The sequence below is a fragment of the Halichoerus grypus genome, chromosome 10, assembly GCF_964656455.1.
Source record: "Halichoerus grypus chromosome 10, mHalGry1.hap1.1, whole genome shotgun sequence".
NCBI classification, from domain to species: Eukaryota; Metazoa; Chordata; class Mammalia; order Carnivora; family Phocidae; genus Halichoerus; species Halichoerus grypus.
Window position 1 is genome coordinate 113,218,700 of NC_135721.1, and position 255,268 is coordinate 113,473,967.

The 255,268-nt window shown below is 51.8% G+C and overlaps 5 protein-coding genes, 2 long non-coding RNA genes and 1 other non-coding gene across 18 annotated transcripts; 4 read left to right on the forward strand and 4 right to left on the reverse strand.

Annotated features, from left to right (window-relative positions):
* The first annotated feature begins 1,748 nt into the window (after nt 1-1,748).
* LOC118554411 (U6 spliceosomal RNA) lies at nt 1,749-1,855 on the forward strand. Its single transcript, XR_004926464.1, has one exon. It is a non-coding gene; the product is annotated as a U6 spliceosomal RNA (small nuclear RNA).
* Nucleotides 1,856-16,033: 14,178 nt separating this feature from the next.
* On the reverse strand, nt 16,034-20,762 carry SRXN1 (sulfiredoxin 1). Its single transcript, XM_036121782.2, has 2 exons — nt 20,547-20,762; nt 16,034-18,009 (listed from the first exon to the last, which is right to left on the reverse strand). Exons 1-2 carry the CDS (start codon nt 20,760-20,762, stop codon nt 17,806-17,808), a joined length of 420 nt encoding a protein of 139 aa, XP_035977675.1. The 3' UTR covers nt 16,034-17,805.
* A 9-nt stretch (nt 20,763-20,771) lies between these two features.
* On the forward strand, nt 20,772-141,072 carry LOC118554353 (uncharacterized). 2 transcript variants are annotated; one of them, XR_013441999.1, is made up of 9 exons: nt 20,772-21,021; nt 21,349-21,404; nt 24,159-24,401; nt 80,416-80,541; nt 82,625-82,753; nt 84,652-84,768; nt 88,890-89,373; nt 90,224-91,017; nt 140,182-141,072. It is a non-coding gene; the product is annotated as an uncharacterized LOC118554353 (long non-coding RNA). The 2 variants fall into 2 exon arrangements; XR_004926445.2 differs by lacking the exon at nt 140,182-141,072 and having other exon boundaries at nt 90,224-92,170.
* On the reverse strand, nt 33,110-45,880 carry SCRT2 (scratch family transcriptional repressor 2). Its single transcript, XM_036121778.2, has 2 exons — nt 44,881-45,880; nt 33,110-33,900 (listed from the first exon to the last, which is right to left on the reverse strand). Exons 1-2 carry the CDS (start codon nt 45,011-45,013, stop codon nt 33,110-33,112), a joined length of 924 nt encoding a protein of 307 aa, XP_035977671.1. The 5' UTR covers nt 45,014-45,880.
* SLC52A3 (solute carrier family 52 member 3) lies at nt 107,228-121,343 on the reverse strand. Of its 2 annotated transcripts, XM_036121774.2 has the most exons (6): nt 121,183-121,343; nt 120,889-120,985; nt 114,764-115,374; nt 112,816-113,321; nt 111,051-111,174; nt 107,228-110,559 (listed from the first exon to the last, which is right to left on the reverse strand). In XM_036121774.2, the coding sequence occupies exons 3-6, from the start codon at nt 115,328-115,330 to the stop codon at nt 110,347-110,349; spliced, it is 1,410 nt and encodes a 469-aa protein (XP_035977667.1). In that variant the 5' UTR covers nt 115,331-115,374; nt 120,889-120,985; nt 121,183-121,343; the 3' UTR covers nt 107,228-110,346. The 2 variants fall into 2 exon arrangements, with proteins under 2 accessions (XP_035977667.1, XP_077913612.1); XM_078057486.1 differs by lacking the exon at nt 121,183-121,343 and having other exon boundaries at nt 120,889-121,011.
* A 727-nt stretch (nt 141,073-141,799) lies between the features above and the next one.
* On the forward strand, nt 141,800-170,195 carry FAM110A (family with sequence similarity 110 member A). Of its 9 annotated transcripts, none has more exons than XR_013442001.1 (5): nt 141,800-142,035; nt 161,554-161,737; nt 163,854-167,335; nt 168,677-169,011; nt 169,928-170,195. XR_013442001.1 is itself a non-coding variant. In XM_036121779.2 (2 exons), the coding sequence occupies exon 2, from the start codon at nt 151,683-151,685 to the stop codon at nt 152,568-152,570; it is 888 nt and encodes a 295-aa protein (XP_035977672.1). In that variant the 5' UTR covers nt 141,805-142,035; nt 151,588-151,682; the 3' UTR covers nt 152,571-153,118. The 9 variants fall into 9 exon arrangements, 4 of the variants coding, with proteins under 4 accessions (XP_035977672.1, XP_035977673.1, XP_035977674.1 ...); XR_004926444.2 differs by lacking the exon at nt 169,928-170,195 and having other exon boundaries at nt 163,854-164,034; nt 167,262-167,335; nt 168,677-169,433; XR_013442000.1 differs by lacking the exon at nt 169,928-170,195 and having other exon boundaries at nt 168,677-169,433.
* A 13,078-nt stretch (nt 170,196-183,273) lies between these two features.
* ANGPT4 (angiopoietin 4) lies at nt 183,274-221,545 on the reverse strand. The gene is made up of 9 exons (XM_036121773.2): nt 220,996-221,545; nt 199,257-199,412; nt 197,686-197,807; nt 194,580-194,812; nt 192,364-192,479; nt 190,318-190,419; nt 188,664-188,830; nt 185,746-185,876; nt 183,274-185,271 (listed from the first exon to the last, which is right to left on the reverse strand). Exons 1-9 carry the CDS (start codon nt 221,302-221,304, stop codon nt 185,111-185,113), a joined length of 1,497 nt encoding a protein of 498 aa, XP_035977666.1. The 5' UTR covers nt 221,305-221,545; the 3' UTR covers nt 183,274-185,110.
* LOC144379278 (uncharacterized) lies at nt 215,702-235,104 on the forward strand. The gene is made up of 3 exons (XR_013442004.1): nt 215,702-215,832; nt 216,512-217,172; nt 235,041-235,104. It is a non-coding gene; the product is annotated as an uncharacterized LOC144379278 (long non-coding RNA).
* The last annotated feature ends 20,164 nt before the right edge of the window (nt 235,105-255,268 follow it).

Sequence of the window (255,268 nt, forward strand, 5' to 3'; positions counted from 1 at the left end):
TCCTATGCCTCAGTTTCCTTTTCTGGGAAAGGAGAATAATAATAGCTCCGGCCTCTTACAGTTGCCATGAGGATTGAGTACATTAAAATGTGCCCAGTGCCTGGCACTTAGCAAGTAGCAAGCCTATCATATGGAAGAGTGTTACTATCTTCATTCCACCAATAGGTAAACTGAGGCTTAGCCGGAAGAAAGTACTTGGTTCAAGTTATCAATTGTCATGTTTATTGTCCCAGAGCTGGAATTAGTTTCATTATACCAGTAGGAGCCCCAGCCAGTGAATTCACTGTTTGTGAGATATCTCCTTTTATCCTTTAGTGTTTTTTGGGGGTAAGTGGGAGTCCATGCCAATAAGGTTAGAGAAATGGATAAAGGGAAAACTTAACATTGGGGTAATCTCATGCATGAGCTTCTTTTCAGAAGGCTGGGGAAACACTTAGCCCTGTATTAAACGGTTTTGGGTTCCAGTGTGAGATGTGCTAAACAGGGTAATAGGAAGTCCTTGAAGGCTCTTGAGCAGGGGAAGCATGAATTTCAAGGATAGGAATCTGGCAGTGTGTTTGGGTTAATTTATGTTCCTGAGGTCTGTACATTGCTGGGGCGGGGGGTGCAAATTGGCACAGTGATTGAATTCCACAAATATTCAAGCTATATTTGTAGAGACTAAATGAAAGGTGTCGCACTGGTGGGGAGGATTTGCAGTGAGCAAATCCAACCAAATCCCTCTGCCCCGTGCTTACGATCTGGAGAGGAGATGGGCGATACACGAATATACAACTTGATCGACCACATGTTGGGGAAGAAATGTTCAGAAGAAAGCAAAGCAGGGTAGTGAGAAGACCCTGAGTGGGAGAGGTGAGGTTTGGTTGGAGGCACAGATGGAGTGAGGATGAGCCATGGGGACACAGAGGGGGAGAACCTTTTAGGTGGAGGGACGTTAAATGGAAGGCCCTGAGATGGAGCATGCATGGCAGGTTCAAACTCTTGCCAGGAGCCCTGGCTGGGACAGAGAAGGGGAGGACAGAAGGAAAAGGTGAGAGAGGTCACAGGGTCAGACGCACAGGGCTTCAGGGCAGTCTTAAGAACGTTTTACTCTGAGTCACGTGGGAGGTGATCGGAGGCTTCTGAGCAGAGGAGGGACAAGCTCTGACTTAGGTTTTAAGGGGACCCCCTCCGGTGGCAGGTGGAGAACGGACTGTGGGGTCCAGGGCAAAAGCTGGGAGCCCGGGGAGGGTGACTTGTTCCGGCGTGGGGTGGGTAGAGGTGGGGAGGGGTGCTCAGACTCCCTATCTGTCACTGAGAGATGGAGCTCAGAGGTGATTGAAAAGTGGGCAGTATCTGTCAAAACTGCAAGTGCACATAGCCATTCACCTAGCATATCGGCCTCTGGGACTTCATCCTCCAGTTATATTTGCACTTGGGTGAGATGACCCAGATACAGGGATGCTTCTTGCCGTGCAAAGAGGGAACTGAACAGGTTTCATGGAGCCAAGTGTGGGCGGGGGCGTGGAGGTAGTGCTGCAGAAGTGGGGACAGGGGCAGCCATCTGGAGAGCAAGCTGTCACGTTAAATATACATGGCAGTGTCTAAAAGATGACCACCGATTCTCTGAATGTCTTCCCAGCAACAGGTGAAGTCTGTGCACCTCCTCTCTGAATCTGGGCTGCCCTGTGACTGCTTTGACCAATACTATGGCAGAAACGATGCTGTGACAGATTCTAGGCCCAGATCTCAAAAGACTAGCAGCTTCTGTGCTCACTTCAGCAGCACATATGCTAAAATAGGAACGATCCAGAGAAGATTAGCATGGCCCTTGCGCAAGGATGACATGCAAATTCGTGAAGTGTTCCATATTAAAAAAAAAAAAAAAAAAAAAAAGACTAGCAGCTTCTACTTCCTCTTTCTTGGAATGATCACTTGGAGAGAAGCCAGCTGCCATGAAGGAAATCCAACCACCCTGGGACTGCCATGCTGTGAGGAAGTCTAGCTAGCTATGGAGCGGTGTCCTCTAGGATGAGACACCATGAGAGGGAGACAGAGACAGAGACAGAGAGAGAAAGAGCAAGTCCATCAAGGCCGCAGACATGAGTGAAGAAGCCAGCCATCTTGGAAGGGAACCTCCAACCCCCGCTGTCTCAGCGGACCCCACACAGTTCAGAGAAGAGCAGCCCAGCCCAGCCCTTCCTGAATTCCTGACCCACAAAATCAAGAATAAAACAAAGTGTTGCGTTTAGCTTCTAAATTGAGGGTAATTGATGGTAGTGCAAAAGATAACCGGAATACATACTCCCTATCACCCACCAATCGTATGCCTGAGTCTTTGTCCAGATGAGAGCCTCATGCCAGCCCAGACAAGGACACACCAGTGTGGTGACAGTGTGGTGGCAGAGACTTAGAGACCACCCAGGGGCCCATTCCTGGAGTAGTAGAGAGGAAAACATGTGGCTGCAAACCAAGGAGTCCTAGTCAGCATCTAGAAGCCACAAGTCAAGCGCAACCCAGACCGATGTTGGACAGAGAATGAGCACTAGAGTGAAAATAAATTAAAATGCATATCCAGAAAGCAACAATACCCATACAAGCATCCCGTGTTCTTTAAGAAGACTGACTCACCAAGGAACACATGGGACCCATCAGAATGGTTCTATGGTGGAGCAGAAAATGAGAAGGGGAAATGGGACAAAGAGAATAGGAGAGAAAAATAGACCAAAGGAGGGGCATGCAGGGGTCAACGATAATCTGCTGTGAACTGAGGACCATTTATTTTTTTATTTTTTATTTTTTATTTTTAGAGAGACACAGCGAGAGATGGAACACAAGCAGGGGGAGTGGGAGAGGGAGAAGCAGGCTTCCTGTGGAGCAGGGAGGCCGATGCGGGGCTCGATCCCAGGACTCATGTGAGCCAAAGGCAGACACTTAATGACTGAGCCACCCAGATGCCCCCCATTTTTTTTTAAAACTCAACCCTGTACATTTGAAGCTTAAGTGATAACAGGTAAACAAAATGAATGTCCATAAATAGAGGGTTGTTGAGTAAATTACATCACATCCACATGCTGGTGTACTGATTAAGCCATGAAAACAAATATCGAAGTTTCCCATGTAGGAATATGTAAGAATCTGCAAAGCATATTTGCATGAGGGGCAGAAATGATGTAGAAGGGTGTATATAATAGGCTTCCATTTGGGGGGAATAAAACTGTCTGTATTTGCATATATGTTTGTTTTGTATTTTTTTTTTAAGATTTATTTATTTATTTGAGAGAGAGAGAGAGTGTGTGAGCAGGGGGAGGGGCAGAGGGAAAGGGAGAGAATCTCAAGAAGACTCCCTGCTGGAGCCCGATGCAGGGCTCGATCTCGTGATCCTGAGATCATAACTCAAGCCAAAACCAGGAGTCAGAAGCTCAACCAACTGAGCCACCCAGGCGCCCCTGCATATACATTTATAAATAAGTGGTATCTCTGTGGAAGAATATCCCAGAAATGAATCCAAGTGGATGCTTCTGGGGAAAAGAGCCAGGTGTTAGGGGACAGGAATGGTTGGGAGAACTTCAAAGGGGCAGGCACCCAGTCTGTCAGTGCTCACTTTTGGAATCCAGTCACCATGATGTGATGGAATCCAGGTCCCATGGAGAGGCCCATGTGGAAAGGAACTGAGTCCCTCTCCTCTCTCCTGCCCTCTGCCCCTAGCCAACCACCAGCACCAACTTGCCAGCCACTCACATGAGCTCCTTGGGCAGCAGGTTCTCCAGCCCCAGTCAGACCTTCATAGGAGTGCAGCCCCAGCTGACATCTGAAGGCAACCTCCTGAGGACCAGAACTGCCCAGCCAAACCACTCCCAAATTCCTGACCCTCAGACACTATGAGATACAATAAATGTTGCTGTTTTAAAGCATCATGCTGCGGTGTTGTTACACAGGATAGATAGCTAATACAGAAGGGCCCCTGCAGCCCTTCCCAATAAGAGTCCCCCTCCCCACCCCAAAGAAACCACTATCCTGATTATTTATTATTCCCATGAATGTTCTAACTTTACTACATACATAGAAATCCTTACACAATATATAGGACTGTGTTTCATTCTGAGAAGTATAGAATGCCCATGATATAATATATACATTTGTCATTATAATATGTATCCTATCTTCCTTGCTTTTTCCTTCCACAATATGCTTTGAAGATCCATCTGTGTTGAGGCAGGCAGCTGAAGTTCTTTTTCACTAATATAATATTCCATTATATTAATAGACAATACTACCATTTAGTAGGCAGATGTGGTGTGCAAGGGCTTGGCACACAGGGTGAATTTCATCCGCACATTTATAATAGTACCTGGACATCATGTATATCTACTACATGTTAGCCATGCCATGACCTCCATCTATACTTGGACTTTTTATTTTGAAACAATTTCAGACTTACAGAAAGGTTGCAAACATAGTACAAAGAATTCTTGCATACCTTCACCCAGATTCCGCAAATGTTCACATTTTACTACCCTTGCTTTATCATTCTATCTCTGCTTACATTTCTGTCTAAGAGTAAACTGAAGACAGGATGCCTCTTTATCTCTAAATTATTCCATGTATAGTTTCTAAACGCAAGAACATTCTATAATAAAACCACGGTACAGATACAAAAATCAGGACATTAACATTGTTGAAATACTATTGTCTACATTATAGACTTAGTCAAATGTTGCCAATTGTTGCACTAATATCCTTCACGGCAAACAAACAAAAAACATTTTTTTCTGATCCAGTATCCAATCCAGGATACATGTTGCATTTAGTTTTCATGTCTCTTTAGCTTCCTTTTATCTGGAATAGTTTCTCAGTTTGTTTGTTGTGTGTGTGTGTGTGTGTGTGTGTGTGTGTGTGTTTTACTTTTATGAACTTGACATTTTTTCATGTGCATAGATGGGTTGTTTTGTAATCAGTCCCCCTAGTTGGGTGTTTCTGTTATTTCCTTATGACTAGGTTCAGATCAGGCACTCTGGGCTACAAAACCACCACAGTGATGCTGTGTACTTTGCAGTGTGTCCCTATCAGGGGACACATGATGTCGATTTGCCCCCTTGCTAGAGATGTTCGCCTTGATCACTTGGTTAAGGTGCTGTCTGCCAGTTTTCTCCACTGTAGAGGCACTGTTTTTCTCTTTGTAATTAATAAATATCTGTGGGGGAGATACAATGAGACTATGCAAGTATTCTGCTTCTCTTCATACTTCCTACCCACATACTTCCTAGCAGGATGATATATTTTGCATTAAATGTAATTATTATTTGACCAAGAATACATGAGTATGGACCAATAATTCAACAATATAAAAGAATGTAAGGCAAGTCTCCCTCCTACTCTCTCCCCAGCCACTCAGGTCCTTTCCCTGTGCCATCCCTATTCTTGCTGTTTCCTGTGTCCTTCCAGATTGTTCCATGCACAGGCAGGCTGATACACACGTGGATCCTGTATCCTCTTTTAGAGTTGTATGCACACGGAAGGTAGGTGAATATACGCATTGCTCTGCATCTTGCTTTATTTCACTTCACATTTTGGAGGCCATTTTCTTTTGCTCATAAAGAGAGATCTCTTGCTGATTTTAGAACCTTATGCCCCCCTGAGATGCGATCCCTTCATGTTCACAAATAAGGAAACTGAGGCCCAGAGTGAGGAAGGGCCAGGTGCCCAAAGTTAGAAGGCAAACAGACTTGGAAGCCAGTCCAGGACCCCTGGATAAGGGAGTTGACAGATCTCACCACTGGGGAACCAGGACTTCCAGGGGCTTGCCCCAGCAAGATGCCAGACCCAAACTTGTGTCACGGTTCCCAGCCTGGCTTCTCCCCACTGCCTCCCCAACCCCCGGGGTCCCCTTCTTAGCTCTTGTTAGGGACTTCCCTCCAGCTCCCTGCTGGGCCAGGTCTTGGGAGCCCCATTGATCCTCTGACAGCCCAAGACAGATCGTTGGGGAGTGTGTATTCAGGTGCAGGCCAAGCACATGGAGGCCAGATGAGAACAGGGTTGGGGGGGTCAGGGGCCCACTTGGGTGGAGGATAGAGGACTGAGGAAGGGGAAGATAGAGGATCCCCCAGACACCTGCCTCCTCTTCCCCTCCCCCGCCATTCCCACCCTCCTTGGAACTTCGGCTCTCCCCTCCTCATGTGGGGTGGGGCTCACCCATGTCTTCTCCTTTCCCTTGGCCTGGGAGGCCTACAGTGTAGCAGAGAGAAATTAAGATATGGAATGCACCCTGCTTGGTTTGATGGCAGCCCAGGCCCTCCTGTGAGAGTCAGGCAGATGGTATCTCTTCTTGAGCCTCAGTTTCCTTGGGGTGATGAGGAGGAAACAGGCTTCACATGGGTCTAGCAGGCAGGGGGCAGGGCCAGTCTCCATGGCCCTTCACTGGCCTCTTCACACTCCTATTGCTCGGTCCCTCTCTGGTTATGGAAGCCCCTACCCGTCTTCCCTGACTCTCCCCACCCCAGAAGGAACACGGCACTTGGGGTCAGGCTTGTTGACCCAATAGGGCTTCTGGAATGAGACGCCTGGAGCTGTGGCATCCTGCATTGGAAGAGCCCTGTCACAGCCACGGGCTGGTCTCTGCCCTGTCCCTCCGATGATGATGGGTGCTCACTCCCTAGCGAGGTGGCCCCAGAGATCTGCCTGTTCCTTCTCCTTTCTCTTTTGCAGAAATCTGCCCCCCTGTGGCTTCTTCAGGACAGTGTGGTCCCCAGAATGGGGAGTCGGCCTAGGTGCCCTGTGACCCCCGAACAGCTTTTAGATGGCATGTGCATCTCAAGTGGGGGGTTCCCAAGCATTGTGTGGTGTGCCAGGGGGTGGGGGGCTATGGGCACATGGGGGCTCGGAGAGAGGGGAGGGAGGGTAGAGGAGGAGGGCTCAGTGAGGGAAGAGGACATTCAGAGGAGATGTGACAGAGAGAGGAACAAGGTTCAGGGAAATAGACAGGGACTTGGTGAGGGTGACAGTGTCTCAGAGGGAGGCTGGGGGCACAGAGAGGGAGTTGGTCGAGCAGAGGGAGGGTGGGGCTCAGATGGAGGGCTGCAGACTCAGCGAGGGGAATGGGACTGGGTGGGGGTGATAAAGGCTCAGATAGCAGGATGGGGCACAGAGAGAGGGATGAATGCACACAGTCCATGGTAGCTCAGGGAGGACGAGGAGGCTGTTTTCGTGCAGGGTCATCCAGAACAGAGCTCCAGGGAGCAGCCCCGGCAGCAGCTCCTTCCCAGCAGACAGACCCTGAGCTGATGGTCCCTAAGGAGCTGCTGGGCGCAGTTTCCTGGAACTCACAGCCATGGCCAGCGTGTCAGCACCCTGCGGTGCACTAGCCTTCCAGAGGGTGCCATTCAGGGAGCCGAGGTAGATTGCTGGAAGGGCTGCCCCGGCCTCATGCTGGGCTGGGGAAGGTGTCGGTTTGCCTTCCCTGCAAATGAGGAGATTATTGGAGGGCAATATGGACTGGAGGCAGGGGGCTGGCATCAATTATCCCAACACCAGGGGTGCAGGTTCTGGGGAGGGGACAGGGTCTGTAGTCCTCACATATCCTGGGACATGGCATTGGAGCTCCTTAGAGGGAATGGCTAACTGCCCGTTGCAGAGACAAGGGAATAGGCCGGAGGGATAGTTTGTTACTCAAAGTCACACAATACAACACAGACTCTTGTTGCGTATGTCTGTGCCAGACCGGGTCCACAGCATGTTACTGAATCCTCACTACCGACCCCACGTGACTACTCTTATTAACCCCATTTTACAGATGAGGAGATGGAAGCACAGAGCAGTGATACAGCTAGGAAGCCCCACTAGCTGGGATTTGAACCCGGTCATCCTGGCTGATCCTAGTAGGGGCAGTAGGGCTGGGAAGCTTTCAGACCTGGGCTTCCCCAGGCCATGGGGGCTGACAGTGCCTTTCTCCCCCTCATTCCCCTCTCTGCAGGGATGCCGGGTATGTTTGGAGCCCCCGGCAGGGTTGGGAGGTGAGACTTAAGTATAAATAAATAAACAGGGAGCAGATGGTGGGGGGGGGTACAGAGAGGGGCAGGGCCAGGGCCTCCCACTTCTCCCTGGGAAAACATTACTGGGCTGGAGCAAATGGATTCCAGACTCAGGGCCTAGAAGCCCCCTCCCCAGGCCTGCTGTCCTGTCTGCTGGTCTGGGACCTGGCACAGCACTTGGAGGAAATGGTAGGCTGGGGTCCTGAGTCCTAGATTCTGTCCATCTATCATTTCCCCCCTCTCTTTTCCTGTGTGGCCTTGAGCAAGTCATTTTACCTCTGTGTCCCCATTTCTGCACCTGTCAAATGAGTGGAAGGAGAATGAGTGGGAGGAGGTGGTCAAATTTTGGGTCAAAGGCCACCTCCCCAAGGAAGTCCTCCTTGATTGCTCCATGCACATTTTGTTAGAGCAACAGCCTAGAGTATCAGAAAGAATATGGGTATTTGTGTCTTTCATCTCACAGCAACCCATTCAACAGATCTGCTCAGCATCTACTATGTGCTAGGCACTATGCCACCTTCAAGGCTGACATGGTGCCCAGAACATAGCTTTTCTCTGTGGCTACAGCAGCTGGCCCACAGTAGCTTCTCAGCACTTGTTAGGTGAATACATGAATGAGTGGGTGGATGAAAGAGGAGACGAGGAGTTGCCGTGTGTCCCAAATGTGGAAGCTGCATCACTGTGGTGAGGGTGGGGGTGGACAGAAGATGATATGGGTCTTAAATAACAGATCCGTGGTGAGAAAGTCATTCTCTCTTCAGCATCTGCCAGGCCTTCCCAGAGGCCAGGGAGCATCTCCAAGGATGCCAAGAACCCCTTTCTAACACCTGTGGATCTCTCTGTCTCGCTGTCTCTTTTTTTTTATAATCTGGGGAAAGCTAGTCTGGGGTCAGGAGCTTCTGCAGGCAACAAGGGTACCAGCTAGAATTTGAGAATATTGTTTCGTTTGCATTTTATTCATTTTGCTCAGTTACTTTTCATTTGTGGGAAGGGATTCTGATTTTTCATTTTTGTTTGGATATTGCTGGGAGGGGGTGGTGCTTAACTGGTCCTGGAGAAATTCCGAAGTGTTGGACACTTTCTGATAAAGCGATGGTCTGGGGCCAGGGTTGCAATGGGGGCCTATGGCACTCACAGTGGTGGTGGAAATGTTCCGTGTCTGTTTTGAGGTGGTGCCTACATGGGTGTGTGTATATTTGTCAAGATGCACTGCACTGTATGCTTGAAATGAATGCATTTTATTGTATGTACATTATACCTCAATAAAGTTGATTTAAGAACACATATAACCTCCCCAGGCTGACTGGAGATATTATGTACATAAGATATATGTACTTAGGATACTAAGTGCAGATGCTCTGTGGGTGTGGCCAAAGTCATGAAGATTGTTTAACACACAGTAAAGCTGGGGAAACATGGAGTCAATGAATAAATGGATAGATAGGAGACAGAATGAATGAATGAATGAATGAATGAATGAGTAAATGAGCAAGTGAATGATTATCTATCCCATGTTTGGTAATGAGTCCATTCTACACAGTCCCCCTATATCAGGCAGTCATGATCAGGGGTTGTCCTATCTCAACTTGCATAGCTCCTGTGATGGGACACTCACTACTTTATGACATTGTCCTTTCTATTGCCTGAACACTAGGACTGTGAGAAAGACCTTTTCTCATATTAAGTTCATTTTCCTGGTGGTTCCTGCCCTTTGCACTCCACAGACACATCTACTCCCCTATCTGGGGACAGGCAAATGCCACCAGTCTGCTCTACTCTGAGTTCTTTGTCTCAGATGCCGAGCTACTGTGCCCACCAGATTCTGCTTGCACAGGGCTTACATCACAGTAGGGCAGCAGGAAAAAGAACAAGTACACAGGCAAATAAACAAAATAATTACAAGCTGCAAAGGAAAAAACAGGGTGAGAATATTGGGGAGAGTATGAGAGGAAGAGGAAACAGGGAAAGCCTCTCTAAGGAGTTGACATTTGAGCTGAGTCCTGAAGGATGTGAAGGAGCCAGAAGAACCAGAGGAAGGGCATTCCAGGCTGCAGCAAGAGCAATTGCAAAGGCCCTGAGGTCAGAAAGCCATTGGGAACAAAGGCAGTCATCCTGGCTGGAGTGGGATGAACTGAACATGGGCAGGTCATTCAGGACATTGATGGTGAGGAGTCTGGAATTGTTTTTATTTATTTTTTATTTATTTCATTTTTTAAAGATTTTATTTATATGACAGAGAGAGACACAGCGAGAGAGGGAACACAAGCAGGGGGGAGTGGGAGAGGGAGAAGCAGGCTCCCGGCAGAGCAGGGAGCCCTATGCAGGGCTCGATCCCAGGACCCCGGGATCATGACCTGAGCCGAAGGCAGACGCTCAACGACTGAGCCACCCAGGTGCCCCTCTCATTCTCTTTCACTTCTGACTCCTGCAGGAAGAGAGCCCTGGGTCGGTGGGGATGGGTCTTTCAGACACTTGCTACAAAGAGAGAGCAGCCTCAGCTAGATCTGGAGAAGTTGGTAAGGGTGTTGTGTTTACATTGTTCATACTGACAGCCACGTTTCTTTATGTCACATGCTACTGATTTTCCATTGAGTCTGGCTGTCTCAAGTTTCCTTTAAAAAAAATTTTTTTTAAAGTAAAACAAAAGCAAATAGATTTAATGATTCAAAAACAATGGTCCCTGAAGGTGGGATGAAGCCCGCCTGTCCCAAGTGGCCCATATTGTGAAGGAGGCTCTTGATGGGTTTTGACAGATGTTTTTCTAGCCTCACCTCCTCACTTCCTCACTGTGTTCTTGGGGAACCAGAGGACCTACTGTGTGTTCTGTGCTTGGCCAAGTCCACCAGGGCACCAGCAGAAGAGGGGGATTCACCCTGGGGACTCTGCCCACATTCTGGTCTGCAGCGAAGGTTCTGGAAACAGCCGGTGGACCCCCAAATTTGGGGGTTACCGAAGTCCTTCCTCTCTCATCCCTCAGATCCAGTTCCATCCACTGGAAAATTCTGGGACTCCATCTTTCTGTTACATCTGGATTCTGACCCCTTCTCTGCACCCTGGTCCAGTCCACTAACCACCACCTGAGCCCTGGTGACAGCAGCAGACTCCCCCTCCAACCCCTTCTCCTCTCTGCTCGGCTCAGCTGCCAGAGCCAGCCCAGGTCTCCCCTCTGCTCAAAGCCTCAAATGGCTACCAGATCACTTGGAGGGAAAAACCAAAGTCTTCACCACCTATGACACCCTTGCCAAGCCGACGGTGCCCGTCTCTCCCACCTCCTCACCTGTCCAGCCCCAGCCTTTGTTCTAGCCAGGCTGCCCCCCGCCACAGTGACCTTCTTGCTATTTCTTGGACACTCCAAGCAGGTTCCCACCTCAGGGCCTTTGCATGTGCTGTTCCTTCTGCTTGGAACCTGCTTCCCTCTGACATCTGCAGGGCTTCTTCCCTCTCTATTCAGGTCAATGCCCCCACCTCAGAGAGGCCAGCCACCTTACCAGAGTCAATATTTTCCACCTCATTCTTTCTCCTTCCCCTGCTCTTCTCTCATAGCACGTATCACTACTAAATACTGCATTTTACACTTTATACATGTCTCGTGTGTGTTTCTTGCCCATCTCCCTTGAATGGACCTCAAGAGGACAGGGATTTTTACCTGTTTTGTTCTCTGATGACCCCAGCACCTGGAACAGTGGCTGGTGCATGGGTCCAACACTAATTTGAGGGTGCAAGTCCAAGGAGGTGTGTGAAGGGGGTTGGGGGGCAGTGAGCCCCAGCCCTGCCTAGCTCTCTCTGTGGCCCCTTGGTCCCCTCTCCGGGCATGGTTTCTTTCTCTTTCTGCCATCACCCCCTAACCCCTCAAGGGCGGGACAGGACAGTGAAACTTGCCTCTTGGGAAAGGTTTCCAGCTGTAGGCAGACCCTCCTCCTACTGCTCCCTCCCCTACAAGCCTGTGGGCAGATGTACCTCCCATGGAAAATCCGCAAAAGACAGAGGGTCTTAGGGGCAGAACATGCTGGATGTCCCCGGTCACCCTGCTCCCAGCCCCTATGTCCTCATCTGGAAAGAGGTAAGTGATGAGAATAGATGGCCCTTGACGGTCTATTGTACAGACAAGAAGACTGAGGCTCAGGGTAGTGAATCTGTCTCCAGGGGCCACGGTTCCCTCCTCTGTAAAAGGAGGATAATACCTCCTCCCTCCTAAGGTCCTTGGAGGATTAAATGAATTAAATAAAGCCTTTAAGCACTTAGTGGTGCCTGGCACACAGTAGGTGCTCAAGAAATGCTTGCGGCTACTGCTGCTGTCCTGAGAGGTGAAGCTATCCACAGCCAGTAGGTAGCAAAGTCAAGGTCCAAACCCAGGTCTGTGGGCATCTAAAGCGACTCCCTCTCACGACCGCGAAACAAGGACAATAATCGTAATTGCAGCAAGGACACCACCACCGGTAATAGCCTTTTCCACCCCACAGGGTCGCTCCAGGGGTTAGAGCAGAAGACTACCACCTGCCCTGCAGCCAGGACCACGGGCGGCGAGTCCTCCTGCCCCCCGGCTCCCTCCGCAAGGACAGGGTGGAGGCCAGCACGACCTCCCGCTGGGGGCGCCCCCAATCCCGCCGCCGTGGGGGGGGGGCAAGCGGGGCCCCTGGGCGGCCCCGGGGAGCCCCCGGGGGGGGGCAGGCGAGCGCGGCCCTCGGGCTCTGGAAGGAGCCGCTCGGCCTGGAAGACATTACACGGCTGTCGGCCGGGGGGCGTCGCTCGGAGTTCCGGAGGGTGTCCCGGCGGCGGACGCGCCGGGCGAGGGGACGGCCCCGCCACAAAGCGCGCTTTGTTCTGCGCGCCCCCCGGGAGCTGGAACCAATGGATTGGCGGCAGCTGAGGTCATCCGTCAGGCAGCGCCGGGGGTCAGGCCCGGGGAAGGGGCCGCGAGGGAGGGCCGGGCGGATGGCAGGCGGGGGGCCGTGTGTGCGGGCGGGCGCTTAACGGCTCTGGGGGCGGCCTCGGCCTCAGTTTACCCATCCGTCCCACAGGGAAGATAATGTCTGCCCTGCCCACCTGTCGGGACTAGCGTGTCAAGTGTGGAAGCCATGATTCTGATGATGGTCTTTCCGCGATGAGCTCTCCCTACCTTCCTGCTCCCTGGGAATGCCCGAGTCAGGACCGGACCGCTCGGGCAGAGCTGGCAGGGAAGCAAATGGGGCTGTAAACACGCATGTGTGCCGGAGGCAGGGATGAAGGCCTTGCAGCCTCTTCTGGCCCAGGGGAGTCAGGGCCTCTGCCTGCTTGCCCACTTTGACCCTGGATGCCAGACTGAGCTTGCCTTTGCCCGGAGCTGACAGGTGGAGCTGCCTAGACCCTAGAGTCCATCCCCCCTTCCCCCCAGTAAGTGTTTTTCTGACTGGAGGCAGATCAGGCCTGAACACTTTCCTCGAGCCCCACAAAACTACATCCCATTATTCATTCATTCACACCCCCATCTGTGTGTGCCTCAGTGTTCCCATCCATACAATCAGATAATTAGGCTTCTAAACATTCGATACAGGGTCCCCTGGGGGATGAGGCCATCAAGTCCAAGGAGCCCCAGAAATGGCTCAACATATTTGTGTGTGTGTGTTCTGGAGAAAGGGCTTGTGGCTTTCTTTGGATTCTCAACCATGTTCATGACCCCCCAAAAGGTTAAGAAGCGCTGGCTGGAGTGCAGGGAAGGAAAGCAGCCCCTCCAAACTCTGCTGGAGGAAAAGGCACTTGGAACAGCCACCCCGCAGAGCAATATGCTCGTACCTTAGAAGTCAGAAACTGAGCTATGGATCAGCCAGGCAGTCCCTCTCCCAGGGATACAGTTGAGAGAGCACGGAGAGTGACATCAAAGGTTGTTCAGAACAGCAAAACGGGAAAGCTCAACTGTCCATTAACAGGAGAATGACTAGGAAATGGTGGTATTCAGACCTTGGAATGCCACATAGTAATTAAAAGAATGAGCTAGACCTACATGGAACTTATTCATCCAACCAATATTTATTGAACACTTACTGTGTTTTGAGCGGTGTGCCTACAGTGATAAGACAGATCAGGTCTTGCCTGGAGAATGCTTTCTAGCCAGTGAGACAGACAGAAACAGACACAGAAGATACTTTCAGAGAGTGTGATAAATGCCACAAAGAAAATAAAGCCGAGCAAGGTGACAGAATGATAGGGGAGGGAGATCATTTTAGACAGAATGGTCAGGGGAGGCCCCTTTGAGGACGTGACCAGAACAAGGGAGACTCTGGGAGAAGAGCAAAGATGATTAATGGGGTGAATGGCAAATAATGGCTAATAATGGGGTGAATGGCACAGTCCTGGGGGGAGAAATGCAATCTGCAAAATAAGGTAAAAAAGAAAAGCGTGCTTTACTTATACTTTACACACTACATTACTACAAAGTTAGAACAAGGTCTGGAAGGGTATATGCCAAAGTCATGAAGGCAACTGTCCCAAAAGTGGGGAGGGCAAAGGGGCCACCAGGACTAGGACTCACAGTGGGTTTCAGCTTGCCGCTCCTATTTTAATTTTTAATTATTTAGCATTTTAATATCTTTACGTTTAAAAGGTGAATTACGCACATCTAACTTGTGAAATTAAAAACCATTTTAAATCTTCCGTGGTGACTGGGGGTGGGTTCCAGGGCAGCGAGGGGTCTAAGGGGTCCCTACACACTTTCACTGGACCCAAGTTCCTGGGGGGCAGTGGTTTGTCTGGGGAGGGGACACACAGACTGGGGAGCCCAGAAGAGGCATGTGGCTCAGCCTGAAGTATCGGGAAGCTTCTTGCAGGAGGTACCACCTTTGCTGAGCTTGAGACCATCTGGCTCAGTACCCCGCAGTGTAGACTAGAGAGGCCATGATGTGTGTATGACCATAGAGCAGGAGTGGACAGGGTAAATAGAACCTGAAACTCCCAGCCAGGTCTCCGCAAGCCTGAAGCCCCTGGCTTCTCTGGGCACCTGATGCATCTCCCTCGCAGTCAGGCCCCTCCCTCCACACTCTTCCCACAGAACTTGCCCTGCAGGCTAGAGGCCCCGCCCTGCTCTGGCAGGCCAGGAAGCAGCGCCACCTGCTGGCGCAAAGAGAAAAATGCACCTCTCAGCTTCCACGGAGAGCAACCAGCCAATTTCAAAACCCTTCTCCTCTTCTGTGGGAAGAAATCAAAGAGGGAGACAAACCACGAGAGACTCTGAACTCTAGAAAACAAACAGGGTTGCTAGAGGGGCGGTGGGTGGGAGGATGGGGTAACTGGGTGATGGGCATTAACGAGGGCACTTGATGTGATGAGCACTGGGTGTTGTGTGTGACTGATGAATCACTGAACTCTGCATCTGAAACTAACTAACGATGTACTCTATGTTGGCTAATTGAATTTAAATAAAAAAATAATAATTAAAAAAAAAAGAATGACCAATCCCTCCCACTTCAAATGTATTCCGCACCGCCCTCCCAGTGTCTAGACACAGGGCCCCTAGTGCTGCCTGCTTGGGTCTTACCTGCAAGAAGGAAAAGCTTTTCCAGGAAGGGGCAACCATTCTGGTATCCTAGACCAGTGGGTCAGGAGGAGGTGATTACTCACATGAACCAGTGGCACCTCATGACAGCAGTTTACAAAACCTGCCCTCAGCTTCCTGACCCTTGGTACAAATCTCAGGGGTGGACAGTCCATTTGACAGCTTGGAAAAAACCTCCAGGGAGGCGCTCGTCCAATGCCCTACGATGAATGGGTGGGTGCACAAGTTAATCCCATAACGGGCTCCTGGGACTCAGCCCAATGTGGGTGGAGGGGGTGTCACCATATTTGAAAATCATTGCCTAAGTCTGGATCAGTGGTCTCAGCTTGTGGTCCCTGGACAGCAGCAGCATCCGCACCAGGAACTCGCTAGAAAAGCAAATCCGCAGGATCCACTCCAGACCTGCTAAGTCAGAGACTCTGGGGCTGGGGCCCAGCAATCTGTGTTGTAGCAAACCTGTTGAGAACCTAAACTGGCAGTCCAAAGCAAGTACACCCTCTCATTTTTATTAAATGAGTTTTTATTTGGGAATGATTTTTGACTTACAGAAAAGCTGCAAAGAGAGTAAAGAGTTCCCCCAAATTCTGCACCCAGCCTACACCACCATCACCTTACGTTTTACATGTACGTTTGTCAAAACTAAGAGACTGAGACTGGTATATTATTATTAAGTAAAATCCACACCTTATTCAGATCTCCAGTTTTTCCACCAATGCCCTTTTTTGGTTCTAGGATATTACACTGCATTTAGGACTATATTCATTTTACATTTAAATTGGTCACCTCAGTCATCTTTCCCTGGGACAGAGAATGGGTGGGAAAGCTGTTGTCTTGGTTACTGAGCTGGGAAAACTGAGGCTTGAAAACATCCAGGGACCGAGATCCCTTAGCAGAACAGTAAGAGCAAAACCTGCTTCACTCTGCACCCTTCCTGTCCCTCTTCCCTTCACCCAGGACTCTTGTCTTCAGAAGCCCCTTTGGAATGTCCCATCTGGCCTACCCCCACCCCACCAGTGCAGACCATGACAGATGCCCCTAGTAGAGCAGGCCCAGCCCTGGGAGAGATCCACCTGCCTTGCAGCTTCTACTTTCACTCTCATGATACTCTGAAGCCATGTCAGTAAGCCTGAGCGAAACTGCTGGAGAGACCGCAGCATGGACGAGGACAAAGTCACCCAGCCATCGGCCTGCCAAATGCCAAACAAGTGAGTAGGGCCATCTTAGACCATCCAGCCCTATTCGAGTTTAATAGCTGACTGCATGCAGCCTTGGGAGTGATGCTGGGTGAGCCCAGTAGAACTGTCCCAATGCGTCCAGCCCAAATTGCAAACCCGCAGAACTGTAGGCAAATGAATGACGTGCATTCAGCTGTCAAGTTTGGAGATGGTCTGTTACACAAGACTAACTAATACACAATTCCTTATTTCTCTCTTGGTAATGGGATTCCAATTTTATTTCAGGAAGCGGTGTGCCAGTTCCACGAGATGGAATATGAAGGGTCTACTAATTATGACAATTCTGTTCCCTGCCATCTTAGCTTTCTTTGCAGCCGGGGGCGGCAACAGTAGCTGGTTTGGGCCAAGGAGACCTAAGTAGAAATAAGCAGGGGGCTAGAACAGGAAACAGGCCTCTGAAAAAGGTCTGACTTCATGACAGAAGTCGACAGCTGGCTTGGCCCTTCTTCCTCCCCCACACCTTTCTTCCTTGAACACAGCCACGATTTCTGGAGGTCCAGCAGCCATCTTTGACCATGAAGTAACAAGCAACGAGGGAAAGGCCAAAAGGAATCAGAGATGTGAGCCCTATCTTCACTGGGGTGCTGAACCAATACCACCTGTCTCCAGAATTCATGCTATGTGGACAGACTTCTCTTTGTTTAAGCCACTGTAACCTTTACTTGCAGCTGAACGTATTCCACATAATGGCAGATTCACAGACAAAAACGTAGAAGGAGCCTTGTGCTTGGGAATCTGGAGCCAGGAACAGGTCGCTCTCCAAACCCATCTCCTTTTCCATTTCCTTCTCTCAAGAATACCTTGAGAGCAAAGACATGTCCCCATTTCCGCAGCAGTGGGATCTGGGGCTCCCACATTGTTCAGTAATGAGTCCAAGGTCTTGCAGCTAGTGGAACAGGTGCTCAGAGTCAGACCGCCCCCCCTAGGCACAGAGAACGTGCCCCCCGAGCCCCTGATCGCTTCCTGCATGGCCTGGCCCCCTGGAGGCGGGGTGTGTCTTCCGGGCTCTTGGGAGTGTTGGGAGGCACCGAGGAGGCTGCTATTTTAAGTCTGGTGTTGAAGCACCCAGGTACACCCTGAGGTCCGAGAGGGTGGACCGGACAAGCTTGGCAGGGATGGTCTCTCGCTGCAGCTGCTGGTAGGCTGCATAGCGGTGGCAGCCCCCGAAGGAGTAGAAGTAGTCACCACCCTGGGCCCCTTTGATCCAGAGGACGTCAATAGGGGGGACGCTGCCTGGATCCTCCTAGAGAAGAGGACACAGTGTCAGTGAGCACGGCACAAGGCTTGGTGGTTTGCGGTGCGGACTCTGTTAACCTGCGCTGAGCTCCAACAGGGTACTCACTGGCTCATGCTGGCTCGTGAGAGACAACTGTTAAATATTCAGGAATTTTGTGAGCTGGTTGTCATCAACTCGGTAGCTTGAAAATCAGCCACAGTGATTTACATCAGGGAAACGAGCAGATGCTACAAATCAGGGCTTTTCCCCCCTAGAGACCAGGTTGTTAAACATTTATGAGTTTATTATTATACCACATACACACTATCTGTTTGGCCCTGTTCTAGACTCCGGGAATAAAGTACAGCCAGACTGGGCCAGGCATAGCCCCTGCCTTCACGGGACTCCAGTGTGGTGGGGATGGAGCACACTGGGGAGACCACATTAGGTGTGAGCTGCCTAGAAGGCCTCCTGCCAACTGGCCCATGGGTTCTCTTTTATTATGCTTATTTGATGGGTTCATTTATCCATTTATTCCAGAAATTATTAGTAAGCAGTAAGGCCCAGCAGTGACAGGCGGGGGCTCTGGAACCCAAAAAATCCTGCATCCGAATTTCAGCTCCTCCACTGAGCTGCTGGGGGACCCAGAGCAAATGGCCTCAGCACTCTGAGCACCGTTCCTCATCTGTAAAATGGGTGTGGATGCTCTATGGGGCTGCGGGTGAAGAGTCACAGAGCTGACGCTTGGGAGGTGTGGAGCACAGCCTGGCCGGCAGTGGGTCATGAACGAGGAGCCGGTGCTGGACAGGCCTTGTGCTGGGCGCCGGGGGCACGATGGTGGGTGGGCGAGGTCATGGCCCCCCAAAACGTCCCCATCCTAATCCCTGGAGCCTGTGTAGGCCAAGGGGACTTTGCAGATGGAATGAAGTTAAGGATCCTGAGATGGAGAGATTATTCTGGGTTATCCAGATGGGTTAAATGTAATCACTGGCGTCCTTGAAAGTGGAAAAGGCAAATGTCACTGGCTTTGAAGATGGGGGTAAAGAAGCCATGAGCCAAAGATTGTGGGTGGCCTCTAGAAGCTGGGAAAGGCAAGGAAAAGGATTCTCCCCAAGAGCCTCCAGAAGGAATGCCGCCCTGCTGACACCTTGATTGTAGCCCACTGAGACCCATTTTGGACTTCTGAACTACAGAACTATGAAATAAAACATTTATATTGTTCTAAGCCACTACTCCTGGCAATTTGTTACAGTTGCCATAGAAAATGAATACATATGGTAAGTAAAGACAGGCTTGGTTCTTGCCCTCCCCGAGCCTATGGTTCTAGCATGGAAGACAGATGTCTAAACAGGCCATTAAAACCCAGGGGGATCGGAGCTATGCTGGTGAGCATGTAGGTGTCTGGGGGCCCATAAGAGGCCACTAACCCAGTAGGGGGGCATCAGGGAAGACATGGACACTGGGACAGTAAGACCAAGAAGGAGTTAGAAACAGTAAAGAAGAGATGGAAGAGTTCCTGGCAGGGGTAAAAGAGCCTGTGCAAAGGCCCGGCGGTGGGAGAGTGCATACATGGCTAGATCCTCCACAAACAGCTGGGCACCATGCTAGTTAGTGTTGAGGAAACTGCCAGGATATGACCAAAGTCCCCGCTTTTGTACAGTTGACCTGAGAAGACAGACAATAGAACACAAACAAATATATAAGCCAGGGGGACAGAAGTGCTTTACGGGAAAATACCTCGGGTTAAGGGGGGGAAATCTTGAGAGGCCAGGGCAGTGTTAGCAAGGGCAGGGAGGGGGCAGAGGCCTGAGCCAAGAGAGGGAGCAGGCCCTGTGGCGATCTGGGGAGCTGTAGAGGGGTCCGGTGGGGCCTTGGAATCTCCCAGGACCACCTTCCAAGGGTCTGATGGGGAAAGGTGACAGGATGCCACGCAGGCCCAACCTGACACCCCCATAAAGTTCCTGCCAGGATCACTTCCCCGTTCTTCAACACCCTCGCTCAGTGATGCAGCTGACCCCTGTCCTCTCCCAGATCCAGTTCCAGCAAGGGCCTCCCAGCAGACATGACATGTCCAGTCCCACAGCCACTGACTGTGACAGCCAGAAATGACAGCATGGCTTAACTCCAGAGTGTGGTGGCCAAGCTGGTGGGCACTGGAGCCAGTCTGTGCCACTTTCAAAGTGCCTGACCTTGGACAAGTTACTTAAAAAAAAAAAAAAAAAAAAAAATCCTCCGGTGCCTCAGTTTCCCCGTCTGTAAAAGAGGGACAGTAGTAGCATCTACCTCACAGCGTTGGCACTTGAAACAGCTCCTGGGCACTGCAAGTGCTATTTATAAAGCAAGTGCTTTATAAATAGAGTTCGCGAACGTTTTTTTAATTATCTCCTCTAATCTCCCGCTTGCTCAAGCGAGGAAACGGAGGCCCAGAGAGGCCCAGCCCCTTGCTCAAGGTCACACAGCAAATGCTGGGCTCCGTCGGAGCGCCTGGAACCAGTCCCGTCTCGAGTCCAGTGTGACCTCACTCCTGCGGAGCCCTCCCTCCGGCCCGCCTCCCCGGGCCTCACCCGGATCGTGTCCACGAGGCTCTGCACCTTGGTCGGGTCCAGCACGGACGGCAGTGGCCGGATGAGCACGCTCAGCGGCACGTTGTGCACCGCGGCGATGCAGCCCGAGTGGATGCTGCCGCCCTGCGCGCCGCCGCTCGGCCCGGGTCCCCCAGGCGCCCCCCGGCCGACCCCGGCCCCGGCCCTGCCCAGCGCTCCTCCCGCGCGCAGCCCCATCGCTCCGCCGCCACCGCAGCCGCGCCGCCCGCGAGCTTTAACCCCGGCCGGGCCGTACCACTCTGCGCAGGCGGCGGGGGCGGCCGCCGGGGCGAGCGCGTGTCCCCCCCCCGCCCGGAAGTGGTCCGGCCCCGCGCTCCCCGCGGGCTGCGCGCTGCAGACCGCGCGGGACTCGGGCTGTCCGCCGGGGGGCGCCCCGCAGCCTCCCCTCCGCCGCGCCGCGTGCCGGAGTGGAAGCGCCCGGGCGGGCTGACTCAGGGTGAGTCTGCAGGTCGCGGGGCGGGAGGGGCGCGGCTGACGCGGAGGCCCGGGTGACTCAGGCCCGCGGCGGGGGCGGGGGCGGGGACGAGGGGGGCGGCCGGACCTACCCGGCGAGGATGAGTCGGCAAAACCCGCGGTGCTCGGCGGCCCCGGCCGTCGGAGCAGTAGCCGGAATGGCCAAGGAAGCGATACCAATACCGACAAGAGTAAAACTACGAATCTGGTGCTGTCAGGCGCTGTTCGGAACCCTTTGCATGGGTATTAACTTATTTCCGTCTCCAAACAACCCCGCAAGATAGGTGTGATCATTATTCCCTTTTTACAGATGAGAAGACTGAGGCACAGCGAGCTTTAAGTGATTCGCCCAAGGTCACGGAGCTAGTAAGTGGCTGAGCCAGGCAGGGTTCAAATCCAGGCTGTCTCACTCCAGAGTACATTCTGTACCTCACTGCTGGCTGCCTCTGTTCAGCCAAAGTAACTGTCACAAGGAGCCTTCTGGAATGCTGCTGACAGTGTGTGGGCACTGCCCTAAGCATGCCCACTAACTCTCTCATCGCATCCTCACAGCACCACTAAGACGTAGAATTATTGAACTGCTTGTCCAAGGTAGGGCAGCTGAAAATGAAAGTCATCTGAGCCTTATAGCCCAGGACCACTTAGCCACCAACACCTGCTTACAGATGTGGACACTGAGGCTGAGGAGGGGGTGGGGTGGGGTGGGGTGGGTGGTGGTGGTAGTGATGACTTGGGTCCAGACATGCTGAGTGCCAGCCCCACTCTCTCCCATTCAAAGTCCTCTGTCCTCTGAGGCCCAGGTTCAGCACCCAGCATCCTCTGGGGCCAGGGGGAGGTAGGCAGAGCCTCCTGGTTTACTTATTTATTTATTTTTTAAAGATTTTATTTATTTGACAGAGAGAGAGAGATAGCAAGAGCAGGAACACAGCAAGGGGAGTGGAACAGGGAGAAGCCGAGAAGCAGGCTTCCCGCGGAGCAGGGAGCCCCATGCGGGGCTCGATCCCAGGACCCTGGGATCATGACCTGAGCCGAAGGCAGACACTTAACGACTGAGCCACCCAGGCGCCCCAGAGGCTCCTGGTTTAAATTCCAGCTGTTTATCAGCATCCATGGCAACATTAGGACTTTGGCACAGATTTGCCTGGGTTTGGATCCCACTGGGCCACTGCCTAGCTGTGTGGTCTCAGGCAAGTTGCTTAACCTCTCTGAGCCTCAGCGTTCTCTTCTGTTAAAATGGTTATGGGGAGATTTTGGGAACATTTGGAGATAATGGCTGATGGAGGGCAAAGTGGGGGGTAAATCAGTGCTTCCACAGCAGTAACCAAGGAATGTGACTGGTTTTATCATGAACACCCAGAGTGCTGAAGGAGAGGCCCTATTTGACTGAGAGCATCAGGAAAGGCTCCGTGGGGGAGAGGCATTCAAACTGGAACTTGTGGCTTGGTCCTGGGGAGGGAGAGGGAAGAAGCAGGTGTAGGCTTTGGAGTCACTTGAATGGTGTGGATTTCAATCCTGGCTCCACCACGTACTAAATCGTGTGACTTGAGGGTGTGTGTGTGTGTGTGTGTGTGTTGGGGGGGCTAACTCGCCTTCTCTTGCCTCAGTTTCTTCTCTGGATTGCCAGGGAGAGTGAGAGTAATGCATGAAGTGTTTAGAAAGGTACGTGGCACATGCATGGTGTTGAATGGAAGGTAGACATGAAGGACATTCCAGCCAGAAGCACAGCTCTAGCAAAAGCGAGGAGGTTGGATGGTCTCAGACCTGGCTGAAAACAGGCCTATCTGGTAAATACAGGCTTATCTGGTTTGGTTGTCCTCCTCTTCACCCTGGTTGGCATCTGCATGGGGAATGCATATCACCGTCTTAACTGGAGAAAACCAGAGGTGGTACCCACTGTGGGGAGGGGAGCTTGCTGCATGGACTAGTTACTGACACTTTCTGTACCTGAACTCATTACCCTTTCTGATGAGCAATACTGCGCGTCACTCAAAGTTGTTATGGGTGTGAATTGTGAGGGTTCGCTTAAGTGCTCCATGCTTTGTGTAATGCCCCATTTTGCCATTGTAGGCAGTAGGTTCTTAGTTTTTCATCCTCTGTATTCTGGTTTTTAATCCTCAAGCTTGCCCCCTTGCAGTCCCAAGATGGCTGCTGTAGCTCCAAGCATCACATCACTATACAACAACTTTCAAAGGCAGAACTTAGGACATCCCTTTGTGCTTCTTTTTAAGAGTGAAGAAAGCTTTACTCACCATTCCTTACCCCTCCACTCCTTGCCCACGAGCCTTTTCCTCTTATCTCATTGGCAAGAATTATATCACATGTCTGTGCCCAAACCAATCCTTGGCAAGGGGAGTGGAATTACCACGATTGGCTTAGCTTAATTGGCACTAACCTCTGGGTTCAGGAGGGTCCACTGACCCTGAAGTTCATGGCCCCTGACTGCTGAACAGAACTAGCAAAGTCTGGGGGCGCCTGGTGGCTCAGTGAGTTAAGCGTCTGACTCGATTTCGGCTCAGGTCATGATCTCAGGATCATGAGATCCAGCCCCTCATCAGGCTCTGTGCTCAGCGGGGAGTCTGCTTGGGATTCGCTCTCTCTGTCCCTCTGCCCCTCCCCCCTGTGTACATTTGTGCTCTTTCTCAAATAAATAAATAAATCTTAAAAAAAAAAAAAAAAGAACTAGCAAGGCCTGGTAGCTGTAACCTAGTTTTCCTATGGGGAACCTTCTTTCCCCACTATCAGAATTGTGTTGGGGGACAGATGCCATGGTGGGGTAGATGGACCCCCACCTGGATGGACCCTGACCAGACCTGCCCAATCGGCAATTCCATTATATTGGCCCATCTGTCCTTAAACCAATAAGACGGAGAAAAGCCTCTCGTTGGAAGTAGGTTGAAGGACCTTCCACTGGGGCCAATGGAAGCCTGGAACTGGAAGTTGGAGAGGTTCTGGCATCTACACGATATCCTTGTGTTTTTGTTTGGATTCTCCCAAAAGTAGATGCTGAGACAGGGACTGTGTGCAGGTAGTTTATTTGGGAAATATTCTAGTTATTACCACTGCAAAACAAACCACTCCAAAATGCAGTGGCATAAAATAACCACTTTACTATCCTCACAGAGTCTGTGGGTCAAGAATTCAGACAGGACGCAGCGGGGACTGCTTGTCTCTTCTCCACAATGTCTGGGCCATCATCCAGGTGACTCAACAGCGGGGAGTGACTTGATGGCCGGGGCTGGAATCATCTGGAGGTGACTTCCATTATGCATCTGTTGGATGGTACGGCCTGTCAGCCAGGACACCTACATGTGGCCTCTCCATGTGGCCTGGGCTTCCTCATGGCATGGCGGCTGGCTTCTAAGAGTGAGTGTCCCAAGAGAACCTGGCAGAAACTTCATGGCCTTTTCCAATCTAGTCTTGGAAGTCATATAGCATCATTTCTGCAGTGTTCTATTTGCGGGAGCTGTCACAAGAATTTTCCTCCCCCCACCCCCCCACCCCCACCCCCACCCCCCCCGGCTCAAGGGAAGGGGACAGAGACTCTGTCTCTTGATGGAAGGAATAGCAAGGTTCTAAAAGAGCTTGTGGGTGGAGGTGTTGTGGCCATCTTTGGAACACACATCTACTGTAGGAGGCGATGCCAGGAAGTACTGGGGAAAAGAGAAATGCCAATAAAGGGTACGCTGATGAGCACGTTAACTTGGTGGGCAAGTGGGGCTCACTCCTGCTAGGGACTCTCTGAAGAAGCATTATGCATCAGAATTGTCCCCCTGAGGGACAGGGGGCTGGGTATTTATTCACTGACTCCTGCCCCTCACTGGTTGAGGGTGGCCTGAGGATGTTACATTTCTGCCATTGTTGACTGCTCTGTACTCAAACTAAGCAAGCGTCTGAGGACAGAGGATGAAGCTGCCTGCTTAGAGTATGACCTCAGAGGTGGTCCAAGGGAGTTAGGGGCAGGACATCAATAAATTCCTTTTCTGTCCAGACCAGCCAGAGTCCACGTTTGTTGTCTGCCGCCAAAATCTCTGACTACCTGCTCCCCCCATCTTGCTCCTGGGCTCTCTACTCCTCCCCTTCTCTTTCATTTTTGACAAAGAATCTCATGCAGCAGGCATTTGGGTCTACAGAGGAATTTTCTAAGTGTTTGGGAAGAGGGAAGGATTTCCTCTTCCCATAAAGGTGCCATAAAACGAACATTAAATTTTAGATTCCCCCACCCCTGAAGTGCTCTTGCCCATTTCTACGTCCAGGATCCTGCCATGTTGCTTGGTCCCATTCTCTCTTTCTGTTTTCCTCTCCATTTTCTGTCACTTCTACCAACCCTTGAGTTTCCTGTTCTTATTTTAGGCAGAAAGTTTGCCTTTGTCTTCTGCAGCTTCGGTGCCTGCTGAAGAACCCCCATCTCCGTGGGGTCTTGAGACAGCTTCACACCACAACTGCTTCTCGTCGTCACAGGATGGCTGCCGGCGCCACCCAGGGCAACCTCTTTCCTCGCTTATGTCTTAGCTCAGGTCGTTATACCAAAATACCACAGATGGGGTGGCTTACACAATAAACATTTGTTTCCCACAGTCCTGGGGGCTGGAAGTCCGGGATCAAGGAGTGATGAACCTCTTCCTGGTTCACAGACTGCTGTCTTCTTGCTGCTGTCCTGTGGTGGAAGGGCGAGGGAGCTCTCTGGGCTCTCTGCCTGTAGGAATGCTCGCTTATCACATTCATGAGGGCCCTGCCTCCCACAAGCCCCACCTCTGCATGCCACCACACTGAGGATTAGCCTTCCACATATGAATTTTAGGGGGACACAGGCTCAGTCCATAGCAGTTCACATCCAGTTGGAGAGGGACCCCCAACCCTTGCCCCAGCGATGATGGAATTAAAGCTTTTCCCTCCAGTCTGATTGAGTTAGCTTGAGTCAGGGTTAAGAATGTTCTCCAGGGACTGGCCCTGTGTGAGCTGTTTAAGCATGGGTGCTGGAGCCTGTCACCCACTGGGATGACTGGGATTGGCCCAGAGGAGACCAGCCAGCCACACCCCTGAGGTCAGCCTTCTTTGAGCCACCCAGAGGGGCTCAGTGGTGGGTGGATGTCTGGACAGATGTGAGGGTTGTTGATGAGGAGAGGGGGGAGTAAAAGTCTGGGTGTCAGTGTCCGGTCCTCTTGACCCACCTTTGATTTCAACAGAAGTTGTGGTGGGAGGTTCTGTGCAAGCCCTGCCAGCTTCCCAGCCCAAGGGCCCTGTGTTGTCCACATTTTCCATCTCTGTGGGAGCTTTGCTTATTCACAAGCATATCCCAGAGATGTTAAGGTATTCACTGATGGGGACAAGAGCTAGTGAGTAAAAGCCAGTCTTCCACTGTCACAGGTGGACAATTGTGAGAGGTGTTCCAAACCATTTGGAACTTTCCAGACCCTTTTTAGAGACCAGCAGTACCCAGCCGTGTTGTTGCAGCAGTGGGCTCACTAACACCCCCTTCTGTCTTATTCTTCTTGCCTCCCACTCCTGGTTCCTGGAATCACCTCCCAGAGGAACCACCTGCACTCAAGTCTCTGGCTCTGCTACCAGGGGTGGGGGGCAAGGAGGCAAAACTAGGTCATCCCCAATAGTTCTGCCCCTTGCCTGGGTTAAAATGACACATCTCTTGCTAGATATGTGACTTAGGGCCACTCACCTGTCTGTGCCTCAGTTTCCTAACCTGCAAAATGGCCATAACGATGGCATCTAATTCGTAGGGTTGTTGGAAGAATGAAAAGAGATGATGTAGGTAAAGTCCTTAGAACAGTGCGCAACACACTGTAAGTGCTCAATAAATATGAGCCGTTTGATTACATTTTGAATTAATAATAGATCTTGAAGGTCTCTCCGTGCTTGTGCTTCCAGACTCATCTCAGTGTATTAGCCAAGATTCTTGTTTGCAAGTGAGGAAAGCCAAAGTGAATTAGCTTAATGAAAATGGGGACATTTGGCTCCCATGACGCTGGGGTGAAGCTGGGCCTCAGGGAAAAGTGGGTTCAGAGACTTTGTCTCTCACTCGGCACAGGGATTACCTCTGTATGACAGGAACGTGGCTGTCAGCAGGGATTATGTTTGGCTTTTAGCAAGAGAAGCCTGACAAGAGAGGTTTAAAACACACTAAAGCATAAGCTTTCACGGAAAAGAAAAAGAAAAGAGTCGGGCTTTTATTCTCAAAGTCACCTTCTGGATAAGATTGATGCTGAAGTGGTAGAGAAGTGGAAAGGCAAAAGGACATGACCCCCTCCTTTTTAGGGGGCTGTCTCAGAAGTCCCATGTAACACTTTCCCTGGCATGTGTTTGGTCAGAATTTGGTCCCATGGCCACCCTGGCCGCAAGGGCAGCTGGGATATGTAGTCTCCATTCCGTGTGGCAGTGTGCACAGCTAAAATTGGAGTGCTCTTACTAAGGAAAGAGAGAAGGCATAATGATAAGTAGCTAGCTGGTCTTATGACTCAGAGAGACGGAGAGAGGAAATTTCCAAATTCTAGTCAGATGCTCACATTTGAACCAATCAGCTATGGCCATGAGGGACAGAGACTTTTTTTTAAAGCATAAGCTACCATTATTGATTATGACTTAAATGTATGTAGTTCATTAAAAAATAATTATCATTCATCTGCTATTGGCTAGGCATTGTGCTAGACCTAGAGGATTTAGTGATGAGCAAAAAGACACTTCATTCTCAGTCTCATGAAGTTTATAGTCTAGTGGAGGAGACAGATAATGACCAAATGATCACATGGATTAATGGAAAAGTGTACCCTGATGGTAAGTGCTGTAAATGAACAGCACGTGGCCCCTGAGGAAGTGACGACACAGCTGGGGGATGAAGGATGGAAAAGGCATTAACTAGTAAGGGTGGTAGTGATAGCAATGCAGATGGAGTACATTACTGGTGGAGAGAGTAGTTTATGCAAAGGCCCTGTGGCAGGAGAGAGCAAAAGTGCTGAAAAGAGGCAGCTGGTCACACAGTTGAAGATTCAGCTGGAATGATGGAAAGAGCCACGCCAGAGAAGGCTTTAAAAGTCATCCTAAGCACGTTCCACTCCCTCTCTCCCCACAGAGGAGGTCACTGAAGTGCTTTAAGCAGGGAAGTGGGGGTGGTGGGTGGTAGTGACACGATCAGAGAAGATCCTGCATTTTTGAAAAGAACACTGTAGCTGCTGTGAAGAGAGGAAGGGAGGTGGGGGAGGCAGAATGGATCCAGAGAGACCAGTGAGAAGGCCGGTCCTGGGAAGAGATGATGGTAGCTATGGACTAGGGGGGGCGCACTGAGATCATGGAGAGGAACAATCACCGGAAGCTGGTGTCCGACTAGATGCTAGGATGGGGAGACAGAGGTGGGAGAGATGACTTCTGGGTTTTGTTGGCTGCAAGACTGGATGGGTGCTGGTGCCATTCAAGGAGGTGGGGGAACCCTGGAGAAGCACAAGGCAGCCTCAGACTTGGCTAGTCTGTGCTGTTGGGGTACCGGAGTGGAGGGGGCCTGCAGGCAGATACGGATTTGCAGCTTGGAGAGGAGGCTGGAATTGGAAATGTAAATCTGCGAATCTGCCTGTGGGTGGAAATTGAAGCCATGGGTTTCAGGAGAGTACAGTGAGAGGAGGAGAGTCTAGGAGAGAACCCTGTGGAACACAAAGCATACAAGGAGGAGCAGGAACTTGGGTATAGGAACGTGAGTCCGCCAGGTCGCTAGGTGGAGCAGCCAGACAGGTATGAGGAGAACCAGAGCTGAGTCATGGAGGTCTTTGAGAGAATTGTGAAAAGCAGCCTGGAATGCCTGGCCAGTTGAGGTGCTGAGGGCTGCGGGTAACGGGCCCGATCCAGCTGACTTAAACAAATAAAGACACTCATGTCCCACACCATGAAGTCTAGAGGCAGCATACTGAGTGGGCTTAGGGCGGTTTTTTCGGCATTCCCTGATGTCATCCGGGATATGGGCTTTTTCCGTCCCTCCGCTTTGTTCTCCAGGGTGTGGGCTTCAGGCGAAGGCTGGTTCCCTTCATGGTCACAAGATGACATGCTTCCCTGTTCACGTTCAGGGGGAAGAGAGACTTGGCTTCCTTTCTCTTAAAGGAGAGGGAGAAGCGAACTTTCCTGAAAGCTTCCAGTGAGCCTCTCCTTAAGCTTCTTTGGCCAGAATTGAGTCATAGACCCATTTATCAACCCACGGGGGACGGGATTACTCTTCGACCAGTCAGGACCACCCCTTAAGCTGATGTTCAGTTCCCAGACTGCATGGCTGCCAATCAAGGAGGGAAGGACAGGAGGTAGAGAGTGGGTACCCAGCAGCCATTCCCACCTCCCTCAAGGGTGCCTTCTGTATTGTTTGTTGCAGAGTTAAAAACTCCATTTCTCAGACTTCCCTGCAGCAAGGATAATGACAGTGAATTGGGCTTGGCCAGTTAGATGCACTTCTGTGGAGTTTGGATGGTGGAAGTGGGCAGGCGCCATTTTCTTAGTGCCTTGTCTCTGGCTGCGGGCAAGGTGGTCGTGGAGCCCCAAGTTTTCTGTACCGATGGTCCAGTGTTGAGCCGCCAGCACAGTGGGAGACAGGAGACAGTTTGAAAGGCAGTGGCAGGGGCCTCCTGATTCCTGGGTCCCACTGATAGTGCTGTGTTCCTGAACTCAGTAGTTCCAGTGAGCTGCCTGATGCCCCTGGCTGGTTTTGGAAGAGGCGGCAGCTCCCCTGGTGGGCCAGTTCTGTGGGGATGTTCTAGGGAGTCCAGCTGAGGGCTCTCCCCTTCAGTCCTTCCCGCAATTTTGTCAGCAGCCAGTTCCCTGTGTTAAGCACTTTCTGCTTTAAGGGGATTTAATACAGGGAATGAGATGTTTATAAAATATGGGTCTGGAGTGGGTTCTGCCCCCTGGATCTGAAGCAGATGTAAGTGATGCAACCTCAGATCAGAAGCAATGTGTAGCCACAGAAGACCGTGTGTGGCTGGCGAGGGAAGGCAACAGGTTCCTGGGCTCCTCAAAGCCCCATTGGAGATTTGGTGTGTGGGGGCGCAAACTGCTCTCATTGCTGGGGTCATGTAGCACATCGCTCAGATTATAGCTGCCTGTCCAGGGGTATGTGAAGAGAAAGGCAGATGAGCACCGGTTGAAGGTCTAAAAGTCGAGTGTACTGCTCACAAAAGGAGGAATCCCAAAAGATGGCCCCAGGGGAGATGGAGTTCCAGCCTGCAGCCTGGCATCCAGCCCTCAAAGCACATGGGCCTCACCTCTCAGTGGGTCCATGCTGGGGGGTGGAGTTAAGTGGCATGTTGTGATGGTCCCCAGTGAGGTTTTTAGTAAGGCAAGGACCTATTTGTATTTTGAAAGATCACCAAGGTAGCTGGCAAGGAGGATGGAGTGGCTGTTCAACATCTTCCTGAACACTTTTGAAGACAAGTCGTTCACTGGCTCTAGGGGCAGCTTACTGTTTTGGGACAACTTTGCCTGCCCAGCTGAAGTTGACCGTTTTGCATGCATGTACTTGCTCAGGTGTGACCAATAGGGCTGGCCCAAAACTCGGCCAAAGCAGCAGGGGATGAAATGGGGAAGAATTAGGGGTTGTAAACTGGCTGTCAAGAGACAAATCTGGCTCACGGTTGTAATTTGTTTGGCAGGTTTAGTTAACTTGAATTCTCTAAGGTGAGACACAATCTTTCCTGTTAGTCACAGGTTCCAACATTCCCTAATGTCTTAAAGGAACCTGCTTCATTCATGCTATTAATCTGGTTCTTGAAATCTTTGAGTTTGCAACATCAGTATTTGAGGAATATTTAGGACTGAGGATGCCTGGGACTCTGTGGATGTCAAAGGATACCCTCACCCCCCCCCCCCCGAGTGTGTGACCCTTGGTGGCAGCTACAGGGTGGTCAGGCTAGAGGGAGGGAAATGGAGTGGAAAAAAATCTAGCTGCAATCAAGAAGATTAATATGTTTTAAAAAATGTAAAAAGGAAAAAAGAAAATCCAGCTGCCGCCCCTGCCCACACCCCTCCCCAGTGACAAGATCTAGAGGCGCTGGTGAGTGGCCAAAGTCCCTTTAATATCCCTGAATTGTGTTACAAGTAATACTGCTGGAGGTGAGGAAGGATGGGGGTCTGGGGTGCGAGATAGGGGAGGAGGAAGAGGGAGGGGGAGCGCCAAGCGCTCATACAAAATATGGCCAAAAGGCTTAGCATGCATGGAAAATTATTGCTGTCGGAAGTTCCTATTTACAGGGTCAACACCCTCCGTAATTGCTTCTGCGACCCCTCTCCCTCCCCCCATCCCTGCTACCTCCCTTCCCCGGGGCGGGCCGGGAGCTGAGAAGCCCTAGAGAAGTGCCCCTGCTCCCGCGGCTCCTCCAGTCTCCACCCTCCTTTGTGGCTGGGTGGGGAGAGAGGGAGGGTCGGAGAGTCCAGGACTCCTGCCCCCAGAGCTGGGCGCCTAGTGATGGGGCAGAGGCGTGTGCTTAATTAAAGCAGAGGGGGCCAGGGCCCGTGAACGTGGAGGTGTGTGCTTCGGTCCTCGCCCGGGCATGCAAAAGCGCGGCGGGGGAGGTAGTGGCGGCCACCGGGGGGGCAGCTGGCAGCCCCGGCCCCTCTGCCCGGGAGAGTTGCATAGACGTGGCCGGGAGGGAGCGCTCCTCCCGGGAGCGGAGCGGGCCGGAGGCCCCAGCGGGGTCCGGGGCTCAGTCGGTCCCTGGAACCTGGGGTCCCTCGAGAAGAGGAATAAATAGGAAACAAATCGAGGAGACTCCTCTCTCCGGTCTCCCTGGAGTGGGAGTGGAAGGCTCAGGAGGGCGAGGACCTGCCCCATGACTGGACCTCCTCATACCCCTCACCCCCCAAGTTGAGGGTCAGCAGGCTATCCCTCCCATTCTCGTGCCCCCTTCTCCAGCGAGTTCAGGCTCTGATGAGGGTGAGGCTTCTCCCTCACTCACCAAGAGGGGGTGTGTGTGTGTGGTGGGGGGACAGCCTTTTATGGCCTTTGCTGTCCCTCTCCTTGCCTGGTTCCCTGACCTCCCAGTCCAGCTGGGGAAGCCAGACCATCCCTGGGTGAGGCCAAGAGAGTAAATATAATAATAAATAGATAAATAATAAATAAACAAATAAATAACTGGAGAGGCCCAGCCAGACAGGGGGAAGGGCATTTGTGAGGTGCCCCAGACTCCCCCCAACAAATAAGGAGGGGTACCTGTAGTCCTGGGGGTGGGGGAAAGTGCTCAGAGAATCTGGGGAGAGGGCGCTAGAGGCTGGAAGCCCAGGGAGGGGCTGTCCTGGGGTGAGAGGAGGACTACGGTAGGGGGCAGGGCCTGAACTGCCCCTCAAGTCTGCCCCAGGTCAGGTGAACTCAAAGGGGTGCGAGTTGCTGGAAGGTTGAGGGGATCTGGAGAGAGTAGGGCGTGGGAGTGGTTGAGAAGGCCCCAGGACCTAAGAGAGTGGGAAATGTATGTGAGAGTGGTGTAGGGGGGGTGTGAATGGCTGGACCTAAGGCCAGGCTACAGAGGGGATCAGGGACAGACTGGGGACTCCCAAGAGGGATGAGGATTAGATCCCTAGATGGGCACACATACAGCAAGACTCGGCAGAGGCCAGAAGGAGGGTCTGGGGTTGGAATGTGGCCTGGGAGCTGCAGGGCCTGCGTACCGGTGTGGACAGGACAGGCTTGAGAGTCAAAGGTAGGTTTGGGCCTTAGACTGGGGTTCCAATAGAGGAACTGTAGGAGACACTCAGCTGAGAAGTGAGAGGAAAGGTCTGAAAGTTGGAAGGGGAGAGGTGCGGGGTCTGGGCGGGAGAAACTTCCGGCTCCGCGGGCCCGGGAGAGGTGCGGACCTGGTGCCTGAGTTGGGAGCCTTGAGGGCGGAGACAGGGGGTCAAGGTCCGAGTCTCGGGACCGGAAAGGACGATGTGGTCGGGGTGCGCTGGGGAAACCAGTGCCAGAGGTGAATGGTGGGTCTGGGGGGCGGGAGAGAAAAGTTCCGGGCTGGGAGGGGGGGTCCCCACGAGGGGCGTGGGCAGGGAAACGCTGCTGGGGCGCGGAGAGGACGGAGGCGGAGGTGGGGGGCCCGAGGGCAGCGGGCAGCTCAACTGGCGGGGCCGGCGGGGGGCGGCGGGGGCGGCTCGGCCCCCTTGACGCAGGCGGCCTCGCAGTGCTTGTGGAGGTAGGACTTGAGCGCGAAGCTCTTGTCGCACTGGCGGCAGCGGTAGTGCTTGAAGGCCGAGTGCGTCTGCATGTGCGCGCGCAGGTTGGAGCGGTCGGCGAAGGCCTTGCCGCAGTGCGCGCAGCCGAACGGCTTCTCGCCCGTGTGCGAGCGCATGTGGCCCTGCAGCAGCCAGGGCCGCGAGAAGGCCTTGCCGCACACGCCGCACTTGTGGCGCAGGTTGTGCGTGAGCACGTGCATGGCCAGCGCGGGCATGGACACGTACGCCTTGCCGCACGTCGGGCACTTGCGCGCCAGCTGGCTGTCCAGGCTGCGGTGCGTCTGCTTGTGGCGGCTCAGGTTCGACGACGTGGCGTACGTCTTGCCGCACTCGGCGCACGCGTGCCGGTGCCCGCCGCCCGCCGGCGCCCCCGCGCGCCCCGCGCGTCCCCCGGCGCTCCCGGCGTCCCCCGCGCCGCCCGCGTCCCCGCCGCCCCCGCCGCGCCGCCGCCGCGAGCGCCCGTCCGAGATGAAGAAGGCGTCCATGGAGTAGCTGTCGGTCACGGCCGCCTCCCCGCGGAAGTAGCGCGCCGACAGGCTGGACTGCGGGCTCTCGGGGTCGCTGTACTCCTCCGGCGCCGCCGGCGGGTAGGCGGGCTCGGCAGGCGCCAGCTCCAGGCCCGGCTTCTGGTCCGCATCGTAGCTGCTGGGCGACAGGCAGTGCGGGGCGTAACCTGCAGGGGCGGGAAGGGAGCGGGGACGAAGGTGAGGCGCCGCCGGGGGCGGGTCACTCCCCGCGCCCTCCAGCGCGGCGTCCCCGTGCTCGCTCTTGGGAGACGTTGGCTGCCGGTAAGACAGTGGTCCCTGTCGTGCACCTCCGTCCTGCCTGGGTTCAGATCCTTCCTCCATGGGCCACGATGAAAACAACCCCTACGCCACCCTCTTGGAGCACGGTGCCCCCATGGTTCTGCTGGCTGTGCGGTCACGGTCTTCTTAAGTGCTCACAACCACGCAGTGAAAGTGTTATTGTTATTACACCCACTTTACAGATAGAGACATAAAGAGTCGAAACTCGCAGCTAGTAAGTGATGGAGCCAAGATTCAGACCTTAGCAGGTGGACGCCAGAGGCCATGCTGTCTTTATTCTAACAACATTCTGCTGTTCTGGTGCTTGCTGTAGCTTCTCTGAATCTGTTTCCTCATCTACAAAATGGAGCTTATGTTTGGACAGTCCCTCCCAGAGTCTTTGGAAGGGCAGAGTTAAGTGATGAAAAGAAGCGTGTATTAAGCGTGCACCGGGCTCTGCCTCAGTATGTATGTTATGTATGTTAACTCATTCAACCCTTACAGACCCTGCGAGGTAGCTACTGTTATCATCCCCATTTTCCGTGTAAGGAAATCGGGAAAGAGAGAGAGAGAGAGAGAGGGAGTGAGCACACAGTAATTGCTATATAAATGTTAGCTATTATAATTACGCTTTTTACTTGCTTGAAAAAGCGACTTCACTGAAGATTATTTAATTGTCTGCCTCCCCCACCCGACTATGAGCTTCCAAGGGCTGGATCTGTGTGCCCAGCATGTGCCTGGCTCAAAAAAGGTGTGCAATGAGTAGATGTTGCATAAATGAATTTAAAATCCTGTTAGACCCACTTCCCAGGATTGCTAGAGGATTTAAGAGGTCAGGTGTGTGGCAAGTAATAGGTGGTCTAGGAAGGGGACTTCCTTGTACTTGCTCCCAAGCCTGTTTTGCTCCCAGCTCCACTAGAAGCATTCTGGAGTCTCCCTGTGAGAATTCACCTCCCCCTCTTCCTCCCTCCTCTTTGGAGTTGGACCAGAAATCCTGTCTACCTTGGGTTTGTGTGATTGGTGGGCAGGCCGGCTGAGGCTCTCCCAGGGGATTCCCAACTGCAGGGGCCACCCTGATTTGTCTCCCTCCTCTCCCCCTCAGGGCCTAGCCTGGTCTCAGCACCCTCCCTGAGGACCCTGGGGTCTGGGCTCCCAGGAGAATTTCTGGCAGATATGCACAAACTTATCAACCTGGCAGCAAGGTTGTGTTTCCATTGTCTTTTGATTCCGGGAGAACAATGAAGGTGAGGCCCCTTTCCAAGGTTTCAAGCTGGGGAATGGCAAAGCAGGAGATTTGACCCTCTCCTTCTGACCTTGAGACCTACTCTCCCCACACCCCACTTCCAGCCTCCCCCACTCAAGAAAGCAGGCGGGAGAGGACTTTGTAAGCAGGGAACTGGATTCAGAGCTTTCCTTCCTTGAAACCGCCTGCCTCATTCAGCCTCTTGTACCTTTTCCTCTCATCTGAAATCTGGGATGGTGACAGAGTGAAGTCTGTGAAGACTGTCCCCCAGCTCTGAAGGCAAGGCTAGGTCCCTTATTTTTTCTTCTTTCCCTTCAGATGTTGGCACAGGACCCTCTGCACACAGAAGTGGTTGGGGATGGTGGGGATGGATGACTCAGTAGGGAGGGGCTCTGGTTGCAGAGAAGGCAAGGGTGCTGGCAGTTTTTTAACTGGGGAGGGAAGGTTGCCCAGCCTCTCAGCAGCCGATTCCTCCCCTCCTGTCTGCCTTTTGTCTGGAGGTCCCCCACCTCCCACTCCAGGAATCAGGCCTCGTACTCAGGCCCCAGGACATTCAAGGAGCATTATTTCAGACTAAGTGAAATACCTGTGGGGCACTCCCAGACCTCCTCTCTCTGCTATATTTCTTCCCATTGTAACTACTGAGAATAATGATAATAATAGCTAATATTTACTGAGCACTTACTGCATGCCAGGCTCTGTGCTCAGCGCTTCACTCCCATCATCCGACCACATATCACAAAAACACTTCTATTACAGATAAAGAAATGGAAGTAGGAGTGGGTGATGGTACTTGCTCAAGGAATGGAGCAAGGATTGGAACCCACTGCACTGCTCCCCTTGTTTTCCATACCCCCAGAGGTCCCCAAGGAAGGGGCTATAGCTGGGTGGTTCACCTCCTATGCCCAATGTCCCATCTTGTGGGCACTCCATAAGTATTTGTGAAATGGGTGATAAATGGTGATAAAGATTTGCCAGGCCAACCTCACTCCCCAGCCCAGCAGGATCTGCTACAAGCCATTCTGTCTACCTGGTCTTGGGACAACTTGATTCCTGGCAGAGATTCTGGGTGACCTTGAGCAAGTCATGCACCTCTCTGTGCCTCAGGGGATAGATAGTATAGGATCCACTTGCAGGGGATCATTGATCATGTGACCAGTGCCTCGCAGGCTCTGTTATGAAATAAGGATGGCATACTGGTTAAGAGCACCACCTTGGTGCCACACTGCCTGAATGGAGTTCCAACTTTACTGTGCCCAGCTGTGTGACCTTAGACAAACTGCTTGACCTCTCTGTGCCTTTCTTGCCCCAGCTGTGGAATGGGGGATAATGTAAGCATGCATACAGTTGTAGTAAGGAGTCTATGAGTAAACAAACAGTAAGTGGAAAATGAACAAATAATGATGAACATCCTAGAGAACTTAACGTGTCAGATGCTATTTTAAGGGCTTTATATACACGAATGCATTCCATCCTCATGACTCCAGTTGGTACCACCTTACACAGATCAGGAAATTTAGACACAAGGTAATTAAGTAACATGCCCAGCAAGTAACTTAGAGCCGGGATCCCAACCCAGTGTTGGGCACATTGCAAACCCCCGATGCATGTGTGCTGTTATGATTAGTAATAATAATCTCCCCAGATGGGTTTCTGTGCTGCAGTTTTCTTGGCATCTGCCAAGACACATCTTGATGTTCTTCTCTGGGCCTCTGTTTCCTGAGGATGTGTAATTTCTACATCATGTTCAGGTGAGGAAACTTGGTGGGTAGTAAGAGTTCAATGAAGCAGGCAAGTCCTCCCCCAGGTAGGGCTTCCTGCCCGTGGTGCCCTCTGGCGGCGGCCTGTAGCCCTGCAGCGCCTTATGCCAGTCGCTGGGGGGCTCTTTACATAGAAATAGGGGGGCCTCAAACAAAGGCTGCTCCTCTGCCTGGGGATGGATGCAGAACTGCCTTCAGGACAGGCCGTGCTGGCCGGACCTGATTCCCAGCAGCTGTGGAGCTCAGCATGGGTGGTGGGGGTGGGGGGGAATTGGGGGTTATATGAGAATTTGCGTGGTCATGTTAGGATGAGGTGGTTCTAACTTGCTTTGTGACCTTGGCCAGGTTACTTAACCTCTCTGGATTTGGTCTGTATAGGAAGAAGGTTGACTGGTATGCTTTAAAGATTCTTTCTGCATCGTGGCTGAATAGATCCTCAGGGACGCCCATTTTCCTGTCCTCCACACCCCCAACCCCCCCCAACCCCACCTCATCCTCCTCAGATCAGCCTAGCCCTCTCCCTGTCTGTGTAACCTTGGCAAGTTATTTAACCTTTTTGTGCCACATATGTATAAGGGAGCTCTTAATAGCATTAAATGAATTAATGCATATAAAGTGCTTAGTACAATGCTTGGCACACAATAGCCTCTCAAGCTGCTTTTATTATCGTCGTCATTATCATCCCTACATGTCCTGGTGATATCCTTCTAATCTACCAGGAGTAGCAGGAGACACACACAGGTGTCTCAGGCTGCTATGTGACCTTGGGCGAACCACCCCACCTCTCTGGTCCTCAACCCTGGAGAACCCTTCAGGACACTCTAAGCTGTGCTCTAACTGTGCATGGAACTCAGATGGGTTTTAGACGCTTTCCTCCGCTCCACAGGTGACCAGAGATGGCTGAGCTGCCTGTCCTCCATCTGACAGGGTGAGACAGGGCTCTCCTGTTTGGGTCCCGATAGAGGCAGGAACGGCCAGGGATCCAGAGAGAAGGCCGGGGAATGCTCTCATCCAGGCTCTTTTACCCATATCCTAGCTGTGTGACCTTGAGCAAGTCACACAGCCTCTCTGGGCTCAAATCCCCTATTTGAGGGATAGGGACCAGAGCCACCCCTGCCACTTGGAGGGATACTTTGGACATACGGAGATACCGTGCACATGTCATCTGAGAATGACTTCTGGTGTTCTCTGCCTACGAGTCTTAATACTTTAGATGGAAGGTCCAGAATCCATTAAAAAATTAAGAATCCTGCACCCAAAGGAGTGGTGGGAAGGGAATTTTATGAAGATTAAGGTTCTAGGTGCTCCACAGACACAGTCTCCTCCAACAGTCTGGCCCATTGGGGTGAGGGCGGGGGCGTCTCCGATAGATAGCACCCCTACTACCTACCGCTGCTTCCCCTGAGCCTCCCCCTGTGCCAGGCACTATGCTATGCCCCGAGGCCTGGAGGCCCAGAGAGGGGAGAAGGTTTGCCCAAGGTCACTGGCAGAGGAGTTAGGCTTACAACCCTCCAGAGTCTGTTTTTTCCAAAATACCCAAACTGGATGGAGACTCCTGGGGGTGGGAAGTTTACAGTTGGTGGGGAAAAGGGGCAGTGGGTTTCTTCAGATAACATCACCTAGTTGACCTGTGTCTGATGGGATGATGGGGTGTTGGGGCTGGGGAGAAGCTGCTTGAGAAAATGTTCCAGCCCCTTGTAAATTTTTGCAAATAAAAGTAATAAAAGTAATGATTGACACTTAATGAGTACTTACTGTGTACAAGGCGCCCTGCTCAGTGCTTTGTGCACATTAGCTCCTGTCTAAGGGAACATGATAGTCACTTCCTCCAGTGCCCTACAGAAGCTGAAGCCCAGAGAGGGGCCTTGACCCACCTCAGGTCACAAAGTAAGTTCACACAAGAGCTAGGCCAGCCTCCCGCCTCTTAGTCCTGGACTCCCTTTTCCCAGTCTCTCCCAGATTCCCAGGGTCCCAAACTTCCTCCAGGGAATTTCCAGCCCCAGTCCCACTTCCCTGCCTTGAGATGGGCAGAAACAGAGAGGGGCCTGGTGGTGGCCCACTTTCCTGAGGAGGGCCCAGCCCTGCTTGGTGGTGGGAGCTGGAGGGGCTGCTGCATGGGTATATTTAGAGCTGCTTCTTGCTGTGCCAGGGCCTCGGGCCTCGAGAATCAGCTCCAGCCAGCTGAGCAGAAAGCCAGGTCTGTCAGCAGCAAAGCGGGATAAAAATAGTTTCTCCTGTCTGCTCACAGAGCTGGGCAAAGGGGCTGGTACCTCCCCCTCCCCTTATTATAGCATCTTTGTTAGCTGTTCCCTGGGCACTGGACCAGAAATGACACCCACCGCCTGCAAGGGCCTGGCAGCTGGTACACCTGCCCACTGGGGAGGGGGTCCCTGGGTCCAGATGATCAGGGGACAGAATGAGGTCTGGCCCAACGTGACCACAGCTGTAGGGTGTGGGGCTGATGCCCACTGACCCAGGCCCAGGGAGTGTCTAGAGGATTCCAGAGTTCCTCCCCCCCTCCAGAAATCCCACATATTCTGTTTTTTCCTGACTGTGACCCAATTCCTGTGGCCCATAGGGAGGTCCACAGCTCTGCAGGAATCAATAGGAAAGATTTTTCAAGGGGTTGTGGAGATAGGAGTAGGTGACTAAGGGTCTTGAATTGCCTAGCACTGGCTGGTGGAGCAGCCTCCTGTTCCCTTGGGGGAATCTTCAGCAGGCCCTTGCACAATGCATGCAGGCTCTCCAAGCCCCCCGCTTTCTGCCCTACCGTCTCTCTGCTCCAGAAGGGTGCAATCAGAGGGCCTATTCCAACCTCCCTTCCTATCCAAAGGCTGGCAGCTAGAGACAGCTGGGAGGGAGGTCAGAGACTCTGGGGGCCCCATCTCCTCAGCAGTGTCCCCCAGAGGGCCTCATCTCTCTCACGTGCCCCCCAGAGGCCTCTAGGCTGTGGGGGTCCCTAGAACATGTAGATGAAGCACTCACCAGGGAGTTGTGACAGAGTCCACCATTTATGCCCTTGTGACCTCATGCGAGTGATGGGCCTCCCTGGCCTCATTTGCCTTTGTAGGTTGGAGCTAATCCTCCCCTGTGCTCACTGCCCTTTGCCTATAGTGTGTGTGGGTGGGGGGGGCGTTGGGGGGGTGCAGGGAGTCTTTGGGATGTGTAAATTGCTGTGCTGACATAGGGACTTGATGTACTTTTCTCCCTCAGGAACCACAAACAGACTGCTTAAAGAGTGGATGCTCAGCTCCAGCCTTTCATGGCCCCCTTGTGACCCCAGGCTTTCGGGGAGGCCGTGGGCCCCAGATTCTATATCCCACACAGGCCCTGTTATTCCACACTCCCACTGACAAATTCTTAGGAAAGTCAGATTTATGGATCCCTAGAAGGTCAGAGCTGAAAGAGATCAAGTTCAACTGCTTGAGTTCATGAAAGGGAAGCTGAGGCTGGGGTAAGGGAAGACTAGTCCAAGGCCACAGAGAAAGCTAATGGTGGGTCTAAGACTTGAACCTGGGAAACCTTGAGAATGGACCTGAACATGACCTTGGACTAGAAATTCGACCTGGATCTTAATCGTGGACCCTGAACCTGAACATTCACCTGGACCTGATCTTAGACATTGAAACTTGAACTTGGACATGAATTTGTCTGAATCTTGGACTGGACCTATAACCTTGGACATTGACCTTGGACCTAGACCTTGGACCTGGTCCTAGACTTAAAGTTGGACATGGATGTTGGGCTTGGATCTCAGATCTGGACCTGGATGTTAGACTGGACATTGGACCTGGACTTTGAACCTGGACCTCTGACATGTCTCTAACCTGGATCTTGGACCTAGACCAAGACTGAGATGCCAGGAGAAGTGGTAGTTAAAGAAGAGCCAGATGGGCCTGCTGTGTGTCCTTGGGCACCTCCCAGCCTTCTCTGGGCTCCCTCTGCCAAGGGATTGGGGCAGCCCTTTTGCATCCCTGCTCTCAAGATGGACTTTCTGAGGTGTGGGGTGGATGTGTTGGGGACTTTCAGCCGGGCTTCCAGGCCTGGCCTGGAGCGACTCCCCGGCGCCATCAGAGAGAGTGAGAGGAAGTGGGCACTGGTGTAATGTGGTCAACTAGATAAGCCCATGGGCAAGAGTAGGAGTGCTTCCTCGGCCTGCTGGGGAGGCTTAATGTAGCTGTGGAGGGCAGACAACTGTGTTATTGGATTGGCATTGATCCCTCATCTGCCTGGGTCAGATGCACTCTGAAGGAGTATGGAGGCAGGACGAGGGTGGGGTTACAGAGAAAGGGGGCCAGGGAGCCCGGCTGGAGTTCAGAGTCAGGGTGTGAGGGTGTGAGGGAAGTAGGCAGTGAAGATGTCTTCGGCTGGGGTCCATGGAGACTGCTGCCCTGCAGATAGATGAGCAGCAGCCTGCTCTGGGATGGCTAAGAGTCCCCAGCATCTCCCCAGGATAGGGGCCCAGGGCCTGCAAAGCGGTGGGCTTGGTGGAGCTGGAGGGCGAGGGTGTGAGAGGGTTAGGAGGATGTGAGTTGGCATTTCACAAGACTGAATCTGTGTTCAGAATCACTCAGGGAAGAGGAGGGGAAGGGAAGGCTGCACTGAGGCAGAAAACAGTGGAGGAGCAAGAGGAGCGGGAGGGGGCGAAATGAGGCATTGTATTGGACAGGATGCTGGAATTAAATCTAGTCTCCCTTCTTTGGGGAGCTCTGCAGAAGGGCCTGGAGGTTTTTCCATTTGGAAGGCTTCCCCTTCCCTATTTAGGGGTTCTTTGGGCTGGGGGAAGGCCTGGAGCCCAGATGCACCTGCCGCACCCTTTGCCCAGCCCTCAGAGGCTGAAAAGGGAGGGAGTAGGGAGGCAAAGAAGAGCATCGCTTGTGTGTGTGTGTGTGTGTGTGTGTGTGTGTGTGTGTGTGTGTGTGTGTAGGAGGAGGAGGAGTCCTTCAGGAATCCTCAGCACTCCCAGGCATTCCCTGAGCTGGGAGTACACCTCTTTTATTTGGGGCCCTGCATCTTCCATCAGTTGGGAGCCTGTGGCTCTCCTGACCTCCACATTCACGGGCCCCCTCCCCACACCCCTCCCCAGCTTCCCCTCCCACCAGCCTCATCCTGACCCTGTAGCCGTTGCTGCAGGAATGGCTTGTAAGAGGATCTTTCTAATAACTGGAACTCTCTCCAGCCCCAGGCCCTTCCCCCCTTCCCCCTCCCTCTCCTCCCTCCCTCCTTCCCTCCCTCAATCTCCTCACCTCCCCCCCTCCTCTCTTTCTCCTTGTTTACCCAGCACACTTACACACGCTGGGAGAGAAAAACGTCGGCTCAGCAATTTTTCACACTTCCCTCAAACGCTCAGCAAGGTTATTTCCGGCAGAGCGGAGACAACGGGCCACTAGGAGCCAGCAGACTCTCTAAGGACCCCCAGCACCCTGCCCACCCATGGAATGAGGGAGCCTTCACTGTCCAGTCTAGCCACACCCCAGGGATAGGAGAGAGGCCCCTGCAAATAGGATGAGGCCGTCCCTGTGTTTCCCAGCCATACCCAGGCTTGAACGGTCACCCCCTGGTCTCCGGCACTAACCCTTCCCTACTGACGCTGCCAAAGCAGCTAGACCAGGGTGCCTGTCCTCACTGTGGGGCATCCTGCGGAGAATGAAGCCAAGAAATACCTGGTCTCCGAAACTTGGCCACCCTCAGCTAGGCATTGGATGGTAAACAGAATCCTACAGAAACCCTGACAGTGGCCCCCTACATTCTGTTAGACCCTCATCCAGGCATCTCCAGTGCCTCCCATCTCACACTTGACCTTCACAAAAGCTGAGCTTGTCAAAGTCGGAAGGATGCTTGGTTCAGCATCCAAACTCTTCCACTGCCGGGGAGACAGGACCAGAGAAGGGAAGACACTTGCCCAAGGTCACACAGCGAGTCAGAGACCTAGTCTCCCAGAGTTCCAGGCCAGATATCAGACTGTCAGGACAGCCTCAGGATTCTCTGGAGGCTAGGGAGGTGGTCTAGAGCCCTTTGGGGGAGAGGGCCAAAGACGGGTGGTTCTAGAGTGTCAAACCCGGTAGAACCCCCAGGGGAACACCCCTGCTTATAGCTTTGCCCCAACTTTTGCCCTGACCCCACCATTCACTCAAGGGCTCCTTTCAAAGTGTTTTGGGACTGAATTCAAAGCAAGGCACTCTTGCCTCCCTCCTGAGGAATAGTTTGCAGTTTGGGCTGTGTATAAGAAATTCTCTAAGCTTCTCTGGGTTTCCTCAACTGGCCTGGGGACAGGACCATGGGGGCTTCAGGGGGTGGGAGCCCAGGGCTTTGTGTCAGTCCCCCAAGGGATCCACATCCTAGTCTTGCAGGCATTTCAGTTTCTACCCAGATCCTAGCACACACACTCCCCAGCCCTGGCACTGTCCCAGGTCCACCCTCTGTCCTGCCAGCACTCAGACAAGCCCAGCCATATCCCTGGGCCCCTGTCTTCGACCCCAAGAGGCCCTGGGGTCAAGAAAAGAGGGCAGTAGAATAAGGGACATATGGGCAAAGGAAAAGGGGGTTGGTTCTCTGGGGGATCTGGGGGAGGCCTGAGGCTGAGGGGCTGTAGCTGTATCCCTGATCACTCCCTAATTACTTTGACCTTGATGAGGTCACAGAGCCCTTTGCCCAGCGCCCTCTTGCTACCTGGTTTGATAGAGTGATGGAATGTGGGTGAAGTGCTTGGAAATCCCTAAGGTGGAAACTCCCACCCTCCTGGGCTCCGCCTTCACCACCTCAACGCCCCCCCCACATCCTCAACCCTTTCTTCTCTTCTTTTTCTCCCCTCCCCTCCCCTCTCCTCTTCTCCTTCATCCTCCCCTCCCCACACACCCCAAAGCTGATGCCACATGTGATGTCAGATTTCTTACTGCCAAAGAGATGTCTCTTCTCCAGACACCTGCCTGGTATGGGCCATGATAGGAGAACCCTTTTGTGATTTGTGATCCCCTTGATGGGGGATGGGGTCTACAGAAGCAGTCTCTGATTCTTCTCCACACCCTTCAGAGATCACCCCCTTCTGAGGCTGAATGACCTCTCTTGTCCCTCAAACCCTTGTCCTTGCAGGAACTTGCTCTGAGAAGAGATGGAGTGTGTTGGGGGTGGGGGACTTATAAGGAGCAGCAGGGCTGGCTCTGGAGGGGGTTGAGAAGCTGGAGTGGGGAGAAAGTGCAGCCCAGGGGACCAGGAGCCACTTTGGGGGAACCCCTCCTAGAAACCCCCTCTTCCTTGCCGCCCCCAGGACAGGCCCAGCCTTTGGCAGGCATGTGGCTGAGGGTAACAAAAGAGTTGCTGAGAGAGGGGGCCTGGGAACACTTGTCTGGCATCGCCAGGGGGAGCAGGCTTGAAGGGAAGGAGCCCCCCCCCCCGCTACACCCAAGGAGCCAGCCCTATCTCCCCAGGGACTGGTAGTCCTGGCTCGCTTATCTTCCCCACCAGGGCAGTACACTCAGGCAGCTAGCCTCCTTCCCTCCACCAGGGGAGAGGACCCTCAGACTGCCTTATGCATTAGCCCCCCAGCATTAGTCCTTCGTAGGTGCCTCTCTCTCTTTCCATTCTCTCACCACCCCACACTCCAGCCACGTTCTAGGGCCACAACTTTCAAAGTCCGGGCTGGCGCGTGGCTGTGGGATGGATCGACCCTGCGACTTTCCCTTTGTAGGGACCTAGCCCCTGCCCCGCCCGCCCGGCCCTCGGGAAGCCCGGGAGGAGCACACAGCCAGGGAAATCTCCTCCCGGGGTTCCCTGCCGCGCGCACCTCTCCTCGTGGCCCGAGTTGGGGAGGGCCCGAACTCCCCTCCCTCTCCCCCCCAGCCCCCCCCCCCCCGCCGGGTCCTACTCACCGTTGTCCCCGGGCGGCCCCCGGGCGCCAGGCAGCACGTAGGCGGTCTCCAAGGGGTGGTAGGTGGGGGCCGGCACCCCGCTGCACTGGAAGCCGTCCCCTTTGATCTTCTTTACCAGGAAGGAGCGCGGCATGGTGCGACTGGCGGGGGGCTCGGCGGGGGCACTTGCGTGGGGCCCCGGTGGGGGGAGGCGGCCAGCCGGGCGCGATTGGCTGTCTGCGCGGGGTTTCAGCACTGGACAGCTCCCAGCGGGCCGGCGGGCGGGCGGCAGCGCGGAGCCGGCACCGGTGGCGGCGGCCCCGGCTCTGGCTCGGGCTCCCGCTTGGGCTTGGCGGCGGCGGCGCGCAGACAGGCGATCGCTGGAGCTGTGCTCAGCACTCCGGCTGCCGGCTTTATATGGGACGCAGGCTGGAGGAGATCAGGTGGTCCCCTAGCAATGGAACTGTTCAGCGCTCTAATCCATCAAATGTCCCCCAGGACAATCGCTCCGCACACGTTCCCCTGAACCGGCAGCGGTGGGGGCAGGCCAGGCGCAGGGAGCAGCGGGCAGGCAGGAGGGGAGAAAGTGAGGGCGAGAAAGGCGCAGAGATACAGAGAGACGGAGAAAGAGGAGTGGGGGGGGAGGGAGAGAGAGAGAGAGGGAGAGAGAGAGGAGAGAGGAAATACACGGAGAAAGACAGAAAGAGACATACAGAGAAAGAGAGACACACACACTGAAAGAGGTAGAAATAGAGACCGAGATGAGGACAAAAAGACACAAGAGAGGAACAGAGAAGGAAAACAGAGATGGAAAGAAGTAGCAACACACGCTCACACACCCATGGGAGAAAGAGAGAGATCCAGACACACAAAAAGAAAGCCCCTCAGGGATGCAAAGAAAGGGAAAGAAAAGTGTAAGGTAGAGGGAGAAGCCGAGGGGAAAGGACAGAGAGTGGTCCGGGCAGGCGGGGTTCAGGCACATGGGGACACAGGGAAGGGGATGCAAAGAAAAGAGTGTGAGCTCGCCAGCCGCGACCCTCCTGCCTCCAGTCCTCTCCCTTTCCCGCAATTCAGAAGTGGCCAGTGTGGACACTCAGCTTTAACTAGAGGAAGTCGTCACCCCCACCCCAGCCTGACCTCCCACTGAAGCCCCCTATTGGGTTTGGGGTTCAACTTTCTTCTCCCAGAACTGGTGGGGGCAGCAAGTCCCCGATGCGGATGCCGGCCCCGCTCAGCCGGTCCTGTTCCGGTGCCTAGCTCAGGCAGGCGCTGCAAGAGGAAGTGAAAATCGTCCAGTAATTAATTTCCCTGCTGCCGGGGGGTGGTGGTTTTGACACATCCGAGGCTGTGTCTTTCCCTGAAGCGGGGAGCAGACAATAGAGACACGTGGACTGAGAAGGGAGAGGGGGGAAGGGAGGGGGAGCGGGGCTCCCGCTGGAACTCTTTGCAGGTCAGCTCCTTTGTCTCCAGGAGGATCTGAGCAGAACCCCCCCCCCCGCACTATCCAGCCAAAACCTGGGGGAGCTCCTGTATCTTGGAGGAACGAGGAGCAGGAGAACTCAACCCCCTTCCCAGAGACTGCTTGGCAAAGTGCCGTGGTGGTGGGCTGGCCTCAGCAAGTATGGGATGGCCAGTGCACAAGAGTCCCAGAATCAGACTCCAGGAATGCCAGGATCTCATTGGTCAACAGCATTTTGTTTATGGGATGCCAGGCTGATGGAGTGGGGATGTGTTTTGGGACTGGGTCATTCAATACCAGTTGGGATACTAAGACCCAGAGAGGGTATGGAGGAGCCTGAGGTCCCACTGTGAGTCAGCAGAAATTTCCAGAAAGCCTTGTGTGGCCTTTGGCCACCACTGAGTGAGGGGCGCACACAGTCTTTGAGGTATGATGTAGAATCTTGGAATAAAATTTGGGCCCTTGAACTTGCCAAGGCCCTGCAGGATCTTGGGGGATGGGGTGGGCATTGCCCATCTTCCCAGCTATATTGCCTCACATTTTGCTCCCTGGGACTTTTTTTTTTTTAACCTTAGTCACTGAGGGTTGAGATGATCATACCCCTTGACTCATGGCACACCCCTGTATCCCCTACTCCAGCCACACAAGCCGCTTCTACTTCTTCAGGCTTGGTGCTCACTGGCTTATCTCTTGGCCTCCACAGTGTTTCCTCTCCTCAGATTGTTCTTCCCTCCACTTCATCCTAGCACACCCTTATTTGTCCTCAGGGCTTAGCTGAAGGATCCCTTCCTCTAGGAAGTATCCTGACTTCCTATATTGTGGACTAGCCCAGCTTGTCCTTTAGCCCCTGAGCTTCATGGGGACAGAGACTCTGTCCCATGTTTGGCTCAGCATACTCTTACGATGTGCAGTGGGACATCCCTGCTCCCCTCCTTACTAGCAGTGGAACCATGGCAAGTTATTCAACTGCTCTGTGCCTCACTTTCCCCCTTTATAAAATGGGAATAATAACTGCTGTCAGCTCAGGGGCTTGGCAGCATTACCAGAGTTGCTATATATAAAAGGCTTGGAATGATGCCCGGCATATAGTAGGTGCTCAATACATGTGGCTTCTATATGTACAGTGTGCCTGGAGTACCCCACGTATTTGTGGGGTTCTGTGGAATAAGTGATGACACAGTCCTCATCTCTGCTCTCTTGGAGGTGACATTCAAGGGACCGTGGCTGGACACTGAAAAAGGAAACACTGATATCAACAATATCCTTTCAAATAGTTGCTCAGTGCTGTGAGGAGCATAAAACTGGGTGAGGGGATGGAGAATGACGATGCCTAGCCAGGGTGGCTAGCAAGGGTCTCCTGGAAGAGGTGACATCTGAGCTCAGACTTCTAGAGGTGCTTAGTCCAGTGGGGTAGATGAGACACCTGGGTGAGGGGCGCCTGGGTGGCTCAGTCGGTAAGCGTCTGCCTTCAGCTCAGGTCATGATCCCAGGGTCCTGGGTTGGAGCCCCACATGGGGCTTCCTGCTCAGTGGGGAGCCTGCTTTTCCCTCTCCCTCTGCCCCTCCCCGTGCTTGTGCTCTCTCTCTCTTTCAAATAAATAAATAAAATCATAAAGACACCTGGGTGCCCATGAGCTCCCCTCTGCTGGCCCGACAGTTCTACCATTCCCATCTCCTACAAAGAGACAGTGACACTGAGCCCAGGGGGCTTCCCAAGACACTGAAGGTTCACGGTGTCTTAGGGACAGAGCTGGGATTGGGCTCTCTGTCATCAGGGCTTCTCACTGGGCAGGATGGAGAGGTAATCCCCCCCAGAAGTGACACATCCAAGGTCCTGTAGACCACCAGTGCCAGATTGAGCGTAAGATACCAGGTCTCTGTCCTCCGGTTGGAAGGTGGCACGGACGCCTTTAGCAGATAAGAAGAAACCTTCGGCCCAGAAAGTGAGGCTCAAGAATACCTACAGGGTGGGGAGGCCTGAAGCATGGATGAAATACACAATGGCTGGGACACTGAGAAGGGCCTTCTGTCCCCTAAACCTCCCCTAACACTGGCTTCCTGGTTCCAGGAAGTCCACTTTGAGAAACTAATTTCTCCAAATCACATCAAATAAGTAAAGAACTTTAATCTCGGGGATGTTTGCTGCAGCAGCAGAGACTGGAATAAAAACCCCAAACTGGAGAAAATGGAGAGGGGGCTATGAAGAAGACACCTGTTTGATGGACTATTCTATAGTCATTAAAAATCATCATACAAGGGAAGGGCTCATGGAATTATGTTAAGGGAAGGATGTAGAATCCAGAATTCTCTTAGCACATTTGCAACTAGGAACCAAAATTAAAATAAACATGCCTAGAAAAGTGAAAGGAGGACGGGAGGCCTATGGGTTTTCTCCCACCTTCTTTTCATGTTTTCTAAAATGACCATAAAATATTTCGGTTCAACAAGCATTTATCTTGAGCACTTGCTAACTACTCCCTTCCTTCTAAAGAGAAGAACCGATACATTTTGTAAAACACGTCAGGACAGTCATTCTTCTGACTTTTGGGAAGATAGCACTGCTGGTGGCAAGTGTCCCCAGCGACAATAATAATTATTGTTCTATCAACAGCAGCATTGCTGAGCAGCTCTGCGTGCCTGGCACTGTTCTGAACACTCACCCTGCACAGAAGCTGGCCTCGCCAGGGGCTTTAGCTAGAGGGATTCAGAGTCAGCCTGTTTCCAGTTCAAATCCATGTTCTGCCACTTGCCAGCGGTGTGGTCCTTGGTGCCTCTGTTTCCTCATCTGTAAAATGGGGGCATTAGCAGGGCCTGTCTCACAAGGGTGATGATTAAATGATAAAGTCCCCGTAAAGTGTTTCCGAGCAGTGCCTGTTACAGAGCCGTTACACAGTAACTTGACTTGATAATTGTTGTCTATTTTAATTTACATATCTTCACTCATCTACGCCTCACCACGGCCTCATGGGAGACGACTCTGTTATGCCCCATTCCACAAATAGGGCTGAAATGACTGGTTCAAGACCACAAGGTCACCGTGTGGAGGAGCTGGGGAGGGTCCCAGATCCACGTGGCCCACTGCCTGCCTCCCCAGGAGCCCTAGGCTTGAATTAACAGGTCTCCCTAGTGGGGACTGCAGGCTCGGCCCTCTTGCCCTCCTTAGTCTGCGCTGGTATCCTCCACATTTCAGCCTTGCTCTGCCTGTCAGGAAGGAGGGTGGCTACTGGTGTGTGGGTGTGGATCTCAGGGCCGTGTGGGTCCAGGTGGCTGGCAGAATTGCCCCGCACCTGCGCCTCACTCTGCGCATCTGTAGAGGGAACGAGGCATCGTATTTGCAGTGTTCACTGCCTGTGATTAGGAAGGAGCAGTGCTCTGAGAGTCAGGAGCCCAACTCTAGCCCCGGCTCTGCTCCCTCTGCTCCCCCTTCTGGGCTCCAGCTTTCTCATCTGTCAAATGGGCATGAGATAAGATGGTCCCTGAGCTGCTGTCCAGAGCCGATAATGGAATTCTGTATGAATTCCAAGGAGGAGAGTGGCCACAAATGCATCCACTCCATGCTGATGGGGCTCTTTTTCTGGTAAGCTACACTTATGCTGCCCTGCTTCTCCAGGGTGTTTGATCCAGGCCCTCCTCCTCCGGGCCGAAGGGGAGAAGGTGGGAGAAGGGTGAAGCTCTGTACGCCAAGACTCACAGAGGCGGTCTTGCCTAAGGGCACACAGTGGGTCCTCTGGAATTTGATAGGTGTGGGGTTTTCTCTTGGGCCACTTTGGATCTCTGGGAAGCAGGTGTGAACGTGGAGGTGGAAGGACAAAATTTTATGGGAGATAAGACCCGTGGAGAAAAGAGGGGTGCCTTCAGCCAGGGTGCAGGTGTGGCCCCTGTGCAGGGACAGATGGGAGAAAGGACGATGTCCGAGCCGGAGCCTCAGGCAGTGGTGCGGGGGTCCAGGGCGGTCTGGCCAGCCAGCAGGGAGTTCCAGTGCAAAGATTTTCTGCAGAGGAGCCCCGTGCCGGGCAGAATGGCCAGGCCCTGGTTCCCTGCTCTCGGTGACTGCGGTCCGGAGGAGGGCCGAGTGGCAGGCATCTTACCACAACTGCGCATGTTTTTCTTTACTTTATTCATTTAATAAACACAGCTCTGGGCCCTGTGCCAGCTACTGATCTGTATACTTTCCAAATATTACCTTAGTGAATCCTCACACTTGCCTTTTCAGGCAGGCAAGATTGTTAGCCCCATTTTACAGAGGAGGAAACGGAGCCCGGAGGGTTTAAGGAACTTGCGGCACGTTCCGCAGCCAGTTCGGTGGGCTCCAGAGGCGGGGCTCTGACCCAGTCGCCCCACTGCCTCCCCTCCCACTGCAAAGGTCCTGGCAGCCTTCCACTTTCATTCCTCATTGCCTCGGGAGCTCACAGCTTCAGCAAACTCCAAGAAGGGGCCAACTGGAAGGGTCAGGAGTGTGGCCGGGTCACAGACCTTCCTGAAGCTTCTTCCCTCTTCCCTCAAAGCCTCCCACCTCAAGGCCTTTGCAGGCCTGTTCCTGCTGCCTAGAGCACTCTTACTTCCCTCCTGGCTAGTTGCCCTTTCTGCTATCACTCCCCCCACCCTTCCGCTTAACCCTAGGATCTAGCCCAGGACAGACATGATATGTGGCGGGAAAGAGCATGTTTCGGAGTCCCAGATGATAATAATGCTAGCTGACATTTATTGAGCACTTATTTTGTGCCGGGAGCCAAATCCAACCCTTTGTGTGGATTACCTCATTTAACCATCACCACAACATGCCAAGTGGAGCCCTACTGATATCCCCCTTTTACAGAAGGCTCAGAGAGGCAAGATGCTTGCCCAAGGAGACCCAGCTAGGTGTCAGGATTCAAACCAGGCTGACCTGGCTGCAAAGCCCTGATTTTAAACCATACAGTCCTTCTCCCTAAGAGGGCCAAAGGTGCCAATGCTGGGGTAGGTAGGGGAGGCCCTTCCAAAGGGATTCTCCTTCTTCCTCCCCCTGCCAAGGCCCAGTGCTTCTCAAATGGGAGCCCGGATCTGCTCCATTTACTGCTACACCCTCTCGCCTACAGAGTGCGGGGCAAATAAAAGTGCTCAATGACTATATCTCTTGAATGAATGAATAAACTATTGAGTGAAAAGCCTCCTGGTGACCCCCACTCACCTTAGTCCTCTTCAGCCTGAGTTTGGGTTGATTTGTCAGCCCTCAAGATTTCCTTTTGCCTTTGGGGATAATCGAGTCCCTATCCTGACTATCATAGGCCTTGCAATTCCCTCATTAAAGTGTCTTTCCTTAAAGTTGGAGATGTTCCTGAATATGCTAACCTCTGTCCCTGACAAGGTCACACCTTAAGTGGCTCCCTGAAACCTCTAGAAAGGGGGTAGAGCAGCTAAGAGACCCCCACACCCGAGCCCCACATTTAAGCAAGTGAGGTGGTTCAGAGCTTGGGCCCAGGTCACCCTCAGCCAAGTTTTAATTCCGGCTCTGCCTCTTCAAGCTGTGGTACTTTGGGCAAGTCACTTTGCCTCTCTGTGCCTCTATTTGACTTCTGTAAACTGAGGCCAATGATAGCACCTATTAAATAGGGTTGTATGAGGCCTGGAGCATAACAGGAAGCTCTACTTGAATAGCCTTTGGAATATCAGCATGATCCCCACACCACCCCCATTTAAAAGTTGGGAAAAACGGAAGCACGGGACAGGGAAGTTCCCTTTCTGGGACTTTTAGGCTCCTGCCTGCCACATCAAGGCTGCCTCCCTCACCCTACAGTGGCCCGCCTGCCTCCCTCTCTTCCCCACCAGCCGAGCCCAGAACCATCCGTGGCAGATGCTGAGGCTGCTGTTGGATCTGCCGAGTTGGCATTTCCAGGCTCCCAGGGCTCCTGGCACAGAGGAATCGACCATTCTCAGCACCCCCAGTTCTGCCTTCCCGCTCCCTGCCTCTGTTCATACACCAGCTGGGATCCATCAGCTTTTGGAGAAAGCCAGGAGGTGGCCCATGTGCGCAGAGGCCAGGGGCTTTCAATATTGACCCCCCCAGGCTTGGTGGGGGGACAGACTCCCAAAGACTCAGCACACCCATGTGCCCCTAGTTCACACCTTCCCAGCTTCTCCATCTCTCCCCAGCTGCGGGAGGGCTAGGGAGCAAGGGGGTTAAAAGCTTGGATGGCTTGGGGTCAAATCCCACATCTGCTGCTTACTGGCAAGTTACCTACCCTGAGCAACTTACCTATCTTTTTTTGTACCTCAGTTTCTTCGGCTGTCGAATGGGGATGTTGGTACTAAGGGGACCTACCTCACGGAGCAGGTGGGAAATAAGTGAGGGGTTTAGGATGCCACTTTGCACCGAGTTGGTGCTCAGTAATGCCAACCATTGTTAATTCCAAGGCCATTCTCTTCCAGGCCCGAGGAGCATCTTCTCTTGGACTCCTGTGGCTCTAGCAGCCGAGGCCCTACAGTGAAATCCTGCTCGCCTGGTGCACAGTAGGGCCCGCCTAAAAGGTCCGCTTGACTGTGATCGCACATGAGCTTGTGGAACCCTCACAACCACTTTTGGGGGTACACAGTATGTTCATAACCATTTTCTAAAGGAGGACACTGGGCCCAGAGAGGTTAAGAAATTGCCCAAGGGCTCACAGCTAGTAAGTCGGCAGAGGCTTACTGAGCACCTACTATGTGCCAGGCACTGTGCCAAGGGCTGGGGACACAGCAGTGAACAGGACACACCTGCTTTCATGCCGCTCACGTCCTCTGTGCCAGCAGGTAATAAACAAGTGGGCAGATAGACCAGCTTCCTGTCCACGAAACACAGAGAAGACAAGTGACGCGGGGCAAAGGTAGAATGGGGTGGGGGCTGTTTTAGGTGAGCTGGTCACGGGAGACCTCTCTGAGGAAATGACTTTTGTGTAGAGTCCAGAATGCGGCAGGGGCTTGCTCGAGACACAGGGACCCCAATCTAGCAATGCTGTGGCAGGTTCAGTCTGGAATCCTAGAGATCCCGGTGCTGGTGGACCTAGAGCTCAGTTGCCTTGGTCGGCTTCAAAGTGGAGAACGTTTTCCTCCTAATCCAGCTGGCCCACCTCTGTGGGACGGTGCAAAGAGTGGTGCCAAGTGTAAATGACTTCGATTCTCCAAGCGTCACCTTTCTCATCTGTAAAATGGGCACTGATAATCAGGGCACACGCCTACCAGACAGCTGAGCCGATTCACAAAGACAATTCACAGGAAGTCCTGAGCGCAGAGCTGGGCCCCAGAAGCACCTGATCCTTGCTGTCTGGAGGGGACAGGGGACCTTCCTTTCAGCTGCCCAGCACCTTCCAACACCCTTGCCTTATGAGCCTCCTCCTTGCACTAGTGGGGTCCCTGCTGGACTTCCGCACTTGCTCTGCCGCCAGGGGCAGTCATGTGGTCCAGGCCAGCCCCGTGCCGTTCTGGCTGGTGTAGCAGCCTCCACACTGAGTGTCCAAAAGCAGCAGCAGGGACAAAGGTCGCAGTGTTAACATCCAGCGTCAGAGTCAGAGTCAGCAGTGTGGCCTCAGGGCCCTCTCCCCTCCCTCCCCCCCCGCCTCCGTGTGCCAGGGAAGTCTCCCTCGGACCAGGGCTTCGACCCGATTTGGGGCTTTCTTTTTTTTAAATTTTATTTATTTATTTGAGAGAGAGATTGAGAGTGAGGGAGAGAGAACATGAGGTGGGGGCAGGAGCAGAGGGAGAGGGAGAAGCAGACTCCCCGCTCAGCGGGGCTCCATCCTGGAACCCCAGGATCATGACCTGAGCTGAAGGCAGAGGCTTAACCGACTGAACCACCCAGGCGCCCCAGGGGCTTTTTTTTTTTTTTCTTGTTATGAAGCCTTTAGTCCTGGTTTCTGACCCTCTGAGGAGGTTCTTCAAGCATGTTTGCTGCCATGGATCCTGGATGATTCAGCAGCCCATCATTATCTGGAAACTCTAGTAGTAATATTTTTCTCAGGTTGAGTGAAATCCCACAGACTCCATCCTTCTCCCGGGATGGCCCCTTGGGGATATGCAGACACTCAGTTCTTTCCACTGTCCACTCTAAGGGCAGGGGTCTGGGGTTGTTCCCATTTGTGTTCCCAGCTCTTAGCACAATGTGGCTCAGAGAGAAGTCTCAATACATGAGACTTCGTGATACGAACCAATACGTGGCTGCCATCATGCCCCCTCCCTGTGTTGTTGCTAGACCTCCTGTCACTGCCCCTTCTCCTCCATCTCCTGCTCCCAAGAGCGCTGCCCCTCCCCTGCCCCCCAGGAATGACCAGTTGATGACAGCTCAAGAGCCCACTTTGGTTGGTAGCAGTTGCCTGGAGTCTGGTGTTGCAGTAAATTCTGGAACTGAGCTTGGGAAAGACTGCCGAAATTGATTAAGGATGTCTGCCAAGATACGGGAAGGGAAGGGCTAGCATGTGCTTGACATGCTTGTCATTCTCTGTCACAGGTGCTCCTAGAAAGAATTCAGGAGTTCTGTCATGAACTTGGATAGGAAAAGTATTACGTCTTTAACTCCACTAGCCTTTATCTGAAACTTACTATTCCTTCAGTGATGAATGCAGTGGTATTGGCAGGACCAGTGATTTTGTCACTAATAGAAACCATAGATATTTTCTTATCACATTACAGATGTTCCAGATATCTTGAAATACTATTTACACTCACCATCGCTTGGAAATTACAATAGTTATTTGCTAGATCTTGTGTTATAATGTAATAAAGAAATACATACATAACTGTAATGCAAACTTGTTTTTCATATTTTGATAACTGTTTCGAAGTAATTGGTTTCCTTTGTAAGACTATGTGTTTTATTTTATTAATTTAAAGACATTATTCTGAGAAAATGTCCATAGGATTTACCAGATAGGAAAGGGTTCCAGGAACTCAGGCCTCTCAGGTTTTGGGAACTCCCTCCCCACCACCTTCCCGAGTTCCTTCCCTTATCCTGGATCTGGGAGGGAAGCCGGAGGACGAGGTGAAGTCCTCCGGACAGGAGAAGCCTACACACAGCCGGCTTCTGTACCAGCCTCCCTGGGCTGATGTAGGAGGTGGCGAGTCAGCAGAAGCCTCTAAGTTGAGGGAGAAGAGGTTGTGCGGGCTACTTCTGGGCCAAGGCTGGACCATCTCATGCCAGAGGTGAGAAGCTGGTGTTTTCCAATGTGATTTGAGGGAAGGAGTCTTAGGGAAGGACATTTCAGCCCCAGAGAGGTCCTGGCTCATCCATCCTGATGCGCTCAGAGGCCCTGGACAGAAGGATCCTGTGGCGTTGGAGGGAGGAGGCCACGCCACAGGGCCCAAGGGCCCAACCCCTTCGTCCAGCATGTGCAGCTCACCATTCGTCACCGCATTCATTCACTTACTCCTTTACTTGCTCACTCACTCACTCACTCACTCACATTTACTTAGTGCCTCACAACTGGCCCAGTCATGTGTCAGGACCTGGGCTGGGCACTAGACAAAAAGATGGAGAAGGCTCAGTCGTTCCCTCAAAGACACAAGCAAAAAGACAGTGACAATGTCACGGCTTGATGCTTTGATGGGAGAAGTCCATGAGATCCCTAGCCCAGCCCAGAGGAATCAGGGAAGGCTCTCCCGAGGAGGTGACCTTTCAAGAAAGTAGGAATTAAGGAGGCCCTTGGTTGCTGAGGAAGAGTGCTCGGGAAGCAGGAGGGGAAGCATGTGCAAAGGAGCTGGGGGAGAAAGAGGATACAGGGGACCCACAAAGTATCCACTGCCAGGGATAGAGGTGGTGAGGCCTGGCTGGCAGGGCCACGTCCCGTAGGAAGCCTGGAAGCCGTGCTTGGACAGTTTCCTGGCTATGGTGAGGAAGGGGTGTGGGCCCTGCTGTCTCATCTGTCAGAGGCACTGAGCTGTGTCTTCAGTGGCCTGGGGAAGTTCAAGGTCACCCCGTCTGGGGTGGGGGAGGTGGAGACCATCTCAGCAGGGCTGGCAAAGGCCAACTGGGAGGCTGGGGCCCATGCCTGCCCCTCACGGCAGCAGCCACGAAGTCCTTCTGCTCTGAAGGCCCAAGTGGGCCCTGTTCCTTTATTGATGGGCTGTGTGAGCAATTTGCTCCTTGCTGGCCGGCTGGCTGGGTGTGGGATGCGGGGATTACTCACGCCCCAGTTGTGGTCCGGCCTCTGCAGGCTGCGGGGTAATGAGTGAGGTAATTAAGTGTAAAAGACAGGAGCGAGCAGGGGAGGGCTGAGGGGGGCGAGCAGTCACTGGCTCTTTTCAGGAGCAGAGGAGTGAGATAATGTAGGATAATAGCCCAGCCAGGCCCTGCCCCGGCAGCCCGGCCTGTGCCGAGAGGTGCCCCCCAAACGGCCAAGACAATTCAGCCTTTTCAGGGAAAATGGGGGGGCTCAGGCAGGGCCAGCTCCTGGGGACAGCTGTATGGAAATGACAGCTCCTCTCCTTGGTCCTGTCCTGTGTTGGCTGAGGGTGGGGAGCAGACGCCTTTGGCTGGGGATGAGGCTGAGAAGAAGTAGATAGGTCCAGGGAAGCGTGTGAGGCAAGCCGAGGGGCCCATGCGGGGCTGGACGGCTGAGCTATGTGTGGGAGAGAGAAGGGACATATTGAGAGCAGTAGGTGAGGTTGTTCGTGGCTCCAGAGTCCGGCTCACTGGGAGGGGACTGTGGCTTGGCCATTGACTAGCTGTGTGACATCAGCTTAGCCGAACTCCCTCTCTGGGCCTCAGAACTCTCCTCTGTAAAGTGGGGCTGTCAGAACAGTGCCTTGGTCACAGGGAGGTTTGGAGGACTGGCACAGTGATGCCTGGCACCGAGCACACAGTAGGTGCTCCACACATTCTAGAGACAGTCAGCGGCAGAATCCGAGGGCATCGGTCACTCGTTCATTTACCGAACACATATTTATCGAGTGCCTACCGTATTCGAGTGCTTCCTGGTGCTGGGAAAACAGCAGTGAGTGGAACAGAGTCCCTTTCCTCTTCTAAGAGGGGAGACAGACCTTAAAGCATTGAGCATAAACACAGAAGATCACATCAATGATCCCACGTCTGAACATTTATTTTCTGGATGTGTTTAGACGCACGCGAAATGAACACATTCAAGTTTACTTATTGCAGTCTTGCAATCTTAGAGGCGGTCCCAAGGTCTATTATTGGCGAACCGATTCAATGAATGGAGTAGGGCAAAAGAATACTCTCCAGCCACAAAAAGAATGAGACCGCTTTTTATGTACGAATACAGAAAGATCTCCGAGAAGTATTGGCAAGGCAAACAAGATGAGGACTATTTTGTGGAAAAGAGGGGAACTAAAAAGTAGCTCTATATTAACCTGTGTATATAACACACCAATAATACTTGTCCCCAGTGGAGAGGAGGACTAAGATTGGAATGAGAGCCAGGGCAGGCAGGGAGACTTTTCATTGTATACTTTTCCATAGTTTTTATTTGGTACCAAGTGAACGTATCACTAGTTCAAAACAAATTCATCTTTCCGCCTTCCTCCTTCCATTTCCCAATATTTGTTGGAGGTGAAGGGCTGGGTGTGGGGCCAAGGAGGGAAGGCAGCCAAGTGAGGCCGGGGCTCTGTGGGTCGGGGGGCCGAACAAATAAGTAATATATTGAGGAAAATGAGAGGCCAATTTCTCAGTGTCGGAGAAGGGAATTAGAAACGTGGAAACAGCAAAGGCTACGGTGACTCCTATGTGCTGGAATGGAGTTGGAGGGATCAGAGTAAACTCACGACTTTGGACACGTATAGACAGATCAGCAGAGATGCATGGGTGTGCTCGCGCATGTGTGAGGGGCATCATGCAATCTGTGTATTGCCCAGCTCCGTCCACAAAGAGAGCCCAGGAGCACTCACACCCATGTAGCCGTGAGTGCTCCTAGCACCCAGATCTTGGTGTGTTAGTACGGCATCCTCCACTGCCAGGAATCAGGGCTCCTTGGGAAGAAGGCTGATTTGAGAGCTGGGGCCTGGAAAGTAAACAGTGAGCCTGAAACATCTCCTTGTGCTAGAAAGTGAGTAGAAGGGCTCAAGTAATGCGGGGAACATGTCAGAAGAGCATAGGCGCGACTGGCCGAGTCTGGGACAATTTGAGCATCAGAATAAATAATGACATAGCAGATTATAACCCGCTGAATAAAAATAGGGCCCTATGGATCTACACGGATATCATCTACATCCATACATACACATGCATGAAGGAAGAGAAAGCTCTTTCCCACCGTAGAATGTCTAATAACAAATGCAGAAGGAAGGATGGAAATATTATGGTAGAATTGACTCTGGCAGAATCATTGCTGGGTGCTAAGATGAAAACTACTCCAGGAAAATTTGTTGGGGACTGAGTATTTACATAGTCTTCAAATATCTCCCCACAAGATAACGTGTTCGTTACAAAGAGAAGGAGAGTAATTTTCTGGTGAGAAACAGGGCAGAGAGTACCTTAATCAAGGGATCAAAGTGGCACGGCCTGTGACAGGACAAACTAGCATATGCCCCCAGGTGAGATGCACAGAGAGGAGCCCCCGTCACTTCTGCGATGTTCCGGCCAAAGATGCGAAGCCTAAATCTGATCAGGAGGAGCCACCAGATAAACTCCAACTGAGGAACCTTCTATGTAATAACCGGCCTGTAATCTGGGTGAGTGTCAAGATAATGAAAGGGAAGGGGAAACTGAGGGACTGTTCTGGAAGAAAGGAGATGAAAGAGATAAGACGACTAAATACAGCGAGTATTTCTGGATGAATCCTTAGCTTACTGTAAAAGATGTTATTATTGGGACAATTGGCAGTATTTGACTGGGATCTGAAGATTCCATGGTGGTAATGCATCAGTGTCAGTGTCCTGATTTTGACGATTTTGCTGTGCTTATGCAAGAGGATGTCCTTGTTTGTAGGAACTACAGACTAAAGTATTTGGGGGCAGTGGGGGAATCGGGTCATCAACTTACTCTCAGAGGGTTCAGAAAAAAAATCTCTCTATACAAAGACAGAATGATAAAGCAAACATGTTTAAATGTCAATATTTGGGGGATGCTGGGTGGCTCAGTTGGTTAAGTGTCTGACTCTTGATTTCGGCTCAGGTCATGATCTCAGGGTCGTGGGATCAAGCCCCGCGTTGGGTTCTGAACCGGGCGTAGAGCCTGCTTAAGATCCTCCATCTCCCTTCCCAGCAACCCCTCTCTCTCCCTCTCTTAAAAAAAAATAAAAGTCAACATTTGGGGGTTCTGGGTGAAGGAGATGCAGGAATTCTTTGTACGACGTTTGCAACTGTTCTATAAGTTTTAAATTATTTCAAAGTAAAAAGTTAAAAAAAACTGACTCAGAGGACACGGAAGCTATAAAATGTCAGGTAGTGATAAGTGACATACAGAAAAATAATGCAGGAGGGTGAATAGCAAATGAGGGGGTGGTGCTCGTCTGGATGGTGTGATCAGCTGGCCTCTCTGGGAGGGGATGTTTGAACAGAGACCTGGGTGAAGGGCAAGAGTGAGCCCCGTGGAGATCTGTGGGGAGAGCCTTCCCGACTGAGGGACCCATCAGACAAAAGCCAGAGTGGAGCCAGCCTGGTGTGCGCGTATTAATTTCTATTATCATGTAACAAATTACCATAAACTTAGTGGCTTAAAACAGTACCCATTTAGCTCACAGTTCTGTAAGTCACAGGTCAGCTTACCTGTGCTGTGTATCATGACCTGATCACGTGAGTAAACGCCGTCACGTCTGCAGTCCAGGGCATTCTGCTGGACCGAGACACCCGCAGGGGCTGGGGAGGAGAGCTGGAAATCTTGGGGCACATCTTGGAATTCTGCCGACCACAGTGAGGGGTTTGAAGAACAAGGAATCAGTGTGGCAGGAGAAGAGTGAGCAAGGAGGTGAGGCGTAGGACAGAGCAGAGTATCTTACGTGGAGAGACACATACACACTGTGTGACCCGATGGGAAACTGAGGTCCTGAAAGTGACCTTGTGCATTTTGGCTCCTGAGTGAGGGGAGGGTCATGCCAATTCCCCTTGGACTCACTCGAACTGAAGAGCAACCTCAGTGTAGAACCCAATACATGATTTAAGTCAAAGGAGTGCGTACCTACGGGTAGCCCTTGGGGAACCGGTGGCCTGCTGGGCGTGGGTGATGAATGGATCTACTCCACGCATTTGGCCCAGCAGGAACAATGCAAGAAGCCACAGGCTCTTCAAGCGTCCATGGAAAAGTCTGAAACTGAAAAAAGTTGGCTGGAAAAATTTTTTAAAAAGAAAAAAAAAAACTTCACTGAAGTTGACAGCAATCCAATTTAATGGTCCGGGAGCAGCATTATGTCACCTGATGATCAGCAACTAATTCAACTCTCATAATAGTTACATATGTGTTGTATTTCCCGTGACTGCATCTTGTTTCCATTTTTTACTCTATTTATTTTCCATAGGATCACGTGCAATGTACAAAACAAACGTACAAAAGGGGATGCAGTGAAGCCTCCCCCCATCCCTGACCCCAGCCACCCCTTCTCCTCCCCCAAGGCCAAGTTCCTGTTCTCAGAAGCATTTTATGCACATACAAGTGATCAAGTACAGACACAACTTACTTCCCCCTTTTCACAACTGTAGCTGCTCTGCATGCTTTTTTCTCCTTGGCGACGTATCTTGGATGCTTCCGATTGGCTCGTATGGAGCTGCCCGTTCTTTGTACTGAAGTAGAGGAGTCTATTATTTGGATGACTGTCACCCTGCCACCTCTCTTCCTAACACCCTGAGTGCTCTTGGCCTCTCCCTGGTCCCCAGGACAGTCACTCTAGCTCTAGCTCATCCCACTGCTTCCACTCAGATGATGAGCATGGGATCTGCCTTGTCCAGTGACTGGCCAACAAGGCTAGGTCACAGCACCCAGCCGTGTGGGAGAGTTAAAGCCCCAGCCCTAGGGCAAGCATTGTCCAAAGCCGTCCTGAGAAAGTCAGAAGACAGGGTGGAAGGAAGAAGAATTTATCAGGCGCCCGAGGACAGGGGGCTGAGGGAAGGACTCAGTCCTGCCAGCTTGAGCCTTGTTGCCCACATCCCCTGTGCACACATACAAGTTTCTCTAGAACGTCACCAGGAATGGGATTACTGAGCTGCAGAGTAAGTGCGAAATAATGCCAAGTTGTTCTTCAAAGTGGTTGTACAAATTGACCCCCATCACCAGTGCCAAAGAATCCTTGTTCCGCATAAGTGATCAAATTTGGATTTGTCCTGCTTTGTAAGTTTTGTCAATCTAGTGGACGCAAAACAAACTCTTAGTTTGCGGATTTTGCTGGTTACTAAGACGTTGAACATCTTTGTGTATGTTTATTGGCTGTTTGTGTTTTCTATTCTTTATGTCTGTTCAAATCTTTAGCCCATTTTTCTTTTTGATTGTCTTTGTCTTACTGATTTGTAGGAGTTCTTTGTACATTTTGGATACGAATCTTTGTCAGACTGTTACAAACTTTTCCCAGCTTGTGGCTTATCGTTTCACTTTTTTATTGTGAATTTTGAACAGAGTATTAATTCTAATGCAGATGAATGTATTAATATTTGCCTTTATGGTTTGGACTTTTTGTTTCTTGTTTAAGAAATCCTCTCCAGTCCAAATCCATCCCAATCTTTCTACAATGCATATGTATATATATTTAAAAAGGGACATATTGAACATCCTATTTTGTTGTTACTTTTCTACTTGATAATATAGCATGAACATTTTTACAGCATCATCGGTAAATGGTTGCATAGTTTCCCATCACGTGGACAATCCTATCTTTTTCTGAATCCCCTATTGAGGAACATTCACTTTGTTCGCAACTTTTCGTTCTTATCAACAATGCTGCCAAGAACATCCTGCAGCTGTTGTGGTCCACATTCATGATGATTTCTTTTAGATAAAGTCCTAGGACAGAAACTGCCCAGCCAGTGAAAGTATATATTTTACCATTGCCAGAGGTCTCACTTTTGATTCTTTCCCGAAAACAATATGCCACTGTGTTAAACTGCCCGTCCCAAGGGTGTGGAATCAGCGACGTAAGTGGATGGATGGCACTGGGTAGGGGGTCCTGGAGACTGCATTTTGAGCGGGAGTAGTTAGTGGGCATGTTGATTGCAATGGCATGCTTGGAGATGGTCACCCTGGCAAATACAGACTTGACTCACTCTCTTCCTTCCCACGCCTCCACAGGTAAGACACCCTTATTAGGTGGTGTTGAGAGAAAAGAGCCAAGAAATGCCCCCGTGAGGCCAGCGTGGGTGATGATTCTCTGCTAATTAATTGTATTTGGAAGGGTGTAAGTTGCTGCCTCAAGGAGATCGTTCTGTGTTAAGGGCTGGAAATGCTGTCTTCTACAGCTCCTGCCACTGGGCTGGGCAGGTAAGGTTCTCAGGAACGTTTGTCCAGTGAACAAAGGAATAGTAATAAAAAAAAAGTCCCTCGGAGAACTCTCATCTTGTGAACTTGAAAACCTTAGATCAGGACTCCCATCTTGCTGGGGGTATCAGACTTTTAATACATTCCCCCTGGGGGAATGGGGCCAAGACCTCCGTCTGGAGGGATGGAGGAGGGAGGGAGTGAAGAGAACCCAAGGAGCAAGGCAATTTAAAGAAAAAAATGTTAAGAAATTATAGGAAATACAGACAGAATGCCGGTGGGGGCTGGGAAGGTCGAAACTTTGAGAAACTCTGCCTTCACGGAAACCCCTCCTTCGAAGAAGCCTAAGACATGGGTGGATGGGGTTGGGGAGATCGGGGCCTTGCAATTCCAGGCGGAGGGTGCTGGGGGGCTCTAGAGCATGTGGCCATCACATTCAGAGGCTGGGTAATCCGGAGAGGCCCGCAGTTTTTCATAGTATTGCAATCATATTCAGGACTAAGAAGTGTGTTTCCCTCTTGATGACACTAGACACTCATAGCAACTTTGTGACGTTCCCTGGCAATGCAACATCACTTTACACAGGGACACTGAGCAAGAGACAGAAACAGCCACTTGCCTGTGGTCATGGGGTGAGTACATGGGCGAGCATGACTTGGCCCCAGTGCTGGGTTTGGGATCTATGGGAGGGTGTGTCAGGACTTGGGAATTCTGGGACCAGGACGCCCACAGCCCTTTCATGACAATGATAACAATAGCCATTAACATTTATTGAGCACTTACTGTGTGCTGACTCTCTGCTAAGCACCTTTGGCTGGCTTGATGAACGCCTTATGCTAACCCTATGTCAGGGGATCAGGCATGATCCCCCCAGAAAGTGTCGAGGAAGGAGTTATTGATTCACGGCGCCTGCTCTTGTAGAAATTTGAACTCTAATAAGGGAGAGGGGAGACAGTGTAACCATGGAAGGCATAAGTGAATGAGACAATTTTACATAACGATAAAGGCCATGAAGAAAACCAACAGGCAGTATGATATGGTCTCTGGAGGTAGGGAAGGGAGACCCATATGCCCCATATGAGACCATCAGCAACTGAGGCTTCTCTGAGGAGGAGACGTTAGAGATGGAGCCAGAATGTACTAGATTTGAACCCTGGGCCATTTGAGAGCCCTGCTCATGACCCCAAGCCTACCCCAACTTCTGTCTCGTGTGGATCATAGAATCTTCTGCCAGAGATGCCTTGCTCCCTTGTTAAGCATTCTTGAAGTTAGTGGCTTATGGGTCGGAATGTCTGGGACCTAGGAGTGGAAGGATGAGAGAATATTGGAGCCAGAAGAGGTCTTACCCAAGAGGCTGCCCTGTCCATTTCCAGGGGCTCAACCTAAGTGGATTGGTGCAACACTTGGAGGTCTCCCTAGGTGATTCCCCGAGCCAGAGGGGAAACCAAGTCCCAAAGAGGAGATGGGTCCAGATCTGTGGCTTGTAGCCGTGTAGGCTGTGCTGGGCTCAAGGGTGTCCCGCTGGGGACTAAGAGGCTGCCAGGACCCCTGTGGAGGGGCTGTGCCTTTCACCAGGAAGAAGGGCTGCCTGTTTCTAACTCACACAAAGCAATGCTATGGGCCAGTGGTGGCCCTGAGCCCGGTGGAGGATGGTGGGAGAAATTAGCCCCCGTGTCCCTAGCGCTTTCTCCAGCCTGCTTCCTGAGAGGGCAGGAGGGTGGGACACGGTCACGATTTGAGGACGGCGGTGGTCCTCCTTGATTGCAACAAGGTGTTGGGGGTGGCTTTGCATGCTCATCACAGGCCTTATGGGGCAGCGGAGGGGAAGGGCTGGGGCTCCCTGGGGTGTTTGTGGAGCCCACAGGCTGCGGAGTGGGCAGGGCAGGGGGCGGGGGTGGCCCAGAAGGGCCTTATCTCCTCTGGGCCGGTGTCAGCTCCTGTCCCCAGCCTGCAGCCCCGCTGGAGCTGCCAGCCTGAGACTGGGTACTGCAGTGAATTTGCATTTATATTGGAGACTTCTGTTTCCAGGGACTGGAGGGAGGAGGGTGGCCACCGTGGTCAGCTGAGCGAGATGCAAGAGGGGAGGGGCCTACAGCCCTGTCCTGCCACGGGCACGGGAAGTGGCCGGTGGGTTGGGCCTGCCTGGCCGAGGAACAGTGGCACAGAAGGTTCTCTGGGCACAAGGCCGGCCCTGACAGCCTGCCGGTCCACCCTCCTAGCCGCTTGCCAACATCAGCTGGGAGTTGGCTCTGCCCCACGGGCCTGGGAGAAAGGTCAGAGGCCCGTGCCAGCAAGGGACCGGGCAGGGCGGAAGCACTCCTGTGACCCAGCGCAAGTGGGGGGCGTCCGTCTTACCCTCTTCGCAACCCATGAGGCTGCTTCAGCCAAGAAAACCAGGGCTCGGAGGGACTTGCAGTTAGTCCGAGATGAACGGGCTTGTAATCCAGTGCCCCCGGAAGCCCCGTCCTGGTAATACTCAGGACACTCAGGTGCTCTGGGAGACAACCCCCCTGATTTTGGGGCCGGGAGGAGTTGACATCCCTCATCTGATTTTGGGAGAGACAAAGGAGGTCATCCCAGACCTGTGGCACTGTTAGGGCTGGTTTTGTGATGGCTTAGGAGTCATGTTTCATTTTATGGTGAAGTGCATGGTCACGACTAGGTCGAGCCCGGGTTTCCCCTGCCTTTGGGGGAGGTTCTCCCTGTGAGTTCTCATAATGGGGAAGGAGTGGAGGCAAGGAGAGAAGGAAGGAGAAAGGAAAGAGGGAAGAAGGGAGAGAAATATGAAAGAAAGGAATGGCAGAAGGGATAGAAGGAAAGAAGGAAAAAATGGAAGTGGGGGGTGGATGGAAATAAGGAGAGAAGGGAGGGGTCCGGAGTCAAGATGAGAAGTCCAGGCCGAGGGCGCCAGGGAGAGCCGTCTGGAGCCCCTGCAGGTGTGCTGGTTGCCATTACAGACCCTGCGCTGTTGGGAGTCCCCTCTGTGACCTTTCCTGGCTGTAGCATTGAGTGGTGTTCCTCTCCTCGCCCTCCTGCTCTTCCCCTGCAGCTGAGGCCTCCTGACCTCCAGTAGCCGCCTGAGCTCTGCTCCAGGTGGGGGGCCAGTGACGGCCTGGTGGGGGCTCCAGGGAGCAGAGCTCAGGGCCCCACGGGGTCCTGGGGCTCAGCTCCAGTGACTGGGGCTTTATCTCCAACCCTTCGTGCTTTGCTGCCTCTGGAGGGGGGCTCTGCCTTGCTCCTTGGGTTCTCTTCACTCCCTCCCTCCTCCATCCCTCCAGACGGAGGTCTTGGCCCCATTCCCCCAGCCTGCGACTGTGGGCTTACAGCTGACAAACCTCCTGGTCCTGGCTCTCCGTCCAGCAGTACAGGCCCTCCCTGTCTGTCACCAAACAGTCAGGACGGCCTGTTCCACCTGGCAGCCTGGCTATTGCCCAGCTTCGTCTCGGGAAGGGAGGACCAGCTCTGACAGCACGCTGCCTGAGTTCAAATCCTGCTGGTGCCTCTTCCTAGCTGTGTGGCCTTGGGCAAGACCCTTTGCCTCTCTGAGCCTCTGACTCCTCATCGATAAATGGGCGTAATGATAGGACCTACCCCTTGGATTGCTTTGTGAATTACATAAGATCATGCATGGAAAGTACTTGGCTCAGTGCCTGGCATCTAGTAAGCACCCAAGACATGTCAGCTCTTATTATCCAAGCTCTATCTTTCTGTGCTGGTTCTGGCCTGGTGGGGCCGTCAGCTTCCAGAGACCTCTCCTGGTGCCTTCTCCATTAACCCCTTTATGCCTAGTGTCAGCTGATACGACTGTTTGAACACAAATAGCACCAGACCCTGATGTTATTATAACATTACTGGGTGCTTATGGTGAGCCAGGCATTGTGTAAGCTGTTTAAAATTACGGTTCCCAATTCCTTGATACTCCTCTCGTCAAGAAGTAGGGTCTATGTTCTTCCTGTGACTGTTTCCAGGAACAAAATGTGGCAGAAGTGACTTCTGTGTGACTTCTGAGGACAGGTTGGAGGTGGCCATGTCCCTTCTGCTTGGGTCTCAGGGGACACTCCCTCTTGGAACCCAGCCGCCATGCTGTGAGGAAGCCTGGGACCCAAGGAGAGGCCACACATAGGTGTTCTGGCCAATAGCTTCAGCTGAACTAGTCTCGATTGCCAGACATGTCAGGAAAGACACCTGTAGCTGATTCTGGGAAGACACCTCTAGATGATTCTGGCCCCCAACCCTTGACTCTCTCCAGCTGAGGTCCCAGATACTGTAGAACAGAAGGAAACCATCTCCAGTGTGCTCTGTCTGAATTCCTGACCCCTAAGAATCTGTGAGCACGAGAACTTGACTACAACACTGTGTTTGGGGTGGTTTGTTACGCAGCAGTGAATGCCTGGAACCGCCACACTGACTCACTGAAGCTCCACAACAATAGGAAGTCGCTGTTCTAATCATCTCCCTTTCAGAGATAAGGGAAGTAAACCCTAAAATGCTTCAGCAAGTTACCTGAAGTCACAGAACTCAGAAGAGGCAGAGCAGGGATTTGTGTTTCGCTGAAGAATCAGGCCACATCCTACAAAACCCGGTGGGCCAGAGAGGTGACTGGACATCATCTTGAAGGTCCTGGGGGGCCATAGGAAGGCACCAAAGTGGAATTTGTGGGGTCAGGAGAGGACACTAAGAAGGTCTCTTGGGTGTCATGTGGAGGGTGGGTAACAAGGGGCTGTAGGTGGCCCACGAGGACAGACAATGCCATCCTGCCATTGTCCTCTCTGCACTGCCCCTCAAAGCTGCGAGGATAGCAGCGAGATCCCTGGTCTCAGGCCCCCTGGGAGCTCTTCACCTGTCAGAGCCGAGTCTACCCGGGGATGCCAGCCAGTGGGGCTGAGCTGGGCTGTGAGCTAGGTAGCCTGGGCCAGGAGCTTCAGGGCTAGTGTGGGCAGGAAGTAGAAGGCCAGCAGAGTCCTCTGCCCCATACACCTCAAGGTAGGCCACAGAGCTCCAAGATCATCTGTGCTAACTGGACCTGTTTGTTTTGGAGTTGGCCGTGCGTGGCAGAGAGCCCAAAAGAAGAATGACTTAAAGGAGACAAACAGTGGTTTCTCTTTTCTATGAACAGCCTGGAGGCAGGCAGCCCTAGGCTGACAAGATGGCTCCTCAATCCCCAGGGACCCAAGCTGCTTCTCTCTTGTGTTCCACCATCTTCAACACCTTGGTCCAAAATGGCTGCTCATTCTCCAGCTACCATGTCCACATTCCAGCCAAAGGGAAGGAGGAAGAGGCAAAAAATGTTCCCCCTCTCCACAAAGACCTCTCCCAGAAATTGCATATGGTGGTCTTCTTACCTCCTCTTGGCTGGAATGGAGACACATGGCCACACCTAACGGCGAGAGGCTAGGAACTGTGGTCTCTAGTCTGGGGGTCCGCATGCCCAGCTATGTCTAAGGGTTCTAATAACTGAGGGAAAGGGAGGTAGCGAGCATGGGAAACTACCAGCCATAGTGGTAACCTGACAGCCAGAGGGATTGTTTTGAAACTCAGATCAGATCATTTTACTTTGCTGTGTAAAATCATTCTATAGCTCCCCCTGCTTCCACGACAAAGGTTACATCTCCATTAAGCTCCCGGGGCTGGCCCCCTGATCTCACCCTGGCCCACCTCTCCAGCCTCATCCTCCCGGATCCGCCCCCGACACTGAACTCAAACCATGCCCACCCCCACCCTCACCCTGGGTCTCCCTTGTGCCCCGATTATTTGGGAAATCCAAATAACGGACAGGATTAGCTACAGAGGCAGTTAGTAGGGTTGTGGTTCTAAAACCCCTACTATGTGCCAGGTCCACACATATATTTTCTCATTCTAATCCTCACAACAGCCCTGGAGGAGGCCAGCACTATTGGGGGCCCCGTTTACAGATAAGGAAGCAGAGCACGTGCTGGGCGGAGCCACGTAGCGACCACTCTGCTGTGAGGCCTGGCGGATGAGAAGTGACTTGCTTGGGCATATGGCACTTTATAGTTGGCACAACGCTTTTCCTCCCACTGTCCCATGTCGTCCTCACAGCTACTGTGCCCCTTTTGCCAATGAGGAAATGGAGGCTCAGAGAAGGACGGTGACTTCCCCAAGGTCACAAAGGCACCTGGTAGCCATGTCTAGATCAATATCTGCGTTCGCCTGTCCCTTGACTCCTGGTATGTGCCCCATCTGCCTCCCCTGGGGAGTGAGGGAGGTGGGCCGCACCTAACCTTCCCTAGTCCTGGTGATGGCGGCAGGGATTCCAGAGTCCAGTTTTCAGATGGGGCAACTGAAGTCCCTGGAGGGAAGGGACTTGCCCAGAGTCCTACACCCCATCAGTGGCTTGCTGCAAAGGGACCGAGGTCTCTTGCCTCCCAGTGCAGAGACCTTGCACACTTGGCTCATTCATGCAACAGATATTATTGAGCACCTACTGTGTACCAGGCACTGTGCTAGCTCCTGGAATCACAGCCACGGAGAAAACAGACCTAAATCCCTGTCTCCCCTGGAGCTGACGTTCCGGGGTGGGGTGGGGGAGGGGGAGACCGACACTCACCAAATAAATCAGCGGCAGCTACTGTTTTCCCTGTTTTTCATTCCTTCCACAAATATTTATGGAGAACTATATTTCTGGAAGACAGACACCGTCCTGACTTTCCTGCAGTGAGAGTCTAGTGGCGGAGACAGGCACTGCACGAGGAGGCACATAAATAAACAAGATAAATTCAGATTGTAATAATGGCCGAGAAGACAACAAGGTTAAGTGCCAGGGAGGGAGGGGGCAGGGGAGGTAGTAGTAGTTAACTTTAGATGGGGTGATCCGGTGAGGGCCTCTCTGAGGGAAGTGACTCCGGAGCTGAGACCCGAAGGGTGTGAAGGGGCCAAGCAGGGTGTTCCAGGTAGAGGGAACAACACACGCAAAGGTGCAGAGGCAGGGCAGAGCTTGGGGTGAGGGAGGAGCCGAGAGAAGGCCAGGGTGGTTGGAGCAGGGTGGGAGGGGGCAGATCAGAGGGAGAGGTTGGCGGGAGGGAAGGGGCTTGAGAAAGGCCAGGGTGCCATCGAGGGGTACTCAATGGAGAGAGGGATGACTGGCCCCCTGCGGGGCACCGCTCAGGGAGGCCCGTCATCTCTGCATCTGGGGGTTTCCCAGCCGGATCCCCAAGGGGTGAGGGCTGAGCACCTGCTGGCCTGGCACGCCTGCCCCGGCAGAGATACAGCCCCCCAGCCCCCTGCAGTGGAGTCCCCCTCGGCAGGGTCTCCACCTGCACGGCCCGGCAGGGCATTGTGTGCTAGCTCTGACGGGCACACCTGGTGCTCTCACTAGCCTGCTGGCTGCCTTGATTTAGGGGCTCGTCCTGGTTGGTTCTGGAGCCTATTCCCTGAAGTCTACCAGCTGGTATCAGGCTGGCTGAGGAGGAGGAAGCAGGCTCTGGGGGTGGCCAGGGAAGAAACCACCCCTCATCCTGGCAAGTCCATTGGACCAAGAGAGAAGTGTCCTAAGCATCTGTGAAATCCCGGACCTCTCTTCTCTGGCCATCCTTCCCCTGGCAAAGAAGCTGGGGCTCAGGCAGGAAGCAAGGTTCAAGTGCCAGTTTAGTTGCTGTGCTTAGAAATGCTCTCTCCCTCTCTGAGCCTCAATGTCATCTGTATAATGGAAGAGTTGACCTGGCTAAACTCATCATGTAAATTCTAGAGCCAGACTGTCTGACTCTCTTTGAACTGTTTAAACTTAGCTAAGTTGCTCAGCCTTTTGGTGCCTCATTTTATCCCCCTATAAAATGAGGATATAATAATAGTAGGTATTTCCAGAGTTGTGTCAAGATAGAGTTATGTGTAGTTGTTGCTTGGAACAGGGCCTGCCACGTGCTAAGTGCTATATATTTTAACTCCGATTGTTACTGCTATTCAAGTCTTTAGAGAATATTGTACTAGAAAGACTTGCTGGAGATAACTAAGTCCGTTTGTTTGTAAACTTTTGGTCCTTGTTTTTAACAGAGAACCTCTGCATTGCTGAAGAGAAATTTTACTCAGAGCCCCAGCTGTTCAGAAGGGATGGAAGGGGGGGCGCCCGCCCCACCTGCTCCCCCGTCTCTGTGTCTGCAGCCCCCAAGGGGGCTACTGGAGCATAATTTGAAAGCCCTTGCTCGGTTTGTCTCCTTCAGCTCACAGTCAGGGAAACTGAGACTCAGAGAGAGGCAGGGACTAGCCCAGGCCCCACAGGGAGTGAGTCGCCCAGCCTAGCTTAGAACCCAGATTTCCTGGTTTTCTCAATGCAAGACAAGGGGCAGGGGCTAGGAGAAAAGCGAGGACCAGAAGCTGCCTAGGGGACTGGGTGCATTGTGGCGTCAAGTCATTAGCACGCAAATGACATGCAAATCGATGCAAAACAGCATGTTTTATGCTAATTTGCAGAGTCGAGAGCTTCGACATTTTTGGTAACAGGGCAGCAGTCCTGGTCCCTGGGCATTGCCGAACACGCGTCCCTTTTTTCTTTCTTCCTTTCATTATTATGATGGGGGCCCATAAATCATGGTTTGCTTGTAACCCTGCCTCTTCTTTCCTGTGAGCCTGGCTCCTGTCCCCCTGAAGGGCTCCCTCCCTAATCCCCTGATCCTGCCTGGGCCCAGAGTCAGGCCTGGGCAGTGGGTCAGAGAACCAGGACTCAGGAGCCACCAGTCGGTGCCAGGCGGTATGGTGAACCCATCTTGGAAGCCGCTTCTTGAGGAGTCTGAAGAGGCTGGGGGCTGGGGTGGCTGCTCCTCTGTGCCACCTGGTCTGTGGGCATTTGGGACACAACCTCCAGGACCCCCAAACTGTCCCTAAACCCAGGTTTGCTGCTTCCCCTGAGCTCTCATGGCCACCATGTCTTCTGTGCCACTGTCCATTTAGGGCTGGCCTGCCTCATGGGATGAGCTGCCCAGGGCAGGCAGCCCTGTTCCTTTACTTCTCAGGATGCCCAGTACCAGGGCCACAGGTTTGGGCTGTGTTTGGAGTTTGAGGACTGGATCAATACGTGGAGATCTGGCAGTGTACCTGGTGGTAAGCGTGCAGTCTCTGAAACTCATGCAGCTTGAATGCAAATCCTGACACCACTACTTTTGGAGAAAATGGTAGTACTCGTAGCTGACATTAATTGGGCACCTACCATGTTCCAGGTGCTTTGCTTTGTGCTTGCTGTTTATGCTCTCACTGATAATAGTATCCTAGGAGGTGGGATACCATCGCTCCCATTTTATGGAGGAGAGGTTAAATGACTTGTCCAAGGTCGCATGCCCAGGGGAATGACTTCCTCACCAGGCAGCACTCAGCAAAGCTGCTGTTACAGGGTACCAGGCCTCTAACTATGCTATCAGCCAACCTTTTGACAATGTTAAACTTTACCCAAGCCCTGCAGTGCTCCTAGAAAACAGTGATGGTTAAGAAATCCCTCCAACCTTTTGTTTTCTGAAATCCCACTACTCTTCTGTGTCCGGAGAAATGGCTTACCGCAAGCAACCACCTTCCTCATCTGACTTAGTTCTAAGACTCTCATCCATCTTTCTCATGACTCTCCTAAGACTTGGACGACTCCCTCGTTTGCCTGTGACCTTTCTTTTGCCTGAACCTGCTGTTAAAGCCAAAGACCCTCCTCTTCCCATTCTTTGTCTCATGGTTGATTAGCTGAGATTAGAACTGTTTGTCCCATATGAAAGGAGAAACAAACATTTCCTGTTCAGCTGACCAAGGAGCCTTCCCCCATTGCAAAGACAATCCCAGCTCTAAATTCCCCACCTGTAACCCGTGTGCTCCTCCCTGTAAGTCTAAGGCAAACGCGCCCTGCTTGGACATCCGGATCCTGGGATCTCCGGTGCCCTCCCTACTGCAATAGCTTGAGTAAAATCATCCCCCACATCGTCCGGTGTATTTTGTCTATGACGCTTTCCACCGTGACATTTCCCACTTACGGCTCCGGCCCTGTAAGGGTCCTGTGTGTGACCCTGGAGCACTTCCTTAGCATCTCTGTGCCCCGGGCCCCTCCTCTACAAAACGGGATGCTCAGCTCACTAGCCCTACCTCCTCAGGTTGTGAGACCAAAGAAGATCACACCAGGAAGCGCTTGGCACGGTGCCCGGCACAGAGCGAGCGCTCCAGAAATGTCAACCATTGTGCGTGCAGGCGAGGGGACTGGACGGGGCCTGCGGGGGACACACGGCAGGCGGAAGTGGGGGGTCGAAATCACATCTGCAGACCTCCGCTTCCCTCCCATGCTGGGGGGGTGCCCGGTTCTCCCCCCCCACGCGCCCCCCCCTCCGATCGCAAGTGGGGCGGGGGCCACACTCCTCACTCCTCCCCTCCTCGCCGCCCGCCTTTGATTGTGGCGAGCAGCGAGTCGCGGAGCAAATTAACTTTTTGCACACTTCATTATGCGCCGCCCCGCGTCCCCAGGGGCCGCGGCCCCGCCCCCGCCCCGCGCCGACAACTTGATTGGGCAATTAATCTTCGCGCCCCCCGCCCCCCCGCGCGGCCCCGGGCCTTTGTGCGCCTGCACGCCGGCCGCGGACGCCCGTCCGGCCGCCCGGTCTGCTCGCGCTGATAAGGCGCCCCGCGCCGCCGGCCCCCGCCTTTGTCAGGGCGCCGGGAGGCCCGGCCGCCGCGCTGCCGTCTCGCACCCCGTCAGCGCGCCCCCGCCCCTTCGGCTCGGTCCATCTGTTTGAGCTGCACAATCCTCCAGCGGCCGGGGGGCTGGGGGAGGGGGTCTCGCTCCTGGGCAGGGAGCCAGCACCCCCACTCCACCCGGCCGCCCCATGTGTGAGCAGTGACGCCCCCGAGCCCCCGAGCCCCCGACACACACACACACGCGCGCGCGCGCACGCACACACACACACGCACACGCTCGCGGGGCCGCCCAATTAAGCAGCGCGGTAGTAATTAAGAAGGGGGGCCGCGAAGCACAGCAGCAGTCTGAGGAATGGGGAGGAGGCTTCCCAGCAGTGTCCAAAAAAGAGGGGACCCTGCCACCCATCCTGTACCCCAGGTGTGTAGCGCCTGGTTCTTGGCTTGGGGGTCTGCAGGCTTCAATGGCTAGAGCGGTGGTGGAGGGGGGGTGGGAGGGAGAGTCCCTGGGAATTTGCCTGATAGATCTTGCCTCTTTGTGCATTTTCCTGGGGTTTTGCCAGCAGTTGACCCAGCCTCAAAAAGGCAGCCTGATTCCGGTAATGTTGAGACCCCGGGTCCTCAATGGAGGGTAAATCCGAGGCTATTGTAGAGGCCCAGGGCAAGGGGTTCAGAATGGGGTTAAGAAAAAAATGCTCCCCACTCACTACCTGAGATTGTGTGTCAGGGAAGGAGTCTGTGTCCAGGGATGGTGGAGGGGATGGGTGGGAACCACGGTTGGTGCAATGCTGGGCACACAGCAAGTGCTCACAGGTGTTGGTTCTTGGTATTTTCTGTGGTTTTCCCTGGATGGGCACAGGGCCGCAGTTAAAAATGGATGGGGGGGGGCGCCTGGGTGGCTCTGTTGGTTAAGCGACTGCCTTCGGCTCAGGTCATGATCCTGGAGTCCCTGGATCGAGTCCCACATCGGGCTCCCTGCTCGGCAGGGAGCCTGCTTCTCCCTCTGACCCTCCCCCCTCTCATGTGCTCTCTCTCTCTCATTCTGTCTCAAATAAATAAATAAAATCTTTAAAAAAAAAAATGGATGGGTGAAAGATGGTGCTGGAAAGAGGTCCTTGAGTTTCATCACTCTCCTGGGCAGCAGGCTAGAGTGGTGCCTGGGCATGGGCTCAAAATCTGTGGTCCCCGCAGAGCTTGGGGCGGGGGGCGGCGGGGAAGCATCAGCACCAGCATGCCAGGGTGTGGGCAGAGGATTCAGTCTTCACTAGTGCTCACAGAGGCTGTGACCCAGTGTTTGAAGAATCCCTGTGCATGGGGGCTGAAGAAGCAGCTTCGTCTGTGCAGTCCACCAGCAACACGGATGGAAGACTTGCTGTGGGCAGAGTCCGTCCACAGCTGCCTCACTGGGTGAGGACAGCGTGAGCAAAACAGAAACTGTTGGCGGCCCTCATTGACTCACAATCTGGTTTGGGAGATGGATGAGAAGTAAGGCAAACACATAAGACCTGAGGTTCAGTGGGTGATAAGAGCTGTAGATAAAAACAAAGCAGAACAACTGAGGATTGTGCGGACTCCACTTGCTGGACCCCTCCTACCCTGACCCCAGCAGAATGCCCCATTGCCAGGGCAGTGAAGTCTATACTCCTGGGCCTGGAGATGTATACCCTCTGCACCATATCTCCCACTCCCAGGGACCCAGCTTCCCTAGCCGGTCTGGGGCTGTGGGGCAGGGTTCCCTGGGATGACGGGCAGGCCTCAGTAGGCTGCGGCCTCTCCCCCTTATTCCCGTGGAGCTGGAAGTGGCGATCCCCTCTGATGATGACAGCTTCCAGTCTTGCGTGACTGAAAGGCCTCACGGGCCCACTGTCCAGAAGGGGCCCCGTGAGCAGGAGCTGAATTAAAATGGAGAAATAAGAAATATAGCCTCGCTCCCCACCCCAACCCCCTCACTCCCCTCATTCCCACAGCCCCTGAGGCAGTGGGTGGCTGGCTTCTCAGTCCCTTTGCTGAGCTGAGTTAGTTAGCTGGGTGTACACCTCTGTATGGATACTATTAGGCGACACTCAGAACCAGCAGAGGAATAATAAAAAAAAAAATGCTGTTTGACTCTGAACAGCCCCCCCTCCAAACCACATTCCCACCCCTCCAACCAGGTTTAGATCCCTCGTCAACCCGCATCCCTGATTCTGATGTTCTGGCTCTAAACATCCCCAAGTCCTAACATTGTAGGCTTTTGATTTTCTAGACTACTGACATTCTATGCATCTTACTCAAACATTCTGGGATTCTGCCCCTATGTTCTAGGAATTCTGGGGCTCCAATATTGATTTTGTTGGGTTCTAACTACTGAAATCACAGTAAAGTCTACATGCAAAGTCACAGGGCGCCTGGGTGGCTCAGTCCAACTCTTGGTTTCCACTCAGGTCGTGAGATCGAGCCCTATGTTGTGCTCCGCGCTCAGCACAGAGTCTGCTTGAGATTCTCTCCCTCTCCCTCCCCCTCTGCACCCACCCCTGCTCGCACTCCGTCTAAAATAAATAAATAAGATCCTTAAAAAAACGAGACTACATGCAAAGTCACATAATACTAGTCATAATAACAGCAATTAACAGTCTTTCAATCATGTTTTTATTCAACAGATTTTTCTTTTGAGAATTTTCTAAAACAACCAGTGTCAGACACTGTTCTAGGCATTCTACAAATAAATTAATTAAAATAAATATTTTGTCAGAAGGTGATGTGTACAGGAGAGACGGATAGGGAGTGAGGGGTTGCAATTAAAATTGATGGTCAAGGTAGGACACACTAAGAAGGTGACATTTGATTTTCTGTTTGTTCTTTCAATTATTTGGATTTGAAATCTCAGTCTGTAAGTGTGGATTTCTTTCTGCTTGCAAGTCTATCAGTTTTTGCTTCATGTATTTTGAATCTGCCATCAGGGTCATAAACATTTAAAATGTTACGTGCTTTTGATTAATTGACCTCTTATTCATTGTAAAATGACCTTATATCTATCCCTGGTAAGATTCTTTGCTCTGAAATAACCTTTGTTTGATATTAAACAGCCACCCAATGTTCTTTCTTTTTTTTAAGTATATATTCTGATCCCTTTAGGAGTTGGATCATCACAAGTTCACAATGATTTAACACTGGCTTTCTCTAGACTAGGTATTCAAAGTCAGCTTTCCTTTTTCTGAGTGTGTTTGTGGGTTTTTTTCCCCCAAACTTTCTCCCTTCCCTTCCTGTTATGAGCTGACTTGTGTCCCCCCAAAATTCGTATGTTGAAGGCCTAACCCCCATTACCTCAGAATGTGACTATATTTTGTTGACAGGACCTTTATTGTGGTAAATAAGTTAAAATGAGGCCTTTAGGATGGGCCCTAATCCAATCTGACTGGTGTCCTTACAAGAGGAAATTTGGGGGGGCACTGGGTGGCTCAGTCAGTTAAGCATCTGACTCTTGATTTTGGCTCAGGTCATGATCTCAAGACTGGTGAGATCCGGCCTGCGTTGGACTCCGTGCTGGGCGTGGAGCCTGCTTATGATTCTCTCTCTCCCTCTCCCTCTGCCCCTCCCCTCCACTCACATGTGTGCGTGAGAGCACTCTCTCTCTAATAAATAAATAAATAAATAAATAAATAAATAAATAAATGTTAAAAAAAAAGAAGAAGAGGAAATTTGGATACACAATAGACACAAGGGATGTGTGCTCACAGAGGAAAGACCACATTAGGACACAATCAGAAGGCAGCCATCTGCAAGCCAAAAAGAGAGACCCCAGAAGAAATAAACCTATTGATATTTTGATCTTGGACTTCCAGTCTCCATAAACGTGAGGAAATAAGTTTTTGTTGTTTAAGCCACTTTGTATTCTTTTGATTAGTGCTAGCATGGTATATTTTTTCCATCCTTGTACTTTTAACGTGTGTCTTTATATTTAAAGTGGTTTTTTTTTTTTTTTTTTTGGTTTTGTTTTGTTTTGTTTTGTTTTTTGTAGGTGGCACATATTTGGGTCTTTTTAAAAAATCCAATTGGGCACTCTCTACTTTTTAATTGGCAGTGTTTAGACCATTTGCATTTAATGTGATTATTGTTATGGTTAGATTTAAGTCTATTTGTTTGCTCCCTATTTGTTTTCTATTTGTCCTATCTGCTCTTCATTTCCTTTTTCTTATTTTTCTGCCTTATTTTTTATTAATTGTGCATTTTTTATTATTCTATTTTCCCTCCTTTGTTGATTTATTAGCTGTAATTCTTCATTTTGTTATTTCAGTGTTTACATTAGGATTTATAGTATATACCTCTAACTGCCCTCAGTCTATCGTCAAGTGATATTATACCACTTCATGTGTAGTATAAGGACCTTATAATAGTACACTTCCCTTTCTTTCTTCCTGATTTTGATTTTATTGTCCTATATTTTAGTTATGTAGATGTTACAACTCCAAAAAATATTATTGTTGTTGTTGAAACAGTAAATTATCTTCTAAAGACATTAAATAATAAGAAAAATCTTATATATTTGCTCATGTAATTAACATTTGTGGTGCTCTTTTTTCATTTGTGTAGATCCGCATTTCCATCTGGTATCATTTTCTTCTGTCTAAAGGATTTCATTTATCACTTCTTGTAGTGCAGATCTGTTGATGAAGAATTCTTTCAACTCTGTATGTCTGAAAACATTTTTATTTCACCTTCATTTTTGAAGGATATTTTAACTGGGTATAGAATTTTATGTTGACACATTTTTTTCTTTCATTGAATTAAAAGATTTTCTCCACTATTTTCTCCCCTATCCTGTGTCCAACAAGAAATCTGCCATTACGCTTGGGTGACTCAGTTGTTAAGCATCTGCCTTCAGCTCAGGTCATGATCCTAGGGTCCTGGGATTGAGCCCCACATCGGGCTCCCTGCTTGGCAGGAAGACTGCTTCTCCATCTCCCACTCTCCCTGCTTGTGTTCCTTCTCTTGCTGTGTCTCTGTCAAATAAATAAAATCTTAAAAAAAAAAAAAAAGAAATCTGCCATTATCCTGATCTTTGTTTCTCTGTATTTAACAAACCTTTTTTCTCTCTTTTTAAAACATTTTCCTCTTTGTCACTGGTTTTGAGCAATTTGATCATGATGGATAATTTTCTGTCTCTTTTTAAAAATTAAAAAAAAATTTTTTTTTATTTAAAGATTTTATTTATTTGAGAGGAAGAGAGAGAGTGTGTGTAAGTAAGAGCACAAGAGCAGGGGGAGGGGGGCGCCTGGGTGGCTCAGTCAGTTAAGTGTCTGCCTTTGGCTCAGGTCCTGGGATTGAGCCCCGCATCGGGCTCCCTGCAGGGAGCCTGCTTCTTCCTCTCCCTCTGCTGCTCCCCCTCTTGTGCTCTCTCACTCTCACTCTGTCAAATAATAAAAAAAAAAATCTAAAAAAAAAAGAGCAGGGGGAGGGAGAAGCAGACTCCCTGCTGAGCAGGGAGCCCAACTCGGGGCTGAGCTGAGCTGACCTGAGCTGAAGGTAGACACTTAACCGACTGAGCCACGCAGGCACCCTGATTTCTGTCTCTTGTGCTTGTGATTTGTTGAACCTCTTGGATCTGTAGGTTTATATCTTATATCAGATTTGGAACCTCTCAGCCATTCTCTTTCAAATATTTCCTTTGGGGATTTCAGTTACACATTAGGCTGCTTGAAGTTGTTCCACAGCTCCTGATGCTCTTCTTTATTTTTTATGATTATCAATTTTATCCCTCTCTGTGTTCCATTTTGGATAGTTTCTATTTGCTATGTATTCAAATTCATTCATCTTTTCTTCTGCTGTGTTTAGTCAGGCATTATTCCTAGCATATTTTTCATTTCAGACATTGTAGTTTTCATTTCTAGAAATTCCATTTGGATCTTTTAATGTCTTCCATGTGTCTCTTTAACTTTTAAACATACAGAATACAGTTTTAATAATTCTTTTAATGTTCTCATCCACTACTTCTGTGTCAGTTTCCAATGATTCATTATTGTCCTCATTATCGATCATGTTTTCTTGTTTCTTTGCATGCCTGGTAATTTTTGTTTGGATACCAAACACTGTGAATTTTACCTTTGTTGGATGCCATATATTTTTTATATTTCTATATTTTCTTGAATTTTGCTCTGAGATTCAGTTAGGTTACCTGGAAATAGTCTGATGCTTTCAAGTCTTGCTTTTATGATTTGTTGGGTGGGTTCAGAGCAGTGCTCTGTTGAGGGCTAATTCCTTACCAAGACTGAGAAAAGGCCTTCCTGAATACTGTAACCAGTGCCCCATGGGTTATGATTTTTTTCTATTTGGCTCTATTTTTGGTCCTGTATGACTGTTGGATACTGTTCTCTAGTCTTCTCCCATGTTTTTTTTTCCCAACCAGAGTAGTTTTCCCAACCAGTGCTCAGCCTAATACTCCAGGGGGACTTTCTGCAGATTTCTGGGATCATCAGCTTTCTCCTCTCTGATACTCTGTCCTGCAAACTCAGTTCCCCTTGGTCTCCCTGGACTCTCAGCTGAATTTCCTTAACTCAGGGAATCTTCTGGGTTTCACCTAGGTTCCCCTTCCCTGCAGTAGGATCTGGAAACTCCTCCCAGGCAATATACTGGGGCCATCATAGGGTTTATCTTGTTAACTTCCCATCTGTCAGAGATCACTTTATTGCCTGAGGCCCAGTGTCTTGAAAACTATCATTTCATATTATTTTGCCTGGTTTGTTTGTGCTTGTTTGTTTGTTTGTTTGTTTCAAGTGGGAGAGTAAATCCAGTCCCTGATACTCCATCTCGGGTGGGAGCAGATGTCAGAAGGGGACATTTGAACACAGACTTGAAGGAGGTGTTGGAATGAACTGTGACAATACGGGGGCTGGGAGAGGAAGAGGATTCTAGGCAGTAGGAACAGCAAGTACAACAGCTCTGTGCTTATGTGCCTGAGAGTGTTTGAGGAACAGAAGGAAGCGAGTATAGATGGAGCAGGGGATGCTGGGGGAGGGGGGTGCGTGGTGAGAGGGGGAGGAGGTGCCAGCTTTTGTAGGATCTTACAGGCTGTGGTAGGAACTTTGGCTTTTATACCAAACAAAATGGGAGCTATGGGAAGGTTTTGAGAAGAGAAGAAGCATCTTTTGACTTATATTTTACAGGATCTCTGAATTGACTAAAGTAACTGAATTAATGGAGAGATGCGAGAGTGAAAGCTTGAGACAGCTGGGAACTGATGCGCTAAACCAGGTAACAGATGATGGTGACTGGGATATACCATTAAGGGGGTTAGTAACTAGGAGGGGGCTTGAGGGAGGCTTCTGGGGTGCTCACATGCCTCTATATCTTGATCTACGTGGAGGTTACATCACATGCTCACTGTGTGAAGATTCATTGATCTGCATGTACATGTCCAGTTGTGGTCTCATCTACATGAACATTATACCTCAATTTAAAAAATAAAATAGATGTGGGGAGCCTGAATGGCTCAGTCGGTTAAGCGACTGACTCTTGGCTTTGGCTCAGGTCATGATCTCAGGGTCGTGAGTTTGAGCCCCCATTGAGCTCTATGCTGGGTATGGGGCCTACATAAAAAAAATAATAAAAAGTCAATAAAACAGAAAGATAAGGGTGGCATGACCAGGCTGTTATCAGTGGAGGTGGAAAGAAGTGAGTAGATTCTGAACCTTTTTTATAGGTAGATCCAATAAGATTTGAGGATAAATCTAATGTTAGATGTGAGGGAAAGGAAAGGGTCCAGGATAATGCCATGGGAGGGTTTGAGAATCTTTTTTTTCCACCAGTGTAGTTTGTGTGATGGATTTTGGAGCTATGGGTGGCCACCTTTGCCTCCATGAGGTTAGAGTCTCCCTGAGAGTGAAACTAACAATGAAGAAATCAAAGTCAAGGGGTGCCTGGGTGACTCATTCAGTTGAGTATCTGATTCTTTTTTTTTTTAATTTTATTTTATTATGTTATGTTAATCACCATATTACATCATTAGTTTTTGATGTAGTGTTCCATGATTCATTGTTTATGTATAACACCTAGTGCTCCATTCAATACGTGCCCTCTTTACAGCAATTGCACTACTGGGTATTTACCCCAAAGATACAAATGTAGTGATCTGAAGGGGTACGTGCACCCCAATGTTTATAGTAGCAATGTCCACAATAGCCAAACTGTGGAAAGAGCATCTGATTCTTGATCTCAGCTCAGGTCTTGATCTCAGGGTCATGAGTTCGAGCCCCATGTTAGGCTCCACAATGGGTGTGGAGCCTACTTTAAATAAATAAAAATAAATAAATAAATAAATAAATAAATAAATAAATAAATAAATAGAAATCAAAGTCAAGGGGTGCCTGGGTGGCTCAGTCACTTAAGCGTCTGACTCTTGGTTTGGGCTCAGCTCATGATCTCAGGATTGTGGGATCAAGCTCTGTGTTGGGCTCTGCCTTCAGCAGGGAGTTTGCTTGAGATTCTCTCTCTCCCTCTGCCCTTCCCCCTGCTCAGGTGTGCGTGCACATGCTCTTTCTCTCTCTAAAAATAAATAAATAAAGTAAAAGAAATCAAAGTCAAGATGGAGGGAGAGACAGGGTCTTCACAATAACATGTCAGCACCTGGGGGCACCTGGGTGGCTCAGTTGGTTGAGCCTCTGCTTTCGGCTGGGGTCATGATCTCGGGGTCCTGGGATTGAGCCCTGTATCAGGCTCCCTGCTCCGTGGGGAGCCTGCTTCTCCTTCTCCCTCTGCCCCTCTCCCTCGCTTGTGCTCTCTCTCTCTTAAATAAATAAGTAAAATCTTAAAAAAAAAAAAAAATGTCAGCACCTGGATCCAGCCATGCCTGAAGCCAAAACCTGGCCTTCTCAGTTATATAAATCAATAATTTCTGTTTTTTTCTTTCTTTCACTTGTGACTGAAGAGTCCAGACTGATATGACTTCCTTGCATGCTTTCCTCTATGTACACCATCCCAGGGACCCTCTATAGAAGCCATTTCTTGTCCTTTTTCAACACCTGCCCTGCACTTTCTTTCCTCTGGACCTTTGCTCCTATGGGACTCTCTAGAATGTCCTTCTTTCCTTGCCTCCTGCTCTCACATCAAAACGGCCCTCCTATTCAAATCCATCCTGACTTCATCAGCTGAAAGCTGGACCTGGCAGGGCCCTTAGATACCAGTCCTCCACCATTGTATGGATGGGACACTGCGGTCACTCTGTGAGACAGGGGCAGATTTATGGCCAGGACTCCAGTGTCCTGATTCCCTCAGGGGCCTTCTGCAATCCTCCTTGTTCAGCCTTTTCTGTCCTTACCCTCACTCAGGACTGAACAGAACTCTTCCTGACAACTTGCCTTCTCTCTCACACCGCAGGTCTTTGCACATGCTGCTTCCTCAGCTTGGGCTGCCTTATTCCTCCCTATCCTCCTGGCAAAGTTCCCACTTGAACTTGGAGACGCTACTCAAGGATCAGACTTCTGGAAGTCTTCCCTTATTCCCAGGGTAGGTCAGTGTCCTGCCAGATGCCCCCAAGGCCACCTCTGGTGCCTTCATGAACCCGTTCACCCGTCTGTATTGTGGGTGTGTTTCGGGCAAGGTGGGTGCTGTGGTCATTCCTGCAAAGAAGGTTCCCAGTCAGCGTTTGTTAATCGACAAATGTGGATGAGAAAGGACCCTGCTGGGATGGGGGATAGCCCTGGGCTAGAGACAGGGGTCTGACAACCACCCCTTTCTAGCTCTGTGGTTGTAGGCAAGTCATTTCCTCTCCTTGAGCCTCAGGTTTTTCAGCTGTTAAAAGGACAGGACATCATAGGGTTTAAAATCTCAAGCAGCCCGAATTTGAGTCCTGGCTGCATGACCTTAGGCAGATTACTTAAGCTCCCTCAGTTTCCTCATTTGCAAAATCAGGATAATCAATACACCTGCCTTGTAAGGCATTTGTGAGCGTTAAATGAGTGAATATTTATCGAACTCTTAGAACTATATTGGCACATCATATAAGAATCCCCAAATAACCATAGAACAACAGAAACCCTTGCCTTCCTGAGAGGAGATGAGAGTCACAAACCATGAAGTGCTGTATGAATGGACTCTGATTGCTCTCACTAAGTAAGCTGCCTGGAAAAGGCTGATTCTGACACTCACTAGGTGTGTGTCCTTGGAGAAATCATGCCACCGCTCTGGGCCTCAATTTTCCCATCTATAAAGTGGACAGGTGAGTTTAGGGCCATTAGGGGTGAGACGCTTAGCCTCTCTGAGGCTCGTGACTGAATCTGTGGATAAGCACATGTCCGTCATGGGAGCCGGGTGAGGGTTCCACGGACAGTGTCTGCAGAGGATGTGCCAACCAGGCTTGCCGCCCAGTGAGTGCTCAGGAAACGTGCCTATCCTTAGTGCCACTGTTATTCTGGGCCTCGCATTCCAGGGTTCCCTGAGGCAGGGCTTGACAGGAGATATGCTGGGTACCCATAAAGGAAGGCCCTAGCACATCACCCTCCTGCCAGGTTAGAAAAGCGAAGGCAGCTGTGTGAAATGTCCGCCTGTCTCCGAGCCTTATCTGATGGGCTGCGGCATCAGGGAGAAGGACAAGCCCACAAAGGCCTTGGGGCCTGTCACATATGACCACCTCACTCTTGTCACCTGCCACCTGCTGGGACCTGGGAGTGGGGATGCTGAAGTGAAAAGAGAGAGCAAGATCCAAATCCTGGCTGTTTCCCCTTCTTGCTGTGTGACTTCGGGCAAGCCTCTATACCTCTCTGTGCCCTGTTTCCTTACTTGTCACATGATGAGGCTTTCAGCAGCCTAGAGGGGAGAGTATGGCTCCAGATCAGGAGGGGTGATTGTTGGCTGAGGCTGAGGCTGAGGCTGGGAGGCCAACAACACAAACCATTCCCGGACCTTTCCCCAGGGTAAGTGAGAGGCAGTTGGGAGCACAGAGGCCTCTCCCTCCAGGTCCTGAGGTGGAGCACAGACTGGCTGGCGGAGGCCCCGGGCTCATCTTGGGATGGAGACAGATTGGCAGACAAAGAGGAGGCAGGCGGGCAGGGCTGGGGTGCCCCTGGGGAGGAAAGGGAGAGGGAGGGGTGGGAGCAGGAGGGAGGAAGGCAGGGCTGGATGCAGCCTCACAAACCCAGGGCCTGTGAAGTCTCCAGCTGGAGGCTGGAACTGGACCCTTCCCCTGAATGGGGTGGGGAGGGGGGCCTGTTGGTTCCTGCCTCTGGATTTGGGGGAGGGAGGGGCCTGGGGGGGTGAGACTGTGATCAAGCATTGTCCCCTTCCCACAAAACACAGCCCCCCCCCCCCCCCCCCCCCCCCGGCCACCCTGCGACTGTGATGTCTTAACAGTAGCTCCCCCCCATGGCTGCAGTGCTCAAAGTCCTGACGTGTGCGCGTCGTCCCAGTACCCAGGAGATGCGGCTGCTGCGGCCTCCGGGGGACACTTTGAGAACCACCGCTGCATTGCGTGCCCGGTCCGGTTGGGTGCCCGTAGGTGCAGACCCTGAGATGGAGCTGGCATGGTAAGAGGCTTGTCGGGTCAGGGCGCCTGTGGAGGGAAGACAGAGGGGGAGGGCCTCGGCCGGCCAGCCGTGCAGCGCTCGCGGCCAGAACCCAGCGGGGAGCTCCGGAGAGGAGTTCACCCCCTATAGGAGCCCGACATTGGGCAGCAATGGCCAGGCCCTGGTTCCCCTGCTGGCTCGGACCCCGCGGGGATTGCCTGCGAAGGGCGTGGCCTGGCTCAAAAGCGGAGGGGGATCCTGAAGGTGCTATAGCTGGAGGCTGTCAGCTCGCCGCTGACCCTGCACCTGAAGGACATGTTCTTTCTGGAAGGGAGACTGAGCACCCCGTCCATGGCTGCCACCGGCGTCCGCTGTGTGCAGGCCCTGGGTGGAGCATTTACCTGGATGAATGCAGTTTCCGGCCCAACCTGAGAACTCAAATATAGCTGGCCCCATTTAATAGATGGGAAAAATGAGGCACTGAAAGATTAAGTGATCAGCCCAGTAGTGGAGCCAGGATCTGAACCCCTCTCATGCCATGGTGTTCATCCCTTGCAACTACCCTGAAAGGTGAAGAACATTAGCCTTTTTTACAACTGAGGAATCTCAGGTATGGAGAGGTCAATGACTTCCCTGATCAAGCAAGTGAAGTAAGTGGAGGCTCTGGGATTTGAACCCTGTGCTGACCCATCTCTTCTAATTTCAAGGTGCCATCTGTTGAATGTTTCCGGGGAGATATAATAGCAGAATTTGGGGCCTGGAAGGAGCCTCCCTAACAATCCTCCAGTGGGGACACCAAGGCTTAGCCATGTCTCAGTGCCCCTCTGAGCACTAAAGGGGCTCTCTGCCGTGTGAGGGATGTATCCACCCATCATTCATGCATTCAGCACACAGAGATGGGCACCTGTGGACCCACCCTCCAACCCAGGGCACTTGCGCTACAGTGGGGAGGCAAGCATGGTACAGGGGGTCTACGTAGACATTGGGGCTGCACTGGGGATTGGGCGAGGTGGCCGACACATTTAGAGATGCATCTGGGGAGGCTTCCTGGAGGAGGTAGACTGAGAGGAGAAGAAGTGAAAAGTGCATTCAAGGCACAGGAAGGAGAAGAAGCAAAAAGGCTTGCTGATGGGAGAATTCATACTGCTGTTAGGGAATTGATGGGAATCAGTAAATCTGGATGCTGAGATCATAGGGGAAGTTGTGGCTAGGAATGAGGTGGAAAGTGGAAGTCCGGCCTGGCCAGTGTCGTCAAGCGCTGGACTTGAAACCCGACCTCAGCTCTGTGCAGGGTAGGGCCACTGTCTGCGGGAGAGCTGTCTCCTCCAGGGCTTTGACTTCCCCAGGGTTCCCTCTCGCTTCTCTGACTCCTCTGTGGCTTCCAGCCCCTGCCAGGGCCCCCACAATCTCTTCTGATTTTCAAGCCCTTGTTCAATTCTAATAAAGTGGACCCGTGTAACCAGCAGGGTTTTGTGCAAATGGCAGAATGGGACTTCCAAGGCTGGGTCATGAAATGTCTTGTAGCTTCTGTCTTGGTCTAGGGTTTGATCACGCTGGGGAATCCAGCTGCCAGGCCGTGGAGTCACTCAAGCAGCCCATGGAAAGGCCCGCATGGCAAGGAACTGAAGTCCCCCCTCCAGCTGGGGCCGACTTGCCCATCCCATGAATGAGCCACCTTGGAAGCAGAGCCGGCAGCCCCAGTCAAACCTTCAGATGAGTGCAGCTCCCGAACCAGCCAGCCAAATGGATCCCAAATTCCTGACCCAGAGAAATCATGAGACCTACTAAATGACTCTTGGTATGAGTCCCTAAGTTTTGGGGTGATCTGTTCTGCAGTATCACATCAGGAGGGCTTCTCCACATCCTTTCTTGGCCCCTGTTACTCTGCCTTCTCTAAATTGTTCATTCACTCATTCACAAATATTTACTGGACATCTACTATGTGCCAGGCAACGGAGATAAACAGGTTACAACACATCAGGCCCCCACCCTCAGAGTCCCAAGATGCACGCCCCCTGTTCTGTGATTTGCTAAATTCATTAAGTCACTCTTTTACTGAGCTGAATGTCTCAAAATGACCTTTTGCGAGACCTAATCTCTTTTGAGAGTCTGGTAGAAACCAAAGTTTCTCCTCCAGAGAAGTTCAGATACACACAGAATTAAATTGAGGTACAAATTCAGAGGGATCCCAGGCCATCCCAAACTGGACTTTAGGCCCCCAGACTCTGAAGACCCAGCCGGCCCCCATGAACATGTAGCCCTAGTGAGGAGTCAACAGCGCCCCAGCCTCTGAGCTGTCGTTCGCTTCTGTAGATTATGTAGCCCATGCGGAGGGCTTGGTGGAGGCTGAGCCCTGGGCCTGGGCTCTCCCTTCCTCTCCTCTGTGTTCTCAGCAGGCTGCCCCTGCAGGAGGCTGGTGGGCCTTGGGTGGCCCTGCCTGGGAGGCACGTTTAAGAGGAAGAGCCAGAAAGCCCTTTGGTTGTGTGCAGGCTGACTCCTCCAGCCCAGCTCGGCCTGCTGCTAAAGCTGAGGGCTCAGCCGCGGAGCACAGAAGCTGGAGGGTACGAGTTTGAGAACACAGCCTTGGGGCAGCCGCTGGACCAGCAGCCCCTCTCAGGGAAGCCGCTCTTTCCAGAGGACCAACCTGCCCTGATGTGGAGGTCAGGGCTGTCCCCAGCCCCAGCCCCTTGTGTGACTCAGGAAGCAGCTCATGCAGCTGGGGGGAGGGCTGCGGGGGAGGGTGGGGAGGGGAGAGGGTGGGCGGAAGGCGGCCTCCTTCCCCCTCCCAAGTGCTTACTGCTCTCCCTCCTCCTTAATTCGCTCCCCCATGTCTTTCCTCTTCCATCTTTTCTTTCTTTCCTGCTGTTTCTCTTTTTCTTCTTCCTGTTTTCTCCCCTTTTCTCCTCCTCTCAGTTTTGTTTTGTTTTGTTTTGTTTTGTTTTGTTTTGATCTAGTCTTTTTCCTCCTTCCCCCCTCCTTTCCCTCCCCTTCATCTCCATGATGATTAAGAGCCTGGATTCTGGCTGCCCTGGGTTCGAATCTAGGCTCTGCCACCTACCGGCTGTGTGACCTTGGGCAAGTTATGTAATCGCTCTGTGCTTTGGTTTCCTGGGTTGTAAAATGCGATCCTAACAGTATCTGTCTTGGAGGTTTCTCTGAGGAGTAACTTAGACCAGGGCCTGGTCCCCGTGGGTGCTAGGTGTCTGCTCCTTCCCGTTAATGCTCTTCCCTCCCGCCTTTTCTTCTCCTACTGTCAATGCTGCCTCCCTCTCCCTCCCTCCCTCCAGACTCTGTGGCCCTGTGCTTACCCCTTGTCCCCCAGGCATCTTGCTGCCCTCCCCGCTGCCCCATCCTTTCACTGTGCAGAGAGGAGGGGGGCCCAGGCTCGGGGCCAGGCCGCCCCAGGAGCAGTTGCCGAGCCAGGTGGTTGGAGCTCTTCCCCGGGCCCCGCCCACCACGAGCGCGAGGAGCTGCCTTTGTGCCTCCGAGTGACAGTCTCTCTTGGCGCATTTGGCAGAACCGTGCATCTGGCCCGGGTACAGCCGAGATGCTCGGCCTGGCAGGCAGCGGCCTCGGGAGGCAGGGTGCTCTGGGATGCCCTTGTCATCCACCTGCGTGGCCCTGCAGGAAGGGTGTGCCCAGCCCCCCGGGGGCCCCCTGGTGCCCGGCACGGTGCCCACCACGCGGCGGGAGTGCAGCCAGCGGGTAGGCATGGACAGCCGTATCCCCTCTCCTGAGCCCTTGCTTTGTTGCAGTCCTTGCTGTGAGTGCGAAGTCCTTGCATCTTGACAGCCACCGGACAGGGCAGGGACCGGTATCATTCCCCATTTTAGAGATGAGCAAACCGAGTCACAGAAAAGTGGAGGAAATCGCTCGAGATGGGCTGGGTGGAGGAAAGGACACCTGCAGGAGGGAAGGCATTTTACTGAGGAGGAAACAAGATGAGTCCTGGTCCACGACGTGAAGCCGGCGATCCTCCGCTACCTCTCAGCTGGTAGGCCGGCGGGGCTGGTCTCAGACACGGGGGGCCTCCCTCCTCGTGCGGGGCGACGCTGGGAAGAGCAGCAGGCTCCGTGCTCCGGGCGGTTCAGCCAGTGGCTCAGGCTTCACAGTTCTTTAAGAGGATTGCCCTTATTTTCCAGGTGAGAAGCCCGAGGCCCAGAGAAGGCAAGGACCGTGCTGAAGTCACACAGCGGGTACCTGTGACTCGGAAGCCCCACTTTTCTGTCTTCCAACGTGGAGGCCTGGGGTGGGAGGGCGAAGAAGGAGCATGCCTGCCACCACTCTTCCGTTCTGTCTCTGCTGCCAAGGCCAGGCCCTGGTGCCCCTCTGCCTGCCGTTTGCAGAAAGGCCTGGACGCAGGCATCTGCACTTGGTGCTGGGGGCCAGGCCTGCCGAGCGGCACTGTGCTCATCTTCCCTCCTTCCCTTGGCTTCTCTTTCTTCCTTCCTACCTGCCTGCCTACCTGACTTGTAAGATATAAAATATAATAAGGTACCTGGAGTACACACATCTAATGTGTGCAATTCAATGAATTTTTATGCAAGAACACTCCTGTGTGACTACCATCCAGATGCAGATGAAGAACGTTCCCAGGCACCACACTCCCTCCTGCCCATCCCCCAGGTAACCACTCTTCTGATTTTTTTCATTGAAGTATAGTTGACACACCATGTCACATTAGTTTCTGGTGTATACTATTCTGATTTTTATCACTGTACAGTTTACTTGTTCTCAAAATTCAGATAAGTGCAATCGTACTCTTTGTGTCCATTGGACAGATGAGTCAAGTACAGACCACAGAGGGGAGGTTGGCCCGCTGGCATCTCAGAGCCCGGCACCTTTGTACATGGCTTTGAGCGGAGAGACAAGGGCGGAGGGCACTCGCCAGTGCGCCCCAGCACGCAGGTGCTTTATTTGTCTGATCAGAAGAAGTGCAACTCCTAGCTCCTTGTGGACAGGATGGCTAGGTGCCTAATATTGTTCATCCAGAGGGATGAAACACAGGGATCCTGGGATCTTTTGCAATCCAGAAAATGTGAGGCAGGTTGGCTCCCTTCAGGAGCTCAGGGAGACGCTCGCTGTCTCTACTGGATTGAATAACGTTCCTCCCCTCCCCTACTCATGTCCACCTGAAACCTCAGAATGGGACCTTGTTTAGAAAATATTTAGAAATAGTGTCTTTGCAGATGTAATAAAGTGAAGGTGAAGTCATACTGGATGAGGGTAGATCCTAGTCCGACGACTAGCGTCCTTATGAGAACGGGGAAATCTGGACACAGACACAGACGTCCAGGGAGGACGCCATGTGGTGACAGGGAGAGATTGGAGTGACGGGCCTACAAGCTGGAGTACCAAGGATTGTTGGCAATCCCCACAGGGCCCCATGACACCTTGATTTCAGACCTCCAGCTTCCAGAACTGTGAGAGCATAAGTTTCTGTGGTCTTAAGCCAGTTTGTGGTATGTTGTTACAGCAGCCCCAGAGAACAAACACAACGTCCAAGCCTGAGGTCTGGGATCGGCCACCATTGACCCTGCACCTGGGTGGGGTCCATCTCAGGAGAGAAACCCCGGACACACAGAGAAGCTGCCGAGGATGTCCCAGCAAGTGCCCAGAGCTCGGGGCCCAAATGCTCGCTGAACTGGGGACGGAAGACAGAAAAATACCTCTCCTCTCAGACCCCAGTTCTAAAAGCAAGAACCAAAAAGTATCTCAACAGATGACCCTGACGTGAAACCAGCACATTCTAGAGTGTCACCCGACCACAAAGTGAACAGTTTGCCAACCCCGCTGCCAGGCAGATCTGCTTTCCTCTGGCCACAGCTCCTCTTGGCTTTATTATTCCCATTTCACAGATGTGGAAATGGAGGCTCTGGGATTTTAAGTGACTAAAGCCGCAGGAGTGACGGCCCAGGCTTTGGGACCTTGTGACTTTGGGTACGTGACTCCCCCTTCCTGAGCATCCCATTAGCTGAAGCACAAGTAACAAGATGCATTCCTGATGGAGCTGCCTTCTCAAGCATGTCACACTACATCTTCACGCAGGCCTGGGAGACCGCTATTACCAACCCCATCTTACAGCCGGAAACCCGGAGGCTCAGCGAGGAAAGGGATGTGCCCGAGGGACATGCACAAAACCGGAGAAATGTAGGCAAATCTCATCTTGCAGCGTTCTTGTGCAATTTGAGTTGAATACGAGATGACAATGTGAATGGACCTGATACACAGTTGGTGCTTAATAAAGGCTTGCTTGAAGTCTCACAGCCGGTGAGTGGTGGAAGGAAGAATTCACTCCCAGGTCTGTCTCACCCTGAGCACTTTTCAGCCCCTCCTTCCACGTGAAGCAAAGAGGATGGTGCCTTCCAAAAGGGTTAACTTAGTCAAAATATTCCTTTCAGAAAGTTTGAAATGCGACTCTTATGCAGATATAGTGAGCATGTGTCAAAGGTTTATTTAACTCATGAATGAGAGAACCAGCAGGATGGTTCAATGGAGGGCAAGATGGCAAATTAGGTACAAGACTGGTTAATGTCTTACAGGGTGACAAAACCATAAGCTTTAGACTTATTTTTAGTTCAGGACAAAATGATTTGCAACTGTGCATCTTTTATAAGTTAAAGTATAACTTCACCGAGTAGGAAGTCTGATCAATAATAAACAGCAAAGCCAAACAAAGGTACGTCTCCTAGAGAATCAGGTGACCCAGTCAGGCTGGTCAGACAGTGTCTTAGAATGACCTTGAAAGGGCACACTGACTTCCTTTTGTCTTATGTCTCTGTCTTGGATATTTTTCTTTACAGCTGTTATTACCACCACTACCACTACTATTATTATGATTCGGCTTCTCTCTGCTGAAGGGCAGCTCACAGAGCTCATAGGTTCCTTAGAAGGACACACAGACCCCACTGTCCCCTTCGCACAGGGACCCAGGGCAGAGCCCTCGCCCACAACTGATAGTCTGGGACAACACTGGCCAGAGAGCAGATCCCACACAGGCTGAAGTGGGTGGGGGTGGGGGCCAGCAGAAAGGGCCTATGGCCCTGTTGTTGTGTTAATAACCATGCCACGGAAACATCTCTAGCCTATCACTTGTCAAGTAAAATAAAGCAGCCCATACCTGAGAAGTGGGGGGGTGATCCCATGTAGGTCCATATATGTATGTATGTGCATTTGTGGTGTGCAGACGTTTGTAAGTATAAATGCATTTGTACGTACAAGTATGGATACATTGATTTATAAGTGTGCATGTAGGAAAGCTCTCTGGAGAAATACTGGCCCCCCAACTCAGTCACAGTGCGGGGGTGTGAGGATGAAGGGGGAACAGTCCTATAGAACCCACTGCACTGTTTACATTGGTGACCCGCAACTTGTCTTCCTCTGTTACTCTCTTCCTGTATGCTCTCTAAAATATAGTCATATATGTACGTATACAGCGTCTGGTAGATTCTGGCAGCTTGTCCCAGGGACTAGGAATGGGGGGTGGTCTTTCCCACCGGTTTCCCCCCCTCCCCCCGCCCCGTACTCTTTGGCTTCGCGTCATCGTTATTATTTGGGACCATGAACACCCCTCCGGCCCCGCCATCTCTGGGGACAGATCCCAGGCTTGCAGGCGGGGATCCCGGACGCCGGCCCCCCTGGGGTCCCGCGGGGTGAGCGGGAGGAAGGGGTGCTGGCTTCGCAGGGCGCTCTCGCCGGCCTCCCGGGCTGGGCCGGGTCCGCAGCTGACGGTGCGGGTGGGGGCGGGGAGCAGATGGACGGGGCGCCCGACGGCTCGGGGTCCCCTGGTCCCGTCCAGGTGGCTCCGGCCGACTACGGGCCAGCTGCGGGGGCCGGGGAGGGGCGGGCAGCCCGGATGGGGAGGGGACCCCGTTTTCCATGACAATGCCAAGGCGGCGCGTACAAAGGCGCCGCAATCAGCGTTTTATTGGTTCGAGTTAATTATCTGAGGAGGGAAGGGGGCGGGCGGGGCCCGGCGATTCCCTCGTGGGGTTGGGGGTGGGCTGGGGTGGGGTGGCGAGACCCGAACGGGAGGGGGCGGTGGGAAAGCGGCCTTTCCCAGTCTCGGCAGCCCGGGGCTCCGTGGCAAAGCGCCATCGCCCCCTGGTGGGTACCTCACTCATTCGTTCCCTCCCTCATTCATTAGTTCACTCGCTCGCCCATTCACTGTGTTGCTCGGCGGAGCATTGTAAGAGCGAAGTGCTGAGAACAGGGCCCTGCGGCAAGTGGGGCACAGTTTTTTTAAATGCCCGGTCCTGGGCTGAGCAACTCCTGGTTGCCATTCTCACCAGCGGGAGGCTCTCAGCCTAGTGCTGCAGGCTGACTTAGAGACAATTATAATGCAGCCTGACAAATGCTAGAGTGAGGGCAGCATCGCGGGATGCGGGGCCCAGAGGAGGACCTTCGGGAGAGGAGGGAATCCTGGAGGGCTTACTGGAGGAGGCCCAGTTTCAGATAAGACCTGAGTGAAGAGTGGCAACTAGCCAGGTGAGGGAGTGGAGGGGCATAGGAGATGAGGGCCTTGCGGGAAAAGGGTTCAGCAGGTGCAGAGCGGTTGCACAAAGATCAAGTAAGGTGCACTCTGGGAAGAGCAGCTTGCTGGGGGAGGATTCTGGAACTCACTGTGCAAGGGTGGAGGTGGGCAATGAGGTAGATAAGTGGGCTGGGGTCAGATGAAAGTGTGGGCTGTGGGTGGTGTGGCCTGGGAACACCTGTCAGACCATTTCCAGTTTATCATTCTCTCCTTTAGGTTTGGGGAGAATTTGGCTGCCTCCACCCCCATCTAAATTGCTCCCATATGGATTCAGACCTTATCATTATCCCCCCATGACCACTGTCCCGTTGTTTCCATGTCTCCCTTCAATTTGCTTTTCAGTCTGCCTGCACTCTATTCCCCAAAACGGCCTTTCTAAAAGCAAAATCATGTGGCACTACTTTTCAAAGTTATAATGCACAAGATTTATAACCCAGTGGCTGTGACAGAAAACCCTTAATAATAATTGTTTAAACAAAGTAGAGGCGTTTCTCTTTCACGTCAATAAAGTCTGAAGGTAGGCAGTCTAGTGCTGGCATGGTGCTCCATAGTTTGGGGAACTGGACTCCTGTCTTGTTATTTCACCATCTTCAGTATATGACTGCCATTTCATGGCCCAATATGGCTGCTCAAACACCAGCCATCACATCTGCATCCCAGATGGAGAGCCTTCCAGTCATCAGAAAGGAGAAAAGGGTCAAGAAGGGAAGGAAGTCACATATGATCCTTTTACTTATATTCTATCGGTCAGAACTTAATTACATGGCCACACTAAGAACAAGAGAGGTTCCAGGCATCATGTGTCCAGATAAAAATTGGAGTTCTCTTTCAAAGGAAGAAATGGAGCCTGGATATTGGGGATAACCATCCGTCTCTGTCACACTCAAGAGTTCCACTTCTTGGAGTGTGTCTTACAGGTGCACAGCTATGTGACATACCTACAAGGTTATTCACTGCAGCATTGTTGGTGACAGCAAAAAACTGGAAACAAGTTCAATAGGGGACTTGTTAAACAAATTTGGGGACATCCGTAAAAGGGAGCACTATGCAGCCATGAACACAAATGACCAAGCTCACTATGCACTGATATGAAATGGTATTTCACACATCCCACTTTGGAAAATAGCAGTTTCTTATAAAGTTAAACATACACCTACCCATGACCCAGCAACTTCGTCTCTAGGTTTCTGCTCCCCCCGACACCAAATAAAAATATATGTCCCCACTAGGACTTATACGCAAATGTTCATAACAGTTGTTTGTAATAGACAACAACTGGAGACAGCCCACTGTCCATCAGCTAGTGAATGGATAAGCAAATTGATGAATCCATATCTTGGGATACTACACTGCAGGATACATGAGTGAACTACAGATGCATGCAACAACTAGGAAGAATCTCAAAGCATGCTGAGCAAAAACAAGCTGGACATAAAAAACAACTTGCTACAATGATGCTATTTATATTAAACTCTAGAATAGGTGAAGTGAGTCAAGCGGTGGTACCAGAAACCAGATCAGTGGCTTCCTCTGGGAATGGAGGGATTGACTGGGAAGGGGCATGAACAAACTTGGGGAGCCGGAAATGTTGTGTATCACAACTGGGTGTTGGTTACACAAATGTGTTTCTCTGTATGTAAATTACACCTCAATATTTTTTTAAAAAGCAAGGTGCAGAACAGCGAGTAAATGATGCTATCCTTTATGTTTACAATGAAAAGGAATTTGCTTGTATCTGCACAGACTCTCTGGGACAGGCTGGTAACAGTGGTTGCCTATGGCAGGGAAACTGGTGGCTGGGGCTGGGAAAGAGGGGGACTTTTCTCCATATCCTGTTGCACCTGTTGACCCTGAAAGACACAGGTGAATGTACTATGTAAATAGAAACTGAAAAGGAAGAGATCGGTTATGTGCAAATTTGACATCGACAAGCCCCTGCTTTAAATCCCTCGATGGCTCCCCCCTTGCCATCAGGGCAAAGTTCAGACTCTGAGCTCTCCCTGCCTCACCTGCCTGCCCCCCCACACCCCAGCAGTACCCTCTCCAGCTACTTGCCACTACCCACAGACAGCTCAGCTCCAGGCTCTCTCAGTCCTTTGTGCCCATGCTGTGCCCTCAGCCGCTCCTGTCCCGGAAGGCTCAGCTGCTGGCGAAGCTCTCCCCAGTCTCCAGTCTGAGTGGGTTCCCCTGTCCCCCTTGGTCCTGCTGCACTCTGCCCCACCCCTTCTTCATCGGTCCAGACCACCATGTTTATTGGTGCTAGCTGTGAGCTGGCCTCCTGGGTCCCCAGAGACAGATGGGAGCCATCTTTAGGGACAAACCTGCTTCCATGTCTGTTCTCTGCCAGATAGAGGGCTCCTCCCGCCCAGAGATGCTGACAGAGTCCTCTCTCCCCAGGCCCAGCTCCGGCCTAGGGCAGAGGCCTTGATAAAATGTGTTGTGTGTGTTTTTAAAATTTTTATTGTTATGTTAATCACCATACATTGCATCATTAGTTTTTGATGAAAATGTGTTGTTTTAAAATTAAGCGTTTGCTGCCCAGAGAATACGTTTCATGACAAGGCCAACAGGACCTCTTAGAACACAGAGAGAAAACACACCATTGTGGGATTATGTGATATGTCCAAGTCCTAACCCCTGGTTCCTGTGAATGTGACCTTCGGAAATGGGGTCCTTGCAGGTATAAAGTATAAGGTCAAGCTGGGTGAGGGTGGGCCCTAATCCATGGGCTGGTGTCTTTATGAGAGGAGGGAAATCTGGACACAGACATGGACGTCCGGGGAGGACTCCGGGTGGTGATGCAGCCAGAGAGTGGAGTGATGGGCCTACAGGCCCACGCACACCAAGGACCACGGGCAAGCCCGGCAAGGAGCTAGGAGGCATCCTCCCCTGGAGCCCTTAGAGAGAGCAAGGCCCTGCCGACACCCCGATGTCGGACTTCCCGCCTCAGAACTAGGAGAGAATAAATTTCTGTTGCCTTAAACCACCCAGTTCGTGGTAATGTGGGACTTCAGCCCTAGGAAACTTTATACACACTAAACCAGTCAACACCTAAGACAATTCTGGGTAGTGATGAGCACTTTGGAAAAATAAAACAAAACATGGAAACAGGGCGTGTGACAGGGAGTGACTGGAAACAGCATCACCTTAGCCAGGGTGGTCAGGGAAGGCCTCTTGGAGGAGGTGATGTTTCAGTGGAGATGGACAAGATGAGGGCCCCACCGTGTAAGTAGCAGGCAGAGTGCTGGGGGCAGGTGCGAGGCTTGGCGTGTTTGAAAGCTACTGGATGCGGGCCTGATGATGGTAGACAACTTGCTGGGGTCTTTGGGGGAAGTCCCCAGGACTGAAGCAGGAAGGGACTGTCCTGTCTTTGCCTCCGTAGGTCTCAGAACCTGCTGTGGGGCTGATGCGGGTCACCCCTCGGCTGGGGCCGGCTGGCAGCCGATGGAGGAGGCCAGCTTCACAGCTGACACTCTGGCTGTAATTGTGATTAACTACCGGGTCCTCTTCCCGGCTCAGGCCTGAGGCCACCGTGCGACAGCTGCAGAGTGAAGCAATGAGGCCAGGAAGGGGTTAATGGGCTGCCCCTCCATCTGAGCCCTTCACACAATGAGGTGGAGGTGGGGGGGCCTCTGGTGGGGGCGTCTGGCCTCAGCTGGGGTGAGTGAATGGAGGGGACAGAGGCCTTGTCCCTGGGGACAGGGCCAGTACTCTGTGGGGAGAGGGGTCAGAGCCCTCCCCCCTGTTGTTATTTCCATCCATCCCCATCCTCCCCTCCCCTCCCCTCCCCTCCCCTCCCTTCCCAGCCAGAGCATCCCAGACAACTGCCCTCTGGGCTCCAAAGTGGGCAGCATCTTCAGCCTCACGGAATTCTGAAGCATAGTCTGAAAGTCGAATTGTAGAATCGTGAAATGTCACTGCGGAGGGGGAGCTCATTTATTCCTGTTGCTTTCAAGCTTTTTTACTTAATTATTAGCATCGAAGCCCAGAGCCCCCACCCCCGCCTCATTTTCTCCCCCAATAATAAATAGTGTGTTGATTACCTTGAGAGTGGCCTGGGCGCCAGCCTAAATCATTCATCCCCAGCGCTGCCGCTGAGAACTGGGGCACGTTGGGGGGTCCTGACAAATGTCTCACTTACGCAACCACCACCACAACGGATATACAGAACATTTCCCTCGCCCCAGAAAGTTCCCTCATGCGCTTTTGGGGTCAATACCCTTTTCCCCTAATCCCTGGTTGAATAATGGCCCCCCAAATCCAAAGACATAGAGTTCTAGTCCCTGAGTTTTGTAAATGTTACCTTATTTGGAAAAGGGATCTTTGCAGATGTGATTAAACGAAGGATCTTGAGGTGAAGAGATGGCTGGATTATCCAGGTGGACCTTCAGTGCCATCACCTAGGTCCTTATGGGATAGAGGCAGGTGCCCCCAGCTGGCTCAGTCGGTAGAGCACACGACTCCTGATCTTGGCGTCGTGAGTTCCAGCCCCACATTGGGCGAAGAGCTTACTGAAAAAAAAGAGAGAGAGACAGAGAGGCAAACTAGCAGAGGGGGAGGCTGGTGACCACGGAGGCAGAGAGTGAGGGTTGTGGCCACAAGCCAAGGACTGGCTGGAGCCACCAGAAGCTGGAAGAGGCAAGGAACAGCTTTTCCCATGGAGCCTTTTGAGGGAGCACAACCCCACGCAGACAGCTTCATTTCAGACTTTTGGCCTGGGAACCGTAAGAGAGTAAATTTCTGTTGTTCTAAGCCATCCAGTTTGTGGTACTTTGTTCTAGTAGCTCTAAGACATGAATGCACTTGGCAACCATGCCCTGTTTTCTGCCTGTGTACTTTTGCCTTTGCAAGAGTGTTAGATAAATGGGATCCCACAGTATGTAGACTTTTGAGTCGGCTTCTTTCTTTTTTATTATTTATTTATTTATTTATTTGAGAGAGAGAATGAGAGAGAGAGAGAGAGCATGAGAAGGGGGAGGGTCAGAGGGAGAAGCAGACCCCCCGCTGAGCAGGGAGTCCGATGCGGGACTCGATCCCGGGACTCCAGGATCATGACCTGAGCCGAAGGCAGTGGTTTAACCAACTGAGCCACCCAGGTGCCCGAGTTGGCTTCTTTCACTCGGCATAACGCATTTGGGATTCATTCATGTTACATTTCTCAGAAGTCTGTTCCTTTTCGTTGCTAAGTAGTATTCCAGCGTATGGATACACAGCGACTTATTTCTCATTCACCAGTTGAAAGGCATTTGGGTTATTTCCAATTTGGCACGATTATAAATAATGGTGCCATGAACCTGTGCACACAGGTCTTTGTGGGGACATAAGTTGTCCTTTTTCTAGGGTTGATATCTAACAGTGGAATTACTGGGTCATAGTGTAAGTATATTTATAATTCTATGAGAAACCGATGAACTTTTCCAATGGGACTGTACCATTTCACATTCCCAGCAGTGCCTAGTATTGTCAGATGAAAAAATTGTCTTGGCCATTTACATAGGTACGTAATGATCACAGGGTTATCGCAAGGATTGAACGAGAAAGGATGCCTCGCACCATAATGTGTGCTCCCTGCCTCGGAAATGTCAGCTCTTTCTTCTGTTATCACTGTGGGAGGCCAGGACATAACCAGCGCTGCAAAACTCCAAGGCCAGGTGGGCCAGGTGGGCAAGGCAGGGGCTCTGGGGAGCTGGCAGGCACGTGCCCATCTTGAAGTTCGGGGTCTGCAAGAAACAGCAAGGTAGAGGTTTGAGTGCAGGTGGCTTTCCAGGGAGTGCCCTTAGGATCTCAGGGGAGGGAGGGAAGCAGGGTCAGGCATTTGCAACAGCAGCCTCGGCCAGTCCCCAGTCCCATCAGGAGCTCCAGCTGGGACAGCCCTTCAGAGGTATCACACTGTGAGACAGGGAGGTCAGGCCTCTTCCCCCCGCCTTGACCAGGCTTTGGAGTGGCTGCCCCTGGGGGCGGGGAAGTCTTAGGTACAGCAGCTCCTTCAGCTGAACCACCAGCAGCCAAGGCCGGAGGCATGTGGGGCCTGGTGCCCGGATCCAGGTGACATCCGCCAGCAGGGGAAGCAGCCCCACGTGGTCGGAGCTTCCAATTTTTCAAAAACTAGCTGTAAATCTAGATGTCGAAGTTGTCTCCTTGTTTTTTAAAGTGCTGGAAACTCTTGCAGGCTTTTAGATCATGCTGTGAGGAGCTAAGGTGGCAGGCCTAAGGGCTGGGTGGGGCCTGGGGCTGCCTGCTGATGTCCCCGGGTGTGAAAGCTACTCTGTCACCTCTGATATCATGTTAGTGTCCGGTTCCCCACGGGGTGAGCTCTACGGGACAAGCGCCTTTGGGTTTTGCTCTGCACAGCATCCCCAGCGTGTAGGGCAGGGCTTGGTGTGAGCTGAAGAAGGAAGAGAAAGTGTAAGGGCGGAGAGCCAAACCGGGTGACTTGCCTCAGCTTGCAGGGTATTTGTTTGCAGAGAAAGTCGTTAAGTTTTGAGATAATTTGTTACACAGCATCTGACAATGAATACCTTATTATGGAATGTATGTAATACATTTTATTACATATAATAACAATTTCTCTCACACCCACACATCAGATTCATCAAATTCTGTTACTTCACCCTTCAACACATATCCAGAATCCGAATACTTCCTCGCACCTCCAAAACCACCACCCGGGTCCACGGCCACCATCTGTACTCTCCTGGGTCATTGCCGAGCCTCCCCACTGGTCTCCCTGCCTCCCTTCTGCCCCTCACTGCATAGGTGGAACAGCCATGGGAGAGGTGACCCCATGGCCTCTGGGGGGCTACAAGAGGCTTTGAGTAGGAGGCCTCCTTGGGGAAGCAGGGTGTTTATTAGGGCCTTTCTGAGGGGAGGTCTCTCCCTAACACGGAGGAGTGGCTCCCGAGGGGCCAGGACAGAGAGGGTGGTGTCGAGGCCAGGTGTGGTCCTCGTCACTTCATAGCACCCGGGGGACCTCGTACTTCGTACAGTTTGGCGCCCCCCGGGCTAAGCGCATGCGTGTGGGAAGGGGGTGTGCCCCTGTGCATTCCCCGCAGGGGTGGGGCGGGGCGGGGCGTGTGTCCTGGTTTAGGGCACAGCTCTCGTGTTCCGGGTGTGCGGTCGTGGGCAATTTGTTTAACCTCTTAGTGCCTCTATTTCCTCTTCTGTAACAGGAGACTAAAAATACTAATACATACCTCATAGGGCTATGGTGAGGATTTCATGACTTAATATGCGCAGAAGGGTTAGGACAGTATTAGCACATGCAGGAATTACATGAGGGCTGGTTCTTAATATTATGGGCAAAGATCAAATCTTAGCTCTGCCATGGACATGCTGTGTGACCCGGTGCCGGTGACTTTGCCTCTCTGTGCTCAGTTTCCTCACGGGTAAAATGGGATCATATTGGCACTGTCCATAGAGCTTTTGTGAGGATTCAAGGAGAAGCCATATGGGGAGGCCTCCCTCCCGTTCATACAAATATGGGAGCCTCTGGGTAGCTGCCTATGTGGCCATGGGCAGGCACTCCTGGGGCCTGGACTCTTACATCCACTCTGAATGGAGCCGCCTTCTGCAAGACCCCAAAAGATCCACCTTCCAGGCACACCCTTTTCTTGCCCCCTATTTCCGCTTCTTGGGCTGCAGCGCCACCTTCTGGCCCAAAGCTACATTGCACCCAGAGCCGACCACCGGCTTGAGGGGAGGGGGATAGGCCCTTGAGCACCGGCTGTGTGCATCTCACACACACACACACACACAGGACACCAATGTAGGTATCAACCTTTCTCTGTAGAGCCTGAGCCTCAAGGGAGGTCACACAGAACCAGCTACTAGCTGGGGTTCACATCCACATCCCCTCTCCCCCCCACTCCAAACACCCTCCTAGGGTGAGTTCAAGTTCTGGACTTGCCCTTCCCCTTTACTTAGAGAGGGGCCAGGAGCTGAGGTTGGGGTCCTGGGGAGAATGTCAGGGCTGTCCCCCAGGACGCAGATTGAAGAAGGAAGAGCACTAGATTGAGAATCCCCAGGCTGGGGTCTCAGTCTGGCTCCCCCAACCACCAGCGGAGTAACCTTTGGAAAACCCTTACCCATTTATTTTAGCCCTTACCGTTTTGAATATAGTCACTGCAGGGAGAGCGTTTAACATGGGCATTAGGTTCTAATGTGAGGAGAAAATGATAGAAATAGACAATTTTCTAAAACTCCAAAAAATCCTTTAAATCACCCATAAAGTACAGTTTTCTGAACGAGTCCTTTGCGGTAATAAGCACACTGGACATAAAGACGGTCAGTGTGTGGCAGCGATTGTAGAGGTTTGCAAACTGATTTTCCATTCAGCTCTCACTCAGATGTTCGGGATTCTGCCCACGCCCTCCGCATCTTGCTCATTGCTGGGCTTATGTCTGGGCAGAATCACCCACACTATGTACGTTCTTCTCCCTTCTCTCTCTCTCTCCCTCTCTCTGGGAACACACAGTTGCATTTCTGAAGTTACATAATAAAAACAGCTAACATTTATGGAACATTTATTATGCATCATAATAAGTAGAGTTCTGAGCCCTTTACCTGCATTCATTCCTATCATCCTTCTAGAAATGCTTTGGGGTAGGTACTGTTGTTATAGATGGGGAAACGGAGGTACTGAGAGGTTAAGGAGCTAGCCCAAGGTCACACAGCCAGTGAATGGTAGAGTTTGGACTTGAAGCCAAGGGGTCTAGGACCAGAACCCACACTCTAAACTGTCCTGCTACCAACTTGAATGGAAACCCCGTGGGAGGCATGGGTACATGTCTGTGGGTCCACTGTAAGCCCACAAGCTCCATCAGGCAGGCTAGAACCTGGCCTGTGTCATCTGCGTATCCCCAGGACTGGTCCCTTCTGGCCAGGACCCACTCAGGGTGTGTGCTCAGCAACTGTTGGACAAATGCACATGGCTCGCTGAGCCCAGTGTCCTCACCTGTCAGACTGGAGTCACGGTGCTTCCGATGGATTGCTGGAGGCCCCTGTGAACTGTTAGCGGGCAACCTCTCTTTAAAGACCCTCCATTCTCCCTCGCCCACTTCCTGTTCATCCCTGCCTCAGGCTTTCAGTCTGCTCCATCTGGTGACTTGCACCAACCCGGGTGAGCTGATTATGTGCATATTTGCCGACGCTGCATTCAGCAACACCATAGTTGTAGCTTGAAATCCGCAACACGGAGAGTATTTACACTGTGGAAATTGGCAATGGTACAAATAGGATGATTTCCCCTTAGAGATGTTAAACATTTCCTGCTGCCAGGACAAAATGGGTCCTCTAGAGACTACCTCCGGGGAGCAGTGTGGTGAGTGATCACACCTGTTGGCTCTGAGGCCAGATCGTCTGGGTTCAAAGTCCAGCTCTATCACTTAGCAGCTGTGTGATCTGGTTCAGATACTTAACCTCCTTGAGCCTCATTCATCTCATCCAGAAGACAATTCCCTTTTTCATTAGGGATTCAATGCAAGCATCCATGTAAATATTCTCTCAATGAATGTTATTTATTAATATTCCAAATCAGCCTAGGAGGCGGGGAATGTTCTTGTTTTCCCATCTGAGAGAAGGGGGTGATGGGAATGGGATTTGCAATGTCAAAGGGGAACCTCAGAGAAGGGCAATGTGTTACCGCAGGTTGAGGCCCTAATGGAGGGTGTCTTGAGCACGGGCAGGACAGATCTTTGTAAGCCAGTATGGGCTGTGTGCATGGCAACTGGGGGACAAGGACCTCCTTCAGTTCTTTGGAGGGAGGGCTGCTGTTAGCTCTTAAGTCTGGGACAGTTTTGGGGGGAGGCAGGTGATCTAACCAACAATTACCTCTGCCTTCCCCTCCCCTTCCTTCTTGCTAGCAAGCACTCCTAGAGGGATGTTGTGGGGTTGGTGACACGTGCGATGTAATGTATATAACAAGAATAGTACAAAGAGGGAGAAAGAATACAGCTATATAGGAGTACCATTGCTGTATCTGCCATCAAGGTAGTATAAATCAGAAGTAGATTCTGACAGGTGAAGATGTACATGGTAAGCCTAAAGCAATCATTAAAAAAAAGTGAAAAAAATTAAAGAAGCTGGAAGTTTGTAGAAAGCTCTCAGGGCATCTGTCTAAGCATGACCTCACATCACCCTTTTGTGAGCGTTAAGTTTGTTAACTCACAGGAAGCACTTGGAAAAGTACTCAGCATGCAGTACGCATGTGATAAGTTTCAGTTGTTCTTATCCTCACAATGATTTTATGGGGCAAGCTTCTTTACTTTCCCTATTATACAGGTAAGGAGACAGAGAGGCAGAGATGTACAGTAAATTGCCTGAGGTCACACAGCAAATAAGCAGGGGAACCAGATCAGAACCCATTTGTTTGTTAGACTCCAAAGCATCACACCAGTGTCTAGAGAGGCGGGTCGGAGGACTTTCATCGCTGTGTTGTTTTCAGTAGCTTAAAATCAGACACAATGCAGATGTCCACCAACAGCAGCTCTTCTGTAAACCCTGGCATGCCCAGCCCGGAAGTGCTTTGTACTGGGTATGAGAAACGAGGTCACCCTATACACAGGGACATGGGACCATCTTCAAGATTCTGTTCAGTAAAAAGAACACCTGAAAAAAAAGTTCCGTAACCCACAGGAAACAAAGCCAAATATTCCATAAAATCTAAGTGTATGTGTGTGTGTGTGTGTGTGTGTGACCTATAGAAGCTCATATGAAGCAGATGAAGGTGATTTAAGCAATAGGCTCTATTGATAGGACCCTCCCTTTCTTTAGACTTGCATTTTTATTGAGTTTTGAGATAACACATACTCAAAGAAAAAAATTCAGAGTACAGCAAAGTGTCAAGAAGAAAAAAAAATCACCAGAAATCCCTTTCTCCAGAATTAACTAGGCTAACATGTTGGTGTATGTCCTTCCAGTCCTCTGTGTGACCGTGTGTGAGTGTGTGTAGGCATATACATACATATAGAAACATATCCATATGAATATGAGAATTCTGCTACTCTAACAAAGTGTCCCCCACATTGTAGAAGCTTAAACAACATAGAAGTTTATTTCTCTGCCACATTAAATCTGGGTTCCAGGTAGAATAGTGGCTCCGTAATCATCAGGATTGCAGCCTCCTTCTATGTTCTTGCTGTATTATCTCATCCTGTGGCTTCCTCCTCATGGTCTAAGATGACTGCTCCAGATCCAGCTATCACATCTGCCTTACTAGCGGCAGGAAGGGGAAATGGGAAATGGAGGTCCCGCCTCTTCCTTTTAAGTACACAACCAGAAGCTGTGCACATTATTGTTGGTAACATCCCATTTGTCTGAATGCAGTCACATGGCCATCCCTCACTACAGGGAAGCCTGGGAACTGGGGTCTTTACTCTGGGCTGCCACGCACCCAGCTGAAAGTCAGGGGTTCTAGGACTATGAAAGAAATGGGAGAATGGACACCATAGAATTCATTCTTTTTTAATTTTTATGTTATGTTAATCACCATACATTACATCATTAGTTTTTGGTGTAGTGTTCCATGATTCATTGTTTGTGTATAACACCCAGTGCTCCATGCAGAACGTGCCCTCTTTAATACCCATCACCAGGCATAGAATTCATTCTGTTAATAATAATAGCTTCCTCCATCAAGACAGTTCTGTATCTTACATTCTAACCATTGAACCCTGGGACGCTGGGACCCTGGGACCCAGAGGACGCTGGCTTGGGCCAAACTGCTAGTTGTAACAGAGCAGACTGTCTTTCTTAAGGCACAGCCAGGAGCTAGCTGGGAACACATAGGGAATTTTCAACTGAAAGCCATTTCCAGATGAAAGGCAGAGTCCTGGCAACATCAACATTTACCATGGCATTTCCTCCAGACTTTTCCCCATTGCCATCATGAAGAGAATCAGGAAAGGCCATTCCGTTGCAAAATCAGAGTTGTAAGATGATGATGTGTGTCCCAGACCCTCTCTGGCAAGTTTCGGCCCCTTTGCTGATCATTCTTAAAATGATACCATTAGTCTGCGCATGTGTGAATCCCATCCTGCCTACAAAAGCACTCATTTTTCGTTCCTTCTTTTCACTTCCAGAGGAGGAGGAGTTTGAGCACGTGTGTATGTGTGTGTGTGTGTGTGTGTGTGTGTAGTGAGAACATTTAAGATCTACTCTCTTAGCCACTTTCAAGTATACAATACAGTATTGTTAACTATGGTCACCCCACTGTACACTGCATCCCAGAATGCATTCCTCTTATAACTGTAAGTTTGTATCCTTTGACCAACATCTCCTCATTCCCCCTGCCCCCACCAGCCCCCAGCAACCACCCATCTACTCTCAGTTTCTGGGAGTTCCGTTTTTTTTAGATCCCACATGTGAGATGGAACAGTAGTTGTCTTTTTCTGTCTAATTTCATTTAGCAGAATGCCCTCAAGGCCCATCCACATTGGCACAAATGGCAACATTTCCTTTTTTTTTTTAAAGGCTGAATAATATTCATGTGTGCATAATACATTTTCTTTATCCATTCATCTGTGGATGGACAGTGGGATTGTTTCTATGTCTTGGCTACTGTGAATGCTGCTGCCATGAACACGGAGTGCAGAGATCTCTTTGGTAGAGGTATTTTATTTCCTTAAGATATATACCCAGAAGCGGGATGGCTGGATCCTATGGTAGTTCTATTTTTAACTTTCTGGGGGAACCTCCATACTGTTTCCCAGAGTGGCTGCACTAGTTTGCATTCCCACCAACAGGGCACGAGGGTTCCTTTTTCTCCACATCCTCGCCAAGACTTGTCATCTCTTGTCTTTTTGATATGAGCCATTCTAACAGTCGCGAGGTGCTATCTCATTGCGGCTTTGATTTGCAGTTCCCTGATGATGAGTGATGTTGAACTTTTCTTCATGAACCTGTCAGCCATAAATATGTCTTCTTTGGAAAAATGTCTGTTCGGGTCTTTTGCCCATTTTTAATGGGATTTTTTTTTTTTTTTTATATTGAGTTGTATGATGCTGCCTCTTTCTTCCTACCTTTTGCTGAATCTCTTCCCATTCTCTGCTTTTAAGGTCTTGTGTCGTTAGATTGGGCTTACCCAGGTAATCCAAAATAATCTGTTTTAAGGTCTGTAACCTCGACTCCATCACCAAAGTCCCTTTTGCCATGCAATGTAACATATATACAGGCCTCAGGAACTGGGTGTGTGCATCTTTGGAGGTGCCATTCCACTCACCCCTAAACTATATTTGCTGAGCCCTTCTTAGGGAGAGGCACTCTCTGTGCTGGGGTCTGGGAGGCTCTGGGTAAATGTCTCTCAGAGTACACTACTCCAGAAAAATGGTGGGAGGGAATGTCTTCCGGGGACCCCCCACTTCGGGAGTTTGGGTGGCCAGCTTCAAACCATAGCAGCCCCTCTTGCTCTGGTTCTCTGGGCAGAGGCTAGAACCCCACTCCTCCCCATATTCATACCCCTTCAGCTCCCATCCACTACTCTGGGGTGGAAGGGGGGTCACTCTGTCCTTTTTCTATACAGACCCTATGCTCAGTCAGTCATCCATGGCCAGAAAAAATTCTAAGGAGGCCAACAGAAAGGACACATTGTGTATTTCAGTCTGTGTGTTATGCTGGCTTTTTTTTTTTTTTTTTTTTGCCCAGGGTGCCTGTAGTCATTTCTGAACCTGTTCGCACCTGCTGTGGTCCTTGCAATGTCACTACCCCCTCCCCCCCAAACCCCACACAGGCCAACACAACCCTCCACCCCTTCATAACCTTGGCCTCTAAGGTCCGTCCCTCTGCAAGCTGTTTGCTGCCCCCCACCCCACAGCTGTTGCAGGTCAGTTTCTGCCACGGGAGCACACCCTCCTCTGGCTTTCCCCCCTTCCCTCCCACCGCAGGGAGATACCAGCTCAGGCGCATCCTAGGGGAACCCGCCCACCCGCTGCCAACCCCAGGCTCAATCCGGAGTCCTGAGCTCATTCTTCAGGGAACTTATTTGGTTGGAGGGCAGAGACAGCAGGTGACTCGGTCACCCTAGCAACCGGGTTTAACTCCGGGAGGGCAGGGGCAGGAGGGCCGTCCAGGGTCTTTAGTAGATGTTTTCAGAAAGTAGAAGCTTTTAATGACATTTATTGAGCACTTGCTGTTTGCGGGTGTGGCGCTAAGCTCGCTGCACTTATTAATAAGGTCGTGCAACCCTCACAGCAACCCTGGTTGGCAGATGCTCTTATTGTCCCCATTATATGGAGGAGACTGTGGAGAGCGGACTCATGCGCCTTCGCTTAAAGGCTGTCAATGTCATAAAGACCTCCAAGGACGGCGGGTGAAAGCAAAACCACAGAGAGGTCCAAACACAAATAAAAATGGGCAAAAGAGGGCGCCTGGGTGGCTCAGTTGGTTAAGCACCTGCCTTCAGCTTAGGTCATTCTCACGGGGTTCTGGGAAGGAGCCCCACATCAGACTCTCTGCTCAGTGGGGAGTCTGCTTCTTCCTCTCCCTCTGCTCCTCCACTCGTGCTGGGGTCTCTCTCTCTCTCACTTTCTCTCCCAAATAAATAAAATTTTTTTTAAAAATGGGCAAAAGACCCAAACAGACATTTTTCCAAAGAAGACGTACTTATGGCCGACAGGTTCATGAAAAGAATTTCAACATCATCACTCATGGAGGTGCCTTTTCCAAATACCCTGTCACCCTGTCCCCTAGTCCTTGACAGAACCCATTAGCATGGCTACCTCCATACTCTGCATGCTCTTCTGCATCCCCTTTCTCTGTGTGTAATTAATCTTGAAACATCTTCTCACATCAGTACAGAGAGATCGTCTTCTTGCTCATTATCCACTCCAACATCCTTTCTGGGAGGGAACGATTGAAAACAACCCAAATGCCCTTGTCAGGGCAAATACAAATAAAACTTCTCCCTGGTGCCAAAAAGGGGAGACATCCCCTCTCCCTTTTCTGAGAGCATCTACTTTAGAAAACTTGCAAATTTTTCCCCTGCTCCTATTCAAGTCTTTAAAAAAAAAGCTGAATAAGCCTCTAGCCAGTTTCACTTCCCAGGATCACTTTTCTCAAAGACATCTCTTTATAACATATATAAGACCATCTCTTTATAACGTAAATGTGAAGAAAGTCAGTGCCCCCATCACCCAGCCTCTGGGGGAGGGAAGGAGCCTAACATCAGTGTTTGGCTTCCAGTTGTGAAAAACCCCCTCATAAAGACATGAATTTCTTTTTCCTGCGGATAAAGACAGTTAGCTAACCCCGATAGCCATCCCAATTACTAGGCGAATTCAAGGTGAACGATGTAACCCTCCCTTGAGGACCAGCTACCATTTGAGAATATGGACATAGTAGGTTGTATCTTCTGGAAAATGTGAAAGGAGGGGTTTCTTTCTGCCTTTGCAAGCTTTTCAGTCGATTGTCTGTGCTGTGCACCCATAATCTGGTTTGATGCTTATTTAGTAATAAAATGGTTTTCTTTCTCTTCTGCTTTTGTGGAGAAGTTTTCTGGTTGGCGGGAGATTCTGTTTTAAATTTTGTCTTCAATACCTTCAAATGTCTTTCTACGGAGGGCTGGTTGCATAAATTTGGTACCTCCCCACAATGGAATACTATATGGTCATGACAAAGAGCCAGAACCTTCTCTCCATTTTAATTGTTGAGCAAAAGTGCAAGGTACACGGTAGTTTGGTACTTTTTCTGTAAAGAGTCTGTATTTGTACTTGCATAATCTCTGCAAGAGTGAACAAGAAACTAGTAAAAGTGCTTGTGTGTGTGCACGTGCCCATGCGTGTGTGTGTGTCTTTGTGTGTGTTGAGAGGAACTGGGCAGATGGGGGACAGGAGAGAAGGAATTTTTTTGCTGAACATCATTTTATATTTTCTGATTTTTGAAACATGTGACTATATTATCTATTCACAATAAATTAAAAGGAGGGCTGGTGGCAAGCAAACAAACCACTAAAGAAAAGAAGTCCCAGGACCAGACATTCTCTAAGCACTTGATTCTATTAATTTCTGAGCTTAGCCTTGACCTTAGAACTAACTGAAAACTGATGATATTGATTTTGGGGTTCATGTTAGACTTTTTCTTGGGAGGGTTGATTTTAGTGTAAAAGCAGGGAAATGTCTATAAAAAAAAAAAGAAAGAAAGAAAGAAAGAGAACAAAATAACAGTCATGTAGTGAATGCACTCCTTCCCAGACTTCCCAGGGTTCTCAGGGTCCAATCCTGGCCTTGGTGAGTGGGGGAAAGGGATGGGACTCACTTCCAGAGTTTTGGTGTAGCCCCTCCCCCCATCATCTCTCTGCCTCCCAGGAGGTCACTCACTTTCCAAGCAGCAGGACCTTGTGGGTCAGGAGGGGTGACAGGAAGGGGTGTGTGGGGTACAACGTCCATCCATATTGGGAACTGGGGAGTCAGGATGCCCAGGGTCCCACCATTTGCCATCTGTCTTTTAGAAGCTTCTCTGCGAGGAGAGTGGGAAAAAGGAAACGGGGCAGGGGTCATCTCTCAACCACCCTGGCCACTTCTACGTTGTGTAGATTGTCCCTTGTTATTTCTGTCGGGCAGCGGGATCAGGAAATGGCCCAAGAGGGCTTGCTACATGCTGGGCACTTCTCCCCTTTATCCCTGTGCTAAGCCTCTGAGGTAGGTGCTATTTATCATAATCCCCATTTTAGGAAACCAAGGCACAGAGAAATAAGTGACTTCCCCGAGGTCCCACAGCCTGTGAGGGCTAGCTCACCCTCTCAGCGGTCGCGCTTCTGACACCCTTGAGCCTGCCTCCAGCTGGGTGCTGCAAACCTGCTCTCTCTCAACAGTCCGAAGGAGTTCGGCAATGGAGTTGCGGGCACTGTGACACAGAGTGGGGGAGGGCTGTGCTTTGCACTTCCAGGTCCCGTGGGGGGCCTTGTGGCCTTCTCCACCCTGCCTGAGGGGAGCTGGCGGCAATGCTTAAGTACTCAGCCTGGGCCTCCCAGCTCCCTGCCACTTGCCCTTGTGACCTTGGGCATGTGCCCTGCTCAACTTCCCAGGTGTTAGTAATGGGGGCGGCTCAGGGCGCTGTCCTGGACCGCGCCAGGTGTCCTAGGCGGAGCACTGCAGGCTGCAGAAGTCGGCCGATGAGAAGAGCCTCAGCACGTTGACCAGCGGGAACATGAGCAGAGCTCCGAGCAGGGAGCCCAGCTGCACCGCCGCGCCGCACCACAGGAGGGCGCTGCGGCTGCGGTCGCGCAGGATCACGCCCAGCATCACCTTGACGTAGCTCAGACAGCCAATGAACAGCACCCACGAGGCCACCTGCGGATAACGGGCGGCAGAGATGCAGAATGAAGGGGACTTTGGGGTGAGCCCCAGGGGAGAAGGATGCTTGTAGGGTGACCTAACTGGGCTAAGGGAACCCCATGGAATAACCTTTAAGTTCAATAGTCTTTGGGGGTGACCCCCTAGGGCTAAGAGGGCCCCATGAGTTGACACCCCTGCCCAGGGCAAAGGAGAACCCAGTAGCCTTGGTGCCCCCCGTGATCAAGTCAAGGGCATCTGGGAGAAAGCCAGGGCTGGGGTACACATGGCGGGGAGAGTGTGGCATTCAGCGGAGAGGCTGGAATGTCACCTTGGACCAGCCACCTTACCTTCCTAAGCCTCCATTCCCAAAGGAGAAGCATCCCTCCCCCTGCCCAACCCCACCTGGGGCTTCCTTCGGGCGCAAACACAAAGACTTTGGCCAACAGAAAGCGCCTTGGCTAGGCGAGGGGTAGGGAGGGAGGCAGCTCCACAGGCCAGATACTTACAATGAGGATTTCTCCAGCCCAGTGGCCCTGCATGAGGGGGCAAGGGCTCATCACGGCCATGGCCATGTTGTAGGCCCCGAAGCCAGTCCCGAGCACCGTGAGGACCCCCAGAATTGGCAGAGACCTAGGGCAAAGTAGAGGAGGAGAATGGAGGAGGTGAGCAGCCTGACTTCTGCCTCCCCTACCCTGGGGCGCTGCGTAGAATGGTCAGTGTCTCTAGGGTTAGAGGTCAGATCCACATGGAAACTTCCAGGCCACCTGGCTCAAGCGGGTCAGTGAGCTTCCTGAGGGGCAAAACGGGTCTAAGTCACCCTGAGCATTCATGGCAGGAGAAACAGAATGGACTCTGGTGCTACGGGGACCTGGTTCAGATTCCCCTTCCCACTGAAGCTGCAAGACTGGCCCCTGAGCCTGCTTCCTCACCAGCGCGAGGAGCCGGGCAGGGCCGCTGGAACCTGTGGAACGGAGCGCGCAGGGCCTGGCCTGGGGCCCCACCGGTGTTCCGCCGGCTCCCATTTCCTCCTGCAACATGCCCAACCTCAGCCAGGAAGCCGGGCGGACAAGGATGTGGCTTGCAGCCTCGCACTGCAGGCGGTGCTGTGAGCCCCAGCTGACCCCTTCCCCTCCGGTGTCATCTACAACATGAGGTCTACGTGATCTAGGGGCCCTGCTGGCTGGCTGGGACCCCACGTCGGCTCTAGTGTGACAACGGAGGACACTGTCCTTCATTAGAGGTCATCCCCCCGGGACCTCCCTGTGCATGCCCTTCAGAACACCAAGACTGCCTGGGGTCCTGCATGGGAGTGGAGGGCCTGGCCCTGCCTCTAAGGACTCTTTCTGCTCCGAGATTCTTGGAGCCCCTGTCTTTCAGACTGGGTATTTCTAACATTCTGGGCGCTCCCTATTCCACACATCTGTGGACTGTGCTTCTGCTTCCCCAGAAATCTCCAGCCTCCTTCCACAGTTTCAATCCTTAAGGGAGAAAATTCAGCTTTCTGGCAATGTGACATTTTCTGTCTGACTCTCCTCTTCTCGTTCTCCCTCCTTCCTGAGCTGGGGAAGGGGGCGTGAGCAGGTCAGAGAGGCCCGTGAGGGCAGGCAGGGCAGAGAGCTGGCTGGGAGGTTGTGGGCCCTCAAGTTTCACGACCCCAAAGTCCGTGTGTCCCCTCCCAGGGTCTGAACCCCTGCAGCGGAACCACTTAGGTTGTGTACTAAAATTTGAAATCTCAGGTCCCAATCTAGGCTGGCTCAATCTGCATTTTGTCAATTTGCCTAGCCACTCTTCCAGATCTGCCGCTGTAAAGGAGCCAGAGTGAGCCGGAGGCAGGAGGACAGGGCTGAAGTCCTGGGAAATAGACCATGGGATTAGACCCTTTCTGTGAGCCTCAGGGTTCCCACTTGTAAATGGGACCCTCAGCTCCTGCCTGCGCATTCCTCCTCAAGGGCCAGTGGCTGGTCAACACCTCTAAAAATCTGCTGCTCTAAAAATCTTTACCAAATTAGCTCATTTTATGCTCCCAGCAATCCTAGGAGGGAGAACTACTATTATCCCCATTTTCCAGATAAGTATCCCTGAGGCACAGAGAGGTGAAGTGATTTGTCCGGGACCTCATTGCTAGCAAGTGGCCGAGTTGGGATTTGAACCCAGGCAGTCAAGCCCTAGAAGCCATGTTCTATACGCAGAACCTGACAGTTGGGGTTTGGAATTCTGATTCTGGAATGAAATGCATCCAACAAGAGTTCCCCAGGGCCAGTTGGGGCAGACCTGTGCGGCAGAAACATGGAGAGGAAGCAGGCGAGAGGGTTGGCCATGGAGCTGAGGGTGGCGGACAGGTGGTAAGCAACAGGCCCGTAGGAGAGGCAGGAGTAGGTCTGCACGGAGGGCAGCACGCCGTTGGTGAGCGCGTTCACGAAGGCCACGAGGACGTAGATGAAGGCCAGGTGGGCTGGGCGGTCGGAGGCCGTTTTCTCCTCTGGATGCCCCTGGGCCTTGCTGCTAGCCCCTGGGTCTGGGGGGCCCAGGTCCTCCCCTTCCCGTGGCCGGATGGAGTGGAGGGTGACCTGGGAGGTGAGGAGGTCTTCTATGGAAGATTCCCTGGGTCTGGGCTGACGCTGGAGGAGAAAGAAAGCAACCAGGCAGCAGGCCATCATGAAGGAGAGCAGGAGGAAGAAGACCAAGGGCGAGAAGTTGGCCGGGAGGTAGCGGCTTTCCAGATGGACGGCGGAACGTGTCGTCCCAGGCAGGTCAAACACCAAAGTGCTGTTAGCTCCCTGGGGAAAGACAAAACCAGGGTCAGGCAGATCCCCGGGGGATGTCGGGACACAGGTAATAGCAATATTAATAATCATATCCAATAAATAGCAGGCATTGCTAGTAAGTAAGGGCCGAATAACACACACAGAACTCATCAGGCAGTGATCAGAAATGCCCAGTGCTCGGACGGCACTTCGCCTGGGTCAGCCCGTGCGTGCCTCCTCGCGGCCCCGGGCAGTGGGCACCATCAGCCCCAGTTCTGGAGGGCTTGGGGGTGTCAGAACGCTTCGTCTTCCCTGAGGCTCACGGGGGCTATGTGGCAAAGCCAGTCCGCTAATCTTTCAGACTTAGAAGCTATGCCTTTTCCCACGCTGCTGCCCGCCAGGGCCGGAGACCGCAGCCCCTCCCGAGGTTGCCCTGTGGGGGTGTGGCCTGGCGTGGCCAGACCCCTTCTCAGCAGATGCCGGGCCTCTAGACCTATGCATGTGAAATTTCAAAACATTTACATGTCTTCAACTAATTCAAACACTTAAAAGTGGAGTGCTCGCAGGATATGGTGGCCCTGGGGTCCCTGGGTTTGCACCCACGGCTGGACCTCTGTGGTTTGGGCGATGCCAGCCTTATGTGAAGTGTCCAACTTCACAAGTGTCCACACAGTGGAGAAAAGTTGGACGTTTTAACAACACAAAGCATTGAAGCAATGTCCAAAGTCTACCATTCTGGGTGCCCGGGTGGCTCAGACGGTTAAGCGTCTGCCTTTGGCTCAGGGTCCTGGGATCGAGCCCCGTGTCGGGCTCCCTGCTCAGCGGGGAGCCTGCTTCTCCCTCTCCCTCTGCTGCTCCCCCTGCTTGTGCTCTCTCTCTCACGCACGCACGATCTCTCTCTCAAATAAATAAATAAAATCTTAAAAAAAAAAAAAAATAAAGTCTACAGTTCTTAGCCCTGGCTGTACCTTAGCATCACCTGAGGACTTTTGAATAAATACAAGTTCACCATCCCTGTTTTGCAATTTGGAAATGCAAAAAGCTCTGAAAGTTCGGATTTTTTTCATGCCTCAGTTGGCAGCCACACTTGAACGGAGGTAGTCTATTTACAGCCTGACGTGCCCACTGGGCAGGAATGGCCCCCGGGCTGTGGGCAGTGATGTCACTGTGCTGGACTGCTGGGTCACAGGAGCTCTTGCAGACCAGGACAGGTGTGTTCTAAAGTCCGAAACTCCAGATTCCAAAACACTTTGGACCTCAAGGGTCTCTGAGAAGCCCCACGCCCCAGAGAGTTTCTTTTATTGGCTGCATGGGGTGGGGCCCACCGCTGTGTTTCAGTAGCCCCCCCAGGTAGGTGATCTGATGTGCAGCCAGGTCGAGAACACCGGTCTACCCAACATCTAGGAAACACAAGCCCTCTGCATGGTCTTCCTTGTGACCAAGCACAGAGCACTGTAATGGGTCGTGCCCGGTACCTGTAGGAAGACAGTCTTCCCGGTGGTCTCAGTGCTTGGGGTGGTGTCTGATGGCTGAGTGACGTTGACACAAGTGGTGAGACCCGAGCCCTGGGCAAGAGCCACCAGGGCAGGCAGGAGGCCGCTGAGTCCTTCGCCCACAAAGAAGGTGGTGAGGTAGCGGGCGGGCAGCCGGCTCATGAAAGGCAGGAAGGTGACCGAGGAGGTGCAGTCCACCAGGGCCAGGAAGAAGGTGAGGACCATGAAGGCAATGCTGTGGTGGCCGTCCAGCACCCAGGAGGTGACATCCCAGAGGAAGGCGAAGAGGGTGCACGCCAGGGTGCCCACAGCCAGCACGGTGAAGATGATGGGCACTTCGGAAAGGCAGCTGGGCTGGAAGTGATGGAGCAGGGTGACCAGGAGGGGGCCGATGTTGGCCAGCTGGATGACCACCGTGAGGTAGGAGGGAAGGTACCACCCCTCGGGCAGCTCCGTCACCAGCAGGGGCAGCTCTACCCACAGCCCGTTGATGGCTACCCAGGAGCCCATCCCGAAGGTGCAGACCAGCAGGTGAACCAGGAGGGCCATGATGATGTCTGCCCTGTGCCGAAGCCGCCTCCTCCCAGATCAGCCTGCAGTGGGAACCGTGGAGAAGAATGCCAGGTGAGCAATATCAGGGTCACCGTCTGTCAAAACAGTATGCCGTGGAGCCCAGGTTTTCCCTGATCTTTCCGCTTCTCGTGAACAAGTTGGCTTTTTATGATAGAAAAACACAGACAAATTCTTTTATAACTAACCTTTCCAGAGGGGCAAGCTTCTCTAACTGTGGCTTGTAATTCCAGAGACCATCAAAGAAAAGCTGGACACATATAACTGCATAAATATTAAAACAAAAGTAATCCGACAACAAAACATCTTCTTCAAAAAAAAAAAGAGAAAAGGTCAGAAATACCAACAGTAAGATCAAAAGATGACCACCTGGGGGAAATATTTGTAATGTAAATCATAGACAAAGGGATCATCTTCTTCTTATGTAAAGAGTTTGTAGAAATTAAGAACAAAAAGACTGAATAGAAGAATGGACAAAGGATGTGAACAGTTCAGAGGAAAAGGTACAAATAAGCCTTAAACATACAAAAAGATCTGGGCTTGCACCCAGCTCTGCCCCTGGCTAGCAGGGTGACCTCGGGCAAGTGACACTGCCTCTCTGTGCCTCCTATTCCTCATCTGTAAAGAGAGGACAGTCTTGACTTTATGGATTGTAATGATATGCAAATATGTTAATGTTAATAAGCTAATGTTTTTTAAACAGGGTCTGGCGCACAGTAAGCACTCACTGAGGGCTAGCTATCACCCTCATGGTGAAATGCCGGGTTTGGTGACATGGTTGTTTTTGTCCAATTCACATGAAAATTAATACATGACTAAATTTAATACATGACTAAAATTAATACAATTTTTTTAAAAAGGAAAAAAAAAGTTTCCCATGAGGCACCATTTTGGAGAGAAATGTTGATGGGGCCAAGCCCTTCCTTTTAGAGATGGGAAACAGGGTGGGGTCTGGGGAGGTGGGATTTGGAACCAGTCCCTTGCAGCTTTTGGCCTCCTGACCACCCCCTGCCCCAAGTCTAACCTCGTTCTCTTCTGGAAGCTGCCAAAGCATCCTTGTGGCTAGGCCTCACCTGGGAAAGTCCCAACCTCAGCGGCTCCTTTCCGGGTTCCACACACAGAACTGACTCTCAGCCGCAGATGAACTCCCTTCTTCCTTCTTCCACTGAGCAGAGTGCAGTCTGACCTGCTTTCCGTCCTGCTCCACCACAGTCTGTCTAGAGGACTCAGGCAGGTGGCTTAAGCTGTCTCTCACCTCTGAGGCCGGCCTGACTAACAGCCCGGGACGGGCCTGGCTCTGGGCCCCCCACCGAGAGCACCCAGGGAGGGAAGCTCCAGGCAGCTGTTGCATGGGGAGGACCCTTGCCCCGCGCCCCCCCCACCCCCCCCACCCCCCCGTTCAGTCGTGCGCAGCTTCTTGGCTGCTCATTCCCACCTAAGACCAGACTGTGGCATAGAACAGGCAGAATCCCACTAAAAAAGAGCTGCCCTGCCCCAACACAGGCAGAGTTCTGCCTCTGATGGGTGAAATGACAGGGAAGGACAAAAAGGTAGAGGTTGAATGATATTCCAAGGCAGAGGTTGCTAGCTGCTTCCCATTACCTACTCTTCCCTTTTTCCTTAGTTGTCACAGAGACCAGATTTTTGGTTGGGCAAATGGCCACCGAGCTAAAGGAGTACCTTTCCCAGCCTCCCTTGCAGTGGTACACAGCCAGCCGATCGAGGCCAGGCCAGTGAGGTTGTGAAGGACTTCGAAAAGTCTCCTTAAAGATGAGGGAGCGTACCTTTCTGTCCTTCCTCTGTCCTGCTTTCTGGAACTCAGATGTGATGGCCAGAACCCCAGTGGTCGTTTTGTGCTAAGAAGGATGGTGTGGGGGCTAGAGGGAGATTAGACCTTAAGGCTTTGCGGCATGGAGCTGCCATACCGGTTCTGTTCTGCCTGCCACTGAACTCTTTTGTTTGTTCAATGTTGTTTGCATTGTAAATAAGCTGTTCTCTTGTTTAAGCTACTGATTTTATATACAGCGAAACAGTGGCCAAGTGTACAGAGATAGATGTTCAAGGATATAGAGAGACTGATTATAGTAGCAAAAAACTCATGAGGACATTTATCTCCTTTACTCTGGATGTCCCAACTCAGAAACTCAGGTCCTGTCCCAACCGGGATTTGATCAAAAACCAAAATCAAATAGGATTAGTTGTTGAAATACACCTTAAAGAGACATAGAAAGATTAAGAGTAAACCTGGGGGCAAAGGTCTTCCAGGGAAATGCAAAGAGATGGAGGGAGAGAGAAAGAGAGAGGGAGGGAGGGAGAAAAAGGGAAAGAGAGAGAGGGAGGGAGGGAGGGAAGAGAGGGAGAGAAACAAAGAGCTCTCGATATGGGATTTGATGCCAAAAGTATAAATTAAGACCCCGAGTCATTTCATATTGATAGATAGTCCTTAGTGGAGTCAAAGCAGTAGTGGATATATGGAGTCTGAGTAACATTCCCCCACAGCCCCAGACGTGCCTGGAGAGACAGACAGCAGCACAGTCCGGGCGGGGTGGTGACTCACTGCTCTAGACCTTGGTGGCAGAGGGCAGCGTAAAATAAACAAGGATACAGAGGAGGCGATCAATGATACTTCTAATAAACGGGAATAAGTAAAAAGGGAGGAGGTGGATTTGCTAAAGATGGTTACTTTTATCACCTGAAAAGCTATTAAAATAATGAGAGTTCAGCCAGATGTCCAGTTATACATTTATAAATATTTATAAATATGTAGTTTTCCTGCATAGAACCAGTCAGAAAATAAGACTTGCCAGGGTAGTCATTTGGGAAAAAAGAAATAAAGCTGGATCTCTTTCTTACTTCTTATCCCTCACACCTGAAAAAAATAATTCCAGCTGGATCAAATGTTTAAATATATTTTTTTAATTAAAAAAAGAATAAAAATGTCCAAAGAACATAGAGGCAGAGGGAACTGCCTGTGCAAATGTCCTGAGGCAGGAATGAGCCGGGGGCAGAGTGGCTGGAGCAGTGGGCTTGAGGAGATGAGGGCAGGTGGGCAGGTAAGGAGCCTGAGTCTCCTTTATGTGCAACAGGTTCTATGCACCGAAAGACTAAATCCCCACACCCCACAGAGCGGAGTTGTCTGGGCTCTAATGCAGGAACCACATGGCTGTGTAAGTTCAGGGAAGTGATTTGGCTCCGCAAGTCTCTTCCGTTGGCTGGGAAACAGTCATGATGGTGGTACGGCCCAGCATGACCCATCTCCTGTGTGGCTCTCCTGCCCGGGCCTGCTTCCAGGCAGCCACACCAGGCGCCCCATGCTCCTGGACCTGGGAGACACAATGAGCCATTGATGGGGGACGTAGCCATCAGTGACAATGGCAGGGGGCGGGGGGATGTCCTCGGCAGAGCGAACTGCATGTGCAGAGGCCTGGTGGTTCAGAGCAGTATGGGAGTGACTCACAATGAGTATGTTGGGAGTATTTTTAAAAAGTACATAGCTCTTTTCTCTTTTCCCTCTAGTGACCTTGCAGTTCTTATTCATTCAACCAGTACTTGCTGGTCACTTGCTGTGTGCTGGACAGTAATTTCTGCTCTCAGGAAAGTGTGAGGAGAAGTCACTGAGTGAAATAAAAACCAGCAATCGAGAGCAAGTCAGCAGTGATAAGGGCTGTGGGAGGGAAGCAAAGCTGGGAGGAGCGGGCAATTGTAAATGGGGTTGTCAGAGGGAATGTGAAGGAAGTGTGGGAGTGAGCCAGGCCCGGGGAGAGTGGTGCAGGGGCAGGGAACAGCAAGTGCAAAGGCCCTGGGGTGGCTGCAGCAGTGCGAGTGGGCAGGGGGGGATGGGGGGTGCACAGGTCACGTAGGGCCCTGTAGGCAAGAGTTCGGGTGTTTTCTCTGAGCCCAGATCTCCATTCCTGGGCAGAGGGAGGACCGGCTCTAATTGAGTTTTAGGAGAATCACACCGGCTATTGTGAGAGGCATGTGGGGCCAGGGGAGAAGTAGGAGTGAAGCCTGTTTATCCGTTATTGAGCTGGTGTGGTATTCCAGGCACAAGAGATCGTAATGCTAATGATAATAGGAATTCTAACAGTAGCCACCATTTACTGGCCAAGCACTTTACACACATTATCCATTAGATCCTCCCAACAATCCCCAGGTAGGCAGTATGACAATCTCCATTTTATAAATGAGTTAATGCGGCTCAGAAAAGTAATTTGTCCCACGTCACCCAGCCTGTCACCTGGGAGCTGGGATTGGAACCTAGGCCGGGCTGACTGTGGACCCAGCCTAAGCAGAGCCCGGGAGGGAGGGCGTTACGAAGAGGCGGCAGGGGCCGGGCTGAGCTGGACCCCTTTCCACTCACCCCTGGGCCTCCCCATCGCGTGGGCTGGGAAGGGGAGAAATGAGACTCCAAGACATATCTGCTTCCTGGGCCCCACCAGCGATGCTGGGAGACCAGAAACCCAAGTAAGGCTCTGGAGGAGACACTTAAGACTTCATCTGCTCCACGGGAGATGTGCACCCTGGTGTGGAGCCAGGACAGCCCCTGGCAAAGGGGTCTCTTTCCTTCGAATTCTTGTATCTAAAGCTGAGAGTCCCGTGCCCAAGGGAGTGGGGGTGGGGGGCCGGTGTGCCCTCAGTGTATGGCTGGGCCACCTCCTGCCCCAGCCGGCAGGAAGGGCCCCGTCCTACCTTGACCATCGGAGCCTGGGCAGCCTCCAGTCCCGGCGCTCCCGTGCTCTCCGCTTTGCTCCCTCACTGCGTTATCAGGCATCAGCTCACCTGTGGAGCTTTATCTGTGTCTTATCATTTGAGTGCTGACCGCTCCCACCGGAGTATCATCTCCCTGTGAGCAGGGCCCTGTCTCTCCTCCAGGGTGCAGGTGGCCACCTGGTTTGCAAAGGGCTGGGCCATCGACCCAGCCTGCCTCAGCCTTGTGGGTTGAGTTGGCCAGGGTGGCCCGGGCAGTGCCAGCCGGCAGTGTGGGCCCTGTCTACACCCGCTCCTGGACAAGGGTCCCAGTCAGTGTTGTCCCAGAGTCCTTGGTGAATCCTGCAGGCCCCCGCCTGCGGCCTGGGATGTGGAACCCGGCCCGTCCTCATGAGAGTGGTGGGGAGGTTGTCAGGTGGAGGCAGGGTGGCTTTGAGTAGACAGAGTAGGGAGAGAGCGAGAGCCAAAGCTAGAAGCCAAAATGGGCAGAGAGAGTGACAGAGGGACAGAGGCAGGGCAGGGGGAAGAGGTGGGGCAGAGAGGGCAGGGGGTGGGAGAGAAGGAGACGGAAGTACAGGAATGGCTGTGTGTGCTGGAACCCCGGCCCGCCTCGGCCACCACCCTCACCTAGCCGCTCACATCCTTGTGGATCAAGAGGCCTTCTCTTGCCTCTCCTCACCTCAGAGGTCCCAGGCCTCCTCCTACTCAATGTTCCCATCTCACAAATGTGGGGAAACTGAGGCCCAGAGAGGAGGCAGTGTTTGCCCACACCGTGTCCCCCCCCAACCCCCCCATCTCAGGTTGCGATGGCCATCCAGGCCTGCACTCACTGGCTGTGTGTCCTCAGGCCAGCTGCTCACCCTCTCCAGGTCTTGGTTTCTCCATCGAAGAAAGGGTGTGGGGATGCCCCTGTCTTGCTGGGCTCGGCTGATAGGGAGGAAGCAAGGAGACAATGGGAGCCCAGGCTGGCTGGCAGGGACTTCGAGTTCCCTTCCTCCTCCTCCTTCCCGGGGCCTGGAAGGGCTGCAGGCCTCCCACGAGGCTGACCTTGGCGAAGCAGCCTCCCTTCAGTGCCCATCCCAACCCCCAGCCCCCGTGCCAGGCTGGTGAGACTCCGGCCCAACCTGGCAGGAACAGCCGTCTAGACTTCCCAGCGTTGTGGAGAGGCAGCTGGGCAGAGGTCAGTGGGGGTCCAGTCTTTTGTCCCAGGGAGGAGGGGGCTGAAGTCCACCAGGCCAGCTCCAACCTGACCACAGAGGAGGAAGCCCTTCTTCCCTTCTATCCCTCCCCTGCCTCCAGCCCAGGAGTCTGAAACCAGAGGAAAAACCACAGACTACCCGCTGTCCCCAGACAAGTGCCCCCCCCCCCCATGCCTGGTGCCAGCCGCTGGGATCGGCCGCAGTGCCTCCCAGCCCTGAGCCGCCCAGCAAGGCGTGCTTACCTGCAGGTCCAGTTCCAAGTGCCCGGGAGGGGCGGAGGCTGTCCGGTTAGTATTAACCTGCCCCGCCCAGCCCTGCGGAGGGAGAGGCAGGGGAGGGGGGCGGGGCTGTCAGCGGCACCAAGAGCCTACTGTGTGTCCGCAGTGGCCCAGGCGCCCAATCCCCACGATCCCCAGGCTACAACCATAGCAGTACAGGGCTCACATTATCAGCAAGGGTTGACTCCTAGAAGGCAGAAGACCTGCCCAGGCTGGCTCTGGCCTCACCCCAGGGCCACCATAATTCCTTTCACACAGGAACAGGGATCCCCGGAGCAGAAAGTCTTGGTTCAAATGCTGGAGCTCAAGCGAGTCACTGGGAAAGTAGGGGTATTAATAGCATCCTCCCGGTAGGGCAGAAATCCTAACAGCCGTGTGTGCCAAGCTGACTCTGGGCCAGGCACTGAGCTTGACAGGCATGAGTACATTACTCTTCACCACAGCCTTTGGGCGGGGGGGAGATACTATGACAATCCCATTCTACAGATGAGGAAACAGAGGCCCAGAGAAGTCAAGAGCCTCGCAGAGCTGGTCTCTGACGTCTACTGACAAATACCTGTCTGACAACAGTAATAGTTCGAATCTGATTAAATCTTTCAGGAATCCTAGGCAGTAGGCAGATACTACTTTTAGTTGCTACTTTACAGAGGGGGAGACTGAGACTCGCAGAGGTTAAGTGACTGGCTCGAGGTGCTCTAGCTGGGAAGTGCAGGGTCAGATTCGAAGCCGACTCCAGCTGACACTCACACGGGGTCTGGCACCTACCTGGTAAATGCTCATTGCATATTGACTTCTGAGAATTCTCGCCCGCTGTTTGCCTTGTTCTCGGAGATATTCCTTTGCTTGATGAGCAATCGCTCTCCAGGCAGATGTTTGGGATGAGAGGTGAGCAGAGCCCGGGGCGGGGGGGGGGGGGACACCGGACCCCTCTCTGAGCTGGCAGGGGCTCAGCAGCACTTTGGGTTGTGGGGACACAAGAATGTGCTCCCTAGGGGAGCCCCTGCCAGGACTCCAGCCGTGAGAGGCCGCTCCTGGCCCCAATCCCTCCCGCTGACTGATGCTCCTTTCTGACTCCGACCATCCTCCTCCGTTCGGCGGGACCCACATCCCTGCTGCTATGGTCTCCCTTCTGGTCACCTCAAAGGTGCCCCTTGTGGTATTTTTTTTTAAATTTTTTTTTTTTAAAGATTTTATTTATTTATTTGACAGAGAGAGACACAGCGAGAGAGGGAACACAAGCAGGGGGAGTGGGAGAGGGAGAAGCAGGCTTCCCGCTGAGCAGGGAGCCCAATGCGGGGCTTGATCCCAGGACCCCGGGATCATGACCTGAGCCGAAGGCAGACGCTTAACGACTGAGCCACCTAGGCGCCCGGTATTTTTTTTTTTAATTTAAAAACATATCTTTATTATCAACCCGCAAGGACTCACCTGTTGCTCACCAAATTAAAAAAAAAAATGCCGGGGCGCCTGGGTGGCTCAGTCGTTAAGCGTCTGCCTTTGGCTCAGGTCATGATCCCAGGTCCTGGGATCGAGCCCCGCATCGGGCTCCCTGCTCGGCGGGAAGCTTCCTTCTCACTCTCCCACTCCCCCTGCTTGTGTTCCCTCTCTTCACTGTGTCTCTGTCAAATAAATAAAATCTTTAAAAAATTAATAAATAAAAATAAAAAAAATGCCTAAGCCTCACATTCACGTCCTCTCTCAGCTGGGACCAATAAACCCTGACAACTTTTATCACTTGCCCTTTCTTATATGTAGCTTTTCTTGCTTCCAGCCAGAACTGCTTACCATTCTCTTAAGTATTTATAGTAAGTCTAAGCCACCAAACTTTCCATATGAATTCTTCTGTTAGAATACCCTTTTTGGGGCGCCTTTGTGGCTCAGTCAGTTAAGCATCAGACTCTTGATTTTGGCTTGGGTCATGATCTCGGGCTTGTGAGATTGAGCTCTGAGTTGGGCTCCACAATGGGTGTGGAGCCTGCTTGGGATTCTCTCTTTTCCTCTAGAAAAAAAAAAAAAAGAATACCCTTTTTGCCCCATCTTTCTCTCTCTCTTTGCCCCCCATTGGAAAATAAAAAACCAAAATTTATTAATTGAGTTATTTGTGGGAAGCACTTTGGGGAACACAGAAAGCTATATAGCTTTTCCCAAGAGCTTATAGACCAGTGACAAAGACAAGACAAAACACATAAAAACTGGGGCACCTGGGTGGCTCAGTCGTTAAGCGTCTGCCTTCAGCTCAGGTCATGACCCCAGGGTCCTGGGATCGAGCCCCACATTGGGCTCCCTGCTCGGCGGGGAGCCTGCTTCTCCCTCTCCCACTCCCCCTGCTTGTGTTCCCTCTCTCGCTGTGTCTCTCTCTGTCAAATAAATAAATCTTAAAAAAAAAAAAAACATAAAAACTAAGCAACAGGATCATGGCAGGAGCCACACTGTCTGCATGATGTATGTGTATTTCTGGGAGCCTAGCTCAGTGCTAAGCTCAGAGCAGACACTTAATAAATGAATACAGGATATATACATAAATATATTTGCCCTGAAAACTTGTTGAGAACAACATTCCTGAGTTATAACACCTGCACAGCATCACTGATTTCTATAAGAATTTAATCTTCTCTCGGGCGCCTGGGTGGCTCAGTTGGTTAAGCGACTGCCTTCGGCTCAGGTCATGATCCTGGAGTCCCGGGATCGAGTCCCACATCGGGCTCCCGGCTCGGCAGGAAGCCTGCTTCTCCCTTTCCCACTCCCCCTGCTTGTGTTCCCTCTCTCGCTGTCTCTCTCTCTGTCAAATAAATAAATTAAAAAAAAAAAAAAAAAGAATTTAATCTTCTCTCTCTCTCTTTTTTTTTTTTTGAAGCAGACTTTCCTAGATTTTAGTACATTTCATGGCTTTTCAAACCCAGGTATTATAAATGAAGATAAATAAACTTAATTTTCAAATTTGGTCCTTCATTATGCTCTTCTACATTCTGGAACAGTTAGACACTGTGCTTTACGACAGGCTTCAGGAATCCACAAGATTGGAACTAATTTCATACTATTACCAAGATGGTATCAACATGGATTGTGTTCAACTTTGGTATCTTCAAATGTATTAACAAGTAAGAATTGTAAAAATTTGTGTTGTAATTGTTTGTAATGGAACAAGCAGTCCAAGTTTATATTTTAGGTACTTAAACCTCCGGGACATAGTTTATTCAATTGTTTACAGTGTTTTTCAACAGCAGCTTTCCAGTGTAAAGGACCCTTGAAATACCAAACTTCCTTTTTTTCCTCAATTTTATTAGAACTCCTGTTTCTAATATTTTTCTAACATTTTAAAATTTAAATTCAATTAATTAACATATAATGTATTACTGGTTTCAGAGGTACAGGCCTGTGATTCATCAGTCTTATACTCAGCACTTACCCAGTGCTCATTCCATCATGTGCCCTCTTTAATGTCCATCACCCAGTTACTCCTTCTGCCCACCCTCCTCCCCTCCAGAAACCCTCAGTTTGTTTCCTAGAGTTAAGAGTCTCTTATGGTTTGTTTCCCTCTCTGATTTTGTCTTGTTTTATTTTTTCTTCTCTTCCCCTATGATCCTCCGTTTTGTTTCTTAAATTCCACATATCATTGAACTCATATGATCATTGTCTTTCTCTGATTGACTTATTTCACTTAGCATAGTACCCTCTAGTTCCATCCACGTCCTTGCAAATATATTGCCCCATCTCTTTCTGGCACAATCCTATCCATATTTCAAAGCCAATCTTAAATGTTATCTCCACCAAAGAAACCTTTCTGGATATCTGTTTCTAATATAACCAGTATACATTGGGAGCTTAATAAATGTAGCATATGTAGCCAGGGTGGAGAGGTGCGAGAGCACCTGGTTCCACGGTCCCTGGTTGCTGACCAAATCCAAAGAAAGAGAGACCGGTGGAGGTGAAACGAGGAATTTATTTCAGCAAGGCCAGCACCGGAAGACAGCGGGCTGATGTCTCAAAGACTGTGTCCAAAACGCCAAAAATACTCCCCAGTTTATATAAGGAAGCTGTGGGACGCAGGTGGGTGGGCCCAGGCAGGTGGGCAGTGAGGGTCAAATCGTTCACTGTCTTGGAGTCAAGCACCGGAGGGTCCTGCTGGCTCAGGGCAGTCCTTGTGGCTTGAGGGGGCAGTTTCGCTCGGGCAGGGGGTGCTCTGCCAGTGGGGTCTCCCACCTGAACCAAGAGCCGCGCTGGAAAGAAGAACCCAACCGAAAAGTTTGAGGTCCAAATGGAGACAACTGAAGTCCTCACACGCCCCAGTGAATGAACACCAACCAGAACGTTCTCCCTTTCCTTGTCATCTCCAGATATTTCTACAGCCTGTGTTGCTGTTTAATTGTTATTAATTATTTTTTGTAGCAGTTTTAGGTTTACAGGAGAACATTCCCTGCCCCCCTCCCCCCATCTTTACAGCCTGGGGCATCCCATCCACCTCTCAGGGAGGCTTGCCTTTTCTGCTGATTATCTCAGAGCTCTGTCTACATCCTGCACATCCAGAGCCTCATTCATTGGCTTCAGCCTCTGAAAGACGTTTATTAAGTGCCAGTGAAAAGCTCTACTTTTAATCTACTGAACACAAGGCGAAATTGTTGTTGCCTTGTGTTTAGGGTAGATGGAGGCCAGTGAGCTCTAACCCAAGGCCCGTTTCTTTTCACAAAAGACTTTCTAAATGCCCGCTTCTAAATGGGAATTAGCCTAGGTAATATATCATGAGGCCTTGTAACTGCTTCTTATAGATGAAATCTCTCTGATGCACAAGTCACAAGACGTTGGTGTAAGTTGTTTTCCCCAAACCGAGCGGCCTGCGAACCTAAGGAGTGGGATGCGGGCGTGCGCCTGCGCGGGTCAACAACGCCCTCACCTTTCCCTCCCGCTCTGTAGCTTCCAGTCCCACCCCTGTCCATGCGCTCCCTAAAATCCAGTAAAAACTCAAGACCCCGTTTTCAGGGCAGGCAGATTTGAGATCCCCCCACCCACCCACCCCCCAGCCCCCATCTCCTCGTTTAGCTGCCTTGCAAATTAAACTTTTTTCTTATTGCAAACCTGGTCTCAGTGTTTGGCTTTGCTGCACAAGGAGCCCTCGTTCCCTCATTCAGTTACACTGACGACGTCAGGCACTGTGAGAGATGCTTGGGACCGAAAACTGAACCGAAGAGACAAAGCCCTTGTCTTTGGACATCTGACATTCTAGTGGAGCGAGAGGGACAATAAACATAGTAGGTAAGGACACTATTTAGTGTGTTAGATGTGGTCGGGAGAAAAAGGAGAGCAGGGCGAGGGGGACCCGGAGTGGCCAGCGGGGCCAGGCTGCAGAGTGGGTGGGGAGCCATAGAGGCACTCTGAGGGGGACAGGGTCCCGGGCTGGGGAAGGGCAGGACTAGAGGCGAGTCGCTATCCCAGTGCACCCGGATGAGTTAAGGCGGCTCCCCCTGCTGGGCACCTAGCGTTTACCATCAGGAACATTGCAGCAGCAAACACTGGCAATCTGTCTGTCTGTCCATGTGCAGAATACCTGGAGAATCCACTCCTGCAGTGAACTTCAACCCACTCAGAGAGAGATCATCCAGATGCCCTCCAAAGGCTCTGCACCAGGACCACGAGGTTCCCACAAAGAGCTGCCCTCCGGGAGTTCTCAAACGTGTACATTCTTCAGGCAGGTCACAAGGGTGCTCACATTCCACTAGGAAGGTTTCCAGAGCGGAGGTCAGCTAATCCGCGACCGGGCCCCCAGGGCAGGCGCGGGAAGGTTCACGCCTGGGTGGTGGGTGGGCTGGGCTTCCTGGTGGGTCGCTGGGTAAATAAATGGATGAGGGGCTGGAGGCGCCGCTGCAGTTACCCATGGGAGCCACCAGAGGGCGCAGGGGCCCACCACCTCCGAAGATGAACCTTTTCCCGAGCGTGTGGGGGATTAGGAGCTTCTCTGAAGGGGTCCTGTGGGGTCTAAAGTGCCAGGGTGAGGAAAAGCTGGGAGGTGGGAGGAAGGAGAGCGGGAGAGCGGGGAAAGGGAGACATAAGGTTAGAGAGGGCTAGAGAGAGGAGCTTCGGAGAGTGCCTCTAAAGCAGTTTGCTCTCTATAAGGGCCAGTCTCACGACGCAACCCCCATCAGAGTGACTGTGCTCTCATATCTGTGAGTTGAATTCAAGAGCCCAGAACATAGTGGAGGAAAGTCACAGGATACATACGTACAGTATGATGCCATTTGTGTAAAAAAAAAATAATTCCACAGTAATCCCACAATAATCCACACCAAATAATCCCACACCAATCCCACAAATAAATGCTGCATAATCATTAGGGCTGTGTGTGTGTGTGTGTGTGTGTGTGTGTGGTATTTACTGCATATACATCCATAGGAAAAAATCTAGAAGGAGGAATTTCAAATCGACAGCAGCAGTTAGCTTTGGAATTGTGTGTGTGGAAGGGGTCAGGGAATGGGAAGGGTGATGAGGAGTGATCAAAGAGGACTTTAGCCTTAACTGAAATACTTTAATTTTCTAGGATCTAAACCCTGTTAGTTGTGTAGCCTAAAATTAAAAATTACTAAAAAAAAAAAAAGAAAGAAAAATGAAGAAAAAGAAATAAAAGAAACCTCAAATGCCATCTTGTGTTGCATCAGTAGAGGTCTTACATGCAGCTCAAGGGAGGTGACAGCCTCCCCTGTTCTGCTCAGAACACACCTGGGATCTCCTTCCCTCTCCTTGGCTCTATCTTGTGTGAAGAACAGTGACAGCTCAAAGGCATGCCAAGAGTTGAAAGTGGAGGAAATTGTGGTGTCATCTGAATGGGTGCAGATGGGGGATCATGTCCTTTATTCAAGCTGGAGTAACTGGGCTGGGAAGGGTATGTGTGACAAATGCATTCTTGCAGGCAGATTTCTGCCAGGTGCCCAGGGGCGGGATTCCAGGAGTGAAGGATGGTGGAAATTCCAGCCCAGATGGGGTAGAGATTTCCCATCCAGCTAAGTGGAGATGGTATGGGCTAATTTGGGGACTTGGGAAGTGCCTCTTCCCAGAATGTAGGCAAGCCAAGGCAGCGTGATGCTTTCTAGGAACTACAAATACCTAGGATGGACTCCTAGCATCCTATGGGAGGGTATGGGGGAGTCCCTGAAAAACTCCTTCAGTTCTGGAAAACAGCTGGGAGGCCCGAAGGGATGGCCGTTGAGATAAAGATCAGACAAGAACCCTAGGTGGGCCTCAGTATCTTCATCAGTAAAATGGGTGAGGGGTCGGTGTGGTCTCTGATTTTATCCAGCTGGGGATCTTCCAGGGTCTCTTCCGGTCACGGATCACGTTCAAGCTGAGGACTTGCAGTTCCCACAATTGGCCAGCAGAGGTCGCCTTTTGACAGGCTAAGAAAAGAAAAGCCAAGCTGGTCTGAAGGGGGAACCTGAGCCTGGGATTCTTCCTTTATTTGCTTTTTCCCTTCCAGTAACTACTGATTGAGATCAGCTCTGGTTCATGCACTGGGGATATGGCAAGGAGCAAGGTCTCTAAAATGGAGCTGCTATCTTCCCTCCCAACTCCTTTTTTTCCTTCCACACTCCACATCTCACCCCTTAGCAGATCCAGAATTGGGCCACTCTGTCCCCCTCCACTGTCACCACCGCTGGCCAGCCCCTTCATGTCCTGCCTGGCTGTCACAGTAGTCTCTTCACTGGCAATCCCACTTCTGCCCTTTCTCCCCTTTCTCCCTTTCTTAGCCAAAGGGATGCTCTTGAAACATGTCAGAGTCTGTCCTGCTCGGCTCAGAAGCCTTTCAACCCTGTTCGGTTCTCCAGTCCAGAACTTACCTGGCCCTGTGCTATCCTGTCCCATTACACCTGACCACATGGCCCTCCCTTCTGCCTGGCGCTCTCCACTCCAGCCATGCTGGCCTCCTTGCTGTCCCCTCAGGTGGCAAACTTGTTCTCTGCCTCAGGGCCTTTGCACATGCCCTCTTTCCCCAGGTAGCTCCCTGGCCCCTCCCTCACTTTATTTGGGTGTCTGCTCAATCTCACCCTTCAGAGGTGAGCCTAAATTAAGATAACCTGGTCACTGCCACTCTCTACCTCCTCATGCCTCTCTAGTTTGCTAACAGTGCCCTGGATTGTGTGTTCACTGATTCACTTGCTTAGTGTCTATCTCCCACCAGTGTCCACTCAGCAGTGGGGGGACTGTGTCTATTTAGTTCACAGCGGAGGTCCTGGTGCCTCGTTTGTGCCCGGCCTGTGGAAGGAGCCCCCTCCGCCTATGACCCTGACTTGCCGAGGGCCAGATATCGGCTTCTGACCTTTTTGGTGCACCGGGCCTTCTTCTCTTCCCTCTGTAGGATTATGTGTCCAGTGTCCTCAGGAAGAGTCCAGGCCCTGGAAACAGGGGGCCTGGGTCAGGCCTGGGCCTCAGTTTCCCTGCCTGTCCATTGAGGTAAACAGTACAAGAGGGCAGATGCATAGGCCCAGTTCTTAAGGGTGAAATGGGCTAATGGGAAAGGGCTGTGTCCTTCTGTCCCCTCCCCCCGTGCAGACACTGGCAGAACGGTCTGGCTGCCGGCCTCCTGCCAGGCCCCAAACCTGAGAGCAGGTGTCCTGGGGAAGGGGAGCGGAGCACCCTGCAACAAGGCCCCTACAACCCATGAGAACACCAGAGGCCAGCCCTGGGGCTGAGAATCAGGGTGTCCCAGCGGAAGGGGCCTCAGCCAGGGCAGGGCTGCACGGGGCCCGCACACAGGCCTGGCTTGCCCGGCCCGGAAAGGTCTTCCTCTCTTGCTCAGCCTCCCCCCGGTCTCATTTCATACTCACAGTTGTGGCCACACCCAGGCCCTGCCCTCATGATTCCTTCTTATGTTTTTCTTTAAGTCAACTGGCCTGCACTGAATAACATTGAATATTTATTTATTTATGTTTGTGTGTATGTATTTTTACAATGAATAATTTTAGACACACAGAAAAATAGAGAATAACATTGTGAACCATATACCCAATATCTGGATTAATGTTAACATTTCCCATAATGCTGCCTCTATTTCTTTTTGAGGTAATTTCATGTGAATTACAGATATCATGAATTTTCACCTCAAATACTAGCATTACCAAATACTAGCATCACCTCAAATACTAGCATTACTTAAACATCTCTAAAGAGTAAGGCCATTTCCCCGCATAACACGGGAGTATTGTGTCACTCTGAAATATTAATATTTCTCTGATAGCTAATATTTTGTCCACAACTGACTTCCCCAATTGTCCCCAAAATGTTTCACTGTTGACAATGGATTTATTTATTTATTTTATTTATTTTATTTTTTATTTTTAAAAGATTTTATTTATTTGAGAGAGAGAGAGCGCGAGCATGCCCACAAGCAGGAGGAAGGGAGAGGGGCAGAGGTTGAAGGCGAGAATCTCAAGCAGACTCTGCATTGAGCACAGAGTCCTTCGCAGGGCTCGATCTCACAACCCTGAGACCGTGACCTGAGCAGAAACGAAGAGTCTGATGCTGAACTGACTGAGCCACCCAGGCGCCCCAACAACGGATTTATTGTGAAAGAAAACTTGATACGTGAAATGAAAGCAAGCATCTTCTGCCATAAATAGAAGGTACCTCTGGAAATGGACCCAGCGTGTCAGACCGACCCAGCGCCCAGGCTGGGGCCGAGGCCTGCCCTCTGTCGTAAGGGTGATGAGCGGGCATGGGGTGTTAAGAGAGCCGCGAAGCAGAAACTTCTCTCACTGTTGGAGTAAGACTCGAAAGGAACTCGGAAAGGGAACCGCTTTCTCCGAGTCAGGATGGGTGCCATTTAACGCAGGGCTGGTCTGCAGGGGTAGGGGGGTGGGGGCGGGACAGGAGAGTAGCCCCTTTCCAAGGCTGCAGAAGGTTCTGGAGAAGAAACTGGCATTCCCATGCTCATGCAGTGGGAAGAGCCCTGGACAGGGAGCTGGGAGCCTGTGAACCTGTCCTTGCTCTGATTTGGGTCTCTGGGTTTCTGTAGGTAAAATGGGGGGAGCTAGGACAGGGCGTCCCCACTGCATCACTCCTGCCACCCCAGCACCTAACAGTGCCCCTGCAGGACGTGTGTCGCCTCTGTGACCCGGGTTCCCACCTCAAACGTCTTTCTGTTCTCGGCTGGCTAGCTCCCTCCTGCTCATTCTCAGGTTTCAACCCAGACGCCACCTCCTCCTAGAAGCCTGCCCTAACCCCTGGCATGGGTTCAGGGCCCCTCATCTGGACCCCACAGCTGCCCCTGATGACTCAGAACTGTAGCCCCTGGGGCTTCTTTGTCTCCCCTGACAGCTGTGGGCAGGGAAAGCTGAGAGCCTTTGTCTTGTTCACCACTGTGTCCCCAGCCCCTACCTTGGTGCCTGGCACATAGTAGGAGCTCAGTACATTCGTTGAATGAACAAATGATGATTACTACATTTCCCACTCTAATCAGTCTGCCTCTTCAGGGCTCTCAGCGTAGGCATTTGGTCCCTCCTTCCTTTCTTCTCTTCCCCCCTCCCCTTCTTCCTTCCTTCTCTCACAAATATTTATTGATTCCCTACTATGTGCCAGGCGGTGTTCTAGGCATGGGAAATACAGGCAAGGTGCTTGCCCTTGTGGAACTGACAGTCAGTGGGGCAGGCAAACAGAAACAAGAAAACAAGTATATAAAATAATCTCAGGGGCGCCTGGGTGGCTCAGTTGTTGAGCATCTGCCTTCGGCTCGGGTCATGGTCCCAGGGTCCTGGGATCGAGCCCCGCATCGGGCTCCCTGCTTGGCGGGAAGCCTGCTTCTCCTTCTCCCACTCCCCCTGCTTGTGTTCCCTCTCGCTCTGTCTCTCTCTCTCTGTCAAATAAATAAATAAAATCTTTAAAAAAATAATCTCAGATGTTATTCATAGTGTGTAAGGCAGACAGGCGCTGCGGAAGAGAATTGAGGGCCTTGCTGAGAAGGTGCAGTGTGTCCCAGGGGAGGAGTGGGTGAGAGGGAGCTGGCAAGGCAAGAGCTAGGGAAAGGCATTCCTGGCCTGGAATTGCATCTGCAAAGGCTCTGAAAGGAGAACCAGTTGGGCGGAGGGACAGAAAGCAGGTGCAGGGAGGAGGTCTGAGAGGAGGCAGGGGCAGGCCAGGTCAAGAGGGCTGTTCTGAGTCCCCGAAGGCCAATGGAAAGATGTGAGTGGGAAGAGGATGGGATCTGATTTGGTTTCTTTCCAGCTTTACAGAGATATAACTGACATGTAACATTGTGTAAGCTCAAGGGGCACAGTGCTTGCTTTGATGATTAGATGATTAGATACATGTATATATCGTACAATGTTTGACACAATGCCTTAGTTAACACTTATTACCTCACATAGTTACCTTTGTGTGTGTGTCTGTGTGTGTGTGACATAGTACCTTGGTGAGAACATTTAAGATCTGCTCTCTTAGCAGCTTTCAAGTATATAATACAGCGTTTTTAACTGTAGTCACCACATTGTGCTTTCGCTTCCCAGGACTTATTTCTTTTAATGACTGGAAGTTCATACCCTTTGACCAACATCTCCCCATTTTCCCCTCAGCCCCTAACAACCACCATTCTACTCTGTTTCTGTGAATTCAATCTTTTTAAGATTCCTCATATAAGTGAAATCACAAGTGGTCTTTCTCTGTCTGGATTTTTTCACTTAGCATAATGCCCTCCAAGTCCATCCATGTTGTTGCAAATGGCAGGATTTCCTTCTTCTTTTTTTTTTTTTATAGCTGAGTATTATTCCATCCTATCTATCTATCTATCTATCTATCATCTCACATTTTCTTTACTTATTCATTAGTTGCTGGACACTTAGGTTTTTCCATGTCTTGGCTCTTGTAAATAATGCTGCCATGAACATTGGGGTGCAGATATCTTTGAGATACTGATTTCATTTTCTTCGGACATACACCCAGAAGTGGGATAGATGGATCCTATTAGTTCTATTTTTAATAGAATAGGACCCTCCATACTGTTTTCCATAGTGGCTGCACCAATTTATAATTCCACCAACAGCACCCAAAGTTTCCTTTTTCTCCACATCCATGCCAGCATTTGGTCTCTCTTGTCTTTTTGATAATAGACATTCCAACAGGTGTGAGGTGCTATCTCGTTGTGGTTTTGATTTGCAGTTCCCTGGCGATGAGTGATATTGCACACCTTTTCATGTACTTGTTGGCCACCAGTATGTCTTCTTGGGAAAAAAGTCTATTCAAATACTTTGCCTATTTTTTTATTATTATGTTATGTTAATCACCATACATCATTAGTTTTTGATGTAGTGTTCCATGATTCATTGTTTGCGCATAACACCCAGTGCTCCATGCAGAACGTGCCCTCTTTAATACCCATCACCAGGCTAACCCATCCCCCCACCCCCCTCCCCTCTAGAACCCTCAGTTTGTTTTTCAGAGTCCATCGTCTCTCATGGTTCATCTCCCCCTCCGATTTCCTCCCCCTTCATTCTTCCCCTCCTGCTATCTTCTTCTTTTTTTTTTTTTAACATGTAATGTATTATTTGTTTCAGAGGTACAGATCTGTGATTCAACAGTCTTGCACAATTCACAGCGCTCACCATAGCACATACCCTCCCCCATGTCCATCACCCAGCCACCCCATCCCTCCCATCCCCCACCACTCCAGCAACCCTGTTTGTTTCCTGAGATTAAGAATTCCTCATATCAGTGAGGTCATATGATACATGTTCTGCCTATTTTTTAATTGGAGTTTTTGTTTGCTGTTGAGTCGTATGAGTTCTTTATATATTTTGGGTATTAACCCCTTATCAGATACATGTTTGCAAATATTTTCTCCCATTCCGTACGTTGCCTTTTTATTTTATTATTATTATTTTAAATTCCAGTATAGTTAACATACAGTGTAATATTAGTTTCAGGTGTACAATGTAGTGATTCAACACTTCCATCCATCGCCCTGGGCTCATCACAAGTGCCCTCCTTAATCCCCAACATCTATCTCCCCCATCCTCCCACCCACCTCCATTCTGATAACCATCAGTTTGTTCTCTCTCTATAGTTAAGAGTCTGTTTCTTGGTTTATCTCTCTCTCTTTTTTTTCCTCTGCTCATTTTTTTTTGTTTCTTAAATTCTGGAGTGAATACAAGTGATATCATATGGTATTTGTCTTTCTCTGACTTATTTCGCTTAGCATTATACTCCTATACTCTCTAGTTACACCCATGTTGTTGCAAAACAGCGAGATTTCATTCTTTTTTATGGCGGAATAATATTCCATTGTATATATATACCACTTCTTCTTTATCTTTTCATCTGTTGATGGACACTTGGGCTATTGCCTTTTTATTTTGTTGATTTTCTCTTTTGTTTTGTAGAAGCTTTTTAGTTTGATGCAATCCCACTTGTTGATTTTTGCTTTTGTTGCCAAGACCAATGTCAAGGAGTTTCCCCCTATGTTTTCTTCTAGGGGTTTTATGGTTTCAAGTCCTAGGTTTAAGTCTAATCCATTTCGAGTTAATTTTTGTGAGTGATGTAACATAGTGGCCCGATTTCATGCTTTTGCATGGAATATCCCGTTTTCCCAACACCATTTGTTGAAAAGACAATGGGATTTCCCCATTGAGTATTCTTTGTCAAATGTCATTTGGCCATATATGCATGGGTTTATATCTGGGTTCTTGATTGTTTTTGTACCAGTACCATACTGTTTTGATTACTATAGCTTTGTAATGCTGATTTATATTTTAAAAGATCTGCCTGAGCTGAAGGAGGACGGATAGGGGGAGAGAAGGCAGGAGTGGCCTGGGGTCTGATGCAGCCTCCAGGCAGAGATGGGTCAGCTGAGCCCATCTCATGCCCAGCCCTGGTGTGAGGGGCCTGAGCATGTGCTGAGGATGGGTCTGGGTTGTGGGCCTGGGTTGCGGGCCTGGCGCTTCTGGTGTCTGTGGGTGTCTGGACCTGTGGGATGGGCCCCAGCAAGAGGGAAAGGGAGGCGGGGTTTGGGCAGGGCTGCGGGCTCATTTGCATTTGATTTGCATGTGGAGTGAAGGGGTCAAGTTGAAAGCCGGAAAGGCCTGCACCAGTCCCTTGGGTGGAGGGTCTTGGGTGTTATGACAGACAAAGATTCTGTCTCCAGGCCACGACCTTCCTGTTCAGGAGGGGCCCTATTTCTCCACCTGCCTCTGGCCTGGCCCTGCCATCTGGGCTTGGGACACTAGGAGGACAAAGGCCCCTCACTCTCTGAACCCTTTTCCCCTATAGAATCCCATCTGTTAGGCCCAGCTTCTGACCTGGGACAGCTCTGTTAGCTCAGGCCCAAGAGTGCGGAGGGGACAGCCCCCTAACCCTAAGGGGGACCCAAGCCTCTCCCCCCAGCCTCTGCCATCTGTTCTGGGCAGCGCTAGCTCGCCCTGCTTCTGCCACCTGCTTGATGTGATCGGGCCAGTCAACTCCCCTCCCCCTCCCACTCTGGGCCTTGGTTTCCCCATGTGTCACATGCAGAGGTGGGATTGGGTTGCTTTTCCAAAAAGGAGTGACTTATGTCTCACTCTTGTAATTGGTGCTGTATCCATAATCCACCTGTTCTATTAGTAACTTCAAGTTTTTAAAGGGAACGCGCGCGCTCCTTTGCTTAAACGGATTTAATTTGAAAAGACATTTCATACTATCTCTGTAGGTGGAAATTCAGTATCACTTGCCATCATTAGAAAAATTCTGGGGAGAAAAAATAATAGAATGGGACTAGGACGATGTGATTGAATTCTAGTCCTGCTTCAAGGGAAAGAAGCCCGACACATTTATATGATATTGCAGAAAAGACAAAACTGTCGAGAAAGAAGGCAGATGAGTGGCCATCAGAGTGAGGGGTGGGAAGCTTCCCGGGTGTTGGAAACGTCTCCCCTATTGTGGGGGCAAGTGTATGCATTTGTCAAAAATCAGAGAAGTGGACCCTTGAAGTTGGTGAATTTTGTCGTCTTTAAATTTCTTTTAACAAGACAAGTTTTTATAAAGAAACAAATAAGAATTCCAGTTTGGCTCTGAGTCTGGGCCCCTCTTGTGGGGAAAATTAGTGTGTGTAGGGAGACGCTAACTAACCGAGGAACAGCAAACTAAGGCTAGAAAGAACGAAAGCCTCGAAGAGAAGACAACTTTCACTCGGGAACTGTACTTACAAGAACCACTGGCCCTGTGTGGCAAGAAGCTGTTTAAATTAATTCAAACTCAATAAAATTTAAAATTCAGGGTATGAGTCACATTTCAAGCAGCTAGTGTCCCCTGTACCGGCCGGGCAAACACAGAACATTTCACCCTCGTGGAGAATCTTGGTAGACAGCGCTGCCCTAAAGGATTTATTTGATGCATATAATTTACAACTCTCATGCCTCTTCTCCTACTTTGGGAAACGCTTGGTTTGATCTAAGCTCACTCTGTGAAAGCCACCACCTCTTGCCACGTTGGATGATGACCCGAAGACCATTTTACTTCCATGCTCTAAGAGCAGAGTGCAGTGGGCATCTGGAGTTTTAGATTGTGGGGATTCTAAGGATTTGAAGACCTCAGGATTAAAAAATTCTGGGCTATTCAGATTTGAAATTTGTCCCTGCTCCCGGGGCTTGAGGGTTTGGAAGTGGAGAGCTAAGGGTTTTGCGGGCATCATCTTGGGGACTCCAAGGTAACTCCTTCCAACGCAGGTGCAGTTATGTCCATTAAAGACAAAGCGGCCGAAAGTCCAGCGTTTAAGGAACTTTCAAGTCTGGCAGCAGTTGGGTGGTAGAAGTGGGATCAGAACCCTGACTGGCTGACCCCAGAATTCCTGATCTTGGTCTTGAACTGCTGCTTTGTATCTTTAAATTCTAAACGCCTCCCTGTGGCCTACAGCAATTTCACATCAGTCTTTTCCTGTCCATCCATTCCAGCCATTGGCCTTTTGGCTCAAATATACCAAATTCATTCTTGCCCCAGGACCTTTGCACACTTTTTCCCTCTCAGCCTTTCTCTAGATTTCCACATGGCTGTCTCTTTTTCCCCCCCCCTTTTCTCTTTTTTTTAAGGGGGGGGTGGCAGAGGTAGAGGGAGAGAGAGAATCTCAAGCAGGTTCCATGCCCAGCAGGAACCCAACACATCTCATGACCCTGAGATCACGACCTGAACCGAAATCAAGAGTCGGCTGCTTAGGCAACTGAGCCACCCAGGCGTCCCTGCCTCTCCCCTGCCTCTTTTTTATGCTTCAGGCCTCACCTCAGAGAAGCCTCCTTGACCATAAAATAGCCCCTTTTCCATCACGCCCATCGCCTTACTCTGCTTTATTTTTATTTATAACATGTCTCACTTGTTGATTCAGTTACTCCTCTATTGTTCTGTCTCCCTCACCAGAATGTGCCTCTCTTCCTAGTAACTGACACAGACCAGGGACTCAGAAAATATTTGTTGAATAAGTACACACATCCCGAAACCAACCGAGAGAAGGTGAAGGGGGGAGGTGTGCAGGGGTGAGTACAACTTGCACAGTCTTCTCTCCAAACTGCAGGCTGCTGTCTCCTAATTGTCCAGGCAGAAAGCCAAGGCTCAGAAAATAAGAGGCAGAGGAATGCCCAGCCCAAGCAGCAGCTCAGTGATAACAGCCCCACTGGAGAGCCCCATGTTTCTGCTCCCCGTGCCCTTCCTCAGGGGGCACACCGTGGGATTGTCCAGGAGGCCAGATGGGTGCTATCACCACCTCTACTTACCTGATACGAAGTCTGCAGACTGTGAGGTCAGCAGACGTGCCGGCCGCAGGCCAGTTTGGCCCAGGGGAGCCCAGACGAGGGCTGCCTCACCAGCGTGAGCTTTCCGAGCTAGAAGCTGATAGCAGCCCCCTGCCACGGGGTTTCAACCTTGGCTGCACATGGAAACCTGATGCCTGCGCCCCTCTCCTAGAGGCTCAGATGTAGTTGCAACCTGGACACTGGGATTTGCAAAAGTCCCTAGGTATTATCTACTGCTGAGTAACAAACATCACAAAGCTCGGTGGCTTCAGACAACAATAACCCTTTTTCTCCCACCATCTCTCTTATGGTTTCGTTGGATAAGAAGTGAGGAGGGGCTTGGCTTGGCAGTTCTGTCTCAGATCCTCTCATGAGGACTCACCTGAAGCCTTGACAGGCTGCCTCCCCTGGGACCAGAAAGTTCACACCCAGGAACTGCCCTTGGTCTCTAGTTCACCCCAGTGCCTGCCTCTCAAACCACCTCAAGGCCTCCAGAGGGCCAGGTTCCACCTGTCAAAACAAAATACAGCCATGGGGGGTGGGGTGGGGTGGGCACAGAAGATAGGGAGCTGGTATCTGAGGCTGATTTCATCTCAGTTTCGAGTTGAGTGGAGAAAACACTGCCAAGGTCAGGGTGCTGGAGGGGGCACTGAGGCAGCTGCAGGCCTGCGGATGGGGCGAGATGTTATTGTTGCTCACATGCTGGGTCAGGACGAGACCATAAGGACCATCTAGCTCCCTTTTATCTGGGCACTCTAATGACAGCTTGGCACCTTCTTATTCTTGTGGGCTCTCCCTCTGTACTCCCACGTGGGAAGGACTGGGATGATTTTAATCACTGTGAGCTGGTACCAGGGGCTTAGCAAATCCTCGAAGACAGGGAGCATTGCCAATATGCTGGTGGCATGTGAAGATGCTCAGAGTTCTAGAATCTGAGTGTGCCCAAATTAGGTCTCTTCATGTGGCCTTATTTAGAGTCCGGGGGAAGTTCTCTCTGCCCTCTGTCTGCCTAAGGGAATACGGCTCAGGACTTTTGTATTATCCGGTTTGTTTTAAGCTCCAGGGCGTGTAGGGCAGAGGCAAGTTTTGAAGACACAAGGGTCAGCAGGACCTTTATCCAAGCATCTCAAATATCTCCCAACCCCTGATTAAAGTTGTACATCTCAGAGAAGAATCCAACCATGACACCACTGTTGTCATTCCCATTTTAATGACAGGGAAGCTAAGGTCTGGCAGTCTCCCTAGCAGTATGCTCTCAGGGTCATATGCTTCTGTATTTAAACCTCGCTCTGTTAAAACCACCATCTCCTTCCATTCCAACGTCACCTCATCTCAGATGATGTTGAAGTGGGTGTGAGCATTTGAGGGGTTTGGCTAAGGGGACCTTGACATTTAGTGTGGGTTTAGTGGTTTTATTTACGTCGTTTCCAGTCACTTTTGTGAAAAGTTATTACCAACTGGTGATGACTTCCAGGAATACTCCTACCTAGCACACTGACGTGGGTTGTGACATCAGCCACCACTCACACTGTCACATGAAAGTGCAGGGGGTCAGAGGTCATATCTCAATATAGAAATATGAATGGCTTTACAGTGCCCAATGCCGCCAGTCTGTAGTAGAGGAGAGGTATGAAATGTATACATCGAGCCAGAACAAGCTTGCCTGTGAAAATTATTATGGAGGTATGCCAATTACGTAATTCACAGAAATAATGTTATTTTTCTGGATTTTGCAATATTTGTGGAATTTGCCATTTGTTGAGATTTCTTTTATCTTTCTAGCCAAATAACACTTTATTACCTAATTTTATATTTGTAATTTTGTAGTTCTTTTCTTAAACAAATCTCCCTAAATTGTGTAAGCCTGAGGAAGTGCACAGTCTGGATCTGCCACTGCTCCGTTTTCTCTGTGTCTTTTGCCATCACAGGATCCTTCTTGCCTTTTCCTCACTGCTCCTGCCAACGTGTGGTGTACAGAGCAGCATAACAAAACGGCTCAGAGGACTCCTGCCGCATCCAGACAAACCTTAGTGTTTTCATTCATAAAATGAGAATAATAATAGAATCTCTCCCCCCACATAGTAATGAAGTCAAGTGAGAAAATACGTGTAAAGCTTTGAGCAGTCCGGTCTAGCAGAGGGCAGAGTTAGCGTCACATCTGATATTTAGCTGGTCCTCATGGATATAGTCAGACTCCCTGTTTATGACGGTATCTACTCTGATTTGATTGGTGTCCATGCCGGAATGTGCAATCATTGTTAGCTATTGATATGTTATTAGTCCCTCTCCCGCACCGGCCCAAGGTATGTATATAGTAAGTGCTCAATCATCGACAATCCAATCAAAGAATGAAAGTCACCATCTGGATTAAAAAACAGAGGTTGGCTCCAAATTCAACAATGCCCTAGACCCAAACAGTGACTCACAACTATGGAATTTCCTCATCTCAAAGGTACTTAAAGTTAACTTATTCCGATCCTTTTTAAAACTGTGTTTTTTTTTTCTTGACATATTTAAGTGTTGGAAATTGGAAAATCCACAAAAGCACAGAAAAGAAATGAACTGCTATTATAAATGGTTATACACAAATACATTGATGTTACAATTATGCATTTAATACATAGTTGTGTGTACATAGTGCTTTGAAACATACTTTTAAAAAGTTTCTGGGCGTCTGGGTGGCTCAGTTGGTTAAGCAACTGCCTTCAGCTCAGGTCATGATCCTGGAGTCCCGGGATTGAGTCCCGCATCGGGCTCCCTGCTCAGCGAGGAGCCTGCTTCTCCCTCTGACCCTCCCCCCTCTCATGTACTCTCTCTCATTCTCGCCTCTCAAATAAATAAATAAATCTTTAAAAAAAAAGTTTCTTTACATTTTCCTCATACTTTAAATATCTTTAACTACATCATTTTTAATGACTGCATAACATTCCTCATCAGGAAGTGGGGATAATTAAAGGTACCTATCTCAAAGGGTTATGCCATGAGCACTGACAAGAGTTATGTCATGTGAAGCTACCTGGCATGTAAAAAGCTCAATAAACTTAGCTCTTCTTTTGCTGGGCATTGGAGTTATTTCCATTATCTTTCTATGTTAAATAACTCTGGACTATATTAATCTTTGTTCATATCTTTGGTCATTTCCTTAGTAAAGTTCAGGACTGCTAGGTATGCACATTTTACAACTTCCCACTGTGCAGTTAGGGGAACAGAGAGGGAAAGGGGCTAGCCCGGGCTCATACAGCGAGCTGCAAAGTCGGACCTGGAGACTAGCTGGGGACCCTAAATGGTGCGTCATCCTGTTGGGGACCAGGAAAAAGTCCTGGTCAAGGGAAAAAACTAGGCTCCTGAGCCGCGGCGGCGCGGGAAGAACAGGCCAGCGGGGCTGAGCGGGGACTGAGCTGGGCGCCGGGGCGGGGCGTTCACTCACTGGGCAGAAGCTAAGCGGTCGCCTGGCAACCCGGGCGGCGCGGCGTTCGAACGGAAGCGAGGAACCAATCAGGATGTCCGGGGCAAACCATTCCGGCGACGGGGGGGGGGGGGCAGAGCGACGAGCTCACTTCCCCTTCCTCTGCGCCCCTGGGACCTCCGCTCTGGTGGGGGCCTTGGGACAGTCAGGTGCCCCCGTCCATCTCGGGTGCGCACAGCAGCTCCGAAGAGGCCCCTGCGGGTCCGCAGCAGTTCCGAGCCTCGTTGGGCGTGGCCATTCCCAGCCCGGGTCCGAGCTGTCAGCCTCTCCAAGACCCGCACGGGAGGAGCCAGGACTCGCCTAGCGCGGGCTCCAGGTGAGCGGGCGGGTGGTCTGGGGCGCGCGCGAGCCCGGGTCTGGGGGGCTCCGTTCACCGAGCGCCTGCTGTAGGCGTCCTCCCCGCGTCCTACGTGCGGGGAGGCGGTGGTACCCCATTTCACTGAGGAAAACGCTGAGGGGCAGAGAGGCAAGTGTCCTAGCCCAGCGAGGTCTGCCGGAGAATCCAATTCAGGTCTTTCAGCTCCACTTCGAAGTCTCCAGTCTGGGTAGATCTAGATTTGTCTTGAGAGGCCCAGACACGCAACTGGTGGTCAGCCTCTCAGCCTCTTAGCCGCAAGGCTGCTAAGCCCAGGAGCCCTGGCTGGATCATTTCCCTCCGGCCCCGCTCCCGCACCGTCCTCTGGGTGCCCCTTCTGGGCAGCTGTCTTCTCTTCTCCAGAACGCCAGAGGTTGGACTCAGGCTCGTTTGGGGTCCTTCTGCCCACGGGTCCTGACAGCAGTGCTGTCTCTCTCAGAGGGCTGTTCTGGGGGGATCTGGCAGGACGGACATTAATGGGCTAGATGCTAGGTGGGCAGCAGGTGCTCTGGCCCTGGAGCCGCTTTTAGATTCTTGGGAATCTGCCCCAGGTTGGGGGAATGGGTAGAGGCAGCCACTCAACCTGAAGCCACTAGTCATCAGAGACTTTGGAGTTGAGGATGGGGTGCGACCCCTCCGGCTGGAGCATCTGACCTAGACCAGGCCCTGCCTCCTGGGGATGCTCTGGGAACTCAGAAAATAAGTCTTTCATTTATTCTTTCAACAAATATTTTTTGACTTCATATGCCCTGCCCTCCCCCTTGTCTATTTTGTTTCTCTCGGTGGCATTTACCCATCTGATGTCCTATGTATTTCACTTATTAGGGAGTTGATTATCTTCCTCAACTGGAATGTGATAGGAGGAGGGGCTAGGGTGAGGCAAGTGAGGCCCTCGCCTCCAGAGCAAAATTGAGGGGTGCCAAAACCTCTAATCAAGATAATTAAAGCTCACAGTTATTATTTTTTAAAAAGATTTATTTTAGGGAGAGAGAGAAACAGAGACAGAGTGTGCGAAAGGGAGGAGGGGCAGAGGGAGAGGGGAGCCCAACCCCGGGGAAGGGGGCGCGATCCCAGGACCCTGAGATCATGACCTGAGCAGAAACCAAGACTCGGTCGCTCAACCAACTGGGCCACCCAGGTGGTTGACAGTTCTTCACTATTTGCTGTGTGTTCTGCTGGTGGAGATCAATTCACATAGCCTCTGTGGAACACAGTACAGCGTCTCTGTCACGATCACAAGCACGTCCCCAGCCCAGCTGTCCCACTTGTCGGCAACACGATGTAGGTGCAGAGACGTCGCAGGGTGGTTTGTAATAGGGCAGGTCTGGACGTACACTAAGTGGTCATCAGCAGGGGCTGGCGGCTCTTTATGTACTGATGTGCCTCCACGTATATTATTGAACAACCTATATTATTAAGTATATTAATAACATATTAGAATTAATAATATATTAACATTATTAAAACAACATGTATTACTGAGTAAAAAGAGCAAGGTGAAAACAGTACACACAGCATGTTGCCATACCTGTAAAAAAATAGAAAGAATATATGCCCATTATTGCTTGTATCTGCCTAAAATCTCCCTAGAAGGACACACAATTGTCTGGGTATAGTGGCGCTTGCAGGGAGGGGAACTGGGTGGCTGGGGACAGGAGTGGGAAGGAGTTTATTTTTACTTCCTTCTCTTTATAGTTTTTGAATTTTGAGTCACAGGCATATAGCACCTGGTTGAAAAAATTACATATATATAAATCATTACAGATTATATATTTAGTCATAAGATCACTGCCTTGTCTGTGATCTGTCCTTGACTTGCCATGTGACTTTGGGCAAGTTTCTTCACATCTCCGGGCCTAGATAAGATGGTGAGCTCAGGCCTGGGAAGGAGGCAGTCCGGGACAGGAAGTGGACTTGCCCGTGAGTCTGCCCCAACCTCCACCTTCCCCATCCTTGTGAGCCGGGCCCTTCCCTGAGGCGATGCATGTGGTCTCTCTGTGTCTCCATTGCAAGTCCCTTTATCCTCATTTTGCAACTTCAGGTACAAACCGAGGCACAGATAATTGGGTTGGCGGAGTCGGGCTGTCCATTGGCTGATAGGAGATCAGTGCTTCAGGCGCCTGTGCCCACAGCCCTCCTTCAGCCCACTGAGATGTGTGCAAGGGTGCCCTGGGCAAGGCTGACTGCCGGCAGGCCAGGGCATGAGTGTCTGGGGAGACTCCAGAAATAGCATGGGGCCTGGCGTGGCCCTGGAGGATGCCCAGCTGGGTGTCTCTGACCCGGACAGCTGGGCTGAAATCGAGCTGGGCTGCCCTATTGGCCGGCCCCCTCCCTGCTGCCTGGAGCCTTCCTGATCCTCCTCTGGGGCAGGTGAGGGCCTCCCTGTCTCCCCCCAAGTCAGGGCCTGGCTTCTACTGAACAGAAAGAGAGAAGCAGGTGGAAGGAAGGGGTGGGGTAGGGGTGCAGAATGTCATGAAAATTCTAAACATGGAAACCACACCTCTTGCCCCCTCAGCGAAGAATAAACAATCACTAACACCTCCTGAGCACTTACTATGTGCCATGTACTTTATAAGCATGCACTCATTTAATTCCCTCAATCTATGATGTCAGGTAGTTACCGCTGCTATTTTTTCCACCTTACAAAGGGAAACTGAATGCAAGAGAGGTTTAGTAACTTGGACCAGGTCATCCAGAGCAGGAATGTGAATCTGGGGGTTCTGACTCCAGACTATGGACTCTCTTTTTCTTTTTTTGGAAAAATATATATAACGTAAAATTGAGTATTTTATCCATTTGTAAGGTACAGTTCAGTGGCATGAAGTATATTTACACTGTGCGCAAACCTCACCACCATCCACCTCCAGAACTTCTTCATCTTCCTAAATGGGAACTCCGTACCCATTAAACACCAGCTCCCCATTTTCTCCTCCCCCCAGTCCCTGGAAAGCACCTTTCTATTTTCTGTCTCTGTGGATTTGACTGCTCTGGGTACCTCATGTAAATGAAATCATATAATATTTGCCCTTTTTTTCTCAATATTTGTCCTTCTGCATCTGACTTATTTCATTTAGTGTAATGTCTTCCAGGTTCACCCATGTTGTAGCAAGTGTCAGAACCTCCTTGCTTATAAAGGCTAAATAATATTCCATCCTATGTTCATCTGTCCATCTGTCTACGGACACTTGGTTGCTTCCACCTTTGGGCTATTGTGAATAATACTATTATGAACATTGGGGTACAATATCTGTTCAAGTCCTTGGTTTCAGTTCTTTTGTGTAAAAAACCAGGAGTAGGATTGCTGGGTCCTATGGTAATGCCTTTTAAATTTTTCCTAAGTGCTATACTGTTTCCACCATGGCCGTGCCATCTTATATTCCCACCCACAGGGCACAAGGATTCCAGTTTCTTCATATCCTCACCAAAACTTGATATTTTTTTGTGGTTTTGGGTTTTTTTTTTTCCTTGCTTGCTTGTTGTGGTATTGGTTATCTTGATGGATGTGACATGTTATCTCACCGTGGTTTGGCTTTACATGTCCCTAATGACACATGATGCTGAGCATCTTTCCGTGTGCCTATTGGCCCTTTGTACACTTTCTTTGAGGAAACGTCTGTTGAAGTGGCCCTGCGTGCTTAGATTTGTAAACTCTGAGAGAAGTGGGTCAACATTCTGGGTGGTGAAGTCCTCACCCAGGAGCTGGACACCGCAGAGTCACATTCTGGTGGCATTTGTCATGCACAGGCTGGGAGAGAGGCACTGTTACAAGTCCTGTTTTACAGTTGGGGAAACCGAGGCCTGGGAAAGTTGACTATCTTACCCAAGGTCTCATAGCTAATCATGGGCGGAGCTGGATTTGAACCCCAGTAGGCTGGTCCCAGAGTCCATGCTTCAGAGGTGGCCGTGGGGCTGGAGTGGGGAAGGGCACTGTAGGAGCAGACCCCTCATGTGCAAAGGTTTGGATGTGATGTCTCCGGAGAAAAAATGGCTCATCTAGAAGTGGCCAGGGTCCAGCTTGAATGGGGGTGACTTGAGGCTGGAGGGGAGTGGGGAGAGAGGAGGGAGAACCCCTGCGGTGGGACTGGGGGTTGGGAGGAGGCTTGGTGCTGAAGGGCCTTAGTCTTTGAGGTGACCTGGGTTCCAGTCCTGCCACTTAGTCAATGGTGTGCCCTGCACACACCTGTGTGCTTGGTCCCTGGAGGATGAAAATACAGAAATAGGAAATGAGGGATTGATAAGTGAATATCTAAAATGACAGCATGGGATGAATGTGTGGAAGGGAACAACCAGGTGAGAGAGTTGGCGGGAGCCTCAGGGTAGTCAGGGAGGCCTCTCTGAGGACGTGAGACCTGAAGGAGGTGAGCTAAGAGGTTCTAAGCAGAGAACAGATGGTACAAAGGCCCTGAGGCAGGAAAGACCTTGGCATGTTTGGGAACAGCAGGGAGGGCTTTGTGGCTGGAGCAGAAAAGCCTGGAGATGAGCGGGAGTGGAGGGCAGGGACTGGATCCTGGAAGGCCTGAGGACCAAGTGGAGAGTTTGGGATTTATTCTAAGGTGATCTGGAGCCATAAGAGATCTAATTTCTGTTGGGAAAATATTGCCATCTTGCTCCCATTTTACAACCGAGGAATCTGAGACCCCGGCCCAAAGCCAGGAATGCTTCCTAAGGTGGCTTCTCCCTCTGGGGCCCAGAGAGGGAGGCTATAGAGTCTTTTGGTGAGTGGTTCCTGGGTTCAAATCCTGGCTCTGCCATTTACCAGCTACGTGACCTCTGGCAAGTGGCCCCACCTCTCTGTGCCTCAGTTTTCTCAACCGTAAAATGAGTGTAATAGGAGTACCTCAGGGTGAGTGTGAGGATTCAATGAGTCAACATATATAAAGAGCTTCGAACCGTGCCAGGTACAGAGAAAGCACTTAGAAAATTTCTTCCCTGTTATATTATGAAAATGTTATTGTTTCCTGCTTTTACTACTATTATTGCCTAACTGAGCCCTCCCTCCCATCTTACGCCCTCCCCCATTGTTGCCTCAGTAGAGGGCCAGGCAGAGGGACCCAGCAGGAACATTGTGGGAATGGTGGTCTTTAGGCTGGCCTCGCTCATTCCCCTAAAATCAGGCTCCAGGGCCTGGAGGAGGCCTCAGAGCTGACTCACTCTCAGGGGCAGGAGAGTTGTTCTCTGAGTCACTTCCTGTCCCCTCATAGCCCTCCATCCCAATCTGGGTGCAGCCCCCACTGGGCACAGACATGGAACTGGGCCCTCTTTGGCTTCCCAGAGCTTAGGCCCGACGCTAGTGGGCACTTCCTGCTCTGGGCTTCAGGATCCCAATGGAAACGCCTAATCAAGTGTACCACCTGAAGTGACATGATAGGGCTTGGGTTGGCAGAGGAGACAATCATGTCCCTCCCAAGGATTCCTTCCTGCAGTGTTGCAATCTTCTCATCTGTAAAATGGGGATTAAATAGTTCCTCCCCTATGGGAGGTGGGGATGTCCAGACACTTACATAAGTACAGTGCCCGGAACTCAAAAATTCTAGTTATTCTTATTACTATTGTTGCCGTTGTTACTAAATGTTCACAGCCTGCACAGGGTTTCTATAGGCACTCGCAGACGGTAAGAACTCACACTGACCTGGCCTGGAAGGTGAGACTCTCCTCAGTGGCAGAATGGAGGGCCAGAGGGGTCCAGCAACGTGCTCAGGGACACACAGGTAGAAAGGGTGGCACTAAGGCTTGGTCTAGAGGGAAAGTGCCCAGGTCGGACTCCTCAGGGTGACTTTGGGCAACTGGCTCAGCCTGTCTCAGCCTCAGGATTTCGTTAGTCAAATGCGGATAATAATAGAGTTCACCTCACAGGGGTTGTTGGGAAGATTAAAATGGGTTAATTAAAACCAGGAACAGCACTTTCTCGTGCCCGGCACAGTCGACATTAACACGGGCATTGCGGCTGTGGGGGAGGCGGCCTCAGTTTTGCCATCTCCAAGATGGGTGCCCTTGCAGGCCGCCGGAACTGCGGGTGTGGACGGCCCCGGCTCCCGGGACAGCTTCCTGGGGTAGGTCGGGGCGGCTGGGACCGGGTCCCCGCGCCGAGGCGAGCCCACTGCCGGCGCGCCAGGACTCAGGCTCCCGCCCCTGCCCGGCTTTGGTTCTTCCCTCTCGCGTAATACCTGGGCCGGCGGGTTCACCTGCCGGGGGCCGGCCGCCGGAAGTTGCGCAAACGCGTGTTACCTGAGCTCCCCGTGGGCCGGGCCGGGGGAGCGCTCTGTAGCGGCGCGCGCGCAGCCAGGTATGTGCGGGCGGGTGACGCCGGGCCAGGGTAGGGGGCTGCCGGGCCAGTCCTCCCTTCTCGGGAAGGCGGGGACAGGGCAGGGGCCCGCCTTCCCGCCGGGAAGAATCCTGCCGTCAGCCCCCTAGTTTAAGAGCCAGGTCGACCCCGGCTCAGAGAGGGGCGGCGAGCGGCCAGAGTCACACAGCGCGCCGGCGGGCTCGCGGCCTCCTCCGCCGCTGGGAGTCTTCAAGATCGCCCCGAAGGGGGTTAGGGCAGAAGCCAGAGCGAGCATCTGAGCTCCCCCAACCCCTAAGGCTGTCTCCAGGGAAGCAGGTGGGAAGGGGGTATGGTGACAAGGAGAAAGGCTCACGGTTGCCGCTCCGGGGGCCATTTGTGGGTAGCATTTGAAATACGTGGGTGGGGCGTTGGCGATGAGAGGAGGCCTCAGAGAGGACGGGTCCCACCCGGGGACTGGGACCCCGGCTTTAACTCGTAGGAGTCTCTACACCTCCGTTTGCCCGCCTGTGAAGTGGGGCTTATCAGATCAGTTTAGGATTAGCCTCTGTCACGTTCCTCCTTTGTCTGCGGCTCCGACTCCGACCCGCGGTCCTGAGCGTGCTTAGAGACCCCGCCGGGGTGGGGGTGGGCGCGATTTGGGAGTTGGGTGGTCAGAGTCATGATAAAAACCAAGAGCCCAGTTCTTGGAGCGCAGCCTTTTGGTCAGGTGCTGCGAAAGTCCTCGACCTGTTTTATCTCTCCATCCTCCAGGAGACCTGGAGGCTCAGGTCTATTTTTAACCGCATTTCAGATAAGGAACCCGAGTGTGTAAGAGGCGCAGCTGCTGGAGCGGGGCGCACAGCGGGCAGGTGGGCGAGCTGGCCAGCGGCCCCCAAGCCGGGTTTGGCTCCTTGCGTGTGTCCCGGCCGGGGCGGGAGCCCCTGCGGCCAGCAGGTCGGTGAGAGGGCGCGGGGTTTCTGCCCTGGCCCTGCCCATCTGACCTCCTTCTTCTGTTTCCCGGGATGGTGCCCGGGAGGGAATCGCCGCCGCCAACGGGTTGGACTGGTTTGGTAGGCGGAGGCCCCGGGGGTGCGGCAGAGTCTAGTTAGCTCGACAGGGCTCAGCAGGGCTGCCTTTCCAATCAGACCCTTCTTGCCTGAGGTCTCCTGGGGGTCGTCCGAGTGGGGCAGCCTTACTTTCCCATCTACTCCATCTCTTCTACCTTGGGAGCAGCTCTGGCTCTGGGCCGGCAGCGCCCAAGGTTCTCTTAACTTGCCATTGCTGCCCCTGCAGAGGTCTCAAACTGGGGGCTAGATTGAGGTGGGGAGAGCAGATCTGTTTGCAGACATGTTTGTTTGCTCCATCCATGCATGTTTTAAAAATTATTATTGGCGGATATGCTGAGATTTAAGACTCTAGAGTGTTCATGCCCATCTGGATTTCCAGCTTCCTAGCACATTCCATACCTACCACCTTGGACCCATATGCCTGCAGTGGGTTGGATGTGTCCCTCTCTGGTTTATCCAAGGTCTGCCCGTTCACATTTCGTCCCCATGGACACTCTAATTCAATAACAATTTATTGAATACCTATTATGGGTCGAAAGCAATGTCCCAAAACAGATTCAGTGAGCAAAACCGACAAACCCCCTGCCTTCATGGAGCCGATATTTTAGGGGAATGAGAAGAACAGAGTGTAAAATGACATAAACGTAAAAGATGAGTGAATTAGGCCTCATAGGAATTTGTGTCTTATTTATCGGCTCTGGGACCTAGGATGGTCACTTCTCTAGTTCCAGTTTCTCCAACTATAAAATGAGATGACAGTGACCCTTCTCACAGGCTTGTTGGAGGATTCCAGAAGAGGATGGTGTCAAATGTCTAGCACACAGTAGGGATCCCTGCCTTCCCACCCCGATGCAGACTCTCCTCCTGTCATTCTGGGTGACCACGTGGGGCTGTCCAGTATAGCTTTCGGCTATGGATGGACATCTCCGATCTGCACTGTCTGCCCTAGTGACCAGTATAGTGGCCGTCGAGCACTTGAAATGTGGCTAGTGTGACTGAGGAACTGAAGTGTAAGTTTTCATTTAATTTAAAGCTAAGTTGAGTAGCCATATGTGGCTAGTGGCCATTAAATTAGACAACACAGGTGTAGATGACAAGTCCTTTTGGGGATTACCTAGATAAAGTCCTCCTCTCTCATTTTACAGAAGAGAAGTTTCCGGACTTGGTCTGTAGGTTTTCTTCTGGCCCATCTCTGGGAGAGTTGGCTGGGGACACTTTGTGGCTCTAGCCCTTTCTTGGAAAAAGGATCAGGGCTGGCCTGATGCCTGGGGCACCAGGCCCTGATGCTTAGGTGATCCTGTGGACACTTGTGCACCTGGTGTGGGCCCCCTTGTCTGTGGATGCCCATCCTCTGGCTGCTGGCAGATCCAGGGTCTGCTGGATGCTCTCAAGCAGGGTTGTGTGATTGTGGGCTTTTCTGGCTTCTCTTGGAACAGCATAGCTCAGGGCTGACATTTCTAGCTGACAGGCATCCTTGGATCATTGTGGGCCTGGCACTGAAGTCCCATACTGGAAGCTGATGAGTGTTTGGACTTCACTGGAGTGGGGGATGGAGATTTTCTACACTCCTCCTCCACCAGTTTTATTGCTATGCCTGGGGCCTGGCATGTCTAGACGGGTGAATAGCACGGGACAGCTTCCTGCCTGGGTGGGTAAGGGTGGGAGGTGGTACCAGGTTGTGTGGGGGCAGTCCAGGTAGCGTGTGGGGTTGGAGCCCTTTCTCTGGGTCACCAGGTGCACCAGCACCTCCCTGCTTGGAAGCAAGGGGGCAGAGCCACCAACTTGGTGGGTTAGCTTAATCGTTGAGCTCCCTATCTGCAAAATAGAGCTGTTAAGGGGACCCATTGAGGTTAAGCTGGCTGGTGCCCAGCATATGGCCTGGAGCCCACTTTGCTTCCTTTAAAGCGTGCCTTGTCCTGTCTTTTCTGCCCAGGCTGCTCACGTCTTTCTTTGGCACTTTTTTATTTTCTCTCCGCCTCAGGTGGGCCTGGTCCTCTGAGAAGGGAGGCGGGGTGTGGGTGGAGTCACAGGCCCCTCAGTGGTGGCTTTCTGTCTGCTGATTGGCTCCCTTTGAACCAGGGGCGTGGCTATTACCTTTTAATAGGAAAGGCGTCTTCAGCCTCTTTCAGTCTTGGCTGAGCCTTTGTCTGAGCGTGCTCAGCCTCTTTCTTTCCTCCCCTGTAGCTGTTGCCAGCATCCAGCTGCCAACTTTCTGCCTGGATCTGTCTCCTCATTTCTCCGGTCTCCTCAGACCAAAGCCCTTGGGGTATGTAACAGCCATGCCTGTGGACACACTGACTCCGGGAGCCCGGGACACCTCTGCCCTACCTTTCCGCCTGCGGACCAAAGTCCCCGGCTACCTGCTACGGAGGCCAGCAGATGGTGGAGCCCGGAAACCTAGTGCTGTGGAGCGCCTGGAGGCCGACAAGGCCAAGTACGTCAAGAGCCTGCATGTGGCCAACACCCGCCAGGAACCTGTGCAGCCCCTGCTGTCCAAACAGCCGCTCTTCAGCCCTGGGACTCGGCGCACAGTGCTCACACCTAGCCGCCGAGTCCTGCCTGGCCCTGGCCGCCGGCCCCAGCTGGACCTGGACATCCTTAGCAGCCTCATAGACTTGTGTGATAGTCCCGCGTCCCCTGCCGAGGCCAGCCGTACCCCTGGACGGACAGAAGGAGCCCACCAGGCGCCCCCAGCCACCCCTCCACGCCCGCCACCAAGTACGGCTGCCGTCCGCCGAGTGGATGTCCGTCCCCTGCCCGCCTCACCTGCCGGGCCCTGCCCATCGCCAGGCACTGCCGCCGCCTCCGGCCCAGCCCGGCCCCCAGGTTTGCAGCGCTCCAAGTCGGATTTGAGTGAGCGCTTCTCCAGAGCAGCAGCTGACCTGGAGCGATTTTTTAACTTCTGCGGCCTGGACCCGGAGGAGGCCCGGGGGTTGGGTGTGGCCCACCTGGCGCGGGCCAGCTCAGACATCGTCTCCCTGGCCGGGCCCAGTGGCGGGCCCGGCAGCTCCGAGGGGGACTGCTCGCGCCGCAGCTCTGCCACCGTGGAGGAGCGGGCCCGGGAGCGCGTGCCCTATGGCGTGTCGGTGGTGGAGCGCAACGCCCGCGTCATCAAGTGGCTGTACGGGTTGCGCCAGGCGCGGGATGCCCCGGCAGCCGAGGGCTAGGCCTCCACTGGGCTCGGCATTTGCCACAGGACAGATCTGAGAGAGGCAGCTGGCCCCTGACCTCTTCCGCATCCATTCCCTGGCTTGGGGCAGACCGGAGGCTGCTGCCTTGTGTGAACTTGGTATGGAGGCAGAGGCTCAGAGGCTGGACCAGCATCCGTCTGGCAAGAACTGACCCTGGAGAGAGTTGCCTTTTGACCTTGGGCCACCCACTACCCCTCACGTGTAGGGGTTTTGACATGAGTCCTGCCTGGTTCTTCTCGTGGGTTTGGATTTGGGGCACTTAGCCTTCTCCGCTGAGAGTGAGGGGCCAGAGGATCTTACTAGGCTTACCTAGTGGTTCTGTTTCCTTCTTCCTTGGCCTCTAACCTTTGCTGACTTCCTCTTCCTTTCCCAGTGGGTCCTGGTTCCCTGGGAACTTGCTCTGGGTGGAGGCAGGGCCTTGGCAGCCTGGCCTAGGTGGGTAGACTACAGGAGGGACTGGTGGGAGTCTGTACTGCTCTGACTTCCCTCCCTTTGGTTAATAAACACAAATGTTTGTTTTTCAAGGGCTGGGTCATCAGACTCTTCTGTGTTCACAAGGGGAAGGGGAGGGAGACGTCTTGGGGTGGGGCCTTCAGAACTCCGTAACTGTTCATCCCAGGATCTGGGAGAGGGGCATGAGGTCAGTGTTTGGCCCAGCCTGAGACTTGAGACCTGAGAGGGGATTCTCATAACCCCCCCGGCTGGCCTGCAGGCCTCCTTCATAAAGGAGGAAACTGGATCTGGCCACAGAGTGAATCTGGATAGAGCCGGTACTGAGGTCTTTCCCCTGCATCAGGAAGGGACCTGCAGGGGAAAAGCTGATGGCTGCATGGATCCTTCCCATCGCTGCCCAGTTCCCAAGGGGGCAGGAAGCTCAAAGAGCACAGACCCTGAACTGGAGGTGACAGAGGCTGTAGACTGGGGGTTGGAAGCAGGAGATCTTAGAGGAAGAGGGACTTGGGGTGGTCAGCACAAAACAGGCAGCCTTGCCTCCAACTCTGGGTGACCCGGGATAAGGCAGTCTCCGTCTCTGGGCCTCAGGGGGCTGGGGCAAGGGGAAGGATGGCTGGTACTGGGCTTTGAGGTCTCAGCTCCTTCCTGTCTCCCTCCAGGCAGGTTCCCTGCTGGGAGGTGCCACCTTGGCTGGTAGTGCAGCCGGGGCTAGGGCCGGGCACGCAAAGAGTGAAAGCCTGGGTGGCCTCTGCCCACCCCCGGGGTGGGAGTGGGGAAGGGCTGGGTGGTGTTTCCTCCCTCAGGCTGTGTCGGCTGCAGCACTCAGAAACAGGAAGCTCTAATAGGGGCCCTGGTGACAGGTTTGATGTAAGTTTTATTTTAAGCATAAAGAGGAGATTTCCGTTGGGCTGTTGACAAACATCCAGGTCAGCCCAGCTGTCTGTCTGTCTGTCTGTCTGACAGTGTACAATCAACCCCCAGGGGATTGGGCTGGGCCTGGGTGGTTCAGGGAAACAAGGGGAAACTGGGTTATAGAGGAGAGTGGTGTTCAAGCTCATGAGAATGGAGTCCAGCCCCTCATGATACAGATGGGGAGACTGAGGCACAGGGAGGGCTATAATCTGCCCACAGGCACTCAGCGGGTCTGACAACGCAGGAGTTGAGCCTCCTGGTCCCCAAGTTAAAGGAGTGATGGGGTCAGGAGGGATAATCTGGGCAGGCTCTGCAGAGGAGATGTCCTCTGAGGTGTCAAGGACCAGCTCCTACAGGCAACCGGGCCAGAATTCTGGGCCAAGTAAGTGTTGTCCCTTCCTGTGAGCTGCCAGCACACCAGAAACCCAAGGGGTGTGTTGGCTGCATTTTAGATCACAGGACTGGTGGGGGATGGGCCGGGAGACCCCTTGTTCCTGGAGAAGGTTGAGTGGTGGGTGCAGACCCTTCACACTCATCCTGTCACTGAATCTTCAAGTGACCTTTCCAGGGTCTGTCTGTGAACAGGAGGGGTAGTGGCTTGGGGGCTGTCACAGAGAGGGTCTGTACTCCAATCTGGGGTCACACCCCACAGTCAGTGGCACTCTGCCTTCCTGACTCTCCTCTCTTCCCTGTCCTGGGTCCTGGCAGCCTTTCCTGCTGTCACTTTATTGAGCATCTGCTGGGTGCCCAGTAGTGAGTAAGCCAGACATAGGTCCCGCTATGTTGGGTGGAAGAAAATGGGCAGCTCATCAGCAAACACATGGTCGTATAATGTGGAGCAGTGACTCCTGCCCTAAGACCAGACCTGTTCCCAGAGCTGGGCCGGGGGGAGTCAAGAAGGGCTTTGGGAGGGTCTGTTGGGAAGAGAGCAGGGAGGCATTCTTGGAAGTGGAGAAGGTGTTTCCTGGTCCCTGGTTCCAGGAGGGTTTCCCTCCTGCTAGAATTCTGGAGCCCATCAGCCTCCCCTGTGGGGATCTGGGGAGGGAGTGGGTGAGGGCTTCTGTTGGCCTCAGGGATCTGCGGAAACAGCCTCTCTATTGTTCTGCTTGCAGTCAGAGTGTGAGGGGCAGTGAGCCGGGCGGGCCAGCAGCTGCTGCCCCCTCCCCTGGGGCTGCCTGGCTTCCATAGCCGCGCCTCCAGGCCAGACTGGCCCCAGCTGCCCAGGCCTAATTAGGCAGAGAGGAGATCTGCTCCCAGATCTATTTCCCAGCAGCTAATTATATACACGTGGGCTTGGGAGCCCAGCAATCTGGCTGCTCACGCCTGTCATGAAGGTGTGATGGGCCCCTGGGAAAGGCACCTGTCCCCACCTGCCAGGCCTCAGTGTACCCTTTTGGCAGAGGATGGGAGGTAGTTAGAGGGCCCTATTCCTTTCCCTGGTGAAATGGTTCTGGTTCTGCTACAGAGGCATTCAAGGGGACCAGGGAGAGGAGACACCCATCCTGCCTGACACCCTGTGTCCAGGGGGAGCAGGGAGGGATGGAGGAATTAGTCTATAGGGCCCTGACTTTAGATCCCAGGGTAGGGGGGGACATAGGCAAGAGCCTGGTGACAGCTGCCCCCCCAGATAGACCTGCACATGGGCTTAGAGCCGTGTGGGTGTTCTCAGGTCCAAGATGGAACACCCCATTCAGGTTTTTAAAAAAATACTATTTTTCAGATAATGCATTCATATATTTTCCCCAACACTTTTTTAAGAAAAATCTCAAACTTAAAGAAAAGTTGAAAGAATGCTATAGCAAACACTTAAATACCTACCTACTGGATGCACAATTCTTCCTATTTTGTTAGATGTGCTCTATCAGGCATCTATCCATCTAACCATCTATCAAGACAACCTATTTTTTTTAAGCTTTTCAAAGTAAGTTGCAAACATCAGTATGCTTCCCCTTAAAGGCACTTTGGCATGCATATCATTAGAGATCAGTATTTGTTTAAAGTTTTTTTTTTTTCCCCCCGTCTGTGTGTGTATGTAAAATTTACATCCTGTGAAATGCACAGATCTTAAAGGTACCATTTGCTGAGTTTAGACAAATGCATACTGTTTCCCAAACCCCAATCAGGATATAGAACAACACCATAACCATGGAAAGTTCCCTCATGTCCCTTCTCTGTCAATTCCTGTCCCTAGCTCATGGATATTTCTATGTATCTGTATAAATTAAGTAGTACTAATAAAAAGCATTTCCTTGCCGTGTCCTTCCCACTCCTGACCCCCAAAACAGCCACATTCAACTCTTTTAACTATTTCTTCTGGTACTTTATTCCATATTTCTAAGTAAGATGCTTTTCCTGTGTTTTTCTGGATTAATTTTAGGCAAATATTGCCTGACTTTCCAGTCTGATGTCTTCACAGTGTCGCTTCTGTAGCTTGACTGCCTGGGTTTGAATCCCAGCCCCTCCCCTTCCTGGCCCTATGACCCCAGGCAAGTGACTTAACCTCCTTGTGCCCAGTTTCCTCACTTGTAAAATGAGAGTAATAAGAATATTTAAGTTATTGGATTGTTACGAGGATTTAACATGTAAAGTGCACAAGAATAATTACTCTGGAAGTGGTCAAAAATGTTTCTTTTTATAATTATTATTATCAAGGAAGAGTTAACTTTTCTCAACCTCCTATCCTTTTAATCTACGTTTATCACAATTTTCCATTAAGTGAGTATTTAGTGTTATTTATACCGTAACTATACAAATACTGTTTCCTGCCAAGCCAAATCTCATATGATGGTTACATTTCCTTTCTTGTGAAACTCTTGGTTTTTCCTGGAGTTACTGCCTGCCTTGCTTTTCATTCCTGTGGTTTCCTCATAACCAACCCATCCTTAATTCTCTGACATCCTCAGTGTCCCCATAGTTACACATAGAAGGTAATGTATTAGTTCCAACTTCCTTCCTGAACCCTTCAAGTGGTCTTTAACACCCCCCCACCACTTAAAAAAATAAAAGTAGGACCAATTTTCAAAAGAGAATCTCAAGCACAAGTACAATCTGTAATGTATGCATTTGTGAGCACCCCCTGATGTCCCTGCCAGTGGGTCTCTAAAAGTGATAAAAACTGAGGCTGTGACCCCCACCGCCAGGCCTTTCCATTTACCCAGGGGGGGAACCTCTCAGCACTGCCTGCTCACTGTGCCAACCTACGGCTCATTTTGTGCCCTTCACTTTATTCATCCATTTGTTCAACTAAAGTCTGCTGAGTCCTTCACCATACCCTGCACTGTGCTGGGCAGCAACAGGGACATAGCGCTTGGGTATTGTTGACCTACCCATTCCCAGAATGTATTTATATTGACATGTGGGCCTGAATAGTGGTCTGAATAGAGGCATGTGTGGGGTTGGGTGATGGCTGGGAGTGTCTACATGCGACCTATAAGGGGTGTGTCTACATGGGTGCTGACAGATTTTCTATAGGAGGCCATTTATGTACATTTATGTGCACATGTGTATGTGTGTAGGTGTTGTCTACACAGTGTATGTTCACTGGTTATGTGTATCAGTTAGTTTTTGCTGTATAACAAACCACCCTAAACCTAGTGGCCTAAGATAACAATTTATTAGTCCATGATTCTATCAACTGGTAATCCAGCCTGGGCTCAGCTGGGCAGTTCTTCTGGTCTTACCCAAGCCCACTCATGTGGTTGCAGTCAGCTGGTCTAGGAGGGCCTCACCCACATGTTTGACAGTTGGCAGCTGTTTGAGGGGTGCCTCCAGTCACCTCCATGAGGTTCACCTCCATGAGGCTAGCTTGGGTCCATTCACATGGTAATCTTGGAGTTCCACACTGAGCAAGAGAAGACAAGCTTCAATGCACATGAGCTTTTGAAAGACTCTGCTTGTGCTGTGATTACTAATGTCCCACTGGCTAGACAAAGTGACGTGGCTGAGTCAGATTCAAGGGGTCAAGAAATAGACTCCATCTCCTAGTCATATTGCAAAAGGGCATGAGGACAAGCATGGAGGACTGATTGCAGCTGGTTTTCAATTTAGCACAGCCTATGTGTGCCAAGGGGAAGTCCCCAGTTTGGCAATCAGAGAAACCTGGATATCCTGGTGTTGCCACTTACTTGCTATCTGTCCTTGGTCAAGCTGCCTCACCTCTCTGAGCCTCACAAACTGGAGAGAATGGAATGAAAGGAGACAATCTTTATAAAGTGCTTGTGCTATTCATTTGTTCATTAATGCAACACGTATTTGTTAGCACGAGGCACACCCTGGGGACACTGTAGTGAACAAAATGAACCAGAACACCCACCCTTGAAAAGCTTAGTCCTGGGCGCCTGGGTGGCTCAGTTGGTTAAGCGACTGCCTTCGGCTCGGGTCATGATCCTGGAGTCCCGGGATCGAGTCCCACATCGGGCTCCCTGCTCAGCGGGGAGTCTGCTTCTCCCTCTGACCCTCCTCCCTCTCATGCTCTCTGTCTCTCATTGTCTCTCTCGCAAATAAATAAAAAATCTTAAAAAAAAAAAAAAAAGACTTTAAAAAAAAAAAAGAAAGAAAAGCTTAGTCCTGGTTGCAGACAGACGTTAATTGACCATCCCAATAATTTTATGGTCACTGAAATTAGGCCCTGGAAGGAAGGAGGGATTGCTGACTTGGCCAGGGAGGTCTGGAAGCCTGAGCTGTTTGAGCTGAGATATGAAGGATAGGTAGGAGTTAAAGAGAAGAGGGGATAGGAGTGGAAAAAGATTTCAGATTGAAGGAACAGTTTGTGCAAAGGCCCTGTGGTGAGTAGATTCTAGGAACAGAGAGAAGGTGGGGGGGGGGCTGGACCTGGAGCACAAGGGCCAGACCGTGCAGGGTTATGGGAGCCTTTGAACAGTTCGAGGGTCAATCTTGCTAGGGAGGCTGAAATGAAACCCAGAGGTCTAATTATGCTCTACAAGGCCCTCATGACCTAGATTCCTGTTACCCTTCCCACATCCTCTTTACCTCTTCTGCTACAGCCACACTGCCTCCATGATGTTCCAGAAACATACCAGACACATTCCTACCTCAGGCCCTTTGCACTTGCCACTTCCATTGCCAGTGTCTATCCTACCCCAGATATGCACATGATTCAATCTCTTATGTCATTTAGGTCTCTGCTCACATGTCACCTCCTCAGAGAGGCCTTCTCTGGCCTGCCCACTCACCACCCTCCCTACCTAAACCATCAGCATCCAGCAATTACTAGTTCCCTATCCTGGTTTTTTTTTTTTCTTGCTAGAAAAATACATACCAGCCCCTGACTCACAGTAAACAGAGGCCACATGATCTGTTTCTTGTCTCTGTCTCTTACTAGAATGCAGCTCCAGGAGGCCGGGATTTGACTCTACCCTAGGCTGTGTCCCCATCCCCTGGGGAGCAGTAGGAATCCCATAAATATTTGCTGGATGAAAGAATGAGTGAAAAGGAGTGAGCAAATGGCATACAGGAAAGAACTGGCTCCTGGAAATTAGGAGGTCCGGGTTGGGTGACCTTGATAATTGTTCACCTTTCTGTTCCTTGGCTTCCCTAGCTGTGCTGTGAGGCATTTGTGGTCTCTAGGTAGGTTCTGTGGAGGTGACAGGGCCCTGTCGGGGAGGAAGGGAGCTGGGCCCCTCTCCCTGGCCCTCCTGGGGGATGAAAATAGCCTAGCCCAGCCTCTAGGTTGGCCCCTACCCTCACTATGGCACCCAGCTGGAGCCAGGGGGCTCTGTCTGGAGCCTGCCAGCCTGGCGCTGGGCTGGGATCGCAGCTTCCTGACAGCTGGGCCAGGCAGCCCTGGGAGGTTCTTAAGGGCACACCGGGCCTGTTGGATGTCCCCAACCTCCCTCCCCACCTAGCCGTCCTCCCTCAGAGTCCACTGGCAGGATAAACCCCTTAATCCCCTACATGCCTGCAGTCTTCGCAGCTTGCAGAACTTTTGCTTGGTCTGCATCCAGTCGCGCCCTGCACCGTATCTGCCTTACCGGGGGGCCGCCAAGGCTCAGAGAGGACAGCTGCCTTATTGCAGGTTACAGGCTAGCACGTGGTACAGTTACTACTGGAACCCGAGTCTGGCCCAGTCCTGTCCTGCCAGAGTGTGTGTGTGTGTGTGTGTGTGTGTGTGCGCTGGGGGTGGCATGACTGCCCAATGGCAGTCCCCTCCCTTCACTGCTGGCCCCCTGGGTCTCTGATCTCTGATAGGGAAGGGGTGGTGGTTAGTAGCACCTAAAGCCAGGCTGCCAGGGTTCAAATCCCAGCTTTGCTACTTCCTAACTGGACTATTGGGTCCCCCCATCCTCCACCTCAGTGTATGTCATTAGGATAAATCCCTTAATCCCGGACATTATCAGGCCTAACTTTATGCACTGACAAGGTTTAAAAGAATTAGTTGCCAGTTTTTGGTATGTAAACCGTTGGAAGAATCACATACACAAACCAACTAAGGTACATCTATGAGGCCCCAAGCGCCCAGCACAGAGCAAAGTTCTGCCTGGGGAGCTCATTCCTGGGAGAGAGTGCCATTGTAAAGTGGTATCTTCATTTCCTCCAAAGGAGCCTCAGAAAGGTGAAGCCATGTACCCAAGGTCCCATGGCCAGGGAAGGCAGAGGCAGGAAGGGAGGTGAGTTGGGGGTTGCTGAGACCCCAGCACTCACCCATCGGGGCTCCTTGAGACTTAGTAGTGTTTATTCAGGCTGGTGTGTCACTCCCTGTCTGGGCCTTGGTGTTCCTCTTGGCAAAACGAGGTGGGGCAGTGTGAATGGAGAGGGCCTGCCCCAGCCCCAGGGGCAGAGGGGCCTGTCCCAGCCCATGGACATGTGGGCTCAGGGGGACCAAAGCTTCCAAGTTCTCAAGAATCCAGATCTCAAAAATCAGTTAGTAGGTTATTCTCTCATTGTTTAAATGTGGGTAAGTTACTGTTTAAATGTAAAAATGCCCCCATACAAAGTATATATAATGTTATTTATTTCGCCATTATTTGTAATAGCAGACAATTGAAAACAGCCATCAGTGAGAAGTAGGTGAACCAGCTTGGGCCCAGCCACACAATGGAATCCCACGCGGCCATAGGGAAGATGCCATGCGTGCACTTGATGTGGAATGACAGGATGCCTGGGTTGGTGAACAAGCAAGGTGTGGAATGGCACGCACAGTGTGCTACTGTTTTTGGAAACTGGAATATATGTCCCCACACTCTTGCTGGCATAAAGCCTCCCTGGAGAGTTACACCGTGAGCCCTGCACGTTGGCTGCCTGTGGGGGAACCGGCTGGCTGGAGCCAGGGTGAGAGAGAGACTCACATCTTCATTTTTGTAACTTTTGAATTTTGAACTATGTGAATGTATTCCCTATGCAAAAAAAAAAAAAAAAGACTAAAAAAGAAAAGAAAAGAAAGGGAAAAAAAGAAAGAAATTTTAAACCCAGGGAAATAAAACAGAAAGAAGAAATCTGAAACAGACAGACAGACATGAGACGTGCGGGTACAGTCGCTCCCCCTCCCCTAGAGCAACCGCAGGCCACGTTCTGGGTTTTGTCCAGCTTCGTTCTATGGCTCCACCCTCTATGGTAATATTTTGGTTTCCACACGCAGAGCACCCACGGGAAACGCCAGCCAATGGGCATCAGTTCCGGGCTGGGCCGCCTGCCAGGGTTGACACAGCCCCAGGATGGCGTTGTCCAAATGCCCGAGTGATGACGCAGCCCCGGATGGAATGATGACACTTTCCACAGTCTCACAGGCCCTACCGGTCTGGTGTTTGTCTGACAACTTCCAGGTGGGTGTGTGGACACTTTGAGCAGCCATCCCCATCTACTAGCTCTGAGCCTTCAGGGACTAAACCCATCCATCCATCCATCCATCCATCCATCCATCCATCCATCCATCCAATATTTATTAAGTACCTACAATATGCTCTCAAGGAACTGAAGACAGAGCAAAGAACAAAACAAAAGTTCCCACTCCTGTGGAGTTGACATTCTAGTGGGGAGACAGGCAATGCATGCCAGAGTGGAAATGTCCTGGAGAAAATGAAGCCAGGAAGGGAGTGGGGGGGACTCTAGGTTTTTTTTCTTTTCTCCTGAAGTATATAATTGACATACAACAATGTTGACCCATTTTAGGTATATGGTTTGGTGAGTTTCAACAATTGTATTGTATGCACCACTACAGACAAGTTCTAGAAGATTTCATCATTCCAGAAAGTTCCCTCCTGCCCCTTTGCAGTCAGTCCTGCCTCCCACCCCACTTCCCATCTGGGACACTGCTGGTCAGTTTTCCTTCGCTAGGAAGGATCGGATTTGTCTTTTCTGCAGGTCATGTAGATGGCATCTGGCTTCTTTCACTCAGCGTGATACATTTGTGATTCACTCATGTTGTTGTGTGTCTGTCTCTTTTTGTTGCTGAGTAGTCCAGGGTACAGATGTCCCATGTTTTGTCTGTTCATCCAGTCTGTTGAGGGGCATCTGGGTTGTCTCCACGTTTTGGCTATTACAAATAAAGCTGCTATGAGCATCCCTGCACAGCTCTCGTGCACATACACTTTCATGTCTCTTGGGTAAATGCTGGGCCTCCTGGTAAGTGTATATTTAACTTTATTAGAAGCAGGCATTGTGCTTTTATTTTTTAATTTTTAAAGATTTTATTTATTTATTTGAGAGAGAGAGAGAGAGTATGAGCAGGAGGAGGGGCAGAGGGAGAGGGAGAAGCAGACTCCCTGCTGAGTAGGGAGCCCAATGTGGGGCCCAATCCCAGGACCCCAAGATCATGACCGGAGCCGAAGGCAGACGCTTAACCAACTGAGCCACCCAGGCGCCCCGGATTGTGCTTTAAAATAGTGCGGTCAGGGCGCCTGGGTGGCTCAGTTGGTTAAGCGACTGCCTTCGGCTCAGGTCATGATCTTGGGGTCCTGGGATTGGGCCCCACATTGGGCTCCCTACTCAGCAGGGAGTCTGCTTCTCCCTCTCCCTCTGCCCCTCCTCCTGCTCATACTCTCTCTCTCTCTCTCTCTCAAATAAATAAATAAAATCCTTTAAAAAAATAATGAAATAAAATAAAATAGCGTGGTCAGGGGCGCCTGGGTGGCTCAGTCGGTTAAGCATCTGCCTTTGGCTCAAGTCATGATCTCGGGGTCCTGGGATTGAGCCCTGCATCAGGCTTCCTGCTCCGTGGAGAGCCTACTTCTCCCTCTCCCTCTGCTGCTCCCCCTGCTTGTGTGCTCTTTCTCTCTGTCAAATAAATAAAGTCTTATAAAAAAATAAAATAGCGTGGCCAGGGCAGGCTTCCGCAAGCAGGTAACATTTCATCAGAGACTGGAAGGGGGCAAGGGAAGCCTCATGGATGTGTGTGGCAAGACTGTTGTAGGCAGAGGAACTGGGTGGGTGGTGTACCTGCTGTGTTTGAGGAACAGCACGGAGGCCAGGCTGGTGGGGATGGAGTGAGTGGGCGGGGAGAGGGCTTGGCGGTGGGGTCAGTTGTAATAGGGGCTTCATAGGGTAGGGCCTGTAGGTCATGGTGAGGACGTTGGCTTTTACTCCGAGAACCCATGGACGGTTTCTAAGCAGAGGTGGGACAGGATCAGACTTGTATTTGAACATCCTCCCCTGTGCCAGGCTGCCCAGTGGAGAATGGGCTGCAGGGCAGCCAGGGAGGCAGCGGGGAGGCCGATGAGGAGGGTACTGCACAGTCCTGGCCGGAGACGGAGGAGGGGGACTGAGGTGAAGGGGGCAGAGGGTGCGGATGGTCAGATTCTGGATCTGCTCTGAGAGTGGAGCCGACAGGGCAAGTATTGGTTGTGGGAGGCGAGGGAAAGAGGACATAAAGGGTGATAGAATCTGAGGTGGCCTCTCAGATAGCAGCCGAGAGTGACCCCCCACCCCCACCCCGGCCAACAGCCAGCAAGGAAATATACACTTCAGACCGGCAACCACCAGGACCTGAACTTGGTGGACCACCTGAACCACTCTGAGCCTCCACAAAGGAACAACGCCCAGCTGACAGCTGGATTTCAGCCCAGAAAGACCCTGAGTAGAGACCCTGGCTATGCCTGGACTTCTGATCTACAGAAACCGTAAGGTTGTGGTTTTCAGTCACTACGTTTGTGATAATGTTTACTCAGCAATGGATAACTGATACAAGCATCTTAGAATCCTATAGTGTCAGAGCTAAGAGGGTCCTTAGCAGCCACTGAATCCAACCTCCTCATGTACAGATGGGGAAACTGAGGCCCAGAGAGCAGCTAGGACTTGAACACTGGTTCTTGCAGAGAGACAGCATCAGGCAGAAGCTGCCCCAGCCGTAGAGGCCCCAGCAGGCCCAGCCTCTCATCTCCTAGGAGGCTGCAGTATGAACCCCTCTGCCAACACCTCCTCCATCGGGGCCCTGGCCCCCCAGAGAGCCGGCTTCTGGCCACCCACTGAATACCCTGAGCTCCTGGGGCAGCAAGCTCAGGCAGGCTCCCTGCTGGGCCAAGCCAGGTGGCCAGGAGGTAGAGTTCTCACCCCCACAGCAGAACAGGTCCCGAGGGTGCGGGAGCCAGGCCCAGATCTGGGACCCCAGCTGAGAAGGACAAAGCACAGGCTTAGGTCAGAGGGCCTGTGGTTAGGATCCCAGCTGTGTTACTCACCAGCTGCAGGACTCTGGTCAAGGGGTGCCCCTTTGCTGAGCTGCAGTGTCCAGTCCGTAAACTGGGAGCAAGAAGGCCATCCTCCAGATAGTCAGTGAGCTAAGGTGCATGAAACTCTTGGTAGGAGCACCATAAATGCACAAGTGCATGGCCCCAAACTCCACCTTCTTATGGGCCTTGGTTTCCCCATCTTCGAAATGATCTGTGGCCTAGATGTGTTTGGGAGGGCCCTTGTAGCTCTAACAGTTGGCCATTTGGGGATTCAAATTCCGGCTCTGCCTCTAACTAGCCGTGACCTTGGATTAGTCACTTAAGCCCTCTGAGCCCCAGTCTTCTCACCTGTAAAATGGAGCTATTAGTCATTCCCACCATTACATGAGATGCGGGTCAGAGACCTAGTTGAGTGCCTCAAGAAACTGTCAGTTGGTTTTATCATCATCATCATCATCATCATCATCATCATCGTTCCGAGTGCCTGCTGGAAGGGGCAACAGGCTAGAGACTCCAGGGCGAGGGAAGTTTAGTTTCCTTGGAGACAAACATTTGTGGGCTGGGCCAGGCCTGCATGTATTTCTGGTCAAACAAAACTAGTTCTTTCCCCCCAACTCTCTGGCCCTGCACCGTCTAAAACCAGGCCCCAAGTATCACGGTGCTTCTACACGCTAAGCCCACAGGCAGGTTTTGGGAAATAAAAATGTGCATTCATTTCTGTTTGCAGTTCTGGGAACTACCTCCTATTTTTCTCTAGAGGGATGGCAATAGCTTCGTGCAAATGCCTGGAGGTGGGAATGTGTGTCATAGGCACAAACGGTGTCCCCGCTGGCCACGTGTGAGCTGTGCTTGCTATCCTCTGCGCACAACGGACGCGCTGGTGGTAACAGACACCTGACTGCGGGCCGGGCAGCCAGAGTCTCTCCTGGGAAGTTGACACCTGAATGGAGGGCGCACAGGCAGAGGGTGGTTGGAGATGTGTCATCCCTGGCCAGGACCCTAGAGAGGACAGCCACAGGCTCTGCCACCGAGGCCCCTACACACGCCTGAGTCCTCATACTGGGGCTTTGTTCTTTCCCCACCCGGGGGACCCCTTCCCATAAATCCACTGCTCACCTTCTTGGTTAGTCACTTTCTGGTGTTTGTCACCCCATTCCCCTTGGCCGATGTGGTGACTGGAGGGGACAGAGCCTTGTTGGGGGTTGAGGGCAGACTATGGGATGGAGCAGTGACCCCTCTGGTCCGTGCAGGCAGTTTTGGGGTGCTTCTGTGCAGAAAGAGCACTGGAATCAGAGTCTGGTTCTGCACATGTGACTTTAGGTAAATCACTTAGCCTCCCTGTGTGGTCCAGTGGGATGGAACCAGGGGCAGGGGGGACCTCCATGAGCAGGTGGGGAAACTGAGGACCAGAGAGAGGGAGGGCTTTATTTAAAGCCACATAGCAGGTTTAGGACAGACCCTGGAGAGCTCCTGAGTCCCCCAGACCCCGGCCCTGAGGCGGAGCAGTTCCTGGAGTAGGCAGGAGTAGTCCATAATTACTAGCAGAACCTGTTTCCCCCAGATGAACCTCAGGTCCACCAGGAGATCACAGATCACAAATTCCGTTCCCAATTAATGGTCCCATTTGGCTCTGCAATAGTATCAACATCCCATTCAAGCAAACTGATTCCAGAGATTGACAGGGCCTTGTCCAAGGTCACAGCACAAGGTCATGGCAGAATGAGTCTGAGCCAGATCTGAAATGCCCATGCTTTTTGCTCCAAATCAGTGTTTTCCAAGCTGATATATGGGGAAATATCGGGGTGGTGGTTAATGAGTTCTCCAGAGGGATTTTGGTGATAACCCTAGAAAAGTAACTCAAGCATCTCATGCATCCTCTACATGACCACAGCTGAGTCCTACCTGAGATTGTATTTGGGCTTGCAATCACATTGGCACCAAGGAATAACGTTTACTGAGCACTAACTAGGGGCCAGGCACTGTGCTTTGCACTTTTCACAGAGTATTCGTTTAACCCTCACAACAACTCTATAAGATAGGGACTATTATCCTCCCCATTTCACAGACCAGGAAGTTGAGGCACAGAGAGGTGAAGTAATTTGCAACCAGGTCAACAGCGAGCAAGGGGTGCAGCCAAGTTTTGAACCTGGGGCTGACTCCAGAGCCTGTGATCTTGACCACTGTCACCAGCTCTGAGGGATGAGGCAGGGGTGGCTTTGAAATGTAAAGATGAATTCCTGCTAAGTGAAGGCCAGGTGATGCAGAGGTCACTGTGGGTGAAATAGAGCCAAGTGGTGGGAGAATAATGTCATTAGCACACAGAGTTGGGCAGAAGTGTGTGACCAACCGACAGAAATGGCAGCATGACTGAGTGTCCCACATTCACACTGCTAGTGGCAATTCAGGCTTAGCAAAGCAACAGCATCCCTATCACTGAATTAATGTTGTTACATTGATGCCGTGCCTCGGCAGTTAGGGCCATAGGCTTAAGAGTTATGGCTTTTGAGGTCAAATCCATCTTCCTCCTTGCTTGGTCCACAGACCATGGGCAAGTCACTGATTTCTCTGAAGTTCATTTTTTCTCATCTTTAAATGGAATTCTAATAGCACCTGAAAGGCTGCCAGTTGCCTATGGAATTCCCTTCTCTCCTTTTTCTTTGTTGACCAAACTCTGATTTTATTCCAGTTGTGATGTACACAGAAGACTACATTCTCAACCTCTCTTGCAGCTACTGGTGGCCAATGAGAAGAAGTTGTTAGGTGAGATTTCTGGGAAATATCCTTGGAAGACACTGATACAGCTGGGATGAAAGCAGATTTTCCCTTCTTTCTCCTTCTTCCTACGTGGAACTCAGGCATTATGGCTGGAGCTCCAGCAGCCATTTTGGGTCAAGAATTGATCTTGAGGATGAAGCCATAAGATAAGAATGAAGCAACACAAAACTAGTGGGAATGTGAAATGTTGATAATACCACAGAGACTGCACCAGCCCTGGCCTGGATTGATCTTTTTTTAAATACACTTTTAATTTTTTTTACAACAGCTTTGATTCACAGAATTATTGCAAAGATAGTACAAAGAATTTCTATATAGACCACATCCAGTTTTCTCTATTATTAACATCTTATATTGGTATGGTACACTTGTCACAATTAACAAACCAATACTGTTACGTTATTATTAACTAAAAATAATCCGTACTTCATTCAGATTTCCTCAGGTTTTCCTAACTGTCCTTTTTCCGTTTTAGGATCCCATCCAAGATACCAAATTACATTTAGTCGTCATGTTTTCTTAGGCTTCTCTTGACTGTGACAGTTTCTCAGACTTTTTGTTTTTGTTTTTAATGACCTAAACAGTTTTGAGGAGTACTTGTCAGGTATGTTGTGCCTGATTAGTCTGAAGATTTTATAATTAGACCAGGGGAATGTGTTTTGGGAGGAAGACCACTGAGATAAAGTGGCTATTCTCACAGTCTCTCAAGGGTAAATACTGCCAACACGACTTATACATATGGATCTGAACTTTGATCACCGTCAGATTCTCTACTCTAAAGTTATTCTTTTTTCTCTCTTTCTGTGCTGTGCTCTTTGGAATTAGGTCACTATGTGCAGCACACACTTAAGGCATGGGGACTTATTTTCCCTTCCTTAAGGGTGGAACATCTTATGTAAATTACTTGGAGCTCTTCTGCACAAGAGATTTATTTCTTCTGTTTATCTATATCTATCTATCTATCTATCTATCTATCTATCTATCTATCTATCTATCTATCTATCTTTCTATCTACCCATCCATCCGTCCATCCATCCATCCACTAATTTACTCAATCATTTATTTGATTTGATAAATATCACATTTTAATATATCCATATTCCAGAATGGACTCGTGAATATTTATTTTATTCTTTGGGTTATAACTCAATACAGCTTTATGTTTTCACTCAAATTGTTCCAACTTTGGTCATTGAGTTTTTTTCTGGTTGGCTCCCCAGACTTTTTGACATAAGAGAAAAACAAACTGAGGTAGATCTTTTGCAGTAATGATCTCAAATTCCTCCCATTCCTGTATGCTAACCCCTTTGCCATGTGATTTTGCAGCTTCTCTCATCAAGACCTGAGTCCCTGGAATCTGGGCTGAGCCGTGTAACTTGCTTTGGTCAATGGGAAAAAGCCAAAGCTTGAAAAGGCCTTGTGCCTGGGCCTTGCTGCCCCAGGGACTCCGAGACCACCATGGGGGCAACCCACCAGCCTGCGGAGATGAGAGGATGTGTGGCCCAGTTACCTCCACTCCCCTTGCCTATAGCCCACCAGCAGCCAAGGGAGGGAGGCCTTCCACCACAGCTGATTGCAGACAGGAGATGAACTCAGACACAAGCCGTTCCCACTGAGCTCAGTCCAAACTGCCAACCCTTGGAGCCAGGAGCCAACCCCCGGTTAGTTTAAGCCCACACATCATGGGGGACTTACACAAGCCACTTTCTTTCGTAAGTCTATGTTGTCTGAGTTTTCTGTTACATGATGTCGAACCTAATCCTACATGGACACAGAATTGATTTTATGGGAGGTGGTGAAATTTGAATGAGTGAGACAGGGTCAGTACATATAACTGCTTGGGTGGAATGATAATAATAATAATAATAACTGCTTGGTGGAATAATAATAAAAATAATAACAACAACAACTAGTTTTATAGTGTGTTAGTATTTAATTTTTAGTTTTTCCCCAAATTTTAGTTGTTTGAGAACTGTGTTCAGATGGGGCTTGAATTCACGACACTGAGATCAAGAGTCACGTGCTCTACTGACTGAGCCAGCTGGGCGCCCCTACTTGTTTGAGCTATAAGGTTGAGGAGCTGAGAGCCATTTTATGCGCATACACAAACAAGTGTTTTTCTGTCCATGCCCTCCAGCCTAAGACCACCGGGAGCGCTCCGGGAGTCGGACAAGTTAGGTTGATGACTCATTGCAGCAAGAGAGGCTGCGTCCCCATAGGGAACTCTGAGGCATCTCAGGGAGGCTGTTGGGAAAGGCTTATTATAGGATTTGGGTTTGTGTTAGGTGATCTTGAGGAGAGTTTAAGGAAGTAGGTTTTCCTCTAGGTTGCGTGGTGTCAGGAAGTGGGAGTAGTTCCATGGCTGGGCTCTTGATCAACCTTCTCTGTGGAGAAGGCGGACCGGAGCAGGACTAAGGCTCTGAGTGAGTCCTACAGAGGCGGGGGCACTGGATCCATCATTTTGGTGGCTTGGAAATGGTTGAGTTTTGTCTTTGTTCAGACATGATTACACAGCGGTCTTGCTTTTGTCTTGGTTCATCAGGCACAGAACACCTTGTCTTGGTTTCTGTTCAACAGGACATCAGCTGTTACCTGTGAGTATCAGGCTCAGCTGCTCACATCCAAGCCAGCTCCCGGATGTCGGGCCTGCTCTCTCTTTCTCAACTGAAATCAACGCTGGTAGGTCCGGGAGGATTCCTTCTCCCTAAAGATCTCCAGATATTACTCAGTTTGGAGCCACAGGCTCATTCCTGCTCAAATCGGGCAGGCATCTTTAGGTACTTTTCTTGGCCCAGAAGTCTTTCCTTTCCCATTTACATCTTCTATTAACAATATCTTAATCTCAGTTTTGGTATTAATTATACATAAATGGATTATATTACTAACAAGATATTGTAATAATAATATTTATCAACATTTGCTATGTACCGGGGCTGTTCTAAGCATATTATATGTCTTAATTCAAGGATTCTTTTTTTTTTTTAAGATTTTATTTATTTGACAGAGAGAGGGATAGCGAGAGCAGGAACACAAGCAGGGGGAGTAGGGGAGGGAGCAGCAGGCTTCCTGCTGAGTAGGGAGCCCGATGCGGGGCTCGATCCCAGGACCCCGGGATCATGACCTGAGCCGAAGACAGACGCTTAAGGACTGAGCCACCCAGGCGCCCCTTAATTCAAGGATTCTTAACCTGGGGTCATGCTGGGGTCCGTGAATGGGATTCATCTTCATTCACCTGTAATTAAATTCAGCACTTCCTTCGATTATGAATGTGGGACACAAGCCACAGAGTGTCAGCAGAGCCTGGAACTTGGCCACCATTAGAAATCATAGCTACTTTCATATCCTACCACAGTGGTTATGGGTATCTCCAAATATTGTTAGCACTCGTCATTATTTTGCAATTACAGTACTTATGAGATCTTGAGACCACTAGAGCTTGTTAGTTAAGTGTTCACCAAAAAGCGTGTATAGTACCATATCACAACTGTGTTCTTTAAAAATATTTTGAGGACCACTTTTTAATTAATATAATTTGTTTCCTTCATAATTCAATGTATTTTATTTCAAGCAGTTGAAAACAGCCTTCTGAGAAGGGCTCCATGATTTCACTCGATGCCAAAGGGATCCACAGCAGGACACACACGAAGAGCCCTGTGCATTGATTCACTCCTCCAATGACCCCACAGGCAGGTCTCATTACCAGCTCGTTAACGGAGGGGACATGAGGCACAGAGAAGGTGTGTAGTTTGCCCAAGATCACACAGATATTGAGTGGTTGTGCGTTATTAAATCTGCCAGCTCTTTTCACAGCCTATGGGTTGTGATTATCCCGAGGCAGGTGTCGGACACGTGGATCTATGGATCTCCATTTCTGCCTGTGGGTGTGTGTAATGCATGTATGTAGAAAAGGGAACCACAAATACTTGTCCATTCTGGGCCTTCTGTCTGACTTCTGGGATCCCTTGAGTAACTGCATCCTCATATCCTTTGGGCCCTCAGGGCTGAAGGGCTGGGCTGGGGAGGGCTCAGGGGCCAGGCGGGGGTGAGGTGGGCAGCAGGTGAAGGTGGGGTAGGAGGGCCAGCATCGCTCCAGGGTTTGGCCTCTGGCCTGAAGCTACTCTTGTGACCTGGACAGCTTGGGGGGGCGGGGAATCTGGAGGAAAGAGGATGCAGGTCCCACAGTGAGACCAGTGAGACCCCTGGGACTTGTGGGTCGAGAACACCTGAGACCATGGTCCCTGTGCCAGGCTGCCTGGGTGGGGGCGCTGTGGGCAGCTTGAAGGGAAAGCAGCCCTCGCATGAGCCCCTGGGCTCTCAACACCTCCACTGCAACACCCCTTCCTTTCGGAGCCCAGACATGTGGGTTTTCCCGGCATCCATCAGTTCTGCGACACCAGCTGGGTGTCCCACCACTTAAGTCCATTCTGACACCCAGGACCGCCCTCCCTTCCCTTCAGATGCCAGTTTCAAGTTCAAGTTGTCTCCTGTGCTTCTGAGTGCGGGCTATCAAGCAGAGGTTCCCAAGACGCCCTCCTCAGGTTTGACGAATCGCTAGAGCAGCTCCCAGAACTCAGGGAAACAGTTCACTTCCTAGATCACCTGTTTGTCATAAAGGGATATGACTCGGGAACGTGGAAGAGATGCGTGGGGCAGGGTAAGTGGGAAGGGCGCGGAGCTTCCATGTTCCCTGGGGTGTGTTCCTCAGCCTGCTGCTCCGTGTGCTCACTAACTCTGCAGCTCTCCGGAGCCTGGACTTTGGGATTTGTATGGAGGCTTCATTACATGAGCAGGATTGATGAAATCATTGGCCGTCGGCCGAGGATTCCACCTCCAGCTCCTGGCCACAGCCCACTGCCTGGGGGTGCCCGTGGGGTGGGGCCAAAAGTCTGAGCCTGGTTGGTTCCCGTGGCAACCAGCCCCCAGCCTTGGGGCTTCCCGGAGAGTCACCTCATGAACAAACACGCAGGTGAGTAAAAAGAAATTCCTTCACCTTCAGGGCTGGGAACATTTTCAGGAACCAATGACAAACCACCAAATATGACAAAAGATGCTCTCCTGGATCTTATTGCTCAGGAAATTCCAAGCATTTAGGCACTGTGTGGCAGAAATGGAGATGAAGACCGAATCTGTATGTTTCTTATGACAAATCATAACATCACAGGAACCTAGTAAAGCCTGCTGCCCACACAGGGATGCTGGAGCCCCTATCCTGAAGGCAGTGAGTCCCAGAAAGGCTTTTGGATATGGGCCATCCCAGTCAAAGAGCGGAAGACTCCTCCTACCCCATGGGCCCTGGGACAGGGGTCAAGTAGAAGAGTCCCTTTGATCACAACTCTGGTTAGTTGTTTTCTTCCCAAAGGTGAAGTGACATCAGTAAAAATAATACATATATGTCCCATGGATTATTTATGGTCCTTTTTGCTAATCCTTGTACCTGTGTCACATTGGATCAATTATTACAGTCTTGTGAGGTGCTTTATAAGGAGCCGAGGCAGATGGAAAAATCACAGCAAGTCACTTTATCTCATTTTCTCATTTAAAGAACAGGGACGGGGGCGCCTGGGCGGCTCAGTTGGTTAAGCATCTGATTCTTGGTTTCGGCTCCAGTCATGATCTCAGGGTCCTGAGATTGAGCCCCATGTCAGGCTCTGCGCTCAGTGAGGAATCTGCTTGTTCTTTTCCCTCTGCTCCCCACCTCAAATAAATAAATATAATCTTTAAAGAACAGAGACAATTATGTGCTGAGCTGTGTGGACTAAATGAAATATTGTATCTTCTCAGTTCTAAATGGTAGCCTCTATGTCTGGTGGACCCTCTGTCTGAGGAACTTTGGACATGAAGAGAAAGCAATAGCTTGTATTTTATCTAGTGTCTAATTCAGTAACTTTTCTTTTTTTAAAACAGCTTTACTGAAGTTAAATTGACATGTGATGAACTGCCCATATGTAAAGTGAATCATTTGATAAGTTTTAACATGTGTACCTCTGAAGCCACCTCCACGGTCAAGGTGATGAGCGTGTGCATCCCCCATGAGTGTTTCCACCTGTGTAGCTTAGAGGACAGTGTTGTCTCAGAGCAGGGGCTCTGAAAGCTCTCGTTTTTCTGTGATTTATTTTTATTTTATTTTTTTTAAAGATTTTATTTATTTATTTGACAGAGAGATACATAGCGAGAGAGGGAACACAAGCAGGGGGACTGGGAGAGGGAGAAGCAGGCTTCCCGCGGAGCAGGGAGCCCGATGCAGGGCTCGATCCCAGGACCCTGGGACCACGACCTGAGCCTAAGGCAGACACTTAACTGACTGAGCCACCCAGGTGCTCCTGTGATTTTTTTTTTTAAGATTTATTTATTTATTTGGGAGAGAGAGATAACGAGAGCCAGTGGGGGGAGGGGCAGAGGGAGAGGCAGAGAGAGAACCTCAAGCAGGCTCCACGCTGAGTGGGGGAGCCTGACTCAGGGCTCGATCTCATGACCCTGAGATCAGGACCCTGAGATCATGACCTGAGCTGAAACCAAGAGTCGGACGCTTAACTGACTGAGCCACCCGGGTGCCCCGGCCTATGATTTTCAGAAAAGATGAGAATAGTTGTCCAGGGCGGATCACTACAGCATGGTTTCGTTGCAAAGCCCGGGAAGGACCACACTGGACACCTGGCATCCTCTGCTGACTCCTGAAACCCCTCACAGCTGTGCTCTTGTGCAGTTTGGGCTTCTCTAAGCTGCAGGTAGGCTTGAGCAAAACCAGACCTTCTACTGGTTCAAGGAGCTGAAAAGTCCGCAGTGATGCTGGCTTCAGGTGAGGCCTGGTTCAAGACACCAGACATTATCCCCAGACCCTGCTTTTCCCTTGTCCTCATGCACAGGTAGGCATTTCTTGGAAAGCAAAATAGCATTAGTCCTAAGCAATGTGGGAGATGAAGCTGGAAAGGTAGCAAGGTGTCGGATGCTCCGCACCCTTGCCCTTGGAGTTCTCTTCTTTACTCTGGAGTCTGGTGACCATGGGCAGCCACGGAAGGATTTCAAGCATGAGAATGACCTGATTTTATTTGAGTTCTGAGAAGATTCCGTCAGCCATGATGCAGGGTCAGAATCGTCATGACAAATAAATTCTTTCTCTAGAAATCCTTTCTTGTAGGAGAATCACAGTGGAGTTAGCACCAGACAGCATTCTTGGCGCTTTTTTTTTGGGATCTCACATCTTCCCACATTCCCTGGGAAAAATGTGTATCGCTTAAGATTTTAAATTCCAAACAGCAGTGGCTTGAAGACAATAAAAGTCTGTTTCTCACTGTGTATGGTGGTCCAGGGCTGGTGTAGCAGCTCCGCAGTCAAAAGAAATCCCAGCTCCTTCCATCATTCTGCCTCCAGCCCTGTTTGTGGCTTCTATCTATCAGCTCACCTCATGGCCCAAGCTGCTGGTGCTCCAGCCATCACACCTGCACCTCAGGTAAAAGAAAAGGGGGAGGGCAAAGGGGTGGCCTTCTGGTGGGTCAGCTTTCCTATTTTCCTGACTTGACATCTCTTCTTACCTATAATTGTCCAGAACCTGGGCACATGATCTACTTTAATATCAAAGAATTCTGGGAAGTGTGACCTTTATAGGGGCACATTGCCACCCAAAGTGGGGCATGTGTGTGTGTGTTTAAAAGGCTGTATATTCTTTGGCACTCTTCCCATTGAGAGGTGGGATCTATGACCTACTCCCCAAATCTGGGCTGGGGCTCTGTGAGGGCGTTGACCACTAGAATAGGCAGAAGCGATGTTTTTATAGTGTGATTTAGCATCCAGGTCATAAAAGGCCATGTACCTTCCTTACCATGTACCTTCCATTTGGCTTAGGAACCAGGAAAGGCTTTGTGGTCCTACGACCTATTTAGTGGCATAGGGCCCTGTGCTCAGAAGGGTCATTCACTTGTTTTCATGCTCTGCTACAGTCTTAAAATTCTTAATGAGTGTTGTATCTTTGAACTTGTGTTTTGTAAGTGAAGTCTGATGGCACAGTGAAGCACATGCCTATGTGGAGGGTAGATGTACACTAGCTCCCTGCCACTCTATTTGTGTGTGTGTTTGTGATGCCTTCTATGCGGCTTCCATAACATGCTTACCTTGTATGTAGGGTCCCATGCTCAGAAGGGCTCAGCAGAGTATTAAAACAATTAAAATTAAAAACAATTTAATTGTTTTAATTGTTTTAGTGCTCTGCTATCACATCTTGAAATTCTTTTTTTTAAAAAATATTTTATTTATTTATTTGACAGAGAGAGAGGGAACATAAGCAGGGGGAGTGGGAGAGGGAGAAACAGGCTCCCTGCTGAGCAAGGAGCCTGACACAGGGCTCGATCCCAGGACTCTGGGATCATGACCCGAGCTGAAGGCAGATGCCTAATGACTGAGCCACCCAGGAGCCCCACATCTTGAAATTCTTAATTTCATCTTTGAACTTGTGTATTGGAAGTGAAGTTCAATGGGACAGTGGCTGATGCATGTGAGCAGAACATGCAGTAAGAGCATCCACCGTTCACATACAGTGCCCACCGTTCACATACAGTTTCCACCGTTCACATACGGTACCTACTGATCACATACGGTGCCCACCGATCACATACAGTGCCCACCGTTCACATACAGTTTCCACCGTTTACATACGGTACCCACTGATCACATACGGTGCCCACCGATCACATACAGTGTCCACCGTTCACACATAGTGCTCACCATTCACATAAAGTGTTCACAATGCCCCATGAGCATAGAATTCTAGTGAGCTCACATCACGTGGATGTTCGGAGGGCCTCCAAGTGGGTACAAGGTAAGCCTGTGATGTCTAGGATTGAGTAAGTAGGGGTGCAGCCCACAGAGGCCATGCTTTCTGTTCCAACTAGAAGTACCTTTGGTGGCAGAAAAGAGACACTAACATTCCAGAAAACCAGAGACAACCCAGGAAGCTGATCGTATCCTTTCCTATCCATGTGACTTCCTTGTATTAGCCAACCACCTGCACTGAGATGATGACCCACAGAGGAAGGGGAGGACAGGGCACCCCTCGGTCCCTTTCCTTTCAGTCTTCTTGACCCATGATAAACAGGAGGTAGAGTGTTGATAGAAGGTGTGCACATCAAGAAGTGAAATAAAAGTGGCCCATTGGTTTGGTGCAGCATTTCCAGAGTCTTGGTAAGAATGAAATACACACACACACACACACACACACACACACACAAGCTCTGAAATATTAATGTTGTAATTTCAGTGACTCCACCTATGAGTTAAACGCTCTCACATCTGCATTCAAAACTGTCATTGTACAATATAAAGATGAATGGTAAAATTTATGCTAATAATTTAAATAAAAAAAAATTTTAGAACAACATTAAGTAAATAAATAAAAACACCATGACAAATTGAGAGAGAGACTGTAGAAGAAAGGAAGAAACACATTTTCCTAAGGTTTGAACCATGGGCTCCACATTTTCATTTTGCACTGGGCCCTGCAAATTATGTTCCTGGTCCTGTTTGGAATGCTTGCTGTCAGGATGCTTCCTCTCAGAATCCAGCCGCCATGTTGTGAGGAAGCCCAAAGCATGAGGGAAAGGGCCTATGTGGATGCTCCAGTCAGCAGTCCTCCCCAAGCCCCACCTCGGAGTCATCCCAGCCCAGGTGACAGAAACAAAGCCTCCAGATGATTCCATCCCCACGTCTCCCAGCATTCCCCCAACCTCATCCCAACTTCCAGACGCCTCCATCCATCTGGGTCTTCCAGCTGAAGCTCAGCTGTCATGACATTGAGACACGCCCTCCCTGCAATACCCAGTCTGAATTCTTGACCTACAGAATCCCTGAGCAAAATAAAGTCCACGGCTGTTATTTTTCTGCCCCTGAGATTGCTGTAGTTTGATATGCAGAAATAAATTACCATAGTTTATTCGTTTGGGTTGATTCCCATCTTTGGTTAATACAAATGAAGCTGCAATGAATAACTGTGTGCATGTATTATGTATATTTAGGACAGATTCCTAGAAGTGAGGATTACTGTGTCAAAGGGTAAATGCATAAGTAATTTTGTTAGCAGTGGCCAAATTCCTCTCTACATTCTTATTTTCTCCCTAAATAGCTTTGTGTTTACAGTGTACTTGTGGATGTGTAATCTCCCCTCCCGACATACCTAAGTACATATAGAGAAACATACAGAGACAAAAATGCACACACAAAGGGACAGCCTGGTGAATTCTCACAAACTGAACATGTGTGTGTAACCTTCACATGGGTCAAGAAACAAACAGTCCTCGTCCCCTCAAACTGCCCTAGCACCCTTCCCAGTGAATACTCCCTTCCATGTATGAATATACCACTATTTACCCATTTTCCTATTGGTGTTTCCAGTTGGGGGCTAATACGTTCTATACTCCTCGGCTTTTGTTATACTCATCCAAACCTGTTGCACGATGTCAGGGGTGTTAGATGCTCTTTTACCTTTTTGTTGGGTTATCGTTCTCAAACTAGGTTCCTCTGTAACCCTGGGGCCCTTTCTCAAATGACAAGAAAAGAACAAAGGTGTGGCTTGGCTTCTATCAGTTTAAAACCTTCTCCCAAACATTTGGGGTCCGGCCCCACTTGTCCGCTAGTGAGCTTCAGCAGTGACAAATGTTCAAGAAATAACGGGAAAGCCTGTAAATGCCACAGGCTGCATTGCGAATAGGACATCATTTATGGAGTGGTCTTTTGTGTCGGGACAGGTCGTTCACGGACAGTAGATAGATTTTCTCTAAACTTCAAATGCCTTGGCACAATAGGTATCATGATCTCGATTTCACTGGGAGTGAAAACCCAGGTTCTGAGGGGGGAAAGCAACTTGCTCACGGTTACACACTAACACTGGAGGACGGGGAAGCCTGTAGGCTCGGCGACACCACAGCGCTGGCTTCCTGCTGTTTAGACTGTCATCTTCTGTGTCCTCTTCTCAGTCTGGCCCACCAGGGCCTGCCTACCTCAGTCCCTTACCAGACCTCTGGCTTCTTCCCCTTCCTGAATGCTCTGAAGCTTTCCCCTGGGCCAGCCCCAGGGCCTTTGCGTGTGCTGTTACCTCTGCCTGGAACCCTCTTGTTCCTCTTCACCTAACTCCTCCTCATCCTAGAAGGATGCCTTCCCCAACTAGTTGGCGCCCTTGCTCCAATAGCACCATATATTTCCCCTCTCACATTCATTTTAGGTGGTTTGGTTAATTCGTATTGAATTTCTGTCTCTTTCGGCCCACCCCAGACTGTAAGCACCTGAGGGCAAGTGTCAGTCTGTCTTGTTCATGGCCATGTCCCAGTGCCTAGCACAGTAGTTAGTAAATAGTTGATGAAGGAAGGGACCATCTTATTTGAATCTCATGGCAACTCTGTGAAGCAAGCAGAGCTGGGCTGCTCACTCCCTTTTCACAGATGAGGAGAGTGGGGTCCAGAGAGGGAAAGGGTTGGTCCACTCTTCTGATTTGTGGACACAGCCAGACCTGGACATCTGTGGTCCTGACGCTTCTCCCAGACACCAACGGGCGGGTGGAGGCAGAGGGAAGAGATCTCGGCCAGCCAGGAGGTTTCCAGTCTCCCCAGATTAAAGTGGCCTGTCCCTGTCCCTCCCCTGCCCAGGCCACTCGAGGGGGGGTGGGGCGGGAAGCAGGTCAAGGAGGTCGACAAGGAAGAAAGCTGTCCTACTAAGAAAAGATTTGGGGCGGTGAGCCTGCGGCCAAGTGCTCTGAAGCCAGGCAGGGAAGTCAGGAAGTCAGAGCAGGAAGGAAGGTCTGTCCCTGCCCCACGGGGGGTCAAGCAGGGACAGTGGGCCTTTATTTTCCTGTGTGAGCTTCAGGCACTGGTTAGCTTCAGCTTGGCAACTGCTTATGCATTTATTTATTTTCCTTGAACCTTGGTCACAGGGAACATAAGATCCAGGTGAAGCATGCTCTGGAGCAGGTGATGTGGGCCCAGAGCTACCTCGGTAAATTCTTACTGTGTGTCTTTGGCCACGTGACTTCACATCTCTGGGTCTCAGTTTCCCCATTTGGAAAGGGGAGAGATGATAATAGTACCTATCCCATAAGGTCATTATGGGGCTTCCGTGGAGATTCTAAGGGAAGTTCTTCATGAGGTGCCTGGCAAAGAGAAGTAATTGGAAGCAAATCATGGAGAGCTTACTATGTACAAGCTCTCTCCTAGGTGCCTGGCAATTTACTAAGCCCTCATGGGGATTTTGGAGGCTCTTAAATTATCCCTGTAAGGAGCAGAAGTGGACTTGGGCCCAGCTCTCGGCAGAACCAGAGGGCTGAACCGATACACTGTGTTACTTACAGAGAGTAGCTACCACATGCTGGGCCCGGAATTCCATGCCATGGGGACGTGAAAGTCCAGTGGAAATGGACAATCCTCCAGGATAACTGAGGGCCACCTGGGATCCTTTCCTCAGAAGGAATTCGTCAGGCCCAAAGCCTCTGAACTCCAGTGTAAGGACAGAGCGGAGGTGGAGCTGGAGAAAGACTTGAGCTGGGTGGTGAAGAGCCCTGATAGCAGGCTGAGCACACGGTACTGGGGAGCCACTGAAGGTTTCAGGCAGGGGACATGACATGACTGTAGGCCAGGAGGGAGCAAACCTGGAGAGGGAGCCCTATAGGGAGACTGCTGGGATATTCTGAGCCAAAGACACGAGTCTGGGGTAAAGAGGGTACGTGCTGGAGGCGACGCGGTGCTGGATGGCCTGTTTCCCTTCCTGCCAGGTGCGAAATGGCACCTTTGGGTGCAACTGCCCGGGCCAGAGAGGGAAGCTGTGGTTGAGGATGGCAGAGCTGCCCACCAGCCTTGGACTGCTCAGCTCCAGACTTACAGGGAAGAAAAATATTTAACCCACTGAATTTTGGGGTCCTCTTGCTACAGCAGCTTAGCTTGTACCCTAAGTCACTGTGTGACTGTAGGCAAGGCACTTGACTTCTCTGAGCCTCTGTTTCCACATCTGTAAAATGGGGTAATACTAGAACCCATTAGGATTCAGAGTTAGTGTGTGTAAACTAGCATGGAGGAGGCAGACAGCGCCCCGTGTTCCCACCCAAGCCCCCCTGGTTGATCCCGTGGAGGAGACACTCCCAACTTCCCATTCAGCCGAGGGCAAGTCCCTTACATTCTCTTCCTCCTTCTGACTCCCCCACTGGCACCGAGTGCAGGGCAGTGCACACAATAAGGCCCTTGACTCAGTTTTATACAATAACAGGATGTGGATGACTTTCAGACAGAGGTGCTCCCTCTCCTGTATTTTACAGAGAAACTGAGGTCCAGAGAGGGGCAGAAATTTGCCTCTGCTGCACAATGACTCGGGCAGAGTGATGGCTGGATTCAGTCCTGGCAGGTGTTGGGATGGGGAGTGACCTCTGATGTAGGTGCTGGGCAGGCACGCTGTCCCACCCCTCTCCCCCTTGCTCACGATGGCTGCAGCCATACTGGCCCCCTTGTAGTTCCTCATGATCACCTCAGGGCCTTTGCACTTGCTGTTCCACCTACTGAAACTACCCTTCCCTGGCTGCCTCTTTCTCACTGTATCAGTCCTCCATTTAGGTACTACCTCTTCAGAGAGGGCTTCCTCTGATCACCTGAAGTTGGACCCTCTGTAATCAGTCTCTACCTCCTGTTTGCTTTCTTTATTTGCAATATATTAATTTGTCAATTTAGTTTTACAAACTAAAAAAAATTCTGATTTGGGCCAGCCTCTCTCTCTAGCCTACGTTCTGTGAGCATAAGACTGTCTTGTTTGCTCCATCCCCATCACCCAGCCTGGCCTTGACCCAGGCAGATCCTCAACACATACTTGCTATGCGAACGAATGCATGCATGCATGAATGACTGCATGAGTGAATGTTCCAGGTCTGGATGTCCACCATCACCTGGAATCCGCATGATTTCCCTGTGAACCAACCTCTAGGCTCCCCAGTGTGCAGATGGGGAAAGGGAGGCTCTGAGAGTCCTCACGGGGTAGGGCAGGAACGTGTCAGGTGCTAAAGGCCATTGGACTTCCCTGACCTCCGGACACACGAGAACCTCCGCTGCACAACCCCACGTTCATCTAACACAAGCAAGTAACACACTTATGCTGGACACGGCCTGGACCAGACTCCATTCTCCGAAGCGCTGCCCCATCGGAAGATGGGGCCGCTGCTGTTGCCAAGGCAACGCTGTTAGTTTTCGGAAGCATCTTTAAATGGGAGAGGTGAAGGCTCCCACAGACACCGAGGGGGAGGGAAAACTGGAAAATGGGGTCAAATCCCCCCCAGCCAGCAAGACAGACCATCCTGATGCTGGCTGGTCCCCTACTCCCTGCAAAGGGCCACCTTTGACCTCGGCCATGGCTCTGGAGTGTGCACAGTGACTTTCTCCCTCATTGTGGAAACTGCTTCTGCTGGGGACACACAGAGACCTTAGGAACAATGTGATCAGGTGCCAGTGGTAAAGACAGACTGGTCTTGGAGAGCTTTCCAGAAATTTCCTTCAGTCCTTAAAATAAGTAGAGGGGACCCTACTCCAGTATTTTTTGTGGTTGGTGCCAAGATGCCCCAGAGAGGCCCGCACAAGGGAGGCAGCTCATCGATGCAGGGGCACCGGCGGTGGTGATGCGCTGTGCCACCTCGGATGAAACCCTTTTCCTCTCTGAGCGCTAACTTCTTCATCACTACAGTGCGGAGAATGCCGGTCTGGTGTAGGGAGCGGAGACAAGGATTCTGCAGAGTCAGGTATCCCAGAAGCCAGATCCTATGCGTAGGGACCTCGAGGAGATCCAGCCAGGGCCAAGGCCACACCAGCCATGTCCCCACGGGGGCTTTGTGCTGCCTGGAGTCCTTCTGCCGGTCTTGTCTGCAGCCACTGTGGCTCAGCATCGCTGTCAGGGGGCTTAGAGAGGTCAGCAGCTGCTCTGTCCTGATTGCACGGATGGGAAATAGAGGCTCAGTCAGAGAGGACCAGGGATTCTGCTCCAGAGACACAGCCAGGACAGCGAACCAGGGTCTGACATCCCTGGACAGGCCACAGCTGTGTCCTTGATAGTTTGGGGCAACCCCGAGGTGAGCTGGAGCCTGGGGCCGGGCCTTGGGGGCACGGAGGCTGGGAGAGGGGGCAGAGATGGAGAGAAGGGAAATGGGAGTCAGAGAGATGGAAGGAGGAACAGTGATTGCCAGTCTGGAAATGGCGCCTAGAAACAGCTAGTCCATGTGACTTGGGTGGGACTGACCCCACCCCCGTTCCAGGTGTGATCAGGTGGCCCAGGTCTGGTCAATCAGACACACAGTGATAAGTGCAGAGATGCACACAGGAGGACCAGTCCCAGCTGGAGAAAATCATGCCTTTGCTGGAATCACTAGGACAGGGGAACTCTCTGTCTTAGGGATGCTCAGCTGGGAGGACATGAGCCCAGGGCTGCTGGAGCCACCTGTCAGGAGAAAACCTGATGGAGAGTAAAGTCAACATGGTGGATGCAGGGCTGAGAGGTGAAGAGGGACATCATTTGAGCCCCTGGATCTAACTGTGCCTGAATTTACTCCTAGACTTCCTGGCATGTGAGTCAATCCATTCCTTAGGATAGGGTTTCTATCCCTTGTTGTTGGAGGAGTCCTGGCATGGAGGAGGAAGGAAGATAGGAAGGAAGGATGACTATTTAAGAACAGGCATCTGAAGGTAACCCAAATCAGCTTCTTGGCCTTTTCTAGAAAATGACTACAGACCCGGATTTGGGCCTCACCCCACCCAGAGGAGTCTGTCCCTGGGGCTCCCAGCTCTGGCTTCATCTCCTCTCCAGTGCCCACCTGGCTGATAAACTCTGCAGTACACACATAAAGGCCACGGAGTCAAAAACAAATGCTCACCTTACCTGGCTCCAGAAGAAGGGGGGCATGCACTTAGGGGTGAATTTCCTCACCCCACTTTCCTCTTTGGGAACTAAACTTTATTAGGCACCTGCTCATGCCGAGCCCTGTTACAAAGTTGACATACACGGTTTCATCGCCTCCTGCCACAGCCCAGCCAGGAGGGAGCATCATTTCTAGTTCACAGACAAGGCAACTGAGGCCTTGAGAGGCTGAGCCACTGGCCTCAAGTCCAGGAACTGGAGCAGGTCTGTCCAATTCCAGAGCCCCGCCGGCAGCACGGCTGGGCACGCGGTAGATGCTAAATGAAGGCCTGCCCAGCAAATGCTGTGTGAGGCCACGTGAGCCTTCTGGGCAGCACCCTGCCCCTCGGTAATTTCCCCCTCCTGCCTGAAAGGCCACCATTGGCAACCCCATCCTTTGTTTTTTTCAAAGAGATCAGTGTTAATCTGTGCTGGCTTTGCTCAGGGGACCAGCTGAGGCGGGACTCAAGGACAGGTGGGAAAAGGTGGCCCATTTCCACCATCCCAGCCTCATCCAGGAGAAAACCTGAAGACAGAGGCGTACCCTGGTGGGAGAGCAGGTTGGTCTTGGCTGGTCTGGGTGTTGGCTGAAGACGGCAGGACGGTGCTGGCCTCATCAGGCCCGAGGAGGGTGACAGTGATGGGGGTGGGTGGCAGGGCAGCTGTGGCCCCTCTCTGACCCTGTCCTCTGAAGGAAGCTCGTGGGGAGCCCCTGGTCTCCCAGACCCAGGCCAAGGCCGGCTCTGCCCCACACTCCCACTTCCCTCAAACCCCCAACTGCAGCATCACTGTTGGATCAGGTGGGAGGAGAGGGCTAAGGTCCTGGCTTGGAGGCTGGAAAGCTCTGGACTTGAAGATGGCATCCTGCCCAAGGCAGAGTGGACAGTCCCCAACAGTCCCTGAACTTGAGCCAAGGTGGGCTAGGGCTACAAGGAGTGCTGAGAGGGTAGCCTCCAGGCAGATATCTGGCTTCCTGGGGCCAGAAGGAGCCTGGCAGGACCCCAGCCCACAGCACAGATTGGAAACTTAGTTCTAGATCCTTCTTCAGGGGTGGCATGTGTCTTCTTTAACCCAAAGCTTCTTCCAGTTGCTTTTAGAGGCTGTTTGAGACCATCACTGTGTCTCTTGTAGCTCGAAAGTGTGAGTGCAGATGGGGGTGGGGAGCTAGGGCTCCTCCTCTTCACACTTGACCAACTTTTTCCAAGGGCATCTGCAGCCCCGAGAGATGCTCTGGGATAAAGAAGGCCTATTTTCCAATAAGGACACTTGGAGAAAGCTGCCCACTCTAACCTCTTCACAGGCAGTCAAAATGCATATGCCCACACTAAAGGCTCTGACAAGTCCTGCAGCTATGGATGCCTGTTCATATTGATTTAAGCTGGTGTTTCCCTCCATAGGTACTTTTCGAGGGGAGCCTGAGTTATTCTCTCTGGAACACCTTCGAGGACACACTGGGGGTAAAGAAATCCTTGTTAGATCTTCTGGAGCCTCCAAGAGACCAGGTCTGAGCTCCAGATGCTGGGGCCTAAGAGGAGTGGACTGTTAGTCATATATTTCTTTGAGGACCTACATGAAGTCTGTTCTCAGCTCATTCAGGGTGTTGTGACCCTCAAGCTGGCAGGGGGCCCGTGCAGGAGACAGAAGGGAAGAGGACAGAGGGACACTGTAGAGGCAGGATCCCCCCATTACCCACCATCTCGCAACTTGAGGGGAACAGGGAGGCAGCGGACCCTCTGACTCCCAGGCAGGAAAGGAGGGCGGCCTCAGGAGACCCAGGGTATCCAGGACAAGGCCCTGGCACTGTGCCCTGTGTTTGGGGTCCAGCCTGCCCCGGCTCTTCCCCTGGGTCCAGCCTCCGGGCGCGGCTGCCTCTCAAATGCCCACGGGGCGCAGCATCATGCGAGTGGCCCGCAGCGAGTAGCTGGGGCCCTGGAAGTAGTGCCAGCGGATGCCGTTGAGCTTGCGCGTGTGGTGGCGAGCTGGGTAGTAGATGCCGTTGAGATTGGAGAGGCCGCAGGCGTCAAACCACCACCCTGGTGGAGGGAGAGCAAGATGCTTGGGCGGGGGGGGGCCAGCCAGTGGGTTGAGGGCAGCCCCCCAGCCCCCGGGACTAACCGGGGCTGCTGCCTCCTCTGGGAAGCCAGCTCGCAGGGGGAGATGGGGCCGAGTGGAATGGGCATGCGGGCGGCAGGGGGACCCCCAGACCCTCTGCTCAGCCTGCAGCCTCTGGAGGGCGGGACCTCGATGGCCCCCCCCAGCTTGTTTTCCCCTAGCCCAGTCTCAGAGGAAGATCGGTGTGCCTGTGTTAGGATGAGGGGAGACACTGAGGGAATCCTAAGGACTTAGTGGGGAAAGGGTTGGGGGGGGACAGCCAGGCCAGCATGCGGGTGGGTGAGACCCTGACCTGCACCCTCTTCCCGACAGCACCTGGCTGAATGCACGGGAACTGGGTGGGGAGGTAATGGGGGTGTCCAACCAGGTGCAGGGCTCCAGCCCCCCACACCCACCTCCAGACAGCATCTGGGCACACTTGCAGAGGCAGTTGTCATTGTCTGCGTCACGGGTGCTGAAGTTGGTGCCTTGCAGGACCAGGCTGCTCTGGCGTCCTGCTGACCCGCTGTACCCACTCAGAGAAAGCCTGGAGGCCACCCGGAGGTGGTGATGGGAGATGGGTCCAGAGTTAGGTTGGCTGGTTAAAGAACGCCCCGCCCCCCAAGAGGCTTTGTCCAAGGCTAAGGGTTCCCTCCAGTTGTTCTGGGAGGGGGCGCCCCAGTCTAGGCTGCTTGGATTGTCCCTGGCCCTGGCTTGCCCTCCCTGCCTGCTGCCTCCCAGGGGCAGAGTACTCGCCGTGTGCCAGGCCTCCCTCATCTCACTGAACCCGTGTCTTGGACAGGACAGAGAAGGATCAAAATAATAATACTAATAATGAGGACAATGGCTAACATTTTTTTGAACACCTACTGTGTTCTGGGCATTCTGCGGCTTAGCTCGTCTCCTGGCATCCTCACAACACCCTATTATTTCCATCTTACAGATGAAGAAACAGAGATCCCGAGAGCCCAGGGAGGCTGCCCCAGGCCTCGGAATGAAAGACGGCGAGAGCCAGGTCCCAGCCCAGGGTGGCCTGCCTTGGGAGCTGTGTGCATTTTGCTCCCCAGCTGACCACCCTGCAACCCCAGCCCACCACCTCCAGGAAGCCTTCCCTGACCACACCAGCCCACATGGATCTGTGCCCCGGGGCACCCCCAGCCCTGTGACTTGCACATCTGCAGCCAGTGGGGGAGGGTTTCTATTTCTCTGCCAGGCTGTGAGACCCTGGTGGGCACGGCCAAGGCTGTGTGGCTATTACGACCATGAGCTCTGGGGATAGAATGCCTGGATTCGCATCCCAGCCCTGCCACTCGCCAACGGCATGACGGTGGGCAGACTGCTTCACCTGCAGTTTCTTCAGCTGCAGTTTCTCCTTCTGTTAAAATGGTAGTGATAGTAATGTTACCCGTGACGACCTCGTTCGTTATTGTGATCCGAGGTCCTTGGGGTGTGAGGAGTGAAGAGCGGTGCGGGCACACGGTAAATGCTCAGCACATTTAGCGCTTGTTAGCCATTGTCCCTGCATTCCTGCCCTGAACACACGGCCGCCATAGGCTCTTGCTCAGCCTGACAGGAGAGGGTGTTGGGTGCTTTTAGCCCCGGCAACTGAGGTGGAGACCTGGTTTGGGAAAAATTAAGAAGGTCTTACGGGTGGAGAAAAACGGACACCAGATGCAGCCAGGGCAGCTCAGGGCAGCTCTGGTTCCCCCAGGAAGGGCCTGGGAAGTGCTGCTGCTGGGATCAAGAGGGAATGTGGGCCCTGGGCATGTGGCCTGGCTCAGTCCCTGCGCCTCCCACCACGGACTCTGCATGTCTGTGCCCTAACTGTGAAGCCCTAACTGTGCCCTTAAATGTGCAGCCCGGGGCTTGCGTGACTGGTGTCGCAACGCCCCTCCAAAGGGGCCCATCTCTGTTAATGCTCTATGTGCAGTATCTCATTTGAGCTTCATAACACGTTGAATAAGGTAGGTACACCTAGGGCACCCATTTTACAGATGAGAAGGTGGAGGCACTTCTTCAGGGTTGCTCAGGGGGATAAGGATTGAGTCAGGACTTAAGCCTTGGCTTTGGTGGCTTAAATAGGAGTCAGCAGGGTGTTGTGGTGACTCACTGGTCAGCTTGAGGAGTAGAGAGGGCATCCAGCTTAGCCCTGCCTAGCCCAGACCCAGGGCACGGTTCATTCAGCTCTGAAGCTTGCAGTTTAAGGAGGACTATTATCAGATTGGGGTGGGTCCCATAAGGAGGATGTCAGGACAACTTAGCTGGAGGATCCAGGGGCATTTAATAAGAAGAGAGAGGGGTGGGGCACTCATTGAAAAGCTCCCCAAGATGGAATTAGACATAAAGTATAGGAGGACAGAGAGCCACCAGAGATTCCTTTGGAGGAAGTGACCTTCCTGTCAGTGGAGGCATTCCAGCCTGGCTGGATGATGACTATGGCTGTGGAGGAGATTCTAGCATCATGGGAAGACCCAGATGACAGGTGAGGTCCTTTGCAGACCCGTGAGTGCGAGTCTATGATTTCAGTTCTATCCTGTTCAAAGATAGCCAGGACCTAGTCTTCTCTCCGAGAACCTTGAGTTTCTCAGAGAGGCAACATCATGTAGTGGAAACACCCTGAGTTTTGGTAGCAGAGGGATCTGAGTTCAAATCCAAGCTCTACCTAACTTGTAACTTTGGGCAGGGGACTTCAGCTCCGTGCCTGCTTCCACATCCCTAAAGCAAGTACAGCAGTGCTTACCTCAGAGTGTTGTAGGAGGATTAAATGGAGTAATATGCCGGGAACATAGTAGGTGCTCAATAAATGCTCTTTTCTTTTCCTAAACAGAGCCAAGAACCAAGCCAAGGGAGGTGTGGGAGACCTTGATGACGCTACATTATACTCCTATTTAAGCCCATCCTGCCGTTAAAGAAGCAGAGGTACAGAGAAGCTAGAACTTTGACTTGCCCGAGTTCACAAAGCGAGCTGGAACAGAGCCAGAATTAGCTCAGGTCCCCTGATTCCCTGCCCAGGGACTTTTCCACCTCACCCCACAGCACGGGACAGCCTGGACTCCCCGCTCTGGGCCTCAGTAATATGGCTGACTCGGGGTGACTGACCTTAGAAGGCCCTTTCCTGTTCCTGGGCCGGCAGCGTCAGCGACATGCTCTCCACCCCACCCAGCGGCTAGGACGTGCTGAGTGTTAACCAGCCGCCTCCAGATCCCGTGACGTGTGCCCAAATGGGGGACAGATGGTAGCAACAGGAGACGCCCAGGGACTGACCCCTGGTACAGGCTCTACAGCCACTAGCCCGGGACCCTGGCCCGCCCACCAGCCTGGGCCCCGAGCCCACCTGTACAGCTGCCCCTCGCTGCCCAGCTGGAAATGCTCATACTGGGCATAGGCCTCGTTGCCCTCCCAGTCTTGCAGCTCCACGCGCAGAGAGTAGGCTGCCCTGCTGGTGAGCTGGTACACCACCTCATTGCCCAGCCAGTGCTCCCCCGCCAGGTCACCGAAGCCCTGCGGAGAGTGAAGGGTAGGGGTGGGTTTCATGCTGCGATGGGAGGCTGCCTCCCCGGCTGAAGAGCTGGGCTGGGCCAGGCTCCAGGGCCACTTAATCCAAAACCACGTTGCCTAATGATCAAGTCCACAAAGTACAGAGTGGGCAGGCCTAGGGATGGGAGTTCTCCACCTCCTAGAGCAAAAAGACTAAGATTTTTGTAAATGTAAAATTCTGTTGAAAATAATTGAAAGCACATTTCTATGGAGTTTAAGAACAAGCAAAATGAATCTGTGGTGATAGAAGTCAGAATAGCAACTACCTTTGGGGAGAGTATTGACTGGGACACACGGAGGCACAGGGGGGCACAGGGAGGGCTTCTGTGCTGCTGGCCGTGTTGTAGATATACCTAGCTTGGAATGGTGGTCACGTGGGTGAATACGTATGTAAAAATCCACTGAGTATCTTACGCCTGAGATCTGTGCACTTAACGGCATGTCTGTCGAAACTCAATAAAAAATTAAAGATTTTAATAAGCTGCATGAATTGTAGAGCAAACCTTGGTCAGTGACATGGCAGCTGCTGCAAGATTTCAGCAACACAGAAGTGCAAAGCTAAGCACGTTAGGTGTCACCAGTGTCCCAGGGTGAGGAGAGACAAGTGCCCTGGGCCCGAGCAACAATTCAGCACCAAGGACAGGGGCACACCTAAGCCCCACTCCCCATTTAGCCACGTGGCGATGCAGATCAGCCTAATGATTAATATCCAGTGCCCTCCTGTATTTCTGCGTCTGAGTATCCTATTTCTTTTTGCCATTTCAATAATTGTTTAAAACCCAACTGGCTCAAGAACACTCCTATCTTGATTTGGTATTTATTTTTAAGTATTTATCAAATGAACAGTAAGCGACACAACTAATGATATTGTTGCATTTCCGTGTATCCTTTTCTATTTCTTTTGCTTGTGGAAACTTTAAGAGCTTTTAAGTCAGCTTGCCAAAAATCCTTTATTCAAAATTTAATTAAGAAATTGGAAGACAATCCGGCACCATGTCTCATCTTGTAAAACGCATGGGGTCTTTGAGCCAGCAATTCCATGTTACAGAATCTCTCCTGCAGATGTCATTATATTATTGTGTGCAAAGACAGGGACATTCATTTAAGCAATGCAGCCAGGGGTGGGCAGGGGAGATTACTTTCTTTCTGTTCCTTTTTTTTTTTTTTTTTGTATTCTTAAAAAAATTTTTAAGCAATATGCATATATAATCTTTCCACAAATAAAAAAATAAGGTTAAACTTTTATTCTTAGGATATATGTCAGAACTTGCAAAAAAGAAGGTTCAATTTCTGATGATGGAGTCCCTGACAGTGAATGTGCACTGGGAAAATCTGTTTGAAGGTGGTTGGTTTTAGGTGGGTTGATTTTTTTTTTCTGGGAAGGGTTGAGGGCGATCCACCTGCTCCAGGTTTCAGGGCGGAAAAGCCCCTTCCCAGGGCAGCAGTGTTACCTGTTTGTAATCTCTCCAGTTCCGCTGGAAATTCACGCTGCCATTCTCACGGCGCTGGATGAGAGTCCATCCGCCTCCATTGGCCTCCATGTCACAGAACACCTGGAAGGAGTTGGGTGGTGGTGGGGGAGGGAGTTGGAAGCCCCCGGAAGCTGGCGGAAGCAGGTCGGGGCTGGCCCAATTTTGATTTGGTTTACATTCTCACAGAGCAACAAGTGAGCCTGGAGGTCGAGGGCATCAGAAATACCCAGGTTCATATTTCCCATCTATTGTCATCATTTTTCTAGTCATGGGCAAGTGATGCCCCCTCAGAGCCTTCCTTTCCTCACTCATAAAATGCAAGTGTTAAAACCTTAACCTCTTTGTGCCTCAGTTTCTCATCTGCAAATTGGCTTGATGTGAGAACTGTGTAAGCTGAGCCATGTAAAGAACAGAGCCTGGGCATACTGGGGACTCAGTAAGTGGAGGCTTTTCCCTCGCTGTTATTGCGAGGTTGTTGTAAGGATTAAATGCCGAGAGGCGTAACACGCTTGGCACACAGCATAGACTCGGGAATTGTTATTATGTTCGGCAGACAAATGTTTTCTTAGCACCTGCTATATACCAAGCTCCATTCAAGGCATGGGGGATGCCAATATGGATAAGACAGAAAGAGTCTTTCTCTCAAAGTGCTCACCATCCAACATAATCTCTTCTTTCAGCCTAATCTTTGTTCACATATTATTTTCCCAGCCAGTTCAGTACATGTTCAGTGTTCAGTGAGGACACACTTGGTCCCTGGTCCCATACTAGATGACAGAGACAAATCAGAGATAAAGCAACCCTCAGGGCCGGCTTGGTCTGCAGGAGGCTATGATAGGGCAGGCAGACTACTGATTATGAACATTTGGGTTGCTACAAGGAAGCTCCTAAGAAGGAGTCACTGGGCAACCCTGGCAGGCTTCCCAGAGGAGGTAGCATGAGAACAGGGCCTTGGCATGTGCCTGACAGGCCAACAAGGGGAATGGCACCTCCAGTGGAGGAAGCAGCTCTGAGAAGGTAAAGGCCAGCTCAGGGAGAGAAGACAGGGACATTTGCTGTGAAAGTGGCAGAGGGTGCAGGAAGGGAAACTGAGGCCCAGAGAGGACAAGGGACTTGCTCAAGGCAAGTGAGACTGAAGTAAAGCTAAGGTGTGAGCCCAGAACTCTGGCCTCCCAGGATTCCACCATAGCTGAATTGGCTTAATTTCATGTAGAATATTTACTTAAAAAGTCGTGTCCTTTTAACACTTGCTTTTATTTGGATCATTATAAAAATAAATATAACAAAAAGGTGAAATTCTAGGTAGAAATCGAGGGCCCGAACTCTGTGTCAAAGAGGAGTTGAGCAGGTGTGTATGTGAAGTGTTAAAGACAGTCTGGAGACAAACTGATAGGTATATTTATAGGAATTCAAAGGAAATTGAACAGGGAATCGGGAAGTGTGAAGACTGGCTAGTTGTTCTCTATACTCTCTCACTGCTGGGTCTGGCCCCCAAGCCCTCCCTCCTGATAGCCACCCTTTCCCTTGACCCCTCATCCATCCATCCGATAACTGGACCTCAAAGCCTGGGGCAACCTTGGAAACACTCACTGAAGATGGTGGGGTCTCTATCAGCCCTGGTCCCTAATTTCCCACGTGGAGCAGAGCCCCCACACCTGCATTCGACCGGACTATATGTAAATTAGAAAGAAACTTCTTTGGGTTAAGCCCCTGGATTTTCTGGCTTGATGTGCTGAATAAGCTAGCATTACCTTAAGCAATGCAGGACTATTTTCTGCCCTTCCCACTGAAAGCAGCTCTGGAGAAGATGCAGGAGAAGGATGCATTTCCAGCTCTGGGGACTTCTGCTTTACCCCCACATTCTGACCTCTGACTGGAGGGGGGCTGCAGACAGTAGGGTCATCCCACCTTCTCTGGGGTATCTCAGATGTTGGACAAGGCCTGAAGCTGATGGGGGGTGGCCTGCCAGGGACGCCCTTGGCTCAACCCCCTTGGATAGCCTCCGCCCTCAGGCGGTCCCCTAACCTTCCTGGGCTCCGTCATATTGGCCACATGGATGGTGTAGATGCCACTGGCATTGGCCCCGAAGCGCTGGATCTCTGCACAGTCCTGGAACACGTGCTCAGCTGCTCTCACAGAGGCTGCAATGGGACAAGGCAAAAGCAATCGGAGGTAAGCTAAGGAGAGAGGGAAGGGGCCAGGTGGGTACTACTTCCTGCCAGCTTCCGGGTTGGGAGGTGCCAGGGACAGGGAGAGGTATGAGACCTGTGCAGAGGACCGTGCAGTGAGAGGAAGTGGTGGAGGCCAGGGAGGGAAATGACCCGCCACCCACGAGAGCAGAGCTGAGGCCAGAGCTGCAGCTGTCCGATGACCTTGACTGGAGTAGGACAAGGCTGGCACAGGCAGGGTCACCAAGGAAGGAGAGATGAGGCTGAGTTTCAGCAGGGGGCAAGGTCAGCCCTGCAGGCCAGGAGGAGGAGCCCGGGCTGTGCCGAGGAAGAGCGCTCTGGCCAGAGTGTGGAACGGGGACTGGAGGGGATGAGACTCAAAGCAGGGAGGCCATGGACGAGGCTGCTAGAGTCCTCCAGGAGAGGCTGCTGGAGTCCTCCAGGAGAGGTAACTGGAGTCTGAACTCCAAGGAGGTCCTTCCCCCTTTCATAGACCAGGAAACTAGGGCTCAAAAGTAACGTAACTGGCTCAAGGGCACATAGCTGGGGGCACAGGCAGAGCCTTCCTGCTCTCTAGGTCATACGAAGGAGTCCTTAGGGCCTTGGGCTGGAGGCACAACTCCACAGTGCCCTTCTCTGGTGACAGTGGTGACAGTGGGGCAGGGGGACAGGGTGTTTGGGGCAAAGGGTGCCTGAGGCAACGTGCCCTCCCCAGACCGGTGAACAGACATTGGGTCACAGCTGGAGACTGGGCTAGCGGTGAGCCTGTGGGGGGAGGCCTTGGGCCTGGGCCTGCATCTGGGACTGAGCTACAATACACCCACACATGGGACTCATTTAGGCGGCTTCCCTGCCAGGGCTACACACAAGCCTGTGATGGGTTCGGGTCACTCCGTATCTCATGGTTTGGAAGGTATCCACTTCTCCTGCCTGTGGCTTCCTTGGGGCCTCAAATCCCTCAAACCCAGCAGGGCCTGCCCGACTTAGACAGAGCCCTGGTGCCATCCTTTGGCACCATAGTGCCTGGAACCCATCACTACTGCTTGATTCCTTGTGCCTTAAAAGCTCCCCAGCCTCCTGCTATGGCGATCCAGCCTGGGTAGAAACCCCTTCCGAGGTCTTTCTCTCACCCAGCCATTCTCCACTGCCCGGTTCCAATTGAGTTTCCTAAAACATCGTCCCACTGGGTGCAAAACCCTCGTGTGTCTCCTGATTATCCTCAGGTTCATATTCTCTCTCCTCGGCACAGCCTTTTAGGCCTTTAGTGGCCTGGTCATTTCAAGAACACTGTTGCCACATAGTAGGTACTCAAAAATATGCATCTCCTCCTTCTTCCCTTAGACACTCAGACATGGGCAGGTGGGTATTTTTGCAAGACTACGCTGTTCACTGCTGCATCCCCAGCACCCGGCACTGGGCCTGGCACACAGTGGGTGCTCAATAAGGGTTTTGCTGACTGCGTGATTGAAGCCGAAACCAGCAACGCCTTGGCCACCCCCAGTGGCCCCATCAGGAGTCAGTGAGAGCTGGGGGAGGGGGGAACCCAGGCTTTGTTCTCCCTTCTTAGAAGCTAGGGCCAGAGATGTCTCCTCACTCCTGTTTGGCCGTCCTGGGCTTAGGGACAAGGGCGACAGGGTGACAGAAGTCCTTCGGGAACAGTGAGTCCAACCTCTCCATTCTATAGATAGGGAAACTGAGGCCGGGGGAGGGGTGGGGCAGGTCTGAGCAAGCGAGGATGGAGGGTGGATCCTGGATCCCAAACTTGGCAGTCTGGGCTGGCAAATAAACCTTATTAGCTTCACTTCCGTTAAACGGATGGGGAAACTGAGGCCAAGAGAGGGACGGGGACCTGCTCAAGGTCACTCATGGAGTCAGGGCGTAGAGTCTGGATTGGTTCCTCCTGGGACTCTCGTCCTCACCATTATTATTGTTGTTATTTCTGTTTCACAGGTGCTGGGAGAGGGGCCGGGCCTTCCCCCCCCCCCCCCCCCAGCGAGCCGCGAGGGCGTAAGCAGGGTCTCCCGCCCCTCTGCTGCCGTCCTCCCGCACCGCGCCGGCGCCCCGCTCGCTCACCCGGGCCCTGGGCCACGACGCGCACCAGGCGCTGCACGGACTCCAGCAGCCGGCGCTGCTCCCGCTGCACGAGACTGGAGTTGCCGCTGGCGGCGCGCAGGCTGCGCTCGAGGCCGGCGAGGGCGCCACTCTGGCGGCCCAGCAGCCGCCGCAGCCGCTCCTTCTCGCCGCGGAGAGAAGCCAGCTCCGCCTGCTGCTGCGTCTCCAGCGCCTGCACCCGCGTCTCCAGCGCGCTGCGGGGCGGGGGGCGCACGCGCGTCAGCCCGCCGTCCGCACCACGCAGCCACACTCGCGCGCTTGGCCCTGGGGCCCCCCGGGGGGGCGGGGGATACTCCGCGGACCAGATCCGCACCGAGGCCCAGAGAGGTCGAGCGTCCTGCCCTGGGTTACACAGCTGTGCCCACCGATGGCAGAGAGTGAGGAGGGGAGGAAAGAGAGACCCCGCCCTGGAAGAAGATGGACTGGGGTCCGTAGAAGAAAGGGGTGCGGGTGGGAGGACATGCCAGCAACAGGGTCGTGGTTACCAAATCCCCAGTATGCCTGCCCTTTGACCCAGCAGTCGGCTCTCCGGAGATAACCTCCAGGGAGCAGGCGCGAGAGTGCCCCTGGGGGGACTGGTTCTGCTAGAGAGAAAGGAGACAGCCTAAATGTCCAACAGCCGGAGCTGGCCGAGGCTCTTTTCTTTCCGTGTCCCTAGAAATGTGCTGGAGCCGCAAGAGGAAGGAGGCAGAGCGCATCTGCACGCATTTGGCAAGACGCCCAGGACGTGGAGTGAACTGCGCCCGCACATCGGTGCCTCTAGTCCAGTCCCACGTGTGGGAAGACAGAACAAGAGAAAGAAGAAAGGTATTAATGGAAATGGAGAGGGAAGCCGGTGAACTGCTAGGAAAAGGCATGGAAAGACACGTGGAAGGACACGGCGGTGCCTGCGCTCGAAGAGAAAGTGAAAGACAGCTGGCTAAGTGCTGTTCCCCCTGCGGAGCGGGTTCCGGAGGAGGAGGGCGATGGAGAGGGAGGAAGATGGAGGCGGCTGGAGGGAACCCACTTTCCCTTTCGTTTTATAGGTCCTTGGTGTCTGGTGATATAATAAACAGGGAGCATATCTGTCATGAGTTTTTTAGAAAAAGAGTTTTAGAAAAAGCGAAAAGTTCTAAAACTCAACTCTTCCACTTCTGGCATTTTATCCTGGTTTGCTCCCCGCGTGTGTGCAATGGGGTATGGGGACATTATTAGGGGCTTCTCGTTGAACAGGAGTAAAAGACAGGAAACAACCTTAATATACATTAATTGGGGACTGGGGATATAAGTGTGGGCACAGCCATAGGGTGGAACATGACGCAGTTAGAGAAAAGAATGGGCAAGTGTGTCATGCAATTATAGAACAGTTTCTTGGAAAAAAGAGGTGCAGAAGAGCGGTAAGCTCCATTTGGGTTCAAGAAGGGCAACAAAAGGACTATGCACACATATTTGTTTACATATTCATAGGAAACCCTCAAATGTCAGCTTATAGAATGTAGCTGTGGGATAGGGACTTTTATCTATGTGTTCACTTCTTTAACCCCAGTTTCTAGAACAGTGTCTGACCCCAGTTTCTAGAACAGTGTAAGAGCTCAAAAAACAATTGTTGGTTGAATGAATGGAAGAGGACAAGACACTAGGAAGAGGGGTTACCTCTGCTGTGGGTGGGTGGGTGGCTGAGGGATAGAGTAGGAGGGAGACAGTCTCCTATCTATGAGGTTATGCCGACCCATTCTCCAGACTAGAACAACGAGTCTAGCCAGGGCAGAAGGAATTTCCCCTGAGCCCCGAGTTCTGCTGCAGGAAGAGAAAAAATTGGGGCACACTCGGATTCTAGAATCTTAGCGATCTCCATGGGCCAAGCGCTTATTGATGACATCCTCCGTCTTCACTGACTTCGAGGCACCTGGTGCCAATTCAGACAGTCCCAGTCCCTGCCCTTGCCCACCTTGGGGTGGGAGCATAAGAATGAGAAGGTGGACAAACTATCATTAGCTACACGCAGATCAGAGGGAGCTGGACAGGCCTGACGGCCTTATCTTGACCCAGAATTTGAGCAACAATAACATCTCCCCCTGCACACAGGTCCGTGGCCGCTTCGGTGGGTGGGTGTTGCCTCTTCCAGCATCCTGACCTTGACAGTTTTTCTCTACTCAGCTTGAAACCAAGATGAAATCAGCCTCAGATGTCCATTTCTCTGCCTTATCTGTACCCCATGACTCTTTTATTCTTTGTAATTTGCAGGGTGTTCCCCTCAAGTGTATTTGCTTACAAATGCCGAGACTCTCTGCCGGTGAAGACGAGAAGCTGGCAGTGTGGTTGCTTCTGGGAAGGGGAACCAGTGGATAAGATCAGATTTACTTATTTACAAATAAGTAAATCAAATAAAAATTTACAGGGTGAATTGTACAGCATGTAAACTGTAGCTCAATAAAGCTGTTAAACATTTATAAAATAAAGAAACAAAGGGGGGCGCCTGGGTGGCTCAGTCGTTAAGCGTCTGCCTTGGGCTCAGGTCGTGGTCCCAGGGTCCTGGGATTGAGCCCCGCATCGGGCTCCCTGCTCCGCGGGAAGCCTGCTTCTCCCTCTCCCTCTCCCCCTGCTTGTGTTCCCTCTCTCTCTGTGTCTCTCTCTGTCAAATAAATAAAATAAAAAAAAACAAAAAGAGAAGAAAGAAAGGAAGGAAGAAGGAAAGGAAAAAGAAAGAACGGAGAAAGAATCGGGGTGTCCTGAGCCCCCAGGGAAATGTCTGTCTCCTGCCTCCACCCAGGGGTGCCTGTCTGGCCCCAGCCCCACCCCAGGGCCCACCTTCACTCCCAGCTTGAGTCTGGGACCAAGCCCTGGTTTCAGTCCGTACCCCAGCTCTGGCAGTACCTGAGCCCCCCAAATGATCCCTCACTTCAGTCCTAATCTGGGCCCGCAGCTCTGGCCCCAGGCCCCGTCCCAGGTACCAGCCCCAAGTCTAGTTTCCAACCCTGGCCCCAGCCCCAGCCCAACCCTGGCTCTGGTGCCCCCCCCGCCGGCCTGGGTCCCAACCGCCTTGGGTCGCAGCCCCGGCCCGGTGCCAGGGTGCCAGTGCAGTGCCCACCTGTTGCGGCCCTGCAGCCTGTGGAGCTCATGGCCCTGCAGCAGTAGCTGTTTCTCCAGCTTGTTGGTGGACAGCGAGGTCTCCAGCAGCTGGATCTCCATTCGGGATGTCTGGTTCAGGACCTGTCCCAGCAAACAGGAAGGGGAAGGGCGCGACGCAGACCCTGCAGGAGCCCCGATCAGCAGCCGCCCACCTGTCCAGGGGCTCTGCCATCCAGCAGCGTGCTGACCTATGTCCCTCCTCCCAGCAGTTAGTTCCTATAGTCGTCCATTCATGCCTTTGCGCAGCCACTCACAGGCCCTAGCTGAGCTGATGATCTGCTTCTTGACCGCAGTTCCATTTCTCCTGTTGCTCAGGCCCCAGGAGGTGTCCCCCTTGGCCACCTCCCTCCCGCCCCAATCCAACCTACCAGCAGGTCCTGTCAGATCCAGCTTCCAAATGGGCACCTGACCACCCTCCCCTACTCCAAGGCCCCCACTCTTGGCCTCTGTCATCTCTTGCCCTGTGCCCTGTGCCACCCTCCTCACAGGGCTCCCTGTCCCCACCCTTGTTCCCTACACTCCTTCCTCTGCTAAGCAGTCCTAGGCAGCCTTTTAAACCATGGCCCATCTGCTCAGAATCATCCTGCGGCTCCCACTGCACGCGGCGGAAAAGTCGCAGTCCTCGCCACGGCCTGCAACGCCCTGTGATGTCCTCTGCCCACACTGTCTCTGGGATCCCTTGCCCACCCCTCGCCCCCTGCTCTCTCTCTGGCTACACCGACCTCCTGGATGTTCCTGGAGCTTGCCAGCGCGGTCCCGCCGCTGGGCCTTGGCCCATGCTGTTCTCCTTGTTCTGGAAGGCCCTCCTGGTGAGCCTGGCTCGGACCCTACCTTCTCCGCAGTGCCCTCCTGGCCTCCCTGTCCAAACTTGCAAGCCATCCCTTCACTGCTCCTAGCACACACTCCCTCCCTCCTGTCTGTGCCTTTTTCTCCTGAGACCCTCACTCTCTCACATGTGCAGGTTATTTATCCTGTTCGTTCTCCTGGCGGTCATTAGAAAGGAAGATGCACAAGCGTGGGGGGTGCATGCCTGTTTCATTTACTGCTCTGAACTAGAACCAGGAACCTCCCACGGTGCCTGGCACATAGTAGGGTTTCAACAGACACGTGCCTATTTGTCATTCAATCTTTTCCTCCTTTCATTTACTCACCCTCCTGTTTATCCATCCATTCCCTCCCTCCCTCCCCTTCTGTTGCCCCGTCTCAGAGTTGCTGGCCCCGTGAGGTTGAATGAATTCTTTATGATCCATCTCTCCCTGGAGCCCTCAGAACCCCCTGAGTGCTGCTCTCCCCTCTCATCCCAGTGCCCAGCACAGACCCAGAGTCACTGGAGTCACAGAGACAGGAGAACCAGGCCCAGGGCCCACCCCCAGGGGCATGGCCTGGTGGTCAGAGTGTTCTGCGACAGGGTCATCAGGGAAGGGCCCCAGGGTGCTACCAGCCCAGACTTTACCCAGGGACAGAGGTCAAGGCTGGCCACAGCCCTTCCCCTTTCCCTCCCCACCAGTGCCACCTACTTGGCCTCCGTACCTGAGCCTCCACATCAGTCAGCTTGCGGGTCTGGGCGGTGGTCTGGTTCAAGAGGCTGGTGCCTAGCTCCAGCATGGTGGCCGTCTGGTTCTGGACCATGTGCTGTTGGACCTGTGCCAGCTCTGATCTCAAGTTCATCTGGATGTACCTTTCTAGCTGTGGGGAGACCGTGGGCTGGGGTCACGGGTAGGGGCTGGAGGAAGGCTCCTGTCTCTTCCTGTGTCTTCATGAAGGACATAGAGCAACGAGCACAGGCCTCCCTGCCAGCCCAGGCCACCGTTACCTCTCACCTGGACTATTCCAGTAGCTTCCTCCCTGGCTTCTCTGCCTCCATCCTTGTCCCATGCACAATCCATCCTCCACTCAACAGCCAGAGGGATCTTGTTAAACCTAAGTCAGATCAAATTCCTCCTCTGCTAGAAAGAAACCCTCCCAGAATTCCTACCTTAGAGGAAAAGCCAAAGTCTTTCCTCCATGACCTGGCCTTCTGTTCCCACTCTGATTTCTTCTCCCAGTCCTCTCCCACACTCTGCTCCAGAAGCACTGGCCTCTGTGACATCCCTCCCACACCGCAAGCATACACCTACCTCAGGGCCTTTGCACATGCTCTTCCCGCTGCCTGGAAACTCCCTCCTCCCCACCCCCATCTACATGGCTCACTCCCTCATGTCATTTCAGGTCTCTTCCTACCACTTATCACTCCCTAACTTTGTATTACATATTTATCTGTCTATTGTCCGTTTTACCATTAGCATGTCAATTCCATGAAGACAGAGACTGAGTCTTACCCCTTTATCTTGTATCTAGCACAATGTTTAGTGCCCAGTGGGTACTCAATACATATGTGTTCAATGAATTGATGGAAAAGGGGGGAGCAGCAAGAGTTGGAGAATAGCCCCCAGTGTCATGCCCATTACAAGAGTTTGCAGGTCTATCCACCCAGCTGGACTTTCTATTTTCTGTCCCCCTCCATCCACCAAGCGGGCTGAACAGGACAGTCTCCAAGGGTTCTTTCAGCTCAGATGTTCTGGGATCCCACGAGCTAACATTCACATCTTTGACAGGGTTGCTCTTTCCCAAGAGCAGTTGAAGCTGGTCTGGCATGAGACCAGGATCAAGCTGCAAAGGTGAACAGTGTGTTCTCAGGGCTCAGTGCCCACAGGCAGAGAGCCGGTGCCCCTCCCCCACTCCCTCTCCATTCTGCACACATGCTGGCCTCTGGCCATCACCCCCACCGCCTGGGCCTGGCTCCTTCCCTTGCCCTCTTGCTCAGTCTTCCAGGAGGTCTGACAGACAGGGCAGCTCCCAGGGTCCCTGGGAAGACTGGTGCTCCCCAGGGAGAGGTGGTGACCTTGGCTGGAGGGCCAGGCTCTGGCTGTTTCCTCCTTGGTCTTTTCTCCCTTTTGCCATCTTTTTTTTAAAAAAAGATTTATTTATTTTAGAGAGAGGGAGCAAAGCCGGTGGGGCAGAGGCAGAGGGAGAGAGAATCTCAGGCGGACTCTGCACTGAGTGTGGAGACTGACACGGGGCTCGAGGTGGGGCTCCATCTCAGGACCCTGAGATCACGATCTGAGCCAGAACTAACAGTCAGAGTTTAATGGATGTGCCACCCGGGCACCCCTCCCCTTTTCTGTCTTAAGAGCCAGCTCCCATCCCTTCCTCCCACCCCTGCCTTTGGAAGGAGCGTGTGCCCGTGTAGTGCAACATCAGATCCCGGAGGGGGCACATGTGGGTGGTGCTGGTATTGACTACAGCAGTGGTTCTCAAAGTGTGTACCCTGCAGCAGCAGCACGGGGGAGCTTGTTAAAAATGCAGATTTCTAGGTCCCACCCCAGACCTATTGAATCAGAAATTCTGGGGTGGCGCCCAGCCATCCAGGTGAATTTGATGCTCGCTCAAGTGTGAGAACTCCTGGGGTGGCAGTCACAAAACGGACTCAGGACCAAGGAGACAGGCCCATTGGAGCTTCTCAAGTCTTTGTCATGGGGGCCTCTTCCTTCCTCCCCTGCACCATCAGCCCTCCGCACCGCTGTCCCCTGTAACGCACAAACATGCTCCAGCCGCTCCCATCTAAAAACAAATTCTTGAGCCCACAGTCCCTCCAGCTGTGTCTGCAATTTCCCTGATCCTTCAACAGTAAAACTTCTTCAAGTTGCCTCCCGTTTCTCACCTGCATCCCCACCCTCGCCTCTAAAAACATTAACAATATTATTATGGTGTATTGCGTGCATACAAAAAAGTATAAGGAAGGATATAATGAAGTCTGTGTATTTATCACATTCAAGAAAAAAAATATAACACACACTGGAGTGTTTGGGCGGCTCAGTGGGTTGAGCGTCCGGCCCGACTCTTGGTTTCGGCTCAGGTCATGATCTCAGGTTCATGATCTGCCCCGGCCAAATCGGGCTCTGCACTCGCAGAGAGTCTACTTCTCCCTCTGCTCTTCCCCCTGTTCACTCTCTCAAATAAATAAATAAATCTTTAAAAAATGTATATATAAACCATACTGTTGAATCCTGTGGTCCCTGGCCTGCCTTCCCAGTCCTGGGGAGCCCGTTCTCTCCTTAATTTGCCTGGTCATTGTCTCCTGGACAAGGAGGCCCAGGGACCCTTCCATGTCCTCTTACTCTCCCCCTCAGCAGCACTCAGTGCAGATGGCCACTCTCGAATTCTGGAAGTACTTCCCAGATGTTCCTTCTCCTAGTTGTCCTCCTACCTGTTGTCACCCCCTCTGGCTCCTGCTTTACCAGGGTCCTACATGTCAGGGAGCTCCTGGCCCAGTTCTGGGCCTTTGTCTCTCTGTACGTTCTCTCCCTAGGTCAAGGGTCCTTAGTGGGGACCACAGGGTCTGCAAAGAGAATTCAGGGGGTCCATGAACTTGGGTGAGAAAAAACTCTTTTGTTTGCTAACCTATAAGTAAAGTTTGGCATTTCCTTCTATTATGAGTGTAGACCACAAATCATAGCACTATTAGCTGATGCTGCAACTTCATTACCAATAGAAATCACCAATATTTCCATACAACAGTGCAAATGTTGTAGCATTTTTTTTTAAAGATTTTTTTATTTATTCATTCGAGACACAGATACAGAGAGAGAGAGAGAGAGCATGAGCAGGGGGAAAAGCAGAGGGAGGAGGAGGAGAAGCAGACTCCCCACCAAGCAGGGAGCCCGATGAGGGGCTCGATCCCAGGACCCTGGGATCATGACCTGAGCCGAAGGCAGACGCCCAAACATCTGAGCCACCCAGGCGCCCCATGTAGCATCTCTTTAAAAAAAGATTTTATTTACTTATTTGAGAGAGAGAGAGACCGCATGAACGATGGGGGCGGTGACAGAGGGAGAAGGAGAAGAGAGACTCCCTGCTGAGCAGGGACCCCGACGGGAGGCTCCATCCCAGGACTCTGAGATCATGACCAGAGCCAAAGTCAGGCGCTTGACCGAGTCACCCAGGCACCCCCGTCACAGCATCTTAAATACTGGTTTTACTCATCATGACCTCAGAAGGATGGACATTCTCAAACCCACCACTGGATAACGCTCCCACAAGAGCACAGATGTGATATTTACTATTTTGATTACAATGGGAGCATCGCTGGGTGTTTTTAGGCTTTTATTTTACACATTTAGAAGGGTTGCTCTGAAAACGAATTTATTAGCTTCACCCAGGACCAGATGCCAAAGTGTTCAGGGCCCCAAATGCGTCAGGGGCCCAGCTGCAGGTGCTCCTGTTGGTCCTACGACTGTCACGTGCTGAGAGCACCGGGTCCGCCTCCCACCACACTCCTCCCCTCAATGTGCCACCCCCTCGCCATCCCCACGTGGGTTTCCAACAAGCATCTCAGGCAAAAATATCCAACGTGGAACCTTTGGTTCCTCAGCACCCACTGCCCTGTCTCTGCATCCCCACCTCACTCCTCCTCACTCCCCCATCTTTCCCATCTCAGCAAATGACCCCACACTCAGACCTCATCCTTGATGCTTCTCTTTTCCTCACCTGCTGCACTCAATCCTCTAGGGAGTTCTGGCCACTACGATCCCAATGCAAGTTTCGAATCTGCTCCCTTCCCTGCACCCTGGGCCAGACTCCTGTCATCCCCACGGGTCGGCTTCAGGTTCACTCCCCACCACGCCTCTGTCGGCTCCCTGGGGTTGCTAATGTGAGGCTGCTGGGGCGCCCCAGGGGGGATAAGGGAAGCAGAGCTATACGGAGGCTGCTCTCACCCTTCCCACGAGTCACAGACCTCCTGGAACCTGGTTTAAAATGCAGACTCCCAGGCCCCAAGCTTCAGCTCCAGGCAGACAAATAGCAAGTTCAGTCCTGAGATGAGATTTTCTCATGCATCTCCCCCAAGCCTCTCATTGGCAGATGAACAAACTGAGGCCCAGAAGACTTGTGCAAGGTCACCACCTGGGGGGCTAGGTTCCACGACTCCTTGCCCAGGGACTTCTTCAGGTTTGCAGAGCTGGGCTGGGGACTCAGGGTAGCTCAGGGGTCATCTTAAGTGACAGGAGTTCCCTAAGCACCCGCATTGGTCCCCCACTTGTCCTGTGGCTGTGACTGGCTGGGTGGCGCCCAGGCCACCCACAGCTGGGGCCCATCACGCAATTTGCCACACCCGCCCACCAGCATGGGTCCTGGGATGGGTAATTTGGGCCAGATGGGCCCATCTTGGACATGCTGGGCTCTGGTGAGTAATGTTGGCCTGCGTGGTGGGGTCTGGGTCTGGTCCAGGGTTCAGGCACAGGCTGGAAGGATGGGAGAAGGGTCCTAATGAAGGAGAGATGAGCCCAGGATGAGATCTGCCACAGCAACCCCCCCCCCACCATAGGATTGGACCTGTCCCTTCCCTGTCACCCTCATGCTGGCAGATTCTCAGGGTTGAGATGGAGGACAGGGGTCTGACCTGCCATCACCTCTCCAGCCTGCAAAGAAGCTGATCTTTGGCCTTGGGGCTACCAACCTTCTTCCCTTAGCCCTGGGTTTGAGTTTTGGCTCTATGACACTCCAACTCTGGGCCTCTAGTAGTTAAGGGCTACATTTCTCTGATCCTCACTTTATTGATCTGTGACATGGGGACAGGAAACCATGCTCCTTGTTGGGAAGGGAACAGCCGAAAAGGACCTTGAAGGAAAGGAAAGGAGTTAGACACACAGGGGCTGGGTGAGGAAGGAAGATATTCTGGACAGACCACAGATGAAGGTCTAAGGGATGAGCAGTCTCAGTGGCCAAGGAAATCCCCTCAAACCTACTTTTCTTTCACATTATTTGTATTTAAAAAGTCTACAACTGGAGAATGGATAAGCAACCGTCTACGGATAAGTAACCATCCATCCAGTAGATTCTACTCAGCAATGGCAAGGAAGGAGTTAATGATGCACACGACAACAAGGATGAACTATACAGAGTGAAGTAAGCCAGACTCAAAAGGCTACATACTGTAAGATTCCACTGATGTGACTTCTGGAAAGGTCAGAATCCATGGTGTTACCAGGGACTGGGGTCTGGGGTTGGGAATTGACTGCAAAGGGTCATAGGAGAACTTTCTGGCGTGTTGGCAATGCTCTATATCATGATTGGGGTAGCGGCTGCATGACTGTGCACTTGTCATACTCAGAGAACCATATGTTAGGAGGGTGTACTTCACTGTGTGGACTACACCTCAGTAAAACACAAACCCACTGAAACAAGATTCTAAAAAGTGTCCCGTATGAAAGTATGGATTATAAGGATAAATATAGTTTCTCAAACGAATCCCTCACCCTCTGAATGTCATTTACGTATCCACTCAGGAATTTCGTGAGCACCTATTGTGTGCTAGGCCCTGTACTAGGGACTAGGAAATCAGGAATGAGCAAAATTGGCAAGTTTTCTGATTCCAGCACATTTTCACTAAGCCATCAGTTAAATTCCAATAGTGATGAGTGCTCTGAAGGAGATGAGACAGGGCAGTGAGTGGGGTCGGAGGGAGTTTGGCCAGAGTGGCAGGGAAACCCCTCACCGGAGGGGCCGCCTGAGCTGAGAGGCTTGCTAGCTGTGGCAAAGTCAGGAGGAAGGGAATTCTAGACAGAGGGAAGGGCAAATGCACAAGCCCTGAAGTGTGAGTGCGTCTGGTGTGTTTGAGAATCAGAAAGAGGTCCATTACGGCGATCTGCCCTGCCTGTCTCTTCCTTGGAAAATGGTGCATGAGGTTCATATTTGGAAAAAGCGTTTTGTCAACGACAGATAAAAGCCAACGAGGGAAGAGTAGTTAGTGCTTTGTATCTGATGAGCCTGGGTTCGAATCAAAGCTCTCAACTTAGTGGCTGTATGACCTTGGGCAGGTACCTCTACCTGTCTGGGCGTCTTCTCTAGAATGGGAGTAATCTTGGCTCCTATCTCTGGGTTGTAGGGAGGAGGAGGATTCCTGATGCAGCCTACAGAAAGGGCCTGGGGCGTGGTTACATAATCAGCACATGAGAAATTCCAGTATGGCTGTGTCATGGAGGACCAGGTGGCTGTTAAAAAGAAGGAGGTTGACCTTCATCGGAGGCTGTTCTAAAAAGAGGTCTCAGTTATACTCTTGAGTGAAATAAGCAAGATGCAGAACATTTCCCACAGTGGGCCCGCTAATCTCTAACTGAACCAAGCTCTTCCCATGGCGAGGAACATGGGCCACAGATTGCTACCGTGTGGTGCCGGTGCCCATGACTTTGTCACCAGGACACATCCCAGATGTCCTCGTGTCTCACCACAGTGATTGCGGACATCCAGGACATACTGTTTACACTCATCATGACCTCAAAATGATGGAAGGTACTAGATCGTTAGATTTAATGTGTTAACACAGGAGCAATAGGGGACAGTATGACAAATCTGTTTAAAAAGCATTTTGATATCTGTATCTCAAGGCAATGTGTTTCCTTTGTAAATCTATGCATTTAATTTTACATTTGAAAAAATCTTCTTCAGAGAGAGGGTCCAGGTCACAGCACCTTCTGCTCAAAAGCCTGCTGTGGCTCCCACGTTAACAGAGAAAACCAGGAGAAATAGAAAAAACAAACCAGTTCCTCGTAAATTCCTTTCCAGGAGAAAAAAATGTCTGTGCTTTGGAAACAGGCAAAACTGCCCCAAAGAGCAGGATCCAAACTGGGCTGCACTGGAGGTGGGCGTGGGGGGAATTAGGGTCAAGCCAGCCAGACTGAACCCAGGCCCCAGGGTACAGGGTGGGGGGAGATTAGAGCCTGGCCTGATGACGGAGAGGAAAGCAGCCCCCCAACCAGGGACCTGAGCCCAGGCAGGAGGGATACGGAAGCTTGAAAGACCTGCAGGGACCACACAACCGGCCTTATTTCCCATATGGGGAAACTGAGGCCCTAATCAAGAAAGCACTTTGTAGGAGGCTGCACGCAAGCGCTGGTGTAGCCAGACCTGTGAAAATCTGAAAGAACAGAACTTTGATAGCTTTGTGTGTGTGTGTGTGTTTCAATTTAAATGTGTATTTTTATCATTTTAATTTTTTTTTTTTTTTGGAATAGGTTATATGAGCAATTTGTTCAAAAGTCCAAGGACTCAAAGGATGTGGAGTGCTAACACCTCTCCCAGCCCTGCCTGGTTCCCCTCCCACAGGCCACTGAAGGACGTGCGGGGCTCCCTTCCAGGGAGACTCGATGCATGTGCCCGCAGCGAGCTCGCTCACATGCCCCGCACTGAGGGCTCATAAAACGTCCGCTCCCCATTCTGCACCTGCTGCTTCTCTCTGAGTACACAGTGTGTCCATCCAGAGAGCCCTGCCTCACGGCCTTAACAGCTGCATGGCCCTCCACCTGCGGCCGCCACTGTTTGCACATCAGGTCCCCGACAGCCGGGCTCATCTCCAGGCTTTTGCCATCACGCCAGGGCTGCTGGGAATATCCTTGCCCACAGGTCACCTAGCTCTCCTGCACGGCTGCGTCAGGCATAAGTCTCTTGACGCAGAACTGCTGAGTTCAAAGGCATGGACGCTTGTGATGTGAACAAACGGCCCTTGGCAGAGGTCATGTCTATGGTTTCCGTGCTGGTTTTAGAGGAGGGGCCCCGGGGGGGCTGCAGCAGGGGCCACGGGAGCCAGAGAGTTGCCCCACCGGGTCCTCCCGACACACATCCACAGCCCCAAGCTCAGGAGCACCCCGTCAGGCTTCTTTCTGACTCTGGGGTCTCCCCACAAATGTTACCACCCCGAGACGTGTTACCAGCAAAGGTAAGCACCGAGCCCCCCGCCCCTCCTTCCCCCACTGCGGCTGCCTGGTTCCTTCCCAGCACTCCGCGCATCTGAAATCACAGCAGTGATCTCCTAGCTGTCTGATTTCTCCCTGGGACTATCAGCCCCAGGCTCGAAGGGCTGCCACGGTCACGGCCACATCCTCCGTGCCTCAACCGGTCCCCAGCACACGAGAGACACTTAGTCAGTATTTGTTGAAAGGACGAATAGGTCGGTTTTACATCAGGGGCGCCAGATTTCCACTGAATAACTGGCTGTTTGGACCTCCCCGCTGAGCGCCAGCTACCGCCGGAGGCCTGGGAGAGGTGAGACGAGGCCACAGAGGCCAGGAGGCCGGAAAGTGGAGGGACGACTGTAGAGGGGCGACGGACCGGGGCAGAAATGCCAGGGTGGCCGCTGTGTGGTCCTCAACGGCTGGAGCCCTGGGAGGCCCGCAGCAAGGCAGGGAGCCAGCCTGGGCTGTCTTCGGGAGAAATGTTCTAGAGATGACCATGACACTCATTCATCTGTTCAACAGATTTGCGCAGATGTGCCGGGACCTGTGCGGGGCGCTGGGGAGAGGGCAGCGACTGTCGCAGGCCTCGCTCCTGCTTGAGGGGTGGGCCAAGCCTGCCCAGTGGCCCGCGTCTCCGAAGGCAGGTCTCTGACGCACTAGGTGTGTGAGGGCCTGGCCTCAAGGACCCGACAAATAGAGCCCCTCTCGTCCTTGGCTCTCTCATCATCCCCATTTTACAGGTGAGGCAAAGAAGCACAGAGAAGATGAGCCTGTCGCCCATGTCACACCGCTTCAGAGCGGCAGAAGCTGGCTCGGGATGCAGGCCTTCAGGCTCCAGAGAGCACACCCTTCACCACTCAGTGGGTGCCTGGGGGCTGCGAGACTCCAAGACTCCAGGCTCCAAGGAGCCCACAGCCTGGCCTGCACGCCTTGCGTCATCGGTCCCTCACCGGGCCGGGACCCACCACTACGACAGTGGCACATCATAGAAATATCCGAGTGAGGCTTTCACAGCTACATCATTACATTTTGGCTTCTGCCTTCTTGGCTCTCTGGCTTGTGGGGACTCGTGTCCTGAGGACCCTCAAGCAGCCCTGCAGAGGGGCCCTTCTGCAGAGGCGTGGAGGCCCCCCCACGGCGGGCCAGCACCCCCCTACCAGCCCTGGGAGTGGGCCGCCCGGAGCCTGGTCCTCCAGCCCCAGGGGAGCCTCCAGAGGACCCCGGCCCCGGCTGGCCTGTGAGTACAGCCACAGGAAGAAAAGCCGAGTCAGAGCTGCTTGTCAAGCGGCTCCTGGATTGTGGACCCTCAGAGACTGAGAGATAGTAACTGTGTGTGGTTCTTTTAAGCTGCTCTGTGTTTGGGGGGAATGTGTTGTGCCACTATATAAGGAGTGCGCTACTTTTGTGGTGGTCGCAGGGGTCAGACCCTCTTGCTCCCAGGGGCTGACCCCCTTGCTGGGCGCATTGCACCCCTGCCCCGCCGTCCCCATGACTCGGTTTCCTCATTTTTGTAATGAGGCGAACTTTGTGGCTCTGAGCCCGATGGCCAAGGGTTGGCCTGTCCTCCTCTGCCTTGCTCCAGCCCCTTCCCATCCCCCTGTGGGCCCACACAGGCCCTGACCCTGTGGCTCTGAGCAGCCAGGCCCAGCCCTCCTGGCTGCTTTCCCCTCTGTTGCTCTTCTTCTGGGTCAGGGCACAGAGAGCACGGAGCGAGCGGGCCGGGGGCCAGGGGTGGAGCGTGTCAGGGACCAGCGGGCTGTTGTGCAGGGAGGCGTTGTGTGGCTTTCAGCTCAGCCCACAATTCCCGGCACAGGCCGGCCTTCTCCAAACTTCCCGCTGCAGCCCTGGGTCTGGCGGGGGCCTGGGATGCTGAGTCAGGCGCTGGTCCAGTCACAGCTTTGCCATTTCCTTTCTGTGCCAGTGATGGAGCTTCTCTGGGCCTCAGTGGCCTCATCAGAGAATGGGGCTCATTGTTTCCTCTTGGCAGAGGGACCAGGGGAATAAAGGAACCCAGTGCGGGAATCTGCGCCCCACGGGGGTTGGGTTTCTTCCATCTTGCTCACTGGTGTAGCCCCGGGGCCTAGCGCGGCACCTGGCACGTGGAGGGGCTTACCAATATTTGTCCAGTATTTGTGGCTGTCCTGCTCTCTGAGCCTCGCCTCATGTGAGGTGTGTGTATGTGTGTGTGTGGATATGGGCTGCTTAGTGTCTGTCCAGGTCAAAGAAGCCACAGGGAGAAGAGGAGGGGAGTGGGGAAGAGAGCGCAGGGGCAGGAGCAGCTGGGCCTGCATTTGCAGTCTGAACTTGGGGTGCTTCTCAGAAGATGGGAACAGGCTGCCAGGGCCTTTGGCCTCCTAAACCTCCACTATCCCTCTGTAGTCGTCTGTGTCTCAACCTGGAGCTTGGAAGGTTTGTCTAAAATGCGGCCCATTAGATGAGACAAGTCCTTATTCTCCCTTGTGCAGAGATTGAGAATTTAGCGGAGAGAAAGTGAAGAAGCACATGTCTCGTAACTGCTCACCTCGCGGCCACCTGAGTACCAGCCCTTACACAGAATGGGGCAGTGTGTCCCTTTTGCTTGGCAAATGTGTGTTCAGCACATACTATGGCTGGGCACTGTGCTGGCCACTATGCTTACTGGATCTTTGTCACCACTCTCTGGTATCAGCCCATTTCACCGATGAGGCACAGCGCGGTTAAGCAACTTGTTCGAGGTCAGGCAGCTTACCATGGGCAAACCCGGGCTGTCTGGGAGCAGATCGGCCAGACCACACTTCTGCAAAGTCTCCTTGACTGAAGTGATCATTTGGCAGCACACTCACCTGCCTCCCAACCCAATCAAGCCAAGCAGGTTCTAGACAGAGGGAGACCTTGCTGGGGTACCTCGCCATGTGGCACCAGGCTTTCCTGCCAGGACAGCTCTGGTGTATAACTGTTCTTGTCTGATTCCCAGCAGCCTGAAGGAAAAGGGTGACTGTTCCCCACTCGACAAAGGAATAAGCAGAGGCCTGGAGAGGCCGAGCATTGCCTACAGCTGGTAAGTGAGGATTTGAATCTAATGGCTGAGCTCTTGCCACTCACCCATCTTGCATCTTTAGTGTCTGAGGCTGACCCTGAAAACAGGGTGACAGAGGTGGGATCAGGGTTAGGCAAGGCCCTGATGTCCATAGCCACTGCCCTTTGCAGAGCAACCCTCACCGGGCACAGGGCAGAAAAGTGGTTCCATCAGTTCCCAGCACCCAAGGTCCCTAAGAGCAGGGTCAGGCCCAGGGAGGTCTGGTCTGGCCCCTGATGAGCATTCTAGTCTCAGCTTGACCACACTTTTCCTGGCTCTCTATGCTTCAGCCAGAAGGAATGCTTTTCACTTCCTCCAAATCATCTTGTTCATTCCACCCCAGGGCCTTTGCACTTGCTATTCCCTGTGCCTGGAATGCTTTTCCTTTCCCTTCCTTGCCTTAGAACAGCCAATCTACCTTTTATTTATTTTTTATTTTTTTAAAAGATTTTATTTATTTATTTTGACAGAGAGAGACAGCGAGAGAGGGAACACAAGCAGGGGGAGTGTGAGAGGGAGAAGCAGGCTTCCCGCGGAGCAAGGAGCCCAATGCCGGGCTTGATCCCAGGACCTGGGGATCATGACCTGAGCCGAAGGCAGACGTTCAACGACCGAGCCACCCAGGCGCCCCCCAATCTACTTTTTAGAGCTCAGCTCTGTCCTTCCTCCAGGTGCCCTTCTTCCATCAAGGTTGGGTCCCCCCTCGCCGCCCTGTTATCTACCCCTAGAACAGGCAAAGCCTTCCTCACAGAGTGTATCATGGTTGGTCATTACACATGAGACATTACTAGGTTGGTGTCTCTCCCGCTGCTCCCAGAGGGGATCCCCGGCACAATGCCTAGCATTACAAGCTCTCAATAAACCTCCGTGGAAGGGGCGATTGAGTGGATGGAGAAAGAAGGTGCTCCCCTGTGTGTGTGTGCGTGTGTGCTTGCGTGCAACCCCACAACTTAATAACTGTAAGGACGCATTAATTTTTCACGAGGTTCATGACCTGCAGTGTGTCGTGTTACTATAGGGAGGAGGCACAAGATGCCCCCGGCTGGGTGTCAGGAGCCCTGAGTTCTGATCCAACACCTGCCACTGACCTCGGGGTGACTATAGTTGAGTCACTCCCCATGCCCAGGGGCAGTGTCCGCATCTGTAAGATGGGGGGCATAGGGAGGCAGTCCATGTGGTGGCTTACATGTGAGGTCTGGACCCAGCCCCCGCCTGGGTTCAAATCCACCTCCTTCACTTCCTAGCCACGTGACCTCTCTGGGCCTCGGTGTCCCCTTAGTAAAAGGGGATCGTAACAGTCCTCACCATTTAGGATGTTGTGAGGTTTAACGGATCGATGTTTGTGTGACACGTAGAGCATGTGTGCCTGGCACAGAGGACGTCTGTGGGCATCTGCCACAGCAGCAAACTCATCCCCGAAGAGAGGGGAAACCTCCCCGCGAGCGAGCTGAAGCCGCACCAGGTGCATGCCCGGACCTTGGCATTCACTGGTCATCTGGGCCTCGCGGCAAACCCGGGCATGAGCTTATCGCCGTCCCCAGTTTACAGCTGGAAAAGCTGAAGCTCAGGCCTTTCCCACCTTTGCAGAGTTACACCTCTCACAGCTGTAAGGTTGAGTGGACAAAAGCGAACTGTAGAAAGACCTAGATCGTGTGACACTGTTTATATAGGAAACAAATATTATACATTGGTTAGGGAGAGCGAGCCATGGGGTAAGAGGTACCCACAGCGAATTCCCAGTAGCTCTCTCTGGCGGGGAAGGAAGCGGGAGGGGGCAATTGATGAGTGACACGGCATCGGGAAGGTTTTGTTTCTTAAGCTGGGTTGTGGGAACGAGGAGTTTTATTTGATTTTTCTCTCTATCTTTTCGTACTTCTAAAACATTTCCGTAGACATTTAAAATGCAGAGAATAAACTGCAAGGAAATTAACTGGGAGGTGACCAGGGAATTGGGATGACAGGTGATTTTTTTTACCTCTGTGTCCTCACACACTTCCCGATTTCCCGGCGTTTGCACGCTGGAAGTTCAAAGGCTCAGAAAAGCAAGTAGGCTGTTCGCAGGAAGTAGAGCTGGGACTGGAACCCGGGTCTACCGGACTCTGGAGGAGGGGTCCCAGCTGCCCTATCTGCAGCCCCTCTCCCCCTCGTCTTCGCTCGCAATGGGCCCATTTGCAGCCTATGGGGGTTCCCCTCAGCTGCTTGGAGACTATCTTCCTTCCTTCAGCCCCATTAGGTGGTCACACTGGAGACCCCAGAGTGACGGACCGGAGACAGGAGTGAAGGGCCACAGGGCTCTGCTGGCCTAAGCTTCCAAGGCTCTGCTCCACTGTCCAAAGGGAGGTAGTTTTGCTTTCAGCTTCAGGGTCCCTAGACATCCCCTCGCCCATGGACCCCACCGGATCTCTGCCTGCTTTGCCCTATTCTGTCCTCCTCTGAGGTACTTGTGTTCATGATCCCTACTTTGCAGATGAGGAAACTGAGGTCCAGGGAGGGGATCACACAAGGCACGATGTGGAGAAGCTGCAGTTGAATCCTGTGCTCGCTCCCAAGTGGACCCCCTCACTGCGCTGTGCGCTCCAGGCATGTCAGCCATTCCCGGCCCCGCGCGTCTCTTCCTCTGTGCCAGGCACCGTACCTGGCCCTGCGCGTGCGCTAACTCATGTAATCACGATAACCTGCAAAGCGGCTTCTATCAGTTTCCCCATTTCACAGATCAGGAAACTGAGGCACAGAGTGGCAAAGTGATTGAGAACACACAGCCAACAAGCCGTGGAGCAGCTGGGATTCAAACTGAGTCGGTGGGAGGGGAGGGCGGTTCCAAGGTCCACGCTCTGCCTCTGTGGGATTTACTCTGGGCTCTGGCCAAGGATGGGGGATACAATGGCGAGGATGCCCAAGTGGAAGTTCTGGGTCCCCTCGGCTTTCAAGAGCTGCCGATGCTGGCTGAGGTGCTAACCGAACCTTCTCTGGCAGAAGAGCCTTCCAGAAGCCCTCGGTGGCTGAGGGGCTCGTGGGGAAGGGAAAAATCTAGCATCGGTGAGTTTCTCTCGGGGCCACGGTCCTCTCGGTTCTGCAGGCCCCAGCTGGGTGTCCGGGGACCAGACTGCACCGGACATGTCTGGTTTATTAGCCAGGAACCTGGTCTAAGTGCCCAGAGCGTGGGTTTGGGCAGCAGACTGCCTGAGGGTTAAATCTGACCTCACCTTTTCTGGCCATGTGACCTGGGGCAAGTCACCTAACCTCTTGGTGCCTCAGTTTCCTCCTCTGTTAAGGGGCAAACAATCTTGTTCCAGAGGCTCGCTGTGAGAATCAAACGCGGGAATTCTCACAAGGCAAGTAGGATGGTGTGGGGCATACAGTAAGTGCTCAATACACGCTGGCCTTAAATTCTGTTATCTTTCTTTTATCCTAGGCTCTCTCTAGGAGGCAGCGAGTGTTTGGAGTTTCACTTTACGGAGGAACCAGCTGATGCAGGTGGCTTCCCCGGGGTCCCACAGCTGGTCAGTGGCACCACTGGGACAAGACCCCCCGACTCTGGGGCCATTCCAGACATTTCAGAGCTGACTCTGAGGTTAAGCAAACGCTCCAAGGCCAGAGGTGCAGACTTAGGGGGCTGACCTGGGGCCTGTTTTCTCATATTTCCTGCCCTAGAAGACAATGGGGGAGAGGGTCTGTGTGTGTCCCAGCCCCGCTGAGCTGTGGGGCCTCGGAGGAGAGAGCCAGAAATGCACGGCCCTGCCCCCATGGGATGGCCTGGCCAGGGAGCTTGAACAAATAAACCTGTCCCTCTGGGGGAAGCTGCTGGGGGCGGGGGGAGGAAGCTGCTTGAGGGGCCACTGCCCCCATGGCTCCCTCGGTCATCCTTAGGCCAAGGGCATCTGTGCCAGCCATTTCTAGGCTCCCTTCTTGGAAAAATAACCCCATTTCTCCAAGAAGCAGATGCTGTTCTTCCCCCCACCCCCACCCTCCCAGCCCCAAACTGCTTAGAAAGCCGCCAGCGGTGAGGTTAGGAAACCAAACCCCAAGACATTCTGTTCGGCAACTGAGATTCATTTCTTGTTTGGATAACCGAAGGCCTAAAATGCCAAGAATTTACGGGCAGCCTGGGGAGGCTGGGGCAGCTGGGAGTCCCGGGCCAGTTTGGGAAGGTCTTGGGCTGGACCAGGAAGCCACGCTGCGCTCTGCTGGATGCGCTTTTGACCCACATCCAGCCAGGCAGGGCCTCGCAAGCGCGGGGCTGAGGTCTTGAGTTCTTCTGAGATTTGGCGTCGGGGATCTGGAGTGAGCAACAGAGGCTGGGGCAGTGCCAGGTTGGGAAGCTCCCGTCCAGCCCCTCCTCCCTCCCAACTTGGCTTTGGGGTGCAGAGACGGAAGAGAAAGAGGGTCCAGCTGAGCACCCTGGCCGAGGGATGGGCACTGGCCATTGGCTTGGGGGTCCTGGGTCCTCCGGGGTGGACAGAGCCTGTGGACACCCAGGAAGGTAGAGACAGGAGGGCCGGCCGGCCCAGGGAGCGGGGAGGGAAGAAGGATCTGAGAGAGAGACAGGGAGAGACCTCGGGGAGAGGCCACCAGGCAGGAGAGAGAGCCACCGAATGACAGAGACACCCACAGAGTTAGAGGCAATGTGAGGGCCATGGTGAAGGCCCCAGGAGAGCAACCCACAAGAGGCAAAGGGACACAGAATAAAAAGGGAGAGGCAGAGACACGTGGGGAGGTGGGCAGAGAGGGCCAACTGTCACTGGGATGGGGAGAGAGCCGAAGGCCCCACGGTTTTGGGGCCCTGCTCCCGGGACTCCAGCAGCTGAGAGGCAGTTGGGCTGCCCGCGGGTGCTGGGGGTGGGCCAGGGAGCCTGCGTGCTTGTGTCTGGCCTGGATTTCCCTGCTCTCCTCATCTGTAGAATGGGTCCTGCAATGGGAGAAGGCAGAATAGGGCACTTTCTGGCAGAGACTGGGATCAACTCAGGGGATGACAGTAACAAGAGTGACCCTTCACTGAGCACCTGTTCTTTCCCGGTTCTGCTTCTCTTCAGCCCCCATCAAACTCTCAGCATCACGCCGATGAGGCACTGAGTGCAGGGCCAGCGCTAGGTCACGTGGGCAGTGGACCCAGGAGGCCACATGACTCGCCACTGTGCTGCACAGCCTGCTGGGGAAGCACCACCCCCCCAGCCCCGCTGGCTCTGTCCGCCCACCCCCTCAACATTCCTGGCTGCAGCTTTCCACCCAGATGAGGGGGTGGAGCAGAGCCAGGAGCTGATGTGTGGCCCACCGATAGCCGACTCCAGACGTGAGTCATTAGGGCAGAGGCTTTCCAGGGAAAGGAAGGAGGAGGAGAAGAGAGGAGGTGGAGGAAGGGGAGAAGAGTAGAAGGAAGAAGTGGGGTAGGGGGTGGGGTACAGGGGAGGGGAGTGAGGAAGGGGGAGAGGGAGAAGCCCCCCGACCCATGGACCCTGAGCATAGGCGGGACGACACCAGCCATGGCCAGCTCCATGCTGGGAGAAGAGAGGGAGTGTCTGGGATTCAGGAATTCCAAGGCCCTAGGGAACACCCCACCATCTCTCAGGTCTTGCCTCCCCCACCTCCCTGGCCCCCTCCAGAGTCAGGAGAAAGGACCTGGAGTTTGGAGTGAGAGTCCAGGCTAGCTGTCACTGCTGGGTGACTCCGGCAAGTCCCTTCCCCTCCCTGGCCTGTTTCCTCACCTGTGTACTGGAGAGGGGGGTGGGGGGACAGGGGCTGGAGCCAGGGGCAGGGGCTGAGCACATCCTGGCCACTGGCGGCTTGCAGCAGGGAGGGGCTCCCTTGCGCCCACTCTGATGATTGAAATCTTGCCGAGAGCTCAGTCTGGGTAGGCCAGTCCTCTCCGCTCATCCTCAGTAATCCCTAATGGCAATGGTGGTGATGACGATGCTTCTACATCAGAATATTTTGAAACTCATTTTTTTTTCTCCTCTGGGATGTTACCGCAGAAACCAAGAAGAGGCCTTCAAGTTTCAAAGACTCTGAGATATGCCCAGCCCAAAGAGCATGAAGGGGGCCTTCAACCAAGAGCAAACACCCGCTTGGACCCCAGCAGAGACCAGGCAGGACTGCAGAGCCCTAGAGAATACCAGCACGGACGAGTGACATTCCCAGCCCCGAGGTTATTGGACTGGGGCCATTGGACTGACTTGTCCGAGGTTGAGCTGCCCTCACCCGGCAGAGCCGGGCTCAAACTAGAGATGCAGTTGAATGAAGTAAAAGCCCATTGATCCACCGCATCTGGTGCGGTGTTCACGGAGCATGCTCTCTGCCCGGACAGCAGGCTGAGAGCGGCGTGGGAGCCGCCTCAGTGGTCCTCCCGGCCATCCCCCCGCATGTTGCCATTTGCTCCACTTTGAAGATTGGGGAAACTGAGACTTGCTCATCCGCAGCCACGTGGCAAATGCCAGGCCGGGATGTGAACTCAGGTCGGCCTGGCGCTCTCTGCCCCGTGGTGTCCCATGGACATCTGGAGAGGACATTGCACTTCAGGCTGAAGAGGTGGCCCGGGGGACCTGACCTGAAAGCCACTGGTTTAAATTCATCCTTTGGCTCAGCCAGTGTTGCCCAAGCACCAGGCACCCGGGGGAGTCACAGAGGGATGAGCAGGTGAGGCTCGGGGTAGAGAAGCCAGCGGGGAGGTGACAAGGCCTGAGCAGGGTGGCAGCTGGGTAGACAAGAGGATGCACCACAAGGAGACAGGCCAAGGCCACAGGAAGGGCGGGACCTGCTGCCTGGGGGCAGGTGGGCATGGACACCCCAGGGCCGCAGAAGGCCTTAAACAGAGACAGGTAGGCAGGGAGGGAAGAGCTGAGTGTCAGGCAGCTTCGGGGTTGAGGCACCATGGCCTCTCAGAGGGGAGACATCTGCGGGGTCAGGGTCATGGATTTGGGGCTCGGGAGACCATCAGATACTGATTTGGTGTCATCATGGAGCAGATGGGAGACAGTGCCGCAGGAGCGGTGGGGGCAGCCCTGGGGACAGTGCCATCAAGTGTGAGAGGAAAGGAAGAGTGGGAACAGAGTCCTGGGAAACACTGGCATTTCAGGGTGGGGGATGCCCGGAGCGACGGGAGGGACTCAGGGACGTTCACGCATCCGTGCGTTCGTTCACTCCACAGACGTGTATGGAGCCCCTGCCCTGTGCCAGGCACTGTGCTAGGCTCTGGGCACTCAGTAGTGAACAAAGCACCTATGATCCTTGCTCTCTTGGAGTTCACAGATCAACAGAAGTGCTTTAAGAATGGGCAGTGAGAAGTGCTAATAGAGAAAACCAGAGGCGCCTGGGTGGTTCAGTCATTAAGCATCGGCCTTTGGCTCGGGTCATGATCCCAGGGTCCTGGGATCAAGCCCCACATCAGGCTCCCTGCTCCGCGGGAAGCCTGCTTCTCCCTCTCCCACTCCCCCTGCTTGTGTTCCCTCTCTCGCTGTCTCTCTCTGTCAAATAAATAAATAAAATCTTTAAAAAAAGAAAAGAAAAGAAAAGAAAACCAAAGCTGGGTTGAGGGGATATAGAGTGATGGAGGGAGGGTGGCTGTTTTAAATGGAGTGAACAGGGAGAGCCTCTCTGAGGAGGTGACATTTAAGCAGAGACCCGAGGGAGGTTGGGTGAGACATGTGGGCATCTGGGAGGGGTGATGTTCTAGGGACTAAGGATTTTTGCTTTTATTCCAAAGAGATGGGAGCCCCAGGAGGGTTTTAAGCAGAGGAGGGACAGGATCTAACTTAGGATCCCTCTGTCTGCTGAGGAAACGGACTGTGGGGGCCAGGGTGGAAATAGGGAGCCCAGGGTGGCTGCCATGATGACTGTCCAGGTAGGAGATGGAGGTGGCTGGTGCAGAGTGGGGCTGTGAAGGGAGGGAAAGCCGTTGGGAGGTAGGTCAGAGGAGGCATGTTTTGTAGCTGAGGACTTGCTGATGGAGACAGTTTCTGGAAAGATGGTACTGGTCAGCAACATTAAATTTGTCAGGAGATCAAGTATGATGGAGACTGAGCTGTGGCCATTGCGTGTGGGAGGTGGCATGTGGGATGTGACTTTTGGGGGAAGGAGTACATGGGATGTGAGGAAGTGGAGGCAGAGTGTGTGGACTTCTGAGAGCTAGGCCAGAAGTCAGAGAGAGTGTGGGTTGGAGAAGAGGCCTGTTTCCTCTACTCGTCCTTACTCTACTTGCTTTTTTTTTTTTCTTTTACCATGGGAGATACTTGGATGGGATCCAACACTGAGGGGAAGAATCAGCAGAGGGGGAACACAGGGGGGATAGTTGGCTTGGGGACGTTCAGGGGCTGCAGGGGGATGGGATCTGCATCCTAGGAAGGAGCAGTGGGCCTTGGCCCATGGAGGAACCTCTTCCTTCTGAGCCAGAGAAAAGTCCTGGGGACTGGCGGATACATGGGTGAACCTGCAGGTGTGGGAGAGGCAGCTGAAGGGTGGCTCGCCCTTTGTCCCCATTTCTCACTGAAGCAGGGGGTCGTTGGTCTGGTGAGAGGATGGGGGGCAGTAAAGATGGAGGCTTGAGGAGGAGGTGAGGTTTGGAGTGACCCTCATGGAACGGGAAACACACAGATTTCTGGGCAGCATGGAGCCCCCACTGGATTGGCTCCAGCGTGTGAGGCAGACTGGCAGTGTTGCAGGGCAGGTGGGTGGGAGGGCAGGTTGGAAAGGGACTATGGGAAGATGGTGAGTGGGGGGGTTGAGGTCAGGGCAGGAATAAGGCAGGAGGTTAAGTATGCGTGCACATGGGTGTATATGCAAGTGTGTGCAAAGCAGGTTGGTTAGTTACGTGTAGGGCAGTGTCTCCACCTTGGGGATGGATAAACCCAGGTGTGCTCAAGGCAATCCTTTGGAAAACAGAGGAAACTACCAGAACTTCAATTTACATGATTTTGTATGTCATCGTTTTGAAAATGGAAGGTTCCATTTCATTTTGTTTTATTCCCTGCACTTACATGAATATGGGTACATGTGCAAAGAATATTAAATAAATGTGTACATATTAGGGGAGTGGATGTTCTTTGATGATTGGGCACATGATTTGAAAAGTTTGGAAACCAAGGAGTAAGAAAGCACTGCTCCTTGGAGCGGTACCCTGTCACTTGCTGTGTGCTGTTTAATACATCCGAAGGCTCTAGGAATCAGACCACTTCCCTCCACCCCGTGCCGCAGCTCAGACTGTCCCCTGCACCTGGGGCCTGGGTCTCATTCTCTCCCTCGGTTGCTCCCACTTAGGCACTCCTGCCAGCCCTGTCTTGGAACCCACAGGACACCTTTCCTGCCCCCAGGCCTGTGCAGGGCCACGCCGGCTTCGTTCATCCCTGTACTCAGTGCCTTGTGGAGGGCCCAGCACACAGCGGGTGCTCAGTGTTTGCTGAAAGAATGAGGACAGAAGACTCTAAAGCGGTCTGGGCCTTGGGCCAGAGCAGCCTGGGGTGTCCTCAACTCCTCACTCTCTGCCACCCCGTCCCCGGTTCATCAGCAGGGCGATTAGCCCCCCTGCAGAATAAAGCAGGTTTCCCCCAGCCCGGTCCCGCTCCATCCAGGCATCCATCCCCTCTTGCCTGACAGCTGAGCAGGCTCCTCCTCCCGCTCCCAGCATGCACCCTGCCCCCACACTGTATTTTGTTCAGAACAAATCAGCTGTGTCTCCTCTCCAAGGCCTGCACTGGCTCCTGAGATGCTCAGAGCTAGAGCCAGAGTCCTCCCAGTGGCCCCCAAGGCCCGGTGCGCCCTGCCTCCCCTCCCCTCCCCTCTCAGATCTGCTCGCTTGCCCCTCTCTCCCCTCCTTCTCTGCTCCAGCAGCACTGGTCCCCACCATTCCCCAGACGCCCTGACTGCATTCCCACCTCGCAGCCTTTGCACTTGCTGGCCCCTTTGCAGCGAACGCGCTCCCCGCAGGTACCCACATGGGCTACTCCATTACCTTACTTGTTCTCTGGGTTCAAACATCACCTCCTCCAAGAAGCCTTCTCGGATTCTCTGACCTCAAATAGCCACCCCGTCACCCCTTGCCCTCTTCCCTCCTTCATTTTGCTTCACCATCTGACATGGCAGATATTTATCGCTCATCTCTTTATGGCCTCTTTCCCCCACCAGGTCAGCAGGGGACGTATTGTTCTGTTTACTGTTATATCCCTGGCACCCAGGGTGGGCCAGGCCCGGGATCAGAGCTCAGCGGATTTCCCTCAGATGAGGGAATGAAGGCTGTGAGGCAGCCACGTTTCCAGCTCTGAGCCTGCCTCGTCTTGCTGTGTGGCATCAGGGCCATCCCTGTCCCTCTCTGTTCCTCATTACCGCAATTTGTACAATTCAGAGACATGAGTTTGATCAGCCTGGCCTTTGTGCCGGGGAAGACCTCTGGGGAGGACGCCGCACCTATCCATCAGGACAGGCCCCCCCGCCTCCCCTCACCGCGCCCCTGCAGAGGCCCAGCCCTTACCTTCTGCAGCCACTGTGTGTTGTTCTCCAGCACCTTCTCCAGCTGTCGCACTCGCTGGGCCGGCCAGTCAGCTAGGTTCAGTGCGGCCGCCGGCGAGTCCCTCTGGAGGCTGTTGGAGCCCCCGAAGGCCTCCGGCTCCGGTGGGCAGGGCTCCGGCTCGGGCAGCACGAAGGTGTAGCTGCACTGGCCGTGCTGGACGCGGTGTGCCCGGCGGCGCCCGCCCGCCTCCTGCCCCCTCCGCTGGGCCACAGTCACGGCGGCCACGACGAGGAGGAGGCCGCCCAGCAGCATGGCCGGCCGGAAGAGCATCCGGAGATGTGGCGAGGGCGAGGGCTGTGGGCTCAGAGCCCCCAGGGCGCTCCGCCTGCCCACCGCCCGGCTCCCCGCCCAGGATGGGCCGCGGTGGCCAGCCGAGGACAGGCCTGCGCGCGGAGCCGCGGCAGCGACAAACCCCTGCTTGGCCGAGCTCTGTCCAAGCAGCTATTTATACTTGCTCCAAATACCACAGCTGCTCGGCTTCCTCCCACCGCCTCTGCTCCCCGCCCGCAGACACCCCCTCACCTCGAATCTTCCCCCTCTCCCTTCCTTCCTCTTCGTTCTTGCCCACGGCTGCCCTGTCCCCGCACCGGCCCTGCTTGCCTCCCTTGGCCTGGACTCTGAGTTCTTTTATTATCCAGTGGAGGCCTGGCCTCCCTGTGAGAAAGAAAACAACACACACACACACACATACACACACACACACACACACATGCACACACACACGCACCAAACCCCCAAAGCTGCCTGCTTCAGAAAACCAAACGCAACTGAACCCTCTCTTCCTGTCTCTGTCTCTCTCTCTTTCTCTGTCTCTCTCCAACCTCCCCCCACCAAGGCTGGGATCTCAAGTTTCAGCTCCCCTTCCCTCTCCCCCTCTACCATCCCCCCTCTGATTCCATGTTAGTGCTTGGAACACAAGCGAAGTGACCCCCAGAGAGAGCAAAGAGGGGGGCAGAGGGGTGAGGCTGGGGAGGAGGCAGCGAGTCCAAACTGTTTCTAGAGACAGAGAAAATCCTTTCGAGGCCAGGGAAGTGGGCGCTCTAGCCGGGAGCTGGCTCCGGTCCTCCCTTCTCCCTTGGGGCCTGGGGGTTGTTGTGCCCTGGGGTGGCCCTGGCTCAGCAGTTGTGACACTGAGAGGCTGTCTTGTCCTGGGGCAGATTGTTCTAGGACTGCCTTTGGCCAGAGTGGGGAAAAGGATTGCAGGAAGAATAGCTTGGGGTAAAGAGGTCTCTGCTAGCCCTGGAGTCAGAGGGGGCTGCCTCTAAACCCTGCTCCCCAGCCTCAGGCCCTCGGGTGGGCGGCTGAGTTTCTCTGTGCCTCCATACCCTGATTTGTAAGCTGGGTAACTCCCGTCTCTTACATGATGAATGTACGTGAGTCCTCCCCTTGGAAACTGAGGAATATTTGATTTATTAATTTACCTGTTTACTGGTTTAAATCCTGGCTATACCAGCTGTGTGACTTTGGGCAGGTCACTTAACCTCTCTGTGCCACTGTTTCCTCTTGGCAAACGGAGGAAAATAATACCACCCACTACACAGAGTGTGAAAATTAAGTGAGTTAGAGCAGGAATGGTAGAGGGTGAGCACCAAATAGATACTTTGTACTGCTGTGATCAGCCTCACAGTTACTATGTATCTTGCTCCCCGAGCCCCCAGGAATGTAAACCCCGCGAGGGCAGGACTTGTTTTGGGGGGAAACGGTCGCTGGGCGGCAGGTACCCAGGAGTGCTGGCGCCTTTCCCGGGTGTGCTGTCTTCCGTCTTCTTCTGTTGCTTTTCCTAGTGTGGGGGCCCGTCCAGCTGTTTGGCATTGTTTTTTTTCCCTTTGTTTTTCTAAATCCTATGGAGTTTTCAATAGGGTAGCCTGCTTGGGGGCAGCGGGAACCAGGGGCTCATCCGGGCGATTGAGAACTTTAAACCAGGTGTGTGGGGTTTGGGCAGGAAAAGGAAAGGCAGCTGGTTATCAGGCACCAGCATTCACTGAGCTTCCTGTGTGCTCAGGACTCTGTTTGCCCACCTCTGCCTCAATGGTCTCAGACTGTAAATGGGGTCATACTACCCCTGACCTTGTGAAGAAGAAGTGTGTGAGTGCAGGTCAGGAGTCTATCCTGGTGCCTGACACAGATGAGCCCAGAGTAAGGGGCGACTGTCATGAGGATTGTATTGGTTGAGCCACAAGGTATAAGCCCAAAAAGGCCGGTGTCATCATTGTTCCCATTTTACAGAGGAGAAACCTAAACCCAGAGCAGGAGGGTGATTTGCCCAAAGTCACACAGCCTGGAGATGCTTGACCTGGAGCTGGGGGCAGGAGGGCAGTCTCTGCTGCCAGGTGGGTCTGGAGCCCATCTCACTTCCTCCCACTTATCCCTCAGGGCAGTGCAGGAACCCAGCCTCCACGAGCTCCCCCTGCCCCAGATCAGTCCCCTCCTCTGTGCACTGCAGGGAGCATCTACACCACCTCAGGGAGCAGTGGAGCTCCCCCCCGCCACATACATACCCAGGCCACGCATTTAATCTTACTGACCGAAAAAATGAATGTAATTTTCTTCCCAAGGTCCCATTATTACGTGAATAGCTCTCTGTACAGAAGAGGAAACAGGAATACCTGTTCACTGGATTAATGTGGGATCAAAAGAAGAGTTCTGGAAAGCTTGGGAGATGACCCTGGCAGCCTCTGCACCTTTATTTCAGCACCTCTTTCTCACCTCAGGGCCTTTGCACATGCTGCTTGTTCTGTGCAGAGCACTGCTGTCCACCCACCCCCACCTTTCAACAGTGTTCCTGTTACCGTGGCTGTCAACCAATTACCCCAACACTTAGTGGCTTAAAATAAAAATAACCATTTCTTATCTCTTAGGGTTTCTGTGGGTCAGGAATTCGGGAGCAGCTCAGCCGGGCCATCATTGAGGTTGCAATTGGATGGTGGCTGAATGAGGGTCATCCCGAAGGCTTCTTCCATCACCTGTTGGCACCTCGGGTTTCCACCTCCCGCCCCAGCTCCCTCGTGGTCTCCTCAGGGGTGTCTCCCAGCATGGTGGCTTCAGGCTTTTACATGGCCACTCGGGGCTACAAAGGCACTTGTCCCCAGAGAGCCAGGTGGAAGTTACGTAGTACTTCATGACCTAGGCTTGGGACTTTGCCACCGTCTATTGGTCAGGGTCTGCTCAGTTCAAGGCAGGGAATGTAGAGCCTACCTTTCGATGGAGGTCGTTGTCCCAAGAAGAGCACACAGGACGGGAGGTGCATTGACATAGCCATCTCTGGGAATCGGTACAGGCAGGGAAATTGACGCATGCTCAGCCTGGGCCCTGAGCCCTGTTCACGTGGTAAATCAGAAACTCCTCTCACAGTCTCACCCTTTATCATAACCCTTCTCAAGGTGCTAAGAGGTGAATTACTTATGTAATTACTCACCTTTTTTATTTGGCCCCAGCATTTGATATGTAGCATGTTCTCAATATCTGCCAAATGAATGAATGAGTGAATGAATGAATGAGTGAACGAGTGAATGAGCGAATGAGTGAATGAGTGAGTGAATGAGTGAATGAGTGAATGAGCGAATGAGTAAATGAGTGAGTGAATGAATGAATGAGTGAAGGAATGAGTGAACGAATGAGTGAACGAGTGAATGAGCAAATGAGTGAATGAGCAAATGAGTGAATGAGTGAATGAGTGAATGAATGAATGAGTGAGTGAATGAGTGAGTGAATGAGTGAGTGAATGCAGTGCTTGAGCCAGGCTCTGCCAGTCGGGCTGCTGTGAAGCAGGAGGTGGGGTCACCACGGAGCCTCCGTGGGGCGACACCAACAGAGCAAGCCCGGTTGACACAGACATGATAATGGCCTTGGGCAGATGGCTGATGGCCTTGGGCTGCAGATTCCTCATCCTCAGTAAGAGAGCGTCAAACAGACTCTACCCACGCCTCCAGGAGAGGTGAGCTCTAGGGGAAGTTTACCAACTGTCAGGCTGCTGAGGATGTTTAAACACAGGTCCTCAAGGCCAGTGTCCAAAGTAGTTGGGGCAAAATCTAGTCCGGAGGCAGAGGGTTTGCAAAGTAACCTCCCAGCCCTCAGGGAAATGGGAACCAGCCATTCCCATGAGCCGCAGCTGGTAGCAGGTAGGAGGGTCTGGCGGCAGGCCCTAGAAAAGGAACCTGAGAGACATCATCTGGGGTCAGTTGGCAAGCTCAGGGAGTGCGTGTGCTGGTGCCAAAGGCAACACTGAACTCTGTACCTGGTGCTCTGCGCGGGAACTTGTGGCCCCAACCTCACATCTGAGCGCCAGACCCAGAGCCATCCTCCTGGACATGAACTTCAAGGTCTCAAACAGAACTCCCCATTTTCTATTCCCTCACTGCCCTAAGCAAACTTCTGGATTCTTCCGTCTCTGTTTACTGCCCAACCTTCTCCAGGCACCTGGGACAGAAACCCGGGAGCGGGGTTGGCTTCACGGGCGTGCGACCCCTGCATTCACACATTCGCCGCACTTCGAAGGGCCGCACACAGGTGTAAGGCTCTGCTGTCACTGTCTGGAGATTCTTAGTCAATTCTGAACAAAGGGTCCGGCACTTTCATTTTGCACTGGGCCCCTCGAATTATGTAGCTGCTCCTGCCTGGGAGTCAGGAGCCTCCCCCAGCCCCGCCCCCCCAATCAGACCTGTTCTTCCAGGGAGCTCCTGTAACTCTTTCTCCCCCTGCCCCCTCTTCGCTATTCTGGACATGCCAGAGCCAGCCTGTCTGGTTGGGGTGGGGGGGGCAGCGGGTGTTCTGGCTCTCTGTCCTCCAGATGTATGCTTCATCTGCCTGGAGCTCAGTTTCCACTTCTGTCGAACGGGGCTGATGTTAGTGATAACCTGATAGGGTTGTTCAAAGGATGAAAAAGCTGATTGCTATAAAAGGCTTAACACAGAGCCTGGCACATCCTAAGTGCTCAATAAATGACAGCCCAATACTGTCATCATCCCCCCCCCACCCCCCTGCTGTCACTCTCCTAGGCCAGGCTGATTCATCTCCTGCCGAGGGGAGAACAAGAGCCTCAGAACTGAGCTCTTGTTAAATCATTGCTGCTGCAGCCAGAGCGATTTTTCCAAGACACAAATCCAGACCCTGACCTCTTTGCTTAAACTCTTCAGTTTCAAACGCCAGACTTTTTAGTGGTTTACAAATCCGTGTAGGATCTGGCCTCCAGCCTCATCGCTCTTTCCTTAAGACTTTGCACCTCGTGATGAGGAGTTGGTTTTCCTTTCCAGCACCCTCTCTGCTCTCTCCAGCCTCTGGGCCTTTGCTCTTGCAGTTACCTCTGCTTGGACAAATCCTTTCCACCTGTATTCCCTGGCTTCCTTCTACCTGTCTTTTGGGTCTTACCTCGGGCATCACCTCCTCCGAGAAGCCTTCCCACATTGCCTCCCTACTTTAGTGGGAATAGACCCTCTACCTCTGGGATCCCAATGCTCCTTGCCTGTGTGTCCCCCACCAAAGCATCACCCTGCATTATAAAGTCTTGTTTGCAGACTTTGTCTAATCTGAAAACCCTTCCAGGGCATTGACCACCTTTCCATTTCTGTGTCTGTGGCCTGTCCTTAGGTCAGGCTCATTAGTGGGTTCTCACCAGTGTTTGTTGAATGAATAGTCACCACTCTCAGGTTGGGGCTGGAGGTGTAGTCCCAAAGTAGAGATTGAGGAAGTCACCCTTTCTAGGGCAGGGGCAGTAGGAAGTCTAGGGTCTTTCTATTTGGGTCTTGCCTCCAAACATGTAAAACACCCCCCCCCCCCCAGTTTATTTTCCCTCTGCTAGCCTGTTGTGGTCATGGAGCCAGAACATGGAGAAAATACTTATATCCACCTGGAGAATTTGGCTTTTGCTCAAATGGCTTAGGCAAAAAGAGAACTTGTTGGTCGATGTAACTGAAAAGTGTAGGGGTTTCTAGCTTCAGGCATAGCTGGATCCAGATGCTTAAATGATATCAGGAATCTTCTTTTCCCTCAGCTCTGGGCCCCTGTTTTCCTGTTGGCTTAAATCTTTGATAGTTCCCACCACCATTACCCCCACCACTGGTGGCAACAATTCCAATCTATCAACTTAGCAACCCCTCCTGAAACAGAGTGCCCCTTTCCTGATGGTTCTTGGGAAAGTTCCGGCTTGGGTCACACGGACATTCCTGAACCAAATACTGTAGCCAGAGGGATGGGTACTCTGACTGGTCAGGCTGGGCCATGTGCCCAGCCTTGGAGCCCTGGAGTAGGGTCAACCTCATGGGACCGAGAGGGATTGAGGGAAGGGTAGGGTGGTTCTCAAGGAAACCTGGGTAGAGTGACCAGAGGGAGATGGGTATTGAGGGTGCAAAACACCTCCCCATCCTGCCCACTCACCAAATGAACTGGCTCCCCCCACTGCCACTGCCACCCCGAGCGAGTGGAGCCTTGGCATCACCAGGGATGCCATGGGTCCTTACCTCCCGTTTAGCTTGTGAGAAAATACACCCAGAGGGGGAGGCAACTTGCCGAAAGTCGCACACTGGAATCTATTTTCTTGGAAGCACTGATCTTCCTGCTCCTGGGAACAGAGGCAGGGGAAACAAGATAATTCCTGGAGAATCACGTGCCAGTTTGGGGCTCCTTGAGTATTTGGATCCAAAGAAGATGAAGCCACAAGCCTGAGTCTCCCACTCTGGGCTTTATCTTCACCACCTAGCACTTCTCCCAGCCCCCTTCCTTTTCAGCTCCCTGCATTTCAGCACCCAGGGTGATAACCGAGGGTTGCACTTAGAGCAGCAGGACCCGTCCCCAAAGCTTGAAGGCCTGGAATCATCTGAAAGCTCATCCATTCATATCTGTGACTCAGAGGGGGCTGTCAGCGAGAATAGCTACACGGGGGCATCCTCACGGCCTGGGGGCTGGGTTCCCAAGGCCAGCATCTCTGGGAATCAGGCAGAAGGCAAATGACCTTTTATGGCCGAGCCTCACAAATCACTCAGGGTCAGCCTTCTGCATGCCATTCCGAGAGGCAGTGACAAAGCTCCACCCAAGTTCAAGGGGAGTGGGAAGAGGCTGCCTCTAGGTGGGGAGTGGTAAGGTTTCAGAAGAGCACGTGGGGTAGGAGAGATCGCTGGGGCCATTGTTTGAAAACAAAGTAGGCCACAAGACGATAGGATGGGAAAATGTCATTTAAAGAATTTAGCACGTAGGTGCTCAAGAGTCGGTAGTGTTATTACCCTTGCTATTATTGGACAGATCCAGCTTCTCTTGGCATGAAAATGTCCTTTAGACCTCTGATAGTGAAAGGTGCAGGAGGAAGTGGATTATTTCCATCGGGGCTGCCAGAGAAATTGACCCAGAAGTGCTCCGGGATTTGTCCAAAGTCACTGGGTGTATCCGCATCACGCGGTCCTAGCAAGATGGGCTCCCTTACAGCTGCCTCTGCGGTTAGCTACACTTGTCTCTCCCTGGGGCAACCACCCTGGCCTCAGTTTCCCCTCTGAACAGGGGCAGTGTCCTGGCTCTGCCGCCCCAGAGGCTAAGGGGTCCAGGGGGGAGGACATGCACCCTCTTGGCTGGGCTGCTCAGCCTGGGCCACTAGCCTGCCCATCCTTTCTCAGGCCCGGGGAGCTCGGCCGCCTCTGAGCCGGCCTCTGAGCCCGGGTCTGGCACTTACTCCAGGATGTGAAGAATGAGCCTGCTAGGTCAGAGGGCAGATCTATTTTTGAACCTGGGACCCCACGGAGGTCCAGAAGAGCCTGTGACCCAGAGAACCAACATGGCCCTATATATTTTGTTTGTTTTTCTTAAACAAGCACAGCATGTCCTTCATAGAAAAGTCAGAAAATGCATGTTAGCATGAGGGAGAAATAAACAGAGCTTGGATTGTCACCAGCTGGAGGCAAAGACCATTGCTCACATTTTGGAGTATCCTCCCCAATCATTTCCCTCTGTGTATAGATGCATGTATTTTGGGGGTGCGTTTTCTAGCGCACACACACACACACACACTGAAATATTCTCTAAATTGTTTTTTATTGTATTTTACTTATTTTTGGATTTACCTTTTGAAAAAGGAAATCAGAAATGTGCACAAGATCATATGATATGACCCTAAATACCCATCACTCTAAATGGGCACATGCCAGCATTTTGCATATTTATTCGGGAGTTTTTAAAGAAATAAAATATTATTGCACATTAAGGTGGCATCTCTCCCATCCTGCTTCCCAGTCTCATTTACTCTCCCTTCCCACCCATAGGTCCATATACATGTATCCATAAAAAATGTATACTGTTTTTGTGCTTTCAAAATTCAAATACATGCTATTAAGATGTAAACACTGTTCTGCGTGCACACAGAACCGTGGAGTGCATTTTCCAGCTCTACCCAGACGACCCATGTAGATCCTGTGTCTAGGTCACTTTCTTGTCATTGCTGTGCAGCACTGCAACCTATAATTATATGACTCTATTTATCCAGCCCTTGGTAGATGGACATTTGGGTTGATTCAGTTCTTCTCTCACTTCAAATGAGGCTCCTGTGGCTATCTTACCCATGAGCCCTTGTGCCCACGAATAGATTGCCAAATTGTGCTTCCGAGCGGTTGCTGCGCCTGGTTACCTTCCGCCCGTGAGGCATGAGGGCTTCTTTGCTCCACATTCTTGCTATCCCTTGGTATCACAGGCTTTACTCTGTGGAATCCGATGGCTGTGAAATAGTACACGTATTTAAGTATTTTTCTACTTAACAATATATCATGAACTACTGTCCTCAGCAGACATTTCTTCTATAAGCGCATGCTTAATGGTGGCAAAAGCCTCTGCTGGGGCGCTGCCAGAATTTTCTTAACTGATTCCCTGTTGCTGGACACTGAGCTTTGTTTTCATGGTAGACTGCAAGACTGACCACAGATTCCTCCCATCCCTGTGAGCATGCTCCATTGCAATGTGACTTCCCAGCTCCTCCCACCAAGAGGCAGAGTCTATTTCTCCATCCCGCGAATCGGGGTTTGCCCATGTGACTTGCTCTGGCTAATGAAACAGTTTCAAATGTGAGGCTCCGGAAGCTTGAAAGGGGCTGTGCGCTGGGGCTTGCTCTCTTGCTCACCTGGGACACTGGGAGCAGGGTGGGAATAAGCCTTGCTAGCCTGCTTGAGACACCTGTGGTCGTGTCATCCTGTCCCCCCAGCTGACGTTGGACCAACCCCAGGTCGGTGGTGAGGCCATCCTAGACCACCCGGCCCAGACGAGAAGAATCGTCCAGTTGACCCGCAGAAACATGGGGAATGATACATGTTTGCTGTTGGAAGCCACTGAAGTTCGAGAACGGTTTGTTAGACAAACCTTATGGTGATAATGGCTCCATCAGCTCTTTCCTTCACTCAGCTAATTGCCGTGAACATTGGGCTATTTATCCCTCAAAGTCATCGTGAAGATGGAATGAGATGGCATTTGTCAGTATCACAGGACAGGACTCAATATCCAGGGATCCTCTTTCACATCCTGGTGGGCTGAGACGTGACTTGTGACCCACCTTATTTCCCCTTGGTTTTCCCTCCTGCTCCTCCTTATCTCAAACGGACTCATTCTTCCAGGTTTTCTGGATGGTACCAATATTTAAACGTAAATGTAATCGTGTAGACTGAAGTATTTAATGGCATTTGTAGGAACATCTCTAGTGCTGGATTTCCAGGTGTCCTATCCTTTGAGACACTCTCTCTTGAAGTCAGGCATGGCCACGTGACTTGTTTTGACCACTGAATGTGAATGGTAACTTTTTTAAGTAACATATTTTTTTATTATGTTATGTTAATCACCATACATTATGTCATTAGTTTTTGATGTAGTGTTCCATGATTCATTGTTTGTGTATAGTACCCAGTACTCCATGCAGAACGTGCCCTCTTTAATACCCATCATCAGGCTAACCCATCCCCCCACCAGCCTCCCCTCTAGAACCCTCAGTTTGTTTTTCAGAGTCCATCATCTCTCATGGTTCGTCTCCCCCTCCGATTTCCCCCCTTCATTCTTCCCCTGCTGCTATCTTCTTCTTCTTTTTTTTTTTTTAACATATATTGTATTATTTGTTTCAGAGGTACAGACCTGTGATTCAACAGTCTTGCACAATTCACAGTGCTCACCATAGCACACACCCTCCCCAATGTCTATCACCCGGTCACCCCATCCCTCCCACCCCCCACCACTCCAGCAACCCTCAGTTTGTTTCCTGAGATTAAGAATTCCTCATATCAGTGAGGTCATATGATACATGTCTTTCTCTGATGACTTATTTCGCTCAGCATAACAGTTCCATCCATGTCATTGCAAATGGCAAGATCTCATTCCTTTTGATGGCTGCATAATATTCCATTGTATATATATACCACATCTTCTTCATCCATTCATCTGTTGAAGGGCATCTTGGCTCTTTCCACAGTTTGGTTATTGTGGACATTGCTGCTATAAACATCGGGGTGCACATACCCCTTCAGATCCCTACATTTGTATCTTTGGGGTAAATACCCAGTAGTGCAATTGCTGGATCGTAGGATAGCTCTATTTTCAACTTTCTGAGGAACCTCCATACTGTTTTCCAGAGTGGCTGCACCAGCTTGCATTCCCACCAACAGTGTAGGAGGGTTCCCCTTTCTCCGCATCCTCGCCAACATGTGTCGTTTCCTGACTTGTTAATTTTAACCAGTGAATGGTAACTTTTAAGAAACGTGATGCTCTGTGCTTCCTTCCCTGACTGCAGAGAACCAGGAGCCTCGTGTTAAGATAGCACCCACACTAAAATGGTCGAAATCTTGTGAGGTTTCAATCAGCTCACCTAATGATCTCCATTGGACTAGAAGCACGAGAAAGAAAAACATTCTTTCTTGTGTTGTGTTGTTTGTCATGGCAGCCTAGCCTGTTTTGGGTTGAACTCTGTTCCCCCCCAAATATATGTTGAAACCCTAACCCCCAGAATGTGGCCTTATTTGGGGAAATGGGTAATTAGTTAAGATGAGGTCATACTTGGGGCGCCTGAGTGGCTCAGTCGGTTAAGCGTCTGCCTTCGGCTCAGGTCATGATCCCAGGGTCCTGGGATTAAGCCCCGCATCAGGCTCCCTGCCCAGCGGGAAGCCTGCTTCTCCCTCTCCCACTCTCCCTGCTTGTGTTCCCTCTCTCGCTGTGTCTCTCTCTGTCAAATAAATAAACAAAATCTTAAAAAAAAAAAAAAAGATGAGGTCATACTGGAGTAGGTTTGCCCTTAATCCAATAGGCCTGTTGTCCATATAAGAAGATGGTGTGAAGATATGAGGGCAGAATGCCATGTGAGGACAGAGGCAGGGACTGGAGAGATGCAGCCACAAGCCAAGGAACTGCAAGGACTGGGGGAGATCACCAGAAGCCAGCAAGAGGCAAGGGAGCATTCTACCCAGAGTCTCAGAGGGAACATGACCTCACCTCCGGAGCTGTGAGCGAATCCATGTCTGTGGTTTTCAGCCACCTAGTCAGTTGGACTCGGTTATGGCGGCCCCAGGAAACGAATACCCTGACATACCTGGCTGATACAACCATCAGTGATGGCAGCCTCTTTCAGTCCAGGCACCCCTGTGTCTGTTTAGTGACACTTCCCGTGCCCCAGGCGCATGCTCAGTGCTCAGCATACAGAATCCACTCGTTCATCTTTGTTACTTATGGTTTACCTATTTATGGTCCTTACTGCGCGCCCGCCACATGCCCGGCACTTCCCTCTAGGCGCTGGGGAAGCCCACTGAACCACACAGCCCTGGCAGTCACATAGCTGGCAGACTAGAGGGGTAAACACTGAGCAGGATGACTAAGTGGGTGTGTGTTTGGCTTCACTGAGGAGGTGGCCCTTGGACAGAGACCGAAAGGAGGCCCCACAGGTCCAGCCTTGAAGATTTGGTGGCCCTCTGCCTGGACGCCTCTTCCAGAAGGGGAAGGGGAAACTGCAGCAAGTTCATGGGCTAGAACACCAAGGAGCTATTAAAAATGAAGTTGTAGGAGAAAGAGATTTATGATGCACTGTTAACTTAAAAAACCACTTCAGCCAAGATTTCTTAGACAGGACACAAAAACAGAAATCATAAAAGACAAGACCTGGTCCATTGAACTTCGTCAAAACGTATGTATGTGTGGTGGTGTTGAGTTACTCAGGCGCAAGGTCAGGAGGCAGCTTCTAGCAGAGGGCGTAGCCCAGGCCCGGAGTAGGGAAGGAGCCGTGAAGAAGGAGCACTTGGTCTGCTCGCCTGAATGAATTGAACGAATTGAATTGCCATCCCCCCCCATGGCCCTAGCCCTGGAGGAGGAGGTGAGATGCCTGGACTGGAAGCTCCAAGTGTTTGGTCATCTTGGCCATAGGGGACCCCCACCCTACCTCTCTGTCCTAGACCCTGGTCTCCCCCATCACCCCTCACTGTAACATGACACTTCCCCCCCCAAACCTGTCCAGGCCTTGGAACAGCCCATTCAAATCCCTTTTGTTTGAGGCCCTCCTCAAGCCCAAAGGCATGTCGTATTTTCTGACACAGAGCTTCCTACCTCCAGCTCAGGTGAACTTGGCCCCTGTCCTTGGCTGGAAAGCTTCTTTCCACAAGTCCATTGTCCCCGTGGAGCTGCTGCCCCTGTGAGGGGGGGGGCTGGGGGCGGCAGTGTGGAGGGGCCGAGGGGCCAGGGGCTGTAGCTGACCCGGAGGTATGTGAGCAGGGGCATTTCCCATCCTTCAAGCCCCCATCCTCCTCCAGGAGGCCATTCCTGACCCCCACTCGGCAGCACCCGCCCCCCATCCGTGCTGTTCCTCTTCCGGCATTGGACACACTGCCGATAATCGCTGGGGGTGATGTTGCTGCCGGTAAGGAGAAGTAATGTCAGCATTAACAAGAATAACAGCACCAGCAGGGAGCTAGAGAGGCTAAGAAAACAGACTCTGGAGTTAGATGGATCTAGCCACTCTGAGTCTCAGTGTCCTCACCTGGAAAATGGGTTTAATATGGCATCTACCTACTTCACGTAGTTGCTGGGGATGACAACGGATCAACATACACCATCCCTAGCACGAGAGCAAGGGCTTAATCCGGGACATAGATTGTGGTTTTTCTTACTGTTGTGGCTACGAGGACCGTTCAGCAAGGACTTCCCCTGGCCAAGGCCGGGGAGATCACACAAGCAACAGGGTGTCGTGGTGCCACATTAGGACGACTGAGTTTCAGCAAAACTAAGACATGGGTTCCAGGTACCACAGTTGGGGCATTGAAGACGCACCGAGCAGACTCTGAGCCCCCGAGGGTTGCGCTCTTGCACACCCTGGCCGCGGAAGGGCGCTGGGCTCGCTGGGCTCTGGACTCATTCCTCCTTCGCACTGAGAGATCCTGGGCCAGCCACTTCACCCTCTTGAGCTCAGCATCTGCATTTGGAAGATGAGATAATTGTCCCTACCTCACAGGGGCTATGGGGGGATGAATGAGTAAGTGGATGGGAAGCCAAAGCCCAAGGCCTGGTGCACGGTGGGCTGATGGGGCAGGTAGAAGCAAGGCCAGGCCTGGAAATTCTGGAGGGCAGACACAGTATTCCCCCCAGATATCATCTCCTTGGCAGAAACATTCTCAGAGGGGTTGGCAGCAGGATGAAGTTCTATGGACAGAAAATCTCAAATTGGCCTATTTTCCTCAGTGGGGTATTTTTTTCATTTCACATTGGTGTGAGAGGAATGTTCCTGGCCTAGGAGTTGCTGTATTAGGTTCATTCATTTACTTAGGCATTCCCCATGCATAGGTCACATAAGGCCAACCTGGGGGGGGGGGGGTCTCTGTATTTGCTGTTCCCTCCGTCTGGATCACTGTTCCCCCCGTGGACAACTTAGCATTCTAGCTAGGCTCAAATATCTGTCCTCAGAGAGGTCTTCTGTGGGCACCCTATAAAACAAACTCTATCCCTTCCCCACTGTGGTTTCTTCATGGCACTTTTACTATCTGACATTGTGCTTTAAATGTATTTGTCTGTTTGCTTTCTGTCTCTCCCAGGAGATCGTGAGCCCCCGAAGAGAAAGACCATCTCTATGCCATTCCCTTCCGTATCTCCATGACCTACCGCACACCTGGCATACAGTAGGTGCTCAATAAATTCTGTTAAATGGATGCATGAAATACTGTATGCTCTTAACTCGAACGTTTCCTGAGTACCTATGGTCTATGGGCTGTGGATATGGAAATAAATCAGAAGTAGTCCTTGGCCCCAAAGAGCACTTTGTCTAGGGGAAAGAGGGATTTTGACAAATGCCATAGCAAAACGTAGCCGGGGAATCCATCTCCAGCTTCTGCGAGCTTCATATGAGTGAGTGGAAGGAAGGAGGGAGGCAGTTACCGTGTGCTGAGAGCCTGCTCCGTGACAGGACCTTTCGCATGTCACGCCTGGCTCAGTCTTCACAACAGCCCATTTTGCAGATTAATCATAACGTGAAATGACTTGGCCAAAAGTCAAATTCATGGCAGCACCAGGATGGAAACGGGGTGGCCTGATACTAAATACTCTGCCCTTCCTATTTCCTCTACCAGCAAGGCCCCTCTTGCTCAAGAGAAAGAAGTTAAGTCCAGCCTAAGGGGGCTCAAACAAAAAACTATATATATCGTTTTATATAAAATATAGACATTTTGTATATAAACCACTTCATAAAATATTTTATAAAATATATATTTATATTTAACATTTTACATTTATGTAAAAATTTAAAATATAAATGTAATAAGTTATAATTATTTTTTTTTAAAGATTTTATTTATTTATTTGAGAGAGAGAGAATGAGACAGAGAGAGCACATGAGAGGGGGGAGGGTCAGAGGGAGAAGCAGACTCCCTGCCGAGCAGGGAGCCCGATGCGGGACTCGATCCAGGGACTCCAGGATCATGACCTGAGCCGAAGGCAGTCGCTTAACCAACTGAGCCACCCAGGCGCCCAATAAGTTATAATTATTATTTATTCATGTAATAGCTATATCAAGGAATAGCAGCCTTCAGGCACGGCTGGATCTAGTATTGCAAACAACATCACTAGACCTGGCTCCATTCCCAGATGACCTCTCAAGTCATGGTGGCAAGATGGCTGCCTTCAATGCCTGCCCTCCCCACCCCTCCCCACAGCCCCAAAGAACCAAGTCTTGAGGGAAAAAGAATGTCTCATTGCAGACCTTGGAGTTGGCTAATCGAGAGTCCATTCCCATCAGCCACCTCCCACAATGGAGGCTGAATAGCCAAATACTGAACTTTCCAGCCTCTTCTACAGCTGAAGTGGGGGGCACATGATACAGTGCTAGCTGATGAGACAAGCTAGAGTTAGCCGGCAGGAAGCGAGTTTTGTTGCTCCTGTAACAGGGGCAGCTGTGGCCGGAGCTGCCCCTCCCCACTTAGTCTTGTCTTGAACACAAGCGTGATGTTGGAGCATGGCGCATCCTACAACCATGGGGGGTGGGGCGGAAAATCACATTATCCTTGACATGGCTAAGCTGCTGGACTTCCACCTTCGGACTTCTTCCTAAGAGAGAAAAATAAACCTCTATTGTTTAAGCCAAGGCATCAAATTCCCTGTTACTTGTAGCTAAAAGCATTCCTGCTGTTACATGTCTCTGTCAAGTCCCCATAAAATCCTTGGGGAGGTGCTCCATTGGCTTCGATGGCGTCCTGTTCCTGCTGCTGAGCCAACCATGGTGGCCAGCAGGGATGGGATATGCCGATGACCACTCCGGCCAGCACCCTCGCCGCATAGGCTGGGCGTGGGCAGGGATGGCTCCGCAGGGAAAAGTGGGGGTCTGCCAGCAGAGGAGGAGGTGGCTAAACTCCCTCCACCCCAGGATCCATGGAGACAACAGACACTTTGCTCTTGGCCCAAGATTTCTTCTACCATTTCCTGCAACACGGGACTTGTTCATCTTCCAGGCTTTCCACTGGGGAGGTGGAGGGGAGGATGGGGGAGCAGTCCAGCTAGGGGATCTTCCTGGGGATAAAGGACAAGCCACAAAGACTGCATTAAAAGCAATGGGCACAGTGCCCTTTCTGTGCCCAGGACCAGGCCACGACCTTGCCTGAATACATCCATCCTTGCTACCCTGAAAGAAGAGGAAGGCACACCTCTCCCCTTCTCAGTCCTCTCTCCTCCTGCAGGACTTTGGCTCCAGACAGGTTCGAGTTCAAACCCACCTCTGTCACGTCAGCAGGTGGGTAGCTTCAGACTATTATCTTACTTCTCTGCACCTGCATCTCTAACACAGGGGCTTTGGGGGGCAGAAGGACCCTCCATGGGGAAGGACAGAAGAGTGGACCAAGTGTCTGACCCACCGTGGCCCTGTGGCCAGAAGCGATGCCAAGGGCGCTTTCCCTGCAAACCCTTCCCGGATGATCCCAGGATCCCAGGTAGAAAATCTGCTGCCACCTGAAGCGCGAACCACCCAGTGGTGAGCAAACCCAAGCACATGGCTAGACCACATTCCGCAGCCTCCCTTGCACGTAGGAGTGGTCACGTGACTGAGTTCCATTGCAGGCCACACCTTCCCCTTCCCTGGGCTTGAGGCACACAGGCCTGGAGACCTCGGAGCCACAGTACAAGATGGCGGGGCTATGGGATGGAAGGAGCTTGGGTCTTGGGATCATTGCTCGGGAAAGCTGCTTACTCACTGGGTGCCCCCGTGTTGGACTTTTGGTGCATGAGAAATAAACCTCTATGGTGTTTGGTGCATTCACCTTTTGGGCTTACTAACGTTGCCCTAACTTATCTGCTGCCCGAGGGTGGCCTGTAAAGGCTCACAGGAAGGGTGACGGATGGCCCGTCTCCTTGAGCCCTCGTCCCTGGGCCGCCAGATCGCAGCCGTGACATCAAGCCTTGAGTGAGTCAGGGTAAGAGTCAAAGAACAACAATAAAATAATGGGAGTTGCTGCCACTTCGAGAGCACTTACCGCTTGCCAGGCACTGGGCTGATTGCTGCAGAGCCTGGTCTCTCTCACGGAATCTTCCCGATGACCCAGCAAGGAAGGCCCTGCTGGTGTCAGCTCCATTGTACAGAAGAGCCCCATAAGGTGTCTGAGGTTGCTTTCCAAAGGGTGGAATCTTTGGAGGAGCAGCATTTCCCTGACATTAGCCTCCTTCACCCTTTTCTGGGCTGGGCCTTCATTCCACTATGTGCCGGGCATTACTCGTGGGGCTGAGGACACAGCAGCAGACAAACCAGATGGAAATCCCCGACCTCGTGATGCTGATATTCTTGTGGGGAAAACAGGCAATAAACACATAGGCAAATAAACAAGAGGAGTTCAGATGAGGACCAGTAACATGAAGACAGCAAGTCAGGAAGCCGCAGGTGGGCCAGGGGAAGACATGGTGCCGTGAACTTGGATGTCAGAGGAACCCCCCCGCCCCAACCACGGAGCTGAGAGGGAAAGGAGGGAGCCACATGAAGATTTGAGGAAAGGTGTTCCTGGCAGAGGGAACAGCATGTGCAAAGTGTGAGTACAAAAGCCCTGAGGCTGGAATGAGCTTGTGCTCAGGGAACAGAGGAGGGCAGGGTGGCTGGAGTGGAGTGAGTAGAGGGGGAGGGGCGTGAGGAGGCTGCGGAGGAGACGGGGATGGAACAAAGGACAAGATTGGGTGGGCAGTGGTGGGAGGGGCAGAGGACTTCCTTACAGGGATTCATCCGGGTGCCAGCTCTGAGGGTGCAGGGAGGGAGGATCGAAAGGAGGAGAGAGGACGGGGGTCTCAGCCCAAATTTACCTCCCCTGCTCCACTTGACTTGTCTCGCCTTTCTGTTTTCCTTGGCACAGTGGAAGCTGTATGCCTCGGGAAAATGAGGCCCAGGCTTGGATCCACAGGCCCTTGGAATGACAGGGGCACACTCCTGCCCTCCTGGAGAGCTTGACGTGGGAAAGAAGGAAGGGACAGACAGTGCTGAGAGAAAAGGCCCTCACAGCCCCTGCCCTGCATCTAATTTGCTCTGTGACCTGGGGCTGGTCACTGCCCTTCTCTGGGCCTCCCTCTTCCCCTCTGTTTGAGGAGGAGGCTGTCAGGTTCCACTGTCTCCCAGCTCTCTGTCCTTGGGCAAGCTACTTAACCTCCTTGTGCCTCAGTTTCCACATCTGCACAATGAGGATGGTCCAGTCCCCGGGACTATGGTGAGGAGTAAGGGTACAATGGCCAGGGTGCTCATAACTGCTAGGAATTCCTATTATTCTTATTATTTTACCATTCTATTGCTTTTGTTATTGTTCCTGTTAGCATTAAAGCAGATCTGTTCTGAGGCTCCTTCTGGCTTTCAGTGTGGCCTGCTTGTTGCCTAAACCTCTCCCCCTCGGCCATCGTGAGGGACAGAGTTCACCGACCTCATCTGCCTGGAGCAGGGGTGCGGACATGGCTTGCTGTCCCTCTTGTGGATGGACCCACCCCCTCTCTCCCTTGCAGCTTTCCTGGCCTGGCCCCCTTCAGCAGGGACCCAAGCTTTACTCCCTTGAAAAAGATGGTTTCCCACAGGAGGAGAAGACAGGACCAGAAATCATCCCTGAGGCCTGAATGACTACTCAGGTAGAATTTTTTGAGAGCCTAGAGAGAGCAGGAAGGGGGCAGGAAGGAGCTAGGGAGGACACGGAGATGAGCCCCAAAGCCAGCTGCCACCCCTGGTCTTCATCAGAGTCCAAGGGACCAGCCTTCCCCACATTCTCCGTGCTTCCCTGCCCCACCCTGGCTTCTGTCCCATCCTCCCACTTCTTCCCTCACCTCTCCAGAGAAGATGTTCTTTCTCTCCCTCCATCCTGCCTCAGCCACTGGAGAGCAGCAACCTGGTCTCTTGATGCCCCACTTGATTAAAATGCAGAAGGCGCCTTGGTCCAAAAAATGTGGCTAGGCCCTAATCGCTCCCAGGCTTCTTGGCTGCGCAGTCCCTGGCTGCTGGCTGCCCTCATCCAAGACTGAACAGGACTTAGAGAGAAGAGAGCAGAGGCCAGAGTGGTTCACAAGCCAGGCTTCAGGCTCCTGGTCCAGTGCTCAGGCCTGGCGGGAAGGGGTGTGAGAGGAGCGTGGGGTGGGCAGCTCATGGGTCCCTCCCTGGGCTTCCATTCCTCCATCTGCAAAATGGGGATGATAATGGAAGAGTTCACACTTAGAACAGTGCCTGGCCCACTGTAAGCACTTGATAAATCCTCTGTAAGACTTTGGCCTTCAGACTCCCACTACCCCCTCACATGGCTTTCCCCCCACTGTCCCACCACGTCCATGGAGACCACTGTCAATTGGGCACTTGAGGCCACAGCCCAGGGGAGGAACCCCCGATTGTCCTCTTCCCAGCTCTATCCCAGCACTCAGCAGACCCAGGGGCTCAAAATGCCTTTGTCAATGTTGGCTAAGCCCCCTCCGTGCGCTGGGCACTGAGATGCATGCTGTTCTTTGTTTTTTTGTTCCCATAAAACAACTATTGATTCAGTGAAAGAAGTTCTAAAAGGGCGTCCAGCAAAGAGTTAAAATTGTGTCCGGCCAGTGGCTTGTGGCCCCTTCCTGCCCCTCCCTGGCCGCGCACAGGCAGCCCGGGCACCCTGCACGCACGCTGCCCTCCCGCGCCCTTTGTCCGCTGCCCAGTGGGATCCTGGCGGAGCCCGTCGGCGCGGCAGCTCTACGTCAGGCTTTTTCATCACTGCAGAGTTGGCCACAGTGTGGCCGGGCCACCGGCTGTGGGGCCAGTGCTCCTGATGGACCTCTGGGCTGTGGCCCAGGTCCTTCTGTTTCTAACGGGGCTGCAGCGAAAGCCCTACGTCCGTGCCTCTTTGTCCACATGGGCCCTCTCTGTAAGACAGACTCCTGGACATGAGCTGATGGATGGCACATGCTCTTTGTGTGTGGGGGTGCCATCAGATCCCACGTCCCCGGAGGCTCTTCTAGACCTGCACGTTCACTGCCCCCACTGCCCCATCCCGGCGGTCCCCAGCCTGCTTGCCCCCTTCATTTTCTTGTTCCTTTCGAGGCAACTAGAGGGCTGAGCATCCTCTCCTGGCCGTAGTGTTGCTGCTCGTCTCTTGGTCAGACAATCCTGGTTGAGATCAGCATTTATTTCTACTTGAGGGGACACTCTCACAGGCACGCGTAGGACTCGGGGATCAGTGGGGAAGAGGTTTGGGTCCACGGAGGCAGTAGAGGGAGAGCCTTGGAGTGGGGGTTCTGGAGACAGATAGCTGGGGTTCGAATCCTGGTATGCCCCTTGCTGGCTGTGTGACTTTGGACAAGTTACTCAACATCTCTGAGCCTTAGCTGCATTATCAGAAAAGCCCAACCAATAGAATTATCTAGCTCAGATGGTGGCTATGCAGTTTGGATGAATTACTGCATACTCGGTGCTTCGAGCAGCGCTGGGCACATTAGCTGTTGATACTATTTGGGCCCCTATAGTATCGTAATGAAACCTGGAGGGGCATGAGAAGATAATCCCAGTGGTTGTTTATGGAGGGCAGACTGTGCCAAGCAATTTGCATGAACTGGCTTATTTAATCCTTCCAACCGGGAAAGCTGAAGCTCAGAGAGGTAAAGGGACATGATGGCCTGAAACTGGAAACCCACCGCCCGGGGCTCCTGGGACCTTATTCAGGTCCCAGTAGGGAGGGTGGCTGGTGTGAGGGTGGCCCGGCCCGCCTGGGAAATGGGATTTCCAGGGCTGGAGCCGGGGCCATAGCACCAGTCTTGATGAGGAACAGATGCACACAGAGTCGGGGGCCCCACCCACCCCTCCTCTGCAGCCCAGGATGAGGGGCGGCGATAGCTTCCAGATGGGCCTGGCTCTGAGCAGCACCTCGAGCGATCCCATCTGGTTCCCCATGGGGCGGCGCTATGGGTCTCCCTCCTCCCTGGCTCTCAGCCCCTCTGGTCCTGGCAGATACTGACAACGTACCTTGCTTTGGGCCAGGTGACCTGGGGAACATCTGTTTTGCTCAGAGCCTCAGTTTCCGCATCTGAGAAACCAGCATTCTCCATCAAGCTGACCCGGCAGAGCTGTTGCATACTGGGAAAGCTGAGGAGGAGCAGGAGAGGATTTCCCAAACTGTGGAGGGCTGTGCACATGGGACCGAATCTCCCAGACCAGGCACCCCTGGAAAGGTGGGGCTTTTTAAGTTGATTTTACTTTTCTATTTGTATTTGTTTGCAGACTCTGCAATACATAGCCATACTACAAAATCTCAAAGGTACAAAAGGGGAAATAATGAAAAGTGAGTCTCTCTCCCACCCCTGTCCGCCAGACACGCAGACCCACCCCCTTCCCTGAGGCAACCCTTGTCACTAATTCCTTGTCAATCTGTCCAGAGATATCTTATGTGCATGCTGGAAATACACATTGGAATTTTTTACCCAATGATGGCAAACATCACACCCTATTCTGTACTTTTTGTTATTTAATAATACACTTTAGGGATCTTTCTACTTCACTCCATAAAGAGTGCTGCCTTCTTTCTGACGCCCGACCGAGATGAGAGCCAAACATCGGACACCTGCTCAGCATGGACACTGACCAATCGGGATGGATCCCAGCCGTGGCGCGGCGCGTGTTTGCATTGCACGAATGTGCCGACTCGTACTTCACCTGTCTTCGAGTGATGGCATGTGGGCTGTTTCCAATGTTTTACTTTTTTCAATCAGGGTTGCAAGGAATACCCATTTTGCACATTTGTAGGAGGATAGAAGGTAGGATGATTTTCTAGAAGTGAAATGGCATTCTACATCCATATGTTAAAAAAAATTATTTTAGCTCATATCTCACACCATACATAAGAATTAACTCAAAAAGGACCATAGAGCTAAATGTCAAACTGAAAACCGTAAAACATCCAGACAAAAACCTTAGATATCTTAGATAAGACACAAAAAGCCTGAACCATGAGAGACACAAGAAGTCTGAACTATGAAAGAAAAAAAAATGATACATTTGACTTTATCGAAATGTAAAACTTCTTCTCTTCTCATGGCCCGGTTAAGAAAATAACAAGACAAGCCACGGATCGGGAGAAAATATTTGCAAAGGTCGTCCCTGATAAAAGACTCATGTCCAGAATATATATAAAGAACTTCCACTACTCAATAAGAAGACAAATAATCCAATAAGAAGTGAGCGAAAGATTTAAGAAGACACTTCACCAAAAAATAGATATGGCTAATGAGCACAGGAAAAGATATTTAACAGTACCAGGAAAACAGCTGATAATAGCCAGCGCCGGCGGAGGGTGCACAGCAGCAGAACTTAGGAAACAATTTGGCAATGGAGAAAGTTAAACATGTACTTACCACACGACCCAGCCATCCCACACCAGCGCATTTATCCAGTCCAAACAAAAACTGTGTCCACATAAAACAATCATACGCAGATGCTTAGAGCGGCTGTTCTTATAATCACCGAACACTGTAAACAGTTGTCCAGTAGATGAATGGATACGTGACGGAATACTAACTGGACAATAAAAAGAGAGGAAGTATTGATACACACAAAAATAGAGATGCAGCTCAAAGGCATGGTGTGCGAGGAAAGAAGCCAGACTCAAAAGGCGTCATACTGTAGGATTCCATGTACAGGACTTTCTGGAAAAGGCAAAACCATATGGACAGAGAGCAAGCTTGTTGGTGTTCGCCGGAGGCACATGGGGGCATGGGGGAAACCAAGTGCAAAAAGGTATGATGGAAATTTTTGGGGTGACGGGATTGCTCTAGAGCATGATTGTGGGGGTGGGTACCCGGCAGTCCAGTTGACCTTGAACAACACAGGCTCGAACTGCCCAGGGCCGCTCATACATGTGGGGTTTTTTGGTAAATACAGTACAACCCTATAAATGTATTTTCTCTCCCTTATGATTTTGTTAGTAACATTTTATTTTCTCTAGCTTTATTGTAAGAATACAGTATACTATATATACTGTCTATAATATACAAAGTAGGTGTTAACTGTTTATCTTATCCGTAAGGCTTCTGGTCAACTGTAGGCTATTAGTAATTAAGGAGATTTTTTACTGCACCAGCATCATTGCCCTAAACCCCAAGTTCTTCGAGGTCAACTGTATATGTTTGTCAAAACACAATGAGCTTTACATCTCGAAGGGATGGGTTTTATCTACTGTAGTAAATTATATTTCAATAAGCCTTATATTTAAGAAAACTACATGTATGTCTGTACATATGATAACTATTTCCAAGTGCCCCACAGAGGTAGAGGATGTATGGGTCCATTTGTCCACCCTCATAGTGTGAGAGTGAGGGCCAGGCTTTGAAGGACCAGCAGGGAGTGGGGGGATGGGGTTCAGTGACCAGGCCGGAGGCTGTCTGCTGGGGCCTTGGGGGCAGGGGTTGCTGTTTGCCAGATAACACCAGATCTCACTCCCACCCAGAGCCACCTTGGGGTCATTCATTCATCCCTTCAACAGTGGCTAGGTCCCAACCTTGTGCCAGACTGTGACTGGGCACTGGGACCCAGAGATGAGTCAGATCCAGGCCTTAGCCTCACAGGGCCCTGATCTGGGCAAGACACACATACAGAGTCAGGGACAACACAGTCATGTTGGCACAGAGCTCATGGAAGAGGCCCCTGGCCTGCCTGGGGGGCTGTCAAGGAAGTCTTCCAGGAGGAGGCAGAATCAGAGCTGAAACCTCTAAGGTGGTTGGGTTTGCCAGGTGAAGAGGAGAAGAAGGGGGCTTCAGGTGGAGAGCACAGCTGTGTGAAGGAGGTGAGGGGTATGGTCAGGGTGGGGGAGTCCCGGGGGATGGTTTACACACTCTGCAACCATGGGCCTCTCGAGGGCAGCCAGTTTCCTCATTAGAAGAATGGGGCCATAACCTCAACCTCCCAAACTGGTTGAGATGATTCAAGATAATGTGTATCAAGTAGCCAATGCACAGTTAGGTCTGCAACAATGACAGGAGGAAGGGAGGGGGGAGGAATATTTGGGGGCCGGGAGGAGGGGGCATCAGGAAAGTCTGGTGGCAGCCCCTTTGAAACTGGGTCAGACCCAAAAAGGAGGTCCTCATGCTCTCATCTTCCTCAAAGGAAACAAAGGTCTAGTATCAGTCCTTTCCTCACTCCTTAGTGTGAATTTTCACACCCCTCCTCCCACCAGTATTTCTTCTCGTTGGGATCTGCATTTTTTTTTTTTTTTAATAGGCTCCACACCCAGCGTGGAGCCCAATGTGGGGCTGGAACTCATGACCCTGAGATCAAGACCTGAGCTGAGATCAAGAGTCAGACACTTAATTGACTGAGCCACCCAGATGCCCCTGCATTTTAAGCTGGGTCTCTGACCAGGGGATAAAATGTTTGTCTCTTGAGGTCAGCCCAGCTCCCATTCCCGCTTGCTACCTCCCAGCCAGAGTGGTGATTAGCTCTGGACGATGAAATGCAAGCAGAAGTCTGCTGTGTGTGTGAGGTGGGGGTGAGGAGTGAGAGAGAGACGGGAGGGAGCAGGGAGTTTTCTGGGAAAGCTTTCATGGCACATATATAGCCTCTTTATGCTGTTGCCTCTTTCTTCCTGCCTTGAATGTGTGTGCAGAGGCATCCATCTTGCAACCATGAGGAGAAGTTAAAGAGAATCACATTCCTGACATAACTGGATCACTGAACCAACACCAGCTGCCACCTACCTCCAGACTTTTATATTATGTGTGAAAAGCAAACCATTATTTGCAGGGGGTGATTTGTAAACATTGAACAGTTGGCATGACCATACATGTGTGTGCTGGGTGCATATTCATCTTGCTTATTTGCTGACTCCTCTATGAGTTTGGGTTTTTCAGTGCTTACAGTCAAATCATTCTCCATTTAACAGAATCTTAAATAATTAGGGGCTTATTTTCCCCATGTAATGGAGGTTTAGAGGCCAGTGGCAACTGGTAACGTTTCAGTGGTTCAGCAAAGTTAGGGCTGGCAGCTTTACTCTCTTAGTCTTTCCCTCAAACTTGTCACCTCATGGACACAAGATGGTTGCTGCAGCTCCAGACATTGCATCTGCATTTAAGGCAGGAGTTAAGTGAGGCAAGAAAGAATAGTTCCATCTACTTCCTCTTAAGCAGACCTCCACTGAGGCCTCATTGGCCAGAATTGTATCAGATGGCCACTTCTGCTACCCTGGAGGCTGGGAAAGTGAGCATCTGGGAAAGCCAAGAAGAAAATTGTGTTCGGTTAGCAAGGTAGAAGTGGGGGATGGTATTTGGTAGGCTGCGCCCAGTATCTGTCACTCTAGTGTCAGGAGCAGGTGGAGAGAGATTGTAGAAGGTATCCTAGAATTCATTAATTTTTTAAACAGAAGTGTATTTTATATACAGTGAAATACGTAGAATTTAACTGTACAGTTGGATGAGCCTAGACAAATGCATCCTCCAGTGGCACCACCAACTGAGACAAGTTATAGGACATTTTCATCACCTCCCACCAAATTCCCTTATGTCCTTGGAGAAGGAGAGATGGGGAGGTATTCGAGATGAAGAGCCTTTGCAAGTGGCCACAGGACTCAGGATGAGTGGCTCTTCTGTTTGAAGAAAGGAAACCCTGCTGGCAGGGTGCAGAGATACTGGGTGACAGGGTGAATAGGGAGCTAGTTGGGACAAGGGGCCTTCCTAACGTGGAACGGAAAGTACAAGAAACTGTTAAAATGTGCAGGTTAAAACTCAAGCTCCCACCCCCGAGCTGTGTGACCTCAAGCAAGGGATGGAATCTCTCTGGGCCTCAGTTATCTCCTCTGTAAAATGGGCACACTGACGATCCCTTCTCTACAAGGCTATCTGCGGAGTGAACGGCTCCTGGCGCAGAGGAAGCACCCAGAACGTGAGGGATCTGGTACCCCCTCGACGCCTTCCTTCCTTCCCTCTTTCATTCATTCCACAAATATTGATTGACCAGCTGCTCTTCGGAGTGCGTGGGGGCTGGTGGTGCTCGAGGCTGATGCAGCCCCTGTGCATCGTCTGGTGCGGAAGACAAACACAGGTGAGGGGGGCAGACATAAAGAGGTCAAGACTTAGACAAATAAGATCAGTTTCTTTTATTCTTTGTTTTTCTCTTTCTCTCACGGCGTCTCATTCAGATGTGTCTGGAGTCCTGGAAACTTGACTAGCCTACCTTCTCCTACAAATGGACCTCGAGAGCTTGTTTGGAGCTTCTAGCAGGGGAGTGCAGCTACTCGTATACCCTTGATGGAAGAATGCTCTTCCTCCATCGGGGGGAAGGTCATCCTCTTAGACCCAGCAAGCAGCTTTCAGAGGGGAGGGGAGCGGTGAGGGAGGAAGGGGACACTGGCCCAGGCAGCTAGGTCAGCCAAATCAACCCTTTTGATCAAAGGGGTGACAGATGTCACAGCTGGATGGCCCTCTTATCCAAACGAGATCATTTTAAATCACAATGAAGCCTACAAAGGAACATTTAAACAGGCGCTAAGCAGAGAATGCCTTGGAGCGGACACAGGCTATTTAGAAAAGATTGTTGGGGAAGCCTCTGTGAAAAGGTGACATTTGAACTAAGACTTAGAAGTAGAGAAGGAAGGGGGTGCCTGGGTGACTCAGTCAGTTAAGCATCTGCCTTCTGCTCAGGTTGGGGAGCCTGCTTCTCTCTCTCCCTCTGCTGCTCCCCCCTGCTTGTGCTGTCTCTCTTTCCCTCTGTCAAATAAATAAATAAATAAATAAAATCTTTAAAAAAAGAAGGAGAAGGAAGAAGCCATGTGGAGATCTAGATCTAGAGGGAGAGCATTCTGGGCAGAAGGTTAGGGATAGCAAGTGCAAAGGCCCTGAGGCCAGAATGAGATTGGTGAATTTCAGGAACAGATGAGGCCAGTGTAGCTGGAGGGGGCAAGGAGGACAGGTCAGAAGATAAAGTCAGAGAAGGAGTAGGGGCTGATTTGGTAGGACCTTGTGGCCATGAGGAGTATGGATTTTATTCTAGGAGTGGAGAAATATCTAGCTTGCCCCAGTCCTGACATAGTGCAAGATGCCGTCCGGATCCTTGTTCCTGCTGTGTCCTGGCCTCTCGCTTCCTCCTCTGTGTTCATCAATGTCACTGGGCAGCTTGGCCATCCTGATTTCTCCTGATGCCCGTCTACCTGCCCTGGCCCATCTAGCAATGAGGCCCACCCTTCCCGAACCCCCTTTACACGGGTTCCCAAGTCCTCACCCTGTTCCTCTTGCATGTCGTTGGGTTAACAAAGCCACTGCCCTTGACCACAGGCCCCCTGAGATCATGAAGGAACCAGCAAAGTCATTAACTGAGTGGAAAATGAATGCATTACTGTTGTTGTTAGAGGGGCAGGCCAAGGTGGGGGCTCTTATCTCCTACCACCGGGGCCTGAGCCTTGGTAGTAGCACGGTAAAACGGGAGAGAATGTCACAAACAAAAGTGTGAATCGATGCTCCTACACCCTCAGTGGTCATCAGAGAAATGGGAGTTAACAGTGAAGAGGCACACCTCCTTTCCCAGCACCCACTGGGCTGGCAAAAATGAGAAACCCAGGAGCTTCCCGGCATTAGCAAGGGTGTGGCAGTCCGTGTTCTGCTGGGCACTTGGCCTGGGGCAGGACCCAGGGACGGTAAGCAGGAGACCAGTGGCCCAGCCACCCTCGCCCTGTGTGTGTCGCCCGGAGAAATTCTCCCACAGGCCCGGGAGGGGGCCCTAAGAGGTAACGATGACTGTGACACAGTTGGAGGAAGGGAGCCATGTCTAATGCCAGGGTGAGTGAGCCACAGCGGGTTCAGGAGCAATCCGACTAGACCTACGAAACACCAGGTGGATGAGAGGGGGAAGGAGACAGGAGGGAAAGCCATTTCTGCGGCACAAAACCATTTCTGTAAATAAAAACACGCAAACCCAAGGATTCACGCACATGAAAGGACACAGGACGAACTTGTGAGAGGGGGTACCTGGGTGGGAGGGGCGGGGGGAGGAGCAGGGTGCATCAAGAGGGAAATTAAATAAAGCAAGAGAGGGGTTGGCCTGAATTGAGAATGGTTAACTCAACTCTCTAGACAGCCACAGTCTTAAAAAAAAGGGAAAAGGAGATAAAATGGGGATGGTAGAAAGCAGCTAGCGGGGTAGGGCTTTCCTCCAGTGAGCTAAAGTAAGCAGAGTGCTCCGAGTGGTGTCTGGCACACAGTAGGGCTTCATGCTTACCAGCCCTGCTGCAGGGGTGTCCAGCCCCGCTCCTCGGACGTCCTGGGCAGTGCTGCCCTCTTCTGGCCAAAAGAGTTACAGCACCCAGGCCATTCCCCAGGGTATCAGACAAAGGGTATGAAAGGAGAGAGGAGGACTGAGTCGCACAAGGAAGGGAACTCCCACGGGGAAGAAACTGGATCAGGCAAAGCTTCCTGGAGGAGGAGCATCTATGCTGCAAGACAGATATGATTTTTTAAAAAAGATTTTATTTATTTGAGAGAGAGAGAGAGAGCGCATGAGCAGGGGGTGGGGTGGAGAGGCAGAGGCAGAGGGAGAAATCGGATCCCTGTCCGGGTCTGGATCCCAAGACTCCGGGATCATGACCAGAGCCGAAGACAGATGCTTAACCCACTGAGCCACTCAGGGGCCCCTGGGCAAATATGATTTGGAGTCAAGGAGATTGATGAGCAAATGAAGGGATGGAGTGACAGTATCACAAGCTACGACTGCGAAGCCCTACTATGTGCCAGGGCTTTACATACCCCCTACCATTTCATCTTCCACCACCTCTGGAAATGAGTGTTATTGCCTTCTGCCGCATTTACGGTTGCAGAAAGGGAGACTCAGGGGGTGGGGGTGGGGGGTAAAAGTGACACGCCCGCCCCTGTGTTCTATATCCCCTATTTTGCCGTGGACCAAGCAACCCCCGTGAGCTCGGGCACGATTCACCCCTGCATCTTGGTGTCTGGACCATGTCTCAGCAGAACGTCACGCCAGGTTTGCATAGGGAGTAGACATGGAACCTGCGTGAACAGGAGAAAGCTCACTGTGGGACCCTGCACAGGGTCCCTGCTCTTTGTCAGCTAGGACACCCCACTTGGAGTCAAAAGTGGGCCTCCCTCCTCGAGCTCAGGGCCGTGTCTCCAAGACCCTTTCTGAAAAATGTTTCATTTTGGAGTTTATGCAAAGCCATTTGAATCTTTCTTAAGGGTCTTTAAAGTCCCATTTGCAAAATGTCTCCAAAGTATTTCATTTTCATTTTTTGGACTTGGTAGCATTTTCCCATGTCTTAATAGTGAAAAAGAGCAAAAGAGGACAGCAAGTCTCCTTCCCCCTGCTCCAATCCCAGCCCCCACACAGACTGCACACGGTTCTGCAGCTTGCTTTTCTCTGTTAATCATGCATCTCGGAAAATGCTCCGTGTCTGTACACCAAACACTTTCTCGGGACCCCTTCTCAGCTGCGTGGTGTTCCATGGAGCTCTATGTGATTATATCATAAACGGGTCTCCTACAGAGGTTTAGAATGTTTCCAGTTTTTTGTGATCAAAAACACCGGCCGCAGGGAACAGTTATGTGCCACACACACTTGTTCTGCACGTGGGTGAGACTAATCAGAGAATTAAATCCTTGAAAGTGACTGGCTGAGCCTGGGAGGAGTGCATTTTCATTTTGATACATGTCATAACTCCTCTTCTATAGAGGTTGGGATATGTCCCCCCCCAGGAAGGCAGGAGGGAGCGCCAGCTCACCCACAGCCTGACCAAGTCCCCTTGGCTTCAAAATCTGGCTCTCTGCCACTCAAGTAGGTCAAACACGGTAGTTCTGTGTGATTTTATTGTCATTTAATTTGAGAGAGGTCGACTGTCTTTTCTGTTGTGTGCGTAAGAGCCATTTGGAGTTCCTTTTCCAGATGAAGCTTTTTCGCTGTCCGGGAGCAGCCCCGAGCGGAGGAAGCAGACGCAGGTGCACGGGCGCATCTCTTGCATGTTGCGCGTCTCCCTGGGAGGAGTGGGATGTGCTCCACGGGGGCCACGCAGGAAGCGGCCACCTGGTGGAGGGTGAGGTTTTGAGTTCCCACTCCTGCTTCCTTTCTCAGCCTTGGGTTCCTCTTCTGTTAACAGTAGGCATAATAATAAAATCTACTTCTGAGGGCGGGATGGAGGATGAATTTAAGTTTGTAACGTGAAATGCCCGATACAGTTCCAGGCTCCTACTTAGCGCTTAAGAAATGGTTGTTGAATGAATAAATAAAATAGATCTTACAGTAAAAACCTTTATTGAGCTCTTACTGTGTCTAAACTCTCATGTGTTATTAAAACTGAATTAAATCTCACAGAGACACCATGAGAGATGCTCCTCTTATCCCCTTTTACAGATGAGGCACACAGAGACATACAGGACTTTGGCTAAGGGCTCAGAGCTGGTCAGTGGTGGAGATGACATTTGTGCCTTGCTGTGTGGCTCTTCCCTGCCTCTTCCCTGCCTTCCACCCTAGGAGAGGGTGCCATTATCAACCCCCATTCCAGTCGTCCATCGCTGCGAAACTAACCTCCCCAACCTAAGGGACATAAAGCAACACCCATTTTATTATGTGTGTGGGTTCTGAGGACCAGGAGTTCAGACAGGGCAGAGTGGGACCAGCTTTTCTCCACTGGGCCCGAGCTAGGAAGACTCTGCAGCTGGGGGAGGCGGATTTGCTGTCCCTCCTCCGAGATCCTCTCCTCTGCGGGCAGCCTTATTGCACGTTGTAATTGACTTGAGTACAGACCGAAAGCTCCAGGGACAAGGTGGAGGTGTTTATCACCAGCACCCAGCACAGTCCCAAGCACACAGCAGCCCCTTTATGCATATTTACTGAATAGATAATGAGATGAGACGGGTGGATTTTGAATGGCTTTAACTTGAGCCTCAGTTTCCTCTTCTGTAAGTGAGCTTGCAGGCAGAGCTGCAGCGAAGCTTCAGGAGGTGAAGGATGTGACGAGGCCCACACGCAGGAGGAAGTCAGAAAGATGATCTATATGGAAGGGAGAAAAGCAAAGGAAATGAGCTACTGCCCCCAAAGCGCCTAGCCGGCTCAGTACATTTAAGACATTCTTATTATTGATCATCACGATCATTACTATTATCTTGTTATTACAAGAATGCGCATTTCCTGAGTCTGATGGACCACACAGGATGGTTTGAAATGTTTCTATAAGTGAAAAACGGACAAATATAACTCCACGAGTCACTGGGGGCCCGGAGCTGGGATGTCTTGGCAGGAGGTCAGGAACTGCTGCAGTCATGGTAACCGGCTGTGGGATGTGGGGCTCGGAGCCTCCTCCGAATCCATGTCCCCTCTGTGCCAGGGAGGGCCTGAGTCGTGGACCCTCGCTGCTGTAAATGCCACTCGGCAGAAGCCACCATCACAACGGTTGTCGTTCAGCCTGAGGCGGGAGGCAGCCTCCCCCTGTCATCCACCCCCACCAGCCCTGCTGGGAGAGAAGAGCCAGGAGCCCCCCTATTTCTGAAAAGTGCCTGGTTACCAGCACAGCTGCTGCACCCGTCCTGGTTGGGCAGTGCCCTCTAGGGACAGGAGGTGGGAAGCACATGCAGGGCAAGGCATGCAAGCGTCAGGCAGAAATGGGGACAGAGCAAGCTCTGGGGTGGGGTGTCTGCCTGCGGAGGAGGACCTCACGTGGCCCCTGGAGCCGGGGTGGGAGGCGGGAGGAGGGTTGAGCAGAGAGCTCTCAGCACACGCCAAGCCGTGTTTTCTCCCTCTGGAATAGTATCTGGCCGGCAACAAGCCTCCCTCTGGGCTCTGTCCCTCTTTGGCTGGGTGACCCTGGCCAGTTTCGGAGATTCTCTCTGAGCTTCACCTGTAAGAGGCAGTTAGATGGGAGAGTCTCCTTCCCAGTCAGGCAGCCCAATCCTCCGGAGAATGTGGGAGAGGCTGGGATGAGAAAGGATTAGGAGCTGGATGGGACAGAAAGTCTGAGATCCAAAGTTTATAGGAGGGGCTTAGGCCCTCAAGAAACTTTCTCTCCTAATTTGAAACCGTTAAAAAAAAAAAAAAAAGACAAGCTTGTCCACAGCCCTCATCTGGAGACAGAGGACCAGGTCCCTGAGGGAAAGAAGATGGCCAGGGCATTGCAGGACAGGAAGCTTCCACTCCCATCTTGATTTCTTAGAATGGACTTTAGAACCTCCAGCATCCTAGAATTCAAATCTCACCAGAAAACAAAATAGAGAAGAGATACCTACATGAAACTCTATAGAATCAGATTGCAGAGGCTTGCAGTTAGAAGCAGAAAGGCGAATGCCTCAGACTTAGGCCCCGAGCACTGTGCAGCTGCAAGTCACCCGAGAGAGTCACCCTCTCCACTGAGCTTGTCCTGGAATGAGCAGTTAGCTCTCCCTGTCTGCCCCCAAACTTGTTCACAATTAGTAGGCCTGGGGTAGGACGCTGAAGTCTGAATTTTTAAAAAGAGCCCCAGAGAATGCTGTTGGGTCACTCAGATTTGGGCAACGGATATAACCTGGTCATGCCTCCTCTTCATCCATCAAATTGGGGGGGACTGAGGCCCAGAAAGAAAAAGTGACTTGGCCTAGAGCCCGCAGACAGCTGGTGCCAGGCTAGGGCTTGAACCTGGGCCCCCAGTCCTGAGGCCACACTCACCAGCAGCCCAGGGGATTCAGATGGCTCCTTGGGACGGTCACTCCTCCTGGGTGTCCCTGGTCATCCAGAGCACAGATGGGTTCCTGTGGCCACTTCTGTGATTCATGGGGCCGAGAGGCACTGGGGGTGGGGAGCACAGCTCTGCTGTCTTCTGCCCGTGGCTAAGCCCCCTTCTTGAGAGGAGCCTGGCTGTGGGGGCTGAGCGTCCCTCCTCTTTTTTCAGCACCCCCTTCGTCCCCAACCCTCCCCTCGTCCTCTCAGCCCTGAGCATTCCAGGGAAAACCGCCCCACATGGTTTAGATTCACTTATTCCAAACTCATCAGCGTCATGGTTTTATAACACCCGCCCGATGCCCAAGAAGCACTTGCAAATTTCTTTTTTCTTTTCTCTTTATTAAAAAAAAAAAAAAAGTTGGGGTCTTGAAACAACAACAATAGAGCATTTCAGAGGCACAAACTTTTGCAGAGGAGAAGCTGGTGGTCTGGCCAGGCGAGGAAGGGCTGCAGCTGTCCCCAGGGAGGCGAAGGGGGAGCGGGAATGAGGGTGGGCCTTGGTAGTGGGGGGGCCTCCAAGGGATTGTGCGAGAGAGAGGGAAGCCTGAGGGTGGGTACTTTCTTGGAGTGGGGGGGGGTGCTCCCTTCATCACCTTTAGCCTCTCTTCCAGCCTGCGGACAACCCTTCCCTAAGCCACCCCGGGCCTCTTGGGCCTCGGCCTCTCAATGCTCCTAGCTGCTAGACCTTCTGGGTTCAGGCCAGCCCGTCATGCCAAGGCAAATTGGGAGCACCCCTTCCTGGGGACGCAGGGAGGCCAAGGAGGAGGGGCTAGGTACCATGATGGTGGAATGACAGGCAGTGAGAACAAACCGACTTCTGAGCTAAGTCTTACTTGAGACTCCCTGATGTTCTTCCCCCCCTGGTGCGGAGGTGTCACGGTGAAATGCAAGTGCTCAGGGTTCAGTGGTGGCATGTGGGAATGGAGGAATCTTCCCTTGCTTCTGACCCTTCCCTTGCTCCTTCCTTCCTCACCCCCAAAGGCCCCCAGAGTTTCCTGTGGATCTGCTGCGCTGGGCAGCCAATAAGTAGAAAGCGTAGCACCTGGATTTCCTGGGTGACCTTGGGCAAGTCCCTTCTTGGGCCTCAGTTTCCCCAGGGGTACAAGGGGCAGGAGGCTCCAGGGTGGGGAATAAAGCTGCTTGGATAATCTCCAAATTCCTTTCGGCTTTGATGGCCTCTTCTGGGCTGGGCCCGTGGTCCCATCGGATGCGGTGCTTGGGCCCCCAAAGGACATGGGAGTACAGTCAGCTTGGGAAGAAGGGGGCAGGGAACCACGAGGGAGGGCAGTCACGGAGCACCGAGGGCAGACTCTGTGGCCACAGGCAGGCTCTGGGCTGGCTGTCTAGCCAGAGGCCACATCTGTGTCCACACAGGGCACGGGGAGCCCCCAGAGCCTCTTCCAGGGGGTTCCCACGGGATCCGGTGACGGAGGGCTGCAGAGATGGCCACCAGGGATTGGCCTGAGCCGGGGGCACTGGCAGCCCCGGGGTCCCGGGTCTCCTCTGGAGCAGAAGCAGGGTGGTCAGGACTCTCGCAGCCTGCCTGGATCTTGGCCTGGGCCCCGCCCGTGGAAACCCCTTCTCTGCAAACGTGGCGTCAGGACAGGGTCAGGGAAAACCCTAGAAAAAGATGTTTGCTTT

Coding starts and splice junctions, on each gene's coding strand:
- SRXN1 (XM_036121782.2), bottom strand. CDS start 20,762: ATGGGGCTGCGCGCGGGAGGAGCGCTGGGCAGGGCCGGGGCCGGGGTC. Junction 18,010..20,546: donor GCCTCGTGGACACGATCCGG/GTGAGGCCCGGG, acceptor CCTCTTCTCTAG/GAGGATCCAGGCAGCGTCCC.
- SCRT2 (XM_036121778.2), bottom strand. CDS start 45,013: ATGCCGCGCTCCTTCCTGGTAAAGAAGATCAAAGGGGACGGCTTCCAG. Junction 33,901..44,880: donor GGGGCCGCCCGGGGACAACG/GTGAGTAGGACC, acceptor CCGCCCCTGCAG/GTTACGCCCCGCACTGCCTG.
- SLC52A3 (XM_036121774.2), bottom strand. CDS start 115,330: ATGGCCCTCCTGGTTCACCTGCTGGTCTGCACCTTCGGGATGGGCTCC. Junction 111,175..112,815: donor TCCATGTTTCTGCCGCACAG/GTCTGCCCCAAC, acceptor ACTTTGCCCTAG/GTCTCTGCCAATTCTGGGGG. Junction 110,560..111,050: donor GGGCTGGAGAAATCCTCATT/GTAAGTATCTGG, acceptor CGTTATCCGCAG/GTGGCCTCGTGGGTGCTGTT.
- FAM110A (XM_036121779.2), top strand. CDS start 151,683: ATGCCTGTGGACACACTGACTCCGGGAGCCCGGGACACCTCTGCCCTA.
- ANGPT4 (XM_036121773.2), bottom strand. CDS start 221,304: ATGCTCTTCCGGCCGGCCATGCTGCTGGGCGGCCTCCTCCTCGTCGTG. Junction 197,808..199,256: donor TGACTGATGTGGAGGCTCAG/GTACGGAGGCCA, acceptor TTGCTGGGACAG/GTCCTGAACCAGACATCCCG. Junction 194,813..197,685: donor AGGCTGCAGGGCCGCAACAG/GTGGGCACTGCA, acceptor CCCGCCCCGCAG/CGCGCTGGAGACGCGGGTGC.